This window comes from Manis pentadactyla, chromosome 9 (genome assembly GCF_030020395.1).
Source record: "Manis pentadactyla isolate mManPen7 chromosome 9, mManPen7.hap1, whole genome shotgun sequence".
In the NCBI taxonomy this organism is placed as follows: domain Eukaryota; kingdom Metazoa; phylum Chordata; class Mammalia; order Pholidota; family Manidae; genus Manis; species Manis pentadactyla.
The window spans coordinates 70,906,043-71,194,400 of NC_080027.1; the positions used below are offsets into that span (position 1 = coordinate 70,906,043).

The 288,358-nt window shown below is 39.9% G+C and overlaps 1 protein-coding gene across 3 annotated transcripts; it reads right to left on the reverse strand.

Moving 5' to 3' along the window:
- Positions 1–32,789: 32,789 nt before the first annotated feature.
- MPPED2 (metallophosphoesterase domain containing 2) lies at positions 32,790–226,415 on the reverse strand. Of its 3 annotated transcripts, none has more exons than XM_036891868.2 (7): positions 226,113–226,415; positions 220,422–220,670; positions 176,405–176,586; positions 123,052–123,277; positions 39,934–40,049; positions 36,781–36,894; positions 32,790–34,181 (listed from the first exon to the last, which is right to left on the reverse strand). In XM_036891868.2, the coding sequence occupies exons 2-7, from the start codon at positions 220,547–220,549 to the stop codon at positions 34,063–34,065; spliced, it is 885 nt and encodes a 294-aa protein (XP_036747763.1). In that variant the 5' UTR covers positions 220,550–220,670; positions 226,113–226,415; the 3' UTR covers positions 32,790–34,062. The 3 variants fall into 3 exon arrangements, with proteins under 3 accessions (XP_036747763.1, XP_036747764.1, XP_036747765.1); XM_036891869.2 differs by lacking the exon at positions 226,113–226,415 and adding an exon at positions 224,246–224,882; XM_036891870.2 differs by lacking the exon at positions 226,113–226,415 and adding an exon at positions 204,205–204,227 and having other exon boundaries at positions 220,422–220,547.
- Between the last annotated feature and the right edge of the window lie 61,943 nt (positions 226,416–288,358).

Genomic DNA, 288,358 nt, shown 5'->3' on the forward strand with positions numbered 1-288,358 from the left:
TTGGGATATGCTTAATATACTTAAGAGTCAGAGCTATAAATTTAAAAAATACACACTCAGAGGAGCAGCAGTCTCCCCCATCCCTGCTGCCCCTTTCCCATTCCCACATTCTTCTGTCTGTTCCCACTCACCCCCTCTCAGTAACTGATTCAGTTGGTTTCCAGTTTTTCCTTTCTATATTTCTTTTGCACATATAAGCAAATACCTGTATATTTTCTTTTATCTCTTTCTTTCTTATATGAAGGGCAACATGCTGTAAATATGCTTTGCACTTTGCTTTTTGTCATTTAACAGCATATCCCAGAAATCACTCTAATTTTTCTCTGTAGTTACATAGCACTCCATTGAGTGAATGTGTCACAATTTATTCAATTGCTCCCGTGTATGAACATTTAAGCTCTTTCTAATATTTTGCAATTATAATTAATGTTGAAATGAATAACCTTGTGCATATGTATTTATATATTGTTGTACGTATGTCTTCAGTATAGATTCTTAGAAGTGAAGTTTCTGGCTCAAAGAGTAAGTGCAGATGTAGTTAGGCACTGCCAAAGTATCCTTGAGAATGGTTGTACCAATTTGCATTCTTGTCAGCAATGTGTAAGAATGCTTGTTTGTCTGCCTGTCAACAGAATGTGTTGTCTGCTGGTTAATTTTCTGCAGTCTAATAGGTGAGAAAAAGTATGTAAGTTGAGTGTTAGCTTCTTATGCATTTCTCTAATAATGGTTGGTGTGTTTGGGCTTTTTTTTTCATGTTTAAGGGCCATTTTATATCTTTTTGTGAATGGGGTGTTTTTCATTTTTCTGTCATGCTCTTTTTCCTTTATCCCTCAAGTTTTAAGAGTTTTTAATCTTCTTAAGTGGACCAGTCCTTTGTGGTATATGTTGCAAGTACTTTTTCTCAGTTTTCTTGGTTATTTTTGACCTTTTAAATTTTATAATATAGTTTTAAACAGGTGCTTATCTCATACCTGAAAGACTTTAACACTACTTCAGTGCCAAGGAAAGGAGAACTTATTCTAGGATATTTTAAACCTGAGAGAAAGCAGGGAAGTGGAAAACACAAGGGTTCTGTAGTTCAGTGGATTCTACTCCCACCTAGCTCACTTTCATCTTTTTAGCTGTGAGTCCTTGTGCAAAGTATTTATCCTCTTGCAGCCTAGTTTTTCTTGTCTGTGAAAGGGGAATGATAAAGCCTCCCTTGTGCTGCTATGAGGATTTGAAATGTTTGTTTCACCACTTTGCACTGAGACATTATTATTATTACATCCATAATACTTCTAATTCTAAGTAATAATTTAATGAAAATCTCAAGAGATGTATCTGATATTTTGTTCTCAGCATAATCTCCAGACTCCACCACTTCCATAAGAGCAAAGAATCAGAGATTTTCACCCATTCACCTGTATGTTCATCAAACTTTTCCTCCTCTTTGCTTTCTGAAATACTTTACCTTTTGAAGTGCTCTGGTGCTTCTCTTCTACAATGAATTCAGAGAAATGATATGTGGATGAAGGAGTTAACATTCAAACTGAGCTTGCAGATAAGAGCATCAAAATGAGTTCCAGAAAGGATTCTAATTAACCCAATTTATTATCATTTTATCTCTCCAAAGCCCTTTTGGGTCTCAGCCCCAAGTTCAAAGTTTTGTGGTCATTCCCGAAGGACACGTGTTATGTAAAACCAGGACTCTTCGGCCTGCACTGGTTATCGTCAGTACCACAAAGGTACTCACTGGGGTTCCTGTGGCCAAATGTGCTCTTCCCTGAACAGGCAATTCCTTTTCAGTTTCCTTGTGAAAGGAAACAGATGCCCATAGGGTAGTGTGATGTCACCTTTGTTTTCAATACCATTCAAAGCAAACACAACCAAGACTATTCCCACAATTCTTTGGCAGCTGCTTCTAAATTATTTGGACATGATGAAGTTCCCATCTACCAATAAGTTAATTAGGTGGATGTGTGTCCTTATAGAGTGCAGATGTCTTGTAGGGGAAAAAAATAGAAGTCTTAGGGCCCCATGGATGGGAATGGATTTTATTCTGGGTAACTGATGTTGTTTTCCTCATGGGCCTTATTTCCAAAGAGCTGATTTGGACATAGTTGTCCTCCCATCCTTTTGCAATTCAGGGCATATGCAACTGATGGAGAGGAAAAAAGGGTGGAAGTGACAAATGAAAGGCAACTAACTTTAAATGCACCTCTACTATTATCTGAACACTACATTAGCTACTTAGAGATGTATTATTTCAGTGGTTCTTAGTCAAGGGGATACCCTACAACAGCAAGCAGCATTTGAAAAATTTGTGGAACTGCATTTTGTTGTCATAAGAATTGAAGACTACTACTGACATTTATGGGATAGTGTCGTATAATAAAAAACAATATTTATTTGTTTACCTGTTCTGGTACAGAGCCCCTAAAGCCCAGAATCTCCTGAATAATATGGATGTTTCTTGAGATGTCAAATGAGATAACTTTTAGAGAGTGGAGAATGAGGTGAGGGTATGTGAAAGGGTATGGGGGACCCTAGATAGCTTCAGGATGGGGTGTGTCACCAGAAAGACCAGCCATAATTACAGGGTTGCAACTTTCAGCCCCACTCCCACCTTTAGGGAGGGAAGAGGGGCTGGGGATTGAGGTCAGTTATCAATGGCTAATGATTAAATTAATCATATGGGTGTGGGAGATGCGGCGCTTCCATGTCCTTTCTGGGCATGGTACCCTTCTAGCATAGAGTGTGCTCACCAACTTGGAACCTCTCCAAGTGTTTATGGAGGCTTCATTACATAAGCATGATTCATTTTATTTCAAGGTAGTGAAGGAAGCATTGCAAAATATTTGCAACCGATGGCAGCATTTGATCTAAGAGTGTTATAACTCTTTGTAATGATTTTGAGAGCATCTCCTTATAGCCTGGTATTATAGATGCAGGAATTGTAGATCAGAGGGGCTGACTCTTGCCCAAAGTCACACAGCCAGTTAGTGACAAAGCTAGGATTGGAATGGTTTCTGTTCCCAAATTCAGTGGAAATAAGAGGACAAAGGACAGAAGCATGAGTTAAAGAAGGCTAGAGAAAGCAAAAAAAAGAGGAAAAAGTATGGAGGAGAAAAATGATGCGAACCAATTTGTGTTTCAATTGTCAAAGTGTGTTGAGTAATCTAAACAGATGTAAAAGGTTCTCACTGATAAATACCTTTTGATGTTTGCTATGCATGATGTATGTTAAAGACGCTGGGGATACAAAAATAATCTTTTAAGTGCAAGACACAACCCTAATCCTTGAGAAACTTGCAGTTGGGGAGGTAGAATACATTCACTTAAAATGAACAACACGATCTAGTAAACATTAAGTGCAAGAGTAGAGGGGCAGCAATAACTATTCACTCAAATGCAGGGCCTTGTTTCTACATAGCCAGTCCCTTCTCATGCCTTAGTAAGGAATGGGAAGCTAAATGGTTAAATACTCAGTGAAAACCTCATGGGACAGGCACACAAATTTTTCCCTCCTAAGAAAAGCTGATTCACAAATCCGAGGTTGACCCTGGCTTTATAAGACATAACTTACTGCCACTTTCCCTTTCCATAGTTGATGCATTAGGAGTATCCAGATTTTTACTGGAAGAAAATACCGCAGCCCAAAATGTGATGATCCATCAGGTTGCTAGTAAATGCACCATGCTGTGTGCCATTGTCCAAAAGCCACAGCCACCACAGGGGAGATGAGTGGCCCACTTCCGGATCCTGTCTGATGTCTCTGATTTCCTGTCCTTCCCACTCCTTGCTGGGATCTAGGATCCATCTTCTGGGGAATTGCTGTCTCTGTCCCAAGGGAGTTACTTTCCTTTGAAGACTCACAGGCAGAGATGGATTTTTGTCAAACTAAAAAAGCTGAAGCTTCAGGGTTCCTCATTTGCACAGGCGTCTCTAAGACCTAGGGAGGGGGCAACAATATGTTCACATGGTCATAAGTTTTAGTAGTATTCACAAGAGTAAGCTACTGTAACTACAATTGGTTAAGGCCACTGTCTCTTTCCCACTGGGCTTCTCCTCCCTCCCATGCCACTTTATGCCAGGAGGGCATTAGAATGGCAATGGGTATTTTCAGCTCCAGCTCAAAAGAAGTTGTCACAGAAATACATTTAGTTTGGATGTAGTGGGGTATGTTTTTATGGTTCATGCTCACTTATTTTTTAAATTTTTTTAATCTTGGTTGTGTTTTTTACTTTATTTTATTGAGATATAATTGACATACAACATTATATTAGTTATAGGTGTACAGCAATGATTTGATATATGTATGTAATGCAAAATGAATACTCTCTTCTATACACACTTAAGCAAAACTCATAACTAGCTCTACTGGGATTAAAATGGCTTCCGAGAATATCCCTTTCACTGACTATGCTGGTTCACCTGTCATCGACTGTGCCATGAAGAGACAGGGCTGGAGGGCTGGGGGCTGTACAGCACCATCAAAGTGTCATACAGTGCTTGGCATCAGATGTTAATAGGTAATGCAGAGAAGCAAGGTGTAAAATGTTTAGAGCCAGAAGTTGGTCTGTGGAAAATTCTTCCAAATCATAGAGCTCATATATAAAAGAAACCTATGGAGGCTTTCTCGAATTTGACAATAATCCTAAAATTTTATTGATGTTACCCATCACAAGTAGTGTAGCTAAAAAAAGCCTTTTCTAATCTACTTAAACTAAAAGGCAAATTTTGATGTTAGAGGAAAGATTGACTTACTTCCTCTTCTTTCCCTGAAAAAAAAGATATTTTAAATTCATTGTCCAAGAGTTGTTCAGAATACTGATCCAGAAAATATAGGAAATGAAAATGTATTTGAGAGCTGAAGATACTAAGCTCACAATTCCAAGGTATGGTGGCTTTTCCCGTCTCACCACCAAACAGTTTTCAGACCCAAGCTGGGGGTCCTACAATTCAACTCAATTCTGGCACTATCTGTCTGCCCTATGTACCAGATAGCATCAGATCCAACCGGTTACGGGCTCAGTCTTACAGGGCTGCCAACCTCCCCTCCCTCCAGATGCTGACCTCAATTCCAGGTTGTCATCCGGGCTTCTGACCAACTGGCTATACACCAGAGGTCCCCACAAACCCATCCTTGGGTTTGATTAATTTGCTAGAGTGGCTCACAGAACTCAGAGGAAGATTGTACTTACTAGGTTACTGGTTTACTATGAAAGGCTGTAACTCAAGAACAGGAAGATGGAAGGTATGCATAGGGCAAGGTATGGGGAGGGTACATGGAGCTTCCAAGCTCTCTTCAGGTGCCTCACTTCCCCCAATGTTCTCCACAAGTTTACCAACTCAGGAACCCTTGGAACCCCATGCTTTTAGGTTTTTAATGAGGCTTCATTACACAGGCATGATTGATGAAATCACTGGCAATTGGCAATTGATTCAACTTCCAGCTCCTTTCCCCTCCCCAGAGGTTAGGGGGGTGGGACTGAAAGGTCCAACCCTCTGATCGTGTGGTTGGTTTTCTTGGCAATCATCCCCTATCCTTAGATGCATTTCAAAAGTCACCTTATAATATAACAAAAGACACCTTTGTAGTTCTCATCACTTAGGAGCTCTGCCATAAATGGGAATCAAGACCAAATATATATTTCTTATTATAAATCACAATATCACAGAGGTGCATTGGGCAATTAATTAATACAATTATTATGTCCTTTTTCTGGATTTTGTGATGCTTGGATATTGTCAGCTTTTTCAAGTGTGAAATATGTTATGGTTTATTTTTTAGTTTGAAATAAATATTTACTTTTTTACCTAACTCTATATGGGTAATTTTATATCATTTTTCTTAAAGAAGGATTCCAGAGTTGTATAAGCTTCAGGTCTCACAAGATTTGGATTCAGCCCTGCTCACGAGACCTGGATTAGCTATTTTCAAAATGCTGTTATGGTACCAGAGGGTTAGAACTTTAATTAAGGGTGGAGTAACAGGAAGACAGACATCAGGTCAATTTAAGAAAAATATTTTAATATCAGAGCCTTCCAAAGATGAAGGGGGTGCTATGAGGAGTGGAGCTATTTAAGTAAAAGCCTCCTGGCATGGCCAATGGTGTGTGTGCCCAAGCTGGGAGGCTGGTTGTGCATAACAAGCTTTTAGACACACTTTAATGCCATGAGTGTCTGCTTCTTCCTGTCCATATTCTAGCACCCCTCCTTGTGGCCCCAATATTTTCCTCGTGGCAGAATCTAAGCTGGTGGGTGAGACAGGGAATAGTGAGGACAGAAAACAAGGAGCACAGCAATCTTTTTATGAAGAGGAGCTATGGCTCAAAAGTGATATTAGTGGCATAGCATGTTAAGAGGGAAGCCACAGCAGACCGTTTCTAGAAACACCTACTACAAGCTCCCCAGAGACCTAATCACATCCTAAGGGAAAGGCCCAGCTTCTCACTAATGGTGCAGGCAGTTTCTTCGTCATTAACCTTTTCAAGGGGTCACTTCCGCACCACGAGCCCAACATGCCACCCAGAAAATGTAACTGAGCATCAGTTTTGCTTTTCCTCTTGCTTAACTGTTTTAAAAGTCCTTGAAGAGCATTTCTCCACCAGGCTTAATTTTATGGATAATGGATTACATTTACTGCTCAGCACTTCTTGCTCAACCCTGGACCATCACAGCCCTACTGAGTTGTTAACTCACGCGGTCAGCATTAATGTCGGAGGCTAGTTATATGGAATGAGTGCAGCACAGCATGATTAGCACCTGGCCTTAGAGCGTCCCTATGGAATCAGCACTTCGGTTCTTCTTTCTCACCCAGCAAATACCCAGGAGGAATGTAGGAATGATGATCTGGGTTAACTGCGCTTATCTTCCAAACAGTTCAAATTTCTACCCCGGTCTTACTAGCTGCCTTAACTAGGAAAATCGTATTTGAAAGCTGCAGGATGGCCACTTTTTCTGTCTTATGGGCAGGGTAGAGAATTCCAGTGAAAGCTGCAACTTCTTCACAGTCACATGGAAAGTCAGTAGGTTATCCTGCTCCATTTGTTTTTCCACTAGCCCAAGCCACTTGGTTAGGAGAATTCCAAGAAGTTGTTGCAGAAGCTACAAAAAGCTTTAGAATAATAGAATCTTGAAGTTGAAAGGGACCTTAAAAGTTATTTATTACTTTCGCCTCTGCACCTTGAACATCTTCTCCAGTAAAGGTGACTAGAGCCTGCTGTATGTATGACCTGCAGCCAACGCCACCTCGTGGACTGCTCAGGGTGGAAACTCCACTCCTGCCAGGTGAGTGGAGCCCAGCGAGTATAACACGCCCCTGAAGGGCGCTTGGAATCATTACTAAAGGTTTCCCAGTTCAGTGCTAATAATTTCATCACTTTTCTGTGTCTTTTTCTCATGCTGTCAGCCCCAACCAGTGTAGATTGTTGTTATGTGAAAGTCTGACATGTGCTGGGAGATGCTCAGGTTAAGAATGTCAGCGTTTGTGTTTAGGAGGAGGACAATCTGCCGCTGCTGAGAGTGGGGAGAAAATCCTGAAATGCCCTCTTCTGATTCACTCAACCATCCCTCCCACCACTCCCTCCAACGGAAGGCTGACAAATTCCCAGTATCAAAACCTGCTGTCAGAACAACATAGGGTAATAGCTGTCCTTGTCAAATGCACCAATTAATTCACCTGCCTGTCAATGCTAGGGTAATTGATAGACTCCACAATCTGGAGAGTAATGACAGTCAAAGGCATTACTAAGTTCATTTCACCCCCTAACAGGTCTTGTTGCAGAGCTGGGGCTGTCAGAAGTGGCCAATATCAATAAATCTCTGCAAAAATTAAAGTTTGATTTTTAAAAGTATGTGTGTAGGCAGAGGGAGAGAGGATCCCAAATTAACTGTATCTGTTCCTATGTGACTAGTTCCCAAGAATATTATCAGCAAATGTTCTAAGGAAAACATGGCAGATAAGAAAACATTGTACAGGTTTATTCAGAGGCTTGTTTGCATGTAGATCCCTCACTGCTTGGGGATGCCACTTAAGACTACAGAAGCCTGGACCTTTCTACACTACTTACTCACTTTGTTAGAAGCAGAAAATAGAAGTCTGAATCAACAGAAGTGTAGCTAAAGATTTGGTAGGAAATATTCCTTATTTTATGATAGAATAATCCAATGTCTATCATGTGGTGAGGACACTTTCCGTGGCCAGAGATCTTTGCTAAACGTACGATGATATAATTACAAGACATTGTGGAATTCCAGGGTGACCATTACAATGAGACGGTTCTGGCAGGGGAAACCAGAGAAGTTAAAGGTCTGGTAGACTCCCTAAGAAAAACAAGGGTCATTTCCAAGAAAGTCAGCTAAGAACCGGCAAAAAAGTCCAATAAATTTAAAAGTATGAGGCATTGAATATTAGGGTAAAGAAATCTATACCGGTGAACAAGTTTGAACTCATTCTGATTCTGCTACATGTTTCTCCTACTAATTTATACTGTTTTCTGAGCATGGACCATCCTCAGCCTTAAGGTAATAGTAATAAAAACAATACAATTTATTGAGCACCTACTATGTTCAGACACTTTGCTTAGATTTTATATTATCTCATTTAATTCTCACAGCAACCTTCTGAGGCAGATGTAAGTAAATAAAGATTTTTAATCTCACAGACTTCTAGCCTAACAGAAAGACTTGCGATCTCCATCTCAATTTTCCCCCAATTCTTTCTTGCTGTTATAGAATCTAAACATTGATCTAATTAATACGATATTGATAAAGAGGGGAGAGAAGAGAAGCATGAAAGAATGTCTTGTTTAAAGGCAAGGGGAGGTGGAGTTTCCTTTTGCAGGAGAATTTGAGGAGGGAGGTTTGGAGCAGCTGCAGGGTATAAATTAAGTGGGTGGGCAAGTATAAGGATTGAATAAATATTGCTGTGAATCAAGTATTTAAGTCCTCTATAATGTCCTTTGAGGGATGCCAGCAAAAACCCAAATATCTTTTCAACTACTTTTGGACTGTTGAAGTCAGTGCTTACTATATGGGACATTATTCTGAGGAAGAACTTCATGATCTCTGAGTTCATTAAAACTGGGGTATTAATATTGCCCATTGAAAGACAAGGATATTGAAACTCAAGAGAAATTACATAATTTACCCAAAGCTTTCAGTACATTTGTGGAAGTGTACATTTTAGCACAGAGGAAACTATGTATTTTTACATTATTTTTCATTATCTCCAGTATACAAAAGAGAAAACTGGCTTCAAGAGGTGAGTGCCTTGCCCAGCGTTGCCCAGCCAGCACATAGCCAAGTGCAGAGTTGCACACAACTGTACTTCCCTGCAAGCTTCTGCACCCCTGTTTTTCTTTAGGATCATTCTGATGCCCCAGGTAAATACGAACTATTACTTTGGGGAGGGGGAGGATCTTGAATCTTGCTCAGAAACACTCTAGGCATGTTTTGCCCCTTGGCCTGTTTTCTTTCTGATTGTTTGGTTTGCATGTCGACCTAAAACATCCCCACCATTTGAATAACCTGTGTACTCTGTGGACAGAAGCTTGCACCCAAAGAGTGAGCAGTGAGTCCCGGGCAGGCGAGGACTCAGGGGATCCAGGGCTGGGGAGTGGCTTCCATGAAGCAGCCTGACTGATAAGCTGGGCTTTGTCTATGCAGGCAGTCTTCAATTAGGATTTATCAGGATCAGGAAGATTTGTTTTCTTTGGTAGTAACATCAGGCTTGGAGTGAGTTCAGTAAAGTGTCTGTTCACCTTGACTATGATCTTTAAAATACTGACCAGGTTTCTCAATCCACTCAACTACTAAGATGCAGACATAGATTTGTGTAATTTCTTCCAGTGGAAATAGTTTCTCTTGAAAAGTAAAACATTTTTTTCCTTCTGTACTTCATCTTGAGGGAAGTTATTTAATGGGGAAAAAAAAGATGGAAGGAAGGAAGGAAGGAAGGAGGGAGGGAAGGATTGCTCTGATTGTTGCCCCAAAGATCATGTCGATGAGGTCTCCTGATCAGACCAAGGTCCTCGGATCTGTGACGAGTAGATACTTGGTGCCCACTAAAATCATCCCTCCTCTTCTCCCTCATCACCCCAATTCAAGAGGCTTTCATTTGATTTAAGTTTATTTAATTTTTACATTGGGCAACTGAAGCTGTCATGTTCAGGAGGTAAATGTGTTGTCCTGCGTGGGCGTCCCGTCCATCAATGAACGTGTCTGTCTTCTGTGCTAAACGAATTATCTCCAAGTTCATCTTGATGAATTTTTCTCTCTACCTCATTACCCAGGCAAGATACAGCAGAGACTTTTCATGTTTAATGGCGGCCATCTTACACACATTCTGATTCTTTTGAATGCACACATGCCTATTTATAGAGACCCATGAACATCCCATTGACTATTTTTACATTAAAGACACTTAAATTACAACAGCCATACAAGTCCCTTGTAAAATAATATCAAACATTATAGAAGTGTTTTGAAAAAGTGAAAGCCCTTGAATAGAATTTCTTTTCAATGAACAAGTAAGACTAGAATCTGGCTATATATACTACTGTGATTTGATTTTTTTTCACATACTTTTTTCAAATCTGAATACACAGTAATAAGATAGATATTAATAACTGACAGTTAAACTCTTACATCTTTAGAGTGCATTTAACTTTTATGGCACATTCACATTTAATTTCTTAATTGCTCCTCAGATGGACCTGTGAGGTTTTATTAGAGGAGACCCTCAGCCACTAAGATTCCTGAGGTAAATTCTTTACATATTTCTCTCTGTTTACTTGCTTATATTCTGGCTCTCTCAAATTGAATACAGACTTCCTAAGGGCAAGGGACCCTGTTTGTCTATGTCATGACTGTTTCCCCCTGGTATGTAGTAAGTGGTCAGTAAGTATTTTTGTACAAATAAAGAATAAAAACATTTATTCTAAATAGATCTGTTTTCTGGATAATTGACAGCTTGGGTTTTGAAAAATCTAAATGCATTATTGCTAAGAAATATGAAAGGCTTTCTTGCCTTTTTAAGGAGACCACATTGTCCTTAATTTCACTATTTCTTGGGAGTGCATGCAGGACCATTGTTGTGCCACTGCCAATAACCTTGGTGTGTTTTCACCGCCATGATTTTAGGGCTCAGGACAGATCAGGCTGTTTGCCTCTAATCCAACTGACTTAGACATTCTTTTCGTCCTCCTTGGATCTTTGGGTTTTCTGATTTAAAAAAATTCAGTGGCAACTGATAACATCAATGTTCTTGTAGAAAATATCTACATATGCTGGATTTCATGATTACAAAAACAAAGACACAGCCCTAGTGCACAGGGATCACGTAATTGCATTTCTTTGATGTCAGTACACTGGAATGCTTCTCATTTTGAATCTGTTTCTTTTCTGTAATGTTATGTGCTAAGTTTAGGAATCAATAACCAAGTGTGCTAGCAATATGAGTGAAGTATGAGAAAGCAGGTATAGAAATAAGGTGTCTCCTATTTGTACTGTTAGGAAATTTTATATGGGGATTGGATAAGATCTAGCTTGGTATTTACAGAGCAATTTTTTTTTAAATTGCATTTAATTCTCAACCTTGTTTAGGAAACCTAGTTTTTTTTAGAGAGGTATTACTCTATGCCCATATGATAGAAATAAAACAGACCTGAAAGAATAACTCTTATCCACGTTTACATTGCCAGAAGCAGAGCCACAAACAAACTTCACCTTTCTTGACAGCTCATTCTACGTATTTCCTACCAGACCACACACTCGTAAGAATTTGTTTCAGGATGGTAATGCTTACAAGTAAGTCTTTTATTCATCTTTGGGTAAAAGTCCCAGTCACTTTCCCAAATAGGTGATGAAAGTTACTTACCTTCTTCTCTATCAAGCAGCTGTCTTACGTGAATCTGTTAATATCACATCACGTTAAGAGAAGAAGAGTTGAGGCAAAGTTCTGCAATGTGTGTGTAAGGGACGGGGATGGGCACTGAGGAAAAGCAGCAACAGACATGGTAGTCATTTCAAAAGATGACTGGGTGCAGTCTCTTGCTATTCTCAAATCATAAGCTTTACAGTTGTCCCCGGTGTTCATTTAGGTAGACCAAAAGCGCCAAGCCTGGAGACAGTGAGAGGTCAGCACAGCTTCACTTCATGTGAGCACATCCTCGGACAGGCTTTTCTCGGGCTTCTCTTGAGCTCGGGCCTCCTGCCGTCCTGGACTGCTGAACCTTCAGGATAGGTGATGACCTCTGTGCGGGCCGATGCTGTGTGGGCTCTTGAAGCAAGTGCGCTGGTGCTGAACATAGAGCCAGAAAGACCTTCCCAACCTACAAATCGAATCACATGTCATTTGACCATGTAAAACCTTTCACCTTCTTCCTATGGCAATTAGAAGAAAATTCTAAATTGAGATTTGCTAAGAGAGTAGGACTTAACTGTTCTCATATATGTATAATACATACACACATATATAGGTATATATATATGTAAATGTGTGAGGTGACAGCTAGTTGGAAGGAATCCTTTCACAATGTAAATGTATATCAAGTAATCACAATGTATACTTTAAATATCTTCTAATTGTATTTGTCAATTATACCACAACAAACCTGGGGGAAAAAATAAAATCCTACCTCTAGAGCCTGCGAGGACACTGATGATCAGGCACTTGTCTCAGCGCCCCTCTGCCCACTGGCTGTGCTCTGGCCACACTGGCCTTTCGTCCTCCTTCCTGCTGGAAGCTTTCCACCTGCTGTTCCCTCTGCCTGAACACTTTTCTCCCACATGAAGTTGCGGCTGCCACCTTCTCACAAGTTATGTCTTCACTCAAATGTCTTCTCATCAGAGACTTTGTTTGGCTTCCCTCCTTAATGTCACCCACCCACCTCCTGTGCAGTCAGCCAGCTTCGACCCCATTACTTCATTTATTTTCTTCGTAGGGCTTTGAAGCACTACAATTTGAAATCATTTTCTAAATGTACATTTTATTTTCTGTCTTTCCTAAAGGAATATGAGTTTCACTGGGGCAAGGACTTTTAAGTTCTGTTTTCCCAAAGCCTAGGACGGTGCCTACCATATAGTAGGGGCCCAGCATTTGGTTGTTGAATAAACCAATGAATAGAACACAGATTAGATGAACCTCAGTAACTCCCATTACTGCTCAGAGGTTAGTCCCACTCTCAAGCCCATTCACAACATTCTAGCCCTTCTGACTGTGGTAGATTCATAGTTGATAATTCTTGCCTGCACACATGCTAGTACAATCCTTATAAAGGCTATGCTAATAAATGTGTTTATAGGTCATGCATAATAACAGCAAAAGCAATAACAATAGTAATTATCAACACTTTCTGAGCATGTGCCAAATGTTGGACAGAACACTTGTCTCACATTTATTTCCAATCCTCACCGCAGTCGTGCCAAGTGATAGAATCCTTGTCTTGCAGAATAGGCAAATGAGGCCATGCGTTCATCAGGTCCCAAACATATTTGCAGACTCCCGTATGACTCTCAGCATGCTTATTAATGCTTATTAACAAACTTCTACTCTGAGCTGTTCTTCTGCCAGGGACTGGGGACAAAAGAGGGTCTCTGGGAGGGATAGGAAATGAGAATGGCCTCCGTGCTGCTGACCACATGGGGCTAGAGAAACACTGTCCCCATGCTCTGTTCCAGCCAGAAGAGGAACTGAGCAATGGGATGGAGGAAGGTGTGGAAATGACCCTGTAACAACCAAGGCTTAATTAAGTTCCTGTTTGAAGGAAAAGACCCAGGAGCTTGCTAAGTGACCCAGCTTCTTTAGGATTCTGCAGTGTGCAATCCTATGGTCTTTCTTGTTTAGTGAATGATCCCAGCAGAGCCCCATCTGCAAAAGAAACTTCGAGGGCGCCCCCCTTCTCTGCAGCCCTCCACTCCACTGCACTCCGCCCAGTGAGAGGGTGGCCCTCAGAGCAGGCAGACTCCCCACCTGGCCCCTTCAGACTTCAGAGGCGAGAACCCGTGGGGGAGGGGCCGCCACCGGCCTCCTTGGCAGATGCCCCACATTGACTCGGGGGAGGCCTTTGAGGGAGGAAGGTGGGAGCCGGGGTGTGCCCAGCTGGAAGTCGCCCGTCATTTAACACTCGCAGATGGAGACTGAGGGTGATATGGTACCCGCAGCTGTCTGCCACTGCCGCCTTCAAGGCCCCCCTCGGCTGCCTGGGACTTGGGATGCTTTGGGAAGGGCCTGGTGCGGGTGGGGGCGGCCTAATAAAGCAGCTGGTCTATTAGAAGATAAGCTTTGTGAAGAATCACACAATCATTCCGAATCCCCCTAATCCCAAACTTTATTGCCCTAGATAATAAGCTTTGGTGGCGATGCGCCATTGAAATATGGAATTGTCTGCAGGCTGGAGGCACCTGCTGTGTCACTCAGCTCCAGGCCGGCAACTGCCACGCACAATTCAGGGGCAGGTGCAGTGCGCCCGCCTTGGTTCCTGAGGGAGGGAAGGGGGCAGCTAAGGGGGTCAGCCGCGCTCCCACGGAGGGCTCCAAACACTCTGTGCCTAGCAGGCCCGGTTTAGGCCTGAGAATGTTCTGCCTGAGGTTTGTGCATTAACCTGTTTGGGGGACTTAGGAAAGAAGGAGCAGGAGGGAGCATTTGTCCGTTTTGGGATGCTGAGGCTTAGAGACGGGACTAGCTCTGTCTACAGACCTGAGTGGTCAGTGGCTGATTTCTCTCTCCATTCCTCCTGAACTCCTCCTTGCAGCTGCCCCAAAGGCCCACCTTGGCACAGGCTGTTTCCTCTCCCGGTAGAGTCCTCCCTGCCTCCTTCCGTGCAGGTCCACCTGGTGAGCTTCCCCGCCCCCTTCTCTGGGATGCCTTCTGTGTCTTCTCCTATGTGCCTCTCTAGTTCTTGATTCATGTCAGTATTGTAGCCCACACAATAATGATTAATCAAATAATCAGTTAATTTCTTCTATGCCTGTCTCCTCCACTGAAGAAGAAGTTTTGAAGGCAAGGACCATATCTGATTCATCTTGTCCTCAGTATCTTGCTGATGCTCAAAAGATTTGCAAACTAGTAAAGAAACAAAAGAAAGAGTAGAGGCAACATGAATGCACATAAAATGGAATCCTCTATGGCCACTGAAAATAATGAGACATATCTACGGATACTCACAAGGAATGAGGACCAAAGCCTCCCTCAGATGAACATGACCTAAATTATTTGGGTCCCTCTAGGATGGTGTATTGATTACTTCCCATTCCCATAAACAACCCCTCAGCATCTCTCCAGGGAACTGACTGCACTAGATTAAATTAAGAGCAGTCTTGACTTTAATAGGGCCTCTTCAGCAAGCAGTTGCCTTGCAGGAGGGATTCATGAGTTTAGCCTATGGTCCTGATGACCTCTAGTAAGGCTGACCCCTCCTTCAAGATAGCCTTTAGGCTACACAGACTGGTTTGGGGGAACCTTGTCTAAGGTGGGGTATGTTCCCAAATACAAGAGAAAGAATATGAGAACTAACCTAGTGTGCATGATTACGTGCAGAAGCAAACTGAAAGCTCCACTCAGAGAGAAGTGGCTAATCCTCATCTTTGAAGATGGCATCCTGGGGATTGCCTATTCTCTGTAGGTTAATGTAGGTTCTTTGTGGTACCCCTGCTAGGCTGCTATGCCAGCTTTTGCTTCTGTTTTCATAAAATGTGTGGCTGTAGTCACGATTTTGATGGGCAGAAATTCAGGAACTCCCTGCTTCCTTTCCTCAGGTGGGATTTAGGTTTAAAAGAATTCTCAATTACCTGATAAAGAATTCAGTAATCTTTAATGGCTTCATTCACATATCCCATCATGTTCTGTGCCCCCACAATCCTGTTTCTCTAGAAAACAGCCTATTGCTTTTCTGTAGCCTCTCTGCTCACTTTAGTCACCTTGATGTGATTCAAGGAGCCTCTGAGAAGCTAAGACAGGTGTGTGCATTTTTGCTAACTGACCTAAATAAATAAGGCACCCTTAGTTTTAGGAGCCCCACAAGTAGTCTTCTCCCCAAGGACAGGATACTTGAACACAGCTAGAGTTTGGGGCATCAGAGTAGAGCTTAATGGCCAGATACAGAGTTCCCAGGTCCATCAGCACATAAAATACCCAAGCTGCTCAAGATCTTCATGGACCCCAGATCATCTCCCTTCTGGAAAAATCATCCAATAGTGATTCAAGCATAGTGGTCCATGTTAAAGCATAGTGATACATGTTAAATGCATTTTGTATTTAAGTGTTGAAATGCAAGTAATTAGCTAACATGTTATTACTTTATTTGCAGGCATTCAACTACTTTTTCATGAACATTCAAATACTTATTAGTTCTGATTTTTAGCTTTAAAAAAATATTGGGGCAATATTTTTTCCAGATCCCATTGTCATTCTAATAGTTTGGGTGCCATATATTGTCCAAAGGATAAAAGAGCCGTGAAACCATCCTCTGATCTCTGAAAGAGTTTATTTATGGTAATGGAGGCAAGATCCTGGAGAGCATCATTTTCATTGACTGAACAGCAGCACCCTTCAAAGTGTTCCAGAGAAGTGCACCAGCTAAGGATGCACTCTTACATTGCTCTGAACTTCAAAAAACAGTTTCAGTTAGCCTTTACTGGAACAAGTGACCCTAAAATGTGGCTTGAAATCTATCACTTTTTCATGATTCTGCAAATTTTCTACAAGGTTGTTCTGTCAGTTTTGCCTGGATTCATTCAAGCAGCTGCATTCAGCTGGAGGGTCAACTAAGCTCAAAGGTCAAAATGACGGACCACTAGGCAGGAGAGGCAGTGGGTGCTGCTGTTAGCTGGTATGTATCATTTCCCTTCCATTTGGCCTCTCATCTTCCAGGAAGCTAGATCAGCTTCATTGCATGGTGACTTCAGGGCAGCATTCAAGGAGGGTGGAAATGGATTGGTCAGACCACATCACAAAATCAGCCAAAATTCAAGGCTGTGGGGGCATAAATAGATTATTTTCCTGGTTGGGGAGGGGTGTAAAATTGCAGTGCAAAGAGCCCTGGACACTGGAATAGAACTTTGCTCCATTAAACAACCTATCACAGATATGCTACAGAAGGATTGCAGGTCCCAGGAGTGAGGGAGAAGGGAATGTCTAAAGCCTTCAAAGAAATGGAGCCTTGGGTCTGGACCACAGGCCCTGTGGTTTTGGGCTCCACTCCCTTTATAATGTGGCTTTCCTGTGGAGGGCAGCTTAGCATCATTCTGGCTAATCAGCTTGAGAGACAAAAACTGAAGAGGTACTGGCCTCCTGTGTGGTCATTTCATCCTTGTCTTGCCCTGCTCATATACTCTGCAGTGAGCTTGCAGACCAGCTCCTAGCTACCTCCCTGAGGAAATCTGGGATAGATGTTCAGCTTTACCAGCCAGGGGGAGAGAACACAAACCATAGCACCTGAATCAAACAGCAGATAAGAGCAGGCTCTCAAATCAAAATGCCTGAGTTTGAATCCTGGCTCTACCACATACTGGCTGTGATACATGAACAAGAGACATAAACTGTCTATTAAGCCTCAGCTTCCTCCTGTTACGTGGGATGATTATTAAATCCTTTTTTATTTTTAATCATGTGTGTATTTGTGTTGAGTGTGGAGTCAATGAGATAATGTCATTTGCCTTAATATCTGACATTTGTTAAGTCTTAATGCTAGTTCTTAGTTTTCAAAGACATAGAATTCAAACTAAAAAGAGTTGTCTGAAATAAGTACCTTAATATATATTTTTCATAGAATCTGAAAGAACAAAGAACAATTCCACCTCACAAGGTTACCCTGACATTTAAAACGCTATTGTTGTGCTTTCATGTGGGCCAGAATAGTGTGAAAAGTGTCCATGTATTTTAGTCAAACCAACCAGGGTTCTAATCATGCCTCTGCCATTTACTAACTATGTAATCTTGAGCAAAATACTTACCTCTTTTAGTCTCAGTTTCCTCATCTGCAAAGTACATGTAAGTGTGGCATATATAATTACATCAAAGGAGGAGATGTGAGAATTAAGGTAACGTGAAAGAAATGGCACATAGTAGGTGTTCAAAATATACTAAATCTCTTCCCTCCACCTTTTGAAATTCAAATTTCCCACTTGAGTTCAAATAACACATGCAATATTTTTGAGCACTGGCATATAGAAGATGGGACGTAGATTCGAACAGTTTTTGATTTTGGAGTATTTGCCAGAAGCCACAAAAAGAAGCAGCCTCCCCTCTCTCGAAATGTCAGGTCTGTTTTTGTCCTTGTTGACTGTTCTGTTCTGTCCCTTTAAGGAAAAGACCCTGAACAAACGGCTTCCCCGCTCATACTAGAGGCTGTGAGTTTTCAGTTCTGCTGAACTCTGCATGACCCTCGCAGACAATAATTGCTTTAACATAGGTTTAGGCAACAGCAAGAAACTTGTCTAAAAATAAGCCAGAGCTTAAAATACAACTTAACCTGGGAGATTTAAGTAGGTAAAGAAGATGGCTTCTCTCAGGAATTGCTTCTTGATTAATCACCCCATCTGAGGCTGTTGGAAAAATGACAGTTTTCAAACAGGGCTTTAAATGTCTACTGCTCTACTTTTCCACACTGGCAGGAAGCCAGTCCCTGCAAGCCATTGGTTCTTAAAGGGGACCAGTTCCCTTGAATTTTTCCTGACCTGCACCTCAGAGTGGGACAGACTGGTGGGAGAGAGTTTTCATGTCCCTTACCTAAGGATTGCCCATCTTCAGGATAAACTCAAGGAGCAGCCATTAAGCCTAGAGGAGAGAAGCAGCAATATCTGGGGATTTGTTCAACTGTGCTCAGAGCTTAAGGCAAATAGGCTTCAATACGCCTACTAGCTTCTTTACAGTCACATTATCTAATATCTTGCCAATTACACTTGGGTCCCAGAATTTTATTGACTTGGTTTTAGTCTGCCCTCAGCAACTCTGGCTGACCTCTGTCAATCCTAGGGTTCTTCCCAGCTGCCATTTCTCTGAACAACCATGCCTTGAGTTTGGGAACCTTCAATTTGCAGCTAGACTGGGGATCACCTCCTGTCTACACAGTTGTCTCTCTTTCTCAATTATGAGTCCTTTGGGCTACCATCTTACCTCCCCAACACAGCTGTTGAACACCCAGAGCATCACTGAAAGATACCAGTGGCCAGTTTCTACCCTGCCATATCCTTGCTAATGGACAAGCTGATTTTTGCTTCCACCACAACCTGGACATAGTCTCTGTGGTCTTTAAGTTACTGTGGCTTAATCACCTAGATCTAAAGCATGCTTCTAACTGACAGGGTTTTTAGACAAGAGTTCCAGCTGGGTCTTGGATAGAAGATTTTTCTTACCCTAAAAGAGATTTCTTCTTCATCTCAAACTAATTAAACTCTGTACTGGGATAGGTTGGCCTAGGGGATTCCTCACCCCAACCCTAGGGTTCTGCAAAGGTGACTCTAAGGATGTCCCACTTGGTTTCAATGAGAGTGGTTCTACTCTGACTAGTCTTGTGCATGTATTGGAGTTCCACCTAAGATTGTTCTTTATATCTGCAACATTCATCCCAAGATATTTGCATAGCTTGCTCCTTCTTTTTCTTTGTGTCTATCGTGCCCTCTGTAAAATGGCAATATACCTCAATTTTCTATTTCCTTTATCATAGTATTTATACCATCTGATGGTTGGTATTTATGGTGATTTAAGCTGCCATGAGTTTTTGTTTAGTTCTTCATCCCTTGCACCTAAAACAACATGGAAACATAGGAAGTGCTTAATATACATTTGTCCAATAAATTCATAAATTTTACTTACACAGTCCTACAGTTCTAGAGTGCTATGTCTTATTTATCGTAAGTCAGAATGACTTCTTAATGGAATCATTTTCTTGATTTTATTCAATTAAAAAAATTGACATAAGTCAATTTGACCTTTTTGGGGTGGTTGTGGTTCTATGAGTTTTAATATACATACATATAGAGTTGTGTAACAGCTGCCACAATTAGGGCACAAGACAGTTTTATCATCCCCCAAAAAACTCCCCCATGCTGTCCCTTTGGGGTCACATATTACCCCATCCTAACCCCTGTCAACCACTGATCACTGTTGTTTTGTGTTTTTGAAAATATCATATAGAATGTAACCTTTTGAGACAGTTTTCTTTCCCTCAGAATCATGCTTTTAGATTCATCCACTTTGTTGTATTAATGGTTTGTTCCTTTTTATTGCCAAGTAGTATTCCATGTATGGATGTACCACTGTTTGTTTATCCATTCATCCAATGAAGGACATTTGGGCTGTTTTCAGTTTTTAGTTATTATGAAAGGAGAAGCCATGAACATTTATGTCCAGGTTTTTGTATGAACCTAAATTATCATTGCTGTAGGGTAAATACCCAGGAGTGGGACTGCTAGGTCATATGGTAAATGCATGTTTAATTTCATAAGAAACTGCCAAACTTCTTCCAGGTGGGCTGTACCATTTTGTATTCCTATCAGTCATGAATGAAAGTTCTACTTGTTCTGCGTAATCATCAGTACTTGGCATTATCATATTTTCATTTTTTGTTTTTTTCAGTCATTCTAGTAGGCATACAGTGGTATCTCATTGTAGTTTTGATTTTCAAGCAGTATCTCATTACCCTAGTGGTCAATGATGTTGAATATCTTCTCTTGTGCTTATTTGCAATCTATGCATCATCTTGGGTAAAATGTCTGTTCAAGTCTTTTTATGCATTTTTAATTTGATTAAATTTTAAAGACTTTTAAAATACATTCTAGCTACAAGACATAATATGATTTGCAATTTTCTCCCAGTATGTAACTTGTCATTTTATTGTCCAAATAGTGTAACAGAGCAAAAATTTTTAATTTCAATAAAGCCCAACTTAACAAGTTTTTCTTTTATGGCTTGTGCTTTTTGTGTCATGTCTAAGGGAATGAGTATTTGTCTTATATTTTAAAATAAATTTTTTAAATATAAAAATGTTTTAAAGGTTTATGCTTTACAATTAGATCAGTGATATATTTTGAGTAATTTTTATGTAAGGACTGAGGTCCAAGTCTAAGTTTATTTTGTATATGAAGTCCTATTATTCAAAAAACCATTTGTTGAAAAGTCTTGCTTTTCTTCATTGAACTACCTTTGCACTAAGAAAAAAATGAATTGGTCATACTTGTGAGGGTTGATTTTGGACTTTTTGTTCTATTCCACTGAAGTATGTATGTATCCCTTCACCAAAACCAGGCTGTCTTGATTAATTTATCTTCATCGTAATTACTGAAATCAAATAGACTGAGCCTTCCAACTCTGTTATGGAATAATTTTCTAACTGCAGTCATACTGTACTACAAAAGGAGAAAATAAGGAGGAAAAACTTACTGAGCACTGTCTACATGATAGCAGTGGACCATAGAAATTTAACAGTATATAACTTTTAAAACAATGCATTCCAAGTGGGTATTATTTTCCCATTCCTAAAGATAACAGAACTGAATTTCAGATAATTTAATAACATGCCCAAGGCTATAGGGTTAATAGAAGGCAGAGCCAGGACTTAACCCCAGGTCAGACTAACCTTCAGACTCACGCCCTTTCTAAATTACACAATGGTTTGGGTCAACTCTTCTCATTCTGGAGGTACAGAATATGCTGGAGAATACCTTGGATCCTCTGACAGATTTAATTTTTAAGAAACCATTTATGTTAAAAATAGAAAAACTCTGTGGTTTCCCAAAAGTTATTTTTGTTCTCATGACTGAGATACAAGCACATTCTTATTTATACATTCTGTACAGAAAGTTAAGTCTGTCCTCTTGAAAAACAGTACAGAGTTAATAATCTAACAGTAGATTGCCACACTGGCTACAGGAAGATAAATAATCAAGGATTCTACGTCTTTAATTTAATATAACTTATTCTCATTAATTAAATGCCAATTACCTGCTTGTCTTTCCTGGGAACTGGCCTTTGCAATTTATCTTTTCAGAAACGTTGTACACACATGCTCACAGAGGTATTAATATCACCCTCAAGATTTACAGGCACTGGACTCTTTGGCTTAAACCATCCTCAAACACTCTATACACTGTAACCGCAGATAATCGTCATAAATTTCCTGGTCTTTGACCTAACCGGTTCTTAAATTTTCATTCCCTAACGGGCTTGAGGAGTTCGTATTTATCATACTGAGAAGCCTGCTTCTAAGGATCAACGTGTTCCAGCAAGGCTCTGGACTTCAGATCTCTGACCTATCCTACTACTTTGGGGTTTTTGCTTGTCACAACAGATGAGAATCCTTGGGGTCTAGAAGAGTACTCTGTCCTCTGACTTCCCTGAGCAAAATCATTCATTCATGGACAATATATAACCTTGCACAGTACCTGGAGTAACCTGCCCCCCTCAGAAATCTTTGGCATGCCCCACCTGCACTGATTTAAGCTTTCAATGGCAGCACTGCTGAATATATTCCCATTCCAGCCTTTAGCAGCGGGCTGTGTGTACCTGCAGTTTTTATTAAATTTCTTATCCTTTAGACTGCTTATTCCTTATGCCTGCACGTAACCATACATTTTATGGCTGCTATAAATTTAAGTCTTGCAAGTGGCTGGTTGTTTGCTTCACAAAGCAGGTTTGGAATATGTGCTTTCTAATTTTGTATTTCAGCTCAACAAAACAAGGAAACCAAATTTATTGAAGGAAATCCCAGGTTTATTTGCAAGCTCAGAGTCATAACTTCCAACATCTGATCAGCTTCCACTCTTTTTTTGTTAACATTTCAATTTAGAGTGCCCAGAATAGGATGATCTCCATCTCAATCATTAGTTAAATGTTTTCTGTTGGCTTAGTTTTCAGATTAAAATAGTTACGCATGCACATGCAAAGCAGAATTTAAAGAGTGTAGAAAAGTACAAGGAGATGTCATAAAATCACCATTGACATGTACAAAAGGTCAATATAAGCAATTTGGTAACAGTAGCACACATGCGCCAGGCACCTCGCTAAGCTCTTAGCTTCCATTTTCTCACAACCTCACTCCACAATCTCATGAGATCAGGACTGTTATCACTCTCATTTTAATGGTGAGGGAACTGAGGTCAAAAGAGATTAAGTGATTTGATCAAAACCTCACAGCTAGTGAGCAGTGGAATCCTGTCCTGAACCAAATCTGATTTTAATTGCCATGTTCTAAACATGATACAAAAACATAAGCTATTTACCACCACTATCCTCTCAGATTCATCTTTCCAACCAGAAGTTGTGAACTAGCTTAACCATTTAACTAAAACCAGTCTATTACGGCTCTTCAATATAGCAGAGCCATATATCTCATAAGATGTATGCTTCATAGTTAAGCTTGACCAATCAATTCCTTGAGTTTGGCATTTCATTTCTCCAATTGTAGAAAGCAAAGGGAACTGGGCTGGGGATTTCTTAATAAGTCATTATTCTTTCAGGTAACATGGTACTGATTCTTCAGCCCTTCAAGGTCTATGAATTACTGCAGTTCTTTTCTCCTTCAGTAGCAGAGACGGAATTGCCTCAATTCACTTACATTCTTTCAACCAGTCTCCACCGTCACACTGATGAATAATAGTAAGGTGGTAAGACTGAAATTATTTGGGACCTTGGACAAGAATAACGGATAATATTTGTCCCATTAATACGCTGCTCTGGCCTAAACTCAACCTATTCCACTCATTCTCAAAAGGGGTAGGTCTAGGTCTTACTTGACCCGGGCTACTGTTGATTAGTTTGGTGTGGACACATGATCTGGGGTCCAATTTATTGAGTAAGAAGAAGCTGATCAGATGGTTTTTTTTGCTAAGCATCAGATAGAAGATCTGTGAACAACTGTTACTGAGATGTGTGGAGATTCTTGGTTCATCCCATCCCTAGACTTCCTTGTTTCTTGCCTCTTACTAATATCTGTACCCTATGAATTTGAATTGTTTTGATTCCTTGCAATTAAACATCATCCAGACAAGAGAAATGTGTTAAACTTTCTTAATATTAGAAAAAACTCTTTGGAAGTACAAATGCTTTAAGGTACATCAGCTAAAGAGCATAAAATGGTATGTATTGGACTTAAAAGAGTTAACTTGCTCACAAAGAAGGGGTTGACTTCCTTCTCTTCAGCTGGGCCCAGATTAATTTTGGTTGGTTGTAAATGGTGTTTTTATTCAGGAGGCATGGGACATATATGTGATAAATGTGAGGACTATCATATGTCTTACAAAGAGCTAATTGTTTGTGAAAGATGCTGTCCCAGTGACACACTCAAGTCTGATGTACACTGTCTGCTGGCTTTTCTATAACAATTTCATTAAACCATCAACCCTTGCACCAGAACATAATGTGACAAATCAAAGATTGTCTTCTTTGACCTTGACAGGATCTGGCAACATTAAAAAAAGATCAAATACTCTTTTTTTAATAAACAACTTTATGAAGACACAATTGCCCAGCATCCTAAATTCAAGCACAAGACTTAGAAGCAGACCATTTTCTCATTAACATTGTTGTTAATTTTTCATGCCGTATCCAATTTTCTCCATGTCTCAGACTAGCCACTTATTCTAATTTATTAGCTTAAGAATTGCTGAGTTACAAAGGTAAGAAAAAAATTACACGTTTCATTTTTCCTCCAAAATTAGACTTCCATCCCAAGGAACTGGAATTCTTCATTCAAGAAATCACTTCTTTCCATCCTTTAAATTGGTATTTTATCAAATCTCTGGCCTTTGGAATGTTGACAGGCATTAGCCAAAGTAGAATGTAATGTACTGTTTCGTGTCTTTGTAAAAGTCGTTTTGCATTTATCTTCAGAATTATTTTATCATTTTATGAACAGTTTAACGTATTTACTCACGTGTAAATGGACAACGGGTGAAGATTAGAGAGGCTTCATTTGCAGTGAAGACCTCCACAGAGTTTAAAAAAAAAAATGGTTGAATGACCAGCTAAAGATTATAAATTGTGGGTATCAAATTATGGCCACAATCTCTAACCTTTGAAACACTGCTTTTAAATAGAATGGACAGAAATTTTCTGAAAAGAAAATGAACATATATAGTAAAGAGGTATCTATATAGTAAACATATCTATCAGCCTGGCAAATAAGAGTTCTGAAACTCAGAACTGTACTGGAGAAATATTTAAAATCTTGGATTTTTTGTTAATTCTTTAACCATAATTAGAAAGATTAGAGAGACATACTTGGGGAGAGAGGTTTTTTGACAGACTGACTTGGAAGAAAGGGGAGATGAGCTAAAACTGTAGTAAAGTTTAGGGACTGACCCCAAATTTTACAGTAGTTAAGGCTCTGGCCCATGGGACTTTTTCCATTCTTTTCATATGGTATCCATTTCAAAACCACCTTGCAGATATCAAAGTTACTATTAGCCAGAGAAGTTCTGCATCTTTGAAGAACAGAGACAGTACTCATTAGCTTGTTTTTAAGATGTATCATCCAAACAGTGCAAGTTTCAAAGGCCTAAAACTTGAATATCCAAGATTCAGCATTAGCCATCTCTCTGGCTTATAGACATGCACTCCTAAGTACCTGGTCAGAAGTTTATTATTTTGTATTCATTTCTTTTTCCAGTAAAATTAATTTATCATCAAGCATTCTTACATGTATTTACCAATACGTTTTCCTGTTTATGCACATCATAGCCAAAAAATGAAAGTTATGAAGTATAAATCATGACCTGCAAAAGTCACTACAGAAGATCGAGACTGTGTTACAGCAGGTGGACAGAATGGAGTAGCACTAACGATACTCAGAGGTTACATGGAGGAAAATAGGCCCATTTGCTCGGATGCAGGTTAGACCACTGTAGCTGAGGCTTTGGCTGGAGCCTCTCTTTGGCCCAACTCTGGACTGAATTTTATGCTAAGCAGAGTGCCTGATGCAGAGTGGCCATGTGATGAATACTAGTTACCTGCTGCGTAGCTGTAGAAGTACAGATTTGCATCCCTGACCTCAATCTAACATTCTTCAGGTACATGTTACTGACCACTAAAAACATCTAAAAGGATCTGTTGTGTGTGCCATCCCATTTCCAAATCTCATTCCTAGAATGAGATCTAAAACAGAATCTCTCTGACTTCAGGAGTAGTAGAAACATTCTTCTAAAACCTGGAAGAACCATACATAGATTCAACTAAAGAATGAACATTTTAATTTTATAAGACTTTAGATGAAAGGGAACTATATGAGGGAAAAAAGGTCAAAATACATCTCCCTCCAGAACGCCTCTAGGTCAGCAATAACTATTTGGGGGAGAGGGGTGGAAGGTAGTGAAAAGAGCATGTCTCTATTGAATTGCTTTTAACATTGGTTCAAAGTGATAGTGAAGAAGGTGTTCTTTAAATATCTTTCAGAATGCTGAGCTTTAAAAACAGTAGGTGATGTCCTCAATATCTCAGCCAAGCTATTCACTGCAAATACTACCAACAACCTCAGCACCACTGGGCATGGGTATAAATATTCATAGCAATAAATGGGTTACTGCTGAATCTACAAGCATAGCTGGAGTACCCTGTATATTGTCACTTCATTCGAGATACACAATTAATTTCTTGGGAAGTGTTCTTTAAGGGTAACATCCTTACAAAACAGTCTCCCATGTGCCACTGTATTGAAAAAACCCATCACATAAAGATGATGATGAGGTGTCCAGATCTTCTGGCCCCTATAGATGCAAAAAGACCTCATATTACTTGAAGAACCACACTAATCACTTGCATCCTTTGTTCAAGGGTGTCCTAACATCAGAGAAGATAAATCCATCAATGCCAAGTTTATAGAAAGAAAGTGATCAAAAGACATACATAAGTCACACCCATTGGCCTGAGAAATCAAAAAGATCTTCTGCCTTCTCTTATTCCTCTTCCTCCCCTAGCCTCACCTCACCTTCTCACTGAGTAATGTTCTCTGCATAATTTCTGAATTCAAACATATTTTATTGCTCTTCCTGGATGTCATATACCCAAGATCTCAAACTCTTCTTTGGGAACATGAACTACTAAATACAGAAGCAAGAGAAGTACAAGGCCCACCTACCATAGTTTCTGAATCTTCTGGCCCTTTTTGGTGTTTGAGTCAGTACCAGATCTTAGAGAATGCCATTCTCTGTCTTCTCTCTTATTCTGTAAGAGTTACCTTGATGTTCCTACTTATCGCCCATTTCTGATCTACCGAATCCATGCAAAACTCTGAGGGGGTAGGGGCCAGATGTTCCCAGCATGGGGAGCTAGAGTTCACTGGGACAAATTGAAAGAAAGAAGGGACTAGCACTCATGCATGTAATACCTTTTCTCTTCCTGGTGAGTGTGAGTTCAAGAGAGCTCATGGGGGAACCTTATTCCTTGCTCAAATGCCCACACACAGCATCAAAGGCCAAAGCCCTGATTTTCACAGCCCATAATCCAACCCTAATGGTCACATCCACAAGAATACAAACTCTTATATCCCAGAGTTACAGACCCCAGTGGACAACTGGATCAGCCCTCCTGCCCAGGAAACACTGGTCAGGAGGATATCAGTGCTGCCCTGACCAAAATTATCCTTCAATACAAGTTCAGAGCAGCATAACAAAGCAGCGGGCAGTATTTCTCCAGAGAGCTATTTCAGATTCCACATAAGAGTAACTGGTGGCCTTGGATAAATCATTCCTCTCATTTATGTGCTGAACAGGAGAAAACAAGTCAACAACTGATGCATGCAAAAGCATTTGTAGTTGATGGATGAAGACATTATGGTGCATTTTGTCAATGGCATGCCATTAGACAAAAACCATTTCATAGAGCAAATTAAGAAAACAAACCAGCTACGTGACATACTTGGAATTGCTACTGGCCAGACCAGTTTTTCTCCTGCAGGAATGAAGCTGCGTGGGATTGGCATCATCATTACCACTCAGCCTCCCTCTCCTAGGTTAGCTGCCTGTGACTAACACACCAAGCTCACACGGCCCCATAATGATGGCCACTCACATGACTGGAGAAACCTATTACAGTGTTACAGACCCCAATTTTCCCTCATTGCTGTCTTGAACTATTATTTAAATCTCTTATTGCTATTTAACTTCCTGTGTCAATATCTTGTTTTCTTTGTCAAGTTGTAAGGGCCTTTCAAGGCAAGAACCGGGCTAGCAAATGAAGCTTACAAGCACAGCACTGGGCTTACAGTGCTCAGCAAATATTTGTTATATTTGTAAATATTTGTTCAGTAAAGAGTCTCCTATCTTTCTCACATACCTGGCTATTGCCTGCCAAACACTGATTTATTCATTAGGAAAGCCATACTTTGCACCTGGATGCTGGGAATGCAAAGACAGAGACCTGGTCACTGAACTCACAGGGAGACAAGCAACAATCAGAATGTGGTGCAGGCAGAATAAAGGATGGTGTTCTGGGTACAGGTAGGAGGATTCAGGGAAGGTTACTAGGAAGTGTGTCCCTTCAAGAATTAAGTATTTGCTTCCTAAGCATCATAATGGGTATGTGCAGGGGCATGTCGGTGAGCCCAAGCATGCAGCATTTGGGTTTCAAGTCATTTGCTATTTCAGGAGCTTCCACTGAAAAGCTCAACCTATTCCCAAGGTCATCCACTAAGGTCAAGACAGAAATGGGCTATGAAATCACAGGCTCTCTCCTTTGGTAAGCGGGCTCTGAGAGCATTCGATGTACCTCTTTGTTAAGTGTGGCTTCATAAAAATCAAAGCTGATTGATGGGAGCAGGCTCTCTGCCTTCTCGTGTTTAGTCTACCCATGCTTTTAGTACTACTGTGGCCATGTTTCCTAATGGAAATGCATTTCTCTCTCTCTCACCATTACCCAGATACAGACGCTTTCAGATATGAAAGGCCTTTTACCTCAAGATTTTTGTCTTGTAAGGCATCCTTAATTCAGGAAGGAAATGAGGAGTCAAGAAGCACCTCCCACAAATGTTTTGTCAGGTAGTTCAGAGAGAGAGGCAGGAATTTAAAGAGCACAGTTTATGTATGGCTTGGGGTTATAGCCCCATTACCCTGACTCAGTCCAGTTCAAGGAATTCACTTTCTCTTGTGAAGGGCCCTACATAAAAAATATGCTAAGTGTTTCACATTTTTCTTTAATAAATTAAGATTAACAACATAATATAATCTTCCATTTTATTATAAAGGCTTACTGGTCCCAGGGCCCTACTGATACTATCTTACCAACTTGGACAAATCCATTGTGAGGTAGGTATTATCCCCATTACATAGGCATGGAGTCTGAGGCCGAGAGAAATAAAGTAGCAGATCCAAGGCTACCCAACGGTGAGCAGCATAGCTGGGATCTGAAAATGAGCAGGTGCAGTTCCAAAGCTGAGGGCTCTTACTGATACCCAGTGTCTTCCAGACCAGCCATACATATATACATCAAAATGCATGACAAAGAGCTGGCAAAGCCAGAGGTAGAAAAGACAGAAAAAAACCATGCCCCGTCTCTGTTGTGGAAGGAGGAACTGGGTACCCACCAGAGTTGTGAAGGTGGACTAGTTGAAAGGTACGAAAGTGAGCCCTCATGGGAATACTCAGAGGTTAAACTATTGACATTTCTTTCAAATAATCTTGTTTAATAATGAGCCACACATGGGTGGCTTGTTCTCTGCTACAAAATCACTTGTCAGGCCAAACGAAACTCCCAATCTTCAATTATTCCTGAAAGTTAAACTGGAAGAACAGTTCATGATCAAAATTAAGGGTCCAAATGTCAATATAGGGCTATCTCTTTGGTTTGCTGTGTGACCATGGTGGTGCCACTGACCCTCTCTGAACTTCTCATAAGCTGCAAGATGCTGATTTATAAGGGCATCAGGGAAGAGAAAGGCTTCTCAGGGAAGCTTTTGAACCAGTGTGGTTTTCTTTTCCACGAAAAAGCAGGGCAGCAGCAGGAGGCAGAAGTGACATCTTGAAAAGGAATGGAAAACAGCTCTAAGCTTCTGGAAGAGCCATGCTAGAGAGCCCCTTCCCCCACCCACAGCAATTCTGCTACTTCATTATGAAATAGGAGAAAAAACATTTTGCATCAAGAAGCTGACATCTGGAAGTAGGCCTGGAGCCTCCCGTGAAGACTGTTCAGCCCAGAACCCTCCTCGCATCCAACTGCCTCCTGCCCAATGCCCAGCAGTGTTTCCAAATGGCTCAGCTTACACCAAACTCTCAAAGCAAAGCAGACCTTAATTCACTTTGGTTTAATAATTAAACAAAAAGTACCTTAAATGTTTCAGGAATGTGGTAATAGGCCATGAAAAGTTACTGGGGAACCAAAATAATACACAGATGTTAACTCTGCTAAAGCAGCACATCCTTGCTGGCTGAGAGTTGGTGGAAGGGGGCATTACTCTGGGCACAGCAAGTGTTTTATCTGCAAGTGACAAATCCCAATCCTCCCAGCTTCTGTTTCTCCCTACTTAAGACCTGGGTCACAGTGTTTATTCACTTAAGTGATGGAGATGAAGGTAAGCTTAACACTGGCCACCTGTCAGAATAACAGTGACCTGCCTCTTAAGAGGATTTCAGTAATTCCCCAACATCTTAATAAGACAAAAGGGGACTGGGAGAAAATAACTCACTAATTGAGCTTGAAGGAAATGGAATTTAAAGACTCTCAAAGGGGAGACAGGCTGAGATCCATGGGTGTCATTTAAAGCAACTTGAAGGAGTACAGATCCCTTTCTATTCTGAGATTAGAAGGGATTCTGCAAAATACCATACCCAAACCGAGGAGTCAGTCTCTCTTATCTGCCTCTTGCAAATGCCCTTGGGATTCTTCATATTCTTATGAAGAGAGGTTCGTTATTGTTTCCAAGGAGTGCAAATAAACATACTTTCTCAGAAAAATGCCACTGGTGCTCTTGAGGGTCAACAGAGATGCCCTGCCTGAAGAATCTCAAGGCAGCAAGGGAGACCTAACTTACAAACACATGTGCACCATGCTTACTGGATGCCAGCCAGTGATCTCCACGTCATGTAATGTATCAGCAGCATCAGCCCCATTTTACAGAGAGTAAGCATCCAGCCAAAGGCACCAATGCTGGTCTAAGGTGAGATGTGATTTGGCATGCTCTGGCTCTGGGCTACACCCACTACACTGTGCCAGGCCTCAAGCAGAGAGAGGAAACGGACCAAGTTGATGTCACAAAGCTGTTGCAGGTGCTCCAGCATGAGAGGCAGAAAGTGTCCCCAGACCCACATTAATTTTATACTACTAGCTCTTGGGGGGCATCAACTTTTCTAATCCAGAGGCAGGGTGATAAGAAGGGCATGAGCTCTGGGGTCCGACAGACCTGGTTTTGAAACTTCTGTTTTCCTAGGCAAAGTTACTTAGCTTTTGGAGTCTTGGTTTCTTAATCTATAAAAGGGGGCTTCTGTGACCTCTCCCAGTGTTTTGTGAAGATGAGAAAAAAAATATGAGACCTGCTCAGCAGAATGCCTGGTGATGGAAGGACAGAAAGTGCCTGATTAGCAAGAGCTATTTAAAGTGTTTCCTTGTTATAAGACACAGGGAGAAAGCGTCAGGCATTTGGACAGTCATTCTGGCCTCCCTGGACACAGTTCATACATATGGAATAGTTAGTCTGGACTGGCTGAGAGAAGCTCCGTCCCTGAGCCAGTCTACCCTACATTCAGCAGACTAGTTCTTCCTGCCCCCACACATGGCCAACAATCTGAGTAAGTGCTTGGCTTACGCAGTTTGAGTCGAGACATGCTCTCTAGGGCTGTGCGTGCCCACTTGTCGTCATGATCATCCACCTGTTTCTGGAAAGCTTGCTTTTCCAGAACTCTGAGCCTAGCTCCTTGTACCAGATGAAATTCCCATTCAGCTCACCTCTCACTCCAGCTTCCTAGAAGGGCCCTGGAATCAACATCCTCTTCTGATACAGCCCTCAAAGGAGGGCTGCCAGCTTCTCACTTCTTTCATGGACCTCCTCCAGTTGGAAAGCTCGAGCATCTGCTCTGTAAGCTCAGATCAAAGTGTTCACCACAGGCTCAGGGTGGCATCAGAGATTGCACCTCTGATGGCCTAAGATGATTACACGTGAGTCTGAGCTGGAATTCTGGCCTATAGCATTCTCTCTACTCAGCTGATACTGAATGAAATCAAGAATTATTTTCAGAAGTACACTGAAGAATCCACGAGGGATAGAAAGGAAGGAAGATATATCAGAATACAATCCAACGGGCACTGGGACATAGGCTTTGGGGGTACACTGCACATTCAATGTCATCAGCTTTTCTTCAATAGCTCTTCCAGAGAAAATAAAAACGATGTAACATAGTTTTCCCGCCCCATCACCGGCTGACTCCTGGGTGTCACAGTGTTTTAGTGGTGGACATCATTAACAAACACTGAGAGGGAGAAGGTAACTGCTCCTGGGGACAAGTGAGAATGCACAGTGGTTACTCTATTACCCACTGGTACGCCCTCCCACCACACACATCCACATGGTGTCGGCAGCCTCCACTGCACGGTCTCTCTGCTCCTGTAGAAATTACAAGGGCCGAAGATGAAATCCCCACCTTTTGAAATGGATGGCAAGATAGATGACGGTGTGATGGAAGGAAAGAGTACACTGAGTGCCTTATCGATCTACCTACCAGTCCATGAATGGTGAGTAATAAAAATTTATTGAAAATTAGAAAAAAAGCGCCACTTATTCTAATCTTTCTGGAAAACAGTATGGATGTTCCATATGAATAAATCTCTCCTTCCCCAAGACTAAACCACCATCCTCCCAACCAGCCAACCCTCCAAACAGCACAGATTTAAAAATCTTGCAATTTTATTTGCATATAAAGGCCGCTAGATATAGAATATCACAATAAATTTAAAGAAACAACTGCTTTCCTAAACGTCATTAACAAGATAACATAAAATAGAATAAAAGCTCAACAGCATTTACAATGGGAAAACAGAAATGACTATTAGCGACAATATTTTGTGCTAGCGAAGATTGCATTGACACACAGTGCAAAATGGGGGAGGGGAGGAAGTAAGAAGACAATTCAGGGTATTTAAATATAAAGGACAACTAAGCCTTATTTTAGTTAGCTTCCATTGCATCCACTTATATGTCTACACGCCTGTAACTGTACCTAGATTTTCCTCAAGCTCTTTAAGACCTTGAGTTCTGAGAGATGGCGTCAGCTCCGACGGACTTCTGATGCCCTGCAGTGAAGCATAGCTTTGCAGGTGTACCGTCCTTGGCAATAGTAAACTCCTAACTTAGCCAAATACACACAAAATATTTATATATAGAAACCCATATTGAAAAGGAGTCTGTAAGGTGGTTTTTTTTTTTAACTGCATGAAATTCCTGCTCTTAACAGATTCCTTTTCCACATTTTTAAAGCTAAAATAATTTAAAAGAAACAAACAAACAATGAGACCTTGTATAGCCACAATAAGGATCTCACTAGCTAAGCCATCCTTTAAGTGAGGGCCATTTTCTTCCCTTGACACAGCTTTCTTTACAGTGAGAGCGTGAAGAGAAGTCTTTTCCACTCCTACTTTTGTTGAAATGATCGCAATAATTCCAGGCCACTGCTGCGAAATAGAAGCATTACCAGGAAAACAACAAGAACGACAATAAAACATCAAAAAAAAATAAAATACTTCAAACAATACTCTAAAACAGTTGTGCAAATTTGGGTAGTTTTTAAAACACTGCCTACCTGTTTCTCTTTTTCTTTCTTTTTCTTCTAGCTTAAAGCATATTAAAATAAGACTTTTATCACCTTTTAAAAAGAAAGCTTGGCTGTCCTTTGGCAAACACTAACAATTTACAATGGCGTGGCCTTTGAGACGACAGATGTCATTTTACAAATTCACAATGCTCCTTTGATTTTGAATGGCTGCCGCATTTAAAAAAAATAATAATAAGGAGAAGCGCAACATCTAGCATCATTTGTGTCCCAGTAATTTACAAAAAGAACTCACAGGATTTGGAAATAAACAAGTAAGAGAATGTGAGTTTATAATTAGAAAAATGGCAGTTTATAGACCTTCCCTCACATTCCAATCGGGCATTTAGAGCTTCAGGAACCCTGTGGGTTTGGAAGGTCAAATATAATTGGTGGGTTGGTCGGTTGAAAGCTGACTGTACACGTTGAGGCATTGATGTATGTTGTGTACCCGTCGGTCATGATGCCGTAACCTGTGGAGAGAGAGTCGCACTTAACTGTAATATATACAAATGGAAGTGATTCAATGCAGGGCTGTCAGGCAAGGAAAACAAAAAAGATCTTTGCCAGGGGGCAGCGAGATGAAATTCAGTGGAACCTCTGTAGATATAACAGCTTTCAGAATTTGTTTTATTCTGCCTTCTGATTTTATTCTATTTTCTTTGAAGGGAGAATCCTTTACTTCAAAGAAAGTGATTCTTTTTTTCCTTATTTAACCACTAGATTTGTAAGGGAAAGTCTGTGACTTATTACTAGTGAGAATAAAGAAAAAACACCTTTCCCCTCTTTTTAAAATGTGATTCTCATTTCACAGCCCTGTACTAACTACTGAGTTCTAAGGAACAGAAGCAGTAACGTAAGAACCTCCTCAGGGGCACACGCACCCAAGCCCTGCATGGAATTTGGGACAGGTGAGTGGGGAAAGAGTATGGCACTGGGGTTGGGAGAGGCAGATGCTCAGCTTATGTATGAAATATCTCTACATGGCTTCAAAGAAAGTTAACAGTAAGTGATTTTATCTAACTCGAATTGTGTGGCTTTGATGCTTAGTTCCATTTCATTCAAAAGAGTCACGTAGGTCACATAGGACACTGCTTCCTAAGGTTTCCTGGACAGTGGATCAAGCAAAAATACTTCCTGTATGCAGTATAAGCCTCATGTGACCAACTGGAAGAAAGCTAAGAAAGTTTCTCTGGGTCTTCAGTATGTATGTTCCTTTTATAATTTTTAATTTGTTGAAATTCTGTGTGTTTGCAAAGGTGCCCGCTTCCCTGGATGCCTTAAATTTGCCTTAGAGCCTCTGCAATTCAATCTGTAATTCTATGTTGGTACCAGGCTCTTATGGCATAGAAAGGTTTGTCTGTGAAAAAAGAAAATTACCAGGATTTATAGAAATAACTGATAAGGGTTCTTTTTTTTCCATTTGCTAAAATTTCTCCAGTAAGCCTGTGGAGAGCTTAATGAGGGTCAATGGAAAAATCTCTTAAGAAAAGAAAAGAGGCATTTAAAATGTGCACTGTTTAGTTCTGGGGTCATAAAGTCTTGTTATCTCTCTCTATCAAGAGGTTGGTATTTGCCCTCTCTCTGCCCTCTTCAGCTGTCTTAAGCGAATAAAAGTGAGACAAGTTTATTTGAATAAGATCTCTTCCCTTTTAAGCAAGTTTATTATTTTGGGACTTCAGTGGAATTCCCCAATTGTCTGGCTAGTTTAAAGCTAAGTAATGATTTTAAAGAAAGGGATGAAATACAAACTCAGAGGCATGCTGCAGGAATTCAAACCTGATAGCTGCTCTCCAGAAATGCTGTTTAGACATGAGCTCCCATCTCCACCCAAATCCTGTATCATGCCTTAGGAAATGCCCTCCTTTCCAGGGAGTACAGTTCAAAGAACGGGATGACATCCACGCTTGGGGAGCTGCACCCCTGCTTCCCATCCACTCGGCTGGTGCCTGCACTTGGAGGGAGCTGAATTTTCTCTGGCCTTTAGTGGGGTGATTTTTCAGTATGCTTTTTATTCTCTGCCTCACCAGGAAGTAGGTGGATTTGCAGGCTTTGAAAAGCAAACTTTTTATTTTTTTGTTGCTTTTGTTGGGCACATGGACCTAAACACCTAGGTCTGCAGACTTGTAAACTTGTAAATAACTCTGGAGAGAACAGCTGTAAGCAGGGTGCTGAGAGTATGGTGGTATGTCCAGGTAAACGCACCTACAGCACACAAGCCAGTGTAATCGGGAGCATCCAGCAGGGCCTGAGAATCTAGGGCCTGCTGGAAGCTGGCTTTTTGTTGTCCTAAGGGCCCAGTCACCCATGTCTAAAGGCAAGACAGACGAAGCCTTCAGCTCTGCAGGTTCCTGCGGGGCTTTCAGAGTCTCTGACCTCGACTCCAGCTCACCTCAGGAAGGCAGAAAACAGCACCTGGGCCAGTTCCCATTTAGGGGAGATTTAATCATTGTGTCTAACCTCAGCTCCAGCTAATAGTGCTGATTTCTGAGAAGTCTGAAATGGTTTTCTGAGGTTAGTAAGGAAGTGTCTACCTGCAAATGGGCTGGTTCCTGCCATTTCTGTTATGTATATTTCATGGCATGTCCTGAGTTATTTTTCAAAGAATGCCTTGTCTCCCTGGGTCTGTTTGTGCATTCCATATTTCTTTATCCCACAGTATTTATAGGTAGGAAGAGGCCACAGAAGTTATGTAGTCTCATAATTAAGCCATTTCTTCCATCTTAAAGAGACCACTTGTCCTTTTTTACCTCATGGCTGCTCTACAGTGGTGGTTACCAGCTCAGCAGAGCCCTGAGATGCCAGAGGCTGCCTGGGGGAGTTCTGGGTTGTCGTGTAATGTGGGCCAGACTGGCTCCTGCTCTCTACTCTGCTTAAAAGAGAGCAGCTCCAAATAAAATATTTATCAGCTTTATATGTAGATGTTTCTTCTAACAATTCATTTTACAAAAGGGTTCCACTGGTAAAAAGAGTCTGAAAACCACAGCTCCGTTATTTCCAGGGAACTGAGGTCTCTGTAGAACGAGATCATGGACAATGACACTCCTATGAACCCCTTTCTTCTGGTCTTACCTTCATGGATTCCACCAAATACATGGAGTTTGGGCCGGACTCGCCTCTGGACTGTGTTTAAAAGCTCCACACAGCCAACCCTTTGAAGCTCCTTTGGAACCCAGTCTCGAAAACCTAAGGGCAAAATGCAATCAATACTTTTAATTTTCTTCCTTCAGGTAAGGTTTCATTTAGACTTTCAGGAAACCATAACTCACAGAAGGTTTATTACATTATCTGTAATCCTAGCCTCTCCATTAAAGCTCACAATGGCTTTTAAGGAACTTTTCACTTGTCACTTTGTCTTCTTTAGGTTCTCGAAATTTTTTTTTTGGTTTCCACATTTTTTTTTTATTTCCTGTTAATTAACATCTTTTTTCTTTTTCTGTAAGGAATTTGATTTATTCAGCCCCAGGTTTCAAATCTTCTTCATGAGCTCAGTGACATTTATTCCCGGCAGTCCCACAATATTTCTTTTTCTCTCAGTTCCGTTACTTTCTCTCTCTCTCTCTCTCTCTCTCTCTCTCTCTTTTATTATATCTTTCGTATAGTGGTTTTAATTCCAAGATGGTCCAAAGAAGGATTGGGAGAGGCTGCCTGTAAATTGGACACAAAGCACTCTGCTCTCCTTAGATACATGGATTCTTCACCCTGGGTGGTTCCTGATGACCAAAGCTTGGGGACCCCAAGTTTCTCTCATTTCCTCTCTAGCAAATGACCTCCTGGTGGTATCCAGTAAGCTGGGGCTAACTGACTATCTTTAGAGTAAAAGCCACTTAGTTCTATGCTTAATGCAGAAAACCCATAAAAACTGACATCAATTATAGCAGAAGTCAGCTCTCTGGATGATTATGGCTCTAAATGGAATCTATCTGCCTCAGCAGGATGGGGTGTAAAGAAAGTAGGTGGGACAAAAGGCTAAATCGTAATCAGTGGGAATCCAATTCATAGCCCCACTAGGTGACTACTGGCTATTTAGAAATGATTTGGCAGAAAGGGACACAAAAGCTTATTCCACTTTCTTTAGCGAAATTGTAGAAATGAAGGTTCGTTATCTCTGTAGACATGTTAGCTGGGGTGCGAAAGTGGTCAGAGTCTGGGAAGAAAATCACATGAAAGTGGGGGTCCTATAAAAATCCAATGGGGGATTTGAAAACTTTGTTAATTAGAGGAAAAAATCCTTAATCCCTAGTGACTGGCTTCCCTTCCCAGCAGTAGAGGATTGAAGGCCAATCCCCCAACCCCAATCAAGCATTTTCATAAGAATCCCAACATTGGTACTGATTAAAGTCGACTTTACCTTATGAAAACTTTGCCTGACTTTTTATTTTGGAACTTGGTGTAGAACTTATTCTGCCATATGTCCAGCCACTCTCTGGATTACTCCATCTTGACTACAAAGGAGGGATGGTAGTCTCCCTAATAAGAGTTTCTGGGGTGTCTGAATTCTTTGGAGGCTGGAACTCAGGCTTAACTATTACGGCCACTTGCTGTTGCACTAAAATTAATGATTTGATGAGTCTGTGAATCAACTGTTCTGTTCAAAATTCCAGTACAAAAAAAACTGTAGTCATGTAAATGCTGAGGCTATCCAAGTCCTGTTTACAATAAACAGCCTGAAGGAATCATGCCTGCTCCCAAGGTGGCTGCCCAGGGAAAGGATCAAGTTGGCTGGGATGCTACCTCTGCAGGGTCTCTGAGTAACTCAGCCCAATCAGAACATTTAGCTAGCAATTAATGGTGTGGTCCCTAATGATCACAAAATAGGGAAATTAATTATAACTGGATAAAGGTTGTTGATAAGTGCAATCTTTTAGAACATGTGATGGATTGTACAGAGTAGGGAAAGAAACACTGGAGATGGTGATTCTGAAGTGTTGAAAAAGTCAGGAACTACTGATCTTGTGCACATCTATACAATTGTCCTACCTGCAGCTGAACTGATTCCTCTTCTCTTGCTTCCCCCTGTCATTAAGATGTGCTACCACTGCTCATGCCCTGGTCCCTTCTGCTGTTTCTATATGAAACCCAGAGCACTTCCCTTGTAAGGGAAGGAAAGCAGCCCTAAGTGGCTTGGAGGGGAAAATATCTCCACTGATTAAATGCACATTAGGGGATGCTGGTTAGATTTTAAATTTTTCAGGCTGACAGAGGAAGGAAGTGACATGAGAAAACAACCCCAAACCACAGAAAAAAATCATGAAACTCATTTATTTTTGTATTAAGTGTTTTTCTCCTCTCTCCGAACCGAATGATCAAGAAAACTTTGCTAGTCCTATACATTAAAAAGTGTGTTAAGAGGGTAGATTTCATGTTATGTGTTTTTTACCCAATTTAAAAAAAAAAAGAGAAGGAAAACTCTCTGATTAAAAATGAAACAACTGAATTTCCTGAGTACACCCTGGTTTCACAGGAAGGGTCCTGGCATAATAGATACCCAGTATAGATGGGGGATCAAGGTGGTAGTCCTGTATGAAAAATGTTCTGTGCCTCAGCTAAACAGATAACAAGTTCAGAATTATTAGAAGAAAATTGTATAATCATCTAATAATCAAATAATCCATAATCTGGGTAACTAAAGGCAGCTTTGAAGCACACTGGCACAGGCTCAATGTAGCTGTAAGACGAGTATCTGTAAATAACTTTCAATGTTAAGTCCTTACTTAACACAAGTTAACAAAGAAAAAAAAAGGATCCTTTCCTCATATAATCAGCTCAAATGTTAAACTTTAAAGATCTCCCAGATTCCACTATTACATGGAAAAGGAAAATGAGTTTCTTGGACCAAAAGTTTCCATCATTCCATTGTCATTCAAAAGCCCTGCGATTGGGACGTCTGTGTCTTCCTTTCCTTCCTTAGCCCACCTTCATCACTCCAAAATGAAGACAGTTCTTCAAATAAACTATCCTGCTCAAGAGGCTGTGGTGCTCCAAACTCATTTGATTTTTCCTGACTTGAATAAATAAAAAAAAATTTAATTTCAAGAACACTGTAGGTCCAGCAGAACTGCTGAGTTTAATTATCATACTGGTTTCTTTAAAGACATTGACTTTCCTTTTCTTATTCACTTTTTTTTTTTTGAGGAAAATGATTATGTCCCTGAAGCTTTATTCATTATGCTCAGGGAAAAAAAGGCATTTCATATGAAAAAGGACAACCTTTGCTTCACTTACCTAGAGGAGGTCCGTGTGTCATGAGTATGTCGATGCCCTCAGGGATGAGATTCCACTTGTCCAGCAGAGACTGACCTCTGGGTAGGTTAAAGCCCCATCCATTAAACCACGGGGTCCTTTGGGGGAGATAATGCACATGGTATCAGGCTCGCAGAGCCACGTTTCTGCTCTGCAATATTTCTCTCTCGCACATTCTCCCACGGTTTGCATTGCTCTCTTCTCTTTTTGATGGTTGGCCCTGGCAGCAGGATGCTTTTTTGTTGACTGCTTCAAAACCAGGGCATTTGAAACCAAGTGTGGAGCCTGTGAATTGTTCAACTAGAAATGGGCACAAGAGCCTTTACAGTGGAGACTTTCCCAGCAGACCTGTATCAAAATCTTAACAATGCTTTGTCTTCCCCCAAATCTCAGTGCTTCCTAAGATGCCAGGCCTGGATCCAAAGCACTTCCACCCTTCCTATAATGTCTCAGAGCTAAGAAATTCCATCAGTGCTCCTTTCTCCCCCCGCCTTGGAACTACTACTTCCCTAGAAAGATTCTTACTAAAGTCCTTGGAGAGAAGCACAAGTACTCTCACAAGGCAGAAACCTCTACCTGAAGGTGTTCTGAATACCCTTGACTGAGAATGCTAAGAAAATATGGGCTTTGAAAAGTGAGAAGGGATGCAAGAACAAAAAGCAAACGTGAACTTTTCTTCCTGTCACCAAAGGGAAGAGTTGGGGGATGTCCCTGGTCACTCTGAATCTTCTCGTGACAGTGACTGTGGGTATTCCACTCTCACAGGAACCTCCGCTCCGGAAATGAGTTTCTGAGGTCAATGTCGCATGTGGAAATGAATGGGGTCTCTGTCCATCCAGTGAGCATTGCTAATTGGCACTGACAATGTCCCTACCACTTATAGTAATGGGAGAATGATCAATTTTTCTCTACAAACACTACAAGCTAAATCACATCAGAACAAAGCAGTCCCCAGGGCTGTTCTATTCCCAGGCTTCTATGTATAATAACCATTATTTTTTGAAACCAGCTCTTTTATTCAGTAGGAAAATTTGGATTTGCTAGAGCGTAGATGCAAAAGACAAGTTGGTCAATTTTGTGGCTAAGCCCAACTCTCCTCTACAACTTAAGCTGCCTTTTCTATGCCTGCTGAAAAGAGGTTACCCAGTGTACCAAGTAACCTGGTCAGGCACAGATAAACCAACGGGGTGCATTCTTATTTAAAGCCAGTTGTGGACCAGATTAGTAAGACTCTCTCCGGACCCTGAACTCAGGCACACCAACCCAGCATTCTTCCGGTGGAGGCCAGGTACTGTGAAGGCCAGAGAGGGAGGGATGGCAGATGAAAACCATGTGAAAATCCACCTTACAGATGAGAACCACACTTACCACTGTCCTGGTTAAGAGAGAAAGTTCTAGAGATAAGAGACTATGTAGCCCCCGCTAGAAAAAGAGAAACCAAGAAAGTATCTGACTTGATTCCTATGACCACTTATCAAATCTCTAAGCTAACTTCCAGGGGCTCACTTATAATAACAACAATAATAGAATAAGAACAGTAATTATTAAAGCTATTAATTATTGAGTGCTTACTCTGTGTCAAGGTGCTATTCTAAACATTTTCTTTGTATTAACACATTTAAGTCTCACAATAAGCTCATGAGGTGGGTACTACTACTAATCTCATTTTAAAGATGAGGAAACAGAGGCACAAAGAGGTCATGGGTTTCTCTCCAGGATCCTGAGTCTTGAGAACTACGTAAGCCTGGAATTGCCCAGGACCTGTCTTAGCCAACATGCAAATAACCTGTGCTTGAGAATCAAACCATCACAAAGAAAGCGGACCTGGGAAACAGCGCCCCTTGAAGGTCAAGGGGATCTGGTTGTGCTTAAGTCAATCTCACTTTTTCTTCCAAGCATATAAACCCATTAAATCCCTTTTATCGGATTGAGTTAGGTCCTTTCTGCAGCTCGAAGGGCCCCAGTATATACAATTCTTATACTTAGTGTAAAAGGGACCTCTGTACTTAGGGTAGGCAATAATGTGTCCCCCACCCCCACCCCACCAAAGATGTCCATGTCCTAATCTCTGAAACCTGTAAATATATTACCTCACATGGCAAAGGGGAATGAAGGATGCTGATGGAGTTCAGGAGCTAATCGGCAGACCTTAAAATAGAGAGAGATTATCCTGTGTTACATGGTGGGCCCATTGTAGTTACATGGGTCCCTAAGAGTACAGGACGAGGGCAGAGCAGAGACAGGAGTGATGCGGTGGAAGGCCTCAATCTGTTGCTGGCTTTGAAGGTAAAGGAAGAGGAACAGCCCAGGACCATGGAGAGCCTCTGGAAGCTAGTAAAGGTAATGGAAGAAAATGAATTTTCTGAGCCTCCAGAAAGGAACACAGCCCTGCTGACACCTGGATTTTAGCCCAGGGAGACTCGTGTTAGGCTTCTGACCAACAGACTATAAGGTAATAAATACGTGTTTTCATAAGCCACTAAATTGGTGCTGATTTGTTACAGCAGCAACAACAAATGGATGCAGTACCTAGAATGTCTGCGCTGGCTGTAAATGCAGGACCTGTGAGTAACACTGGGCCTTACCTGGTACCCAGCATATGTTCAATCAGCACAGGCTTTCCACAGCCAGATGCAATGTGTTGGGTTTCCTCTGAGGGAAAGGCAATGCTTTCTCAACCCCGTCTGCCGGGGAGACACCAGGCCTCATGGACTGGGGAGAATGCCAGGTTGACCCATTCAGAGTCCAGTTGGTCTATCTTGCTGTCTCTTGTCTTCTAGGACTCTGGACTCCCGGCCACCAGGTTCTTAAGCATTTCCATCTGAGTCTAACATAGACCTTTCTCAGGTTGGGATGCCTCTCCTTCCCCTTCATTTTACAATGACCGTTTCCCAAGATTTGTCTTCAAAGTAAGAAGAAAAAAAAATTGGCACATTCAGAACCCAATGAAAGCTCAGTGAGCATGTTGGCATGAGAGAGAGAAAAATAAGCAAAAACATCTGTTTTCCTAGATTTTGAAAACAAGCTTCTGGGTCTATGGTTCCTGTCTGAATGGCAAATAAAGAAGGGTTTGAAAGAGTCCCAAGCACACCCAAGTGGTTGGTACAATGAGGGGCTCTGATTTCACTGCCAGAATCTGTCTGAGGGCAGTCAGCCTCTGGACCCCCAGGGTACCCCAGGGGCTTCCAGAGTCTAAAGAACAGGACTTAATTTTTTTCAGTCTTCCTGGTTTTCTCCCACGGAATTTTCTCTTAGAAACTCACAGTCCTATTCCCCTGGAAATGTTCATTATTATAAGTGCTCTGTAAAAGATTAAGACATGGCCATTTTCTATAGATACTCCAATTTCATTTGGTTAATGTTAAGCCTGTGACAAAATCCAGAAGTTTTCATGTTAAGGGCAAATTAAAAAAATATGTGGCTTTTATTTTGGCTCAAACCTGCATGTGTAGGAGAGGGACACAGAGGTTAAGTTATAGGAAAAGGAACACCTATCAAATCCCAGATTTACCTAGGGGTTTACATGGGGATTTTACACAGACTAATACATTTAATTCCTCATGACAATTCTTCAGTTAGGTATTATTAGCTCCCTTTTTAGATAAAAAAATGCTGAAGATCTGTGACATCAAGTACATCGTCCATGTTGCCCAGACTGGTGAGTAGTGGAGCCCAGATTTGAACCCAGATCTACTGGCTCCAAAGCTGGTGTTCTTTCCGCACAATGCTGAACTGAAAAATTTTAACCCAGTTTTGGTTTTGGCTCTCACATACATGAAGTAAAAATAGGGCTTCTCCATACAGTCTCTTGGCTGTGGGCTCCACAACTCCAGAAGGTGCCGTGGTTCTGTGTGACTGAGGTGGCCATTAGTAAAAACGGAATGTGAACAATATTATTATGGCTTTTTTGGGATGTTTTTTCTGTTTTCTCTAGATCCTCCAGACAAGGCCTTTTCCAGAAGACAGTGGCCAGGCAATCACAGCATGACACAGAAAATGGGGGCATACAGAAGTTGGGAGACCCATGTGCTACTTCTCATTCATGCATCAATTCACTAACTCACAGGAATCTTTGACAAGAAAGAACCTTCAGCCAGCTAGTTTCTTCATCTGAGAAATGAATTGAGTAGAAATGAATCGATTTGTAGATTTCAGGATTGCTTGTAGGTTGCAGAAAACTGCGGCGTGCCATACCCAGACCAATCAGGGGCACTCTTACTGGGGGGCTGGGAGGAATGCCTCTGAACCTGCTCACTCACCCAGCCCCTCTTCCCTTCCGACCTCGTCTCTGTGCCCAGCCGGCAAAACTTGGCACTTGATCTGTGATCTAGAAATCCTAACATTCTTTAACTCTGTGCAGACCCTCAATGTTCCGAGTAAATGCTGCGAATTGCTCTCTATGAATTACCTAATTGCATGTAAGGGATCAAGTCCAGTGTGAGAAGAATAACTGCACAGAGTGGAGACTGAATGTGTCAGTATCGATGAATAACGCTTTATCCAGTTGAGTTTCAACCTGAAACATGAAACCCCAGCAATAAGCCCATCAGGGGTTCACTGGAAAATATGTGCACAGTCAACCTCCAGAGCCCCACAATGGGTTTTGTTCTGTAGCAGTGGGGGGCGAGGGGAGAGAGCAGGAGGGAAGAATCCAAGGGAACAATGTCTATTGCCTCAGCCAGGGACTTAATAATTAGCTGTGACTAACAAATACCACATGGGAACCAAGTTGTAAGAAAATGTCCCACAAAGCACCCTACTGCCAGTAGGCCAACTGGAGCCTGTAACCCATCCTCTCCCAGACAGGGAGTAGAAAACGGAGGAGGGGAGCATGTCAGCTGCTGCAAGCCACTGGACAGAAGACACACATGGATGGAAGCTGGGGATGTTGTCAAGGTGCCCTTCCCCTTACTGAAATTAGGGGTGCTTGGCCTCTGGGCTGCAAGTCAGGGGCAGGCAAGAAGGGAGTTAACATAGACAGACTTGCTCTGAACAATGTCAACACAAAACAGGTTTTCTATATGGAAGCTGGGTGAGATGAAATCAGTGCACAGGGCATCTGTGTTTGCAGTACACAGTGCAGTCGTGGTGAGGGCAGAAGGAAGCTGCCAGACCATAAATCTGAGGTTTGGACAGGTGAATGGCTGTTTACTCTCCTACCAACTTCAGTGTGGGCTGGGCGTGCCCCAGGAAAGCAGGATATGGTAAAGATAAGTTGCTACTTGTTCCACTCTGACCTGCTGCCCATGTTCACAGCCCTGTTGCTGGTCAGCGCCTACAAACCCCTGGGTACAGAGGGTCCTGAACTGACTGCGTCACAAAAACTTGGGATTCTTGTTAATCACAGTCCCTGACACGCGAAGATGCAGGCTGGGAAGGCCCACTGGGATTCTGTGTAGAAGCCGTGAAGGAGAAAGCGCACTTCGGGTTTCTGGGAAAGTTAGTCATTTCATGTTTTGGAGGAGGTAGGTAGGAGTATGGATTACGAAGTCAAACAGATCCATGTTCAAGTCCCAGGTCTGCTACTTACTGGCTTCTCTAAGCCTCAGTCTCCTCACCTTTCAAACAGAAACAGAACATCTGCCTATGTAGATAAAGATAATTTATGTAAATTTTTGGTAGAATACTGGTACAAAGTGTTAATGTGCAGTTTTTAATTTATATATGATATATATTAACAATATATGTGTACACACACACACACACACACACACACACACACACACACATACACATACACAGTTGCTCATGTTATTTTTCCTCTAGAATTTCCTAAGCTACAGCTCATCAAATCACAGACCCTCCTGCTCCAGACTTTTGAAAAGTCTCCAATGAACAGGCAAGCATTACTAGATGGCTAGATAGAGCCTGATTTCCTCTGGCTGATTACTTATTAAAAGGCACTTGCTCAGCTCACTTTTGAGTGGAAGTTTTTCAAAAAGGCACTTGCTCGCTTGCTTGCTCAGTCTTGCAAAGACAATCCTGTGGCATGTGAGAGCACAGGGCAAAACGGTCAGTCAAGGCTACTTAACTGGCTAGTACAGGTGGTTAGATTTTGACAGGGTCTTAAATTGGGCAAGTTCGAGGAAGGGGGTTACTTTGGGTCCTGGGATATTAATAACAGGGACTCAGAGAGGTTCACTGGAGGAATCAACAAGCTACTGATGAACAGCCATCACTGCTGCCTGGCACCTCCATTAAGCAAAATTCAAAAGCCAGGCACCAGTTTCCACAAATGCTTTATTTTCTATATGGTGGTGCTTCAGAATCACAGACCTCCTCATGCCTGGCATTCCCACCCGCCATTGCCCCTCCGACTGCACCTCACACCAGATCCAAGAGAAGCTATTAAACCACTGCTGGTTAAAATCATACCGCACTTCACAGCCCTTTCACATGCTATGAAGCTGTCACAGTAATTCTTGATCTCTAGCTCACCTGACAGCTCAGCCCTCCCCTGACTGCAAAGCTTCCCGTCAGTTAGAAAGAGCAGTTTCGCTGGCACCAGATGTGTCATCCTGAGTACCCAGATGAAAGGCAGCCACCTGCCCTGCTCCCCTCTTTGCCTCCTTTCCTCTTCTTAGCTCTGGAGTTTAAGAAGCCAGGCTTCTCCCCTCAAGTACCTCCACTTGGCAGCCTGGAAGTTACTCTTCTGTGCAATTAAAAAGATGTCTTGTATTAATCCATGGAGGAACTTTGCACCTTGGGCAGCAAAGAGACACATGTGCCAATTGACATGGCTAGGAGGGAGGCACAACTTAACTTCAGGGCAAGATTCACAGCCCTGTGCAGCTGCCTGGGAAGCAGCCTGCCTCGCCCAAACCATGGGCTCAGCTGCCTCTGAAGGGCAGTACTGGCTTCTTTCAAACCAGCTGTCTAGTCCCATCTCTTCACTGTGTCTTTCATTCTGAGGTCCTTGGAATGAAAAGAGAGACTGTTTTGATAAAGGGCAGGCCTGAGTGGACAATGTAGTCTGTGTGCTGTGGGCAGGATAGGAACAAACCATACCTGAGGGAGTCACCTGAGGCCATGAGCCATGGGCAGGGGCTTCGCAAACCAAGGCAGTTCACACTGCAGTCTTCACAAACATGCCAACTGTGTCCCTTGGGTAACCAGGAAGGAACAATAAAGCCTCTGTTACCCATTTTCTTTTCCCTTGCTGGAAAGGAGATGGTGTAAGCAGAGTTTGCTTTAGGAACCAATAGAAAAGAAACAACTATGACCTGTTTTCAAACCTGGTATATCTTGATTTATTAAAAATAATGTTACAGTGTCTGCCCTGGCCTTCCAAGCATACCTGCATTTAATCTTATAAACAAGTTCATAGCAGGAAGAGGAAGATTTTTTAATCTATTTCCTTCTCATAGGGCCATGAGAAAGACTATGTCCATCAATCATGCAAAGCGTCTGTCAGGGTACAGACCATGGCAGGACTTCGGCTTCGTGGGCAGGCTGAGGGCATGTGGGACAAACCCGGGTGCTGCCAGAAGGGGCTCTTTGTTCTGTGGCTGAAAAATCAGAGGGCCAGCCCCAGGGGACCCTGGCCAGAGGATGGGTCCTGAGCTGAGCAGTCCCGATGGGACCTGCGTTGATGTCTAACCCCCGCAGGGAAAACTACTCAGAGATGGCTACCCCAGCATCCATCACCCAGGTTGGAAAGAAAAAGGGAGGCTCAGTGGATGGAGAGAAGTAGAAAAAGAAAAGCAGCATTCACCTTTGTTTTTTTGGAGATTATTTTTTACTGTGCTAAACTATGTATATCATGAAATTTACCATTTTAACCATTTTAAAGTATATAATTCAGTAAGCAGTATTAAGTATACTTACAATGTTGTGCAACCATCATACTATCCAGCTCCAGAACTTTTTCAACATCCAAAATAGAAATTCTGTACCCATCAAACAATAGCCCCCATTCCTAACCTCCTCCCAGCCCCTGGGAGCCACTATTCTACTTGATGTCCCTGTGAATATGACTACTCAGGTGCCTCGTGTAGTGGGATCATACCCTACTTGTCCTTTCGGGCTTGGTTTACTTCACTTAACATAATGTGTTCAAGGTTCATCCACGCTGTAGCATGTGTCAGAAAGTCATTCCTTCTAATGGCTGAATAATATTCCGCTGTATGGGTATACAACATTAATTTTTTCATCTAGGGTTTCTGAAGGTCTAGGATATTCCAGGCACTCAGTCTGGCTACAGGGAGACATGGATGATAAATTTGAGTCCCTTTTGTCATGAAGTGTGCAAGTTTCTGGTTGAAAGCCCAGTGAGAATGGACTCAGTCTGGTACTTCTGGGGCACCTACTAAATTCAATAGCTATAACCTGGATGCCTGTTTCAAGCCATGTTCTGGCCAGGTAGGTGCTGGGAACACAAAATTGAACTCAGCTCACCATTTCCTACATAAAGTTGCCCTAGACACAAGTCTTTAAACTCTGGCTTTTATTTCTAATTAACCTAATTTCAAAGTAACTTGGGAGCCATCAGAATGATCTGAGAATGAATCCAGCAATTCTAAGTGAAGACTGGGGAGGCCAGCAGATGACTTGGAGCATATGTGACAGAACTTTTCTGGGGTGGGGGGTCTCTTCGCCTTCTACTTCCTCCTGCACACTTCTTAATGAAGTTCTGTAGCTGAAACCAGGACCCCAAGACACAAAGCCCCATCCTACTAGCGACTGAGTGTGCAAGGGTAGCATATGCCACAGGCCTGGTTGGCTGCAAAGCACCGGATGAACAGGACAGGGGAGGAGGTAGGAAGACTGCCAAGTATTCAGGCAACTTGGCAGAGAACACCTGACCCTCCCTCTCCCCATTCCCATCCTGTAAACACATCACAGAAACCTAGCAGTAGACAGGTGTTTCTCTAAAAGATTTCCCAGAAGAATAAGAGAGAGAGGAAAGGTGTGTTCAGGATTAGCAAGATTTTGTCTTGTTACCTAGTGAACTCTTAAGAGTTGATGTTAACAGACGGGCAGACTGATGAAATCTGTGCTCCCAAATAGAGGCTGGTAATATAATTTTATTTAGTTTAGATGTGTCTGTGTGTGTATGTGCTGTTACATTTATGTTGCTAGTACTGGTTTCTTTTTATGTTAACCTCATCTTCCACAGCACCAGGGGGTATAGCTGGGAGGACTGTGCTGGTGAGAAAGCTGCCACCAGAAAAACAGACCCGAAAAAAGTATGGGGTAAGTGGCCAATGAAATACTATGCAGCCATTCATTCAACACAGCAAGGAAGCCTAGGAGCTCGCTGACTTCAGTCCGGGTCACCACACACCCCCAGCACCTGGCACGGAGTAAATGCTTAAAGTATTTGTCAGCTGAATTAAGAATGAGTGTTCAGGAAGAGTTTGTGAACTTCATGAGAAAATGTGTATTCCTTGATGGTCAATGTTTTGAAAAGCAAAGTATTAATTTGCATATCAGTATGAATCCAAGTATGTACAAAATGCTTTAAAAAGAAGAACCAGACCAACAAATTGAATGGTTATCTTGGGGGCAGGAGGAGGATTAGGGATGATTTTTTTCCATTTGTCTATCGTTTTCTATTTTTCTATGCTAGTATATATCATTTGGAAAAAAAGAATTATTCAGTGTAAAAATCTCCATACACCCCAATGCGAGCTGCTTGTGGATGAAGAGATTTGAATAATTCATTGTCTACTTTGAGACTCTACTCTTTGACTGCAAGGCAGTTTCCTCAGGGGGATGGAGAAATTGGTGGATTTGGGTTTTTTTTTTCACAGACAACTGAGAAGGCTTGTCTTCTTTCTCTCCCCTCCCCATTATCATATCTGGGCCTAGAAAGTTGTCTTCAGCAGCAAAAGCCTTTTATTCATTCAAGTGACTCAATACATGTTTGCTGAGCACCTGAACCACATGCCAGGTACCACTCTGTTGGTGATGGTTCATCATTCATTTTACTGAGGAATTTCAGTTTAAAGGTAGACGACATTATAGATCTGCATAGTACTTTCCTTATGACAAATCATTCTCATATTTATTAATTCATAAAAACCCCAAGTGGTGGGCAAGGTATGAATTTTGAGAAAAAAAACAGTATACAGAAATAGGAATTTTAGTGACTTGCTCACAGTCACCTGCAACTGAGATGGCATGAACATAACTTTGCTGTACAATGATTACACACATAGGGTTAAAGGTTAGATGGGTCTGAGTTCAAATTCTGACTGCTTTCTACTTAGCAGTGTGGACCCTGGGCAAGGTTCTTCCATCTGATCTGTTTTCCCCTCTCTAATGCATAGATAATACTGCCAATAATACCAACTTGTGAGGATTAGATGTGATACAATAGGTAATGCACTTAGCAGAGTGTTTACCCTACGTTAAGAATTAAATGATAGCTTTGTCATCATCATTATGAATGCTACTATTATAAACATTAATATCATCAACCCTTTGATTTTTGTTTCCTAGTTTATCTTCATATCAGCACAAAGTATACCTGTACTGCTGTCACTCAGATTGAGTACGTGTCTAGAAATTGAGTGGATCCAACTTAAAGCAATGAGTGATGTCATTCAAATACAGGAGGGCCAGCTTCAGATAATGAGAAGGCAGTGACTTGGAGTTACAAGACATGGGTTTCAGTTCTAGCTACTCCAGCTTACTTGCCTTATAACCCTGGGCAAGGAACTTGTGTTTCCTTAACTGTGCAATGGGGATAACAGTTCCTATCAATTTTGCAAGGCTGCCAACAAAGGCCTGTATAAGCAAGTTGCAACTAAAGGGACAATGCCTTCTGATGACGTGTCTTCTAATTCCCATGTCACTGGCTGTCCGTGTTGCCTGTGTGTGCTGTTTGAAAAGCTCCCAGGAGACAGAATAAGTGACAAGCAGGTCAGATGTAACTTACAGTACTGGCCCCTATGTATCTACCGCTTTGGCTCTAAACGACCAGTTTCAGTCCAGGCTGATTTAGTGAAGTGAGAAAAGTGTGACTGCACACTGGAGTACCCACAAGCAGACGGATGAGTGAGAAGCTGAAGCTGCCCCCTCAGTTCAGAGGTTAAAGCAAGCAGACAGACCCTGGTGTCTCCCTCACTGTGCCAGCCAACCATATATTATTAATTGGGCTCAGCAAACATAACCGAGCATCTTTCACAGCAAGGCTCTGTCTGGCAAGGTGCTCCGGGGAGATCTAAACACAACACAAGACCATCCCAGCCTGCCATCTGGTTGGGATAACGAGCCAGTCACGGGCCAAATTTTCTCCCCTTTCTCTGTCCATTAAAATTCTACGGAACCCTTAAGGCTCAACTCATACTGTCCCCAAGAAGCTTTCTCCGTTGCCTCAGCACTATGTTTAATTGTCAACTGTGGAATTTATTGTACTCTCCATTATTACTGGCTTGTGTGTGTGCATGTGTGTGTTTTAACTTACTCCCCATCTCATTCCAACAAACATTTGAGTCAAAATTGTGTTACAGGTATGTCTGTCTTCCCCACCGGACTGTGAACCATGCCCTATGAATACTGGTGTTCCCAAGACCCAGCACAGTGCCTGATACATAACAGATGCGAAGAAAATATTCATAATAATAAAAAAAGCAAGAGAGTTCAGAATAAGCATTACTGAGCACTCAAAACATGACTCGTCTGAATCGAGATCTATTATAGTTGTGAAACACACCCCATGTTTTGGATACTTAACAAAAAAGAAAAATGTAAAAATACCTTACTTTTACAATGGTTACTTGTAGTGATGATAGTATTTTGGCTATGCTGACTTAAAGAAAATATATTACTAAAATGACTTTCACTTTTTTCCACTTTTTAATGAGGCATATGTAAAAATTACATGTTTGGTTCATGTTATATTTATTGGACAACACTGTCACAAGCCACACAAAATGTTTATACTATGATTCAGAAATCCTTGTTTAGGGATTATGTCCTAATGAAATAATGCAAAGTAAGTAAAAATACTACACATAAAGTTGTTCACTGCAGTGTTATTTATAAGAAGAGCAAAATATTGGAAACAAGTTCAGCTGACCCTTGAATAACACCAGTTTGAACTGTGTGGATGTCTATATTCAAAATTTTTTTCAATAAAATATATCGGAATTTTTGTTGGAGATTTGCAACAATTTGAAAAAATATTTTCTTCTAACTTACTTTATTGTAAGAATGCAGTATATAATACATAAACATACCAAATTTGTGTAATTGTTAAGCGTTAAGACTTCAGGTCAACAGTAGCATATTAGCAGTTAAGTTTTATGGGAATCAAAATCACATGCAGATTTTTGACTGCATGGGAGTCAGAGTCCCTAACTGCTGTGTTGTTCAAGAGTCAATTATAAATCTTAGACTCTGCATAAAAATAAGAATGGTTAAGAAAATTACTGTCTTTGGAATTACAACAAAATGTATATTATGCAAGCACTAGGTAGCAACACAGATTTTAAAGACATAACATGGCTTGAGCATGCCCCAGTGCAGGGTCTGAATCCACGCATGATCTGCACGTAGGCCCATTCTTTAATTTGATCATCATACATTTGCTGAGCTATTCCTGCACCCCAGGTTCTGGACTACGGGGCAATCAGAAGTGGAGATGAAAAGGGATGGGGAGACAGCCAGGTAAACAAGACAACTGTATGTGCAAATGGAAAGCTATACCAGGTGAAAAGGCCATCTGAAGGTCACATGTAAGCATCCTGGTATGAGCAGGGGCTGGGAAAAATGTGAAGAAAAATAAGAAAGCCATTCTTTTGGTCAGGGTTTCCTCAGATTCCCAAGCTTCCCTGGATTTTTACCATGAAGCAGCAGAATGCATCTGACTCCACGGGAAGCCCCCGGCCCTGAGCAGGTGTGCACTGCTGGCTCAAAGGGCACCAGGCAGCCCTTCAAGCCTGGCTCTGGGGCCTGGCCTGTGTCCTGACCCGTACAAGCACCTCGCAGGCACCTCCCCTCCCTTCTGTAAAATGTAGTAATTAAAGTACCTGCCTCACTGACACAATGTTGAGAAAAATGTAATGATCTATGTGAAGTTCTTAGCAGGGTGCTTCTCCACATAATCTACATTAAATAAATGTTATCTTTATTAGTATTGTACAGATTAGAGGAATAGTGTGAAATAATTGATGAGGAAGATCAAGTAGAAGGGTAGGACCCCACCTGCTCCCAACACAACGTTTTAGTGGTACTGGTTCACTTACTTTGAGTTTCTAGAATCTTTTATAGCCTTTGAATTTACTCAACCAAGGTTTCTTCTTCATTTTTTCTAATGCCTTGAAGGATGATGAAATTATAAATGTTCTATATAATGTGTAATAGTGGGATAATTTAGCCAGAGAATTATTTAGGTCTGCTGTCCCTCACTCTGCAGCATAACTCTGATATGAGCCAGACTGCACTCTCATTTCAAATCCCACATTTTTTCCTCCAGCACATTACTCATTCGATTCTAATCTACTCAGTCAGAATATTGAGCACAATTTATCAGTCTCTAGGTGACCTCCCATTAGCCAAAAACAAACCCAGGTCAATTGTTGCTTCTTAAAGAGTTACCAACAAACATTTCAATTTTCTGATACTCCGTCTTGCCCTTTCTCTAATAAAGAGACTAAGCAAGTTTGTGTGAAAACATCCTCTTTGTTTTATACATAGAACCCTGTTCAAGGTGTTTTAGCTGGTGTCTGCTAAAAATAAAAAGGGTTATGGTTCATGTCTTTATACCTTTCGAAACAAAAACAAAAACAAAAGAGCCTGAGCTTAACTAAATGTATTTCTATTTTGAAAGGTCTTTATGTGAGCCAGGGTTGCTTTTTTGAAATTAAATTCCCCAGAAATCAGATTTCCTGTGTTTATACAAGGTGTGCCTATGTCAGTAATGACACCATAGTGGGTTTTTTTTGACACCATAGTGTTTTGGTTTTTTTTAACATATGTCCCAGAATGAACACAAGTAAATGTTATACTTACATCTTACAAAGTAATCACACAATTCCTCTTGGAAAATTGCTTACTTTGAGGAGTGTAATAACCATGTCCAAGTATGAATTCTAGGTCTTCTGTTCCCAAATCATCAGCATTACTTTAGAGCTGACCCCATGGGTCCCCAAACCATGAACTGTGTTCCAAACTGTCCCTAGATTGCCTGGTTGGCATTTGTCACAGGTCATGGTGGGGAAACAATGCCAGATTCCCAGTCAAGTCCCCAGGAGCCAAACTAATTCACATGACAACTAACATACACGATGAAGACGACAGTGTTGGAGCCCCACCGCTGCTGAGAACAATGGACCTGAAGACAGGCCTACTTTTCAGGGCTGGGTGCCAGGAACACATCTCTTCTTGCCCTGGTAGAATAGGGGCTCCCCAGTCTCCAGTTCCATGGTAGTTCTGGGGCCAGGGGCAGGACACTACATATTGGACTGAAGTGAACTGAGATTTTCTGGTGTACCTTCCCAGGGCACGATTTCTGTCTAATAGATCTGATCTGCTTAGACTGTTGTGGGTCACAAAGGGTTCTGTGGTTAAATAAGTTGGAGAAATGACACTGCATTTCCCTTCCACTTTGGGAGTATAAAGAGAACATTACCACAGTAAAGACTTTGAGAAACCCTGCAGAAAAGAAATCTGTTTAACTTGACATAACTGAACATGTTCCAAATATATTAGATCCTTATGAATCTTGCACCACCTTTTTCTGTAATGCCTGTTAACAATAGTTAACATTAAAATGAGGCTTATGCTGTGGCAGGTACCGATGTAAGCACTTGAAATCATACAGGAAACCATTTAATGCCCATGATATCTCTCTGAGGTAGAGGCTAAGATTAACCTTATTTTACAGATGTGGAAACTGAGGCAAAGAGTGGTTAACGATTTCCAGAGGCACACAGAGACCTGTACTTCATCATCATGCCAAAATAAACCCTGGAAACCATCTCCTTGAAAGTTACTTTAGGAAACACTGTCCAATAGGCAGGTCCAAGCCTGAGCCAAATGGTCCCTGTCACCCCCTTCTCACCCTTAGTCCCTCACTCTCATGTCCCTGCCCATGAATTTTTTGAAGCTAAAATTTTGGAAATTTTCTAAAGGTTGCAAGTTTCTCTCTTTTGCAACAAAGAAAGACAAAGTCGATAATGGGTCTTTTTTCATGGAAGATTGCACAAAGATTCATCCACACTTCAGAGGAAATCAGGCTTACTTTACCCTGTGTTGGTTTCCTGTTATTGGCTGCTATAACAAACTACCAAAAACTCAGTGGCTTAATACAATTCAAATTTATTGTCTTTCAGGTGTGGCAGTCAGAAGTACAAAATCAATCTCACTGGACTAAAATCAAGCTGTTGGCAGGGATGGTTCCTTTCAGAGGCTGTAGGAGAGAATCTATATCCTCGCCTGTGTCAGCTTCTGGAGGCTGCCACATTCTTGGCTTCTGGCTCTGCATTACTCTGACTTCTGCTTCTGTAGTCACATCTCCTTCTCTCACTGTGACCCTCCTGCTTCTCTCTTACAAGGACCCTTGTGATTATATTGGTCCCACCCAGATAATCCAGGATTATCTGCCCATTTCTCAAGGCCCTTAGTCATAACTGCAAAATCAATTTTGCTTTGTAAGGTAACATTCGCAAGTTTAGGGATTAGAATGTGGACCTCTCTGGGGAGTCCATTATTCTGGCCACCACACTGGCATTCCACTGTTGACCTGAAGAGCAGACGGGCAGAAACCTGGAACTGGCGGGGGTGGGAAGGAGGAGAGGAAGTTTCCAGGGGCCCCTAACTTCCACTGTAAGGGGAGGCAGAAGAGATCATGGGGCTTCTCCCTCACCTGCCCCTTTATCATTGTCAGCTCAGCTATCATGGTCCCTGAACAACGCAGATGAGATGCAAATGGTAGGGATGGCTGTAATTCTCATACCCATGTGTATTTACCCCCAAGAGCCATGGTTCTATGCCGGGGATGCCTGAATCCATAGGTCATCCTGATTTATCATCCTAGAGCAAAATTTTCCTTAAAGATGCTTAGATTTAAAAAATTGAAATAACTTCTTTTCATATTAATATAAGCCCTGTTCTATTTCTGGTTCTGCTTCAAAACAACACTTTTGAAATCTTCCTGGCTGTCAGGGGGCATGGAGGTAACACAGTCTACCTCCGAGGATAATAGTGATGTGTATGTAAATGAATACCTATGAAATGCACCGGTCAGTGTGGGCACGCAGGAAGCTAAATGTCACTGTTGGGTTTCAATTTGGTTGTTGTTTTCCCCCCACTACCAATGCAGTTATGTAGTCACTTTCCAGGTGCTTTCCATGTACTAGCTGCTTTTAGCTTCACAACAATCCTATGAGATAAAAGTATTATTTTCCTCATTTTACAGATGATCAAATGAGAAGAGGTCTACAGTGTTTAAACCACTTCATGGGGGTTACACATCTGACTGTTTGGGATCCAAACTGTTTACCTCCAGAGCCCGCAGCTTCAGCGTTTTCATTTCTTCTTACCATATGCTGCTCAGGCTCCTCTGGGACGGGCGGAGCGTGTCACAGTCCTGGGTTAGGCCAGGGCTAGCAGACCTTCCGAGCGAGCTCCTAAGGGGCTCTTGTGGGTAGGCTCTCTGAGTTGCTAACTCTGTAAAGAACAGATTTCTGCTTGCTTCCTTGTTGGTGGCAGTGTTTTAGAAAGTGAGGGAAATGGAATTTGTATCCCCCACTTTTCTCTGTCACATTTACTCTTTTTCTGGTGACACACCCTCTCTTGTGTGAAATGCCCATAGCCTCTAGCTAATCAAGCAGCTTCTTCTCAAAGCCTTTGAATGAAGAGCATCAAAAGTGGCGCTGACTTTTTCAACAGCTGGGCATTTCTAGGAGTCAGATTTTTGCTGTCTCTCCTTAAGACAGAAAAAACTTTAACCTGTGGCAGTGACGTTCATTCCCAGTGATTCTCGTTTGGAAGAACACCTAATATACACAGGCTTTGTGCCACTTCTGAGGATTCTGGCCAAGCATACCACTGGGAGAAACCTCCACACAAGTAAAGAACAGGAGGCTTTGGGAGTCCATGAGCAGTGACACCACTGACCAGCAACGGCTGACCACCCATCATTCCTATCTTGGCCCTACACTGGAGTCTTTCTTGGTTTTGTGAGCTAGAAGTAACTGGAGGAGGGAGGGGCGGAAGATGGCGGCATGAGTAGAGCAGCGGAAATCTCCTCCCAAAACAACATATATCTATGAAAATATAACAAAGACAACCCTTCCTAGAATAAAGACCAGAGGACACAGGACAATATCCAGACCACATCCGCACCTGAGAGAACCCAGCGCCTCGCGAAGGGGGTAAGATACAAGCCCCGGCCCCGCGGGAGCCGAGCGCCCCTCCCCCCAGCTACCGGCGGGAGAAGAGCAGGCAAGGCGGGAGGGAGACGGAGCCCAGGACTGCCGAACACCCAGCCCCAGCCATCCGGGCCAGAGTGCAGGGCCCCCGATACTGGGAAAACAGGGCAGCAAGAACAGTGAGCGGGCACTGGAGGCCGGGTGCCGGAGGACATAAGAAAAGCGCACGACCATTTTTTTTTTTTTTTTGCTTTTTTGCTGTTTTGTTTTGGTGAGCACTTTTTGGAAGTCTTAAAGGGATAGGGACCCCAATACTAGGGAAAAAGGGCAGCAAGACCGGTGAGCAGAGGCCTGCGGCTGGCACCGGAGATAAAAAAAAATTAGCGACCACCTTTTTTTTTTTAATTAAAAAAAAATTTTTTTTTTTTTAATTTAAAATTTTTTTTCTTTTTTTTTTTTGGTGGTCGTTGTTTTGTTTTGGCAGATGCTTTTTGGAAGTCTTAAAGGGGCAGGGCGGGTCACTTAATCCAGAGGTAGGGAATCCGGGGATCTCTGGGCACCCTAACCCCTGGGCTGCAGGGAGCAGGGAGGCCCCTTACGGAGATAAATAGCCTCCCAGCCGCTCCTGCTCCAACGCGACTCCACCACTTTGGAGTAGCTGCCCGAGCCAGGCCACACCCACAGCAACAGCGGAGATTAACTCCATAGCAGCCAGGCAGGAAGCAGAAACCCTGTCTGCGCGCAGCTGCGCAGCACAAGCCACTAGAGGTCGCTGTTCTCCCAGGAGAGGAGGGCCACAAACCAACAAGAAGGGAAGTTCTTCCAGCCGTCACTCGTCCCAGTTCTGCAGACTATTCCTATCACCATGAAAAGGCAAAGCTACAGGCAGACAAAGATCACAGAGACAACACCAGAGAAGGAGACAGACCTAACCAGTCTTCCTGACAAAGAATTCAAAATAAGAATCATAAACATGATGACAGAGATGTAGAGAAATACACAAGAGAAATGGGATGAAGTCCGGAGGGAGATCACAGATGCCAGAAAGGAGATCGCAGAAATGAAACAAACTCTGGAAGGGTTTATAAGCAGAATGGATAGAATGCAAGAGGCCATTGATGGAATTGAAATCAGAGAACAGGAACGCATAGAAGCTGACATAGAGAGAGACAAAAGGATCTCCAGGAATGAAACAATATTAAGAGAACTGTGTGACCAATCCAAAAGGAACAATATCCGTATTATAGGGGTCCCAGAAGAAGAAGAGAGAGGAAAAGAGATGGAAAGTATCTTAGAAGAAATAATTGCTGAAAACTTCCCCAAACTGGGGGAGGAAATAATCGAACAGACCACAGAAATACACAGAACCCCCAACAGAAAGGATCCAAGAAGGACAACACCAAGACACATAATAATTAAAATGGCAAAGATGAAGGACAAGGAAAGAGTGTTAAAGGCAGCTAGAGAGAAAAAGGTCACCTATAAAGGGAAACCCATCAGGCTAACATCAGATTTCTCAACAGAAACCCTACAGGCCAGAAGAGAATGGCATGATATATTTAATACAATGAAACAGAAGGGCCTTGAACCAAGGATACTGTATCCAGCACGACTATCATTCAAATATGACAGTGGGATTAAACAATTCCCAGACAAACAAAAGCTGAGGGAATTTGCTTTCCACAAACCACTTCTACAGAACATCTTACAGGGACTGCTCTAGATGGGAGCACTCCTAGAAAGAGCACAGCACAAAACACCCAACATATGAAGAATCGAGGAGGAGGAACAAGAAGGGAGAGAAGAAAAGAATCTCCAGACAGTGTATATAACAGCTCAATAAGGGAGCTAAGTTAGGCAGTAAGATACTAAAGAGGCTAACCTTGAACCTTTGGTAACCACGAATTTAAAGCCTGCAATGGCAATAAATACATATCTATCAATAGTCACCCTAAATGTTAATGGGTTGAATGCACCAATCAAAAGACACAGAGTAACAGAATGGATAAAAAAGCAAGACCCATCTGTATGCTGCTTACAAGAAACTCGCCTCAAACCCAAAGACACGTACAGACTAAAAGTCAAGGGATGGAAAAACATATTTCAAGCAAACAACAGTGAGAAGAAAGCAGGGGTTGCAGTACTAATATCAGACAAAATAGACTTCAAAACAAAGAAAGTAACAAGAGATAAAGAAGGACACTACATAATGATAAAGGGCTCAGTCCAACAAGAGGATATAACCATTATAAATATATATGCACCCAACACAGGAGCACCAGCATATGTGAAACAAATACTAACAGAACTAAAGTGGGATATAGACTGCAATGCATTCATTCTAGGAGACTTCAACACACCACTCACCCCAAAGGATAGATCCACTGGGCAGAAAATAAGTAAGGACACGGAAGCACTGAACAACACAGTAGAGCAGATGGACCTAATAGACATCTATAGAACTCTACATCCAAAAGCAGCGGGATATACATTCTTCTCAAGTGCACATGGAACATTCTCCAGAATAGACCACATACTAGGCCACAAAAAGAGCCTCAGAAAATTCCAAAAGATTGAAATCCTACCAACCAACTTTGCAGACCACAAAGGCATAAAACTAGAAACAAACTGTACAAAGAAAGCAAAGAGGCTCACAAACACATGGAGGCTTAACAACACGCTCCTAAATAATCAATGGATCAATGACCAAATCAAAATGGAGATCCAGCAATATATGGAAACAAATGACAACAACAACACTAAGCCCCAACTTCTGTGGGACACAGCAAAAGCAGTCTTAAGAGGAAAGTATATAACAATCCAAGCATATTTAAAAAAGGAAGAGCAATCCCAAATGAATGGTCTAATGGCACAATTATCGAAATTGGAAAAAGAAGAACAGATGAGTCCTAAGGTCAGCAGAAGGAGGGACATAATAAATATCAGAGAAGAAATAAATAAAATTGAGAAGAATAAAACAATAGCAAAAATCAATGAAACCAAGAGCTGGTTCTTCGAGAAAATTAACAAAATAGATAAGCCTCTAGCCAGACTTATTAAGAAGAAAAGAGAGTCAACACAAATCAACAGTATCAGAAACGAGAAAGGAAAAATCACGACGGACCCACCGGAAATGCAAAGAATTATTGGAGAATACTATGAAAACCTATATGCTAACAAGCTGGGAAACCTAGGAGAAATGGACAACTTCCTAGAAAAATATAACCTTCCAAGATTGACCCAGGAAGAAACAGGAAATCTAAACAGACCAATTACCAGCAATGAAATTGAAGCGGTAATCAAAAAACTACCAAAGAACAAAACCCCCGGGCCAGATGGATTTACCTCAGAATTTTATCAGACATACAGGGAAGACATAATACCCATTCTCCTTAAAGTTTTCCAAGAAATAGAAGAGGAGGGGATACTCCCAAACTCATTCTATGAAGCTAACATCACCCTAATACCAAAACCACGCAAAGACCCCACCAAAAAAGAAAACTACAGACCAATATCCCTGATGAACGTAGATGCAAAAATACTCAACAAAATATTAGCAAACCGAATTCAAAAATACATCAAAAGGATCATACACCATGACCAAGTGGGATTCATGCCAGGGATGCAAGGATGGTACAACATTCGAAAGTCCATCAACATCATCCACCACATCAACAAAAAGAAAGACAAAAACCAGATGATCATCTCAATAGATGCTGAAAAAGCATTTGACAAAGTTCAACATCCATTCATGTTAAAAACTCTCAGCAAAATGGGAATAGAGGGCAAGTACCTCAACATAATAAAGGCCATCTATGATAAACCCACAGCCAACATTATATTGAACAGCGAGAAGCTGAAAGCATTTCCTCTGAGATCGGGAACTAGACAGGGATGTTCACTCTCTCCACTGTTATTTAACATAGTACTGGAGGTCCTAGCCACGGCAATCAGACAAAATAAAGAAATACAAGAAATCCAGATTAGTAAAGAAGAAGTTAAACTGTCACTATTTGCAGATGACATGATACTGTACATAAAAAACCCTAAAGACTCCACCCCAAAACTACTAGAACTGATATCGGAATACAGCAAAGTTGCAGGATACAAAATCAACACACAGAAATCTGTGGCTTTCCTATATACCAACAATGAACCAACAGAAAGAGAAATCAGGAAAACAACTCCATTCACAATTGCATCAAAAAAAATAAAATACCTAGGAATAAACCTAACCAAAGAAGTGAAAGACTTATACTCTGAAAACTACAAGTCACTCTTAAGAGAAATTAAAGGGGACACTAACAGATGGAAATTCATCCCATGCTCGTGGCTAGGAAGAATTAATATCGTCAAAATGGCCATCCTGCCCAAAGCAATATACAGATTTGATGCAATCCCTATGAAACTACCAGCAACATTCTTCAATGAACTGGAACAAATAATACAAAAATTCATATGGAAACACCAAAGACCCCGAATAGCCAAAGCAATCCTGAGAAAGAAGAATAAAGTAGGGGGGATCTCACTCCCCAACTTCAAGCTCTACTATAAAGCCATAGTAATCAAGACAATTTGGTACTGGCACAAGAGCAGAGCCATAGACCAATGGAACAGACTAGAGAATCCAGACATTAACCCAAACATATATGGTCAATTAATATTTGATAAAGGAGCCATGGACATACAATGGCGAAAAGACAGTCTCTTCAACAGGTGGTGCTGGCAAAAATGGACAGCTACATGTAGGAGAATGAAACTGGACCATTGTCTAACCCCATATACAAAAGTAAACTCAAAATGGATCAAAGACCTGAATGTAAGTCATGAAACCATTAAACTCTTGGAAGAAAACATAGGCGAAAACCTCTTAGACATAAACATGAGTGACCTCTTCTTGAACATATCTCCCCAGGCAAGGAAAACAACACCAAAAATGAGTAAGTGGGACTATATTAAGCTGAAAATCTTCTGCACAGCAAAAGACACCATCAATAGAACAAAAAGGATCCCTACAGTATGGGAGAATAAATTTGAAAATGACACATCCGATAAAGGCTTGACGTCCAGAATATATAAGGAGCTCACACGCCTCAACAAACAAAAAACAAATAACCCAATTAAAAAATGGGCAGAGGAACTGAACAGACAGTTCTCCAAAAAAGAAATACAGATGGCCAACAGACACATGAAAAGATGCTCCACATCGCTAATTATCAGAGAAGTGCAAATTAAAACTACAATGAGGTATCACCTCACACCAGTAAGGATGGCTGCCATCCAAAAGACAAACAACAACAAATGTTGGCGAGGCTGTGGAGAAAGGGGAACCCTCCTACACTGCTGGTGGGAATGTAAGTTAGTTCAACCATTGTGGAAAGCAGTATGGAGGTACATCAAAATGCTCAAAACAGACTTACCATTTGACCCAGGAATTGCACTCCTAGGAATTTACCCTAAGAATGCAGCAATCAAGTATGAGAAAGATCAGTGCACCCCTATGTTTATTGCAGCACTATTTACAATAGCCAAGAATTGGAAGCAACCTAAATGTTCATCGATAGATGAATGGATAAAGACGATGTGGTACATATACACAATGGAATACTACTCAGCCATAAGAAAAGGGCAAATCCAACCATTTGCAGCAACATGGATGGAGCTGGAGGGTATTATGCTCAGTGAAACAAGCCAAGCGGAGAAAGAGAAATACCAAATGATTTCGTTATCTGTGGAATATAAGAACAAAGGAAAAACTGAAGGAACAAAACAGCAGCAGAATCACAGAACTCAAGAATGGACTAACAGGTACCAAAGGGAAAGGGACTGGGGAGGATGGGTGGGTAGAGAGGGATAAGGGGGGGAGAAGTAGGGGAGTATTAAGATTAACATGCTTGGGGGGGTAGGAGAAAAGGGAGGGCTATACAACACAGAGAAGGCAAGTAGTGATTCTACAACATTTTGCTATGCTGATGGACAGTGACTGTAAAGAGGTTTATAGGGGAGAACTGGTATAGGGGAGAGCCTAGTAAACATAATATTCGTCATGTAAGTGTAGATTAGTGATACCAAAAACAAAGCAAAAAAAAAAAAAAAGGGCACATCCTGTGTGGTAACCTCCAACGAGTTCTACACAAGGGTATAAAGGGCATATAAAAGTGTAGGCAAAGGGTCTGTTTGTGTTTATACAGAGGATCAAAGCCTAATTGGGCTACCCCGAAAATGAACTAAGATACGATATGAAAAAGAACTTCCAACACCAGCACTCTCTGGAAGACTCATGCCAGAAGATGATCATCAAAAAACCCCAACAAAGATCCACGCACTGCTACAGCTGTAGATGCACTCATCCCACCAGTTCCTGGACTTGCCATGGGAATGAGGAAGGAGATATCTAAGCTGGCCTGTGCATACAGTAAAACAACAAATTTGACTGGATCTATACTGTTGGAACTCAACCAAGAATTTGGAGAAGTGCAAATTGTAGCGTTCCAAAGTCTTACAACTACAGACTATTTACTGTTAAAAGAACATATGGCATGTGAACAGTCCCCAGGAATGGGTTGTTTTAATTTGTCTGATTTCTCTCAGACTGTTCAAGTTCAGTTGGACAATATCCACCATATCATAGATAAGTTTTCACAGATGCCTAAGGTGCCTAACTGGTTTTCTTGGTTACACTGGAGATGGCTGGTAATTACAGATATGCTTTGGTTATGTAACTATACTCCTATTATGTTAATGTGTGTGTGCAATTTAAGTAGTAGCTTAAACCTATACATGCTGAAGTTACTCTACAAGAAGATATGTCAAAGAAATAATCAATCTTCCCATGTTTTCTGCCGCCTGCTACTTCTATAGATTTTCTTCTTCCTTCCTAATTACAACCCTTAAATAGAATTCGTGCCTCATATCAAATTTACCGAGTATCATAATTCTTCCAAGTGGTAAAGATACCTCAAGACAAATGCTGGGCATAGAAGCCACAGGGCATAAATATGCAAAGAAGTAAAAAGCTAACCATTTCAAACAATAAGGCTTCTCTCTCACTTACCAACTTCACATTTCACTGTATGTCCCCGGAAGATGACTGGTTAGCCAGAGACGGGTAAGATTCCTCAAGGGAGGAACAACCTAAGACAGGCACAGTCGCAGGGGGGCCATCAGGTGAGAAATTGGGGATCAACAGAGGTGAGGCTTAGAACCTCACCCCCCCGTTCTGAGAGAAATCTTCTGCATACGTGGATGTTTTATTGCCCTGGTCTAGCTTGGATTAACACATAGTCTACAGGCACACACCTGATCATCTACATTTGCTCTCTTACAACACTAAACTATGTTTTCTACCTTTATCTTGTATCTACCTACCACTTCAGCATTTTATTAAAAATAATAATAATAAAGAGAAATGTGGTATCCACATATAAATCAAGTATAAAAACCAAATGAGTATTCATATTTGAACTGACTGTTTATAGTTCATAATGCATGAGCAAAACCGAAAGTTTCTGTGATGACTGCCCTTGTACTGTTCACCATGTAACTTATTCATTATGTAAGAATTTGTTCTACATGTAAGAACTTGTTTGTTATGCCTCAGAAGATTGGAGACTGACGAAAATTAGGCTTGGGGTGGATTAATGATTGTGCATTGAGCATTGACTCCCCTATACAGAATTTTATTGTCGTTAACAACCATTTGATCAATAAATATGAGAGATGCCCTCACAAAAAAAAAAAAAAAAAAAGGACAGACTTCCAATGGTAAAATAAATAAGTAACCGGGATGTAATGTATAGCATAAGGAATATAGTCAAGATATTGTAACAGCTTGGTAGGGTGATAGCTGGAACCTAGAATTATGTATATAAATGTTTTACCACTGTGTTGTACACTTGAAACTAATGTAATGTAATACTGTGCGTCAACTACCCTTCAATAAAAAATAATTATTAAAAAAAAAAATGGGCAGAGGAACTGAACAGACAGTTCTCCAAAAAAGAAATACAGATGGCCAACAGACACATGAAAAGATGCTCCACATCACTAATTATCAGAGAAGTGCAAATTAAAACTACAATGAGGTATCACCTCACACCAGTAAGGATGGCTGCCATCCAAAAGACAAACAACAACAAATGTTGGCGAGGCTGTGGAGAAAGGGGAACCCTCCTACACTGCTGGTGGGAATGTAAGTTAGTTCAACCATTGTGGAAAGCAGTATGGAGGTACATCAAAATGCTCAAAACAGACTTACCATTTGACCCAGGAATTGCACTCCTAGGAATTTACCCTAAGAATGCAGCAATCAAGTATGAGAAAGATCAGTGCACCCCTATGTTTATTGCAGCACTATTTACAATAGCCAAGAATTGGAAGCAACCTAAATGTTCATCGATAGATGAATGGATAAAGACGATGTGGTACATATACACAATGGAATACTACTCAGCCATAAGAAAAGGGCAAATCCAACCATTTGCAGCAACATGGATGGAGCTGGAGGGTATTATGCTCAGTGAAACAAGCCAAGCGGAGAAAGAGAAATACCAAATGATTTCGTTATCTGTGGAATATAAGAACAAAGGAAAAACTGAAGGAACAAAACAGCAGCAGAATCACAGAACTCAAGAATGGACTAACAGGTACCAAAGGGAAAGGGACTGGGGAGGATGGGTGGGTAGAGAGGGATAAGGGGGGGAGAAGTAGGGGGCTTTTAAGATTAACATGCATGGGGGTTAGGAGAAAAGGGAGGGCTGTACAACACAGAGAAGGCAAGTAGTGATTCTACAACATTTTGCTATGCTGATGGACAGTGACTCTGAAGGGGTTTATAGGGGAGACCTGGTATAGGGGAGAGCCTAGTAAACATAATATTCGTCATGTAAGTGTAGATTAGTGATACCAAAAACAAAACAAAACAAAAGGGCAGTTCCTGTGTGGTAACCTCCAATGAGTTCTACACAAGGGTATAAAGGGCATATAAAAGTGTAGGCAAAGGGTCTGTTTGCGTTTATACAGAAGATCAAAGCCTAATTGGGCTACCCCGAAAATGAACTAAGATACGATATGAAAGAGAACTTCCAACATCAGCACTCTCGGGAAGACTCATGCCAGAAGATGATCATCAAAAAACCCCAACAAAGATCCACGCACTGCTACAGCTGTAGATGCACTCATCCCACCAGCTCCTGGACTTGCCATGGGAATGAAGGAGATATCTAAGCTGGCCTGTGCATACAGTAAAACAACAAATTTGACTGGATCTATACTGTTGGAACTCAACCAAGAATTTGGAGAAGTGCAAATTGTAGCGCTCCAAAATCTTACAACTACAGACTATTTACTGTTAAAAGAACATAAGGGATGTAAACATTCCCCAGGAATGGGTTGTTTTAATTTGTCTGACTTCTCTCAGACTGTTCAAGTTCAGTTGGACAATATCCACCATATCATAGATAAGTTTTCACAAATGCCTAAGGTGCCTAACTGGTTTTCTTGGTTTCACTGGAGATGGCTGGTAATTACAGGTATGCTTTGGTTATGTAACTATACTCCTATTATGTTAATGTGTGTGTGCAATTTAAGTAGTAGCTTAAGACCTATACATGGTGAAGTTACTCTACAAGAAGATATGTCAAAGAAATAATCAATCTTCCCATGTTTTCTGCCGCCTGCTACTTCTATAGCTTTTCTTCTTCCTTCCTAATTACAACCCTTAAATAGAATTCGTGCCTCGTATCAAATTTACCGAGTATCATAATTCTTCCAAGTGGTAAAGATACCTCAAGACAAATGCTGGGCATAGAAGCTACAGGGCATAAATATGCAAAGAAATAAAAAGCTAACCATTTCAAACAATAAGGCTTCTCTCTCACTTACCAACTTTACATTTCCCTGTATGGCCCCGGAAGATGACTGGTTAGCCAGAGACGGGTAAGATTCCTCAAGGGAGGAACAACCTAAGACAGGCACAGTCGCAGGGGGGCCATCAGGTGAGAAATTGGGGATCAACAGAGGTGAGGCTTAGAACCTCACCCCCCCGTTCTGAGAGAAATCTTCTGCATACGTGGATGTTTTATTGCCCTGGTCTAGCTTGGATTAACACATAGTCTACAGGCACACACCTGATCATCTACATTTGCTCTCTTACAACACTAAACTATGTTTTCTACCTTTATCTTGTATCTACCTACCACTTCAACATTTTATTAAAAATAATAATAATAAAGAGAGAAATGTGGTATCCACATATAAATCAAGTATAAAAACCAAATGAGTATTCATATTTGAACTGACTGTTTATAGTTCATAATGCATGAGCAAAACCGAAAGTTTCTGTGATGACTGCCCTTGTACTGTTCACTATGTAACTTATTCATTATGTAAGAATTTGTTCTGCATGTAAGAACTTGTTTGTTATGCCTCAGAAGATTGGAGACTGATGAAAATTAGGCTTGGGGTGGATTAATGATTGTGCATTGAGCATTGACTCCCCTATACAGAATTTTATTGTCGTTAACAACCATTTGATCAGTAAATATGAGAGATGCCCTCACAAAAAAAAAAAAAAAAAGAACAGACTTCCAATGGTAAAATAAATAAGTAACCGGGATGTAATGTATAGCATAAGGAATATAGTCAAGATATTGTAACAGCTTGGTAGGGTGATAGCTGGAACCTAAAATTATGTATATAAATGTTTTATCACTGTGTTGTACACTTGAAACTAATGTAATGTAATACTGTGCATCAACTACCCTTCAATAAAAAATAATTATCTAAAAAAAAAAGAAGTAACTGGAGGATTGGATTTCCAGCTCTACCTCTACGGACAACTGTCAATCCATAGGGAATAAACGTGCAAATGGCCGAGTGGGGATTTGGTCTCAGGTCAGCCTGTCTGTAAACTTCAGGTTATTTTTTTTCCCTGAGAAGATGTAGGGCAAAGGAGCTTGGGAAAGCAGGTTCAGCATAGCACAGTAGGAAGACACTATGGTTTTAGAAGACACTGGATTTTAAGCCTTTCTTGGAATTATACACACTTGTGTCATCTGAGCTAAGTTACTAATAAACTCCTTCATGCAACTGTTCCTCATTTGCCCATAAGTGGGTAGATGGCTGAGGTTTGGCATATTTTTTCCTCCCACTAACTCACAACATAACCTGCCAACCTGAGATAACAGAGCTTGGTACCTAAATTACTTAATTTCCTTTAGTGTCTCTCTCACTCTCAAAGCTGTAAGTTCCATTAGGGAAGGCATTTTTGGCTTTGCAGTATCTCACATGGGTCTGCCCCTTAAAAAGCATACAATAAATACTTATGGAATGCAAGAAAAATTCTGGAGAGGTAGCATGGCATAGTGCAGGGGTTCTCAAACTTGAGAGTGCATCTGAATCCCCGAAAGGCCCACTTCAAAGTTCCATAGGTCTAGGGTGGGACCTGAGAATGTGTATTCTCTAACAAGGTCTCCGGAGCTGGTGCCAGGACCAGAGTCAAGGAAGCACTGGCATCTGTGGCAGGCATCCTTAGTTCACATCATGGCTTTGAATTTACCTCTCTGTGCATCTCTCATTTATTAAGTTACACATAACAACAAAACATACCTTGCAAGGTTCCAGTATGTAAAACACTTTGAGCAGGGCCTGATCTTTTAGAAACCTTGGGTTGGCTGTTATTATCAGGAGATGTTTTTCTCCTACTTTGATGTTTTAGTCTGTGTTTATGTTAGTTCTTCCAACAATGAAACTGAGTATGTGTGACCTGGAAATCCTGGATCTCACCCTGATACTCTGGACACAGCTGGGGCTCAGATTTTTCCCATTAAGATCTATGTGGTTTGGGTCCTTGCTGAGTAACAGAATGAGATTTCTCAGTTAATAAGTCAATGTACCTTTTGGTTTCTAAGATGAGCACTTATATTTCCCCAATCAGGCAACACATAGATTCCAGCAATAATTAAAGACGTCACCTCCTGCCTAGAGTGTGGTCACGACGGTCATCTCTGGATAGCCAAGGCTGAAATGGAGAGCACTCTCTGAGATCACCTGTGCTGGCTGTGGGAGGTGCAGAGAGCTTCCTCCAGTTAAGCAGAAGGAAATTAGCAGTGGAACAAATTAAAACAACAATCAGATTTAAGTGGCCTCTATCAGGAAATTAACTTTAATGGATATTGTCATCATCACCAAGCCTACCTCAGAGCTGCTGGGCTCCCAGTGTTGGGATGCAATAAAGAACTAGTGCCTAAGCACTGAGTTACCCACCCACAACTCAGAATGGATTCTCTTTTTACTACCTTATGTTTGCTTTTATATGTTCTTTTCCCTGTTCATTCAAGCTTTTCCATGATTCTATTAAACTGATTACACACCTCTGCAAATGATTGCACATCTTACCTGAGACAGAAGCTCAAATGGGGTCTGGGAGATGGATTCCTTGTTTTGTCATTTGCTTTTAAGTGCTTTCTGAAAGCTTCTCTTTTCCCCATCAAATTCCAATCCTAGAATGACAGGAAGCTTGGAAGGGACTGCTTTCTAAATCCTTTCCTTGTAGGAGAATAAGAACCTGCCTTGTTATATAGGCATGGCTCTGTGATCTGGGGCTCTTCTGGATCAACACTTACTTGAATTCTAGACTGAGTCTAGGCTCCCTCCCTGACTTCCCCTACCCAGCTGACCTGTGAGCAACCTTCCCTCTTCACTGAAAACGCATCTAGATTTTTGCCCTGAAATTTAGGCCTAGGGTTCAGATGTCATCTTTACTTGCTACTTCAGGATTCAGAGATCAAGATCAAGATCAAAAGATCAGTGCAAGGGAAGCAGGCAGAGGGAACCTAACCTCATGAGAGAACCCTCTGACTTGTTAACAAAATTAGCTTCCAGGGCCAAGGAACAGGAATCTTGGGGGAAACAGAGCCGAGGGGCCTGGCCACCCAGTCCACCTGATAGCAGCACATGATTGGGAAAAGCATGGACTCTGGAGCTGGACAACTGGATTTGAATCCTTCTTCCACCACTTACTAGCTGGGTGGACTTGGCAAATTTCCCCATGCCTCAGTTTCCACATTCATGTATTCTTATACCTCAAGGGATTATCACGAAATTTAGTTAAAACATGTAAAAGACGGTGCCTTACATTAAGTGCTAGGTGTTTGTTAAATGAGACAATATATTAAACCCTACTATGTGTCAGAGCTGATCAAGACATGGTTCATGGTCCAGTAAAGGAGACAGAATTGAGAAGAAATAAGTATGTGAGAGCATGTGGAATGATGAGCTCTAGGTGGAATATATTATAACAAGTTTCCTTTTATTCAACACCTACTAGGTGCTTTCCACATTTGTCATCTATCTAATCTCTGTAAGAGTTCTGCAAGGTCTGTATTACAGTCTCAAGTTATCTATGAAGAATAAGATTAAGAAAATTTAAGTAAATTGCTGACCAAAGAGTCACAGCCAAGTGACAGATCTGGGATTTGGACCCTAAGACTTCAACATTCACACTCTTTACCCAGACAAGATAAAGGGGTCAGATGCTTAGGAAACCATGAGCCATGTGCCAAGCCTCCCCACTAGACATTGGGGCGGGGGGCAACAGGGCAGGAGACTAGTTTTTTTTTTTTTTTTTTTTACCCCACAGATAACTGTGTGGCACTGAGGAAATCACCAAACTCCCTTGTGCTTCAGCTAGTTCAGGTGTAAGATGGTACTGATCTCGGGTTCCTACCTACACAGCCTCTGAGTTGTTGGGAGATCAACAGAGATAACCAGGGTAGCCCTCGGAAGCATGGAGAGTGAGAGAAAAGTTAGATACTCCAACTCTGAACAGGCCGGCACAACAGCCAGTCGCTGACGGATCTGCCACCATATCTTTCTTGAGCTCTTACCATGTGGGGCTGTCTCCTCACCCAGACCAACAGCTCTTCGAGGGCAGGGACAGCATCTTGCCCTCTTCCGGTGGTGTTCCCATGGCATTTTGCCCTTTGTTAGCCACAGAGAAGAAACCCACTAAACAGGTGTTGGCAAACAAGACTCTATATACAGGAGAAAGACTGAAGTAGAAAGTGACAGAAGTGGCCGACATTCTAACAGAAGGATGTGGCGTTTGGCGGAACAAGGCAAGTAGGACTACAACAAACAAACGGGAAGGGATGAGGCCTGGTCTCGACATATCCCGGGTTCAGATAAACTCAGGTTAGGCCCTTGTACTTCCAGATTCAGAAAAGAACAAACCCTTCAAACCTCTGAAGGCTTGCCAATCACTAATTATATGCCAATTATTCTATTTTGGGATTTTGCTAATGAGATCAGGGAAGTGTCTTAATTACCCAAAATTATGAAAATAATTTCCAACTTGACTCTAGGGCTAGTTTTACTCCACTTAGGAAGAAAAATATAAATGAATGTACACAGGGTTATTTTTTATTAAGAAATCATCTGAATTTGCTTGAACTCTAAGCTCCTATTAAAAACACAAATCTATAGCTCCCGACATTTTAATGTTTGAAGGTTCACTATTATGTTCGATAGATGGCTGGCAGATTTGGGTAATTTTCAGAAAGTGGTGAGCTCTTTAAACTGTGTGCCCTAGAAACCCCAGTCATTGTTGAAAGAGGAGAAAGAGAATAATACTCTGTGCTCAAGGAGGGGGCCTGTGTGTGGCATAGTGTAGAAGAGTAGAGATGACAAGAGGAAGCTGTAAGCTTATTATATTCTTTCCCTCATGAGTTTCCTCCTAAAGCCCAAGTAAACGGGAATTTCCTCAGATAATACTACATCTTATTCATATATACCTTTGTAATTTACAATGTGTTTTGCTGATGTCACAAGGGAAGGAAGTTTAGTATGGAAGGTAAAAGCATAATTCTTGGTACTACTTGTTAACTGTATTGCCTTAAGCAAGCTACTTAACATCTTTTGCCTCTGTTTCCTTGTGTACAAATTGAGGCATTAATTGTAGCACCCCACAGGATTAATTAGAGGTAAAATATATGTAAAGCCTTCAACATACCCTAGACTAGGAGGGGTCAGGTCCTTTTTTACATGTCTTTACTCTTTTGGGTCCTGTGGGCCAAGGCTGGCTTGCTGACTTATTTTGCAAATAAAGTTTTATTGGGACACAGCCCTACCTACTCATTTGTGTATTGTCTGTGGCTGCTTCCATGCTGCAATAGCAGAGGACACCTAACAAATACTGTACGGTCTGCAGAGTCTAGGGTATATACTGTAGGGCCCTTTACAGAAGAAGCTTCTCTACTCCTGTTCAATGCTCTAGATCCCTGAGTGAGTGATGGTTATTAGGGCCTAGTAGAGTGGGCACTGTTGCAGCATTTTATAGATAAATGAAGGAAAGCTCAATACATAGCAAAGCTAGTAAATGCCAGGCCAAGACTAGGCCCCAACTGTCTAACTCCATCCACCACACTCTCCTGTTGCACTCTTATTACTCAATAAACGGTCAGGGCTGAGTTGGCACTGCCAGCAAATCAGTGGTTGAGGCCTTTGACTTGTGTATGAAGTATGCCTACTTTTAAGTCCTGTCAACTCAGAGTCACCATAAGGATGCATCCAGAGGATGCTAAGAAATCCCACTACAACCACATTTCCAAAGTGTGTTATGCGGACTGCTAATAGGTCTTGGGTTAAAAGCAGGGCTGAAGCCAAACACACTGGTGAAGAGCTGAGTTAAAGTAAAGAGGTTTCTTTACTGCAGGACCTAGAGCCTTCAGTGTTGTAGCGTACACTGTGACTCTCCAAGAGGACACTGTGAGCAGCACTTTCCAAATCAATCCCCCCACCTCTGTCCTCATTCCATTAATTGACCAGCAGGTCTTGTGGTCTTCAGAATGCTCTTTAGGAAATACTGCTTTCTGGTCTCAGAAATAGTATTCCCCCTATTTCTAGAAGGGACTATACCACCCCATACTCAGATGACATATTTTCTAATTAATTAAAAGAAATTAAAACCAAAGAACTGCTCTTTTAATTACAGCTATAGCATTTACTGACCAACTAGTTCCCAGGAGTTATTACTAGAAACACATGCTTTCCATTGCTGCTGAGGGAAGATTCAAGTAGCAGTTTATGCTCCTTTTAATCTTCCCCGACTTATATAATTCAGGGTTGACCATGAGACAATTGAGATCATCTGTTCCATGTGGAAAATCAGAAATGGAACAAGTTAAGAGATTACATTTTTATACAACATTTGCCACAATCACCCTTAGAAGCATCTACAATGTACAAAATTCTTAAAATTGACTAAAATCTTGCAGTAATCACTTAATTATGCCTCCAAAAACTGTTCCCTCATTCTAGGAGCCTGGCAACAGATCTTTGATTCTGTGGTTTAGTCTCATATTTCTCTCCCATTCTGTCCTTTAATTCAATCCCAACTATGAAAGTGGGAAACATTTCTAAAGGGTTGGTACCCAGCACCACGCCTGCATTTTTTCTTGGTCCCCTTTCTTTCTCACATTCTATTTCCCCATTCCTGAGACCCAGTGGGAACAAGTGCTGAGGCTCCGTCAGAGCCTTCAGAGCCCCACCCCCAGCTAGGACAGGCAGCCCTCTTATTCCCAGCTCATCACTGCAAAACACTCAGGTTGAATCGCTCATTTACTGGAGCATCTGTCCCATGTGGCATGTCTTGTGGACCACAGTATCCTTACAACATGGCCGAGTGCCTGGCACCTAGTAGATTTAAAATAAATATTTGTGTTTGATGATGTCTGGCTCACTGGTGTAATGGTTCAAAGAGGGCAAGAAGGGAGAACTTCATATACGTTCAAGATACCTAATTTAAGTAGAAATGTAAAAATTGGCGGGAAATTGTAGAAGGTGGTGGGAAGAATCTGAAAAATAGAGAAACCCCCTCAAGCACAGCAGTTTAAGAAGAAAATCTTGAGACTCTAGGAGGGGAGAAAGTAGAGTCGTCTTCAGACAGAAACACTCTGGGGACGTTTTCAAAAAAAAAAGGAATGGAGCCCAGCGACTTAAGACCTAGGATGCAGGGGTACTTACTTAGTCAAATGAAATGCATGAGTGTGGCAGGATTGTCTCTGGCAGGAAAAGAGTCTAGAGAAGCATTTGCTGGCTGCCTACTATGTGCGAAGAAGTCAGTCAGGGCAGCAGGGGCAAAGGGGAAGAGATGATAGACCGCTCCAAATCCAACCCATTTCACGGGAACCAGATAGGAAAATATTTTTAAACAACGTGGTGAGTGTTGGCATTCATTCATTAATTCATTCACGTGGCCACGCAACAAAAGTCACTAAGCGCTCACTCTGAGCTTAGGCTGGAGCGACCACCTCCACCTGCGAGGGACATGCAAGGTGACATTTCAGCTGACGATTCATTAGGGCTTCATTAAAAACAAAAGTTATCACTACGAAGCTTTGATTTTAATCTGCTGCGGATCAATCGCATGAAAAATTTCTCAGAGGCAGTATTAATATATCCCTTTGCTCACAGAAACACATTGTCTCCAGAAACCAATCCTCCCCACCTGCTTCCCTATTCACTCTGCTGGGGACCCAGTAGGAAATGATCTATTTTGAAAAGTCACAGATTAGAAACAGCATCTACGATGAGAAGATAGTAAAGATAAGAGGAGTTACCATTAATGAGAGGTCCTCTGTGTCAAGCACGAGGCAGACAGGCTGCTTTACATGCTAGAGCTTACGATTACTACTTTTAAGTATCAGTATTATCTGTTTTCAGCTGATGCACCTGAGACTTAGCAAAGTCAAATAACCTGTCCAAGGTCACCCAGCACAGGTGGGAAGCAAGCTTGGCTCAGCCTGACTTTAGGGTCAGTGTCCTGGCACAGAGCTCCTTTCACAGGATAGGACAGAAGGGAGAAAAAGGGGCACAAGGTGGGAAGGGAAAGAGAAGGTCGAGGAGAGACAGGGTGAAAGGAGGCAGACGAGAGAGAAGCTAAACATGTCCACAAGGTGACGTGGTAAAGTGGAAAGTACCCAGACTTTGTAGCCAGCCAGATCTGGTTCAAATCTTGGCTCTGCAGGGAATTTAGGGAACAGGTAACACTTTGCATGCCTGGTAATAGTACACCGCTCCTCCAGGCACCTTCTGTCTCAAGAGGATAACCAGTACCTAGTTTGATGGGGTCCTGTCTGTGTGAAAACGTATGAATCAGTGACATTTCTCATTAGAAGAAAGACTGCGTAAGTAAATAGTAAACTCATCGTAAGCAGGAATGAGCCCAACTTATGCTTCTGCTTAGCATCTGCGTGCTTGGAACTGTGCATTGCTCTCAGACCACATTTTATATGTGGATGAATGCAACTGCTAACGGCACAAGATTTTTCTGGAAAAGGCACTACTTTCAAAGCAGAATAAATGTCTTTTTGTGTTCTTGTTGGCTTCTGAGAGTTAAAGTGAAAGCAATATTTTGAAAGAAATTTGATTAAAGCTTTTGTGATGAATTCAAACACAGGTGTAAAAACAAATGGCTATTTACTGGGAAAGTCAAAAGGAAACCAAACAAGATAGAATCAAGGTGTTAGGTGAAAAGTATGCCCTTAAAGTGCAGAAAGGTGGAATATATGAAATTGAGAAAGGCAACTGATGAGAGGCATGATTTGCATTCCACCTGCATTGCCAAGTAAAAAAATAAAGCCATGTGCTTGGGGCAGAACTGCCACTTCCAATTGCTCCAAATTGTTTTGCTTGTCTTACAAAGTGCTTCAAACATATCAAATGCACTTGCCTTCCTGAAGAAGTGGTCCATAACAACACTGGAAATTAACAGTGGTCTCTGAATTACTCTCAAACACATGAAATGCCATTTTTTTTTAAGTGGGACACATTTTTCCAAGATGGCCTAACTCCATAATGGCTAATCCATTACAAATAAACATTCCAAATAAATTCACCTCAGGGCTGGCACAAAAATAAAACGCACATTTACTGGGATCCCAAATAACATTACAAGTTAAAAAAATAAATAAATCCAGTCATTTTAGAAAGCCATTTGTTGTAATTTTGCTCCATTCTACTTTTCCTTTTGGCTTTATGTCTGTATTTTTAGGCTGTGCTGGTTTGTTGGGGTTTTCCCCACTTGTTTAATTTACTCTAGTTAAAAAAATGTTTAAACTATTCAGTAGCATGTTGAAGTATTAAAAAATCTTAGATGCAACTCATGACAGCATTCATTTCTTAAATTCCGATAGCTGTGTATGACAGGGAACCAATCCTACCTTAATTAAATAAATTTCAGCATGTCCTCTGACTTTGTCAGGATGTTTGGGAGTTAGTGATCACCACACTGGGATCAAAGAACAGGACACACAGCAATTTCCTAAAAGCAACTATATTAATTTTTTTCCCTCTTTGGGAATTGTGAAATTAAGTTTGGGGGAGATGAACAGTCCCTCTAAAGCTTCTGTCTTCTCTTTCACTCTCGGGTTCCCCTGACAACACTTAGCCTAGGTATTCAGTCTTTGCCTGAGTGACCTGTGACAAAGAGAAAATACAGAGAGCAAAAAGCAGGCTGTCCTCATTAAGATGCCTGGTGGGAGTATTCAATAGATGAGGAAGGGCCCTGGGTGTGTAGGCTGGAATAATGGGAATACTGCTCCACCCTTTCATATCATAAATAGGAACGAAGGCTCAAATGCTGGGATGGTGTGTCAGAAGAACTTTGACTAATACATAGAACAAAACTCCATACTTTCTAACTCCAAAACCAAACATCCTTCCACCCCACTACTGGACTGAGAACAGGGGACCCAAGTTCTGGTCCAATCTGTCACTAACTACATATTCTTATTGTGGTGAAATATACATAACGTACAATTTACCATTGCAGCCTTTTTAAATACATAGTTCTATGGCATTAATTATATTCACACTGTTGTGTAAGCATCACCACCTTCCACACTCAGATTTTTTTTTATCTTCCTCAACTGACAGTCTGTAACCATTAAATGGTAACTCCTGATTCCTCCCTCCCCTGTCCCTGGCAACCACCATTCTACTTCCCACCTCTCTACATCTAACTACTCAGGCACTTCATATAAACAGAAGCACATAATACAATCTTTGTCTTTCTGTCTGGCTTGTTTCATTTAGCATTAAGTTTTCAAGATGCATCTATGTTATAGCATGTGTCAGAAAGTCCTTCCTTTTTAAGGCTGAATAATATTTCATTGTATATGCATTTGTTTATTCATTCATCTGTTGAGGAATACTTGGCTTGCTCCCACACTTTGGTGATTGTAAATAATGCTGCTACGAGCATAGATGTTCAAGTATCTGCTTGAGCTAACACAACCTCTAATCAAGCAATTTCTCCCTTCTTTAGTGTCACTATTATCATCTCCAGAATGATGGTGGAGGGATATGTACTTTCTTGAGCACCCCATTTTCTACTGATACGATCATTTCTCATGAACCATCCAGTATTTCACTAAGCTGGTTGCAGACAGCTGTTAACCCAACCCAAATTTAGATTGATACAAAATGAATAGCTTTGCAGTCAAGGTCAAAGGTTTAAAGTTCCTTCCTGGCCCTGGGAATTCCAACTGAGTACAGAAAATGGGATATGCTAGGGAATACTGGCAAGTTCCCTCTCCCACTCTCTCCTCCTACTGTTTCACTCACTGAGAATCATCCTGAGCAAAGACTCCTAATTGAGCTCAACCTCACAACTATTTCCTGAGTGCCTAAGCAAGCAGGGAGCTCTGTGCTAGGTATTCACTGGCTTGATCTTGGCATCACTAAAACTACATTTTTTTGGAGGACACTGATGGGTGGGATGTTTTTTAAAGTGCTAGCTGTTACGTGGTGTGACTTAAGAAGAACAACTTACTATGAATGAAAAAAAAACTCAACAACAATATAAGTAAGGAGAAGAAACAAACACCTTTCCATCTTCTGGCACCTTTGTCCACGTTTGCTTGCCTGTGGCAGCCTCCACACTCTGCCAGGCCATTCCAATTTTTCTTGCAGGCAGGATTTAAAATATCTACAGAGCCTGCTAGGCAAAGCAATTAGAGAGCCCCTTGTATATTTCAATCTGGCTAATGGCTTCTCAAGCCATTCCCTCTCTGAAGAAGTGCCTAACAGTAAAGCAGCCAGGGAGCCCCCCTCCGACTACACATTCCCATAATGGAAACAAGCAGCCCAATTTGTTTGCCAAGACGGTCAGAGCCTCCCCACCACGCCAAGTTCCCATCTGAAATGACTTTTGATGTCCAAGTTACTGATTTCCCTGAAAAGAGTGACTTACAATAGAAATGTGGACATTTAACTCAAGTGCTCTTTTGTAATGGTTTTGCATTAGTGTTCTGAGGCAAAGCAGCCACAAAGTGAACGTATGTGTTTTCTAACAGGGAGAGATGGGAGGAGGGGAAGAAAATCTGTTGAAAACAAAAGGTCATTTTATTTGATAACATGAAAAGAGCACTAGATTTGTACTCTATGAACTGGGCTGCATAAACAAAGGGTCGTTCTGGGCAGACAGGCCGCTGTTTGTCAGGTGGGCTGTCCCCGCCCTGGGGCACCTGGCAGCAGGTCCGATCTGTATGTGACAGAGCACACTGGACCAGAAGCCGTTCTTCTGGGCTGCTACACGCCATGGAATTTTATACAAGTTCGGAACTTGTGACAGTCGGCTTTGATCAAAATCCCAAATCCACAGTAGCCCATTATGTGGGCAAACTATTCATTTTATATTCACCTCCTTGTAGTGTTAGTGCAGAGGTCATCTAAAGAGGAGGCCTAATTAATCAAACTGTCAGAGGCAATGAGGAGGAGCATGTTAATAGGACTTTTATTTCACCCAGGAAAGCGGCAGCCTGACAGGGACCAGAAAATATGGCCTTGGTGTTGCTGTTTATTAGCAATTCTGAGATCAGTGGTAATAGGAGCCAAGCAGTGTGTGGCTGATAAAGTGCGGGGTGTCCAGAAGCAGCACAACTCAAAATTAGACTGACAAGAGCCAGCACGCACTGGATATTGATGGCTGATAAACAGGAAGCCCAGCACAGAGGGCATGTCCAGGAGGCTGGCACAGCCAAGGAGGGTGTGTGCAGTCAGGTGGAGGCAAGGGAGGAAAAAGGCAGAGTTTAGGTCCTGTCCTTTGCGGAGAGCTTAAGGGTTTGCTTCAAAACAAGCCTTTACATCAATCAACAGCATTCTTCAGAGCTGCTCTGCACCAATCCTGCACCAGGTGCTGGAGAAGCCAAGATGTACGAGACACCATCCCTAATGGCTACAGGGAAATGGATTAAATTAATTTAGACAACTTTCTTCAGCAAGCATGAAATGCCAGGGGTCAACCTTTTTTGTTTTTAGAAGGCATTCCCTGACAGTCAAGGAAAGCATTTCCCCAACAATTTTTTAACTCCCTCTTCATGTTTTCTTCATGGCACTTATTCTAATTCATAAGTGGATTTATTTGTTTTACTCATCTGTTTACTTGCTTGTTCTTCAGGCTCTCTGGTTGGACTTTAAGGTTACCACAGCAGAATCTGTGCCTATTTTATGCCTAATATATACCCATTGTCAAGCACAGAGCCTGGCAAGTGATAGGTGCTCCATAAACATTTGTGGAATGAATGAATGAGGGACTGTCCTTAAGTACAGCCCAAAATGAAATGAAACAGAATATCATGAATCTTAAAGTTCTGATGTGTTCAAATATGATCTCATCACTTCACTCCCAAATATTCATTGAGCATCTCTTACTGTCAGCTCTGTCTTTCTCCTCCTGAGGCTGGCTCTGGTTGGAAGATTCTCTCTTGTCAGACCTGCAGATTCAGCTAACAAAAAAGTCTTGACCCTACCTTCATGGGGCTCTACCGTCTCACTTCTTGTCCAGATCAGAATAAATAATAAATACAATGGCTGAAACACTGTCAGTGGTAATAGGGGTCAGATTATTCTGCTATTTCAGGCTGCACTAAGTAATTTGCACATATGATCTGGGTTCACCAACTCTCTTATATATTAAATGCTGTCTTTTGTGGCACTTTACAGATGAAAATCTGAGCTCTGGTGAGGTGAAGGGAGCTACCAATGAGCAGCAGTGGGCAAATGGGGGAGCTGGGATTTGACAACAGCGAAGTCTGACTCCAAAGCCTGGATTTGTGGGATCAGCAATAGGGCCAGGCACTTCTGAAACACCCAGAAAACAGACACAGAAAAATGATAGCTACAGATACTATGGATGTGACCTTCCTGCCGTCATGTTCTGCACCAGGGTTGGGCAGCCAAGAGTTTAATAGCATATATCATAATGGGGATTTTCAGTGTGCAAAGAATTTCTACATAAAATGACACAATTCACTCTCAGACAAACTCTACAAGAGGGCAGAATGAGAATATTGGCTCCTTTCCTCAGAAGAGGTAACAAGCTTGGAGAAAGTCTGGCTCAGGACCACACAGCTGGTAAGCAGTAGAGATGAGTCCTGAAACCTGGTGTCATAGGCATTTTGGCTTCCCAAGATTAATTTTCATTTTTGCATTTAAAGGACTCATAAACTATCCTGGTGGGTCCCTGGAAAATAATCCGTGGGCAGCACAGTATTGTAAGACAAGAGAGCGGCAGCTTAGCATGGTAGGAGAGGCCCCCGGGCTTGTCATTCCAGCCTCGGCACTAACCAGCTGTGGGGGTCTGAGCAAACCCCTTCCCCTCTCTGGGCCTCCACTTCTTGTCCTGAAAGGCGGATATGGGGATCTTGATGGCATGATCTATGTTACTTTGTAGCTCTGAAACCCAGTGTGAAACTCCATCTCATCCCCTGGTTCCTTCGCCTTCTTTTTGGCTTTCTTTTTTAATCTTTTAGCTGCTTTGATGACATTTGGAAATTTGATGTGACAGTGGTTGGCCGTCATGACTAAGGACCTTGGCTGTAAAGGACCTTGGCTGTAAAGTCTCAGAAACACCATTCCACTGTCGACCTGACCCACGTGCAGTGTGATTTTGGGGCTCAGAGTGAGGGAGGTAGTCTTTGCCGGCAGGCGGTATGTGTTATGATGGATAAAGGGGACTCTGAATGCTCAATGTCCTCATATTTAGCATTTAAACCTGGCTGACTCTCAGGGACTTTGCTACTAGGGATTCTTTACCTTAGGACCAGAAATTTACTCTATTTAGAATCTTACCAGGGACCCCCTAAGGCCCCCAAACTCCATGGGGGATGCTGCTATTTTAATATGAAAAGCCTGTTATCACAAATGTCTGTTTAACTTTCAGTTACTTATGTGTTCTAACAATGTCAGAGCAAACTTCAAAAGAACACCATTGCTTTGTGCAGTGGGTCTCATTATCACAGGATTCAAAGGGGTAGGGTGGGACATTTCCAACCACCTGACTGAGGGCTGCAGTGGGAGATCCAGTTGGAGATCTGGAGGCAGGAGACCTGTGCCCTAGTTCCTACTTGCCACGTAACTCATGTAATCATGGGCAAGTCGTTTAACCTTGATTTCTTAAATTGAAAGTGGAATCACACCAATTAAGCCTGCCTCAGAGGAACTCAGGGAGTAGAAGGGAGCCACGAGATGGTTCCCATTTCCTGCATCCTCTCATTTTGCCCTTTCTGCTCATTCAATGCTGCTCAAAACCACCTCAACTGGATACTATAGGACAAAAGCAGAAATTGTGTTGTCTCACTTCTCTGCTTAAAAAATCTTCAAAAGCTTTTCACTGCTTAGGAATAAACCTGGAATTCCTGAGCTCCTCCAGAGTCCTGATCTGCACTCTGTGCTCTGGCAGCACTGACCCCTCTGTGCCTTTTAGCCTAAAACCTCAGCCCCCCAGTCTTATTTCTTGTTCTGGAAGGCCTTCTCTGCTTAGCATAGTCCAGTGGCCATGGTTGGGTCACTCTTCGAGATCTGGCTTAAAGATGATAATGCCTAGGGGTCTATGGATCTGTCCTGGCCCATTTTGTGGCGTGAATCTCTTCTCTGTTCCTACAGCAGCACTCCATGAGGGCTTTCATTCAGGTAGCTTCTGCAGTACTGGAAATAAAGAAGTATTTATGTCTTACGCCCTCATTTTACCAGTATTTCTCCTGTGGTCCTTGCATCAGGATTATCTGTGGTGATGTCAGAGTGAAGATGCTTGGGTTCCACTCAAACTCATCAAATCACAACTCCTGGAGGTGGGGAATGACTTGTGCACACTGAAGTCTGAGACTCACTCGTGTGTGAGCTCTCACCTGGCAGGCATCACACCTGATGCACACTGTGGGTCTCTAGAGCACAGTACCTGACATGTAACAGGCCTCAACAAACATCTATGAATGAGTAACTAACTTATGCTCTGGTGACAGAGGCAAGTGGAGTTCTTGTCCTGAGGGTTTGACTTGAAGATGAATTCTAGAAACACATTTTGTCTGGCAGTATGGGGCTACACGAGCCTGTTAGGAAGGAAGGGCTGAGAGAGCATGGCCATGTTTCTTTGCCAACGTTATTTTATGTGGCTCTGCTAAAAGGGTGGTGGGAACTTACAACAAACGTGGGGTCTGGGAAAGAAGGGCTTTAGAGGGCCTCTGCAGATGGAGACACAGCAGAGTCAACCCTCCTGGCTGAGGATGCCCAGCATGTGCTGCACCTGGTCTGCTTGTGGCTTCTTGGTGAAGTCAGCAGGCATTCCCTGCAAGGATGTACAATCTAGTTACATGCTCTGGGCACTGAAGGGAAACAGTCCTTTGAGCTTCTTTTTCTACTCTTAATATTAATATTAAATAAATATAAAAGGCTAAACTCCCAGTAGCTAAAATTAAGCCTCTGGTGATCACCAAAATAGAAGCAATGGAGTCTCTAGGACATTTCCATTGAGAAAAAATTTGGGGTCCAAGCCTAAAAGGGGTACAACTGTCATGTCAAGCTGCAGACTCAGTATGGGAAGCCACCACACCCTAAGGTATTCCAGGTCCAGAAAGACTTGGAACCGCAGAGGTGAATGAACTGCCTCTCTTATCCAATGACCCTCAGGCATCCCTTAATTTAGTCTTCTTCAAAACAATCTCTTTGAATTGAGGCTTTGCAGGGGCCCTAGCAAAATGAAGATGGAGACCACTTTATTTTACTTCTGGGACAATCAAATTTCCCTCCAACAGGGCAATTTTGAGACTGGCTATTTTTGTAAATAGTGTACTGCAGCCACAATAGTAATGCTGCAGAACCCTCACACTTGTTTCTAGCTGCATATGGGGACATTTTCACTGAATTCGTTTCCTTAGATGTTAGGAAAATAACTGATTTTCCCTTCCCATGGGGAAAATTGAGTGCACCAAAATTTCTGGTCATTTTCTACAGTTTGCTATCTGATTTTGAAATGGCAGATTTCACTGGACACTGATAAGACCAAGCAAAGAGGACGTTTTCTTCTACTCAGGTTCACCACTTGGCTCAAAAGGGCAGATGTCCTTCTGCTATGTCTTTAACTCAGTTATTCCCTTCAAAGCCTGACCAGGAATCTCAGACTTGGTCTCTCAGACTTGGTCTCTCTGTGACTGGCTTTGCCCTCCCTGAGGTGGGGCTGGGAGAGCATCTGAATAGTATTTACATCCACAGGAGTCAACAGGGAAACTCTGGGGCTCTCCAGGCCGCTGTAGTACACAGAAGAGGTCAGGGAAGTGTCATTTCTTTCCCAAAGAGGTCATCCCTATCTTGTCTCCGTGCCACGTATCTTTGTTTCACGCATTTCTTTGAGCAAGCAACAACTTCTTCAAAAGACTCCTTTTAAGGGGAAGGGGCTTCTTTTTATCTTGGCAAGGAGACTATCGTTGCTTGAAAACAAAAGGAATCTGCACCTTAATCCTGATGACATTGCTATAGGAACCTTATTTACAGTATGACAAAAGCCCGTTCCATTCTTACAGCCTCATTAAATCTAAGCCTCATTTAACTAGTAGGACATTTTTACAATGGGTTTACTGGCGTACTGTGATAAATGGCTGTCTAACATCCTTTAACAATAGCCGGGCTGCAGCCATAACCACGATGTGTATAAACACAGCATCATTTTAACAATGCACAGTGTTGAATAGCAGGAAATGAAGGCAAACATTTTTCCTGAGCGTTTTTGTATGTGTTGGTGGGGTTAGAGGGTGGGAGGGTAGGGGTAGGAAAAACTCACTAGAGGGAAAATTCGTAAAAAAAATTTTTTTTTACAAGTTTAATGTTTCTGCTGAGGAGAGCAAAGATGACCTTTGAAACTCATGACCCAATTTAAAAAACATGTTCCCTGAAATTTGATAATTTAATCCCTGGAAGATAAAAAGAGTTGGCAATAGAATGAAAATAACCCTGTCCTCTCTTCTTTAAAAAATCCTGTATTTGAAAAATGAACAGAATGGCTTGTGAATATATACAGCTCACCCTTCTGGAAGATGAAGTCCAGCTTGCTTATTCAAGAATATGGGTTAGGTTGCTGGGCAAATTAAAACAACCAGTGCCAGGCCAGATCCTGGAGACGGAAGCTCTATTTTTCTTGTTAAATAAATTTTGTGTGTTTTCTCTGTGATAGAGAACCTAACCGTCACATTCATATTGAAGACTGTTGGGACCCCTTCCGGGTACCTGTGGGTGCCAAAGGGTGGAGACGCATAAGGTTTCCTAAATTAGGGGAGAAATTTAAACGTACTCAACACATTTAGACCCTACCCGGATTTTCACTGGCCTCTGATTTAATTTCACACCAAATGCTATTGCATAACTGGACAGAGCAAAGCCCCTAGTATTTACACTGGAGACTATGGTCTGACATTCTGTGTAAATGAAATTTCCCAGTTGTCCCAGGCAGTTTTTACGTTGTTTCCACACTAGCAGTTTGAAATGTCACTACATATTGCTGCAATGACAGGTGAGCAAAAGCCAAACTGGCATGGCTGGCGCTCGGAGCAGAGGCCTGGGAACCAGCCTCTCAGGTCCTCGGCTCCGCTCCTCGCACGGGTGCTGGCCCACGCTCGGTTCCATCATGGCACTGCAAAGGGGAGCCCAAAAGCTCCGCCAGTGACCTCAGGAGGCTACTTAGGAGGCACTGTGGACAATTACCCCTGAAAAGAAGGACTATTGATCTCTCTTTCTTTGCTTCATTCCCTCCCTGTGCTTGAAGTATAGAAGCCTGCTTTTGGAATGAATTTCTATTTTTATTATTAGAATATACATGCAAAACAAACAAACAAAAAAACCCCTATCTTTCCATAAAACTAGTTTTAGTAGTATTAAAAAATAAAAAGCTGAATACACACCCTTCGGTGGCTCCAGGGCCTTGTGTTTTCCTCTTTTTAATACCAAAAGGCAGCTTCCACAGCCCACGCTTTCCTCCCCATATGGGATGGGAGATAATCAGATGGCATGGCTGTGTGCTTCATCAACAGTGCAAATCAATTAAGCACTGCAATCCCCCCAGGAAGTCACCTCTTTGCAGATCGGCCTGGCCCCACCTGATGAGATATGGGAACTCCCCACTCACAGAGTAAAGGTTCCTCACCTGGCCAGACCTGCCAATATCAGAACATCCTTTGGGCATATCTAGAACTTAATTTGCCAGTTTTTGATGGTGACAAACTGATGCTCTGACCAAAAGGCTTTGTGACTCAGTTTCCCCACTGTAGCAAAGATAGGCTGCTGGCCTCCCATCCTGAGCTCAAAGCCTGTATGTCTTACCTTTGAAGTAGAGTATCATTTGTAAGGACCTAAAACTCTCTCCAGACATAACTTCGGCTGTTCTTTGTAAGTACTGTTTCTCCATAGAAAACCTGCACTAGTACGAATAATTGAGGAGACCTCATAGCAGTTCCTTTAGTTTTGCCTCTTATCCCCAGTTGTGAAGAGCAAATAAGGTATCTGGAGAAAATTCACTGGGAGAGCAGTCAGCTCAGGAAAACATCAAATTCCCTATGAATATCTGAGGAGCTGTCTAACCTGGGGAGTAAGGTTTGGAGGGATACGGGTTCAACCACAGGTTTGAGGACGACACACAGCCTTCCCTGATGAATGGCACATCAGCCGAGAGGCACAAAAGCATGGCGGTGTGAGAGGAAGTGGCCCAGCTAGCACCCAGCCAGCAAAATGAATCCCGACCATACACGGGGTGACAGGTGTTCTGGCCACATTCCTTGTGCTTCTTGAGCAGTTAAGCTGAGAGTGGATGAATTAATTCATTCTCATTCTCTCTCTCTCTCTCTCTCTCTCTCGTGTGTGTGTGTGTGTGTGTGTGTGTGTGTGTAGTAAAGGACTATTGTACAGGTACTGGAGGACTATCAACTTTAAGGAATGTGCAATCCCAATATTCTATAATCCTAAAAATCAAATGGAAATAAGAATGAAAAAGAAATGGCCTAGTCTTCACTTCCAATTTTTTTTTAACCCACTTTGTTTCATAGGCACAGTACATCTACTTTGAGCCTTTCCAGGTTCTTGGACAGTGTGATACAGTTTCATATATAAAACCCTTCTCACCAGCACCCTTTGCAGGAAGGTTAGGCTCTTAAAGCACTATGTGAGTAGTAATTAATTATTCATGCTCAGCCACATTACTAGCAATATGAACAAACGCTGTTTAGACAGACAGATACATAGCAACAGGAACTAATTCATACCTGGGAAAAAGTGATCTATACCCCTGTTAAAAATTAATACTCATCTAGAGGAGTAAGCTGTAGTAAAAAGAAAATTCAGTTCCTGGTAGGGGTCAATTTTCTTCTTAGTCTTTGTTTAATAAAATTTCTCCTCTGTCCTTTAATGAGAGGGAGTTCACTCATCTCATTTCAGTCTGCCTGTGAAAAAGACTCATCAGCATTTGTGGAGTAAACCAACATGCTTAGCGAATGGGCACCCAGGCCTGCTCCCTGGAGATGTTCTAAAGGAATGCTGAGAACAAGAAAAAGTAGGAACCAGGTGAGGATTTTTGTCTTGGTCTGGGAGAGGATTCCCTCAGGGGCTGGATCCTTACTGATGACATAAACCTACGAAAAGAAAGCTCAGGAGTTTCTCACTCATATATTAGTCTGGCATTTTGACCTAATGCTTCAAGACAGTCCTTTCTTTTTAAGTTTCTGAAAGCCAATATTCTCCTCAAGTCACATGCAAAGCTTAAAATACCCTTTAGTATTTTCAAATGTTTGCCCCAAGTTTATAAAGTTTCAGACCCTAATAATACCAGAAAGTAAATAAAGGTCCATAGAAGAAAGCTAGCGTTACTCAGTGCCCACTAAATTCCAGGAATCTTTACATATGTGGTCGCATTCAATCAGCAAACCAGCTATTTTACAACCTTTATAATGATGAGGCTCAGAGAGGTAACGTAAGTTGCTCAGGGTTCCCCCAGTTAGCAAACGATGGAACCAGGCAGGGTTTAAACACAGCTCTAAGTCCAAAAGCTATGCTCTTCCCAATACACCAGACGATCACAATTAAATTTATAGGATATGCTGTCTTGGCATTTTGGAGTGAGTAGCAAGAGCCATCTGAGGTTAACTTTTGGACCACCATATTCATATGTGGGTCTTAATTCATGTTTGGGTTTCCCCAGAATCTATGCGCTCAGAGTAAGGGCACAACTTGATGACACAAATGAACCACTCTGCATTATATTCCTGGTTTCCAAATGTCCAAGGAAGCCTCTGATGCCACAGCACCTAATGCCTATGGCGAATTCCTGGAATGTAAGAAGTGAAGCCCTTTCCATAGCACGCCGCACCACAGCACAGGGAGCCCGAGCTTTAGAACTAATGCCCTGGGCTCTTGTTCTGGCTGTTCCAATGCAGCACCTCCCATCTGCTTCTCAGTCTGTTTTGTCTTGTGCTAAATGAGAGAGGAAGATTCTATAAAATCAGCAGTCCTTTCCAGTTCCAAGCATGAGAAAATGTTTTGGAATGGAAAGAGAGAACAGTAAAATACAAAGTAAGCATCCATTAAATAGTAGAGATGGAAAGAACCTAAGAGATCAATTAGTACAATATTTCACTTTCTGCCTGAAGAAGTAAAGACCGAAGGGACAGGGTGCATGCAAATTCACACACCAAGGAAGTGACCCATGTATGTCACTGAGGTTCTGTGAGTTTCATGTCAACGGTCCTTCTGTACATAGCAGAATGAGCTTTAAATGAACCACATAATTAAGGGCAAAATATTTCAAAGTCAGTAAAAATCACAAATATCCATATCACAACCAACACAGTTTCTGAGTTAACTGGATTTTTATCTATTTTGCCCTCCACTTCTACAGCAAAGAGGTAGAAAGATGTCCCCATCAACAGTCAATTCATAAGGAGTGACTCTGGAATAAATACTCAGTCGACTCAAATACCTATAGCTTCAAAGCCAGGTGTCCTCACATTTTCGTGGCCATAAAAATCAGCCTGCTAAATCACACTGCTGAAGTGCAGATCTCCTGCACCCCCACCAATGGCTCGGATTTGTGTCCAGCCAGGGTCCAGGCACTGGATTAGCAAGAACTGAGATCAAGGCTGAGACCTGTATTCAGGAACCACATGTTCTAAAGCTGGATGAGTGGGGCCAATAAAATTTTGTTAATTATGGTCACCTGGAGGCACTAGACAACACTGACTTAAAATTCGTAGGGCAATTTTGAACACTTATTAAAATATAAGTGTTTTTTGTTTAATCCTCAAAAAGTTAAACTTACCTAAATACTCCCTCTATCAAAGATGCCTAATTTACTAGGCAACTTTCTGTGTACAATGTCAACACATTCATAAATCCAATTCCCTAAAGTGATATTTTTTTGGGAGTGTGGGCTATCTACTTTGAAATAGACCAAGTCACTATGGAAACTCTAATTTTACAATAAGAAAACTCACAAACATCCCAGGAGAGAAAATAAAAAGCTAAACTATGGCTTTGGAAACATTGCATCTCTTTGAGTTTTTTTCTGCAATTGGAAATGTCCAAGTCTTCTTACAAAAGAAGCTGTGGCAGGGCCTTTAGGTCACATTCTAAGGAGAGGCCTTGACAAGATGATCATAAAATATTCAGTACAGCTGTTTTCAAATCCACAAAGTTTCATACAGAAGCTCTTTCTCTGGGTCCTATTATTCCAGATGTATCAAGAGAGTTATGTGAAATTGGAAGTAAGTAATTAAATTCACCCCAAACCTTGCTCTACATGTAGTTAGGGCGGATGACATAGATCAGTATCAAACACTTCTATCTCTCTGGAAATCCTGAGCAGACCCATATATTGTGACGACTAGTTTTGCCTAAGAGTGGCAACTGTTTACAGAAAGCCAAGCTGACATTCTTTTTCCAGAAATGAAAGGACATGGTTTGAACTATCTAGAGGCACACAGCAAGCAGCAAGGAGTCTATCTGAGAGTCAGCCTGGCATCTGTTCAACTTTGCAGCCCACATGGATACTGGCGTAGGAAAGAGTAAACACTGGAGGTTTGGCCATTACAGAGACACACAGGGCATTTTGCACTTGCCACAACAAGGCCAGGTGTGCCCTAAAATGAAACAGTGATGGACAGACGAGAGTTTCATATGCTGCTTACAGCATTTTCAGTTTAAATCCAGAGGATCCTGTATTCTTTGTGAAAGCTGGATTTCATCCTCTGCCTTTGTTATGCCACAGTTTCTACTTTTTAATTCTTATCTTCTTTTTATACATTTCTACTTTCCTTGGCCACAATATAAATGTGGAGTAAAATTCCTCCCATACCCCCAAAATGGAGAAAAACCTTTTTGGATAAGAATCAGTAGTCTACCAGTCCCATATTTGGGGGTGGAGTTGGGGTAGAGCAAGGAATTATGTCCACTAAAAGGAACCTGAGAGACTGTAGGTGGGAATGGAAAATGGTGCAGCCACTGTGGTAACTAGTATGACAATTCCTCATGATATTAAACAGAATTATTATATAATCCAGCAATTCCACTCCTGGCTATACACCTCAAAGAAGAGACTCATTCAGGTATCTGTGCATCCAGGCTCAGAGAAGCTTTATTCACAATATTCAGTAGCTGGGAGGAACCTAAGTGCTTATCAATAGATGAATGAATAAGTCAAATGAATATATATAATGGAATATTATTCAGCCTTAAAAAGGGAGGAAACTCTGGCACATATTAAACAATGTGGATACTGAGGATGTTAAGTGAAGAAGTCAGACACAGAAGGACACATACTACATGATTCTACTCACATGAGGCACCTAGAATAGCCAAATTCACTAGACAGAAAGTAGAATGATGGTTGCCAGGGCCTGTAGGGATGGTAAATGGCAACTATTGTTTAATGGGTACAGAGTTGCAGTGCAGGATGATGAAAAAGTACGGTGATAGTAGTGGGTAATGACTGCACAACAATGTAAGAATACTTAATGCCACTGAACTGTACCCTTAAAAATAGTTACAATGGTAAATTTCATTTTATGTATATTTTACCATACACACAAACAAGAGATAGGAAAATGGTGATGTTACACCAGAGATACTATTGAATGGAATTTGGTTAGCATTTCATTTGTGCTGCAGCAAAACTGAGAGCCAGCAAGTCTACCCTTGCTGGAGTGGAAAGAATGCTTTAATTTCTGCAAAAGTACAAAATCCAGCACCTTGAGGCAGGCATCTGATGATTAGGACCTCAAAGAAGAGAAAGTATTCCTTGGGAGTTGACTATAATGGCTAAATCTTCTTTGTGAAGAGAAAATGTTCTTTTGGCCTTCACATATTTAAGCAAAAATCATCTTGACAATTTAATCTCTAGAATTTTTCCCAAGTCCTATTTCAGATTCTGAAGGTAAGCACCATATATTTGATATCACACATGGAAACTTAGCTATATTTCAGGAGATTATTCTGTATAAACATTCAAGCAGAGATGCTGGGCACTCACTGTCTTGCACAAATTCATTGCTTCAACTTATCAGTTGTAATTCAACAAGGTTGTATGCTTCCTTCAAGTGTTGTCAGACTCAGAGATATAAAGAGTGGGGGTTTCTGGGGGACCAGGGGAAACACTGTGGTTACCCATACAGTGATGTGTTCTAAACAAATTGGACAGCTTTGCCTGATTCTGGGCACCCTTCGAGAACTGCAAACTGAAAGCTGACATCTAACCCCTGTTCTTCATTACCCCTGTTTTCCAGGCTTAATGTCCCTGTTACCAGGGAGTAACCAAAGTTACAAATATTCCTTTCATTTAATAATAAACTGAAAACAGTGAAAGCAGAATGCAAAAAAAACTATAAGCACCAACCCCAGTATGAATTCATTCATGTTTTCTATGACCCATCCAGAAAGAAAGAAAGAAAAAATCACGCGTAACCTACAGATTCAACTTGGATATGAAGGAATAACAAGACTTTAATATATGTTCTGCATAAAAATCACTGCATAGATAATGAAAATAACTTAATGTAATAATACCAAGGGTCCTTTAAGAGTATGTTCAGAAATATTAAAAGGAAAGGGGAAATTAGTCTCTAAGTATTATTTTAAACAATGACTTCCTTCATTTGGGGGGAAAAAAATTCTGTTTCTATTTCTGGCCCTCAATCTATTTTCTTGGACTGGATCTCCAAGAGAAGTTTACTAACGTCCAAATAATTGCAAACAAGAGTCCAATAATATCCCATTCCCATCCATTCTAACTTACAGATAACTGATTTAAAATAAAATAAAATAGCCACTGCAGTATTTTAATTGATGGAAACTTAAAAATATAGATGTATTTATTACCCACATCTCAAAAAGTATGGAAAAGGGCACAGTCCCTATCATCTGGTATTTATTTGATGGATGGAAAGTTTAATAAGAAATCTAAAAAGGCACATATGAAGAGATTTTTAAATCTGGAAAGAAAAGGGTCATACAGAAGGGAGCCAGTTGGAGAGAAAATGAATTAACTGTTGGAGAGATGAAAGATGTACTTTCTCAAAGAACCTGTGGTTTAGAAAAAAAAGGAAATAAATTGGTAAGAATAGTTGAGTGACTTTGGAATGGAATCTTTCAATTTTTATTCAAATTGTACACTTATAAAAGAGAGAGGAGGTTAAAAATCCCTAACACCTTTTCTCTGAACAGGCACACCTCATTTTATTCCAATTCCCAGATATGCATTATTTTACAAATTAAATGTTTGTGGCAACCCTGCATTGAAAAGTCTACTGGCACCATTCTTTCAACAGCATTTGCTCACTTTGTGTCTCTGTGTGTCATATTTTGGTAATTCTCACCATACTTGAAACTTTCTCAAATTTTCAAATTATATTTCAAATATAATTATTATATTTATTATGGTGATCTGCAATCTTTGATATTACTGTTTGTTTGGGAGTGCCATGAACTGTGCCCATATGCAACAGTGAACTAAATAAATGTATGTGTTCTTACTGCTCCGCTGACTGGCCATCTCTCTCCCTCTTCTCTGGCTTCCCTATTCCCTGAGACTCAAAAAAATTGAAATTAGGTCAATTAATAACCCTACAACGACCTTTAAGTATTCAAGTGAAAGGAAGAATCACATGTCTCTCACTTTAAATCAAAAGCTAGGAATGATTAAGCTTAGTAAGGAAGGCAGTTTGAAAGCCAAGATAGGCCAAAAGCTAATCCTTTTGGGCCAGTTAGCCAAGGTGTGAACACAAAGGTAAAGCTTTTGAGGAAAATTAGAAGTGCCACTCCAGGGAACATGTGAATGGTAAAAGCACAACAGTCTTACCAATGATACAGAGAAAGTTTTAGTGGTCTAAGTAGAAGACCAAATCAGGAACAACATTCCCTTATATCAAAGCCTAATCCAGAGCAAGGCCATACTTCTCTTTAATTCTATGAAGGCTGAGAGGTGAGGAAGCTGCAGAAGAAAAACTTGAAGCTAGTGGAGGTTGGTTCATGAGGTTTAAGGAAAGAAGCCATCTCCAGAGCCAGTAAGTGCAGGTGAAGCACAAATGCTGATGTAAAAGATGCAGCAAGTTCCCCAGGAGATCTAGCTGAGAGAATCAATGAAGGCAGCCACACTAAATGCCACCAAACAAATCAGTGTAGATGAAACCGCCTTCTGTTGCAAGAAGATGCCATCTAGGCATCTTTCATAGCTAGCGAGGAGAAGTCAATGCCTGACTTCAAAGCTTCCAGAGGCAGGCTGACTCTCTGTTAGGGGCTAATGCTGCTGGTGACTGTAAATTGAAAACAATGCTTATCTACAGTCCTGAAAATCCTAGGGCCCTTAGTAATTATGCCAAATCTCTTCTGCCTGTGCTCTGTAAATAGGGAACAATAAAGGCTGGATGACACCACATTTGTTTATGACACGGTTTACTAACTATTCTAAGCCCACTATTGAGACCTACTTCTCAGAAAAAGATTCCTTTCAAAATATTACTGCTCATTGACAATGCACCTGGTCACCCAAGAGCTCTGATGGACATGGACAATAAGGTTAATGTTTTCATGCCTGCTAACATAATATCCATTTCACAGCTCATTGATCAAGGAGTCATTTCAAGTCTTATTATTGAAGAAATACATTTTGTAAGGTTATAGCTGCCATAGATAGTATGATTCTTTTGATGGATCTTGGCAAAGCCAATTGCAAACCTTCTGGAAAGAGTCACCATTCTAAATGCCATTAAGAACATTCATGATTCATGGAAAGAGGTCAGAATATCAACATTAATAAGAGTTTGGAAGAAGTTAATTTCACCCTTACTGATGACTTTGAAGGGTTCAGGACTTCAGTGAAGAAAGGAACTGCAGTTGTGGAAATAGCAAGAGAACTAGAGTTATAAGTAGAGCCTGAAGATGGGACTGAATTGCCTGCACCTCATGACACAATTGAATGGATGAGGAGTTGCTTCTTATGGATGGGCAAAGAAAGTGGTTTCTTGAGATGGAGTCTATTCCCGGTGAAGATGCTATGAAGACTGATGAAATGACAAAAAAGGGTTTAGAAAATTGTATAAACTTTGTTGATAAAGCAGCAGCAGGGTTAGAAAGGACTGACTCCAATTCTGAAAGCAGTTCTTCCATGGTTGAAATGCTCTCCAACAGCACTGCATGCTAAGAGAAATCATTCATGAAAGGGAGAGTCAACTGATGTGGCCAACTTTACTGTTGCCTTATTTTAAGAAATTACCACAGCCACCCCAACCTTCAACAAACACCTTGAAAGGATGCTAAAGCACAAACATACACAAGACACTTATAAAATGCACACACACTTTAATATCTATTACATTTCATTAAAAGTATTTTTAAAGACCAAAATGTAGGATCAACATAATTTCAGAATAAAGGATAGCTTTTCCCAAGAAAAGGAAGTTGATCACATACAGTGAAAACACAATACACATATATTCTTTTTTCCTCACTTTGTCATGCTAATACTGTGAAAGTTAACTTTCAGTTTCTTGATGTACTTGAGTGCAATAAACCATTTTGAAATAGCCTTTCCACTAATTCAGACTGGCTATTTCTCCATCATCTGGATAACTGTACTTTGTGCTACTAGGCAATAACCTGTTAATCTGAGGCTATTTTGTCTATGAGCGGAGTCTCTGATCAAGATCAAAGAAAAATAAAGGAACCTGCAAAGCTGTTTCTTATTGCTCATCTTCAATCAAATTTTGTAATTTAGAACTTTATAAAATTATCATTTTATCACTTACTTTATGTTTTAGTTTCGACTGGGAGAGCACAAGGGTTTAAAGGAGTAAGTCCTCAAGGAACTTCCCAGGTTGGGAAGCCAATCCTAATGCCCGTGAGACACTTGGGTAACTCTCAGGCTCTATGGTTCAATCCTACTCTGCTTAGGACTCAGCTTTGGTATTAAGCAAACTAAGTCTGATTTGCTGATTCCTATCTCTACCGCTAGCTATGTGAAGAGGCAAGTCACCTCTGGGTCTGGCTGCATGGTCCACAGGATGAAGGTTAGTATACTTTCTTCATGAGGTTGTGAAGATGAAACAAAATGTTCAGCACAGTGTCTGTCTGGCACAGGGTAAGTTCTCAGTCAAACAGGAAGGGTGATACTATGCAGATTAGAAGGATCTCAAGTCTTCTGGCTGGAATTGCATTTATTGTTCATGTAGGTATGTTAACTGGGTGAAGTTGGAATATTAAAGCAACTGGGAACAGTGGTGGGGTCTGGCACACTGGAGCATGTATGAACACCTTTAAACTCAGTTGTTTATTTATTTGCTTAAATAAAATACTCCACATGGAAAACAATAATTTGGGGTCCAAATGTAGCCTTAATTCCTTGTTTGTCGCCTTTGCCAGGCAGAATCTGAAGAGACAGCCAAGAATAGAGAATGTGAGTGGATGGAGTATCTTTGAAAGCTACACTAAAGCTTGTAGTAACTATAATGTCCCCCCTAAAGTAGCCACTTGCAAACACACCACTATTTTATTCCTGTGCACAGCACTTACTAGTAGCTAATATTCTTCTTTTACATTAGTATTCTTTTTGGTCTATTTTTTTGCTAGAATGGAAGCTCTGTGAGAGCACAGACTTCACTCCTAAGCTTAGTAAAATGTTTTTCCATAGATACATGTTGAATGACTAAAGGAAAGTTTTAATTATTTGGTCCTGTGAATTTCTACACAGAATCACTACTTTCAAATTAGGAATTTTAGGTTCTGAAATTTAACAGATTTATCTTCCTGTCTGAATAAGATCCCAGTTAGGATAGCAACATTTAGTATCCAGGTAATTCAATGAAGGGATTAACATTAATTTGAAGAATTAGTTTCAAAGGTGATAGAAAAGCAACTTGGATTTAGTAGCTGTAGGATGCCACTGTCTTTCATGGGGCCATAATAACAAAGGCAAGAGGTTCTGTTGCCAGAAGTCATGACCAAGACTGCTGGGGCCATGACAGCCCACCCAGATGAAAGGGCTCTCGAGGGAAGTCAGACTCCAGAGCCGTGCCAGAGGCCAGCTGGCAAAGGAGCCTGGGAGTCCTAGCTGGCAGAGTTGGTCTGCCCTGTGACACAGAGAGGAGCAGTGGAAGGGTACGTAGTGGATCTGAACGCAAAGTGCAAAAGATCAGTGCAGCCTCTGACTTTTCAAACCCTGATACTGAATGGGCAAGAATGCCAGCGGATCTAAGAATGGGCCAGCGGCCGAGTGGTGCTCTGTTATCTTTCCCGACTTCAAATACCTTTGTGAATTCAACTGAAACAATACTTTTGAGCCCCAAATACCTACTGAGTTTTTAAATAAAATGCATTTTGACGAGATAATTATTAAGGCCTACATAACCATGTCATTCTTATTCTCTAATTCTTAGCCGAGTCTATTTGGTAAGAATGGGAAACCGTGTAAGATACTATACCTACTTGAACACACTTCTAAGCCTCTGAATTGAAAGAGTGTGTGTGTAGTATTACAACAAATACTTCTAAGTATGCATACATATTTCAATTTTTTACCTTCACTCATGACAGAACAGTTAACAGCAATATTAATCTCTGCTTGGTTTTCCTCTCCATTATTCCAAGAAGGCCTTTGTGTTCCTTTGCCTCAGGGTGTTTGTATACCACTGTTTAAGCAGAAGTTCCCAGAAACATCTCCTACCCCAACCCTTCCTGGCTTTTGTTTTCACTGAGGGCAAGAAGCTAGGTCAACATGCTGGGGAGGGGAGCGAGGAGAGTGCCCTTGGGGACAGGGGTTGGGGTGTGGGGTGAAGGTTGCCAGAAGCAGTCAAGTAGCAGGAGGGGGAACTCCTCTACAGGGCCAGTGGAAGGACTGTCTGGAGTAGTGAGGACTGGCTGGAATTCCTGGCAAGGGGGCGGGGTGGGTGGGAGCGAGGAGTGTCAAGCCCAGGGCAGGAACAGCTCTATGAGGGCCTTCAGGAGGGCAAAACATCCCACTCTCCCAGCTTGGGCAGCCATCTCTCAGGCCACCGCAGGGAAAACTGACACATCTTGCTTGCAAGAGACCCTGGAATGGCAACAAAGGACCCATGAGCAGTTAACTGAAGTCCAGAGGGCCTCGTCCAAATGGCCTGGATCTCTCTGGGAGCCAGGGTAGAGGGAGACTGAATCATGAATGAGATCTAATTTTTTCCTATGCTAAGGGGGAAGGGCTCAGATTTAGATTAATTTCAACCTAAAAGCAAACAAATAAGATGATGTGAAATTTCTTGCATCTGTGTGTCACAGTGGAATAACATTCACACCTGCTACACATGTTTAAATGTTTAAATACTCAAGTTGCTGGTGGAGAGGTACTGCTCCTGCCTTAGGCTTTCATCAGCAGATGCAGCTGTGAATTGCTGGGACTGTGAGGGGTTTAGTTATATTTGGAATCCTTACCTCAGTGATAGACGTGCTGATGGGATGACAGAAGCATGGTAAGATGGCATGGAAGTCTCTTAGACCATGTGGGACAGACCAATCCCACATGCTACAGAGAAGGCAACAGAGCTCCCCAGAGGCCCCGGATTTAAGTCAAAGATGCCATGTATTACAACAGTGTTTCCCAAGCTTCAGTCCTCATGTACTAGAGTCATGATTCATTTGCCACATCTGTGGACCACCTGTACTAATATTTACTAAATATTTCTCTACATATGGACTCATTTTTATTACTTAACTTCATCCTTACCCTAAACAATAATATCCATGAAATAACAAGTTTGGTATGCTACATATATATTCACACACACACTCTTCAATATGCATGCAATAAACACAAAATTACTCAAGAACAATGTTCATCTGTTCACCACCTAAGATTACATCATGCTTTGTTAAGTGGCATAACTTCGCACAGTTTGGGAAACTACAACACATGCATTCTGTAAAAACTACGGTTGTTTGGATATTCTGATCACATTTGCTCCTCCCTTTGACAATCCCAGTTTCCAGACTTTGATAACCTTCTGATGATGACTGGTCTGAATATAAAATGGTACTGAGAGAGAGTGAGGTAGGGGGAAGAAAGGAAGGGCAGAAGAGGTAGAAGAGATGAAATAATGAGGGAAGTAGAAAAAGAGAGGAGAGAAAAGAAAGAGGAAGAACAGATGCCTGGGGAGAGATACAAACAAAAATATCAATAGCATGGAAACCTGTGTACGTGTGTATGAGGAATGCATGTATGAGCAAGTCTTTATCAAAAACATGGTTATCTCATGAGGGGCAACAATGCCTAAACAATCACACAACTTTGCTTCCAAGCATTACCCTGGCAATAGGATGCATTTATGCTACAATCCTCCAGATTCTCCCAGGGCTTCTTGGAGTTCACCCTGCCACTTGATCTTTGCCTTTTCACTCTATGGAGACTTTGAGCTAGATGCACAGTTAGCCCTCCCTCTACACCTTTCCCACTTACCTTCCTTATCAGCTCAGGAAGAAATTTCTGCAAAACTCTTCCTCTGGTCACTGGTATCCCTGGGAACCAAATCCATTAAGATATTTTTGATCCTTACTCATGCTATTTTGACTGTCTGGTGCACAGGAAGGAACTGATAAAAATAGAATTACAATGCCCTTACTGCCAAAATAGCAAAGGGGCTGATTAAGATTGATGTCTGAATAAATATATAATAGCAGGACCTACATTTTAATAGCTTTTGATTCAAGCAGAAAAGGAGTGCAGTTTTCACTGTATGTGTGCACATTTCTGTTCCCTTACCATGTACTTCTTAAAATATGTCCCCTCTTTTTTCATAATATCAGGCTAATGTTCATTGCACACTCCATAGATGACAGGCATAGTTCTAGAAGTTTAATGCATCCGATTTCCACAACAGATGACCTAGTATGGATGCATGGATACTGTTGTTCCTTTTTGACAGACAAGAAAATTCAGAATCTGAGACATAGGAATAGTACAGCAGTGATCCAAGTCTGACTCTGTTTCTCCAAAGAATTGTATTAACAAGGAAGTTAGTTAACCTCTCTTTATCCCAGCCTTCTCTGTAGTTAGAGGTATCAAAGATGCAGGTTGCTGTGAGGACTAAGATGCAGGTTCCTAGTGGACTTCAGACAGTGCCTGCCATAAAATAAGGCCTCAATGCAATGTGACCACCACCACCACCCTCATCATGATTATTCCTTTTCCATATCCTCCACTGATGAGGAGGAAAATTCTTTCCCTCTCTCTCTTTCTACTTATGAATCTGATGATATAAAATGAGTACATTTCAACTGAAGGGGCATGGACCCCTTTGACCTCTCCAAGGAAAGAACCTAGGATTCATTGTCGTCGTGTCCTGGAGGGTATCCAGAGAACTCCCTGGGGAGCGCCTTCAGTCCAGCTAGCACCATGTCCTAGCACCTAGCTAGCAACATTCAACTATGGTTTGCAGTCCCTTCATCACAGAGAGCCTTGCTTGCCTGTGAGTGGTTATGCTAGTGTTGGGTGACTGACTTCTTTTGGCTGTCTGTTTTAATGATTTTATCCACTTTGATTTTAGCATGTTCTTTAATGTAATTTTATTATTTAATTTCATTTAACATTTTATTTCCCAAGGATAAATAGAATGGCCCACCATGTAGTGGACAACTGGGTAGAAAGTTTGTGATTCAAATACAAGAAAATGTTCTCCCTTCAATTATGCCCTACCCTATGGGTCCAGCATGGACTTCCAGCAAGCCAGCCCCATGATAAGCAGCAGGCACCAATTAAAAGTAGACTGCCCACATTTTCATATCATATAGTCTTATTTAAATTATCTGTGCCCTGAGTTACTTGTATCCATACTCCAAAAACTTCCCACCCCTCCCAGCTGAGGATTATTACTTTAGCCCAATGCTTGGTCCCCAGTGCCTAGTTTCAATGGCTCCTTTTCCATGTTTCTTCCCCTTCCTCATTTGCCTCAAGTCATCCTGTAGAAGTCTAGAACCTCTAAGACTACATGAATATGACTTCAAGGACAATGAAGAGATGCGCCACCTAAGAAGGATGCCTACCTATATCCTAGGCAAGTAATCAAACATCTCTCACAATAAGTGCCCTTTGGAAAGACTTTCAGTCAATGGCCCATTATCGGGTTCCTAGAATCATTTAACACTAACTAGCAAACCAGAAATCTAATCTTAATTTGTCCCTTACCCTCAGCCCATCAGTCCTAAGTCTTCGATTCTATCCTCTCAACCTTTCTTGAGTCCTTCTCCCTTCTCCATCTCCCTTGACGATGTTTTAAGGAAGACCCTCAACATCTTGTTCCTGGTCTAATTTCCTTCTCCACTACCTTCATTTTAGTCTACAGTGCTGCTAGTGTTCTTTCCAAAAGATAAAAAAGCCAAATAAGTCTCCTACATCAAACCTTTCCATGGCTTACCAGCACCAGAAAACAAAGACCAAACTCTTATACCTGGTACATCACGCCCTTTATGGCCTTCTTGTCCTACTATATCCTGCATTCTGGGGCAATGGAATTGTTTGCAGATCCTAAATTTCTAGTTGATTCTATTCATTGTACGTGCAGCTCTTTCTGCCTGAAATATTCTCTTCCACCTTCTTCTTAGTCTTCCTGAAGGCTTTCCTTACCCACCCAAGCTGAATTGGGTGCTCATCATTTCTGTCTCTAGAGTAATCTTACAAAATTAGCTGTAGCACTTGTGACTGTCAACTTACCCTTTCTTCAGTAAGAGACTTACGAAGTCCTCTAGGGTCCGTATTTCATTTTGTTCTATTGTATACTCCACAAAATAGCCTTTTCATGTTTAGCATACAGCTTTTTGGTCCTGCCACCAAGATGCGACCATAACTTTTTTTCATTAAACACTCTTACAATTGGTTTTCTTTTTTTCAGCTGAAGATTGTGTCTCATTAGTAGGTTATGAAAGGAATTTAGTGACTATAATTAAAAAAATGAAATACACAATGAGATGCTACTTCACATTCATTTGGATGGCTATTATAAAAAAACGTGTTAGCAAGAATATGGAGAAATTCCAACTCTTGTACATTGTTGGTGGGAATGGAAAATAGTGTAGCCACTGTGGAAAATGGTATGGCAATTCCTTAAAAAATTAAACACAGCATAATCCAACAATTCCAATTCTGGTTACATATCCAAAAGAACTGAAAGCTGGGATTTGAACAGATATTTGTACACCATGTTCACAGCAGCAGTATTCACAACAGCCAAACAACGGAAGCAACCCAAATGTCCTTTGACCAATGAATAGATAAACTAAATGTGGTATATACATAAAATGGGATATTATCCAGCCTTAGAAAGAAAGGAAACTCTGACACATGCTACAAAACTTGCATGAACTTAGAAGACATCACACTAAGTGAAGTGAAGTAAGCCATCACAAAAGGACAAATATCATATGTGTTGTATGATTCCACTATTTTAGTTACGTTATATAAATAGTATTTCAATGTATGGATATATCATACTTGCTTATCTGTTCACTTATTGATGGATATATGGGTTGTTTCCTGGTTTTGGTTATTGTGAAAAAAAGTGGCTATGAACACTTGTGTGCAAATCTTTATTCAGACATATATTTTCTTTTGTTTTGGATAAATATCTAGAAGCAGAATGGCCAGGTTGTATGGTAGATGTGGGTTACCTTTCCAAGGAATTGCCAAAAAGTTTTCCCAAGAGGCTATACCATTTCACATTCACATCTGCAGTATTTAAGAGTTCTGTTGCTCCATACTTGTCACTCCAGATACGGTATCCTATTGTGGCTCTTGTTTGTATGTCAGATATGACTAATGATGTTGAATATCTTTCTGTATGTATCAGATGTATGGCCATTAGTTTATGTCCCTTTTTGAACAGTCAATTCCAACTTTTGACTATTTTTTATTAGGGTGTTTGTCTTTTTATTCTTAGGTTGCTAGCATCCTTTGGATAGTCTGGATACAGATTTACATAACTTTCAGATTTACGTATCAAGAATTTGATCTCCCAGATTGTGGGCAGCCTTTTTAATGGTATCTTAGGAATACCTTTGTAATGGTATCTTAGGAAAAGTTTTTGATTTTGATAAAGTACAATTTGTCATATTTTTTCTCTTAATGTTCAGTGTTTTTATGTGTCTTAAGAAATCTTTGCCTACCTGACAACTGAAGATATTTTTCTTAAGTTTTCTTCTAGAAGTTTTATAGGAATAGTTTTATATTTCAGTGTACAAATCTATTTTAAGTATTTATTCTTGTATATGGTGTGAGGTATGGGCAAAGTTTTCCATAGTGACGTTTATTTGTCTACCATTTATTGAAGACTATTGTCTCTCCCTTTTAAATTTGCTTGATCTGTGTCAAAATTCATTTACCCAAGTACATGTAGGTCTGCTTCTGGACTCATTTTTCTTTTCCATTAGACTATATGTCTACGTTTCAGCATTTTACCACACTGTTTTGAGTACCAAAAGCTTTATGGTAAGTCTGGAAATCAGACATATTAATGTAAGTCCAACACAACTTTTATGTTTTAAGTTGCTTTTGGTTATTTCTAGATCTTTTTCATCCCAAATAAATATTAGAATCAGATTATTTACAAAAATCAAGAGCCTACGAAGATTTTGACTCAGTTCGTAGACTAAGTTGAATGTACAGATCAATTTGAGGAGAACTCAATGGTCTACAAACATAGCATACCTTTCTTTAAGTCTTAATTTATTTCAGCAATACAGTGTAATTTCAGTGAGAGATACTCCATATCTTTTCTTATTTTTACTCTTAGCATTTTGTTTTTGGTGCTCTTGTGATTAATATTTTTAAAAATTCATTTTCAATTTTATGCTACTAGGACACAAACACACCATTGATTTTTGTATATTAGCCCTGTATACTGGAATTTTGCTGAACTCTTATTAACTTCCAGTCTTAGATTAAGGATTTTATTTTTTTTTGTAGATTGCTTGAAATTTGCTAAATTAACAACTATATCATATGCAAGAAAAGACTATTTTGCTTCTTCATACCATTTATCTATCTATTCATCTATCTATCTATCTATCTATCTATCTATCTATCTATCTATTTATTTATTTATGTGCTTTATTAAGCTGTTTAGGACCTCCAAAAAACTGGTAAATAGAAAATGTATGCCCAGGAATCTTTATGTTGCTCCACTCTTAGTGTGAAAACATTTAATACTTACCATTACCCAGGATGCTACCTATAGGCTGTGGCCCTATATTAGACTGATGAAGTCCCTTCTACTACTAATTGCTTAGAGTTTTTATTATGACTGAGTATTAAGTTTATTCAATGTTTCTTCTGTATCTGTTGAAATGATACAGAAAACAAAAAACTAGGTACACCTAGTTTGCCTCCTTTATTCTGCTAATAGGGTAAATTACATCCATTATTTTATATTAAATCTATCTTGAATTATTGGGATAAACCCAAATTAGTTATAATACATTAATCTTTCTGTATGATGTTGGATTTGATTTGCTAAATTCTGTCAAATATTTTTATGTCTGTTCATGAGGCATATTATTATGTAATTTTATTGGTGGGGATGGACAATGTCTGTTAGCTTTTGGTATTAATGTCATGCTGGCCATAAAATTAATTTGGGAAGTATTTCCTTTTCTAATTTCTGAAAGAGTTGGTGCAAAATCTTGATATTTCTTCTTTGAATATTTGATACAATTCACAAGTAAAGCCATCTGGGCCTGGAGTTTTCTTGTGAGAAGGTTTTTGAAAATGAATTCCATTTCATTGTTATATAAAAGGCTGTTTAATTTTTATGTTTTATTTTGTCTGTTTTAGTAAATTGTATTCATGCTTTTAATTTGTCCATTTCATCTACATTTATTAACATAAAGTTGTTCATAATGTTCTTATTTTTTAATGTTTCTAAGATCTGTACTTCTAACACCTCTTTCACTCTTGATATCAAGTGAAACATATTCTCTGTATTCTTGATTGTTTTAGACGTTATCAATTTTGCTGGTGTTTTCAAAGAACAAGTTTTAGCTTTGCCATTTTCTGTTTTCTGTTTCACTGATTTCTGGTCTTAGCTTTTGTAGACTCTTAATTTACCTGCTTTGGAGTTGTTTTTGCTTCTTCTAGGCTCCTGAGATGAAACCTGAAGTAACTGGCATTAAGGTCTTGATTTTTTTCTAATATAAACATTAGAGCTAGAAATTCTCCTCTGTGCCATGCTTTGGCTGTACTCCACAAATAGTACTGTGTTGTATTTTTATTACTATTCAATTTGAAATCATTTCTAAATCTGGGGATCTTTTCTTTGACTTATTTAGAAGGATGTTGCTTAGTTTCCAAATATTTGGAGTTTTCAAATTTCTGGTTTTTATTGATTTCTAACTAAATTCCATTGTGCTGAGGGAATATATTCTGTACGATTTCAATCCTTTTAGATTTACTGAAATTTGTTTTATGGTCCAGCCTGTGGTATACCTTGGTGAAAGTACCATATGTACTTGAGAAGAGTGTATATCCTGCAGTTGTTGGGTAAAGGGTTCTACAAATATAAATTAGGTTAAGGTGATATGTAGTATTGTTCAGATCCTCTGTTTTACTGATTTTTTTTTTGGATGAGTTTTACAATCAATTAATGAGAAAAATGTGTTAAAATCATGATTGTGAAATAGTCTAATTTTTTTCTCTTTATTTGCTTTATGTATTTTATAAGTTCAGGGTTAACACATACACCTTTATGACTATTATGTCTTTCTGATGAATTGATTCTTCCATCATTATGAATATGCTTTATCTATAGTAATACTCTTCTTAAAATCTATTTTATCTGATATTAATATAGCCATTTTAGCTTTCTTAAGCCTAAGATTTTGCCTGATACATCTTTCCCATCCACTTATATCAACTTGTATATTTAAAGTGTGCCTTTTGTAAATAGCATATAGTTTTTTTCTAATCTATTCAGATAATCTCTGCCTTTTAGGTTTATTCAATTTAATTATTTATGTGAGTTAGAGTTAGGTCAACTCTTATTTTCTGTTTGTCCTCTTTGTTTTCTGTTCACACTTCTTGGCTTCTTCTGTATTACTTAGGCTTTTAAAAAATAATTCCATCATATCAACTGGATTTTAAGCTATACTGCTTTACATTATATTTTCAGGGGTTGCTCTAGGGTTACATTATACATCCTTAACATTTAACAGCCTACTTAGAGTTAATATTGTACCATGTCACATAAAACATAAAAGTCTTGCAACTTGTAAGCCGCCTCACCTTGGTGACACAGTTGTCTATAAATGTCATGAGCACAAGATATTACAGTGTTCTAATAAACGCATATGTATTTTTTTAAAAATTCAGTGGGAAAAACAGGTTTTATATTTGCCCATATATTTTGGATGCTCTTCATTTTTCCTGAAGATCTGAGTTCCCCTTTAGTCTCTTCTGCCTATGAATTTTTTTTAGCATTTCTTGTGGTGTGCGTTTGGTAGCAATACATTTTCTTGATTTTCTTTAACTGAACATGTTGTTATTTTGCTTTTGGTCTTCAAGGATATTTTCATTGGCTGTAGAATTCTGGGTTCACATATTTTTTTTCTTTCAGCTCTTTGAAGAAACCATTCCACTGTCTTCTGACCTTCCTGATGAGAAATCTGAAGTCATCTTAATCATTGTTCCCTATGTATACAGTGTAGTTTTTCATCTGGCTGCCTTAACTATTACCACATTATTTTTGGTCTTCAGCAATTTGACTATGTTATTTCTAGGCACAGTTTGCTTGGTATTTTCCCTGTTTGGGTTCACTGAGCTTCTTACTCTGTAAATTTATGTCTCTCACCAAATCTGAGGACTGTAAGGGCATTACTTCCTCCTATAAGTTTTTTGGTTCTATTCTTTCTCTCCTTTCCTATGGGTCTCAAATTAACCACATATTAGGTACTTGCTATTGTTCCACAGATCCCTGAAGCTGTTAATTTTTTTCAATAAATTTTCATATTGTCTTCTTTACATTGTATAATTTCTATTAATCTACCATCAAGTTCACTCACACTTTTCTCTATTAGTCCATCTGCTATTAAGCACCATGTAGTGAATGATGCATTCAGGTATTATATTTTTTCAGTTCCAAAATTTCCACTTGGTTCATTATTTTTTATTTCCCTTATGATATTTCCTATCTTTTTATTACTTACAAATTTATTTTCTTTATCCTTACTTAGCATAATTATAATAGCTGCGTTAAAATGTTTACCTGATAATTTCTAATATCTGATTCATTTCAAAGTTGGCTTCTGTTGGTTGCCTTTTCCTTTGACAAAGAGTCACGTTTTTGGCTCTTCACATGTCAAGTAACACAGGATATTTTAAAGTTACGTTGTGGAGACTCTAAATTCTGTTGTAATTCTCAGAAGAGTATTCATGACTTGTTCTAACAGGCAATTAACTTCATTGGAATCAAACTCTAAACTCTGTCACATCTATGGTGGGCAGTAACTTAGATCTTAGCTCAGAAGGCTTTCAACTGGCCCATCATGCATGGCTTAGGAATCAGCCAGAGACTTGGGCAGCATTTATCATACACAGAATTTGGTGTTCCTCTTATGTGGCTCTCATTTTGCTGGCCTTCCCCCTCACTCTCTGGTGGGTCTGGTTCCTCTGAACTTCTTCAGATGGCTCCTCCTACTAAAAACAGTGCAGACTTTCTGTTGAATTTTAGCCACCCTGTGCCATAACTCTACTCAACTGTGGCTACTCTTAGGACAAGACCACAGAAATGGAAAACTCATTGTGAGTTTTGTGCCAGCTGCTTCTTCCAAGTTTCAACTGCCCTCTAAAAATCTACCCACTTGTGTTTACTCCCCAAAGCCCTTAGGTAGTTCTATTTTTTGTTTTTCCAGAGTTTATAGTTATTTGTAGGAGGTTCAATCCATGAGGAGCTTATTCTACCATAACAAAAGCAGAACTCCGTATCTTTTTTATAAAGTTCAAAACCAATAACCACATATTATTTAGATGTGTGTATATGTGTGTGTGTTAAGACAAATATAAATAAGCAAAAGAATGATAAAGACAAAATTCAAATTAATGTATACATGGAAAAGAAGGCAGAAGGATGAGAGGAGAAAACACATGGACAAATACACAGTATTGGCCATGTTGCCAAGAACTCTTGGGCTGCATGTGGGCAAATGGATGTTCACTACATTATCCATAAATGGATAAATAACATGACACTAAGGGCTTGCACATACCAGAGATGGCAGTATGTCATGCACCAAGGACTTTAATTTTGTCTGTCTGAACACAAATGTTCAGAGTCCTCACCTTGCTTCTAGACTTCTGAAAAGTCTCAATACCAACAAGATTCTGAGAAGCTCTAGTCTCAGGATCTATGAAATGACTAAGGATTTATAACATTCATTTATAGGTAAAATTTATTGACTATTCAAATTTAGGCACATCTTAGAAACATGGTCAATAAAGAGAAAACCTCCTAAATAATGTTGTCATTTTGAATGAGAAGGATAAAAAGACAATTGTTTCTTTGTTCATAATAGCTGGTTCTTTGAGACAGGAAAAGTTCCTGAGTGTTTAAAAACATGGAATAAGAAAGAGAGACTGAATGTAAGAAAGCTGAAGCATTTTCAAAGCAGGAGAAAACAAGCTTGCATGCCTACAGGCATATCCACATGTCAAGGACTGTGGGACATTTTCCCAGAGGAGACAGGACAAGAAGCCTCTCTGGTCTAGTGATCTTAAAGTAGGCTGAAAGGCACACCGGGGAATATCCGGAGGGAGGGAGCTCACACTGGCCCAAGAGGTGGAAAGAGTGATGCAGTGAGAGGGCTCTTTCCCACCTCTAATTTTATGACTCAGTTAAAAGGAAGGAGAATTCAAACCACTTCCAAATAAGATCACCGGAGACCTAGCTTGGAAGACTGGACCCGATGAGAAAGAAGTTTATAGAGATTTATTTTTCTGGTTGCTTATCCCATACCATGACAAAAGATACCTCCATCTGACTACTGTTTCATAGCAAATATAAGGAAAATTTTTAAACAAACAGAATAATTTCTCTGGGACCTGGGAACAGTAGGGAAGAATCTACAAACAGTATCACTGAAAAATAAAGGCTTTTCTTCCTGACAACGAAAACCTCAACAAATCACACCAACATTTTATTTCTCAAGATACTTAAAGGAGCACAACAAACAGAAAGTTCATTTCTTTGTGGTTTTATTTTTAAGGGAGTATTCCCAAAGACAAACCTCTAAAGAAGAAAACAAAACACATTAGATTGTCTTTTTTTCTTATTTGAAGCCATTAATAATAAATTGTCTGTATTTTCCCAGGTCAAGGAAAAAACACTTTTTGTTGCTTTCATTGAAACAGTCATAAACACACATTTAAAAAGCTATGCCTTATAAAAGAACGTTTTTTACAAAAGGGGGCAGAAATTTGCCAAGTGCTTTAAAATTTATGCAGAACATCCTCTGGGGTGTGAGGAACTGGGGCCTCTCTATGGGGAAAGCTAACCCTGGTTACGTGGCATGCTAGAGAAGCACCCAAGTTTGTCAGGAGCAGATGCTGATAAGGTATGTACCAAAGGAATCAGGTCTGGACTGTTTCAACTGGGAGGGTGCTGGAGTAATATTGGTATTTAGCTGTGATCTAGAGGCCAATAAAGGGCAGGCTGGACAAAGCAGAGCCTAATGAAGCTGCTAGTGTCTGGGGTGAAGGAGCCACAAAGCCTTTCAAATTAGCAGCTGAATCCTGACACTCATTAGTGATTATATATGCAAGGGCTGCAACTTAAGCCCCAACCAGTGAAACAGCTCGATGCTCTGCATACACACAAAGGAAATAGTATGCACAAAAATAAAGAACTAGGGCCTTTTAAATGTCTTCCCTTTCACATTTTGACATTTTTCTTTTCCTTTCCCTCCTTTTTTTTTTATATTAATGACAAGACTGCAGTGTGCTTACCTTCCAATTTAGCACTAAAATAATTACCACTGTGACTAAAATGAGACTTTTTTTTTAATCAAGGAAAGTCTAGTCAGAAATTGCTTCTGCTAAGTTCTGTACAAGACATAATATACTCTTGTTAACTAACAAAACCAATAAATCAAGCCAGAGCACTTATTAAAGTATATTACAGCACTAAATTTATCACTGATGACAACTTTAATTTGGAACTCTGACAGTTTGTTCCTCACATTTACTTCAACAGATTTCTTTATTGTGGGGTGGGGAGGGGGGAAAGTGGTCATTTCACGAGTAATGAATGCTGAGATGTACTAGAAATTTTTAGAAACGTAGAAGATGACTGCCGATAGAGAACTGTTGTCTTTCCCACAGCGTCGTTGTCACTGGGAAAAGTTATGCATTAACATTCTTTTCCAGTGATTCTATCCCTTGCACATTAGAGTTAGAAGAATTTCTAAAACGGTGATAATGAGCACTTTACGAAGGAATTTATAATTATCACTTAGTTAACCCATACTCTGTGTCTCCTCAGTGAAGTCAGTGCTTCTCCCTTGATAATAAAGATAAGAAAATTGAGATACAGTTTCCCCTATCTAATAGGTAGAATAATTTTAATCTGTAGCAAGGTTGTTCGGTACAAGGGAGGAGGAAGATAAGGATATTGATAAAATTGTTTTAGGTCTTTCTGTAATTACTCACTATTGCAGCTAAAAGGATGATATTCCCATTTTTAGTATCCAAAGAGAATTAGATTTCAAATACACATAAAATTATTATTAATAGGCAACTTTTGCTCAACCTTTGCTGGACTATGTAATATGAATAATTTATTTTCTGTTCCAGTCAACTGCACTACATAGTTTATTATACACTAAAACCAGGCTACACAAGTTATATTTTCTATAAACTTTTTCTCCTCCTAGAATAACACTTGTACGAGTCTACATTAGCATTTTGTTGTTGTCAGTTCCAGTGGTAGTTTCTTTCTGGACAATGCCATCAGCATATAAAACTCAAATTTCACTGCCTGGTTCCATTTTAAGGTAAACTGAGCAGCTTGAACCACAGCCTGACAAGGAGAACACATTAAGCTCTGGAACAAAAGCATCCAAGTCGACCTGTTTTGCAGACTGATTAATAGAAACAAGCTCCAAGGACTAATCACAAATCGAGCCCCGTTTTGCAGATTAATAGAACAAAGACACACGAGAGAAGGCGAGGTTACAGCACTGGAATACAAATAAGCAAAGGTAGGCACTGGGCTTTCTCTGCCCAAGTCACGTCCTGTCAAGCGGGCCTTACAGAGCCCAGTCCCAGAGGATCATATTTAGGGACAAGTCAAAAAGCAGCCCCCCAGAGGTCTGGGGTTTGTCAGTCACCTCAGCCCCAAAGGGGTCACCTAGGTTCCACCTTCTTCGTGGAGATTCTGATTTAAAAGAGGAAACAAATTTTTTAGCAGAACCAAGCACGGGTCTGGGGACTGTCAGGGACACCCTCCTCAAGCAGGCAGACCACAGCACTTGTTGATCAGCACAGACATTTCCACCTCCCCACCTTTTGCAAGGGCCTGTGACACAGGTAATCTGTGAAGTGTGTGTGTACGTGCAGGTCCACAAATATACAGGAACTGTGTCCAAAACAGCAGCAGAAAGTTGAAATAAGAGAGTCAATTTCCAAATTACCCCTTAGACACGGGTGGCCTTTTTCCTGGCTGTGAAAATAAAATTTACCCACTAAGAATGTACAAAATCCCAGGAAAGTAGAATGAAAGAAAGGAAAAAAAGAACAATCGTTAAGAGGAAATCCTGTCATATTTGTGGTATATTTCGTATATGTTTTTTATACTATTATGATCCATCTGTATCATAATCTCTTTTGGTGGAGATATGGCTCTTTAAATGCTTACTGCTAAATATAAGAAGAAAAATATACCATTGATCTCTGATGGCTGATGCTAATTCTTAAGTGACTAAACCCAGGTGAATGCATAAACTTGCACTGAAGTTGTACAATCTTCATATACGTAGATCTGGTTAGCTGAAGAAAGTCTACACAGCTTAGGACATATTCTATAGAAATTGAGATGTCTACATTTTGCATGATTTCCATCCATGTGATTTTCTGCAGTAACTATTTTCCTTCTGTCTTTTTTCTGTGTTTGTGTGTATTCTTATTTGTAGAAATTAAAAAGACAAAAGCTTTTTTAGTCTCATTCGGAAGAATATTTGATTTAATGAACAAAGAGACAGGATTTTCTCTGGACTATTTGTACTCTGCTTTATCAATAATCCAATTATTCTGTTTACTGCAGAAATTAACAAAGTAAAAACACATTTATAATGAAAATCATAAATATCAACAGTTAAAAATCTCAGAACTGACATGACAGCACAGTTAAGCCTGTGGTTTACAGGCTAGCCAAACTTCACAATTTTCAAAGACGTAATCCTGTTAATCCTGTTTCTTGGGCTTTTCAGAACAGAGTTTGAACTCTACAGAAATTCCTATAGCAAATAACCTTAAAACCCAATACCCCCTCTTTGGTATCAGATTTTCCCCTTAATAGCAATATTGAATGGTACATACAATAGATTTGAATGGAGAAAGGCACACACTACCCTGCCAGGCCTTAGCCTTTCCTGGGCCTGCCTCTCAAGCTGCTGGGCAAGCCAGCAACCACATGGAATTGGCCTCCGGTAAGAGCTACTTAAAAGCACAAAGGTCAGGGCCAGCATTTGATACACACACTTAGGTTTCCCATTTTTCTTACTTTTTCTGCTGGACCTACAGGTAAGTGCTTCTTACAGAATTCTATCTTTATAAGAGGGAGAGGCTGAATTTGGGTAAGAAAAGAAACTTCTTTACTATTTCATCTGAAAAAACTGGAATCAGTAAAGAATGTTTATTAATAAAGATATCATAAGCATTGCCTAAAATCCTCATTCTCAAATGCTTCCTATTAATTAATTAATTTAAACAATGTAAAAGCAAATCCCACAAATTGGATATGTTAAATTTCTTTTCCCAATTTTTTCCTTAAGTCATAACACCAAAGGAAAAAAAAAACAGTGGGGAGGTGGCAAGTAACAGCCCAACAGCATATTTTCAACTAGTTTTGCCATCAGCAATTTTTGATTAGGTTTCTGTGTAGCTTCCTTTATTTTTTTCTGAAAAGATCAAAGCCAGAAAGGTTTTTTCTATTGATTCTTGATTCAAAATAAAAATAGAGACCCAACTACAGCTAGTAATTTGAGGCTGGACTTTCAAATCATTAAGACAATAAAACCAATTTTCTTCTAGTTTCTGTCTTCAATAATCCTTTTTCTAGAACCATGGTACTCCAAGCCACCTGCCATTTCTCATGAAGCCTCATGTGCCATGGGAAGTCAATACATCTTATTTGGATTCAGTGTTAAGATCAGTATGTCCCATAATTTCAGAACATACAGTAGCTTGAAATGTAGTGAGAAAAAACAGTAATCTCTAGGCATTAAGACAGGTGGGCATCAGAGGCACTTAGTTTTATCTGCCATCATTTTGTACATAATATATAAAAGATGTGCATAACCAATATTAGGGAAGAAGAGAAAATCAATGTGTTGATTCTGACCTTTTTTTCCTTTACAAACATATCACTGGTTTTACTTAGTTTTCAATGTTGATTTACTGTTGGTTTATATGAAATTTTAGCACCACTTTTTTTAAGGTATCATTGATATAAAATCTAATGCTCAGGTTTCAAATGGTCAACCCTGTGGTTACCTCATTCCCCCCCTATTATCAAGTCCCCACTACATACCCCATTACAGTCACCAACCATCAGCATAGTAAGATGCTAAGAGTCACTACTTGTCTTTTCTGTTCTATAGTCCCACCTCTTTTTAAATGCGGTCCACCCTAAACCCACTATGCCAAACATGACGCCTGAAAATATGTAAATTACCCAGTAAATATCACCAGCACCTTCAGATGCTGTCTTGGGAAATTTGATCTTGAGAGGAATCTGATTTAGGCTAGTTCTTAATCACTTCCTCTAATTTGCCTTTACATACCAGGTGCTTCTGTTTGTGGCCTTTCATTTTTTACTGCAGATTTCATACCTGGACATTATTCATCATAATTACTATATTTACACTTTAGCCAAGCAGATCTTTTCTAATATTTGAGCAAAACAGTCTTTCTCTGTCCTCTCCTGTTAATGCAGATTTGTAACTCATCTTTTCTACTCTTTACAAAATGCATACACATTCCACCGACCCTAGAGGCTTTCAAATTTGCCACTAACTTCCCATTTGAGCAGCCCTCACAGAACATTCCACATTCAATTTATACTCTCCATCCAAGATTACTTTTATTTTTCCTGGGTGAAAATGCACTACCAAGCGTTGCTCATACATCTAAAATGATACTCCATGTAAGTGACCTTAAAAGTGCCCCATATGTCTTCATTTAACAGACATCTATTCACTCTTCCATGTCTTTTCGCCAAATGTAGCCGATCTATGGGGTTCCTTTCCTAAACGGTTTCCACTTATTCAGCTCATAAGCAACTTGCCATGCAGAGAAATTGTACAATATTTGCTTTTTAAAATTCTCTCACATCCTTGTGTATGCACATGTGTGCACATGCACGCACGCACACACACACACACAGAGGTGTAACCATCCTCCTAGACTAAGTTTCATTTTTACCTCATGTTGCCCTTTCTGCTTCTCTCCTTCTATCTTGGTATACACATACCAAAAACGAAAAGAGATATAAAAATAGCAAAAGGACAAGAAGACAAAAAGCAAACAAAAACACAAAAAAATGAACAGCCATTATAACACTACACAATTGTCACCTTTCAGGGAAGAAAATACTGAGTATTTTCTGAATGCCATGGTCTTAACATACATAATCATATTTTAATCCCATGAAAAATATACTGACTAGTGAAAACAATAAAGACTTTGGGGCTGACTTCCAGTTCTGCTACTTAGGAAGTGAGTGTTCCCAAGTGAGTTAATTAATTTTTCTAACCTTCAATTCTACCATCTCCCAAATGGAGGTAGTATAACTTTATAGGGTTGCTGTGAGGCTTAGACACAATATTCCATAAAATACCTGTAAGTGGGTGATGCTCAATAAATAGTAGTTATTATTTGCACACCCATTGACAGATGATCAAACTGAGACTAGCTCGCTGGGGAGAGCTGTTTCTAAAGGTCAAAGCCTGAAGCTTCTATACTTCACATTCCATGCCCTCTTCGGTAGATAGGACAGGGTTGTACCTGTTTAAGCTACATCCAGTCTGGGGGTCAGACTTGCTCCTGGGTATGTCTTCCTGCTGGGAGGTCCTGCTGGAAGTTTATTAACCTGAAGAAACGATGGTTTAAACAAGACGAAGGTGTCAGTGAGAAGAGCTCAGGCCAAGTCTGCTCTGTCAGAGAAATGTCCTGAGCAAAACTTGGTTTGGCCTGTCACCCAACAAGCTCCCATGGGCTCATAGGTGAATTCTTAGAAGGTTAAGTGACACTGTACCTTGACAAGCTCTTGCAGAGCAGCCTGAAATAGCAGAGGGCTTCTCCCCTGTGGGCACAGAGCAACATGGTTTGATTATCATGCCTCTCCTGTGAAACAACTTTGGCAGCATACAGACTTACCAGAAGGGGCGGACAGGGCACCCTGAGGCCATGCACATGTGGTGCCTGGCAAAAGGGGAGCACTCAGTGGAAATGGCAACCTCCTAACAGTGTGCTCCAGAGCCCATGTCACTTCCTCACAGATCATAGGTAGGACTACAGGAACCCGTGTAGTTGCCTGCACCTTAAAACTCAGTGAGCACATCTGAGCCATGGGGAGACATGTGCTGCAGGAAGGCAGAGCAGCAGTAGAGACTGGAACCAGGTAAATGTGGCTCTGACAGTGTGAGCCCGTGGACTCACTATCTGGTAATACCTGGAGAAATTCACATTACACTCACAATTCAGAATATAAAATGAGAAAGCCGTATTTGTCAAGCAGCTTGAAAATAAATGGGACAAAATCTGCATGAGTTTAATTTACCTGTAAGAATTCAACCTTTGAGAATTCAAGCACTGAGAAAAAAAGATTGCAACCTATTTGATAATGCTATCAAATTTGACAATTTGATAATTCTAATGTTCAGAGGATGTTCTGCAGGCCCACCTGGTCTAGCTTCCTACCAAACTTACACTTTACACTGACTACTTTTACTTCAGCTTGAAGAGATAGTCTCTAAATCTAACAGAAACTTCTGGTGCCACACACAACATGGGGATAAGGTATCCAATGTAAAGAAATGACAATCAAGAACCTGTTGACACTTTTCTTTGAAAACCCTCACTGCCTCTGAGTTAGGTTGTCCATCTGCTGCCATTCCTCACCTTTGTTAAACCATGTTCACCTGAAGACAGGCTAAGCTCTCAATGCTCTTGAATGTTCAGGAAGGATCTAGATTAAGTTCACGAAGCTAATGGACACAGTTTAGTGCTTTGGTTCATTTTTTATCTACCATCTCTAGTCCTCTTGTAGGACTAGATTCATGGCTGTGCTTGATTTTGTATTGGAAATATTTTCTTTCTTTTTGCAACTGTGTGCCTCACCTGTGTAGACCTTCAATCCACCAGCCACAAAGACATCTCTAACAATACCACTCTTATTCATTCATTCACTCAGGAGACACAGACCGAGCATCCACTACATTCCAGACCCAGCTAGTCTCAAGTATATAAAGAGAACAAAACCGACAGGGTTCCTGTCCTCATGGGGCTTCTAGACACGGTATAATCTCCTTCCATCCAAGAGAGGCAGCTCTGGGTTTAAAAAGGAGGCTGTCAGTGTAACATGAGAGAATGAAAAAGCACCCAAGCAGTCAGCCAGCTGGGTCTCAGTGTGAAGGTTCAGGTCTTCTCTGGAGCATGGTGCGTGGGTCCATGCCAGGTCTGACTTCTGCAGGGGACCACCGCCAGCTCCTCCTTATTGGTACCTATGCCCAGGGCTGCTGTCTCTCTCAGCTACTACTTGATGTTTCAGCAGAAAAAAGCCACATGCACCTCATACTTGCCTGCCTGCCCCGTCTTCCCCACTGTGTGTGCAAGTATATGGAAGTTGTCTCTGTGGAGCAAAGGACCAGGTGGAGCTGATCCAAGTCTTATGACGCACAGAGACACAGATTTTTCATTTTTAAAATCCTAGGCTTTGAAGCACATCATGCAAAAGATGCTGGATCATTCCTTTGCTCTGTCCTCTCAACACTCCTCTTCCCCCTATAAGCACCTCACCACTGAATCTTGAGAGCTACTGAAGAGTGTTGGCCTGAATTTCTGGCCCTTTTTGCAACTAGATGGAAATGGCTAAGTCTTCCAAGTGGCCACTTCCTGAGTTGCCTCAGATCAAGGCGTAGAGGGACATATGTGGTTACTAGGATATCCTGATTTGGTCTAAAGAGCTCAGCAGAGGGAGGCTGGATTTCAGTCCTATTTCTCCCCAAGCTAACTCTGACTTTGGGCAAGTCACCTTCTCTGTCAAAAACTCTATCTCGGTCTCCTCTGTCAAAGGGTGGCAATACTGAGCAGCACCTGACACAGAAGCACTTGTACATGCTGGATGTTATTGGTATTATTATCAATCCATACTGTGCTTATTTGAATTGTTTAGGGTTGTTGTTTTAATCTACATTTTAATTATTTAGAATCATTGTGAAGCCCAAATGAGATAACATACATGAAAATTCTCTGAGTGAAGTATACTATGTCCAAATATAAGTTTAATTATTGCCATTTGCTAACTGAGTTTGGCTCTCAGAATGCACAGGCAAACATTTAGATTTGCCAATGGCTGAGATTAAGTGTAACTGAAGGCACACAGACACCTCCATGTTCTTCTACAAACCTTCTCCCTTCTTCTACACAACCACCAGACAGAGGCCCAACAGGCTTTAAAGGTCTGGACGGAGCTGGTAGAAAGGGAGGAGTTGGATCCAACATCGTAAGTTGTGCATAAATCGCCCATCAAAATAGTATTTACCGATACGGCTACCAACGGGAGGTAGGAAGCAAAGTGATCGGTTTTGCTTTCTCCTTTTTCAAATAAACAGGGCAGTTGTTAAACCAGAAGTGAATCTGATCCCGGGCGGCTTTAAGAGCAGTCAGCTGCTTTCTGAAACCGGCAAAAATGTAAACAGAGCCTGTAACTCTAGAGCGGGGCAGAACACCCAAAGGTTTCCTACGGGACTGTCTGTGGGCCCCACGCCAAGAAAAATGAAATGTTAGCCCGGGCCTTTAAACAAAATCATGTAAAAGCAGAGTGCGTATTTGTTTAACACACACACACAGACCTTTTTCTGTGCCAATACCTTTCTGAACCCTCCTGAATAAAAGCCAGAATCCCTGAGAACGGGGTACAGAACCAGCGTTGTTTGTATAGTCCTGTTCTTTAGTGTTGAAGGACTTTCTTGCTGAGGGAAGAGATGTTTCTTTCTTTCTTTTCTTCTTTTTTGGCCCACGTTAATTACAAGGCATGACTGTGAAAATAAAATAAATGAGAGCCCATTCCTCCTATCACCATATCTGAATTCTATCATATGACTTGCCAATTGGTTTTCTAATCCTCTCCACTCAATATCTGCTGTTAATTTGTTCCCTATTTCAAGAACTTGAAGACCGTCAGCAAAATACATGATGCATTACAAAACTTATAATTGGAAATAAAAACATCTGAAGCTTCTCTGACAGGGCAAACATGAAGTACTACTGCACTGGTAAGAACAAGGAAACGTGAGCAACCTTTTAGCTATTTCTGCCCAAACACTGTTATAAATGCTGCAGAGAGAAGAGTCAACACTTAACTTCCACTTTGAAAAATGCTGAGAAAATTGCATCTAAATGAATGAATGAACTCAACCTCTTTGTGATCCGAAATGAGCAGAAGAGAGAAGCAAAAAAAAAATCCTGCTCACTCTTCCTTTGAAAATGCAGCTCAACGGGCTTTCTCTTGCTATTTCAGCCATTTTGGAATTACACTGCCCAGGCCCGATCTAATTTTCCTGCTGCAGAAGTTAAGGCACTTCCTCCACAGTTACTAAATCTGACAAATTACACCTGGGTCTACTCTAACACGAAAAAGTGTGCTCTTTGTTCCTGGCCCATTGGTCACCACAGAGATCAAATTCCTGGACATCGGAAAGCCCCACTCATATTCATTAAAAGCCATGGGAGACCAGCTCTGCATGTCTGTTCAGAAGGGGAACAAGGTGCAAGCTGTCACTGAACAAAACACTGCTCACTCAGGTCAGAACAAATGGACTTTTTATTTTTTGCAGCTTAGCTGTTGATCAATTAGTACCAAGATTTTTATTTTAAACAGCATCTTAGTAACAAAAGGTCAACTGAAAACAGAAAAAAGAAGGAGCTGGTCAATTTTTAAATGCCAGGTTCCACAGGTGAGTTTACCAAAACCTGCTTTCACTGAAATGCTCAGTACAGATCTAGTAACCAACAATACAAAGATGATTTCAAAATTTAAATCTCCTCTATCCTGGCCAGATAAGCAGTTAGTTACCCCAGTGGCTAATATTTGACAGATCAGAATTTTGGCTCCTCTTTCTAACCATACTCAGCCTTTGGGAAAGACAGAGCTGAGAGTGATCACAAAGAGGAAATTAGGAACTACCTTGATGGCACAGAATCAACATGAGGGATACAAGGAATCCATAGCTTTCCTTCTGTGAGAGCAAACTCCTAGACAGACCTAACTGCTTAGCAACATAAGACCCTCCCAAGGGAGAGAGAAAAGCATAACAGAAGTTCAGAGAAACTGTGACTGAACTGTTACCCCCAAGGATACATCATCCTTGATTCCTTTGAAGATTTTTGGAAGAAAAAGATGGTGAAGGAATATATATAGAAGCCACAGAACCTGACATAAGGTCTCTGGAGGCAGGGATGCCTCTGGAGAGTCACCAACTCTTGTCTTCTTTCCAAGAGAGCACCTATCTTTCTTCCAGGGCAAGGACTCCCCTAATCACTTCTTCAGTATAGGCCGCTGAATGTTCCCAGACTCACCAAACCACATCCAGATCCTCTTCCTTGGGGATCTAGTAAGTACCACTGCATACCCCACTTGCAGATACACAGGAATGCTCTGCAGTGACAAATTTTCCACATATAAATCCTTATTCAGTTGTAAATTAGGAGACACTGTGTTAATTCTCCCTGTTCTTTAGGAAGCTTTCAGCTGTGGTATAAGTTATAAAGTATAATGACTATGGACTAATATTCCTTTTTTTATAGTGAAACCAACTTACAATCCATACTTTTAAAAATACATGAGTTACAGCCATCTCCTTGGTTTAGAACAACCACTTTTGAGAAACCTGTAACAGGATGGAAATCCTTGGTATCAAGGTTCTCATTTTGATTTCCATTTTTAAATTAAAACCACTAGCAGTATCAGCAACTCAGAACAGTATTTCCTCCATAAAAGTCATTGGGAAAGCATGGAAATCAAACTTAAATCAATTTGCATCATTTTGGGGTTGGAATATCTAATGGATTACTAAGCAGGTGTTCCTCTATGCGTGAATCTCAGGGATGGAAAAATATCAATTCCTTATGGGAGAAAAGTGGTAGCTTTGGTATAAACCCCCCCAAACCTTGCTTCTAGTCACATCCATAATAGCAAAAGAGGTTAGAAAGTTTATAAGATATTCAAATAATCAAGCATGCCCACAAACATGTATACTCTTAATAAAGATTCCAACTTCAGTGACCATTTAAGTGAGTGGCATATGAGAGAAACTAGGGCAGACCTCATTGCCCCATTTTACAAACAGAAGTTAAATGATCTGCCTAGTGTCACCCAATCAGCAGAGGCTGAACTAGGGCTAGAACCTTCCCCATTGGACTCCTAGTGGGGCAGTCTTCATTGGGAAGGTGGACAAAGGAATAAAGTAAATTGGAAAAGCCAATACCACTACATCAGTAACAGCTAAGACTTACCAAATGTTACTTTAAGTCACAAAGTCTTCTACACACTGTGGATGCATTAACTCATTTATCCTCATGACAGTTACGTGAGGGAAGTCATGTTGCTCAAACAGAGGCATGGAGATGTTCAGACACTCACCCCAGGTCCCAAGACTGAATACAGGGTAGAGCTGGGAAAAATCTGTTCTTCCTGAACGGAAATGCTAATGTAGGCATTTCACAATCAATGTTCAGATCATCAGCAGTCCTGGAAATATTCATTTTAACAAAATATCTTCACAGTGAAATACAAACTGCTGATTCCTCCAAAATACGTAATGAAATGCAAATTTTCTTTTTGTCAACCTCTATATCCTTAGGCCAAACACAAAGCACCAACAATTCTTAATGGGTGGGACAAATTCCATTCCAAGATTTCCCTCACTGTAAAGAGGTGCGAGACAAGAAATAGTTCACGCTTTCTGGAAATCCCAATAAATTTTGTGTAAAGACAATTTCAGGATAGTATTTCAGAAGACTAATGCTGCCTATTTTCTTGACTTTAGCACCCGCTCCAACATGAAAATAAAAAAAATTGCTGAATGATATCAATCCAGTTCAGACACAAACTTTGTCAAAGTTTGTACTGCCACCAAAAGGCAGATTACACCCCATCACCATCACGTATTTGAGTTACTATGTTTTTTGATTTCTTGAAATGCTGCAGACCTGCCTCAGGATCCAAAGTCCGTCCCTCGTCCATCCCAGCCGTAATCTGGCTCAGCCAAACCCTTTCCTAAAAAGATTTGAACCTGTGCAGATAATGGGGGCCATTTGTGTGCTGTCACCATGTCAGCAGCTATCAATCTGGGGGTCTCTGAGAGCCCTGCTTGTTCGGGAATGGCCTGAAATATCCTGTGCCCTTCGGAGATTTTTCAAAATTCGTCTTGTTATTGAGCAAATGATCTCAACTCTATGAAGAGCTTCTCTGTCAATCAGAGGTCATTCCTCAACTACTACATAGCGATTAAGGAGAGAGCTGTGAAACTGGAAAAGCTTTCTCTCTTCTGCCCTTTACTCAGAAACGCTAATATCGACATCCTACATTGCCCTGAGATCAGTTTTCAGATTACTGTTTGACAGAACTAATTTCTGTTTATTCTCTTGCCCTTTACCATCTTCTCACAGATAAAATAATTGATTGACGAACATTCATAAAGCTGGATATAACCACTGCAGAGTACCACTGATTAGCACACCCCCACCCCCACCCCCAGTCATACCACCTTCCCTGCAGCCAGACTCAGGTGGGGATACGACTTAATATCAGTGTGATTCCAGCAGCTACTTAACCTTTCTGTGCCTCCATTTCCTCAGCAGCCAAATAAGAATCCTAACAATGCCCATCTCTGAAAAGTATTTGGAAGAAAATGAGAAATATAAAGGACTTAGAACAGTGTCTGACATACAGCAAACACTCAATTAAGAGTTCATGGTCATTGTCAGGTTGATTTTCAACAGAAATATACTTCCTGTATCCACTCATCAGTCCTTCTGGATATCAAGTAGTAAAGCTAGGAAAACCATGATCAGCTGTTGAGAAAATATCTTAACTTTCAATTCTGCAGAGGACAGCCCAAACTGTTGAGTGGGGTGGCTAATCATCTGAATTCACTCTGCTCGTCTGCTTCCAGCCTTATCCACAATGCCTCCAGCAGGACTGGGATATTTTTCTAGGTTGGGTGAGTAAAGGTTAAGTTCTTCCACTCTATACACACAGTGCTTGCAGAAAGTAAATAAATAAATAAGTGACCCAAGATGTCTCTAATATTGACCTTCTGGTCTAAAACCCCCATTTTTAAGATGAAAAATCTGGCTCTGGAAGCTAACGGACTTGTTCAAGTTCACATAAATACAGAACCAGGGCCAGAAAAATGTCAATTATTATTTTAAGCAAACCACCAGGCACTCTTCTCAATCCACTGCAAACGTCACCTAATTCAAACCTCATAATATCCTGTGCCCTTTGGAGATTTTTCAAAATTCGTCTTGTTATTGAGCAAATGATCTCAACTCTATGAAGAGCTTCTCTGCCAATCAGAGGTCATTCCTCAACTAACTTAACCTTTCTGTGCCTCCATTTCCTCAGCAGCCAAATAAGAATCCTAACAATGCCCATCTTTGAAAAGTATTTGGAAGAAAATGAGAAATGTAAAGGACTTAGAACAGTGTCTGACATACAGCAAACACTCAATTAAGAGTTCACGGTCTCCATCTTAGCAATGCAGAGGCCAAGGCCCAACGTCTGTGAATAAACTTCAAAACCAGATGCCTGACAACGGATAGAGCCTTGATCAAAATGCTTCCTGGTTGCTCCCAAGAATACCCCACCTGCTTCATGTTTTCTAGAGCTCAGTGTTGAGAATTCTAGCACTGATCTCTCAACCCATACCTTTCCAACTGTGCATCAATATCATCTGGGAAACTTTAAGAATAAAGATCACTAAGCTCCACCTCAGAGAGAATCAGAAACTAAGCGGGCTGTGGCTTCAAAATCTGCATTTCTACAGAGTTGGTGAGACGATTCTGATGTGTAGCAAGATTAACCCTGATCTAAGCAAGATATTTTATGAGTGCTTCCAGTGTCAAACGAGAGGGAAATGGGTTACCTAAGGTTGATGGAATGTTCAGAGTAGCTGAATGTGTGTGATGGGAAACACGTGACCTTCCCCCAAACCCTATGTCCTGCAGACACACACACGCAGCCCCAGTCACAGAAACACACACGTCTGCCAAAGCCCGACTCACTCTGGTCTGGCCTGAAGAAATCTGCATTGCAGTGAAAAGTACAAGCAGGACCAGAAGATGTGTTATGTTGGCAGCAGAGCAATGACGTCTGTCTGCGCTTTTCCTTTTCATTTAAAGTTCCCAAGTATGAGCCATGATTTTTGAGTGCTGAGCCAAAAAGGGGAGGGCAGGACTGTTGGAACAAACACTTACCAAGGTGCACCGTATATTCTGAATCCCTTCACTGTCACCTCCGAGTCTTGTAAGTAAATACTGTTCGTCAGGAGGGACTGCACGTTGTCAAAGTCCTCTGGTTTCAATTTGGACACAGAGGGGAAACGATAGTAATCCTGTTTAACAAGGTCTGCCATGAATTCCTTGTCGAATGTCAGTTCATGATTCCCAGCAATCACTATTTTATATTCATATGGCAGGTTTCCTGAAATAAGAAAAAAGAGCACCAATTAGCATGTTCATTTCCCATCACGAAGTACAACAGCCGAGACTGCGTGATTAACAGTCAGCATGCCCAAATGAAATAACTCACATATTCCTTTAGATTTCCATGGGAACCAAAATTTATGACTACTCCTTTACGCTACCAAAAATGACAATAAACTGGAGATAGGAAGCCGCTAAGAAGCTAGAAGCTACTAAGAAGACATTAAGTTTTTTAGTTTCGTTTCTCTCTAATATATGCTACAGATACACTGTGATGAGTCCACACTGTGATGAATCCATACTTATAATTATCCAGCAACCAGCAGCACTTTAATCAAGATCCTTAAAAAAGGTCTGCACTTGGTATGGGACTCAAAAGAAAGCCAGCCAACTATTCTAACAACGCAGATAACTGCTAGATTTTTAGTATATTCTTTATACAAAAGATGTGGCATAGCCAAGCGGTCCACAATTAACATAAATGAAAGGAACTACATAGTACAATTTCATACTGCAAGTTAAAGTTTACCTTTTGGCCTGTGAATAAAAAGGACATTAATAATGGCCCCCCAATTAGAAGGCTAACTTTCTTCCCATTGGGATGGGAGAAGAAACTGTAAAGCTTAACCCCCTTTTAATATTTATGGTATGAAAATGTGAGTTCTCAGTGTGTGCTTTTTATGCAAAAGTTTCTGGATCAAAATGAGATAATTCTGGGAAGAAGAATGAAAGCTATAAAGGAAAACCCAAACACCAGACTTCTGCATAGATTTATAATGTTTGAATAAAGTACAGATCATACATATTAATAACTCACCGTGATGCTATAAAAACCAAAATCCAAAGGGAGATAGTGCCGGGCAGCTGTCCCCAACCTGAAATTAATGCCCTTTTCTCTTCTTTGTCATTACCCACCCTTCAAGCCTCACTGCTAGGCTGCTGCTCATTTTATTTTATTTCATTTCATTTTTAGGGAGAAAAGGGTGGGACAATGGTGCCTATAATTCCAGCTTCCTAAGACTCCTGGGTCCAATGCAAAATTAGTGTTTCCTGTTATTCCAGGAAGAATGAAAATTACCACTAGCAGGAAATTGGATACACTTGTAAGAACTGGTCCTTACCAGCGAGCCAGAGTCAATGATTTAATTAATGAAGCTCAGTGGGGAAGAGAATTATTTTGAGGGAGAGACAAGTTTTGTCATAGGTCCACAAAATGAAAGGAACTACATAGTACAATTTTTTGTACACCCGGATTTGAGCAATGCAAACTGCAGATTACACTGCAAAGTCCGCAGTCTCAGCAATGCACCGCAAATGTATTTGCTAATACCGAAGCAATCTTTAATAATGCCAGAAGATGCTTTGCAATGCTACTGGGTTTTTCTTTAGCTTTCAATTTTTAGGTTTCTAACAGTAATGAAATTGCATATGTAGCATGTGGGTTAATGCGGAGGCTAAAGGGAGAGATGAAAATAACACTGCAGAAAGATGAAACCGAAAACGCTGCCGCCAAGCATCAATAGATACATCCTTGACCAGCAGCCCACAATGTTGTGTGACATGCCTTTGGCCTCAGTTATTTTTGCAAGGCTGCGGTGAAGAGCTCATAGAAAATAGGAAGCCTCTCCCCAGTGCATGTGAACGGGAGTTTGTAATATGCACAAGCATAAGGCAAGAAGTGTGCTGTACATTGCAAGTTACTTGGATGGAATGATGATATTTTGCACAATTTCCTGCACTTCAAATACAGATGAAAGATGTATCAACAGGCTACAAATTCCCAACACTGCATAAACACAGGAAATTTGTGAGATGCCCCCCAACTCTGGCATCATGTCTCTGTGACCCCATTGGCCTGATACTGACCCCCCAGCTTCATCTGTGCTCCCAAGGCTGGAACAGGCTGAACCACTTTCCTGGGCAGTAATCTGTTCCCAAGCAGGTCCTACATATGCAGATCTTTGAGCAACTTTATTTGTTCAAGTGATGTGGTAGCTGCCTTATTCGCCCTTAATCATTCATGACGACGGACTCACTTATTTTATGTGCCATGGCTCTTGCAAGCGGGCTTGCCTTCTCACTTGTTCCATTTTTGAGCATTGGTTCAGGGGTGGCATGGGTGAGATGGGGAAGCAAGACAAAGGAGGTACATTTTTCTACTTCAGGCCAGCTCTTCCAAAAAAAAAAAAATAGAACTGTTGCAAAACAAATCTTCCTCAGGAAGACAGGCCTCTTCAGTGTCTTTTAAATCAAATTTTGGAGACTCGGCATAAAGAAGTAGCCACCGAAATCAACAGCCACAAAACCAGTGATGATATTTACACATTGCCAACAAACGCATCTCTTCCTGAGAATCCAATCGTAGTTTCCACTTCCATAATCTGTTACCTATGTTATGAGATTGTCTGACACATTTTCTCTTTTGCTGAACTGACCTTTCATCTATAACCTGCCAACCTTTATGTTTTATATGAAAAGTAAAAGCAGAGCAGCTGACAAATCTCCTGTTACTTGATGGCATTAGTTTTTTTCCCAGATAAGATTAATTTGGAAGGCTCTGCAGTCAAGCTCCAAACTTCTTGGTATTCAAACAGCATCATTTAAAAATCGTCAGACAAAGGGGGGCCTGCCTTCATCCATTCTATTCAGATTAGATCATTGAAGCTGGCCTGCCTGAATAAAAACCAAGGCCATACACAGTTATTTTAACATGGAAAAATTTTTGCTTTGAGTGACCCAAAGAACGCCGAAAACTAACCAGTTCCATGCTTCCCAAGATGTGGTGTTATGTTCTACTGGTGACATATACGATTATTTTTCATGGAATGCAGATGAACTTTTTTTGACAAAATGTCAGATGGTTTTGTATGTTTTAAAGATACATATTTGGAAAAAATGCAATGTAATGGCAAATAATGAAATATGGCTTCCTTTTTCTATTTTTCATTTCTATTTTAATTTTTTTCTATCTACATTTACATATAAAATAAGAGATGATTTAGAGAAAACTATTGAGCAAATAATAGTACAGATAATTCGCAGTTACGGCAAAGTGATGACTATATCAAGTGAATGAATGATTTGTGAGAAACTAGCCCATCAGTTCAGGTTAGAGCTACAGATCATGAGAGACAGCATATGCTCTTGAGGCAGTAATTAAGTCTTATTCTATTGGGTACCTTCTACTGTATCTGTATTGCTGACTTGTATCACAAAAATAGATGCTCACTTAAAAAATAAAGGATAATGCAAGCCAGCTAGGTCCTCACTGCTACTTCACATTCTAATTATCCCACACTCCTGCCACAACCTATACCATAAGCAGCAGTCACACAACTTTTCCAGGTTCCTAGGTGGCTCCCAGGCTCCTTTTTACTCCTCACTTAGCATCCAATATGTCCTCTAACCTCAAGAGAGGCTCTCTTCACTTCCTTGTCTTCACTTTCCCATCACTCTGTCTGTCTGCATCTTCTCATCTTTCTAATATCAGCCTCATAATTACATCCCAACCACCACCACTGGCACTTTTAACTTTCCAGACATCTCTGTTTGATAGTTTGGGTCTCTCTCACTTTATTTAATCCTCCTCCTTAGTGAGTTTGTGTTTATCCACCCCAAGAAAACAAAAATAGACAGTCCTTCTCTGTCTCTCAATCACACACACACACACACACACACACACACACACACACACACACACACACCTACCTCACATATGTCCCTAACCTTGCTTCTTCAAGATACTTCACTATTTCACTTCCAAAATTCTGGAAAGAGAATTCCAGAAGCTTGCAGCTGGTAGGCAAATTCAGCCCACAGATGTATTATAGTTGGTCCTCAACACAGTATTTTGGTTTTTTTTTGACTGAACTAACACTTAGAAATCAGGAAATGCCCTGGAAAATACTCCAGATTTCTAGCCTCCTTTGGAAAATCAAAAGATCAGGTAATACTGTCCTCTAGTTTGCCGCAGACCTCCCCACTCCCTATTCCTTCTCCCACCTAGCCCCACTTACCATGTTTGTGTTGCTTGATGGACAACTCCATTAGTAGAATTGGCAATTCAGAGACAAAATGGTTACTCAAAATTTACCCAATGCAACCTAGCTTCTCTTTCCATTCTCTCCCAAAAGCTTCCCTGGAATACTGACAATAGCCTAGTAGCCAAAGCCAAGACTTTTACTCAGTTTTCATCTCCACTGATCCCACTGCAGTGACATCCTGTCCCTCCAAGTAGTGATCCCCTTGATTGCCGATGCTGCCCTTCCCAGTCTTCCTCTCCTTCTCTGACACTTCCATGCTCTCTAGTCTTCCTCGGCTCCATTTGCCTCTCATCTCATTCTCAGGTGACTCTCCCTCTTCATTTTACTTTCAGGGATATTATTTAGTATTTCCTTACTTTGTGCCTCACATTTCTATTCCTTGTGATCCAACTTTTAAACTACTACAATTTAAACTGTGGAGGCAGCAATGAAGTTAAGGGCAGAGACTCACCAGGCTTTGCCATGTGTCAGCTGCATGACCTTGGACAGAGTCCTTATGCTCTCTAAAGTGTGCTAGCAGAACAGGGATATGACTGCACCCACCTCACAGGCTATGTTCAGGATAAAATGACATAAGGTTTCTAAAGTATATGCACGGTGTGGAGTAAACAATCAGTGCACGTTAATTATTTTTTATGCCATTTTATAGTTTTGCTTTTTGCATGTGACTTGTCTCCCGCTAGATGAAAGGTCCTTAAAGGCATGGATTGTGACTTGTGGTTCCTTTTTGACCCAAAGTACCCAGTTTAATACCTTCTGAAGGGCAGGCACACAATTAGTATCTATTCAATGAGTGAAGGAATGAGTGAACTTCTGTACAATTCACCAGGAACTTCTTTAGAATTTCAGGAACTAAACTTGTTATCTTGAGTCATAACAAAATTTAAATCAATGTCACATTGTCTTCCAAGTTTAAGCCCTCCTGAAGTGTCCTATTCTTTGTCCCCAAATCCAGTCTAGCCAAATAATCTCCAACAAACTGCTTTTAGCTGCAGTTTCCTCAAATATAAATAAAGGAACAATAATAATACCATCCTTAAGGTTTGGTGCACATTAAACAAGATATTACATGTAAAGAATCTGCAGTTTCTAATACTTCATAATCACTCAATAGATATTAGCTGTTTTATAATAATTATTATAATGATTATCCTTCCCAGTTGCCATCCAATAAAATATTGGTTTATCCACAAATTGGATCACTCCTGATCACGACGGCACAATGCCACTGCTCTCAAAGAGAAGCATCTGAAGATGCATCCAAAGGAAACTTTGATATTCCAAAGGCAGAAACTGGTATGGTCTAATGTGTCCTTCAAATTAATAAAAGTATTACTAGAGTCACTGAGGCATCTGGATCTAGAAGGAATGGTGGGTGGGCCTATGAGGTCTTCAGCCTGCACACAGTGCAAACCCAGCTGCCTCTATCAAGATGATTCTAACCTTGTAAATGTGTGCTCTCTACACATCACTTCTGTCCTCCTTCTGTTTTCCAGTTATTCGTCTCTCCTAATTACTGAATACTAAAGATTTGCCAAGATCAACCTCTCATTCACAAATAAATAGTGTAACCTATGATAGATAACATATTCTATTTCTCTTAAGAGTGACTACTCATTTGGAATACAGGTTTCTCCTCCTATCCAAAAGTAGAGTGTTCCTATGAAACTTCTTGTAAACTGAAAAGGCGTAAAGTAAAGAGTATTCCCTGTTTTCCATTAGTTTGTGTTATGTCACTTTGCTTTTATGGAAGACTTGCATTAGAATGGTAACAGATTTTTCCACAGAAGTGAAAATCCTCTTTGGATGTCTTTTGGTTAGCAAAAATAGGTACTAATATACACCTTTCATATGAACTTTCAGAAAGCGGGTGATATCTGTATCCCTAATATCTTCATTGAATTAGATGAGCGTGTAGAGAAGAATATAATAACTAGAAAAGTTTTAGACCTTCAGATACACACATGTCCGATGAATCCATAATAATTTTAAAGCAGACACACAGCAAGTTTTGTCAAGATCAACCTCCCATCCTTACTGAACTCTGGATATTTAATGTGTCACTTAAAGTGGCTCCAATGAATCATAGCACATGAACCCAGAAGGATCCTCAGGACAGCTTGATGTAGTAATTTGAAAGCTATGCTGTGTGAACCTCCCTGGGGCTGGAGCAGGACAATGTGAGGAAAGAGACAAGGTCAGAAGGGAGGGACTAGCTCCTATGTTCAACACAGCAGCACTGCTTTCCTTTATTTCACAATTCGGGGGGGGAAGACTTCACTTGAAGAAAGTTACTCTTGGCTTAAAATTTTAAAAAACAAAAACCGTCGATTTATCCAACTCCAAATGATAAGAAACTTAGTGCCAGAGGGGTACTGCCACTTGCTAAGCAAAGCCACAGGCCAAGTTGGTGGCACAAGTGGGACAAAAACAGCTCTTTTGCCTCCTGTGCTAGTATTCTTCCAGATGATTCTAAATTTTTAACAGCCTTACGAAGTTTGACTCAAGAAGTAGCTCTTATGTGAGTCCTCATACTGTTCTTCCATCTATGGTGACTTTGCTCTAGTTCTAAGCAGCTATGGACCTTTTTGTTTGTTCCATGAAATAGAACTTCCTCATTCCAGATGCTTCTCTGGCTGTGTCATGGATTTCTCCTCCAGGGGATATGAAGCAGTGTAAGCCTTATCCTATGTCCACATACATCCTGGCTCAAATAAAGCATTCCCCAAATCCTTTTGCAACTGTGGGTATAATTTCTTATCCACTAGCTCCCAGAAGAATTTGGGAACCTACCCAAGGAAGGGAAGGTCACAGACTTGGGAAGGAGATGAAAGTTCTGCCTAACTTTACACAGAGACCCAAAATATAAAAACTTGTTGGCAATATTATGAAAACTAAAATGAGACTCTGGTAGGAGAACAGAAGTCCAAGGTAATAAACTCAAATGCCCCCAGGAACCAGAGAGGGAAAAACAAAAATGTCAAATTGGACTTGGTAGAAATAATAGAGAATGGTAAGGACTAGGACACATGTGGAAAACCATTTAGAAACAGACATACATAAGTACTGCTCAGCCAAACAAGACGCTTTGCTAGCTTGCCCATCCACCACACTGGTAAAAGGTAATGACCCTCAAAATTAAGTACTGTGCAATTGCAACCTGTTTTCTGCTATAAATCATTACAGAATGTATTCCTTTAGAGAATTCAACATCAGGTCAAATCAAAATGCACAGTCAATTCCAGAATAGTCACTTTTCTTAGAAATCTGTCTGCCACCCACTAGAAGATGGCTTCTGCCTGCCCCATTGTCTTCACTCTTCAAAAATGGGGAGAATGGCGGACAGGGCCAACCTGGCCATCAGATTTGGCTAATGCCAAATACTGCCTTCCCATGCCCCACTTTTTAAATCAGGGATCTGATAAGTAAGGCTAATTGACTGCTATCTTCTATGTCTTTATACTAAAACCAAGGAGAAAAAACCTAGAGTACAACAGCAGTTCTTTGTGAAGGACAGAATCCCAAAGCAAACGTGGCTTACTGGGCTTCCTGGATAAAAGAAAACCTGGTTACACAAAGGTGACAAGTTTCAAGATCTCCAATCCCTGTGCTCACTACTCTCCATATTCTAAATTACAGACTTTGAAAATATATGAGAAAAGCAAAAATGTCTGTGGCATAATACTCACTTTAAATAAAGCCCACTATGTAGCAAGAATAAAACAAGACAGAGATGACACGCCAGAAGGAGAGTGTGCTATAGCTAGCTCCCAGATGCCCAGGAAAATCAATTCACAAGGCATAACCTTCAGGTTTATGTTCCCTTGCCCATGTGCTAAAGAAATACTAACTGAGAATAAAACAGGTATATAGTTGGACCTACTATCATGGGACTGTTTCTAAACAAAAGTGATATATTGCAATTCAATCACATTCCTGAAACCTTCAGCTCGCACAAGTCAGTGCCAGAGGCCTATTTAAAAATATTGTTCCCTAATGCCAGTGTTATAAAGGGATCTTTTTATACCCCCACGGTGGATAAAACAAGGCATTTTTTTCTGTTTAAAATTAGTATTATATTTTTAATAGTGTGACTCCAGCAGAGAGGAAAAGTGTTTAAACTCTTAAATTCTCTTCATTCCACTGAGGACTGAATAAGAGTAACTTGGGCTTGAAAATTGGCCAAGCAGACAATTTTGCAGGGAGATGAAAGAGAAAAAATCATACGGATGGCTATGAGATGAAAGAACTATGAGGCTCTGGGATGAACTAAGGAGATATGCCACCTAGTTCCTTTCTTTATGATTAGTGGGGCAAAAAGCAGAGAAGGGAGCTGAGTCCAGCCTAGCTGGCAGGGCGAAGACTCTGTCAGCTGGAGTAGGTGGAGCCTACCTTTCCCTGTTGTACTCCCAGCATCTGGAAAAATGCTTGGCACTGAGTTGGTGCCCATCGCCTACTCATGAAATCAATGAATGGACCTCCAGCAGTCCCATTTGGCTCCATGGTTTGCACTCATTTGCCTCAGCTGCAAAGCCACCAGAAACATTCAAGCAGGGCAAGCTCCATTTCTGACCTCAGTCTGTCCCCCGTCAGGCTCCATTAATTTGCACAAGTCCTGACAGCTCTAACGTTAATACTCACACTTGCTGATGGAGCCACACAGCAGGTGCAGACTGCTACCTTCTCCTCTGAAACTCATGCATTAGGGTTTCTTCCATGCTTGCAATGGGAAACCAAGTCTAAGAAATATTAAACACAGAAAACTATATTAAAATAATGTCAGGGCTGCCCTGGAAATCCAGGAGAAAGTAAGGAATGCTGAGTGAAAGCCCAGTGCTCTGCTGCAAAAATTAGAGCTGGTGTAAAAACCGCAGCTGAAATGCACCCACCTTTTCTGCAGCCACCTCCATAAAAAGAATCCCAAGGAACCAAGAGATGTTCTGAGCCTTAATCCATATAAAGCAGACAGAAGTCCACCCCCCAGCCAGGAAAACTGACCCCCTGTGGACCTGAGTAGTCACTGGCATATGGCACTGATGGTAACACAACTAAGAAGTGTAAACCACAAGGGAGCAGGCTGTTAGTACCCAATTACTAGAGACCTGAAAACAACTCAGAGATTTGATTGTTGCTCAGCAGCAATTTGTTTGCACACATCCCTGTCTCAACTATCACCTTATTTCAATGCAACTTTTTGTAACTTAGACACACACAAACTTACACTCATTCACACCCAACTACAAGGTAGTAAAAATGTAAAAATGAATGGCAATATATACTTTGTTTCTCAACTGAGTATCTTTAAGTTGTTACCCAGACCACTATGGCATGTTGTACATGTGAAGATGTGGTAGTAGCTGTCCACTGAAGCACAAATTATATTTGAATATTAGCATCTGGATGGACAACTAGAATTATAGGTCATCATTTCACTGTTTATTTTGTCCAACCTCCTCCTTACCAATGAGGGCCTTGGCTTGTTGAGAAACATTTATACCCCATATAAGACATTTGACCTGAACAATCAGACTATCTTCTAAAGATCTGTCAGTCTACTTCCTTAAGCTTCAGAAAACTTGAACCAAATCAGGGTTCCTCCAGAGAGTCATAAGAACTGATTAAGACATTGTCAAGATTCATCATGACTAGCAACCATGTGCATGTGTTTTATCAAACGTACTGGAACGTAGGACATATAGCAAGATGGAAATCATGGGATTTGGAGTGAGACAGATTTGAGACCAAATTTCTGATTCTATCATTTATTACTGGTGCAATTTAAGCCCAAAACATGCTATTTAGTTTTTATAATGCTTATTGAAAAAAATGAAGATAATTGTACCGCCTATATTACAGACGGGATATGCAGATTGAGTGAGATCAGTAAAGGACTAAGCACACCTGACACATTAAAGGATGATTATTATTATCATTATCTTTATCCTGCCTTCTGTTTTGTGTTGTAACTTCATTCAGGACAAGGGGCCCATGTCCTATTTCCTACCATCCTGAAAGAATATTCAAAAAATATCTTCAATAAAGAATAAACAAACAGTGTTGACTGACAAAGTCTATGGTGAGCTGAATAATACATGCCTTTAAAAAGCAACCGAGAAAAAGATGTTCTTTCCAGCAATAATTATAAAACAAGTGGCAATTATTCTACTGAATAATTAGAGGAACAAACACAAACCCTATGTGTTTACATTTAAACCATTAAGTATGGTGAAAATCAAACCAAGAATGACACAGGCATAAAAGCCATAGTCTTTAAAAGAAAACAATTTTAGAGGCTTTTTAGATTCCCTCTCTACCTTAACTTGCAAATAGTAATAAAAAATCTTTTTGTAACAACTACTATTACTTCTGCATGCTGAAATAGCATCTGGGCAGATGAATGCAGTATTTCAGAGTACAGGGATTCCAAAGGGCTGGTCCACAGAAGCAGAACAGAGAGTTGACAGTGGAAATAAAAATCTCTGCCTTAACAGCGCCACTGGGGCTAGATGAAAATGGTCTTCTAGAACTTGATTAAAACTAAATTGAAAAAGAACATATTTGGTTAATATTACATTAGACTAAAATGTAAAAATGAACCCTAATACTCTTGAAATCTAATAAAAAAAAACCCATCTCAATTTCCAAACTTTCAAAAGCATCTTCTTTAAATGCATCACAGATCAATTTACATGGTACTTTTGCCAATAAGCAAAACCAAATCACAGGCTCCAATTGGCTTATATTGGAAAGTATGAGAGCAAATGCTAGAAAATGCAATTACTGCAAACAAACTCCATTTTCTTTCCTCTGAAGGGAATTTCAGAGAATATTCTACTGCCATCAAATAATATTTCTGAAGACATCAATACACAATTCTATTTTCTTTTCAGAGTCCCCACTCACTGTATAATCGAATCCACTCTACAGACTATCTTGAAATTTAGAGAAGAGCCTACGAAAGGGGATATTACCTTGTGCACAGAATCCTATGTCAATTTTAATAATCTGTACTCTGAATAGGAAGCCACATAGAACAAAATTTAGGATCCAATAAAATTGACTTTTCCTATTTTATAACTCAAAATTTTAATGAAGCATTTCAAGGGTAAAATTTTAAAGAAATCTCTCAGGACAGGTTATTTTGATCAATAGTGACAGCAAAGAGATGGGAGGCCACATTCATTTCCTCTCCCAGATTTGCTTCACCTCCACCCCTTAACTGGCAAAATTTTCTAATAAAATGTTCAGGTAATCAGAAGCTACAAAGACTTTTGGTAGGGGAATCATGAAGTCTCCTATTGGTAAGGTTTCGGTTTCATTCAAACACCGGTTCAGCACTCTCTGATCTCTTTCCTGGGGAACAGCTTTGTGGCCTAATGTCCCAAGCCTCCCTTCTGGGATGAAGTAGTACAAAGCAGTATAATCCCTCAGGAAGAAAGGCTTTCTGAGAAGTCCTCCATTATGGCCTTTGTGGTTTAAGGTTACAGTAAGTGGAGTTGGAGGTCTGTTTCACTTTCCACATTTTTATTCCTTACCCATATTTTATGGTCTGGATGTTTGTGTACCCCCAAAATTTACATGTTGAAATCCTAATCCCCAATGTGATGACATTTAAAGGTGAAGCTTTTTGGAGGTGATTACATCATAAGAGCATATCCCCCATGAATGGGATTAGTGCCTTTATAAATTAGACCCCAGAGCTTCCTAGTCCCTCCCACCACGTTAAGAACAGAGCGAGGGCACCATCTGTGAACCAGGGAGAGGGCCCTGACCAGAACTCAACCATGCTGGCAGCTTGACCTTAGACTTCTAGCCTTCTGAACTGTGAGAAATAAATTTCTGTTGTGTATAATCCAACAGTCTATGGTATTTTGTTATAGCAACTGGAGTGGACTAAGACATCATAGTTTTCTAGTTTCTAGAGATCTAGCCCCCAGCATCTTAAAGCGATAGTTCAAGAGACATATTTGTCTTCACAAATCCAGATTTTCTCATAAAAAGTATTGCTCAAAGAATTAGGTGTTCCTTTAAGCTCTCCTTTAAATAGTTCAATTAAATATTTTAAGGAATTCAGTTAATCCGGCCACAGTTGAAGGCAAACCTTGTACACTTTGTATGCTGAATACTGCTCTCAGCAAGACAGTAAAATGGAAAAAAAGAAAAAAAGAGCAGAGGTGGTCTTGTTCTGTGAGGGTCCCTGTTCCTGAACATTTGAAGTCAGGTGAATGCATACTGATTTATCCTCAAATTGCTTGTTAAAATACATGGCCATTTCTCTCCCTTATCATACACATCCATGTGCTCTGACAAGCCATGGATTTCCCCTACCTTTTGATTCACCTCTTTTTATGGGCTGAACTATATCCCCTAAAATTCCTATGTTGAATCCCTTACTTCCAGTACCTCCAGTATGTGACTCTATTTGAAGATAGGTTCTATAAAGAGGTGATTAAGATAAAATGAGGCCATAGGACGGGCCCTAACCCAATCTGACTGGTGTCCTTGGAAGAATATACATGGACACAAAGAGAGGTACCCAGAGTATGAACACAGAGGACAGGCCATGTGAACACACTGCAGGCAGGCAGCCAACTGCAAGCCAAAGCAAGAGGCTTCAGGAGGAGCCACACTTAGTGACCTTGATCTTGGACTTCAAGCCTCCAGAATATTGCCTAAGCCACCCTCTCTGTGGTAGTTTTTTGTGACAGCCCTAACAAACTAACATACCCTCCTTTAAGGCTTTGCCTGATCTCTCCTTCACATGAAGGTGAGGTGATCTTATCAGAATGCAGATTTCATCATATTCCCTCCACACACTTACATCCACCCACCTTAAAGTCCTCCTCGAATCCCTATTACCACCTAGAGGCAAAGACCAGACAGACTCCCTGCGTGGTGTGCACAACTCTCCGTGGTCTGGCCCCTGTGAGCCACTTACCTCAGGATCTGTGGTGGTCAAGTGCTTGCAGTTCCTAGAATGACAATCCGTCTACAGAGCTCATCTTCTACGTGACTATTGGCCTCAGGAGGGTCTGACTGTGTTCTATCTACCTATGCATTCCCAGCAGGCTTCAATAATTGTTTATCAAATGAATAAATGGGTTAAGAAATAATTTAATACTAGCTAAGAATCATGTGGACATGAGGACCGAATATCTCAAATGTGGATTCCAGATGGCCTAAAAGTGTGATAATCCTAAAAAAAATCCTATTTTAATTTTATCCCAGAATAGTACCAAATATATACATCCTGAGGTATACCATTCATTTGCAACTGAGAAACTAAATCTGATTTAAAAATCTATTATAAAGGAACTTCTCCTTTGGGGAAGGCAGACGGAGGCAGAGACTGGCATGCACAATGCAAGGACTCAATTTTGTTGAATGAGTGATCTAATGAATGGACAAATAAATGAGTGAATGAGCTGTACACATCACATGAATAATGTGTTTCAATTTCAAGAGAGAAGGGAATTGTAAATGTTGCATGGTTAATGTTACTCATTTAAAGATTTTTCCAGCTTTTGTTTCCAGGACTGGGTAGTTAGGAGGAGATAATCGATAGTGGAGTTAATGGAATAACCATTCATTACTTGGGAAAGGTGCCTGAATCTCTTCTCTGTTGTATCCTTCCTTCTGAAAGTTTTTGCCCCTAGGCCTCTCAAGCATATCACTGATGTTTTGACAGCTGGCTTTGCAGAGGCCACTCTTTACAAATGAGCCTACTTGGGCCAGAGAGGACAAGTGTGTGCATCTTCTCAGGCCCCCAAGACACTGGGTCAGATCAAAGAATCCATGCTAACATACTTGCAGGGCCAGCTTTTTCTTTTTGCTCCTAACAGAAAAACCAAGAGGCAGCAGGGTGCTCCTCACCTTTTATTCTCTAATTGCAGGCTCACTAAAATTCCAACCTAGGAGAGACCTCAGAGATCAGGTTATTCCTTCTATGGAATGGGAAACCAAGAACCAACTTGACTGTGACTTTGCTAAATGACTTTTCTAAGGTCACCTAATGAGATAGGTGCAAGGTGCCCCTCCTGATTTTTCAGACCAGTCCCTTCCTCCTCATCATGTCATATAATTATAGAGTCTGACTTTTTTAGTCAGTGATGGTTTAAGTGATTTGCTTTATAGATCAGGAAGTTTACTGAAGACTGTGCCTATAATCATGAATCCTAACTCCTAAAATCAAACCTCCACTACCTACAAGGACCATCCAAAAACTCCCAAGCTTACGGTTATAAATTTTTTATTTCATAGACACTCAGAACTGCTCAAAGTTATTGTTGGGATACTCCTTCCTATTCTCTTTTAAACCTCTCTATTATAGTTGAAAAAATTTTCTTCCATTTGACCCAGGAAAGCATGTATTTAGCAACCTTAACTGTGAGCTTAAATTACAGAGTAACTTAAAATAATAGAAACCACCTCTCTGGATCCAGTCACTGTCCTTCCAAACTTTTCTTTTGTCTCTACACCATTACTGAGACACCTTTGATGAAAGTCAATGGAAAAGATCTTTCATGAGGCCAACACCTCAATTTTTACTGATTTTTTTTTTCCATCAGTAGCTAAGGGACTATATACTGGCTTACTCTCAGCCAATATGGCACCTCTTTTCCATATCAAATAGCAAGGTGGTTTTTCAAGGTTCTAAGCAGATTTTCTAGTGATATCTTCTTTTAATGCATAGGGTCATCTCAAACACAGTATTTCATTTCTGCATATCTCTGAAATTCCAGAGTTTTTAGCTAGGTTTGTTCTCAGAGTGAAAGGTAAGGCCTGTATCACACTGATTCTTAAATGATGAAAATGAAGGTCAAACTTTTTGAGAAACACTACTTTTATTTTTATAAAAATGAATTCCTCTGAAGTGTTTTGGAGGGAAACTGGATATTAGATACAGTAGTAGGGAAATGTATTTTTGCAGGGTCTAATTTAATTCTCCATAACTGAGAACTCCAACCACTTTGATTCAAACTCATCTGAAGTTTGTAAAGTTAATTCCTTACTAGGAAGGTATGGCCAGATTTCAATTCTTTGGGTTATTAAACTGTTCTTAGTTTTTAACTCTCTCATGTGACATTTCACTTTTAACTCTGTGTTCTCAGATTCACCCGTTTTTGCCGTTTCCTTTTGTTTGGCTGTTTCAAAGCTCTTGCAAAGTCAGGTCACAACCTAATTTTCTAATCCTGCAGCCTTGAAGAAAAGAAATCCTACTAGATTCCATTAAATCTCATTAGATCCTTTACCCTCTCAAAAGTCAGGATGAGATTTGATAATGAAATAGAATGCCCATGGAATGATCACAGGCTTTCGACAACATTAACAACTATTTCCTGGGGCCCTAAGGCCCCTAACACAGGCAGTATGTTTGGTGCTGGCTTGGAATATAATTATGCACAAAACAGAAATGGGCCTGTTCAGCCCTTACGGAGCTTATACTCAGCTGGGAACAACAGACAATAAAGAAGTAAATACCTACTAACATAACTCAGATTACAGTTAAGTGCTAGGAAGAAAATTAGCATAACAGAGGAAAACCTATTGAGATATGGTGATCAAAGAAGGTGCCTTTGAGGGGCATCCATTAACATTTTCAGTCTGCCCAGTCCTTTATGAACCATCAGTAAAGATATGCAAGCTCTTTTTGATCATGTGTGACATAACGTAAGAAGGCAGGAATCATGCCAGGGATCATGCAGGATGTGTGCACACAAGCACAAAAAACACATGTACACCCCAGAGGTATCTGGAACAGTGTACGTGGTTCCTTTAAAAATCTTAAATTTCATGAGAACGCTCAGACACTGCCATCTTCTATTGTTGATTAGCTGAAAATTAACCAGAGAATATTTTTTCAAAACCTACTGTTTTGACTGAAAATCTTCCTAAGATGTGCTTATTCACCTTCCTGCTTCAGTAAGGCAAGCATACTAAGGGTCTGATGTTGAAACAACCATGCAGGTGGTAAAAATGTACAAGACAGGAATAAATGTGCATAGATCCTGAAGTTAGTTATTGTTGAAATCTGGGGGTGGTCAGCAGCATTTCCACAAAGTTGACTTCCTTATTTTCTTAGGTTCTATCTTTGTCTCCTTAAAATTCCATTATAGGAAATTAGGTTTTGAGTAGTTGAGGTTTACCACAGCACAATGGCTTCCCAGGATCAGATGCCAGTGGCCAGTGCCACCCTGGCAAGAAGTGGATGGAGGCCTTGGTCCTACTTCCATGTTAGTCCAGAGACAAAGGGAGTCCTCAGTTCACCCACGGTTCAGGCTAATTGTCTATAAAGAGAATTGTGCTCAAAGCCATTAGAACTAAACTGTGGTACCGCTTGTTCTTGTTCTTGCTTTCGTTTCGTTTTTGCCGGGCCCTCACTGCTACGCCTGTCTCTTTTACAGAGGGTTTAGCAGGGGATCCTTAATATGCTTCATCAGTAGGTTCAGGTTCTGAGCAAGTGTTTGTCTTTCCATCTCTTGATGACCAATTGATGGTGACAACTAATTAATATAAATTGTTGAAAGAATACTTCCCTTGTTATCTTCAAGAATCTGGACATGCCCACTCTAGATGGGAAAGAGGGACAAAGATTAAGCTACTTTGAACAGACAGCCATGAAACATAATACTCAATTACGGGTTCAGCCTCTCAAAGCACTGGGCTCTGACTATGTAAGAGGAATCTGTGATATTCTCTCTAGACATGACTTCTACTGGACAGGGACATAGGTGACTAGAAGCCAATCCTCCCATCTAATATATGGGGCCTGGTGGTTGTTCTATGGGAAGGGCAAGAGATGAAACAAAAGAAGGAAGGAGAGAGGGAGGGAGGGAGGGACAGGGAGGAAGGAAGGAGAGAAAGAGAAAAAGGATCAAAGGAAAAGAGAAAAGTGAAAAATTTCAAGATGAAAATATAAACAGGAGGGTGGAGCCAACATGGCGGCGTGAGTAGGACAGTGGGAATCTCCTCCCAAAAACATATATACTTTTGAAAATACAACAAACACAACTAGCCCTAAAAGAGAGACCAGAAGACGCAGGACAGTGGCCAGACTGCAGCTACACCAGCGAGAACCCAGCGACTGGTGAAAGGGGTAAGATACAAGCCCCGGCCCGGCGGGACCCGAGCGCCCCTCCCCCCAGCTCCTGGCGGGAGAAGAGCAGGCAGAGCGGGAGGGAGACGGAGCCCAGGGCTGCCGAACACCCAGCCCCAGCCATCCAGGCCAGAGCGCAGACACAGTACGTGCCCAGGGGGCCCTGGATACTGGGGGAACAGGGAGTAAGACCTCTGAGCGGGTGCTGAAGCTGATGCCCCTGTGACAAAGAAAAGCGGGGGCTTTTTTGAAAGTCTTAAAGGGACAGGGACTTAACAGCTTGACGGAAACAACCCAGGTCACAGTACAGCAGCTGGAAATTACAGGGAAAACTGGGTGCACTAACCCCCTGGGCAACAGCTCTGAGACCCCTCACGGAGGCAAACAGTCAAGCAGCCCCCCCATCCATTACCCCACCGGGCGCAGCGAAAGCAGAGAAGCAGCCTGAGACAAATTCCGCCCACAGAAAGGGAAATTTCTCCCTTCCGGCCAGGCAAGACACAAAGACCCACTCTACACGCAATTACCCAACACAAGCCACTAGGGGTCGCAGTTGTCCCAGTAAAGAAAGTCCAGTAGCAAGTGAAAATTTTGGCCCTACCAGCTGACAGTCAATAGCACCTGTCAACATGAAAAGGCAAAAAAATATGATCCAGACAAGACTAACCCAGACAGCTTCGGCATCTGCTACATCTTCCCCTGAGAAGGAATCTGGGGAGATAGATTTAGCCAGTCTTCCTGAAAAAGAATTCAAAACAAAAGTCATAACCATGCTGATGGACTTGCAGAGAAATATGCAAGAACTAAGGAAGGAGAATTCAGAAATAAAACAAGCTCTGGAAGGACTTCAAAACAGAATGGACGAGATGCAAGAGACCATTAATGGACTAGAAAACAGAGAACAGGAACGCAGAGAAGCTGATGCAGAGAGAGATAAAAGGATCTCCAGGAATGAAAGAATTTTAAGAGAGCTGAGTGACCAATCGAAAAGGAACAATATAAGAATCATAGGTATTCCAGAAGAAGTAGAGAGAGAAAAGGGGATAGAAAATGTCTTTGAAGAAATAATTGCTGAAAATTTCCCCAAACTAGGGGAAGAAATGGCCTCTCAGACCACAGAGGTACACAGAACTCCCATGACAAGGGATCCAAGGAGGGCAACACCAAGACACATAATAATTAAAATGGCAAAGATCAAAGATAAGGACAAAGTATTACAGGCAGCCAGAGAGAAAAAAAAGGTTACCTACAAAGGAAAACCCATCAGGCTATCATCAGACTTCTCAACAGAAACCCTACAGGCCAGAAGAGAATGGCATGATATACTTAATGCAATGAAACAGAAGGGCCTCAAACCAAGACTACTGTATCCAGCACGAATATCATTTAAATATGAAGGAGGGATTAAACAATTCCCAGACAAGTAAAAGTTGAGGGAATTTGCCTCCCACAAACCACCTCTACAGGGCATCCTACAGGGACTGCTCTAGATGGGAGCACTCCTAAAAAGAGCACACAACAAAACACCCAACATATGAAGAAGGGAGGAGGAGGAATAAGAAGGGAGAGAAATAAAGAATCATCAGACTGTGTTTATAATAGCTCAACAAGCGAGTTAAGTTAGACAGTAAGATAGTAAAGAAGCTAACCCTGAACCTTTGGTAACCACAAACTTAAAGCCTGCAATGGCAGTAAATTCATACCTTTCAATAATCACCCTAAATGTAAATGGACTGAATGCACCAATCAAAAGACACAGAGTAATAGAATGGATAAAAAAGCAAGATCCATCCATATGCTGCTTACAAGAGACTCACCTCAAACCCAAAGACGCGCACAGACTTAAAGTCAAGGGATGGAAAAAGATATTTCAAGCAAACAACAGAGAGAAGAAAGCAGGTGTTGCAATTCTGGTATCAGACAAAACAGACTTCAAAATAAAGAAAGTAACAAAAGACAAAGAAGGACATTACATAATGATGAAGGGCTCAGTCCATCAAGAGGATATAACCATTCTAAATATATATGCACCCAATACAGGAGCACCAACATACCTGAAACAAATATTAATAGAACTAAAGGAGGAAATAGAATGCAATGCATTCATTCTAGGAGACTTCAACACACCACTCACTCCAAAGGACAGATCCACCAGACAGAAAATAAGTAAGGACACAGAGGCACTGAACAACACACTAGAACAGATGGACCTAATAGACATCTACAGAACTCTACATCCAAAAGCAACAGGATACACATTCTTCTCAAGTGCACATGGAACATTCTCCAGAATAGACCACATACTAGGACACAAAAAGAGCCTCAGTAAATTCCAAAAGATTGAAACCCTACCAACCAACTTTTCAGACCACAAAGGCATTAAACTAGAAATAAACTGTTCAAAGAAAGCAAAAAGGCCCACAAACACATGGAGGCTAAACAACACGCTCCTAAATAATCAATGGATCAATGACCAAATCAAAATGGAGATCCAGCAATATATGGAAACAAATGACAAGAACAACACTAAGCCCCAACTTCTGTGGGACACAGCAAAAGCAGTCTTAAGAGGAAAGTATATAGCAATCCAAGCATATTTAAAAAAGGAAGAGCAATCCCAAATGAACGGTCTAATGTCACAACTATCGAAATTGGAAAAAGAAGAACAAATGAGGCCTAAGGTCAGCAGAAGGAGGGACATAATAAAGATCAGAGAAGAAATAAATAAAATTGAGAAGAATAAAACAATAGCAAAAATCAATGAAACCAAGAGCTGGTTCTTCGAGAAAATAAACAAAATAGATAAGCCTCTAGCCAGACTTATAAAGAGGAAAAGAGAGTCAACACAAATCAACAGTATCAGAAATGAGAAAGGAAAAATCACGACGGACCCCGCAGAAATACAAAGAATTATTAGAGACTACTATGAAAACCCTATATGCTAACAAGCTGGGAAACCTAGGAGAAATGGACAACTTCCTAGAAAAATACAACCTGACCCAAAAAGAAACAGAAAATCTAAACAGACCAATTAACAGCAACGAAATTGAAGCGGTAATAAAAAAACTACCAAAGAACAAAAACCCGGGCCAGATGGATTTACCTCGGAATTTTATCAGACATACAGGGAAGACATAATACCCATTCTCCTTAAAGTTTTCCAAGAAATAGAAGAGGAGGGGATACTCCCAAACTCATTCTATGAAGCTAACATCATACTAATACCAAAACCAGGCAAAGACACCACCAAAAAAGAAAACTACAGACCAATATCCCTGATGAACGTAGACGCAAAAATACTCAACAAAATATTAGCAAACCGAATTCAAAAATACATCAAAACCATCGTACACCATGACCAAGTGGGATTCATCCCAGGGATGCAAGGATGGCACAACATTCGAAAGTCCATCAATATCATCCACCACATCAACAAAAAGAAAGACAAAAACCACATGATCATCTCCATAGATGCTGAAAAAGCATTTGACAAAGTTCAACATCCATTCATGATAAAAACTCTCAGCAAAATGGGAATAGAGGGCAAGTACCTCAACATAATAAAGGCCATCTATGAAAAACCCACAGCCAACATTATATTGAATAGCGAGAAGCTGAAAGCATTTCCGCTGAGATCGGGAACTAGACAGGGATGCCCACTCTCCCCACTGTTATTTAACATAGTACTGGAGGTCCTAGCCACGGCAATCAGACAAAACAAAAAAATACAAAGAATCCAGATTGGCAAAGAAGAAGTCAAACTGTCACTATTTGCAGATGACATGATACTGTACATAAAAAACCCTAAAGACTCCAGCCCAGAACTACTAGAACTGATATCGGAATACAGCAAAGTTGCAGGATACAAAATCAACACACAGAAATCTGTGGCTTTCCTATATACCAACAATGAACCAACAGAAAGAGAAATCAGGAAAACAACTCCATCACAATTGCATCAAAAAAAATAAAATACCTAGGAATAAACCTAACCAAAGAAGTGAAAGACTTATATTCTGAAAACTACAAGTCACTCTTAAAAGAAATTAAAGGGGACACTAACAGATGGAAACGCATTCCATGCTCATGGCTAGGAAGAATTAATATCGTCAAAATGGACATCCTGCCCAAAGCAATATACAGATTTGATGCAATCCCTATGAAACTACCAGCAACATTCTTCAATGAACTGGAACAAATAATTCAAAAATTCATATGGAACCACCAAAGACCCCGAATAGCCAAAGCAATCCTGAGAAAGAAGAATAAAGTAGGGGGGATCTCACTCCCCAACTTCAAGCTCTATTATAAAGCCATAGTAATCAAGACAATTTGGTACTGGCACAAGAACAGAGCCACAGACCAATGGAACAGACTAGACAATCCAGACATTAAGCCAGACATATATGGTCAATTAATATTTGATAAAGGAGCCATGGACATACAATGGCAAAATGACAGTCTCTTCAACAGATGGTGCTGGCAAAACTGGACAGCTACATGTAGGAGAATGAAACTGGACCATTGTGTAACCCCATATACAAAAGTAAACTCAAAATGGATCAAAGACCTGAATGTAAGTCACGAAACCATTAAACTCTTGGAAGAAAACATAGGCACAAACCTCTTAGACATAAACATGAGTGACCTCTTCTTGAACATATCTCCCCGGGCAAGGAAAACAACAGCAAAAATGAACAAGTGGGACTATATTAAGCTGAAAAGCTTCTGTACAGCAAAAGACACCATCAATAGAACAAAAAGGAACCCTATAGTATGGGAGAATATCTTTCAAAATGACACATCCGATAAAGGCTTGACGTCCAGAATATATAAAGAGCTCACATGCCTCAACAAACAAAAAACAAATAACCCAATTAAAAAATGGGCAAAGGAACTGAACAGACGGTTCTCCAAAAAAGAAATACAGATGGCCAACAGACACATGAAAAGATGCTCCACATCGCTAATTATCAGAGAAATGCAAATTAAAACTACAATGAGGTATCACCTCACACCAGTAAGGATGGCTGCCATCCAAAAGACAAACAACAACAAATGTTGGCGAGGCTGTGGAGAAAGGGGGACCCTCCTACACTGCTGGTGGGAATGTAAACTTGTTCAACCATTGTGGAAAGCAGTATGGAGGTACATCAAAATGCTCAAAACAGACATACCATTTGACCCAGGAATTGCACTCCTAGGAATTTACCCTAAGAATGCAGCAATCAAGTATGAGAAAGACCAATGTACCCCTATGTTTATCGCAGCACTATTTACAATAGCCAAGAATTGGAAGCAACCTAAATGTCCATCGATAGATGAATGGATAAAGAAGATGTGGTACATATACACAATGGAATACTACTCAGCCATAAGAACAGGGAAAATCCAACCATTTGCAGCAACATGGATGGAGCTGGAGGGTATTATGCTCAGTGAAACAAACCAAGCAGAGAAAGAGAAATACCAAATGATTTCACTCATCTGTGGAATATAAGAACAAAGGAAAAACTGAAGGAACAAAACAGCAACAGAATCACAGAACTCAGGAATGGACTAACAGGTACCAGAGGGAAAGGGACTGGGGAGGATGGGTGGGTAGGGAGGGATAAGGGGGGGCAGAAAAAGAGGGGTATTAAGATTAGCATCCATAGCGGGGTGGGAAAAAGGGGAGGGCTGTACAACACAGAGAAGACAAGTAGTGATTCTACAACAGTTTGCTACGCTGATGGACAGTGACTGTAAAGGAGTATATAGGGGGGACCTGGTATAGGGGAGAGCCTAGTACACAAAGTATTCGTCATGTAAGTGTAGATTAATGATTAAAAAAAAAAAAAAGCAGTTCCTATGTGGTGACCTCTAATGAGTTCCACACAATGATATAAACGGCATATAAAAGTGTAGGCAAAGGGCCTGTTTGTGTTTATACAGAGGATCAAAGCCTAATTTGGCTACCCCGAAAATGAACTAAGATACGATATGAAAAAGAACTTCCAACATCAGCACTCTCGGGAAGACTCATGACAGAAGATGATCAGCAAAAAAAAAAACTCCAACAAAGATCCACGCACTGTCACAGGTGTAGATGCACTCATCCCACCAGTTCCTGGACTTGCCATGGGAATGATGAAGGAGATATCTAAGCTGGCCTGTGCATACAGTAAAACAACAAATTGGACTGGATCTATACTGTTGGAACTCAACCAAGAATTAGGAGAAGTGCAAATTGTAGCACTCCAAAATCTTACAACCACAGACTATTTATCGTTAAAAGAACATATGGGATATGAACAGTCCCCAGGAATGGGTTGTTCTAGTTTATCTGAATTCTCTCAGACTGTTTAAGTTCAGTCGGACAATATCCATCATATCATAGATAAGTTTTCACAAATGCCTAAGGTGCCTAACTGGTTTTCTTGGTTTCACTGGAGATGGCTGGTAATTACAGGTATGCTTTGGTTATGTAACTATATTCCTATTATGTTAATGTGTGTGCACAATTTAATTAGTAGTTTAAAACCTATCCATGCTGAAGTTACTCTACAAGAAGATATGTCAAAGAAATAATCAATCTTCCCAGGTTTTCTTCTGCCTGCTACTTCTATAGCTTTTCTTCTTCCTACCTAATCACAACCTTTAAATAGAACTCGTGCCACATGTCGAATTTACCGAGTATCATAATTCTTCCAAGTGGTAAAGACACCTCAAGACAAATGCTGGGCATAGAAGCCACAGGGCATAAATATGCAAAGAAGTAAAAAGCTAACCTTTTCAAACAATAAGGCTTCTCTCTCACTTACCAACTTAACATTTCCCTGTATGGCCCCGGAAGATGACGGGTTAGCCAGAGACGGGTAAGATTCCTCAAGGGAGGAACAACCTAAGACAGGCACAGTCGCAGGGGGCCATCTGGTGAGAAAATGGGGAGCAGCAGAGGTGAGGCTTAGAACCTCCCCTCAAGTTCTGAGAGAAATCTTCTGCATACATGGATGTTTATTGCCCTCGTCTAGCTCGGATTAACACATAGTCTACAGGCACACACCTGATCATCTACATTTGCTCTCTTACAACACTAAACTCTGTTTTCTACCTTTATCTTGTATCTACCTACCACTTCAGCATTTTATTAAAAATAATAATAATAGAGAAATGTGGTATCCACATATAAATCAAGTTTAGAAATCAAATGAATATTCATATTTGAACTGACTGTTTATAGTTCATAATGCATGAGCAAAACCGAAAGCTTCTGTGATGACTGCCCTTGCACTGTTCACCATGTAACTTATTCACTATGTAAGAATTTGTACTCCATGTAAGAACTTGTTCATTATGCATCAGAAGATTGGAGACTGACGAAAATTAGGCTTGGGGTGGATTAATGATTGTGCATTGAGTATTAACCCCCCTATACAGAAATTTATTGTGGTTAACAACTATTTGATCAATAAATATGAGAGATGCCCTCACAAAAAATATATATATATATAAACACACTTCCAATTGTAAAATAAATAAGTAACCGGGATGTAATGTATAGCATAAGGAATATAGTCAAAATATTGTAACAACTTGGTATGGTGATAGCTGGTACCTAGAATTATCATGTATATAAATGTTGAATCACTGTGTTGTACACCTGAAACTAATGTAATGTAATACTGTTGTCAATTACCCTTCAATAAAAAATAAAAAAAAAAAGAAAATATAAACAGGTGATAAGCACAGTATTTTAAAGTGTTACCCACAGGTGCCTCAGTCACTGGCCATGCCATGCCACGGTGGCTGTCTCCTGACTTAACAGTAAGTCATATGGAATTAATTCCATTGTAGGAAAACAGCAGGCTACTCTCTCCAAGGTGGTATCCAAACATACTTCATTACTGGACTCATAAAGCAGACACTGTTGATTACCTACGCAGATCCTCACCCCAGCTTTCTACAATTGCAGAGCCCCCAGTTTCATTCACGTATTCATCGTCCACTGGGAAGCCATGCGCTCGAGAAAGGTGGGCCTATTCTTAGACCCAGGTGAATGGATCTTGATTAATCAGTAATTCTATATCCCTTGCCAGCAACTGGTTTAAAAAGGTGCATGTCACCCAATCCTAGTGAATGACAGGAGGGGCAGTCTGCTGAAGGGCCTTGGGGAACAGTCACCGCCTGTTCAAAGAGCAAATGGCCTTTTTTTTGCCATTGAACATTGTCAGGTCTTCATGACATGCCTAGAATTTCAACAGGCACTGTCCACAACCTTAGTGGCAAGCCTAATAATACATGGGAACAGGTGGAATACTGAAAGAAACAGTCCCTTCATTACCAGATCCTGAAAAATGCTTTGCTTCTAGCCTTCTTGCTATATGAGAATAAATCCCTGTTGTTTAAAATAGAAGCCATTTTGTTTCTTGCAGCCACAAGCCACCTAACTGATTAAAATATGTTTATACTTCCACATGCTTAATTAATAATGTTTCTCCCAAACAAGGCTATTTGTATAACTTACTCCCCCTTGCAACAGCCTGGTAAGAGACCCTGACTTGTGATTTGCTGCCTCTGGCAAGAATGCTCTGAGTTCCTCTAAAGAACATCAAATGATGATGACAACTGTGAGGCTTAGAACCAACACATATAACACTTAACCTTTCTTGGGCACTGTCCTAAAAAACTTTATATGTTCCTACTTAATCCTTACAACAACTGTATGAAATAAAAACTGTTATCCCTTTTTTACAGATGAGGTAACAAATACACAGAGGTCACAATGGAAGAGAATGGCCTATTGTTAAGGGTGATGACAGCTTGCAGAATATACTCTGGAACATGACCATCAATACTGTTATAAGCAAGAATAGTGTTTGTGAAATGGCAGAAAAGCCACAGAAGAGCTCATTAAAGCTCTAATTATTCAAACCCACCAACAGAGAATCTGATTCAATCCATCTGAGCAAGATTTCAGCAATCTGAATTTTTAACCATCTGCCTGGGACATTCTGATAAGCAGTCAGTTTTAGAAGACAGGAAGTTAGAATGAAAGAAAACTAGAAAACTGAGCTGCCCAAGATTTGGGAGACACAGTAGGATAAACTGAGTTGCTCTATTAACCCCTTTTCAAGTAGGTATGCAAAACACTTCAAAAGTTAACTGCCATCAGAGTAGCTGGACAACCTCAATTCTTCACAGCTTAGGGTCACAAACCAAAGTTAATATGCTTCCTAAATCCTATAGGACACATTTGCATGTGTACTCGTCTTCTTGACTGCCTGACTCATATACTATCCCCAGCTTCCCTCAGATACACGCCAAGAACCTTCTGGAACAGACACAGAACAGCCTATAATGTGAAAGAAATTTAAAAATCCCACCAAGCCAAGGTCACAGTCACTTCAGGAACTTTCTAATAGAGATACCAGAAAGTCTGTATTGGCCATAAGATTTAAAATAAAGCAGGCCCACATTTTCACAAGGGCAATTTTTTGTCAGAGAGCATGCATGTGACCAAAGACGAATGACACGAAACCAGAAACCACCAGCCCATCCTACACCATTGCAGGCATTAGTAATCAGTCATAACATCTTCCCACTGAGTCTGTATGTGGCCTGAAGACCCTTCTTAACAAAGTGCTTTAGGGCTGAAACTCCCTAAGAACATGAATAAAAATGATCTCGATTAGAAGAAAAATGTGGAAATAAATAGCGTGCATTCATTTCCCACTCTTTTTGTGCATCCCAGTCTCATTATTACGATTTCTGCAACTCCTTATTTCTCATTCCTAAGGGGCACTTGGATAAATGCTTGCTGAATTTAATTTAGTTTTTTCTACTACTTTGGCCAAAGAAGTTAGCATTTCCCTAACAGGAATAATAAACTTAGCAGAGCCCATGAAGCACCAGAATCCAAACAGTTAATTATCAAGTCACCAAGATGGGAGCAAGTAGCAGGAGGCTGCCCATTTTTCTTGTAATAAAGAAAATAAAGACAGTAATTCTAAGAACATTTATTAACCCCCCAGTATGGGTAATTGCCATCAGATGTGGATCTGTCAGTCTTGCATTAACATAAGCTAGTGCCTCTTGGTTTTCAATGGCACAGTAATGCCCATGATACTGCAGATAAATGCTAACGCTGGAGTTTTGAGAACCAAGCCCTGTGTCCAGCAAATGCTTTTAAAAGAATTTCACTCTCAATGGTTCCCTGCCCAGAAGAAATTTATTTTATGTTTAAAAAAAAATAAGAAAGAAAACAAGGAGGCATTCAATTGAGCAAGCATTTTCTTAACTCATCTTAAAATAATCTCCTGCATTCACCAACAATTTCTCCAGTGGGTGGAACCACAGAAAAGAGATTTTGTATGGTTTGGCTTTAAGCTTCATTCTATATTGGTGTGCAACTTAAAATAATGGAATGGTGATAAAACAAGAAAAGAAAGGCTTTATAATAGTCAGGACATGCCAACCAATTTTAAATTGAATTACACAGCCTGCTAATCTTTATGATGGGATAAAATTTCTTTCAACATTATGCATTATACTAAAATTTGCAGTGCTTCCCCCACCCCACTTCTTGAGTGAGAGCCCCACACACACCTCCCCAGTGATAAAGCTGCTCAACTCCAAAGGCATTGTTCCTGCTGACTGGGAAAGCAGGGCAAGGCTTGGGCAAGATTTCATTTTTATAGCTGTTGTTAGGTGGTGTGCATCTATATTTCACACCAGGGTATATACAAACAGTATTATGAACACGGGGCATATTTTCCTAATCCCACAAGCACGCATTTTTAAAAAGGATAGATTCAAACACATAGATATGGTGAGCGAGATTTTCTAAGCCAATAACATGGAGGAGCTTTGTTAAATTTTAGAAACAGTTGTGTAGAACACTGCACTTGGCACGGCAGGCACACCTCCGGCTCTCTGAACTATTCACGTCTAGAAGCGGCAGTAACCTGCCCAAGTGTGAGCCCGACTGGCTGTGGACTGTGTTCGTGCTCATTTGGTGCATTTCTCTCCCTCCTTCGGTGACGAAGCAGGGACCTAGTTGAGGGGAAAGAGCTTGTTCTACAAGCGTGGACAACCTCACACTTCAACCCCGTGAGCCCTGACAAAGAGAACGGGAGAGGCTTTGACAAGTTTCCTGACCCTTCTTCCTCCTGTCGTGGGAAAGGGAGTTGCCGAATGTACCTTCCGAGAGCCATTACAAAATATTTCTGGGAGACACAGCCCTTTTTAACACTTAAACTCCTCCACTTGGACTATGGTATCTTACTCTGTGAATCATTTTGGCTTATTTATAATAAAAATGAAAGACATACCCATATACACTGACCTATGAACAAATTCATGTTCCCCATCACGGAAGTACATCTATGACTTTTTTTAAACATTGCAAGGCAGGCAGAAGATTGCAGGTAAGAATAAAACCTTAGATGTGAAAACTACTAAAAGAGCAAATGGCTAATTATGAGTTACAGAACAACTACCAGACATCGTACATAGCTTATATTTCAGATTTTTCTAGAAATCCTAGATATTCTTTTAACTGGCAGTCTCCAGTCTCTCTGAGACACACACTGCCTGCTGCCCACCCTGCACTGACCCGTGACAGTCACGACCATCCCTAGTGACCCCACACACTTTGGCTGCCATGAGCAGTGTCCCAAAGCCACCTGCATGATTCCCCAGACTAGTTGATGCCACCTGTAATTTTAACCACGATTATCTAATGTAATTACATTATTAATTAAAATGACTAAATCTGAGCGTTAAAAGATGGCATAAATTTGCTGTTGCATAAGGAGTATGTGACACTTTAAAAAGTGAGGGCAAAAGAATACTAAAACTCTAGAATTGTTCTGTACTCATTTGTTTTGCAAGCGTCTTCATATTCTCACTTGGCAATAATAAACTAAACTAAAATGGAAGTGTAATAAAGATGAAACACTTTAGATAAAGATGGTGAAGTGTATGTGAGAGGTACACAAGAAAGACAATACTGATCTCCAATCACTACGCCCGTATTCAAAGAAAAGGCTTGGGCACTACCTCAGAAGACTGGCCAAAGTGGCCACATCTATACGCTTCAAGTTAAAATACAAAGATTTAGCTACATGTTTGTCACTGTTCTGCATTACCCCATGAGCTGACTTTTTGATTACATGTCACTTTCCAGTCCCTGGCACATGGGAGAAGAGGGCCTTATCTGGAGTAGGAGCTGCATCTGCACATAGTTGCAAAGTGAGAAGTCATGCCTTCCACCACCTCTACACATGGCCTTTTCAAAGAACAAAACATCCAGAAGCAAAAGCTTTGCCTTCACTACAAGAGACAGAAGCGTGGTTTTGGTTTCTACCTATTCTTAGAGAAGCCAAGTCTCTTCACTCTCACAGAGCTCAAGAGTCAAATACAGACTCAATTTACGATTCATATATAAGCCATTCTTATGCTTTGTGTTTATATTGCTTTCTGAATCCAGACTCTCTTTGAAAGTGAATCCCTTTAAAAGGATTCACAAAATGAAGGATATGAAAACATGAAAGTATCAGTTTGGTTTCCTAAATCCCCAAGACACTTATAAATTACAGCCAACAAACCCACCATTCCTCCTAGTAGCATCAGTCTTTCCACTGCAATCACCATCAGTACCACTAGGACTATTACTGTACACTCCTGTTTGATTACTGACTCCAAGTTCAGGCGGAAAAGGGAAACAAATGCACAGGGCTTTGATAAGACTGTGGGCAAGGAATCACAAATGACTGTGTAATGTGAAATAATTTAGAGTTAGTATGTAAAGAATTACTCAACTTCGTTCTCAACATTTTACAGAGGAGTCAAAACCAGAAGGTAATGTGTTTTACAGTCAGAAGTCTGTCCTCACAGTCAAGTTTAGTTTCCTCAAAATAAAAAGAACGTTCACCTCCCAACCTTATTTTCAAACAAAGGAGAAAGATATGAAGTAGAGGTTATGTGAGATTCAGATAAATGGCAGGGAATGGGGAGATCCCACAGTTTAATACAACTTTATCCTGAAAGTAGAAAGAAAAAATTTCTTTGATTTTTTTCCTGCACCTGAAATTTCAATAGAATTAAGAAACACTGGGGGGAAAAAAAGTTTTTCTGAGTTTCATAATGTACATAAAACTAGCTGCAATAACATCTCAATCTGGTAGATCAATAATGCATGGTATAGTCAGCTGCTTAATTATTCATTTTAGATGTACCAAGTAGAGTTTTAAAACAAATTCCAGATGTGAAAAGAGCTAGGAAATACAGGCAGTATAATCAAAACTATAAGTCATTTTTTCCTCAATGTAGTTCTTTTCTGGAATACTGCAAAAATCTCTAATTTTCAAAATTAGCAAGAGACATTTTGACTAAGAATATACATATGCATAATTTTTATAATTCTGAGTGTTTTTTGGACTATTACAAATGCTAAAATCAAATGCCCTAAGTACCCATTTCAAAATTCTGTACATAAAAATGTCATACTTCACACTACCAAAAGGTCACAAGGTGACAAACAGAAGTCAATGTTGGCATAAGAACATTAACAAAAGATATGTAATCAGAAGTGAAAGAAGTAAACAAAAGGGATGTTCATTTGGGGAACAAATCAAAATGGAAGACTAAGTGAAGTCTGCTATATATGGCTGCAAAGGTCGTGGACTGCACAAGAGTAGCAGCCAAGCAGGTGAATGTGTGCCATTCAACAAGCATGTACCCACCAGGTCTGGGGGTCACCTCTTCACACTTTGTAAAAGCTCCTTATGGACTAGCAGCAGCCCTGATCAGGAATAACATATTGGAAAAACTGAAATACTTACACATGAAAATGCAAAACTATTCCCATTTCCTGCCCGTGTAATAAACAAAGCCCAGTGTAGGGATCTAACAGTTTGTTTCAAAATGAATACTCTCTTGTAGGCCAAATTATGATTGCCTATGACCAACTGTCTTTGTAGGACACCTTCAATCCGCAGCCCTGGAATATGCCTTCAAGCTTCCACAGGGACTAACAGCCAGGCCAGAAACACACAGAGAATCTGAGTGTGCAAGTTTTCAGCCAGATTATCAAGGCTCTATTGATTTCACTACTTTGTACATTCTGGTTAACAGTCTAGCAACCTTTCATTAAACCAACCTAGTTTATTTGACATTCATTAAAAATTTTAACTAATTTTTAAAATTAACTAATATACCACTCTTGGAGTATCTCTTGGAGCAAAAAGATATGTTAGGTAACCTAAGGTAAATATATTTTCTGGTCTTTGCCAGTACAATGTAAAAAACTAAGAACAAAAGAAATGTGACATCATCAATTTCCCACTGCCCTAAGTCTCTAGGATCCTGGAGTCCCACCCTTCCTGTACACTGGGGAAGAATGTCAGATTCAGAGCATAGATACTACTTCTTAGAGCTACGTGACCTGGGATACAGTAAGTGCAGCATCAGTAGCTTCAGATCAAGAATGACTTCTTTGTGTATTTGCTTTGAGGATTAATTGAGTTAACAATTGTGTCCTCAAAACACATGTGAAGCATAGCATCTGGTCACTTTATATACAGCTCTTCATATAATTATTACAGAATGTTATTTGTATTCTATAGTATTAGATATTATATAATAATATGTATTATTATAGAAATGTTGGTATAAATATACTAGTTTTATAGGACCAAGATCAAAAGGGTAAGAAAGAAACAGTATTTTGATTTACTCTGATTTGGTTTGATTTTGAAAACTGATTGCAGTGCATGATTTTGGATTGGATCCTAGCATAGAAAAAAGTGCTCTAAAGGACATTTTAGGACAACTAGCAGAATGTGGGAAAAGTCTCTAGATTAACACCAGAATTGTATCCAAACTGAATATTTGATTTTGAAAACTAGTGGGTTAATGTCAATGAATACCCATGTTCTTAAGAAAGACTCATTGAAATACTCAGGGTAAAGGGGCAAGATGCTTGTACCTTACTCTCGAATGCTTCAGAAAAAAATATATAGAGATAGATCTGTAGAAAGACCGAGAGAGAGAGAATGGTAAAAAGCAAATGTGGCAAAACATCAACAATTATGAAATCTGGGTGCAGGGTATATGGGAGTTCACTTTATTATTCTTGCAACTTTTCCAAAACTTGAAATTAGATTCAAAACAAGAAGGATAAAAATATTAATTGAAAAATAATTAATGAACTGGGGCCACCCACTGTTGTCAGAAGGGCTTCTGCCCATGGTCCTTGTGGACTCTACTCCACTTTCCCTTCCCTAGGCTAGTGGCCTGCCCTGTGTGCAGGAACAGATGCACTTAATTACGTGGACAGTGCTATAATTACGTCCTCTTCTCTTGCATCTTCTTTTCATGACTCCAAGTCAGCATGTGTAGGGTGAGCTAATGATTTGCTGCATATCTCTGATGAGTACTATATTATTTGCGTCACAATATTTTCATTTCTTCTCCTTGCACATAATGCCATGCTGACAGCAAGGTCAGTTAAGTTACTGTAAGGGATTTTTAATGAAAACAATTATAAATTTAAAATAACTGTGTTTAAGGCATTTAACAGTCACTAGGGTCAAGTGATTATAGCAGTTACAAGACCCATGGGACATGTTCACACCAAAACAAAGTGAATAAATTACCTCAGCTGGTGCATGGAATCACTAAGTGACCACAGGGGTCAGGCAGAGTGGAACCCTGAAGACTTTCACGCAAAACCAATAATGAAAATTTATCAGTCAAAGGGGGTAAGGGGGAATGTCAGGAATTAGTGAGTGGAGCAGTAGACTGGAAGCAGAACTGACTGCATGCAGTTGAAGGGCCAGGAAAATTACATTCAAAAACCCAGGGGACAGCAGGAAAAAGATTCCAAGAAACAATATGCAGGCAGGCTGGGATGAGGTGGGAGAGATAATATGGAAGTGATCTATGTCATATCAGCAACTTCAAAGCTAAACCAAGTGCCAAGTTGGTGTGAGGATGACTACTCTTACCTAGAAACCTGCGGTGGGGTCAGCAAATGCATTTGGACAGTGAGGGGTACAATGCTTAACAATAAAATGACCATCTCTCACATTTACATGGCACTTGACATCTTCTGGTGATGTCCCTCAAATTCACCCTCACAACTCTGTGACTACTGCTCCTTGTAGAGGAGAGGAGACTAAAAGTCAGGGAGGCTGTACTTTTTGTTCGTGGATGTACAACAAGGAACTGAATAAAACAAAATATTTATTGAAGAGTCCCTATTTGCCCAAGACTCCTCTGGGAATGTGCTCTCAGGAGACTCATAATTGACAGAAGAGACCAGAAGCGCTGTAAGTAATGTGTGCAGATGTCTGAGCATGGTATGCAGGGGAGAAATGGATGAAGACTAATTGGGAAGGCAGGGCAAGTTTCACAGCACAGGTTATCTTTGAAGTGGGCCTTGAACAAACAAGAGTTCACAGAAAAAGTGGAACAAAATTGGCAGGCAGGCAATGGGGACAAATATTCAGTTATTTGGCAAAAATTTATTGAGCACTTACTAAGCACACAGCACCATGCTTGCAAACTCATCAAGAGAAACACACCCCCTGTTCTCATGGAGCTTGCTTTCATTCATCCCTCTGTTCACGCAATAGACATGTTCTGAGCAGCTCCTGTGTGTCAGGCACTGTTGTAGGTAAAGAGAATACTGTGGTAAAGTGGACAAGTCCAGACTTCCAGACTCTTAATGGCTCCTGCCTTCCATGGAGGCAGACTGACAGTAAGTCTAAGACACAGAAGTAGAAAAATAAGATCACACCAAGGGCATGGCATTTCAACAAAGACACACAGACCAAGGACATGGTTAAGTCCATTGGTTCAAGGCAGGAACAACCTTGGACCAGAATGTCGTTATGGTTGGAGAGGGAACAAAGGAGACAATAAAAAAAGCTAGCTCTAAGCTCTGCAAAGAGCGAAGGAGAGGGCAGAGAGATGTATAATGGGGAGTAAAGCTGGACAGGTAGATTGGACCAGCTCATGAAGAGCTTTAAATGTCACAATACACTTTATTCTACTGGCTAATGTTTCCTAAAATACATTTCACAAAATATCAGTCTGATGCCATGTCCCGTGGAGAAAGGATCCTGAGCCTCTGTTTCTGCAGCTGTAAAAACAGTAACAGTATCAATGAACCTGAGTGTTATGAGGATGAAATGAGCTAATTCTTAGAAAGGGAAAGCAATATGAGTGGCTCAGTAAGTGTTCGTTATTATTACTATGTGATTCCAGGAAGGACGAATGGCAGACTGAGCCTTGGCAATTTCTCTAGGCACAATAGTGGTCCAAAAGACATGCAGGAAATAAAACTGACAGAACATAGTTATAGGGAAAAAAGGTTTAGGTGCCTTGGTTCATGGTAATGTAAATCAGAAGGGGAATTCAGGAGGATAGGCAACATATGGAGCCCATCAATTCAGTCTGAGATACACTGGTTCTGAGGTCTCTGTGTACCTTCCACCACCGATGGCAAAAGACCTAGTCTCCACGAAAATGCAAGTATCTGGAGAGGGTGATAAAATCAGTGCTCCATTCCATAAACAAAACCTCAAAGACTGGGAATACTCTCCCAGGTTCTGATATGCAGGATTAGCATAGGTTAAGAAATGGCATTACACCCAGCCAGAAGACAAAACCTCCAGTACTAGGCCCTCCATTAATAAATCTGTGCAAAATTGGGTAAAATGTTTAGACTCTGAGTTCTAGTTGCTTCATATATAACATGGGGGAAATAATACTGACAGTGGCTGGATGCCAAATGCAATGATCCAGTCTTGTCCCCTTCTGCAATCTCAGTGCCTGCCACAGAGCAGGACCTGGGCCTTAGAAGACAGAATGTATGCAAGTAATCTCTTGAGGATGAAGTCCCTTCATGTTCTGGAACACAGGGATCCTGCTCCAGGATTTAGGATTACATAGTTTAGGGACTTCAACTGTCCTTGGACCAGATGATTTGGAGAAGTTGGGGATTTTTTGTTTCCAAAGAGCTCCATTTTCATTTTCTTTCTTTAAATAGCAATATAATTTTCATACAGTAAAATGTGAAAAGACTCACCCATTTCAGGATATGATTACCTGTTTTTTTCTATTAAGTCAGTAAAGGTTATGTGTGTTCTTGTCCATGTCTATTTCTTTAAGAAATGGGAATTTTTCTTAAGCAGGAAGCTTAAGAATTGAAAATTGGAGGAGGGGAGTCAAGGTCCAGAGACTTTAGCTGTCCTCCAAGTCCAAGTCCTTGCTTTGACTCCCAGTATGACCCCAGTCTGTCCTTTCACCTTTCTGGATTTCCACCCATCCATCAGCAAAACATGGATAACACTATCTGCCCATATCAACTTCCCTGCACCATTACAAGCATTAATGATCCAACATACTCAAAGGTACTGAGTTGGAAGAAAGACTGTCATATAAATTAGAGGCATTATAATTAATGTAACTTCAGAAAATGGCTGGCCATAACAAAGAGGGTAAGGTCCACGTGGATCATGGAAGACCTAGTCATCATATCCTCAGGTCATTAATGATTCCTTCTAATGAAGAAAAATCCAGTCTTACTTATTTGAGCATATTCAACTGTCCTGTGTTTGGGTTCATTTTTTTTCCCCAAGAACATTACTTAGTTCTATATTAACTACAATTTTAGAATTATAGTTTGAACTACAATTTTACAGTGAATTTTGTCCTTTTTGGAAAAATGTTTTTATATATGAGTTAGATTATGAAGTAATTCCACTTAGGAAAAAGATTCTTCAATGTCAGAAAGGACAAGGAGATAATAAACATGAACCAACTGTTATTTGGATTAAAAAATACTTTTGTACTATTGCAAATGAGAAAACAGGACACCTACATTCACATGATGGAATATATAGGCAACTCATAGACACTTCTGAAATTCTAAAATCTAAGAAAGGAAAAAAAACACTAAATCGCTTGAAATAGAGAAGCAATTAAATAAATTATAACTCTAGGATGATAACTGGGCAAACCAAATTATGAATCAAGAACTAGAAAGCACGGTGTGTCAGATATTGTGTTTCTAAGCAAGCTAATGATTAAGAACTCCATTGATATTAAACTGTAAATAAGAATCAGGTATGAAATGAAATGAGTTAATTCCTAGAAAGGGACTCTAAAGAATCCTCTTGCCCCTTCCACTCTGTGAATCATGGGAAAAGTCCTCTTATTTGCCCTTCGTAAAGCCTCCCACCTTTACCTCTTTATTAGATATGAGTATTAAATAGTCATAAAGTTATATCACTATAAACATTCCAATGAGGCTCCCCTCTCAAATCATCTCTGAAGCTTTTCTTTGGGAACTGATAACACTTTACTAGAGAACAGTTACCATTATGTCACACCTTTGTTTTGTTTTTATCTATCTTTTAATTGAGGCATAATCAATATAAAACACTGTGTTACTTTCAGGTATATAACATAATGATTTGATATTTCTGTGTATTGAAGAATGATCACCTCAATAAATCTAGTTAACATCCATGACCACACACAGTTACAGAATTTTTTCTTGTGGTGACAACTTTTAAGATCTACTGTCTAAAGCAACTCTCAATATAAAATCTTACATAACTACACTATAATGTATAGTATTATACTATACTATACTGCAAAATGCTATAGAACTATACTATATCATATGGTATTAACTTCAGTCACCATGTTGTACATTACATCCCCATGATTTATTAAGCTTCCATTATGTCACATCATTGTTTTTATTCAAAATAGTTTATCTCAACTTGCCCACTTCACAAGCTCCAGTTCCTAATAGTTCTGTATTGTTTAAAAAAATTAGAAGCCTCAAATGTGCAAACTGCCTGGGAAGCATTATGTCTAAGAGTTAAAAAAATACATAGAAATTCACCATTGGTAACCTGGCTAAAGCCTGGAGTGCTGGAGTTCGGGAGGCAGGATCTAGTGAGCGAATGGTTTCCAAAAGGGGGATGGTGATGCTAGAGGGGAGAATGGGTGGCCAGATTAAAGATCAGGGACAGGCAGAGTATGACAGAAGACTGAAGAGAGGGCAGGGAAAAGGGAAGCCTGGCCCCCCTCGGGTGTGTAGTTCAGAAGTGTGAGAGTCTCAGAATTGTGTGTTGGGTCTGGGGTGCTTGGAAGGGAGATGGGTCCAGCTTTCTGGTGACCAAGCAGGGCTATGGTGCTCAGCCTTTTCTCTACAACAGACAGTGGGCAGTGGCCAGCAGGTCACTGTGGCACAGAGACTGTAAAGCCACTTTCCTGGAAGTTCTGCTCTCCAAGGGAGTAAGAGGAACTCACCAATGGTACAGGAGGAATCATGGCACATCTGGGTAATATAATAGGAGCAAGCAGGTAACATTTACTGAACATTCACCATGTACGCATTGGGTATCCATTTCCTCATTTAACCTCACAACAATCTTTGCAGGTTAGATATACAAAGAATGGATAATTCTTTTGTAGATGAATGAATCAAAGATCACAGAATTAACAATATTGAAACCAGGATTTAAACACAGGCAGAGTAAATCCTGTACTCACGTTCTTATACCACACTGTCTTTCCATGCATCAGTACACACACACACACATTGATACCCAACACAACAGGATACACACCAGCTGTTAACAGTGTTATCTGTGAATTGTAGGATCTTCTAGTGATCTTAACTTGTTTTTCTGTACTGTTATTTTTATTTTTTCATGAGTATGTAAGCTTTCACAATTAGAATGAAAGTTTGTAGTCATTTTTAAAAAGCCCATAAAAGGTGAAGATTTCCTGCCACTGAGGATATTCAAATATTACGTGACACCAACTCGCAAATACTACTCAGAGTGTTAGGGAGAAATTTCAGTTTTTACAGGGGAAATTTGACAATATATAATCAAACCTCTTTTTTAAAGTACATATCATTTGCAACAACAATTCAACTTCTAGAAAGACATTCTACAAACATTATTAAGGGAGTTTGAAAAGAGAGAGCAAGAAGGATGTTCATCACACTTGTACAGATAATAATAAAAGAATGAAAACAGCCTAAGTGTCAGAGATCTGGCTAAATCAGGGACTGCACCTATATAACAGTTGCTACACTGACACACAGCTTGATGTGTTAAATTTTTTAAAGTTAAGGATAATATGCCTAGCTTTATTAATTTTTAAAAATAGTGATTAAACAGAAAAGCTTTAAAGAGTAAGGATTTGCTGCTACTGAAGATATGCAGAACAGAAATATAAAGCAGAAAAATTTCTCAACTGCTATACACCAAATACTAATTATAGTCTACAGACAGGATTACAGAAGACTGTATGTTTTCTACTTTGCATATGGTCAACTACTTGAATTTTTATAATGTATGTGTATCTTATATTGAAAATATTCTTTTTTTAGAAGAAAGTATTTTAGCCATTTTTACTAATACAGAATGTTGTTCATGATATATTGTTAGGATGAAAAACAGACTAAAAATAGTATTAGTGTGAGATCTCTATTTTGGTAAAAAATGTGCTTGTCAGAGGCGGAGCCAACATGGCGGCGTGAGTAGGACAGTGGGAATCTCCTCCCAAAAACATATATACTTTTGAAAATACAACAAACACAACTAGCCCTAAAAGAGAGACCAGAAGACGCAGGACAGTGGCCAGACTGCAGCTACACCAGCGAGAACCCAGCGACTGGTGAAAGGGGTAAGATACAAGCCCCGGCCCTGCGGGACCCGAGCGCCCCTCCCCCCAGCTCCCGGCGGGAGAACAATAGGCAGAGCGGGAGGGAGACGGAGCACAGGACTGCTGAACACCCAGCCCCAGCCATCCGGGCCAGAGCGCAGACACAGTATGTGCCCAGGGGGCCCTGGATACTGGGGAAACAGGGAGTAAGACCTCTCAGCGGGTGCCGAAGCTGATGCCCCTGTGACAAAGAAAAGCGGGGGCTTTTTGAAAGTCTTAAAGGGACAGGGACTTAACAGCTTGACGGAAACAACCCAGGTCACAGTACAGCAGCTGGAAATTACAGGGAAAACCGGGTGCACTAACCTCCTGGGCAACAGCTCTGAGACCCCTCACGGAGGCAAACAGTCAAGCAGCCCCCCCATCCATTACCCCACCGGGCGCTGCGAAAGCAGAGAAGCAGCCTGAGACAAATTCCGCCCACAGAAAGGGAAATTCCTCCCTTCCGGCCAGGCAAGACACAAAGACCCACTCTACACGCAATTACCCAACACAAGCCACTAGGGGTCGCAGTTGTCCCAGTAAAGAAAGTCCAGTAGCAAGTGAAAATTTTGGCCCTACCAGCTGACAGTCAATAGCACCTGTCAACATGAAAAGGCAAAAAAATATGATCCAGACAAGACTAACCCAGACAGCTTCGGCATCTGCTACATCTTCCCCTGAGAAGGAATCTGGGGAGATAGATTTAGCCAGTCTTCCTGAAAAAGAATTCAAAACAAAAGTCATAACCATGCTGATGGACTTGCAGAGAAATATGCAAGAACTAAGGAAGGAGAATTCAGAAATAAAACAAGCTCTGGAAGGACTTCAAAACAGAATGGACGAGATGCAAGAGACCATTAATGGACTAGAAAACAGAGAACAGGAACGCAGAGAAGCTGATGCAGAGAGAGATAAAAGGATCTCCAGGAATGAAAGAATTTTAAGAGAGCTGAGTGACCAATCGAAAAGGAACAATATAAGAATCATAGGTATTCCAGAAGAAGTAGAGAGAGAAAAGGGGATAGAAAATGTCTTTGAAGAAATAATTGCTGAAAATTTCCCCAAACTAGGGGAAGAAATGGCCTCTCAGACCACAGAGGTACACAGAACTCCCATGACAAGGGATCCAAGGAGGGCAACACCAAGACACATAATAATTAAAATGGCAAAGATCAAAGACAAGGACAAAGTATTACAGGCAGCCAGAGAGAAAAAAAAGGTTACCTACAAAGGAAAACCCATCAGGCTATCATCAGACTTCTCAACAGAAACCCTACAGGCTAGAAGAGAATGGCATGATATACTTAATGCAATGAAACAGAAGGGCCTCGAACCAAGACTACTGTATCCAGAACGAATATCATTTAAATATGAAGGAGGGATTAAACAATACCCAGACAAGCAAAAGTTGAGGGAATTTGCCTCCCACAAACCACCTCTACAGGGCATCCTACAGGGACTGCTCTAGATGGGAGCACTCCTAAAAAGAGCACACAACAAAACACCCAACATATGAAGAAGGGAGGAGGAGGAATAAGAAGGGAGAGAAATAAAGAATCATCAGACTGTGTTTATAATAGCTCAACAAGCGAGTTAAGTTAGACAGTAAGATAGTAAAGAAGCTAACCCTGAACCTTTGGTAACCACAAACTTAAAGCCTGCAATGGCAGTAAATTCATACCTTTCAATAATCACCCTAAATGTAAATGGACTGAATGCACCAATCAAAAGACACAGAGTAATAGAATGGATAAAAAAGCAAGATCCATCCATATGCTGCTTACAAGAGACTCACCTCAAACCCAAAGACGCGCACAGACTTAAAGTCAAGGGATGGAAAAAGATATTTCAAGCAAACAACAGAGAGAAGAAAGCAGGTGTTGCAATTCTGGTATCAGACAAAACAGACTTCAAAATAAAGAAAGTAACAAAAGACAAAGAAGGACATTACATAATGATGAAGGGCTCAGTCCATCAAGAGGATATAACCATTATAAATATATATGCACCCAATACAGGAGCACCAACATACCTGAAACAAATATTAATAGAACTAAAGGAGGAAATAGAATGCAATGCATTCATTCTAGGAGACTTCAACACACCACTCACTCCAAAGGACAGATCCACCAGACAGAAAATAAGTAAGGACACAGAGGCACTGAACAACACACTAGAACAGATGGACCTAATAGACATCTACAGAACTCTACATCCAAAAGCAACAGGATACACATTCTTCTCAAGTGCACATGGAACATTCTCCAGAATAGACCACATACTAGGACACAAAGAGAGCCTCAGTAAATTCCAAAAGATTGAAACCCTACCAACCAACTTTTCAGACCACAAAGGCATTAAACTAGAAATAAACTGTTCAAAGAAAGCAAAAAGGCCCACAAACACATGGAGGCTAAACAACACGCTCCTAAATAATCAATGGATCAATGACCAAATCAAAATGGAGATCCAGCAATATATGGAAACAAATGACAACAACAACACTAAGCCCCAACTTCTGTGGGACACAGCAAAAGCAGTCTTAAGAGGAAAGTATATAGCAATCCAAGCATATTTAAAAAAGGAAGAGCAATCCCAAATGAACGGTCTAATGTCACAACTATCGAAATTGGAAAAAGAAGAACAAATGAGGCCTAAGGTCAGCAGAAGGAGGGACATAATAAAGATCAGAGAAGAAATAAATAAAATTGAGAAGAATAAAACAATAGCAAAAATCAATGAAACCAAGAGCTGGTTCTTCGAGAAAATAAACAAAATAGATAAGCCTCTAGCCAGACTTATAAAGAGGAAAAGAGAGTCAACACAAATCAACAGTATCAGAAATGAGAAAGGAAAAATCATGACGGACCCCGCAGAAATACAAAGAATTATTAGAGACTACTATGAAAACCCTATATGCTAACAAGCTGGGAAACCTAGGAGAAATGGACAACTTCCTAGAAAAATACAACCTTAGAAGACTGACCCAAAAAGAAACAGAAAATCTAAACAGACCAATTACCAGCAACGAAATTGAAGCGGTAATCAAAAAACTACCAAAGAACAAAAACCCGGGCCAGATGGATTTACCTCGGAATTTTATCAGACATACAGGGAAGACATAATACCCATTCTCCTTAAAGTTTTCCAAGAAATAGAAGAGGAGGGGATACTCCCAAACTCATTCTATGAAGCTAACATCATACTAATACCAAAACCAGGCAAAGACACCACCAAAAAAGAAAACTACAGACCAATATCCCTGATGAACGTAGACGCAAAAATACTCAACAAAATTTTAGCAAACCGAATTCAAAAATACATCAAAACCATCATACACCATGACCAAGTGGGATTCATCCCAGGGATGCAAGGATGGCACAACATTCGAAAGTCCATCAATATCATCCACCACATCAACAAAAAGAAAGACAAAAACCACATGATCATCTCCATAGATGCTGAAAAAGCATTTGACAAAGTTCAACATCCATTCATGATAAAAACTCTCAGCAAAATGGGAATAGAGGGCAAGTACCTCAACATAATAAAGGCCATCTATGAAAAACCCACAGCCAACATTATATTGAATAGCGAGAAGCTGAAAGCATTTCCGCTGAGATCGGGAACTAGACAGGGATGCCCACTCTCCCCACTGTTATTTAACATAGTACTGGAGGTCCTAGCCACGGCAATCAGACAAAACAAAAAAATACAAAGAATCCAGATTGGCAAAGAAGAAGTCAAACTGTCACTATTTGCAGATGACATGATACTGTACATAAAAAACCCTAAAGACTCCACCCCAAAACTACTAGAACTGATATCGGAATACAGCAAAGTTGCAGGATACAAAATCAACACACAGAAATCTGTGGCTTTCCTATACACTAACAATGAACCAACAGAAAGAGAAATCAGGAAAACAACTCCATTCACAATTGCATCAAAAAAAATAAAATACCTAGGAATAAACCTAACCAAAGAAGTGAAAGACTTATATTCTGAAAACTACAAGTCACTCTTAAAAGAAATTAAAGGGGACACTAACAGATGGAAACGCATCCCATGCTCTTGGCTAGGAAGAATTAATATCGTCAAAATGGCCATCCTGCCCAAAGCAATATACAGATTTGATGCAATCCCTATGAAACTACCAGCAACATTCTTCAATGAACTGGAACAAATAATTCAAAAATTCATATGGAACCACCAAAGACCCCGAATAGCCAAAGCAATCCTGAGAAAGAAGAATAAAGTAGGGGGGATCTCACTCCCCAACTTCAAGCTCTACTATAAAGCCATAGTAATCAAGACAATTTGGTACTGGCACAAGAACAGAGCCACAGACCAATGGAACAGATTAGACAATCCAGACATTAAGTCAGACATATATGGTCAATTAATATTTGATAAAGGAGCCATGGACATACAATGGCAAAATGACAGTCTCTTCAACAGATGGTGCTGGCAAAAGTGGACAGCTACATGTAGGAGAATGAAACTGGACCATTGTGTAACCCCATATACAAAAGTAAACTCAAAATGGATCAAAGACCTGAATGTAAGTCATGAAACCATTAAACTCTTGGAAGAAAACATAGGCACAAACCTCTTAGACATAAACATGAGTGACCTCTTCTTGAACATATCTCCCCAGGCAAGGAAAACAACAGCAAAAATGAACAAGTGGGACTATATTAAGCTGAAAAGCTTCTGTACAGCAAAAGACACCATCAATAGAACAAAAAGGAACCCTATAGTATGGGAGAATATCTTTCAAAATGACACATCCGATAAAGGCTTGACGTCCAGAATATATAAAGAGCTCACACGCCTCAACAAACAAAAAACAAATAACCCAATTAAAAAATGGGCAAAGGAACTGAACAGACGGTTCTCCAAAAAAGAAATACAGATGGCCAACAGACACATGAAAAGATGCTCCACATCGCTAATTATCAGAGAAATGCAAATTAAAACTACAAAGAGGTATCACCTCACACCAGTAAGGATGGCTGCCATTCAAAAGACAAACAACAAGAAATGTTGGCGAGGCTGTGGAGAAAGGGGAACCCTCCTACATTGCTGGTGGGAATGTAAACTTGTTCAACCATTGTGGAAAGCAGTATGGAGGTACATCAAAATGCTCAAAACAGACATACCATTTGACCCAGGAATTGCACTCCTAGGAATTTACCCTAAGAATGCAGCAATCAAGTATGAGAAAGACCAATGTACCCCTATGTTTATCGCAGCACTATTTACAATAGCCAAGAATTGGAAGCAACCTAAATGTCCATCGATAGATGAATGGATAAAGAAGATGTGGTACATATACACAATGGAATACTACTCAGCCATAAGAAAAGGGAAAATCCAACCATTTGCAGCAACATGGATGGAGCTGGAGGTTATTATGCTCAGTGAAACAAGCCAAGCAGAGAAAGAGAAATACCAAATGATTTCACTCATCTGTGGAATATAAGAACAAAGGAAAAACTGAAGGAACAAAACAGAAACAGAATCACAGAACTCAAGAATGGACTAACAGGTACCAGAGGGAAAGGGACTGGGGAGGATGGGTGGGTAGGGAGGGATAAGGGGGGGCAGAAAAAGAGGGGTATTCAGATTAGCATCCATAGCGGGGTGGGAGAAAGGGGAGGGCTGTACAACACAGAGAAGACAAGTAGTGATTCTACAACAGTTTGCTACGCTGATGGACAGTGACTGTAAAGGAGTATATAGGGGGGACCTGGTATAGGGGAGAGCCTAGTAAACAAAGTATTCGTCATTTAAGTGTAGATTAATGATTAAAAAAAAAAAAAAAAGGAGTTCCTATGTGGTGACCTCTAATGAGTTCTACACAATGATACAAAGGGCATATAAAAGTGTAGGCAAAGGGTCTGTTTGTGTTTATACAGAGGATCAAAGCCTAATTTGGCTACCCCGAAAATGAACTAAGATACGATATGAAAAAGAACTTCCAACATCAGCACTCTCGGGAAGACTCATGACAGAAGATAATCAGCAAAAAAAAAAAACTCCAACAAAGATCCACGCACTGTCACAGGTGTAGATGCACTCATCCCACCAGTTCCTGGACTTGCCATGGGAATGATGAAGGAGATATCTAAGCTGGCCTGTGCATACAGTAAAACAAAAATTGGACTGGATCCATACTGTTGGAACTCAACCAAGAATTAGGAGAAGTGCAAATTGTAGCACTCCAAAATCTTACAACCACAGACTATTTATCGTTAAAAGAACATATGGGATATGAACAGTCCCCAGGAATGGGTTGTTCTAGTTTATCTGAATTCTCTCAGACTGTTTAAGTTCAGTCGGACAATATCCATCATATCATAGATAAGTTTTCACAAATGCCTAAGGTGCCTAACTGGTTTTCTTGGTTTCACTGGAGATGGCTGGTAATTACAGGTATGCTTTGGTTATGTAACTATATTCCTATTATGTTAATGTGTGTGCACAATTTAATTAGTAGTTTAAAACCTATCCATGCTGAAGTTACTCTACAAGAAGATATGTCAAAGAAATAATCAATCTTCCCAGGTTTTCTTCTGCCTGCTACTTCTATAGCTTTTCTTCTTCCTACCTAATCACAACCTTTAAATAGAACTCGTGCCACATGTCGAATTTACCGAGTATCATAATTCTTCCAAGTGGTAAAGACACCTCAAGACAAATGCTGGGCATAGAAGCCACAGGGCATAAATATGCAAAGAAGTAAAAAGCTAACCTTTTCAAACAATAAGGCTTCTCTCTCACTTACCAACTTAACATTTCCCTGTATGGCCCCGGAAGATGACGGGTTAGCCAGAGATGGGTAAGATTCCTCAAGGGAGGAACAACCTAAGACAGGCACAGTCGCAGGGGGCCATCTGGTGAGAAAATGGGGAGCAGCAGAGGTGAGGCTTAGAACCTCCCCCCTCATGTTCTGAGAGAAATCTTCTGCATACATGGATGTTTATTGCCCTCGTCTAGCTCGGATTAACACATAGTCTACAGGCACACACCTGATCATCTACATTTGCTCTCTTACAACACTAAACTCTGTTTTCTACCTTTATCTCGTATCTACCTACCACTTCAGCATTTTATTAAAAATAATAATAATAGAGAAATGTGGTATCCACATATAAATCAAGTTTAAAAATCAAATGAATATTCATATTTGAACTGACTGTGTATAGTTCATAATGCATGAGCAAAACCGAAAGCTTCTGTGATGACTGCCCTTGCACTGTTCACCATGTAACTTATTCACTATGTAAGAATTTGTTCTCCATGTAAGAATTTGTTCGTTATGCATCAGAAGATTGGAGACTGACGAAAATTAGGCTTTGGGTGCATTAATGATTGTGCATTGAGTATTGACCCCCCTATACAGAAATTTATTGTGGTTAACAACTATTTGATCAATAAATATGAGAGATGCCCTCACAAAATATATATATATATATATATGTATATATATATATATATAAAAACACACTTCCAATTGTAAAATAAATAAGTAACCGGGATGTAATGTATAGCATAAGGAATATAGTCAAAATATTGTAACAACTTGGTATGGTGATACCTGGTACCTAGAATTATCATGTATATAAATGTTGAATCACTGTGTTGTACACCTGAAACTAATGTAATGCAATACTGTTGTCAACTACCCTTCAATAAAAAAATAAAAATAAAAAAATGTGCTTGTGTGCACACATGTATGTGTATGTACGCATATGTATCAAAGAAAACATTCTATAATGATGCACACTCAAATGTTTACAGTGGTTATCTCTGGCCATGGGTAATTTATTTTCTTCTCTCACTTACCTCCACTTTCTAAAATATCAGGAATGAACGAGTGTTAATGTATTTTAGGAATAAAATAAATAGCCCAGGCTATGAAAGCTTTTCCTAAAGACCAGCTCCAAGCCTTTGGGCCAATAGCAAGATCTCTAGAAAAGGAACAGTCTTCGAATATGACTATCCTGAGAGGGGCAAAATCGATTTGTATGTATACGATGTGGGATGTTACAGTCACACTCCATTATAACCATGCCTAACACAATGCTCCTACAAAATGAACAGCCCTTTTCTTGAGATTTTCCTTGGCAGTATTTTCATTTGTTCTGAAGACTTGGAGAAATTGAAGCTCAGAGCTATTTAATGACAACCAAGACCACAGAAAAGCCATAATTAAAAGTTCATGGCATTGGTGCTATGTTGAGGGATTTTGACTAACTAACTAGATTGTCATATATAAACTTTGGGCTGAAAGAACAGGCCACCCAAGAATCCTGTCTTTCTAATTATAATATAGGAAACAGAACAACAAACCCTTTTTAAGTATTTCTGCACAGCATCTAAAAATCACTAATAGCCAACTGGATGTTATAAAAACTTTGAGGAGAAAAGGAAAAAAAAAAAAGGAAGGGAAGAGAAAGACATTTTACATACAGTACTACATAATTTTAAAGTTTGGGCCAAAAGTGCAGGAAGAAAAAAGTGCTTACCTTTTATGTTCATTCATTCACTCAGTCATTCAACAACCATTTATGTGCACTTTGTCCCAGGCCCTGTACTCGGAACTGGGTACATGGAAAGTGCTCATTAGGCACATGCTGTTGTCAAGTAGTGGAGAGACAAGTAAACAATTACATAACAACCATGGGAAGGGCTGTACAGGTGCCTAACCAACACATTAAGGGAAGCAACCAAATCTGAAAAAGAGTTGTGAAGGATGAATGAGTTTCCCTGGAGGAGAAGGTCATTCCAGGAAGTAGAAACACAGTTTGCAAAGGGAAAGACATATGCATTTGGGGAGGAAATTTGGTGTAGGTGTAACAAAGTTCGAAATAAGAAGGGGGCTATGCAGTCAAATGGTAAGATATGCTAATGTCCATTTGTGCAGTACTGGGCAAATGGGAATATTCTGAGGAAAGCTGCCAAAAACAGTCTGAAGATGAGAGGACAACAGGGATGAAATCAAGTGAAGAGTAAAGAACAGCAAAGAATATCAGTGATGTACAGGTCAGAACATAGGCACAAAGTAAAGGAAGACCACACATAGCCCAATGCCTCACAAAATGTACCTTCAGGCACATCAGTGGTTCAGAATTTACTAGCAATAAAATTAACATTTTTTAACTGGCAAGTAATCTATAGTTGGAAAGTTTATTTTTAAGCCAGGTCTGTGATTAGGATGAATTCTGCTAAGATAAAAAAGAAAATCCCACAGTGGTTAAGTGGCTAGGGTTCCAGTTGAGCTCAGCAAAGTCTATTTATTTGTGACATACCTGTAACATATCTAAGCTAACATATTAATAGGACTATAGGATTTAGCTATCACTTTGTAAAGTATTCCTTTAGGAAAGATTTATCTATGCCTCTTTCCCACAACTCTGCAGTCCCTGGCAATAAGCAGCTACAGGCTCTCTGTCCCTGGGTGGTTCACTTAAGAGAGCCCCATGGGCAGCAGCTGGGTCGGGAGAGGGCAGGTTGTTGGTGAGATGAGGACTGGGGTGTCTGATCAGCCAGCCTGGAGAGGTGAAAAACAGCAATTCTGGTGGCTCCCTCAGGGTGGCAGAGCCAGAGATTTAAAGTTTCATTCCCAACCCATTGCTGAGATTTCAGAGAAAAGTGGCCATGGGGACATCAGCAGCAGCTATTAGAACACAGCTGGTTATTTGAAATTTAAGTGTTTGCAAGTGGCAGAGACCTGCCTACAGAAGACAAGATTTTCAGGCTCTAGTCAGTGGCTATTCATTTCAAGGACTGACATGCATGCAATGAAATGCTAATGTCACATTGTAATTTAGACTACCCTTGGAAATTAGGTGACTGGCTGTGTCTTCAGTAACCTTTACGGATATTTACTTTCTTGTAAATCACCACCATTGGAACTGCTCATACCAAATGCTTCCCCACCTCACAACACCCTCCCAATGGGCCAGCTCATGTAAGGAGTCTGTGTCGCAAAACCCCCTTCAGCATGACGTAAACCCACCTTATACCCTGAGCACACTCATACGTGAGGGTGTGTGTATCAAGGGTGGCAGTTATTCAAAGAATCACCACTTTACCCTGGATTATGGTCCCTCCAACAGGCATCCCAACCCCTAGACTGGGAATAAAGACAGGAGAATACACTTGGGAAGTGGAATCTAATGGACCCAAGTTCAAATCCTGAGGTCACCTCCTCATTGTGTCATTTTAGATAAGTTCACTTCACCAAGGCTCAGTTTCCTCATAAATAAAAAAGAAGGGGCTAATAGCTTAGTGGTAAGTCACAGAAGCTACTTCACAAGTTATTGTGAGGACTGCATGAAATGACGCGTGTAATTGGGTGCAGGAAGGCACCATAGACAATACGTGTTAGTTCAAACTCCCCTCCCCATCCCAGTTCCAGTCCCAACGTGGCCCTTATTTATCTGAGTGATTGTGGGCAATTCATTTAATCTCTCCAGCCTTGGTTTCCCCTTCTGTCATTAGGAGATGGGACCTTCGAGGCCTTCTATCATCCGAACATTCGGTCCAGTTGGCATAGTTGTTTTCAGCCTCTGCCCATACTTTTGGTGCCCCTTATTACACTTGAAATCCTTCTTTAAATCCAAAGTGCCAGTCCCTGCTAGTTTCTGTTCTTGGATTCTATGCTGCTGGTCTGTTGTCTCCTTCTACACTGTTTGTTGAAAGTTGTCTATAGGCCAGGGACTGTATAAAAAATGGCGCAGCTTTATACAAAGTATATTCTCACAACGGCTGGAGGGGTCTATTATTATGATGATGATGTCCATGTTACTAATGAGGAAATCCAAGCTCAGGAATTTAAACAACTTACCAAAGGTAGGGCATTCAAAGCTGGCTCTTCCCACCTGCCCGTAATCACTACATACTATTCTACCTTTCCAACCTTTGACTGTATCTAGTTTGATTTCTATCTTCTTATGACCCTATGCTGTGCAAGCTTGTCTCATAAATTACTTTGTATCAATAACTTTGTGTGGCATATGTACAGATTAATCAGGACTCATCATCTCTGAACAAACAGGAGACCTATGATGGGCTCCTCAGGCCCTGCAGCTGGTACATCAAGGTGAGAGTTAAGACAGGCAGGGCTGAAATGCATCTTTCAAATAACAGCACACGGCCAAACAGCTACTGCACTGCCACATGAAGGCTACTGCCATTTCAGCCTAAAATCTGCGAGCTGCTATAAGCTTACTTGTAATATCACAGAATGACATTTTTTAAAAAGGGGCTCACACTTTGGAGCCAGAGAACCCAAGGTTCACTAGTCAAGTGGACTTGAGTGGATTTCTTAGCTTCTTCTCTGCCAAATGAGTTGGGTAAGTTAACTCACCTGAGCTACAGGTTCTTCATCTATAAAATGGGATAACATTAGCACCCTTAGAGGGCTGATACAGGGATAGAAGAGTGCCTGGCCTATAGGAGAAACAGATTAGCTTGTTATGGGAGTCAAAGAGCTTGGGGATGATCAGTTGTTTCCAATAATCAGGGTAGTGTAAACTAGAGGGGAAAGATGGGAATCAATCAGAGTGATCATTGGATTCTAACTGAACTGCCAAATCTGTGAGGACCCATGCTAGTGAGAGCGGGATGCCCTATTATGGCAAAAGCCCTAAGCCCATCTGCCCCTTTCTGCTCTGCTAGGCTACCTAGCAGCTACTGCTAGAGGCACTTCTTTCAGGTGAGAGGTTCCCATCTGAGCCAAGTGGTAGAGCCAAGTGGTAATCACACACCATCTCTCATCCTCAGAGCGGCCAAGAGGTTGCCAGGGTAACTGAGCTATCTATTCCAGGCCTTCCCTTTGGGATCCCGTCCTCTCTATCTGTATCCATGGGCTCCTATCAGTCTCACATTCTGTGCCTCCTGCTGAAACCTCTTCTTCCTGCCTCACAAGATCAGAGGGGAAATAGAAAGACAAGGAACTGACCGTGCAGTTGGACCTTAGCATTTTATTACCTTATCATTTTATTTCCTTAGTTACAGCACATTTCCATTTACAGAGTACTTTCCCTTATAAAATCTCCCAGTGCTTACTTCTGATCTGCTAAATAATTCCTCTGACCTCTTCTTGTTTTTACCCTTTAAATATCTGTTGATGGTTCATTCACCACATTCCTCATTCAGTTATTAATGGCCCACAAAAACTTACTGGCAGCAATCATTTACTGATTAATCTGCACAACAATTCAGAAAGACAGGTAGTATTAATCCTTAGTTCTGCAGAGGGAAACCAAGGGGAAAAGAGAGGTTAACTCAGTTGCCCAAGGTCAGTGGCTAAACAAGATTATAACCAGGACCTGTCGAGTCTTGAGTCTTCTATCTCTGTAAACACTTCCCACAGTGGTATTCCCTCTCTTTACAAATCAACATTGGCAATGCAGCTAGATCATTTCTGTGTTGAGATTCAGTTGTCACAGAACAGTTTAAAACTGTCAAAATTCAACCCAAAATAATTTTGCCTGCTAATAGTTCATAAATAAAAGCTGTTAAAATGAAGAGATAACAGTACTTGAAAGCAAATTTCACAGCAGCAAAAGAAAAATGAAAAGATCTGATAGAGACCCAGCTCTGCCACAGAGAGACTCCAGGAAAGTCACTTAACTTCTCTGCATCTCGAAGTCATCTGCAAAAGTGAGACAATGCTGAATAATATTTAAGATATCTTGATCTTTTAAATGAAATGACTGAGTATCGTGAAACAGACCAAAATATAAATCTCCAGTCTCCAATGCTGGCAAGATCATGGTAAAATTGGTATACTCGTTCACTGTTAATGAAGTACACAGCTACAATCCCCTTGGAAAGCAAGATGCAAACATATAGCCAGAACCATAAAGACTGTCACATCCTTTCACTTAGTAATTAACATATGGTTTTTAATCCCAAGAAATAAGTCAATGGAAGCAAAAAAGACATATACAACAGAAATGTACATTTTAGTTGTAGCTATCAGAGGGAAAATTATCAATTTAAATATTCATTTTTAGAGGAATGTCTTCTCAAAAGCATAGAACAATATAAATACCATATTTCTAATAAAAAGGGTAAATATGAAATGTATGCAAAATCATTTAAAATCTTACCAATTCTATTAAGTGAAAATAGTCAAAAGTAAAGAAGCAAGTATGTACTATGATTTCAACTACATAAAATGTGGATAGATGCAAGGTCACAGGAAGACTCAAAACAGTTACGTTATTAGGCTTTTAAAAAATATTTTAACTCTTTTTAATGAATATTTTTCTAATGTTTTTGCATTAGTACATTTTTTCATTTAATCGATAATTTAAAAATTTTCAAACCCTGCTTTAGTTTAACAGAAGTGAATTTTAAAGTTTCTGCCTAAATCTTCCAAGTGATTTTTGGTGGCTGACAAATTATTTGCGACATTATTAGTCCAGAGTGATTTCTGCTCTCTACTATGTAATTCTTTCGTGTCTGTAGAGATTCTAAAATCTCAGAACCCTGCTCTTCTTTCCCTCCCCTAAGAAGATTCTTAAAAAGCTCTGTCATCTAATCTAGCTTTGAATAACCCCATGATTGCCTTGTAACGCTAATATTTGACAACTGCCTGGCCTGGGAGGCAACACTTCTGACCTGTGTGGGTGCCTCTGCAGTAACCACAAAGTTGCCATTGTCCTTCCCAGTGTATAGGGTGGTTGCACATTCCAAGTTTTGGGAGCTTTACAGCAGGACATCTCTTTCCAGGAGTCTTAGGGCACCCTTCCGGGTCGCTGAGGTAAGCTGCCGCTACGAGGCCCTGCGTTAGGACCCTCCCTGCATATAAGGACTTGCATATCCTCTTTCATTTTAGAAATGCTCTCTTCCTACTAGGTCATTGGTACATTTTTGCTCGTAATATCTGGAAAAGATGGCAGAGCCAATGAATTAAAAATATGATTCTAGGTCTCACGTGTGCCAATGAATGCCCTCATTAAAGCAGAATGAGTGAGATGAGATCGGTTTCAAAGCTTTCCATCCCTCTGCCCCAGAGCCGCGGAGGCCAGGCACTGAAAGGATGCAGTAAAATTAAATATCTAAAAATTCATCTTTAATTAACAGAATTGGATTAAAGCTAGACACCACCGCATATCATACGAGAAATGGCTGAGCTGGTTTCCAAGTGCTCTAATTCAATTAGGACGCAGTGAGTGACACTTGGACGGGAAAGGTTAATTGGGGGCGCCAGAACGCAATCATTCCTTACCTAACCAGTCATTAAACTTCTTAACCTCTGAGGGCAGTCCCAGCTCGGTGAAATCGCCTGTGTGGAGAAGGATGTCCCCATAAGGCATCTGGATACCATCTGTTCTGGAGTGTGTGTCTGAGATGCAGACAAACCGCGTGTGGCCCGCTGGTTTTGGAGTGTCATATGGGATGGGGTCGACCCTAAAGTAGACATAACAGATCCCATAACAGTTAAATATATTAGAACCCTTGTAATTGTCATCGCATATACATATCGATTGTTATCCGTGAACTCACCCAGAGAAACTGATGCAAAGGCAGAAGTCCCATTGTAAAAAGGGACACTTGGGTACAAAGAAGACAGCATCACCCATCTAAACCCCACTGGGCAAATTTAGAAAGTCTTACTTACCTGGCAGGAGAATTAAAAGGAAAGAATATATTACATGTAGAGTTGGAAATAACTCAGGAAACTGATAAAGTGATTAATGGTGAAGTTTAGGGATATGAACCCCAACTGGGGAAGCAAAATTATGCTATTTCCTCTCTCATCATGCTCCAATTGATCCCACTACTCATTAGGAAATGGATAACTAATTTTTTCCTTCTTAAACATGCATAACTTAAGCAATGAACTAATTTACAGAGAACACTGCACATGCTTTGCCAACCGAGATGTGGAGAGACATAGATAGTAGTCCTTATATTTAACTTCCTTTCCTCAATCATTCAACACCTGCATCTTCTTATTTTTGCCAAGAGACTAACAAATCAAATCATGGGGTGGGGAGGTGATGCCAAAATAACAGGGCTTAAAAGAAAACATTGGATGTTAAAAGGATTTTGTCAAGCTCCTTCTTTACCACCATGAATTATCTCCGTCCCAGTTACACCTTAGGTTACTTGGAACCTCAGATGCCTGGGGCAAACATTTTATTCAGTACAAATAGTAAGCCTTTTAATGGGTGTGTACGTGTCTACATATACATTAATATATGTATAGTTTTAGAGACCTAAGCACTGTGAAATTACACTAGGGCATGAGAATCAAAAGGCAAAATAATCAACCAGAAGCAAAGAAAATGAAACAGAACATTCTCATTTAATTGAGTGTAACAAAGTGTGCTAAATAAACTTGGTAAAGAAATGCAAATTTGGCCTTCAAGCATACAGTTTTAATTATTTAAGGGGTTTGTAGCAGAGTTAAGGATGCTTTAACTGTATTAACTTTACACTGACAGCTTCCTTTAATTTCTCCATAGGAATGTACACTTGCTTTGGATTATGGGTGAAGAGAAGCAGTTATAAATGCACAGAGAAGGTCACAAGAGAAGCAAATAGGCAATGTGGAGATTAGAGTGTGAAATATTAAATAAGGAACAGTATTTCAGTATCCAGCCCCAAACCTGATAGTTAACATGCAGCAAAAAACACAGAAAGCTCAGCACAGGATTCTTTATGCATGTTACCTCTACAAGGCTTTGTTTAATTGTTCTTTCTTTTTTTCCACTTTTTGAAAAGAAACAGTCTGTTTTAACAATGGCAATTTTATGAGGGAAATAAAGACATCAATATAAAACCTGGATAGTCTTGCATTTCTTTAAATGATTAATTTTTAAATTTTACTTTCATCAGAGAAGGAAAGAAAGGAAGAAGAAAAGGGATTTAGAAGAAGAGAGAAAGGACGAAGGAGAGAGGCAGGGACTGTGAATTGGTTAATGCAATGGGTCTAACTGGTAACCCAAAAAGAAAGTTTAAACTTCTGAAAAAATTAATGGATTTTTCCTGTAAAGGCTAGACTTTAATAATGCTGTTACCATGGGGAAAATTCACTAATCCTCTGAGATTTTATGAGTAACCTGGAAATCTTCCTCATTATATCCAATGTTGACTTTTTTTTTTTAACATGTAAAAATGTCTGGTGTCTTCCTTTCTGTCACTGAGACTGTATGATACTGTCTCAGTGGTTCCAATCTTATCAATATCTCATGTCTACTAAAAGTAGTATTCCTAGAGAATGAATGACTGTTTCCTGCTGCAGCAGACTGAGTCACCCTCAGAAAGTGATAGGTAATATTCTATTCCTAGACCCAAAGTTAGGATGCTCACTAGAATAGAACTGTGCACATTTATATTTAATTCACCAACATTTGAATGAAAATTGACCAATTGGACTTCTAAATATATAAATAAATTCAATTATATACATGTTTGTATTTTCCAGTTCTCATCCTAATGGTAAGTAACAAACAGACACAGCCTGCATTTCTTCCTTTCTGTAACCCAGTTAAGCTACAGGCACAAGTACTACGTCAAAATCCTTCATGAGTCCATCTGAACTTACTGGACGGACATACGTCATAGCCATCACTTTAAATTCATTAAACAGGAATTAGCACAGATATAAACCCCTCACTGTGAATAGGCCCCCTACATCTATGAATCTACTCAGTTTAGAGAAGCAAAACATTATGTGGTACACAATTTGCTTCCCATCTTAGCTCTTTATTGGGCAATTGCTTTCTGAGACCTTTGGAACACCAGTCAATTTTGAACAGCTTCAACCTCCTTCTCCATACTACAACCTCTTCCAGAAAAACATTTACACGTCCAACAGAATTAACAGTGAAATAAAGACCAAAGAACAGAAAAATAGAGTGGACAGGGAAAAGGGAAAAAATGTGTCTCCTCAGCTTTGAGCTGAAATAATGAGTCAGAAGTACACAAGAAGATCGGTGGAGAAGGTTCACCCAGCAACACCACTAATTTGATGTCCTTGAGGAGAATCAGTAGACATGTGGGAGAGATGTGAAGGACTGATTCAAGGGAGAGGCTTGGGGAAGGAGGATGCAGAATTTACCTACATCTCCTGACACACAGACACTGATGTCCTTTGTTACCCATGGAACTAAGAACAAGACAAGAGATGGTTTCAGGAGACAAGACAGAACAGTATATCAGAGCCACACTGTGGGATAACATGACAAATATCACCTGGGGTTCATAGAAAGGAAGACATTTCCATCCAAAAACATTCAGAGTTGAAAATAAAATGTCCAGTAGAATAAGCAAGTTACAGCACATATTGTTAAAGCTGAGACCATCCTAGGGAAGCCACTATTTCCAAACGGCATTTGGTAAATGTTTTGAAAATGAAAGTCAAGATAGCCAAATATTTTCACTGTAAAAGCATGTCTAAGGGAGACCCTGAAGGCTATTAGAAGATCTACCTTTTCACATTGTGTGAGGACCCTCACACTACATTTTCCCTCTTAGTTGACAACTTTACTGCTTACTGTTTCTGCTGCTGGCTTCTCCAGTGACCTGGCATTTCCCCTACAGCACCAAGTCAAATAACCTAGCAAGTGAGTATCTTAACAAGGCAATCTAACCCCCAGAGCCAGACTAAAATATCAGAGTGAGATCTGCATGTATCTTTGAGTACACCCAGGGGAAAACAAGATAACATGGGAAGATGAGAAGAAAACACAGCATTTAAAATCCCAGAGCTGGACAAAACCTTAGGTGGCACTGGCTTGCATCTCCTCTAACCCTTCCTATCTAGCTCACGTAAACTTGCTTTCCAAGGTTTCCAAAGAAGAGGAGATGCTGAATCTCCACCCACCCCAGGGCAGCCCATTCTGGTTTTTGATAGCTCTACTTGTTAGAAAGCTTCTGATCCATTGTCTGTATCTCTGAGAAAGCTTGAACGTGGTCCAAAGCAACTTGGCCTGGAGCCTCAAGACTGAGTAACAATTTTGGCTGAGTTATTTGCATTGGGTAAGTTGTTTCATTCTTTTGGGTTTTATTTTTATTCTCATCTGTAAAATGGGAATAATAATGCATCATCTGCTCTGTTGCTATGAAGATATAAATTGTCAAGTACTGAGTCTGGCACACAGAACAGGCTCAGAATGTAGAGAAGCAGAATGACATATGAATGAAGCATGTTTGGCTATACAGCCAGACTGTCTGGCTTCAAAGCCCACTCTGCATTTATTAACAGGCTGATACCAAGCAAGTCACTTCTCTCTTATGCCTTGGTTTCCTCATCAGCAAAATGGATATAAAAATACTACCTACCTCAGAGGACAGCTGTAAGGATGAAAAGGGGTAATTTAGAACAATGTCCAACACATAGTAGACAATAAACACGAGAGTATGTTTTTAATATTTAGCAGTATTTTTGCTACTGTTAGTTGTAGTAGATCCTTTAGCTTCCCTGACCTCCATCTCTCCTTCTGTTACGAGGAAATAATAAGAGCTACTGCACAAGGACTTTGTGAGAATTAAAGATCACATACACAACACCTAGCCCAGTACTGGGCATGCAGGCCACAATCAGTAAATGCATCTATTTCCTTCCTGTCACTTCTGCGTTAATCCCTGATCTGCACTCTGAAATAACAGAGAATAATAATTCAGTCTGTTTCCCTTTGACAGTTCTTCAAAGACTAAGGACATGTGTCATAGGCCCCAGAAATCTCTCCAGTAGTTGAAGAGCCACAATTTCTTCAACTTTTCCTTGTGTGATAGGATTTTGAGTGCCTCAGAATCCTGGTGATCTCCTCCTAGATACAATCTGGTCAGAATACCTCTATTTTTAGTGTCAGAATTCATGGACCAGTGAGCTGTTTATAAGAGATGAATGCTATCAGAGGTGAGGGAGAGATGACACTCTGGTGGACTTCCGTAGAGGAGGTCTGAGTTATCATCTTAAAACGTTTTCTAGACCAGTCTTCAAGCTTTGTGCCAAGCCTGAATGAAATCTTGTTCTGGAAGCTCGTCAAATGTTTATATATCTCACTGCATATTCAAACAAATAAACCATTCTCATTTATTCAGTCTTGACATATTGGAGATTTACCCACAAAAAATATGACAATATTATTGCTTCCACGATGGAATACTCTTCTCGTAATTTCTGTTATTTTTCCCACTAACAAATTCATACAGTGTTGTAAGCCTCATTGATAGATCTTCAGAAAAGCTGTTACTGTGTGGTTTGTTATGACATGGATTTCTTCTTTAGATCACATGTGCAGTAAAAGCCTTGTGTACACAATTAGCCTATAATTCAGTGTGAGAATAGAATACTACCCTTACAAAGTGTTTTAACAGGAATTCAATGTATTTATAAACCCCCATTCCATTTGAAAATCTTGATGTGCTTATGCATTCCACTGATTTTATCTCTAAAACCTTTTCCAATGTGACATTAAAGCTTTTATTTTTACTCAGAAAATTTAGATGGCATGAAAGCTACAATTACATTTGTGATGTTACACCATTCACCCTACACATACTGTTTGAAGTATATAACAAAGATAAAGATATGCAAAACCCACCAGCAAAACAATGAAAAATAAATACCAGGCTTAATTAGAATCACAGAAATTTTCTATTCGAAGAGAATTTAGAGATTACTGAATCCTGCATTTAATTCTTTGAATATCTATTGTCTTACTCATGAACACCATTACTTAAATCTTGTTAAGTGTCTTACAGTTTTTATATATTTTTTAGTTTTGCCCCAAATGTATCATTTACAGAGTCGTGAATTAGATATGCAGATTTTATTTTTCAGCTACACATAAAATAAATACATAACTATTCTAGTCTTTGTTCTTTAAGTGCAAAACGAGGGACAGAACCAAATGATCTCCCAAATGATTAGCTGCATAGTTTCTAAGTCACTATTAATTTCTGAAAGATTTTAGAAACAATTCAGTCTCTTAAGTAGCTTAAAACACATCTTCTCTTAAAAAAATTTATTTTCTGCTTTCCAGGCAATGCAAAGATAAATGCAGTCCAGATCCATCCAGATATGAAAATTAACAAGACTTTACACATACAGAAAAGTGAAACTGTAATTTAGGACTACAGCTAGAGCTTTCAGGTATATTTAGTGTAAAAGAAAACAAAGAAGCCAGAATTCCAGTTACCACAATAAAACAAAAATCAAAGCATATGTGACTTCACTAATAGCTTCAGAAATAGGGCTGTTCTCATGTTCCTAAAATTGAGCTGGAGAAATTCTAGTTTAGCCATTATGCCCAGAACAGTAACTGCTGAAACACAGCAAGGAAGAACCAGATGTATAAATATATTCGCATTTGTACCAAGGGCACTGCTTTCCTTTAACTGCTGAACTGCTATATCAACACTGTTCTATCACCAATTAATTATAGCTAACAAAGTCCACTGCATGCAGCATGTCTGGTCTATTTTCCCCTAGTACAAAAGTATAGCACTGACATTTGGTGAATATTAAGTGGTAACAATTTAATTCTTTGAACACTGCATGCAGTATGAATTCATGGATGGTCCTTCTACTAGTCCCGTTTGAAGCATTTCGGTGCCATCAGGCCAGCTACTGTGTGACCCACTGACGCATACTGTTCAGTCATAAATAACCCACTGGAGATGTACGGTCCACAGTTAAATGTTTCCCACTTTTTTAACCTAACAACCAAGTTAATAGGCTTACATTTGTGGGTACTAGCCTTGCACTTGAGAAAAGAAGGTATATGACACTGTACTGAGGGACTGTTACTCCACACAGTGAATCAGCTGGTCAGTCAGCAACCATTTCTTAAGCACCTACCTGTATGCCAAGTGTATTGGTAGGTTCTGGGAGAACAAACAAGCAACAAGGGTGGTTCCTGAAGTTGATCCATTAATTCATATTCAACAAATGCTTACTGGCATGCTTGGTTTCTGCTCAGTCATTTAGTCACAAGCACTTACTGGGGACCTTCTATGGACCACAGATTGTGCTAGGTGCTTGGGAGACAGCTATAACCATTTCCAAGATGACCCTTGTGATATGTAAACGGGTGATCTATGAAACAAATGGGCAACGTGTTATAATTAAGGATATGTGAGGTGCTGTAAGGTAAAGAAAAAAATGCCGGCCAGTGGTTGTGGGGTAGGAAGGACAGGAGACATTACAGCGGGCACGGAACACAAGCGAGTAAATCAATTTCAAATGCCTGGGACAAAGGATCTCAGGCTCAGAGAGAAGAGGCCTCAGTGGCCTGAAGCTGGCACTTGAATTGTGATTTAAACAGAACAAGACTTGGAAAATCAGGCTGGGGCTGTCCAGGCAACAGCACGAGCAGTATGGAAGCACTCAGCAGTCAAGGGACTTGGGAGTAAAGAGGCAAGGCTGGAGCAGAGACACTGTGACAGTGAGCAGCAGAAGGTCTGAAAAGCTGGTGGGACTGGGGGCCGGACACAGAGAGCCAGACTGTGGGACCTGAGCCAGCTCCACAGGCCATGCAAAGGTAACACCCTCTGAGAGGTACAGGCAGCCACAAAGAGAGCTGGCTTTTAGGAAAACTGATGTGGCTCCTCCAGAATGTGAGGGTGGTTAGGGTCGGGGTGGGAGGCACAGGAGGGAAGGAAATAAACTGCCAAAATTGAGGCATATGATGGCCAAGCCAAGCCCAGTCAAAATGAGAACAGGAGATCCAAAGGAAAGGCTGTAGGAACCATCATCATGAGTATATCATAAATGAGGGGTGTAGTCGTCAAACAGGCATCACAACATCCTACACTATTAAGTTGCCTGTAACTCCATCAAGCCCCCATTTTTGTCACTGATTTGGTGCTATGACTGAATTTTTATGTCCTCCCCTAAAATTCAAATGTTAAGGTCCTAATCCCCAACAGGATCACATTTGGAAGTGGAGCCTTTGGGAAATAATCAGGTCATGAGGGTGGGGCCCTCATGAATGGGATTAGTGGCCTTTATAAAAAGACACAAGAGAAAGCTCTCTCGCTCTCTCTCGCTCTCTCTCTCTCTGGCACATGACAAAGCAAAAAGGTGATCACCTACAAACCAGGAAGTGAGCTCTCACCAGAAACCAAATTTACTGGCACCTTGATCAAGGATTCCTGGCCTCCAGAACTGTGAGAAATAAATGTTTACTGTTCAAGCCACCCGGTCTCCAGACATCTGGATGATTTTTTGGCTGAAAATAACAACAATAATGATGAGGAGCAGTAACAACAGCTTTCACATAATCCTTACAGCAGGAAGGTCCTGTCTTTCTCCCATTTTACAAATGAGGAGACATATTCAAAAAGATTAAGCAATTTGGCAAAGGCATAGGGCTAGGAGGTGGCTCTGCCCCAAGCTAACGGTTCAGCCTGTGCTCTGTCTGTCTGTCATCCTTCAGCTACATATCCTCCCCTTACACAGTGCAACACACCCAGAGATAAGACCACATCATCCTAAAATGGGGCACAAATTACAATTACAACCTGAAGAGCAAAATATGGGTCATTTTGAAACACTGGTCTACCTGAAACATGTTTCCATATGGCTCCATCCAATGGTAAGAACCTTAAGGGACATAAAAAACACAGCATTTAATTTTTTAAATGTTGGGGGGACATACATGAGGAGGTGCTGGGCCTCAATGGTTAAACAAGACTTTTTTTTAAACTAAAACTCTGCCAAAGGAGAACAAATTTTACTGTCTTTCTCCACCTTTCCAACTCATCAAAGACAAATTTTCCAAGGCTTAATGTCTCACAAGCAGTTGTTAATGGAAAGCATTGTTTAGTTAATTGTGCTTATCAGAAGTGCAGGTAAGTTCATGTTTGCATGGCTAATGGGCCTTGTTTAAAGTGTGTGGCCATTTCAGTTGGGTTTTAATGGTCTGTAATGTGTTTTTCCAACTTTCGGTTGAGTTGACTGACTGACACAAAAAAAACCATCATGCCTAAGGCAAAAAGACTATCTTTGCCACATATGGGACACGATGTTGGTTCATTTTAAATATATGCTTATTTGTAAGGCACTTTACATGATGTCAACATTTGGCAATCTTTCAAAATTAATCCAATGTAAATATTTTCAGACTCAATAGATGTTACTCTGGAGGCTATTTCATGACAATGAGGAGAACCATTTTTACCCAACATCTTTATCCCTTGCTGAAGTAGCTGGTCCACTCTTGGACTATAAAAATGGCATAGTTGCCACACAACAAAAGAACCCGTGAAGGACTGTTAGGCAGAAAGACAGAAATGAGCGGGATGAAAAGGAGAGAGGGCCCCCCAAAACTGACTCAAAGAGTGGATTAGATAGAGCCAGGGAGCCAGAAATGACTCAAAGAGATAATCAGATGAAGCCACAGGGTCCAAGAATGACTCAGAAAATGTCCAAGGTCTCCCCAAATAAGAAACACACACATCACAGCCCATCTCCTCGTTTCACCAATCAGAACAAGCCTAGAGATCTAAGAGCTGTCAATCGAGGACTTCTCTGCCCTGCCAGAACCACATAAAAGGAGCCTCAGAATGAGCAGCCCGGGCTGTCTCATCTTAGGCAGGTCCATTCTGTTACTCTATACAGAGTGCATTAAAACCTACTTTGCTTTCTCACTACACTTTTCTTACTATATCTGACTTCCCTGCGACACTGAGCCCAGTTCCTTCCTTCCGAGAAAGGCTACTGTCTTCCCTCTCTGAGAATGAATACTTAGTACCTTGGTAGAGTACTTCATAGTTTACATTTTCCCATGATTATCACTGGTTTGGTGTATCCAAGGTACAGACCTGGTAGGTGATTTGCCCATGATCACACAGCCAGTATGTGAGTTAAAAACAGAACCACATGTAGGGGGTCTGACTGCAATTTGAGTGGTCGATTGACTTTGAATAACAGAGACTTGCCCTCTACTGTGTTATAACTTCTGATTAGCACTGGCCAAACTCTGCCTGGGTCTCCCTGGTGGGTGACACTGACAAAGTCTACCAATAGGTATGAATAGAAATCTGTCCTCCACCCCAAGCTTTTGGATTTGCCATTTTATTCATTTAGTATGGGTATCAGCAAACTACAGCCCAGAGGCAAAATCCAGCCCAATGCATGTTGTTATAGAGAAAGTTTTACTGTAACACAACCACACTCATTTGTTTAAAGATTGTCTATGGCTGCTTTCAAGCTATAACACCAGAGTTTCACAGTTGAGAGAGATGCCATTAAACTTGCAAAGCCTAACATATTTATTATCTAGACTTTACAGGAAAGAGATTTTGTCACTCAACAAACATTAAGCAACAACAATATGTTAGATCTTTTATTACTAATAACACCTAATGCTTAGCAGTATCTATTAGGTGCCAGGAGCTTTTCCTATATATTTAATGCTCTCAATATCTCTGCATGGTGTGTGTGTGTGTGTGTGTGTGTGTGTGTGTGTGTGTGTGTGTGTGTATGCATGTGCACTTTTTTGTTTTCCAAAGTTTATTTAAAGCCACATAATAAGCTTGGGACTATGGATTTGCAGCCTGTTTAAACCGTAAGCATATGTCCTTTGCTAAGCCCTACTGTTTCTCAGAGGTGTAGAGGAAAAAAATTAAGACTCTGGAATGTGCATTCTTTCAATGGAATGCTAAAGGTTCTGGCATTATCTGATCCCATAGGGATATAGGTCTTAGTCTTTAGACTAGTTTACAACTTTGTAACTTGAAGATAAGTGAAAGTAATACAAACAATTCTTATCTACAGATGCAAATAAGCCAAGGAGGTACAGTTGATGCTCCTTCCGGTTTTGCATCCATTTGTAAATTCATTTCAATATTCCTTTATTCCATATAAATGCTTGGTTCTCTTGTGAACCTATTACAATGAATTTCTTGATTCTTTCATTTATTAATGAGTTATATAAAATTTTTGATAAGTATTCATTTTATATCTGTGTAAGAGTCAGAATTTTTTAGAATTATTCTTTTACATAGGATACCACAATTCCATTTTTACCATCTTGAACCTCACATTTTTTGGGGGGAGGGCATGTATTCCAAAATGTAATCAATGTGACCATAAATTATATATTTAACTATCTAAGTCTGGAAGGGAGAATAAGAGAGAACCAAGTGATTAAGAGGTCACTGTAGGGGTCATTTCTGTAATTTAAAGCATCAGCCAGACCTGGGTTTGGACCACGGCTCTGCCTCTGCCTAGCTTTGAGACCCTACACAAGTTATTAAACTCTTCTAAGCCCCAGTTATCTCACCTATAAACTGGGGACGATAATACTAGTTGCCTCATAGAGGTTACACAAATATTAAATAACTAGTGTATATGAGGAACTAGTGCATTTTTAAGTGCTCAGTAAGTGTTAGCCTTCATTATTGAGACCCTATATGAGAAATATTGATGAAAGGAATTAATTCTATTTGGGGACAGGGAAGTCTTCACAAAGTGGGTATATTTTATCTGGGTCTTGAGGGCCGTAATAAGAGTTCACCAAGCAGAGAGCTAGCATAATGTTGTTTGACATAAAAGGAACAGTATTAAAAAAAAAGAAAGAGGTATGAAGGTGAGGAAGGTGAGTCAGAGTGCCAGATTTACAAGAAGGTAATTCCCCAGTGGACACTGCATTTATAAGATGACCTGAATTTCCTGAAGTTGGTAAAGCCTGTAACTCTACTTCAGTTATACAAGGATTGTTAAAACCAAGGAGGAATGCACCATCCAGATACCATTTCACAAAATCCAGACACCAAATCATCATGACCACAGTTATGACTACTCACCTGGTTTAGATACCCATCAGGAACCAGTGTCTATTTTATTCTAAACATTATAAACACCACAAAAATTATTATCCAAGGATGACTGAGCTCAAAGGACAGACAACATTTTATAGAGGCCAAACTGTATACAACATACTTTAATAGTTAGCTTATATTCAGTGCACACGCACACATATATATATGTACAGCCTCTCCTATACATCCACGAAAGTAACACACAAACCCAGTTATACACTGGTTCTCATCCTGGCCTGATCTGATTTATTTCAGTGCCTGATTATATGTCATTTCTACATTTTTTTATTGGTCTCATGAGAGTTCACACATAAAATCACCCTGCTCTTTTTCAAATCAGTGACTTTCCTGGATCCTTTGGATAAGGGGAATAAACAGTAATTCTCAGTTCTGTGTCAACATTTGCTAAAAGCTTATTGGAAAGTCTTCATCCACCAAGTCGGCACAATTCTGTTCACTCCTTTTCACTCCTGCATACACCCATCCAAACGCTAAACCCTAGCGGGCCCATTATCTGAAGTGCGCATTCCGCAAAATTGCCTGTTGTAGCGCCCCACAGGTCTGCTAAGACTCAGGCATGTCAGCTATCTTTCTGCTACAGCAATGATGGATAAGATGAAAAGAGGTTAGACCACTTTAGTTTTCTGGCAGGAAGGTAACTTCCTTAAAAAGCCTTCTCCTTTTTGGGAAAAAAAAGAAAAAAAAACTTACGGGTACTCTCTGTGCCCACCTATCAAATATCCTCTCACCCCCAGTGTCCGGAGGGTCTGCGGTGTGATTGTTTCAAGCTCTCTTCCCCCTGAAGAGGTGAACACGTGACCACTGCCATCCATAAAGGCTGAAGTGAGTGTACTTAGCTAAAGGGCATCGCAATAATTTTTCTCTTCCACGTGAGAAAGTTGGCCTTGAAAATTTCCTGGCTCACTGCCTGTTTTTAAATCATCGTTTAGGGAGGGGTAGTCAAGGAGGCATGTTAAGTTCAAACCCAACCCCTTCTCACTCCCATATCAATTGCTTTAAAAAAGAACAACAACAGTAATAATTATTAAAAGATGGTAACCCCTATCAAGCTTTCAGTTGCTTTCAGGGCAGTGCTAAAGACTTGATATTTTAATTTAATGCCTCCAAATGGCCATGGCAGGAAAGCAGTCCTGGCTGATAGATTAAATTTTTTCAGTCTGGGCTGGCACTGTTCTGTACAGAAACATGATTCTTATTGGAATCTAGGGTGAATGGTGGCCTGAGAAAGGCACTGAAAAGATTTATAACCCCCAACCCAAATCAGCTTCTGATTCCAAAGAAATTATTGTTTTTCCCACCCATGTTACACCATGTCACCATACCAAATACAGTGAGAGGTATGAACCCATTTCAACAAATACAGCAGGACTAGAATGTAATTTCTCTTTGTCCTGACCCTTCATGTTTGTTTGCTACAAGACCCACGGTAGGATTCCCATGATGACCCTGTCCAGGGGATGCAAGAACAGCCAGGAATTTGGATGAGTCTGCCAAAGTGAAACTTCCCTGAGCATTGTGGCAATTTAGCACACAGCTAATTTTGATAAGCACTTGGCCTGAGGGGTATGGACTAGCTCACACCTATCTACACTTGATGTTTCCACAGCTTGCCAGACAGGCTCTGTTATTCCTTTTCTCATTGCAGAGTTAAACAATCAACCTCAGCCAGGCCTATCAGAGAGTTCCCAAATAACCAAAGGCATAGCCCTTACCTGGGAAAGGGTGCAGTAAGACCTCCCACAAGGTCCTTTCGGGGACTGAGCCTTTCCTGATGAAAGGCCGCAAACCAGGCCAATCTGTGAATAACGCTGCTAGGTTTCTGGGTTAAAGCTTTTCTTCCAGAGAGATGGACTATAACTTACTCAACTTGTTCTCTGAAAACTGGACTCCCATGGGAAAATTCCAGTTACAATTTAAGTCAACTACATTGTCCCTTCTGATAACCTCTGGTTTCCTTCATCTTTAACTTGGACATTGATACAACCCTTCACACTTTTTCAAGAAGCTGCTTCATATATAACTTATTTCATTTTCACCTTACAGGCAAAAAGGTCAGTGTTATTCCCATTGAGTCTAAGATCCAGAAGGGTTGAGTGACTTGCTCATGGCCAATGTGAGCAGCAAAAATAGATCCAGACTTCATGCTTTCCAATTCTCAGTAATAAAAGCAATGACTCCCATCAATGAACGCTATTTACTGTGCAGCAAGCACTGTGCCACACACTTCATGAATATTGCCTCCTCTATCCTTTCCCCTAAGATGGGTGTGATTAACCCCATTTTACAGAACAGAAATGCTGGATTTCTAAGTTAAATAATGTCCCTGACTTCAGAGATGCCCTAAATGGTGAAGCCTCAATTATGAAGGGAGTCTGTCTGATTCCTGGCTCATCCACTCCTACACTGCCTCAGTCCTACACAATTTTCTGAGCAAATCCAATGTTAAATAGAAGAAATACCAGTTTTCTCCAGATCTGCAGATTTCAAACATTAGGTCTTACTTTTAATATTTAATAAATAATAAACTTTTGAAATTCTAGTTTTGTCCACTTTGATGTTGTCTAATAGAAAACACTCTAAAACATATAAAGTGCTATATTTGGTCAAGTGTTTTTACTGGTCCAGAGATCATTTGTTTCCATCTCTTCATCCATTTAAATAAAAACAGATAGTTCAATATAAATTCTTGCACGAAATTTACTAGAATTCCCAGGAATCTTTATGAGTATAAGTTCTTGAGACAAAGAGTATGGATTCAAATCCCAAATATACAAACTGAGAACCTCTGGAAAGTGGGCAAGTTATCCTTACATGTCAGTTTTCTCACACCTGAGGTAAAAATACTCACCTCACAATGATGTTGTCAGAAAGTAATAGGAACACATTGAGCCCAGTGTAAGGGATTAATAATTACCATAATTATCATTGTTCTGCCATTTTTTCTGTCTCTGAAAAGTTTCTCAGGATTGCCCTAATATCACTAGGTGGACAAAACCTGAATACTCTCCTTAGTGAAGCGTTCTAAATACGGCTCTCTCATATACAGATAATAAAGTGTCTGCACCCTAAGTGGGAAAGAACATGCCATTTTGTTAACTTGTAAGTCAATTCTGTCATTTAAAATTATTATTCAGCTGTTACTACTAAAACTGTCAAGTCTTCTATATCACCTCAGGGCTCATGTCAAATGTGTTATCAAGGGAATTTCCCTGCCTCAAAGGTGAGTTTCCCCAAAATATGAGAAATAACTATTTTACTGTGAAAAAAACACAACAAAACTTTTTTCCTCTTAACTATAACATATATGCATACTAAAGCTACAGGTAACTAACACTAGAAAAACTAGGAATTTGTATATAAACAGCAAAGAAATATGAACCCATGGCCATCTTCCCAGAGACAGCTACTAGTCACATTTGGGGATTTTTCCATTTCATCTTTTCACTATGCAGTTTTAAAAACATAATGGGATCACCCTGCATTCAGAATGTTATATTCTGGAATTTTCTTGTTCCACTTAAACCATTATAACATCAGTATTTTCAACGTTAGCTGCAGACTCTTTATAAACATTTTCAGTGGCTGCAGGATATTTTATGGGTTAGTTTTGTCATCATTTTCTTAACTGTTTCCTCTTGCTGAACTCCCCCAAAAGCCTTTTAAGCTGTCAAACCCAGACAAGATTCCTAGACACACAGCCTTAACAGTGGGGCCTGCGTGTGGCCGAGAACTGGGCTGTTTTGGGAACTGGCTACATAACTTCTTGCCCTGAGTGAGAAGCACCATGAGCTCTCCTCTTCACACACCACCAGGCAGGGAGCTCCAGGTCCGCGATGGGTGAACTCCAAATGCCAGTAGTTCTGGACAACAATTATAGCAACTCCTTTAAGATAAATAAAATAAGGTTCTCCACAGTCCTGGTCACCCACAGTGAGCACAGGGGAGAGCGCAGACACCTCCCACCTTTGCTGCGTGTGCTCCAAAGCAAACACGGCACAGATGCAAGTACCTCCTTTTCTCCTCTTCCCCTATACAGTTTATTTTCAAAAATCACTGTTCCATCACCACTCAACACCATTTACTGCCAATTGCAGCATAAAATCTACTTTCTAAAGCAATGTACCATGTTTTATTGTATTTTCTTGGAAGGAAGGGAGGAAGGGAGGGAGGAAAGAAGGAAGGACGGGAGGAAGGAAGTGGCAGAAGGACAAGGGCTATGTAGAAAAAGAAATGTAGACCTTGTTTACGTAGTCACAGAATGGAACAATGAAGTTAGGAAGCACCATTATCAATGCTCACCCATTACCTTCATGCTCATGCATGACCATCATATTAAGATCCAAAACTCAGTGTCATTCCCTTTAATTTGGGAAAGGTTGTACAGTCTCAAAAAAACAACTTGTGAGTTACATTTGCATTTCCACTGTTAAAACAAACAGATTTTTGTTTAAAACAGTTAGAGATTAAGCAAAGAGAAGACAGCATTTGTGAATTTCTACGCACTGTAATGGGAATTTTGTACCTTTTCACTGTGCCTGTTAAAAACAAGATTGAGAAGCAGGAAAGGAATTACTTCAAGTTGAAAGTCAGCATCACCTCATAGGAAAGAATGGGCTTTGTCACAAGAAGAGCTGGGCTTGAATTCTGATTCAAGCCTCATGAAGAAGGGATAACTAGCCACTTCAAAGGGTTGAATATTAAATATGCTAATACAACTCCAAGCACCACCTCTGGCACAGAGCAAGTACGCTTACCTTGCAAGGATAGCAGCATTATTGACAAGAGAGCTACAAGTGCAAGGTGGAAGATGCAGACCAATGCTCAGGTAGTCAGACTGCACGACAACTTATGAGTGTAAATAATGCCAAACATAGGACCAGAGATTAAGAAACTGACGAACGCTGCTTTTTGCTTAACCTCACCAAGCAAACTAAGAATGAGACAAAGCACACCTTTCCTAGACCTCCTGACTAGCCTCGGGGCAGCCTGTCCTGTTAAAGGGTCCTCCAGGCACTTTGTGAATTTCCCAACCACCGCAGAGCCAGGTTTCCTGCCCCCATGTTTTCTACCCCGAGCTTCACAGCTTCATGCCTACCACTCAGCACAGTCCCAGGCCAGGCTTCTGAATGGACCCTGACCATCCCTGACCAACCCTGCCTATAACGGCATTCGGAAAATCCTAATTCATGCCTCAAGCAGCAGTTTCGAACAAGCCATTCTGATCTCTACCTTTGCTCTGCCTTTCACTACACTTCTAGGAAATGGGCTATTGCTTCCTCCTGCTACTAAACCTTTATAAACTACCTCAGTTTCATGAACTGCAATTTGCTCTAGCCCTGCTCCTTGAAGGCTAGGCTCCTATTTCAAAATTTCTGCCCCCAAACTCAAGAATAGCCACTAGAGGTCCACCAAGTGCTGCCACACCTTCTTTGGTTTTGAATATCCCCGCATTTGTCTGCCCTTATGCCTGACGCCATACGCTAGCCTCCCGGACACCAGTACACAGCTTCACCAGTTATGCAATCCTTTCAGAACCTGCAGCTCACAACAGCCCTAAATGCAGACAGTCTTTGAGACTCCACAGCAATGCCAGGCTGGGTGCTTCTCCTAGATGCCACTGTGTACGAGAGCATTACCATCGCCTACTTAACTCATCCCAGAGCACAAACCGTTCTCACTCAACTGAAAATTCTTTTTATGTTGGACTTTTCTTCTTTGCCCCATAAGGACAACCTCAATCCAGGTCCTCTGAATTGGTCACTCCAAACACCTCAATATATTGTCAGTCTCTTGCTTTAAAAAATATCAGAAGATATACTGATTCACAGGTTTCTTGCACAAGGAAGCAGTCTGGGGGACCTACTTTACATTCTACAAATAAGAAAACGAGGCTCAGATATTGAGATATCTGTCAGATATCAAAGCATGAATCAGCAGCAAGTCTGAAACTAGAGGGTCCCAGACCTAGACTCTCTCAGGCCACTGACATATTTTTAGATGAGTATGTCTATAAACCAGTGAGAGAAAGAATTCCTTGCAAATTTCTAGCTTCTCTAGAATCTCAAATTCTTCATTCTAGTCAGTATAGGGCCGTCTCCACATCCTTATTTCACACATCCATAATAACGTGTTCTTTGAGGAAATCTCTTTCTTCCATAGGTCCCCCAAATGTACCTCAAAGGTAGAGAAAAACCTTTCCTTCTTAAATTTTTACACTCAGTTTTGGGTATTTAGCTGAATGGGTTAATAGTCTTGAGTGTTGTCTCTGGAATTCCATGATCTGTGAGTATAATGTTTACACATGTAACTCTTTCCTGCACTATCACGCAATCTCAGTGGCCATAGAGTGGAAAGCCCAGGAACTAATCTAAGGAATGCTGAGTAACTTCAGACTAAAACCTTAGAATGCTTGAAATGCAAGGATCCTTGGAGAGCATTTGCTCCAACCAGTATTAGCTCCATTTCACAGATGAGAGAACTGAGGCCTATGCCATTTGTTTCTCAATCCAATATGTTTTTCTTCATGGATTCCACTGGCCTCCTAATAATGAGTTTTTCCATATATGAGTTTGTATCTGAGTGAAAAAGTCATCCTAAATCATGCTTCTCTACAGAACCTCAATCAGTGGCACTATTCCAGAAATATGTTTGTGATCTGGATTGTACTTACTTCATGCTTTTTCATGACTGCAATGCCACATGGTTTTATCATGAGCATTTTTTGGAAAATAAAATAAAGCAGTCAAATTCCAATCTTTAATCCATGGGCCTGTCGTTGCCTCCTTGACAGACCAGCAGGATCCAGAGGCCCAGGCAAACATGTGTTTCACTGATCAAGTGTGAAAGCCAGGTCACCCTGGGCAGCCTCTGCTGACCTTAGTTTTCTTATTTGCAAAATGGGATATGGTTAGAATTTAAAAATAATGTACCAAGGCAGTTAGCAAGTAGCATGGTACACAGCAAACACTCAATAGATGGTAGTCATTATTCTATTAGAGTTACAGTCTCTATGGATTTTGCCTTATCCTGCCTTGCTTGCCTCATTTTTAAACAGTCTCCTTGGTCTAACTCAGGCTGTATGACCTGCAGTCCAGAAGATCTACAATGTCCTCAAGGAGAGAGAAAAGGAGCTCCTCAAAAGAAGAGTTTAACCAAGATAAGAAAATAAAATGAGGAAAAAGCCATCAGAATGGAAAAATAATCTAAATAATATGGACTAGTTTTATACTCCAGGCTATGAAAAATTTTTTCAAGGCTGATATTGGACCATGTATTGAACCAATTTCATCCATAATAAATTTATGAGATTACCACTTCAATCTGTTGAACAGTCCCAGACCCAGGCAGTTTGCTTGCCTGGAACACAGCATGAATTCAATAAATATTTGAATGAATGAATGAATAAAAGAATGACCATGACAAATAAGCAAATATATATCAAAACTAAGAGAGTTGTATTTGCCATTTTATTAATAAAGCTAAATGACTTTTAGAATAATATATCTGACTAAAGGTATCAATCCAAACCTTTTGTTGGAAACAGTGTATAATTTTGTATAATCAAAATGCAAAAATTCAAATAAATTTTTGGAAATGTATGAATATTTTCACTTATTCATGACTACTGATAGCCCAAAAGCAGCTATTATGTCAAGACAAGTTATTAGCTTTCACAGCAGTATAAATAAACAGTGCTGTAATTCATGTTCATTTGGAAATGTTCTTCCCTAGTTATTGTGAGATTTAACACACATACATAACGAGATAATCTATTAGGATTGTTAGTTTCCTTAAAAAAAAAAAGAAAGAATGGGTGCTTGTTAGGTAACCAATCAGTCAACATCTCTAATCAGCCATCTATCTTGGTCACCTAAACAACAGAATGTGCAATTATTTCAGTCTCTAAGTTGATTGGCCATATTTCCCAAATATACAGGATCATTTGCATCAACTTTCTAGCAATCAATCCAGTACTCCTGTGGACAAGTAGAAGTTGCTGTCATACTCTGTATATGAGACTTCTTCATGGTAATGGCCATGAGGGGTCTAACTAAAGAAGACATTTAGCATGGTGAGTCTAAATAGCCCTATAGCCAGAGCAGGAAAGTCAAAGGTTAGAAATCACAAATGAATTTTAATCCTTGGGCACAATCAACCAGTACCGTAAGGGTCTCACCAGGAAGGTATGAATGAGGATGTGTGAAGATGATTTCCGTAACTGGAAAATACACAGAACTCTTTCCTTAGGTGCCCATGGGCTGGCTCCAAAGACAACCCTAAAAAAAGAGATGGTCTCAGAACTGTTCTCAGCAAGGCGGGATTGCAGGAAGAGGTGGTACCAACACCAAACAGAATACACACATACACGTGTATATATGTATGTATGCATTTTTTTTATTATTTCATTTATGCTGGTAAATTTATGAAAAGAAAATGAAAAATCTGGATCAGTAGTTTATAGTCACACTTCAAGCCCTTTCAAAATCTTTCTCAGGTGAAACATTTGGGGTCTTCCATTATCTTTCTCTTTCCTTCAAAACTAGGCTGCTCCCCGGTAAGACCTGCTTGTTTACAGGTGCTTTGTTAGCAGCTTCCCCCAGGCGTTTCTTCCTCTTTCTTTTGTTTCCTTTCTTCTTTCCTCCCTCCTTCCCAGTCTCCTTTCTTCTTTTTCTTTTTTCTTTTTTTCTAGCTTGGAACACAACAGAATTTGAAGAGAAAAAAAACCTGAAAGCATAAAAATGCTTTACAGTCACAATCAATTCTTTTCAAATAGTTAGCAAACCTGGTCCTCCTCATCTGGAAAATTACAGCCAAAAGAAGGATCTAGTTTCAAAGTGCAGCTGTTCATTTGAAGTGGGAGAGGGATGGTTAATTTTTTCAATGAGAAAACGGTAATGGAGTAGAAAATAAAGATATTTTTAAAGCTAGACTAAAAAAAAATTATTTTAACTCAAGAAGGTCATCAATTTGGAAATATTATCCAGAGAATTTTCAAATCACAGAGAGGAGTTTTCAAGAAATCTTCAGTGACTACAAATGAAAGTATGCTTCAGAGACCAGTTTAAATAAAAGTCACAGTAGTCACATACACAACTCTAACCCCTGCATCATCATAGGGAGGCCACAGGGATCCCAGTGCATACAATTATCTTCCTTGTAAACCACACAGCAATGGCAACAAGGGTCTCTGCAATTTTTACTAATAAAAGTTTATTGTATATTGTGGTAATATTTCAATTCTTAGGACTTTAGAATAACATTTTGCAGACTAAAACAAAGAAATGATCTTTAACACTATATCTGATACTGGTCAGACAAGTACGTTTCCTTCATGAGAATGCATCAAGTAGAATACAGTTAATTTGCACACTTCTCTGTATGTACGTTATGCTTCAATTAAAAGTTTACTAATTGAAAAGAAGTTATACTCAATCCTCTCCTTCCATATAAAATGTATACATTTTTTTATTAAAGTATCATTGATATACAATCTTATGATGGTTTCACATACACAAAACACTGGTTCAACATTCACCCCTATTATCAAGACCTCACTCTCTCCACTGAGGTCACTGTCTACCCACATAGTGAGATGTTAAGAGTCATTCATTGTCTTCTCCGTGCTGTACTACCATCCCAGTGATCTACCTCTATTGAGATTGTGAATTATACTGCCCCTTAATTCCCTTTTCCCTCCCTCTCCGACAACCCTTTCCAACCCCTTCCCTTTGGCAACCACTAGTCCTTTCTCAGTGTCTCTGAGTCTACCCCTTTTTTTGTTGAAATGGATATATATTTTTAAGTAATGTAAGAACACAAAACTGCAGATCTCCTTCAAAGTCTTACTGAAAGAAACCATAACCTATTTTAGAAAGTTCATTATTCTTTTGAGTTTAGTATCTTTAAGTCTTCTCTTCTGAAGAAAAGAAACCCTATGTTCTCTTTTTCATTTCCCATTCATCACATTTAATTCTTCCCATTTCTCTCCGTTGATCCATCCCCAAATAACCAAAGATCATCATTCGTTATCAACCACCTTCACTTTGTTGGTATATCACTATAGCTGACATGCTTTTTTTTGTGAAATCAGTCTTCACATTTAACAAAGGGTATTATCAGCAATATGGCTGCCTCCTGCCTTGTGGGGTTTTATCAATAATGTAGTTAATAAACAGAGGTTTTGTGGATAACCACACTGTTATAGGTTACCTAAGACTGCCTACCTTTCCTTTGACTTCCATGTTAAAAATTCATGAATTAAGAAAACCTCAGTGGAGGGGAAGGGTGATTTGTGAAATACAGCATTCTCATTTGTCACTGCAATTACTGACTTTTGAAGTCAGTGATCATTATTGTTGTGTTCATTTATTTATTTCCAAGAAAACAATCAAAGGAAATCTCAGAATGACTTTTCAGACATCCACCTTAAAGATACCTTTCAAAGAGCCAATTAAGATATGTAATTAATACTAGTCACTGAAAAAATGGTGACTAACTGAAGTTTTTTTTTTGTTTCTGTTTTATGTAAACCATTTTCTGTAACCAATTGCCTGAAAAGCTTCAGATTGCTTTATACTTCCAACCAACAGTGTCTGGCATTTACTCTTAGTAAGCAGAAGTTGTCACAAACAACAGAAAGTGATTAGCAGTCACTTGCTACACGACATGAGATAGTCTTAAAACTCCCATTTACCCCCCACTGAACCAATATCTTAGCTCATTCTAGAGAACACAAACAAGCGTTTCTCCAGCAACTAACGTAAGTGAAAATATGAGCCCTAGCTCTGTAGAATGCACAAATTTGGTAACAAAGGAAAATGAAAGCAAGCATCCTAATACTAACTCAAGACATTTTAGTTGGAGAAAAACAGCCTGCATCCCATAACATTTTATGATACCAAATGAGATGCAGGCAATGTAATTTCACTTATGTGATTCACTTACAAGCAATGAAAATACAATCTTGCTGATTACACTTAAAACAAAAGACTGAATTTGCTTATTTATAGAGCAGACCCAGAGTCATGCAAAAATCATGCTACCCCCACCCAGTACGGAACAGAAAAAAAAAAAACAATCTACCTGAAAACCTTTTCATCTCCTCAGAAAGAAAAATGATGTTAACGCGAACCTGGGTTGACCCAATACGCTTAATAATGTGGATTCTTGGTGCCCTCAATAGAAAACAAGGTCAACTGGGTGAGTAATGTTAGCTAAGGTGTTCAACCCACACGCAAACAATGTCCAGTGTTTTATTTGGTTTTTAGATAGTCATAAGAAATGTTCAGTAAGCGCTCCCATCTATGTTTAATTTTAAGCCTTCACTTATCTGTGGGTGTATGTGCATGTGCACATATATACATATTTCTATACAGACAATAGAAATGTATAATTTCTATAGTGAAATGTAGCCTGCTACAAACCAATATATTTACTAGCTGGACTCCTCACAATGTATATTTTATGAACTTCTCTACCTAGTAACTTGGGTCTGAGGATTCCAGAACAAGTAATTTTAATCGTCACCAACAACTAGAGTTTTACTACGTAATTTTCCTATTATGAAGTTCAACAGTTAGAACTCAGTGTGAAGGTTGCTGCCAAATGCCATCTCTGAACTTGCCAGGAAAGTAACAGAGATGGAAAAATTCTCCTACCTTCTGTGATGCTCAGTTGTTAAAATCTAACAGGTACTTCTGGCTCAATACCAGCACCTGAACCAATGCCCAGATGCCAGCCATTGCGCCAACATCCTAAGCATTTGGCTAGGGTCATACTGATGGCTAGATGTGTAGCACCCTAGGTGAAGAGGATTACAGCCAAACCCAACAGGAGCCCAGCTGCAGTTTTAACATAGGCAAGTTTGAGGTGATACCTTACACCTGTCACAGAGCGTTTTCCAAGAAAGAAATTGCATGTGGCTGGATATGCTCTTTAATGAAGAAGACACAGTTGAATGGTCTACCAAGTGATGCCAACACCAGTTACGGATAACAGAAGCAATTTTCTGTGCAATAACACTGTTTTTGGACAGAGACATCATTTCCAAATAGTAACCTCTGAGAACATCTCAAAAATGGAGGTGCCTTGGAAGTTACCCTCCATCTTTGGTATTCAATTATAGTCAGGTCTCAAAACTATAGTAAGTGAACTTCATAAAAGTTACTGTGTTGAAGCATCCAACCTTCCATCTTCATGTCTCCAAATGGAAAAGACCTAGAAGCATATAGGTTTGCTAATTTCCACACAGCACAAAGCAGAGGTCCAGAAACCATTTAACTTGTTTGGAATGTAAGTCATTACCCAAGCCCATGACATATGGTCACACATTTCTCCACTGCCACATACCAGCAAAAATGCAACTGCTGTCCAAGTGTGCAGAGTCTCTGAGTAGGAAATGGCAGTGATTCCCAGAGTTCCAGGGTCCAGAAGATGCTGCCAGACTTGAGAGGAACAAAGGGGCACAAGAGTGGTAAGAACAAGAGGAGATACTATGAAACAAAAGGAATGTGTAATCTTTCAGGGCAGAAAATAGCTGCTCCTGTTTGATTCATACTGCTTTCCATCACAGCATGCCGCCTACAGGGAGCCTACCTTCTTTCATGTTTGGGACAAGAATCAGATATGAAAACATTTTGACTATCCTGGGATTTGTCTATAGGGTAAACCAGTAATAAAATTGTAAAGCAATTTAATAGAATTAAATCAGATACTCCAAAAAAGGCTTTACTCAGGATATATCATCTGCCCCAAACTGAAGTTCTTTAAAGACCTTCTGTTCACAAGGGTCATAAAGACTGTACTGCAAACCAGCAGTCCTGTGTGACCTTCATCAGATCCATGTCTAGAAAAATACACCTAGATAACCTATTAATAATAATGCATACATGGTTTTTTTATCAAAAATTATTTAATCCAGGTGAATTTGATTGTCTCCTTAATAGGCAAATTACCCCCAGCAGAAAAGGATGTGTGGTTTATAATTCTGTTATTCTGACTGCTAGACCCAAGAAGACATTCATTTATTCATTTCTGCACCAATAACTATTTGTTTATTGCAGCAGACACTGTGCTATGCCCTGGGGATAAAAATACGAGGCGAAACAGCCACCGTCTCACTGACCCCATGCTACTTCTAGTAAATATTGCTCAATTCATTAATTGAAACATTTTCAAGGATACCAAACTTCTCCCAGACTTCCCACTCATCTTGCTCATCATCTCCCTTTCCAGCATATGGTTGTCAAGGCTCCCATCAAGCCAAAAAACTCCTCCCTTTACGTAAATATTTTAGAGGGTCTCACTTGCAAGTAAATGCATTAGTGGGCTGCAGAATTGCAAAAGAGGCCTCAATCACTTAATGCCAAAATATGAACCCTACCAAGAAACCATCCTTCGGATATTGATGAGTGAGTGACAGGAGGCAGCAGGGACACTTCCAGCAAACTCTAAGGAGGAACACTGAAGCAAGCAAGGCTGGCAGTAACTAGTGCTTGGGTGAGCAGAGCAATAGCAAGGATGACCGTCTAGCAAGGATAGGAAGATTTTAAGTTCAGAGAGAATTTACCATAAGGACAAAATGACAGAAGAAATACATACTGTTGATTGATTTGCTGAAGATATATTTAATTACTGGGCCAATGGACTCTGCAGAGAATTCAAGCCAGCCAGCATTAGCCCTGCCCTGACAGAGCTTCCAGCCTAGAGTGAAATGATATCTTAGCTATCACCTTGTATTTATAACTGCAAATTTCAAAATGGAGGAAAAGGGTGCTGGCACCTTATGTATTTAAGCCATGTGATGCTGTGTAAGACTGCTCTTTTAATCTTTCTCCCATATGCTCCTTGTTCCGGGATTAGGCTCTGAGAGGTAACTGGGAAAAGAAGATGTTAATGTCTCTTTTACACAATGACAGGGAAACTGCTTCCTTCTTGCTATTTCTTACTCTTTCCCCCCGACCTCATGGTTATTTCCCTGGGTGGACCAGAAAGATACCCATCAACTAAATATTTTACATTTTTAATGGCTTCAGCCAATTCACCCCGAGTAGTCCTTCCCTGACTTTGCCTGCCCTCAGCATCAAGTGTGTATGTCTACTCAAGTGCACATAAGCTCATGAACTCAGTGTCAACGTCATTGACCCTAGTTGCACAGGGAGGCATTCTGCTCTAATGATGATAACACCAACATGAGCAAACACTTAGATAGGACTTACTGTGTCCAGGAAAAGTTCTAGATGCAAATCAATTGATTTAACACCCACAACAGCTCTATGAGATATGTATTAATTTGTCCTCTCATTTACAGATGAAAACACAGATAGGCCAAGTAACTTGCCCAAAGTCACACAGCTAATAAGAAGCCAACCAAGACTTAAACCTGGGCAATCTGATTCTAGAGTCCCTGTTCTTCAACACTGAACACTTGCTTCTCTATCTCCTCACACAGGGAAGCTCAGGAATATATTCCAGACCTTCAGTCATTTATAACAAAACTATTTATTAAAGTATTGTATGTTAAACATAACTACATTTTTTGTAATTTACTGAGCAATCATACTTATTTTTAAAATCTAACCAAAAGGAGGACGAGAACAGTGGAAACAAACACCTCCAATTGAACACATTTGTGACCTCCTAATCTGACTCTATGTGAGCAAACGAGATACATAAATCTGAGTAGACTGGTTGTTCATATAAACAATTCAGGGCCTTATCATGCCTCTCTGAACTGACTTCCATTTATCAAAAATGTGGGAGCAGGTTATATATGGCACCCTCCATTAACTGAAACACACCAATAAATTTCCAAAATGTAGGGCTCAGCACCAAAATATATATATATGAGTGGAGAAATCCCCACATATATTGCAGAACTCCATGCAGCTCGTGTCTCTTCTGTGCAGCCTGGAATCATGCATAATGCAACACCGCAACTGCTCACAGCAGGCGCGCACCAGATAATTTACACTTGTTTTTATGGACATGAGGAACTGATCTTTGAAGCTGTCCCTAATGAGATTCCGCTGGCCCTAACAGCATCCTGAGAGAGTGTTCCGGTTTTCTACTTGGCATCCGGTGCATATTTATAATGCAGAATACAAGCTCATTTAAATTGCACGTGTGGATTTTGGTGTCTTCCCTATTTTAAAGACAGATTTTCATCTACTCAGGAGCACTGACTCCAATTCCAAAACCATACTTTACCTAAACAATGTCACCACCAGGCACTACAGCACCTTATCAGAAAGGCAGCCCTATTAATGGGCTTCTACCTGCAGGGTCCAGCACTCAAGTTCAGAAACTCAATTAGGTCCTCAGCCAAAGGGCATTTCCAGAAAGTGTAATTACGCAACAACACGTTCCCCAGTAGACACTGTCATGGGGACAGTTAGGGACAAAATGTAGTCAGTCACCTAAATAAAAAACTTCCTGCCCCAAAGTGCTTGCAGTGCAAGCCTCTCTTCCTTGTTATCTCCCCTTCTTTAAGTTCTGCTCTGTGTAAAATTCTTTCTTCAGCTTGGTTCTTTATACAGGCTTTTTTTTTTAGTTATTTGATTTTCAAGAGGTTTATGGTTTAGTCACCCATAATTAGAACTGCATTACATATGTACTTTGAATTTCATTGGTCTTTCCCTTTAAGTCAAATTTTAAAAAACGTTTTCAATCGCTATAAAACAATGTTTTTATGATGGTGCTCCCTGTACTTAGCCTAAATCACAGATTTCTGTCAAAATAGTTATTCTCTAAGAGCTTGGAGAGTTTACTATTTCAAAATGTCAAATTGCTAAAAAAAAAAAAAAGAACATAAGAGTACAGAATGAAAGCGGTTCACCTTATGAAAGATGCATGAGTCCCACAACAGATGACCCATTTTCATGGTCTTCACTTCAGGCAAACTCCACATATTAGGGGAAGTTGTCAGTCAGACTCCTGCTAACCAGGCTGAAATATATCCTAACTAATTTCATGCTTCCAACCAATTGGTGAATCAACAGGATCAACAAACGAGCATTTTGTAAGAAGTTAAAACAACAGAATTTCTAAAATGCCTCAGTTTTTAAGTTAGAGAGCAATACAGAAACCCAAATCTTTAGGGTCAAGTTGGAAGTGAAACTGATGTTTTTCCTATGTTAGAAATGAGAGTTTACTACTGTCAATGTAAATGTCAACTGAAAACAGGATAGATAATAGCATTAGTGTAGGAGTATCAGAAATACTCACTCTGAGCTTCATCCAGCTCCACCCTGAAAAAAACACGGGAGACTTACATAAGTTACCCTTTTTAAACCCAAGTATACCATCAAGTCTAAATACATGCGGTCAAAATGAATGGATGATTACAGGAGCATGAACTTCTTGAGAAAGCACACAGTAAGAGAACAGTGAATCCTTGCAAACTCAACTTTTATTCATTCATTCAAGTATTTGTACAGTGTCGTGTAGAATGTGCTTGTGATAGTGCTGTAGACAGAGGCAGGCAAAAAATAAATAGTTGCTGTCTTCATAGAGCTTACAACCTAGCCTAGTGTCAAAGAGTCTTTCCACAAGCAACCACAAAATACATTTATGATGAGTGCAAACAAGGGAAAAAGCATTGCTTTTAAGTACTCTGAGCAGAGATCTTCCTTGACATAAACTAGGGTTACGTCCTCATACACCCACCAAAAGCTGGAATATCTTAAGTCGAAAATGCATTTAACACACTTAACCTACCAAACACCATAGCTTAGCCTAGCCTGCCTTAAATGTGCTTGGAATACTTCCGTTACTCTACAGTGGGCCAAGATTATCTAACACAAAGCCTATTTTATAATAAAGTGAAAAGCAGAATGGTTGTATGGATACAGAATGGTTGTCAGCATTTTGGTTGTTGATCGCGTGGCTGACAGGGAGCTCACTGCGGTGGCCGCTGGCCAGCACCATGAGACAGGATCCTACACAAGATCGTAGAGCACATCCCTAGCCTGGGAAAAGATCGACGTTCAAAAGTTGAAGTAGGGTTCCTTCTGAAGGCGTATAGATTCCGCACCACCGTGAAGTCAAAAAATCGTAAGCAGGGTCATTGTAAGTCAGCGACCATCTGTACTCATAAAGGGTTCCCCTAATCCAGACAGAGGGTAGGTGCTCCCCTAAGGAAGAGACAAAGGCGGAGGGAGGACACAGCATTAGGGAGGGGGGCTCTCAACATTATTCCGAGCCTCAAGGCTTAGGGTAGTGTACCAGCCTACTGCTCTCCCGCACCTCTCAATACCTCTCCATTTGGAAAAATTAAACAAAAAAATTCAGGAAATGTGCCTAGAAAGTTGGATTTACAATGTATCTTCTCTTCAATGTCAGCACCAAATCCAGATGGACTGAGGACCTGGGGAAAAATCGGTGGACATATCACCAAAGTTGGCACTAACTGCTGCCAAATGTCTGGCTAGCACCAATGTACAGGCTAAATTGGCCATAAAAACCTTACTGTAATCGTTGCTCTGCTCAAAGGAAATCATTGTGCGATCCATACTGAGGCTCACCCAGAGGCCAGTCTTAGGGAGAGGCCTTGAATTTTGAGTTTAACTTGATCGCGTGGTTTAGGGCGAGAGTTTCATGTTTCAGATGTGCTGTCAGGTAATCTGATCCCATCTGAGTTTTGATGGCTTCTAAAAAATCCAATATGTTAAATCCTTTTCCCAGCCTCCCCCAGAAAAGTCTGAGGGTACTTCTTTCCTGCCTCTATTCTCCTCCCCCACGGCCACTTATTCTCATCCTCAAACTATAACTGAGTCAGAAAACACTAATTTTAATACTCATTTCTTATTTCTAAATCTGATTGTAATCTGTGTTCTAAACTAGTATACACACACCTACTGTACTCCCTTTAAAACACACTGAGAGGGATTAAAAGGGTAATGGAAGTAGAATATGGAGAAGTAGAGCTTTATTTCAGGAACAAGACTATTATCATAGCTCTTGATAAGCCTGGGAAGAACATTTCCTGGTTCTGTAGAAACCCAAGGCAGGAGAGCCAAGCAAATTCCAAAACTCTGGATAAAAGGCACATCTCTGAGAGTTACACTGTCCCAGGCAGTATGCAGGGAGCTGAGCTAAGTGTTTATTAAGTCTGTGCCCCTGGCTATCAGGTTAACAGAGACTCGATCTTTCTCTTCCAGTGTGGGAATCCCCTGGGAGATAGCACAACCCTAAAAAGTTGAAAATGAGGGAAAAAACAAAAAACCCACAAAAACTTCTCAACAATAAAACAGACATACCAAACTTAAGGGCAACAAAAAAGTTATGGTGATGATGGGTCATGTGTGGCCATTAAAACTCTGTGGAAACAAAATAGATAAGCATCTAGCCAGACTTATTAAGAAGAAAAGAGAGTCAACACAAATCAACAGTATCAGAAACGAGAAAGGAAAAATCACGACAGACCCCACAGAAATACAAAGAATTATTAGAGAATACTATGAAAACCTATATGCTAACAAGCTGGGAAACCTAGGAGAAATGGACAACTTCCTAGAAAAATACAACCATCCAAGACTGACCCAAAAAGAAACAGAAAATCTAAACAGACCAATTACCAGCAACGAAATTGAAGCGATAATCAAAAAACTACCAAAGAACAAAACCCCCGGGCCAGATGGATTTACCTCGGAATTTTATCAGACATACAGGGAAGACATAATACCCATTCTCCTTAGAGTTTTCCAAAAAATAGAGGAGGAGGAGATACTCCCAAACTCATTCTATGAAGCTAGCATCACCCTAATACCAAAACCAGGCAAAGACCCCACCAAAAAAGAAAACTACAGACCAATATCTCTGATGAACGTAGATGCAAAAATACTCAACAAAATTTTAGCAAACCGAATTCAAAAATACATCAAAAGGATCATACACCATGACCAAGTGGGATTCATCCCAGGGATGCAAGGATGGTACAACATTCGAAAGTCCATCAACATCATCCACCACATCAACAAAAAGAAAGACATAAACCACATGATCATCCCCAGAGATGCTGAAAAAGCATTTGACAAAGTTCAACATCGATTCATGATAAAAACTCTCAGCAAAATGGGAATAGAGGGCAAGTACCTCAACATAATAAAGGCCATCTATGATAAACCCACAGCCAACATTATATTGAACAGCGAGAAGCTGAAAGCATTTCCTCTGAGATCGGGAACTAGACAGGGATGCCCACTCTCTCCACTGTTATTTAACATACTACTGGAGGTCCTAACCATGGCAATCAGACAAAACAAAGAAATACAAGGAATCTGCATTGGTAAAGAAGAAGTTAAACTGTCACTATTTGCAGATGACATGATACTGTACATAAAAAACCCTAAAGACTCCACCCCAAAACTACTAGAACTGATATCAGAATACAGCAAAGTTGCAGGATACAAAATCAACACACAGAAATCTGTGGCTTTCCTATACACTAACAATGAACCAACAGAAAGAGAAATCAGGAAAGCAACTCCATTCACAACTGCATCAAAAAAAATAAAATACCTAGGAATAAACCTAACCAAGGAAGTGAAAGACTTATACTCTGAAAACTACAAGTCACTCTTAAGAGAAATTAAAGGGGACACTAACAGATGGAAACTCATCCCATGCTCGTGGCTAGGAAGAATTAATATTGTCAAAATGGCCATCCTGCCCAAAGCAATATACAGATTTGATGCAATCCCTATGAAACTACCAGCAACATTCTTCAATGAACTGGAACAAATAATTCAAAAATTCATATGGAACCACCAAAGACCCCGAATAGCCAAAGCAATCCTGAGAAAGAAGAATAAAGTAGGGGGGATCTCACTCCCCAACTTCAAGCTCTACTATAAAGCCATAGTAATCAAGACAATTTGGTACTGGCACAAGAGCAGAGCCACAGACCAATGGAACAGACTACAGAATCCAGACATTAACCCAGACATATATGGTCAATTAATATTTGATAAAGGAGCCATGGACATACAATGGCAAAATGACAGTCTCTTCAACGGATGGTGCTGGCAAAACTGGACAGCTCCATGTAGGACAATGAAACTGGACCATTGTCTAACCCCATATACAAAAGTAAACTCAAAATGGATCAAAGACCTGAATGTAAGTCACGAAACCATTAAACTCTTGGAAGAAAACATAGGCACAAACCTCTTAGACATAAACATGAGTGACCTCTTCTTGAACATATCTCCCCGGGCAAGGAAAACAACAGCAAAAATGAACAAGTGGGACTATATTAAGCTGAAAAGCTTCTGTACAGCAAAAGACACCATCAATAGAACAAAAAGGAACCCTACAGTATGGGAGAATATCTTTCAAAATGACACATCCGATAAAGGCTTGACGTCCAGAATATATAAAGAACTCACACGCCTCAACAAACAAAAAACAAATAACCCAATTAAAAAATGAGCAGAGGAACTGAACAGACAGTTCTCCAAAAAAGAAATACAGATGGCCAACAGACACATGAAAAGATGCTCCACATCGCTAATTATCAGAGAAATGCAAATTAAAACTACAATGAGGTATCACCTCACACCAGTAAGGATGGCTGCCATCCAAAAGACAAACAACAACAAATGTTGGCTAGGCTGTGGAGAAAGGGGAACCCTCCTACACTGCTGGTGGGAATGTAAACTTGTTCAACCATTGTGGAAAGCAGTATGGAGGTACATCAAAATGCTCAAAACAGACATACCATTTGACCCAGGAATTGCACTCCTAGGAATTTACCCTAAGAATGCAGCAATCAAGTATGAGAAAGACCAATGTACCCCTATGTTTATCGCAGCACTATTTACAATAGCCAAGAATTGGAAGCAACCTAAATGTACATCGATAGATGAATGGATAAAGACGATGTGGTACATATACACAATGGAATACTACTCAGCCATAAGAAAAGGGCAAATCCAACCATTTGCAGCAACATGGATGGAGCTGGAGGGTATTATGCTCAGTGAAACAAGCCAAGCGGAGAAAGAGAAATACCAAATGATTTCACTCATCTGTGGAATATAAGAACAAAGGAAAAACTGAAGGAACAAAACAGCAGCAGAATCACAGAACTCAAGAATGGACTAACAGGTACCAAAGGGAAAGGGACTGGGGAGGATGGGTGGCTAGGGAGGGATAACGGGGGGGAGAAGTAGGGGTGTATTAAGATTAACATGCATGGGGGGGTAGGAGAAAAGGGAGGGCTGTACAACACAGAGAAGGCAAGTAGTGATTCTACAACATTTTGCTATGCTGATGGACAGTGACTGCAAAGGGGTTTATAGGGGGGACCTGGTATAGGGGAGAGCCTAGTAAACATAATATTCGTCATGTTAAGTGTAGATTAGTGATACCAAAAAAACAAAAAGGGCAGTTCCTGTGTGGTAACCTCCAATGAGTTCTGCACAAGAGTATAAAGGGCATATAAAAGTGTAGGCAAAGGGTCTGTTTGTGTTTATACAGAGGATCAAAGCCTAATTGGGCTACCCCGAAAATGAACTAAGATACGATATGAAAAAGAACTTCCAACATCAGCACTCTCTGGAAGACTCATGCCAGAAGATGATCATCAAAAAACCCCAACAAAGATCCACGCACTGCTACAGCTGTAGATGCGAACAACCTAAGACAGGCACAGTCGCAGGGGGGCCATCAGGTGAGAAATTGGGGATCAACAGAGGTGAGGCTTAGAACCTCACCCCCCCTGTTCTGAGAGAAATCTTCTGCATCCATGGATGTTTTATTGCCCTTGTCTAGCTTGGATTAACACATAGTCTACAGGCACACACCTGATCATCTACATTTGCTCTCTTACAACACTAAACTATGTTTTCCACCTTTATCTTGTATCTACCTACCACTTCAGCATTTTATTAAAAATAATAATAATAAAGAGAGAAATGTGGTATCCACATATAAATCAAGTATAAAAATCAAATGAGTATTCATATTTGAACCGACTGTTTATAGTTCATAATGCATGAGGAAAACTGAAGGTTTCTGTGATGGCTGCCCTTGTACTGTTCACCATGTAAGAACTTATTCACTATGTAACAATTTGTTCACCATGTAAGAACTTGTTCGTTATGCCTCAGAAGATTGGAGACTGACGAAAATTAGGCTTGGGGTGGATTAATGATTGTGCATTGAGCATTGACTCCCCTATACAAAATTTTATTGTTGTTAACAACCATTTGATCAATAAATATGAGAGATGCCCTCACAAAAAAAAAAAAAAAAAAGTATACACTTCCAATGGTAAAATAATAAGTAACCGGGATGTAATGAATATAGTCAAGATATTGTAACAGCTTGGTATGGTGATAGCTGGTACCTAGAATTGTCATGTATATAAATGTTGAATCACTATGTTGTACACCTGAAACTAATGTAATGTAATACTGTGTGTCAACTACCCTTCAATAAAAAAATAATTATCTACAAAAAAAAAAAAAAAAAAAAACTCTGTGGAAGCTCAAGTGTTAATGTCTTACAGTCAAGTCATGATAAACAGCATTATTAATAATAATACCTTCCATGCACTTAGCACTGAGATACAGTGCTAAGTGCTTTCCTAAGCACTAAGCATCATCCAGTACAACCCTCACCAAGATCTACTGAAGCATATGGATTACTACTATTCCCATAGTAAAGATGAGACCCTAGTAGTGGATGATATAAGTGAACACATGCAAAGGGACACCAGGGTGGAGAGACACATAATATTCTGGATATATATTTTTTTTTAATTTTTCAAGTTATTTCATTTTTTGTCTTTTTAAGTGTGCCTAGATTTCTGCTTACCAACAGCCACTATACTCCCCTCCAAAATACAGGCATTCATTCTTCCTTTCTCATGTTCTTCTGTTTACAGCTTTATTAAGATATTAAGTACAGCAGTGGCTCCTGCAGCCCGTGGTACCGCACCTCACAGAACAGCACTGTTTGTTTATAAGGTGACACAACCTTCCCTGCAGAGTGTGGGGGCATGACGAAAATCCACTAATAGCCAGAGCGCTCATTTTAATTCCACACTTAACAAAATAAACACCTCATAAAGGCAGGTAAGCAAAAGGTACTTTTCACTTTGGACTGCTTTGTCTTAATAACCTTTGAAAGGGAGGAACCAACTGCAAGGAACAGACTCGTGCACACGCAAAACCCAATTATGGCACAAAGAGATTGCCATAAAAGCAGAACCCCTTATGTAAAGTTAATTTTTTTCCTTGAAAAGGGGTAGCTCTCACAAATACAGACCACTGCTAAATTGCAACGGTTTTTTTTGCTGCAAATTCTGGATGCATTAGTTGGATCTAACCTAGCCTGTCTGAAAAATGGGGTATTTGCTTTCCCTGAAACCAATTCTCAAAAGGGCTGATTTTTTTCCTTCTTTTATCCACAGAAAATGAAGCTCCACTTACATGTTAGAGAAAAATACTTCAAAACCTTCCCTTTTTTCTCTAAGTGCAGAATTTATGGTAACAGATAATTAACAACAAATGACAAACAATCTGAGCAGTAAAGGTCCCAGTTTGGTTGCCAAGATGATGGTATCAAATTCCAAGATAAACAGTGGAGCGTGCCGGCTGCCATTAACATTGTGGAGGGGTCGAGATGGGGAGATGCAAAACAGACAAGCAATCGCCACCAAGGGGCACAAAGTGTAGCAAACAACCTCCCACGGGGTCATTATTTCCCTTCTGAATTCTCTGGAGTGTCAGTGGACAAGGGGGTAGGTAGGGGGTTCACTTCACTGTACTGAAGAGGATACCCAAGCCTTTATATTTCCACACTGGGGAAAACATTAGATTCTTCTTTGAACTGCATTATGGAAAATTAGGAATTAATATCCTTCAGGAGTTAACACCTCCTTCCTGGTCTGTTTTTTCTTCCTGAAGACCCATCCTGCCCCACCTTCTCTTCTCTAAGTTGGTTGAGTCAAAATAGGTTTCAGTGTTACCAGCTGTGTCCAAAATGTGAGGGTTAAGAACAAAATGAAAACAAGTTAACCGGGTAAAAGCCAGAACTTGAGCACAACATATGGCAAGTTTCCTAGCTACTAACAGATGGCGAACCTTGGGAAATCGCAATTTCAGATACTCTTACATTTCTCAAAAGCCAGTTCATAGTTCACTAGGTGTCATATGGATTTTTTTTTTTTAGTATTGAAACACAAACCTAAAGTTTTGAATTACCTAAAAAGGCCTAACAAATTGTTCCTTCTTAGAGATCAAAAGAGGCCAATCAATCAAAATTTGCTATTCTGATATTTTCAAGTACTGGATTCACTGCTATGTAGGGCTGGCATGCATAACTACAAAAAGTTAACATGCAATTTATCTTATCTCCCTGTTGACGGATGTTTATGGATGTTGATGTTCTTGTATTAAAGTCAAGCCCAAGACAGGAACATCTTAATTATAAGAAAGAGTGACCTAATGAATATATCTGTTTGTCTCTGTCTCTCTCTCTCTCTCACTTGCTTTTTGCTCTCTCTCTCCCCCTTTCACACATACCCCATTTTTTCTCTTCTCCATAAAACACGTATCTCCTTATATTCCTTGCCTACCCAAGCAGGACCAGTATGCAAAAGTCAGTAACTTAAAAAAAAAGGAATATATTAAATATACAGTGGAGCCAAGAGCAATGGGTATTATATTTGTGATTTTTTTTAAGTGTGTAATACAGTCTTATAGTCTTCTGTGGTTATCTTTGAAGTCTTCGGGCAAAGCAAAATGAAACAAAAGGAAGAAAATTTTTTCCAAAGCTCCAGACTAAAACAGAGCTGGTAAAACATCTATGTCAAAGCAAAAGGCTAAATCAGGAAATTAGGGAAACCTGATGAGGTTGCTTAGCTGGTGGGTGACTTAAGGGGAACTTAATTTTTTTCCTGAATTCAGTTTTAAGGCTTTGTGCAAAACACATTTAAACTAAGTGTATGATATGTAAATGGATTGAAACTTGGTCTGTGGCCCAAATACCTAAAACTGAACACCACAAGTAAGCCTATTTTCTTAGCCAATCAGTATAAATGCCAAAATAGCCCACTGCAAGATGGGAGAAAGCATTTTTCCAATCTAAGAATTATCAAATCTTTGAGCTGAAAGGTTTCAGAGACTGTCTACACAAATAAATAAATGGGTTTAAGGAGAGTCTTATGTTAGGGTGTAGGGCCCTGAAATCTTTTAAGGAAGTTACTAACAACAGAGGAACTTCAAAAATGGTTTAATTCTCACTTAGAATTTTAAAGCTCCACAGTATCAACTACTGAAAATTCACCTGTGTTCTTTATTAAATGATACTCGTTTTTTGATTTCTGACTTTTCAACTAGTGTCAAGAGCTATTCTACTTAATATTAAAAACTACACAAAATTTGAACCAACTAGAAGGATTTATATTCTGGGTTTTTGGTAAAAAAAAACAGTGAGAAGACTACAAAAATGCATTTTCATACTTGCATACATTTTATCCTCCTACAGGGAGAGAAACTGAAGGAAAAAAAATCTTCAAAGCAAAACAGAACAAAAATATGCAAACCCAAATACTGAAAGGGCCAATAAATCCAACAGTTTCCTCTTTGCAGAGTTAGTGTTTTTACATAGACAAAGCCTCCAAGTGTAATTTTAAATTTAAAAAAAAAAAGCAGACTAAAATGGTGGTCTGCACAAGTATGGTAGTTTTGTCCATACTGATATTGAAATAATAGCCTGATCGTGCCTGGACAGCTACTGAAACATCTAATTAACTCAAGTATATTTAAGTCAGTCCAAAAGGAGAGGTCATCTGACAGTTTCCCAGCTTTAGTATATCTCTATCGATTGACTGTGGCTACACTTGCCCTATGTATCTTTCTTTACCTCTGTATATGCAGGTAAGTATTTCAGAATTTGAAATTCAAGTGTACCACAGTGGATAGGATCTGCTTTATTTGTCAGAATTCTTCACCCTCCAACAGAATCAAGTAATCAAAACACAAGAAATATTCCACACTTATGCAACATACATCAAGGGTTCTAAGAACAAATCCATCTGAATAAAAAAAAAAACTTTATTTTAGGTTGCATTTTAAATGCTCAAATGCAAACAAAGAAATCTATAGAATAGGATTAAAAAGTCAGCTGTAAGACAAAGTCAAACTGTCATGGACCACAAGACCAATACCCTCAGGGAGAGTATAGGAAAAAGAACTTACTTTAAGAAAGAAATGAGAGAGGAAAAGAAAAATACCCTGTGTTTTTATATGAGCGCAAACTGAAAGGGCCATTCAGCATCTCCACGACGAATTTCAGATTGGAAACATTAACAAAAATTATGGCCATGCTAATGCGCAGGCCAGTGATAAATTTGTAATGAGAATGAGAAAGTGGCTTACCAAGAGGAAAATGTTTAGAATTTTTTTCAAACAGCTAATGCAGCCCAGTCCTGCAGCGAAAGGATGAACTTCCATCTTGTTAGTGAAGTGCAGTGTTGCAGTGCCACAGATATTCACTCATTCATTCATTCACAGTACTCCTTCCCGTGTCAATAGTTAGAGGAGTCATTTTCTCTTCTCTCCCCATCATGGTCCCATGATGCCCCACTATTATAACTGCTCCCTACAGAATATCACTAATGATGAGGGGTTTGCATTCTTAATTTCAAATAGACCTAAGAAGAGGTAAGAAATAGGAGAAATCATAGACAGCTGGAGAGGGAGGGAATGGTGCTACCGGGTGTCAAGTTCACAAGCTGGTGAGGACCCTAAAATTCAGAAAGGCCCAACTTGCTAACAGTCACAGACCTTGATCCTGATAAAGACAGGACAGGAAGACAGGTTCCTTGAAACACTGTTAAGTAGCCTACTACAGCAAGCTGTTCAGTTATGACTCTGTATACTCTGCTGGCTTCCAAAAATGAGTATCAACATAAAAAAATGTCCCTTCTTAAGAAAATGTCCCTTCACGTATAAGACTAAGAAGTTGGCAGCATCCTTGGCACAGTTCTCTTCTGCCCATTTGAGTAAGATGAATTGCACTGAACCGATGCACAGCCTTTGGTCTGTTCCCTGATTACAATGTAACATAGAAGAAGGTGCCGCCCAAGGATGCTCTAGGCCCAAAGAAAATATATTTACATTCAAGCGAACCTTTAATGCATATCTGGTAGACAAAGCAGAACAATCTTGTAGACAAATTACATTTTTATCATTCTTTTAAAAAATATTTTTATCTATAAAAATATTATAGTTGTTATAAAGAAGTTCAAATTATACAGAAGTATGTAAAATACAAAGTCAAAATACACTTTTCTGTATTTTTTTTAACCAAATGGGACCATGCTATGAAGCTCTTCTATAACTTTGTTTTTGTGTCTAAAATAAACATTTACTTCCTACCACGTAAGAATGAAACTTCAGATCACAACAAAATCCTTTAAGAATGTGGCATGGAATGATCACCCTGATACTCTTGAGAGCTTCAGATCATTTTCGATTATCAATGCCCAAGTAAACACCAACAGATGCTATACAGTGAACAAAGTAACAAGAACACAGTTAGATTTGTCAGGTTTTATAACATCAAACAGTTTGGAAAGGAAGATGTTAACACTTAACCCAGGTTTAAGTGGATCTTATCATGTAGATAAGACCATAAATATTATCACAGCAGCTATTTATCAAATGGTATCTTTCAGGTACTATACATCATATACGTCATCTCACTTAAGGCTCACAACCATCCTAAAGGGTCACTAAACCCATTTTATAGGTTAGAAGACTGAAGTTGAGTGATTTGTCCACTTATCATCCAGCCAAAATATGAACTGGTAGGACAAGCACTTTGAGATCTCTGATATCAGACCATATTCTCAACAACCATGTGAATGTTATACTCATTCCCCAGTCTAAACTGTGCCCTTTGCACTCAATCTTGGTTATTAGGGTTAACTCTTGATGCTTCTGTTTTAACCACAGCCATAGGTGGGGAGCCTAAGAAAATGATGGGGTTACAAGGGTCTGAGAAAAGCCTAAGTGGAAGAAGGCCACTGTGATTCCACAGAGAACCAGGCAACACTTAAGCTTACAGGATTCCTTCCCTCCTTGGACTGTCACTCACTTAATGATTTTGACAAATACTATGAAGTCAGGACACCTGCCAGTGCTGAGAACTAAAAATTCCCACCCAGAAGAGTTGGCTGGTCATGACTCCTTGAGGGAGACATAACAAAACTTACCAGTGGTTTTTCTTATTTATTCATTTATTTATATCCATGATTTTTAAAATGAATTGACAGAGCTTAGAACAAAAAGTACAGAATCAATAAAACAATCATTAAAGATAACAGATAGCATTTACTGAGTATAGACTATGTACTAAGCACTCTTCTAAGAACTTGACATGTAATAATTGTTTTTAACCTTCCCAGCAACCTTTTGAGATAGGTGCTACTTTTATTGTTCACATTTTACAAATGGAGAAAGATAACAGAAAAGTCTCTACTGCTGGTTACAAAGCCAGTGAACAGAGCAGCCAGATTTAAATTCCCACAATCTGATTCCACTGGAGAAGTCAACCACTGTGCTACACTGCCTCCCAAAAACAAGTGTAAAAGGACAAGAGCTAAGTAAGATTCCAGCGATGTGGACAACCAAAAGCACAGACAAGTCAAATAACTAAAACTGGAAATGAAATTTCATTTGGACTTCCTAGCAATCATCCTTAAAGCAGTCTGGGAGGGACTAACTTCAGCAGGGTGAACAACCATTCGGGTTTGCATAGGACTGAGGGATCTCCCCAAACACGGCACTCTCGGTGCAGAAACAAACACCCTGCTAAAAAGGTTTTGTAATTTTTTTTTTAGGTCTCAGATAATTAAAAACATACAAAATCTCCATGGTATTTTCAAACCTATACTGGTTCCTTTAGCACCTCCTCCCACCATCATTAAAAATACTAAAAAAATTTCTCAACATTCTGTTCGGGAAAGATGACGGTATCATAGGAAAATGAAAGCCTGGTAATTGTTGGCTTTCAATCATCACATCTATCGGTATTGCTCAAGAGTCTAAGTAGGAAGGGCACACAAATTCTGGGTTAAATCCTGCCCTGACAACTCCAGCTATGCTTTAATTTTCTTTCCCAAGGTCATACAGGACTGCTTTTTTTTAAAAAAAGAAATCTTGCCTGTGTCACAGGCACACACAGGCCAGTGGCTCTTAGAAAGCTTGGTGGCAGCCTCGTCAGAACTCACAGGAGAAACCAAGCCAAGACCAAGTAGTAAACCTCTTAAAAAGCCAGTTGAAATGACAGCTCTGAAATCAGTGATGAGCTTCATGAACATGGGGACTGGGTCTTATGTACCCATGTTTATTTGTAAAACCTTGCAAATTAAAGTTGTCGTAATTGCAATCATAATCTTAGTATGTCAGAGGTGAAAAGATCCATAACTATTATTTGGTGCAACTGTTTAACAGATGAGTAAAATGAAGCCTAGGGAAAGGAAGGAAATTGCCCAAGGTGGGTCACAAAGCTGAGGTGAGACTAACTGAATTAAATGGGAAGTGAGCTATTCCCTAACTAAGGTGAGAAACCACAAGATAGGTTATATGATAAAAAACAAGGAATCATTAAGGAACCAAACTTGTAACTCCACCCCAGGTGATCCATCACAGGTCTTCGCAGACCTCAGTTCTCAGTGAAAAAGGAAAGCAAATGTTTTAAGAATCCCATGCAAAAAAAAAAAAAGAGCAACTATTCAAGTGAAAAAGACGAAATATCTTTAGGGAGAGGGGCATAGCTTTGCCATGACATGTTGGAAATTTCAAAAAAACTGAAGAGATTAGACTAAATACTTCATGCACATTTTCCAGCCAATTTAAGTTTCTATTTAGACTAAGGGCAATCTTTTCTGTAAATAAACAGAAGTATAATATGATCGCATAACCAACATACATGAACACCTAGTACAGGCCAGTCACTGTGCTAGAGGGACAAGCACAAAAACGTAGAGCCAAGGAAAAGGGAAGCCAGCATCTTGACAATCCACATGCACCTCATAACACATGACTTTAGGACAGGCGGGAAGAATTCCAATGAAAATCTCCACATCTCAAACACAAGTTCTCATCTCAGTGCACAGTTAAATCAATTGATCCATCCATCAATCAGTATTTCTAAACACTTGTTACCTGTTCAATACCTGCCTTTAAGAAATGAATGATGTAGTAGGGAGGGAGGGAGGCGGGGAGAGGGAGAGACTAAGAAAAAGGGACAGAGGGAAATATTAATAGAGGTGGTATGGTCTGAAGTAATGCTAAGGGACTAGGGGTGTAACGGCAGGGCAGGGGGAGCGGGGCACAGTCACTTTGGACTGGGAGAGACAGAAGAGGTTTCACAGATGTAGGGGGGCCTGAACTGGCTCTGAGACATTTGATGAGCAGAGCATAAAAGTGAGAGTCTCAGCTGTGTGGAAGCAGGAACTGAGACGGAAAGGCCCAAGGTATGCTCAGATGACAGTGAGCCAACTTAGGTGGCTGGAACAAAGGGGCCAGATAGGAAGGTCTTAGTGGGTGATGAAGGGAAAAAGGCAAGCTGCAACCAGATCATGGCATAATCCTATACTTCGAGGTAGGAAGTCTGGCAAAGGGTTACACAGCTGTCTAGGCTGCCCTTGCAAACCCCTTTTTTCAAGCCTTTTTTTTCAGAAAAGGCATAATTTGATCGTTTGAATTTTTCATGGCTAGATCAGTTCTAAGGTTACGTGATTTTTAAAATATCTTTGTACATTCATAGTTCACCAGTGGAATCCTATGGCCACAAACATGGAGACTAAGCTGACATTCCCTATCATTTTCCAAGGAATCGGGGGGCAAAACATACTTTTTTCTTTTTTTTTGCTTGGAGGTTATAGAATCCATAAAGTTCTTTGAAATTCTTAAGTACAAAATGTTACAGTAGCAAAACACAACTAAAAGGATCCTAAATCCAGCTTACACAAATTCTATAACATATTTGAAGAAATAGAAATTATTAGAAATAAGAGCACAAGGAATATTTCAAGTGAACACATAGTTATTGCTCAGAAAAGCCATTTTAACAAAGAGAAATCTTATTCACTTCTAAAACTTTCCTTTAAAATCATGTTAATAATGCTTCATACTCATGAATATATTCTGATTTAAAGGATGTATAGGAATAGTTTAGCACTAATCATTTGCAAGAATTTCTTTCTCTTTTTCTTTTTTTTTTCAGAAATCTCATCATAGGTTAATGGAGTAGCTCTACAGAATATACTTGCAAAGTAACATCCTAGTATTTACACTAATACTCAGGCAGTCAAGAGAAAGATCTTTTTATTTGGTTAGTGTTTCTAAATTAGGGGGGTGTTTGTGTTTGTGTGTATATTGGGGGGTGGGGAGCAGGCTATTTTTTTTAAAGCCCAAATAAAACAATTAGTAAAAAAAAGAGCTTGTGACTTGGACATGCCCCGAGTTCAGTTTTGCTCAGAAAGGCAAAAACACAGGCAACAGAACCCTAACCTCCTTTCTCTCTTGACTATACAATAGTTTTCAAAGAGGTTTAGTCCTACTATGAAAGACTCATGTTAGACATTGGAAGGGTCTAGTAGAGAATGAGCACCAGGCATTGAATAAACAAGGGAGATGGTGACCTTTTGCCCCTTCTGCTGAAAGCCGGGCACATCCTGAAGCAGAGGAACAGAAAAAAGCTGGTATGCATCCAGGTGCTGCAAAAATCCTGGCCTCTAGATTTTTTCTCCCACACTTTGTTCCTTAAACAGTTTAAACAGGCACCATGACTTCAATAGTATTAGGGAGTGAGAGAAAAGTACAATTCCTGGAACCAACTGTTCCACTGTCCCTCAATCCTTTGTTCCCTGTATTGTTTGAGTCCCGCAGCATGCAGCACACGTTCCACAAGCAACAGGCAAGACAATGGACTTAGCAGTGGCTGGACAATTAGCATCAATTAGGCCTATTTTCCAGCTGAATGTGAAGGGGTAGTGGGGGTGAGGTGTGGGGGGGAAATTACATAAATTTTATAGAAATACTTCATCATGGGGGCAAGTGGTATAATGTAAAGCAAACTGAACTAGGGGTTCAAGAGACACTGCCCAAATTACCTGTGTGACATTAGGCAAATATCTTAACCTCTCTGTTATTATCTACAACATGTAGGCAACCTACTACCCACCCCTCAGAGGTTCACAAGATCTAATGTCCAACTGTGGTTGGAAGTTCTCTGAAAATCTGAAATGTTACACAGATGTAGGCTATTCCTCCAAGCTCTGTTTGGAGCCACATACAGTCATCTGTTTTCCAGACCATATACCTTTTATTCTCCCTGGCAGAAGCCGTTAGTGACTTTCTTAATTTATTTCTATTTTCTTGATTGCTAATTTTTTTAAGTTCATGAGTGATACTTACATATGTACATGTGGCGGCTGGAATCTGCTCTGGTTGATGTTGTAGTGGGTGAATGCCTGGGTGGGGTTTGAGCTGTACTCATCCACCGTTATGGTAACTTTGCCTTGAGAAGGAATCCCATGTGCCATCCTTCCTCCCTATAGGCATGAGCAATTCACAACTTTCCGGAGCGAAGGATGGGAGCAGGCATGGTGTGTTTCAGCCAACTTCTAAACCCAAGGATCTCCTCATCAATACCACCGCGTGTTTCTGTAAAAAGGAAAATTATAAAATGAGAACAAAGAAAAAGAGGGTGTTCTAAGAGATGTCCAATGTGACACCTGGACATGAAATTGGTTCAGGAAAAATGTTAATTTGTGTTGTTGTCTCATGGATACAACCTTTGCCAGCTCCACTCTGCATGTACTTTAGAGTGGATGTTACACTCCGTATGACACTGCTGGCTGCTAGCAAGTCATCTCACTGGCATTCAAACTCAGATTTCCTCTTTAATTATAATTATGGCACTTAATGTGAATTACAGAAGGGGCATATCCACAGTTGCCATGGTGTCTAACTATAAACGGTTTGTGCTCAAATTGGAGAATCTTCCAAACCTTCCCTGCTAATTGGAATGTTTGGTCTGGACAAAGTTGGTGTTATATTAACAATGTGAAACCTCAGTACTTAACACAGCTATATAACACAATGACAAATGTAAATTTAAAATGCTGTGCTAATAACAGATACTTGTGTCTAACTGTAACACATAATCTATGCACATATTACACATAATTTTTTCTTTCACAAGCAGCTCTCAATACACACACACACACACACACACACACACACACACACACATCCACTCCACCCAAGAATATTATAGTAAGGCAAATCCTTTTTGCTAAATGTAATATAATTTATTTAAACACTGCAGTCACTCAGGGGGAAAGCCAGACACATCCAGCCTTGGACCACCACTCTGGATGCAGTCATTACTACCCCTCTTCAGGCAGTAAAGGAGGGCAGCCATTACATCTACCACCTCATTCTTGCTTGGTGCTATATAATTCTCAGTATTCATTTCATACTTTTAAAAAATTATGCATTAGTTTGATTCTTTTTATAAATGTCAATATATTATTTGCTGCACTGGGTTCAGAAATGAGGACATTTATGTTTATGGCAGGTGTGCAAAGACTGAAGACAGCAAATCCCCGCATCAAAGCTATTGCAATCGATCAGTGTAGCAAAGAAAACGGGTAGTCCTTGGGTAACCCTTGGGTAACCCACACTCTTACTTTAAGTGTTCCACATCAGAATGCATTTGCCATGCGCACCATTAAGCTCCAGGAATCCTAGCTGCTATCTCAAATAAAAATATTTAGAATAATAAGATTAGATTTAAATTTGGCACAAAACACCTTAAATATCAAGCAAAAGGCAGATGGCCTGCCATAGGCCATTTATTTTATTATTTTACAACCCGGGGCTTGTGTAGTCCTCCATATGCTAGATGAGCTAAGAAATTCCACAGTGTTCTACTCAAATCATTGCCTTCTTCATATTAGCAAAGCCAGCTAAATAACACCCACCTTGCCCATGTTCCTAATGTACAACTGCACTGCCAAGACATGAATCTCTGGCACTCTGGCATTCTAAGCAAAGTGTCACTTTGGGTTCTCTTTCTTCTTCCTGAATCATGGGAGATATGAGTCCTTTAAACACCAGTTGATAACTAGGCCAGTAGGATTAACTAAATTAAAATCTGTCCCTGCTCCTCTGATGTTAAGATAGCCCTAAGAACTGCTTACAAATCATAATGCAGCAGTTTTCATACCAAGTTTGCAGCTGTTTCCTTAATTTCCCCCACAATTATATTTTACTGTTATTTTGCATAACAGTAAAACACAACACCTGCTTCAAATTGCAGTCCTGTTCTAAGTACTGTAATTCTCTTTTGAGACACAAAGTACCGAGACACTACTGAAGCGCAAAACTGCATAATTGCGCCACGCTGAAAAGTAAATACAAATGAAAACATCTTCCTGTTATAGAAATGACTGTCATTAAAAAGAATGTTAGCCATCAAAGCACAGAGGAAAAAAATACACATTTTCAGACTGTGAGAACTTAGTATTTGCATAAATTAGAGAGTGGTGTAAAAATTACATGACAATTCTTATGTGCCAGCCATCAATGTCTATTGTGTGAAATACAGAACATTAAGAAGCAAAGGAAACAAAATTCATGTCCAGACCACCGTGACCTCTCAGTAACAATCTCTGCACTTGATGCACAAAACAGCTCAAATATTTCTGGAGTAAACTCACTAATTAAATTAAGAAAAATGGCCTAGAGATAAAATATACAGAGCTATACATAAATATCTATGCAATGACTTACAGTAGTTATCATTAGACCCTCCCATTAGAAACTGAGAAGAGAGGGAACTTAGAAGGTGATCAATTCACAATCCTAAATGATCCACCGTATCCTAAAGTCAATGTAGCCTTGCCTTTTCTACCAAGTGAACATCTGTGCCTCTTTGCACCTTTGCTCCAGCAAGACAAATGTTCTATTTTCATCAGCACACACTGGCCCCTGTAACTCTGAAGAGCTAAATGGGTGGCTGGCACCTCATTTGAACTCATCTTTACCATGTCCTCTTTCAAATATTTTATCGAAACAGTGCACCTGCAGAATCTTTCTTCTTTAATCTGGAGTCCTTTGAAGAAACTGTCAGACTGAGGCAGAGAGCTTCAAAACTTTCACAGAAATCTTTGCAGACAAGTCAAGAAAAGGCTTATTTTTTAAATGCTATGTTCACCTCCACTCACAAAATGTGCATAGGCTAAAAATATTAAACACCAATACACAGAAAGACTTTTTCTTATGGTCCTTTCCTCTAACCTGAGAAATTCAGAAAAAACTTGAAACAAGACAGAATGATACACTGTGTAAAACTATCAAGAAGCTGCACCACGTTTAGTGTGTTACTTAGGACTAAAACCTTCCAAATGATCAGATTTTGGAGCACCTTATCCTCATCACACTTACATTACTCTTTGCATGCAATATTTAAATAGATCAGTATTCTCTTTTTAAATTTTCATTTTATACTTCAACACACTTGCTCCACAAAACAAAGGACTCCAGTACAAAATACCAGAAATCCTCAAGAAAAATCTAAAAGGGACTGACTGCCAAATATTCATGCTGGTGATGGTTTGATTTTCTCTTAAAAGAAAGAAATCGTGTGAGCACATTTTGCATTTCCTAGACAGCAGTCACTTCTCTTAAGCTGTGCAACTTGCAATGTTCTTTTTAGGAATCTAGTTGTAAAACCTTTTAAGGTCTGCTGGCAATTTAAGGATTAAAAGCTGAGGAATTAAATAACTGTCTCCACCTCCTAGACACCAGAAGTCCAATTTACCAAAAGCAACAGTTCACCAAAAAGTTTCAAAGCGACAGCCCATGACCTCTCCACCCGAGCAGCGCATAACATAGCCTATGAGAAAGGAGCCCGTGATTTCCTCATTTAAACAAGGATGCTCATTTTATTCCCTAGCCCTAAGAAGATTGCCCGACCGCCTCGCCAAACTTGGGAACTCGCCCGCTCCAACTCGCCAAATTCTGCTCTCTGCTCCCTCAGCCGCACAGACGCAGAGCTTTCTCAACTCAAGCCCCTACTCTTTCACGTCCACCTCCAGCTACTCATCCCTGTATCCCAGAGCGATACGCACAAGCGTTCCCGGCGGCTTTTCCGCCAGGTGTTTTTAGAGGGATGCACAAACTTCCACGTGCCTCCGGCCACACAGCGCCCTCCCTCCCGCCGCACTTACACCTGAACTTGTCTCCAGCACTGCGGACACCCGGCTGGCACATTCTTTCGGAGAGGAAGAGCAGGACTTTGCTCCCGCGCCTCTGGCAACGAGTAGAGTCTATATATGGTGGGGCGGGGGGCGCGGAATTCTCTACTTTGGATTGGTTTGTTTGTTTTAAATCTAGGGTGGGCAGTTGGGGGCGGGGGGCTTCAGCAAATACACACACACACTCTCTCTCTCTCTCTCTTGCCCTGCCCTCCGCGGCTCGCGGCCGCTGGTCCAGACTACAGCTCCCTCTTCCTTCCTGGAGCACCAGCTCGCCTTCCTCGCTCAGTCCCGCGTTGCCACCGCCGTCACCTCCTCTGCGGCGGCCGCTGCTGGCACTGCTGGCGCTCGCGGCCCCGGGCTCCGCTGGGCGCCTTGCTTTCTCTCCCTCTCCCCCAGCCCCGGCTGATTGATGACCACCGGCGGCCAGTGGGTCTGACACAGTGCCATCGCTGGAGCATCGCAGGCCCACGCCCCCGACATCAGCCTCCGGGGCGCGTTGGCATCCCCAAACCCTCTGAGCGGAGCCCGCCCCCGGAGCCGCCGTCGCCGCCTCCCTGCTCTTTGCCCCGAAGCTGCCGGGCTGCTTCCCTGGAGCGGCGGAGAAAGGAAGGGGGCGCGGAGAGCCTGAGAGCGTTGGATGGGGGTGTGGAAGCCACATATTCCTGCCCCCAACCCCCGCTTTGGAAATCTTTTCTTTCACTTAAAGTTTTGTTTTTTTACACTCTGACCTGTTTGTTTGCTTGCAGCATCTCAAATCAATTACATTTTTTCATGACCCGCATTTGCACTTAATTTGGGGTGTTGGAGGAAAGAGACAAGTACCTGTGTGGTAAATCTACCCTCCGGGGGCATCCTTTATTTTATTGCTGGTGGATTCTAACCCCCTCCCTAGTCTCCAGAAAAATGCCCTCTTCACCTCGTAGGCCGCAAAACCCCGGAATTCAAAAGCTTTACAAGGATAATCGTGTTACATGTAAATAGCAAAGAAACTCCTGCCTCTCTCGGGAAGAAATCTGGAGGCAATGGTTACTTTTTGTCGCCGCCCGTCCCCGGCCGGCCGGCCGATGCCTGTCGCTGGCTCGCTCGGCGGACTGAGATAGTGAAGACGGGAGGCGGCGGGGACAGCGAGGCTCGGGCGCGGGGACAGGGGGAGAAAAAGCCCCGCGCGAGAGCGGCGCGCGCGGGCGGCCCCGGGGGTGGCCGCAGAGCGCAGCCGGAGCACAAAGCTGCGCGACGCCTTGCCGGTCACCGCACCTCGCTCGGGTCGCCGCGGGTGTCCGGGGCTCGGGCCAACACAATGCACCCGGGCCTAGGCCGGGGCGGCTCGAACACATAACCCCGGGACTTTCTAGTAAACAGCTCGCCGTGTCCTCATCCCCACCCCCATCCTCGCCGCCAGGCTTTCGCCGCTGCCCCTCGTGGACACCCCCCCTCCCTTCTAAGAAATCCCGGCGGAGAAGGGGGCGGGGAGGTGAGGACCCTGAAGGTCGGGGGCCGAGGACGGGGAGGGCGGGGAGAGGAGCAGGGGGGCAAGATGGGGAGTGGGAGGGAGACAGCTCCTAAAAGAGAATTCGCTTTCGCTCGGGGACTGAAAATAAGCCCTCTTTGGGTTCAGAATTGCCCTGGAAGGGCCCGCTCCTGCCGAATGTCAGGGACACGGGGGCAGCCGCGGTCCGCAGCCTCCGAGCCCCCGCACGCGCCTCTGACAAGGAACCTCTCACCCGGGCTCCGCTTTGTGTGTGCATTTTTTTTCCCCTTCCTCTCGCGCGCAGCACCGGGCGCTGGGCCGCCTCCTCCCCCTCCCCCGCCCTCCGCCTCCTTTCCCGGGGCAGATTACCTTTCCCGGGCTGCGCTCCGGGTCCCGGGGATGCCTTCAGCGCCGGGCGAGCAGGCGATCCATCGCCGAGCGGCCGGAGCCTGCGGGCGGCGCGCGGGGGCGGCAAGGGGCGCGGGCGGGCCAGAACCTTCGACCCCGGAGGTCCCGCCGCGGGCTGGGGCCGGGGGCCGGGGGCGCGGCGCCAGAGGAAGGCGGGTTGGGGGAGAAGGACGCGAGCAGCCTCGATACGGGGAGAAAGCGAACGAGGGGGCGAGGAGAGGGAGCGAGGGCGCGGCGAGCCGGAGGGAGGCGAGCGGTGCAGTGACAGGGACTGCCACTGGGGTCAAAGGAGCACAGCTCCAGGAAGCAGGGCGGCCGAGGCGCAGCTCCGTGCGCGCTCCCCGGCGGGACCCCGCGCCCCCGCGTGCCCCTCCTGCAGCTTCAGCAGGCTCGAACCCCCACCGGCGCCCCAAAGCCCCGGGGTTGCAAGGGGAGGAGGCAGGGAGCTGAGGGTGAGGCCGGCAGCCTGCTGGTGCTCCCGGGTCAAGCAGGCAGCAGGAAGCCGAGCTGCAAGTTCATCATCATGAGGGTGTTCAGCATAAAAATGATAGGGGACCTAGGAGGGGGATGCTACAGAGCCCCCGAGAAAATAAAGGGAGTTTTCCCTCTAAATGGGCGTCGTCTGCAAAGAGTACACCCAGGCCCCCCACCCACAGACCTGCCTAGCACTGTCTGCTGTCCTGGCACAGTTCCAGGACGCAGAGCTCTCGCAGGGAGCTGGAGGAACGGCTCAGGCTGAGTTCAGACCTAAGGAGGAGACCCTGCGTCCCCTCCCATCTGCTGAGCCTAGACTTTCCTTGGGGAGAGCTGTGTTCCCTTTCTAAAGCCTTTCAACTCTCCAGATACACACACACATGCACACCTTTTCTTTCTGCGATGTTGAGAAAGAAAAGGCCACCCCGGCTGATAAATTTTTCACCTCCATGAATTAAGGCAGGTTCAGTATAGGGAGGTGAGGCGAGGCAAAGAAGCTAATTGTTTTCATTTTTGTCTTTGGGGCTCATGTTACCCAAAACATAGGCACTTCAAAAACATCTTAAAAATGAGAGTCCACTTTTTCTGTGTTACTTTGGATAATGAAGAGGTTTTCAGAATTGTACACAAACAACATAAGGAAAAGAAAAGTCGCTGAAATGCTAGAATACAGAAGACAAGGAAGAGAAGGCTTTTAGAAAACTTCGTTGGCAGAGCTGTCTGTAAAAGAGGTGGCCATGTGATGTTATGCCATTGTCAGAGCTCAAAGATTTGGACAGCAACCAGAACTAATTCCTTTCCAGGAGTCAGGCTCAAAAATCTAGGCATTCTCCAAAGGGAAATCCAATGGATATGTGTGAGAGAGAGAAGGGTGCTAAGTATACTTTGTGACAAGTGGCTAGACATCCTGGCTGAAATTATATCCCCTAAAAAAACAAAAGGAGCCATTTCAACCTGGTCTGTGGCCTCTGTGCTGACACTAATTGGTTTCCAGGGTCTGGAGAGGAAGAAAGAGAGGCTGGTAGGAGAGCCCCAATAAACAAAGATCAAATGGAATTCACTTGAAAATATTTCCCTGTTACAATGAGCTTTCCTGGCACTTGAATTTTAAGTCACCTATGTCTTATGCCTGAACTGAAATGAAGGGGGAAACGGTCTTGTTAATACATTTATTTCGTTGTGCAGTATGCCCCGAGTGCTGGTACTTGTCAAATATGCTGGGATGAAGGGGACAGTGATTCTCCTTGCCCAGTGCAAATCACAGCAAGTGACATTGACATTAAAGATGCCAACAATGGAGTGGGGGGCACATTTAAATTTTGCTTTTGTTTTCCAGCCCAGCAGTGAACACTGACTGGAATCATGTTTTTGAAGAAACACTCAGTTCTGTTGTCCTTACTCTTTGAGTTAGCAGTACGCACCTCTTATTTACATGGCTTCAGTTTTTAGGCCGATTTGGGCTGATTTAATAAGTAAAACAAAAAAAATCCAGCCAAATAATTTCTGTGGTTTTCTTCTCTTTTTCTTTTTTTTAAAAATAATTGGTCATCAATAAAACAACCAAATTAGTCTGCATATGATCATGAATCTAAGCAGTGCACACAGATAATAAATAACACATTCTACTTTTGCAGCACATTTTACAGGATATTTAATGGCATAAACAATCAAGTGAGTGACCCTTTACAAAGTTGATGAAATAACTTTGTATTTTACTGAGTGGGAAAAAATTGAGGCAAAAAAGAAAAAAAAGCTTAAAGTTGTAGTATAGGAAGAAGTCAACCTCTACTGTGTCCCTGCTTGATCAGTTATCCACTGAGAAAATTACTAACCAAACTGTATTTGAGTTATGAATTTTTATTTCCATTAGGCTGCCAAAGTAAAAAAGCTGAAGAAATGTAAGTAAATTTAAATAATAAATCAGGAACAAAAGGAACTCACTTTTGAAATAATACTCATTGCATGGATTTGAACATACTGCATTTTGTTAAATCATATTTCCACCAATATAGCTACCTACACTAAAAGCTTGTTTCAAAGTGATTGGATGTGAACCATGTCTGTCCCTGACATCAGCTTTGAAACATGGAGCCTCATGATACCAAATTTGAACTGCTATAGACTGGAACTTTGTTTTGTTAAGATAAGTGAGCCTATAAGCTCCATTTGTGTTGTTGTTAAATTCAATTTTTATTGTTTATAATGGGAAGCAAAGGATAAAAATCAGAAGTCAAGTTTATGATTGCCTCTATGCAAATACAACAACTTTTTAATGGGATGTAAATCTGGAGTCTTTCTCCAGTGATTTCATCGAAGGAACTGGCATATATGCTTCCTGATAGCCTGCTGTGATATCTTTTAAAATGTCTTTTCAGAATGCATTTAGGGAAGAAAATGAAAGACAGGAGTGTGGGAGAACTTTAGGTGGAAGCTTGGAAACTGAATGCTGCTTCCCTTGAAAATGTAATACTTTATTTGAAGTTGTTTTCCATTCTCCCTATGAGAACACGTTTTCTAATACTTGGTTCAATCTAGAAAAATTTTCATTGAAACAATTGTATTTCATTGAGTAATATCAAAAATCTCAGCCAAAAAACACCTTCATTTTATTCCAAGTCCTGACAGCTTTTGTAATTTTTGACTTGTTTCGAATGTTTTCATTGTAACCTCCCCAAGTTTAAGAACTATACCCCAAGTTCCTTGTGTCCTTAAGTGCTATACATTTAGTACAAACTTGGAGATATTTGTTAAATGACTATATGGCTCAATAAGTGAAAAAGTGAGTGAGAGAATGAAGAGTGAGTGAGGGATCTACACAAAGAAGGAAAATCCATACCAGATATGGAGTGACAGGAGTGATGACAGGGGACCAGTGTCAAGGGTAAGAGCCAAGGACTTCCTATGCAGTCCAAATTGTACCTTTAAAGAGGTTCGCTAATGTGTTTGGAAACATGCAAAAAAATGTAAGACTCTTTCAGAAATTGACTTTCTCATAGAGAAACTGAAGATTGTTACATATCATGTCCATTGAAAGACAGCCTTCTTTTTAACTACAGTAAGATGCAAAAACAAAGGAAAAGAATCATGAGCAAAATTTGTGTCTTAAACTTTATAGAGATAATATACCAAGATTAAGTCTCAAAAGAAGCTTATTGTGATTAATCTGATTCTTTGATGGATCCTTTTGAGTCCTCCAAGTAAATATATAAATAATTTTTTTGTCCTTTGTATTTAAAATATCCTTTTGGTTAGCCAGTAAAATTGTTTATGGCCAACAAAGGTTCAGGAAACACTAGAACTGATGAAACTGTATTTCATAAAATAAGTTTATAGACATTATCTTAGAAAAGCTAAATTTGATCCAGCTTTGCCAGCAGCTTAAATAATAAACATGGACATCTTAAAATTTTGTAACACACTCACTAATTTTTACCATACTTAGTAACCAATATCTAGGATGTATCAACAGATCAGAAAAGTATGATTTATGCAGTAATAATTATAATAATTAATTTGAAAAATTTGAAACAGAGACTGAGCATGTGTTAGTGCATTTTCCATCTTAATAGACTTGTATGATCTCTGTTATCAGTTAAAGTCTGATGAGTCTTTCCCATGTCATGGTCCTAATTCTGGAAAAATGGTGGAATTTGGTGGTACTTGGGATATGCTTTTCAGAATTGGAAGTGCATTCTCATTGAAGTAAAAGCCAAAGTAATCTCTTTTGAAAGATGGGCAGTGTGGAAAACCCACAGTAACCTGATTAAAGAAAATGTCTGTGGGGATTTTTGAGTTTAAAAATTCAATTTGGCAAGCTAATATAAGATATATCAATATTTAGAGTAAGCAATATATAATATAATTTTCCTTCTCAGCAAAAATAAATGAATGAGCACATTTTTAAAAAATTGAGTTTGAAAGACCAGCAGAATTTAAAACCCATTCCTCTCTGTTATTAATGTAATGGTTTGATTATGCAACAAATATTTTTTAATCTCTGCTCTTTGCTAGACAGTTGATGACCTAATGATGCAAAAAAGCAGATTTTTTTTTCCCCCCACATTAGGGAGTATGCAATCTCATGGGCCTGGGGACAGACTGACTTTAACTAATCACACAAATAAATAAAAATTATATCTATGAAAAGGAGGGGCACCTACTGCAAAGAAAACATACAACAATGGGGAATTTTTTTCCTCTGAGGTTGAGTGAAGACTTACCTGATGGAGGAAAGGAATACCAGGATGTCACATGATAAGAGCAGCAGTGTGGCAAGGGGCAGAGTGAGGAACTGCATGGTGCCGGCAAGATGGGTCTAGATCTGGATCTGCAGGCAGGGCCCAGAACTGCAGGGCCAAGACAAGGACGTTCTAAAAGTCACAGCTAAGGTCCTATTCAAGATGTTGGGCTTTATCCTGAGGGTAACTGGAAACTGCTTAAGGATCTTAAGTAGAAATGCTAACATGATTAGATTTGTATTTTGAAAAGGTCACTCTTCCTCCAGCATGGAGAACAGATTTTTAGGGGGGACTAGAATAAACACTGGGAGGCCATTCGGGAACTACTGCAGATATTGGGTTGGAAGTGATGGTAGCCTTCAGCAGGACAGTTTAGAGGAGATGAGACATGGAGATATACGGATGGATTCAAGAGATCTGTATAAACCTTATAAAATCAAGACAAAGATTGCCAGAATTTTGAAATCCTGGCTGAAGTCATGGTATTACCCAGTCAGAGAGGCTAAGAGCCATACTTACCTAACTGCTTCCATTCTTAAATCAGTCATTCCACTCACAGGCCAGCCTTGCAGAGTCTCCAAGTCATCTTCATTCCACCCTATACCTTTGGGAATCTCATCTTGACCTGAAAAACTGCAGTATTAAATACAACACTGATATAAAATACACCTAATCTAACTTTTCAAACATAACAGGTGCTAACACTTTATCCCTCAATCAATGTCACACACCTATTTTTGGCCCATATATGGATTTATGCTTATTTTGTATGAATTACAAATACATTTGTAAATACATTTCTTTAATCTATAACATTTTTAGATGCTATGTCAGGTCCATGTCTATCCTCATCAGCTCATAGTCCAAACAATATTCTAAGGAATTCTTAACAAGTGGTTGTTTTTTAAGTGAAATCTTCAGAAAAACAGATATGCTTTCAGAGGAAATACATAGACATGGACTACAAGTAAGATATTATTTTTTGGTGTGAGATTATTCCATGTGAACCCAACCTGTTGTGACAAACCCATTGTACTAAAGATTTCTTTTCCTTTGTTTTTGTTATGTCCTTTCTTTTCTTTTCTTTTTAATTAAGGTATTATTGATATACAATGAAGATATTCTAGTTTCTGGGTTCCTTATTGTTCTAAATTAAGTCACTACTTCCCTGCTTAGCAACTCAGAATGCCAAGAAAAGATGCACTGGAAATATATACAAACACTGTAGCCCTTTGTAATGGCACCATGTTTTCTAACCTAACCCCTTCCTTGGTATTTCTACATTTTGGAAGTTCCATCAGTTTCTTCTTCTGCCGTCATGACTCCCCATAGTTACCATGTGTAACCGAGGTAAAATCTGAACACAAGAGTATAGCTGAGTAGCCAAAGTACAGGGCATGGAGTTTTACTAGATGCTAAACAAAAGGAAGGTTTATTGTAAGGTAGTTTAAAAAAAATCATAGCACTAAATCAAAATCCCTATTTTTTGCTCAATGCAGAAAGAACTTTGAACATTTTTTTCTTTCCAACTGTTTTCCTTTTTTATTCATTGTTATGTGAAAGTTGAAAAATACAGACATGCAAACAGAAAAATATTATTCAGATATATGCACTGCTACCATTTTGTTACATATTTTTCAGTTAAACAATTTTTACAAAAATGAAATCAAATTGGAAAGGCAGTATAAGTGTATAGCGTCATAGTGAAGCGCGAAGCGGGGTTGGAATCCCATCTCTGCCTCTTACTACCTGTGTGACCCTAAGATGCTTGAATCGTCTGCGCCTGGTTTCCTCATTTGTAAAAAGGAGATATTAAAAGTTCCTGTTTCATAGAGTTGTTTACAAAGGTTAAATTAGTTAACGTTTTTTATCTTAGAATAATGCCTAACACTTATCAAGCAATTGTTATACAGTTTTGTAATCCACTTCAAAATCTTTTTAATACAAAAGTAATACACAGCCATTATAAATAAGTTAAATATGAAGTATATTCAGAAGTGTTAACAGTTCTCTTTCTCCCTCATGTCCCATCACCTATGCAACCTATTCTTTCAATTGCATACAATACTATGAACATCTTTTCCTGTCTTCAAACATCTTTCTATTGCTCTATAGTTTAGAACATTCATTAGAAGAAGTGCTATGTATATTACAGCTTCAAAATACCAATAGTCCACATTACATTTCAGGATACTGCACACATATTATAATCAGAGATTACTTTAAAAGACATTCCCTTAAGGATTCAGTAGTCCTAAAAGTAAAATAGAGTAAGAAAATCCTTCTGACATTCCTATTTATGGGAATGATTGATCTTTGAAAGACCACAAGATTTGTGTTTAGTTTATTGTCATTTTATTAATTCTCTCTTTTCTTTTTTTTGGAAGCATGAGCAATATTCTAAAAAAGAAAGTAAGATTTTATGTTTTGCTAGCTGCAGTCCGTGTTTGGTTATTTATGCTTTTTAAATTCATAAACGAGACAAATACACTGATAGTTTGTTGAGAAGTGATGACTAATTGATACTTAAACTTTACCACCAATTGTTGATATAACACTTATTTGCGTACTTCAGAGTTGTCTAGAATATATAATGGGCCCTAATCTGTAACATTTATCTGACAATGGGAGGTTCAAAATGTGTTGGCAATGACATGGGAAACTTGTAGAATTTAAGAGAGTGAGGATTTAAGAATTCTTTGGGACTTGGCAGTTCTTTGGCAAATTGTATGGCTGCTGCTTTTCCACCAGCTGGGATATGAAGTATATGGAAGTGTATACAGCCAGGGTTTATTTTATAATAAGACCTGCACATCAAAATTAAATAATCTGTGGTGATCCTCAACCTTTACCGTACACACATGCTAATCTAGTTAAACAAATATGTATGTGCTTGAGTGTTAAGAGGTTGGCCTGGTGGACTCTAAGATTCTCATTTTAGAAAAGGCTGTACTAAGAGAAAAAGAAAAGGGTCCTACAGCAGCTATTATCTGGTTTCTGAATTTGCTGCTGGCAAACTGGTCCTTGCATGTCTTTGAGGCCCATGGAAATTGATGGTGAAAGTGCCTAGTGTAACTAGAAATATAATTTGATGAAAACTGACGCAGTGAACTGTGAGAAACTGCTACACCAGTGTCATCAAACAGTGCTTCAAAAATAATGAAACAGAACTACCAGCTCTTTCTGAGTACTATGGGGTAAAATGAGAAAAGCACATGGTATGTACAAAAAGTTAAAATATATGAGGTAATGCTCTTTTTAATTGCTATTATTACGAAGACCACTCCAAAAGTATACACCCAGACTTGTTTCCATTTATCTCTAAGTAGACAATGACATCACGTCTCCTCAAAATTATTCAGACTCAGGAGATGGAATTGGCTCATTCAATAGGGAATGCCATGTTTGGTGTTGGCACAATACTTAAAGCTTCTCTCCACAATATCCCCAAACTGAAAGCACATCTGATGGTGGCCAAATGATTTTAAAAAAAATCCCCTCTAGACTTGAAGCACTCAGAAAATCATGAAGAACAAAAATAGATCTGTACCATAAGGTATAATCATAAAACGTCATAGAAGAAGAAAACTTAAAAAGTAAAAAACACTCCAGCCATCTGAAGCCTAGCAGTTCAAGAAGTCATTAGAAGTCATTCCATAAGGGCTGAGTTTGAGGAAAAGTCAGAGGTTGCTTTGTTCTTGAGTGAGTGAAATCAAACCCTACCATGGCTCTATACAAAGGCAACACTGGTCTGCCTTTTTCTTGCTTGGTATATACCACTAAACACACGTAAATGACTTATGTTCAGAAAAGTCTGTGATTCTGTTCATATTAATCCATGTCTCAGGCTGGCAAAATGCCTAAGCACAATCAAAGAGGGGGTAAAAGCCTGCCTTTTCAAACAGGCTAGAAAATTTGTACCAAAAGATCACAGGGCAATGGAGACAGCTGGAAAAATTGGAGCTGGGGCTCTGATTTTCGTGCCAGTGTTACACCTAATGCAGAGGGAATGCAGATGGTAAATTGAGAGTTATGTATGTTGTTTAGTTCCACAGCACTGTACTTACACAGAGGTAGAAATGTGACATTTAAAAAGTAATAACATACTATAACACAAAAAAGCCTTGCTGTTGCAAAGAATTAATATATCAGAATCCAGCAACAAGTTGCTAATAAAAATAATAAAATAAGAACAAGAAACATACAAAAAAAATAAAGAGTAAAACGATGGCTCCAAAATTAGTCTGTAGAAAAGTCCTTTAATAATCATTTCTTTGAAAAAACAGTCTTAACAAGTGTTTTTACATAAATAGAATTTTCTGCAAGATGGCTTAAAATGCTTCGGTCACCAGAGGTTTTCAAATCAAAGGTTTTAGGACACTTGAGCTTCCAAAGAGAATGTGTATGATTTTTCTTGGGTTTTAGTAGTCGTTTTTTTTTCATAATGGTGAATAAAAAACCAAAGTGTTCAATGTAATTCTCCGTATCATCTCTACTTGAACAGACCTTTTCATTCAAGGTGCTATTCAGTATTATTTTGTTCAGATGAAGTGTGTCATCCATAACTGAAATGTGTATAAAATGAAGATCACTGAAAGTTTTATTGAGATGTGTTGAAAGTCTCTCTGGTCCATGCTGATTCAGGCTGTGTTTTCAGACTCTGACATTCTGTGGCCTTTGACAGGCATGAATTTGAAAAGCAAGACCAAAACAGTTCTCACAACACAGCCGGTGCTCACAAAGAACGACCCACAGAGATGTCTGTCACTGAAAAGAGTGGCCTCTGGAAGAGAACCAAAAGAGGAAAAAGGGTGGAAATGGAATGTGAGTGTGTGTGTGTGTGTGTGTGTGTATCTATGTCTGTGGGGGAGTTGGGGGAGAGAGAGAGAGAATGAGATTGAGAAATTGAGAGTAGATGAAAAATATATTTGAAACTGAAAGATAAAAATTAAATTGAAAAAAAAAGTGGCTGAATCACAGGCATATATTTTCTTTTTTTATCTCCACAAATATCATAATTATAAGAGTTTGAAAGTATAGGTGGTCAATCACACAATTACCTTGGAAAGAAAATCCTCTAGAACTTTTTGGCATTTTAGGGAAATTGGCTAATAAGTTCCAAAAGGAGGAATGGAATTTTCCTAGAAACAACAACCTTATTCTGTTACTTCATTATTTATTTTAACATTTTCTTCTTTAGTAAACCAACATCCTAGTCTACATATTAATTGTATCATTGCTGTTTTTCTAACTTGCTTTTTGACATTCATGTGGTCTTAAGATAAAATTCTTTTCTTCTTAGGGTGATATTTTGATGACCAGCTGATAATATTTATTGGAACATATATTTTTATTTAAAATGTGTACACATGCCCTGGAGCTTTTTAAAAAAGGATTAAAGTATTCTAAATACATATATACAGAAACTCATGCACCCCTAATATGTAAATTCTTGAAACAAGTCTGGTTAAGATAAAAATCATAAGCTAATATGTAGCTAGGCTTCTATCCTGCCTTTCTCTCAGCACTTTTCTCTTTTTTTCTGGTTTTCCAAATAAACAGCAGCCCCTAAGGGCTCTTTGAACTCACTAGAGTGTTTAGTGCCAGCAATCACTGGTTCATGTAGCTTATCTTTTCCTGGTATTTCTATGCGATTTAATAGTTCCAGCCTGGCCGAGGGAATGAAAACTTCTGGGTCTGTTTCTGGAAGCAATGCACTCCCTATTGCCATCTGTGATAAACCAAATAACCTCTCTCTGCCTCAGCCATTTTCTTATAATCGTGTCTGTTTTGCAGCAATGGAGTGAAGCTTGACAAAATAGTTAGTGTCATTCACCAGTGAAGCAAAGCCTTCTTCTGCGTCACTTAGGTGTGTCTAGTAATTAATGAGTGAATAAGTACCAACCTCTTGATGGTGTTATTAATTAAATATCCAACATTAAAGTGGCATTTAATTGCCAAGGGATTAATAAAGTAGATCCTTACTCTACTAGATTGAGATTCTTTAGTTATAAGTAATAAACTCTGACCCTGCCTAAGATCAGCAATGGGGAGCTTATTGCAAAGTAACAGGATTACATCATTTGGAAGGTGGTGGACTAAATTTTCCAAAAATGATGGCACTAATGTATATTCTGTCCTACATGTTCTTCTTATAATGTGATGTTGACTGTACTCTGTTGGGAGGGTTTATATTCTTTCCCCTTGAATGTGGGTAGAATTTTACAATGCTTCAATCAAGAATGCAGCAGAAGTGAGACTACATGACTTTGAAGACTAGATCATAAAAAGAAATAGGGTTTCTATGTAGATCTTTCTTAAGGTGTGGATCTTTGGATCTCTGAGCTGCCACTTAAGAAGTCTGGCCACCCTAAAGCCACCATGCTGGACAGACCAAAGAAAGACTTCAAGAGATGCCCCAGGAGCCCCATCTGTTCTGGTCCCCAGCTGTTCCAGTCTTCTCTGACCAGATGCCAGACATGTGAGCAAGCCGTCAAGCCCTGTCTAGAAGCCACAGCAGGCAAAAATGAGTAGAGGGGAAACAAACTGTCCCTGCTGAGCAGTTCCCATGGAGGCCTGCCCAAACTGAAGTCTTGAGAAAAATAGATGCTGGAGTCAAGGAGAGAAAATGGAGAGAGCTGAGCACCGAGAACTAGAGAAATATCTTGTAGATCTGTGGTACTGCAACCAGAAGGACTCAGCCCCAGTGTCTCTTTAGTCCTTTTATCACTTGCTTAAGAGTCAGGCCCAAAGAGTACAGCCACCGACTGAGATGAGACTACAAGTCCACCTACTGCCTGTGTACAAATGATGTGGGAAAGACTTGGTTAAAAAGAAAAAAAGCCCCTAGAAGCCGGGCAGGCCCTGGGATAACATCCCCACCGAGACTATGACATGGGGGGAAAGAAATTCTCCAAGAAGAAATGGGTGCGTCTTTCAGGATGGCAAATGTATGACAGAAAGTCAAAACAATAAGTCCACTCAGACTGCATTTCATTCTACTCAGATAAACAATTTTCTGTATTTATAGTATCCTTGAATACAAATTAGTTGCAAGTAACTTGTATGTCTTGTCTTCTAAGGGTATTATTGAATGAAGTCATTGAAGTGATCTTCAAGATAGAGTAATTCACTAATGTTTAAGGATAGTAGGCTACTCGTCCTTCGCTCCTCGTCTCCTTTCTTTCTTTTCCTTTTATATCCTTTCCTTCCCTCCCTCCCTCTCTCTTCCCTTCTTTTCTCTCTACCCCCTTCCTTCCTTCCTTCCTCCTTGATCTTTAATAATTTAGTTTTTAGCACCCAGTCTTTGAAATACTCACCAAGGGGCATGCAAACTATAAAAATATGCATAACTGCCTTAAACCTTTTTTGAAATAAGCTGCAAAAATAAACAAATAATCAATAAAATACTAAAAAATTTCCAGGGCAATTGTTTCTCAGACTATAGTCTTTTCCACTTATATTTAACCTGTATCATATGTGATGGCTCAGAACACACACGCCTTAATCATTTGCAACCAAATAAGCCACTCAGTTTCTTGAAAATCATGACTCACTGATTGCTTGACTGGATCAGAAGTTTATTTGACTGAATTGAAAGGCCACTGATACAGTAGCTCCATTGGATAGAAAATGTGAAGGATAATTTTTCCTTACTATAATCATTTATTCAAGTTTTAATTTGTTTGGTTTTAATTTGTTTTAGCTGTATAACAGGAGACATTGTTCCCTTTTAAACAACAACGCATGCAGAGGAAAAAAATGGCTTCATCAGTGAGATTTCGCTGTGATTTTATACAGGGGAAGTAAAAACACTCTTTAAACCAGGATGCCTTCTTTTCTATAGAAAAGACATTAGTAGAAGATGCATGATTTCCACAGGAATTGAAATCAGATTATATATATTTAAGTACAATATATACTGAAACAGTACATCATTGCTAAAATAGTTCACTACCATTTCCTTGAACATCCATAGAATTGACTTGGGAATACAACAACATATGAGGAATTCAAGCCAAGCGTGGGAGTCTTAGATAGTTTCAGGCTCCATGGGTGAAATTATTTTACAGGTAGATAAATGGATACATAGATCGGAGAAACTGAGAAATCCAAAATTCTGTTTTGAAGTTTAAGTGATTGTTTTTCTCCTTCCTTTTTCTTCTTCTTTTTTCTCCTTTTTCTGCTTCTTTTAAGCTCTATTTGGCCAATCTGAAATCTGGTGAAATCAAGAAAAGGGTTGGAGTGCGGAAAAGCATGTAAAAGTGAAAAGACCCATGTCACTGCACAGTCTCTTATTGCTGTTTTGGTATTTTGTGAAAGCAAGATTTCTCCGCATCAGCACGACTGATGGACGTTCAGGTTGGGACATCTTGTTACAGGAGCTGTTTTGTACAGTGTAAGATGTTCAGCAGCTTCTTCCCACTAGATACTTCAGTGTTCTTTTTTTTAAAAGTACTATAAAATATACATGGCATAAAACTCACCATTTTAAGTCATTTTTAGGTGTGCATTTCACTGGCATTGAGTTCATTGACATTGTTGTGCAAACATCACCAGCCTCCATCTCCAGAAATTTTTTTTTTTCCCAAACTGAAACTTCATACCTAATAAAAAAAATAAATTGCATATCCTACCTCCCACCCTAGCCCCTGCTAACCTCCACTGTACTTTCAATCTCTATGAATTTGACTATTCTAGGTACCTCATATGATTGGAATCAAACAAGGTTTGTCTTTTTGTGCTTGTTTCCCTTCATATACATCTTCAAGGAGTATCCATGCATAGGTCAGAATTTGAATTTCCTTCCTTTTTAAAGATGAATGATATTCCAATGTGTGGATATACCACAATCTGGTTATTCATTCATCTGTCAGTAAATGGGTTGGTTCTACCTTTTGGCTACTGTGAATAATATTGTAAATACAGGTATACAAACACTATTGGAGTTTCTGCTTTCAATTCCTTTGAGTATATAGACAGAAATGGAAATGTTGGATCAGAGGTCTCCAGACATTGCCAAATGTCCCTTACGGGAGCAAAATCATCCATGATTAAGAATCACTTGCCTAAAGGAACACACTTCTTTGAAAAATGGTATTTCCAGAGAGCTGAAGGTTTAAAAGGGGCATTAGAAGCCATCTTGTTGAGTGAATTATCTCTGCTTCATCCCTGGGACTTGTATTTGTCCACCAGCAGCGCTTAGGAACTCAGTCACAGTCACCCATAAGGCCACCTCAGACTTACCCTATCAGTTCCTCTCCTTAATCTCTTTTAGTCCGCTGGCTCCTCATTGTGGCACAAACATGTTCATGCTTCAATATCCTATACCTTCTACCTATAGTCACCAGCAAACATCTTAATAGAGTTATCTATAAAACTTCAACTACCATTTATTCTTTAATCAATTAATATCTGGAACTACTTTTTATACAATCACTTATTAAGTGATTTGCTAGATTCAATCATGTTTTCTCTTATCTTCCTTCTTGATACAATCATAGCAATATCCAATTTAACCTGCCCTAACTCTCCAGTGGATCATTTCTTCAACAAGTATTTATTGCACTGACTATAGATCATTGTGTAATAAATAATTTCACTAGCTTTTGTCTCTGGTTAATGGAAGATAATTTCCAAATCCTTGGAATTTTGCATATGACAAGTACATCTTTGTTATTTGTGATGTACTCCTCAGACAACAGTTGGAAGTTTATGCTAACAAGAAGACTCACAGTGGGCTCCTAGGTAGTTTTGCTAATGAGATGAGTCAGAACAGGGCTGACCATTCCAGAAAGACCAACCATGTGATTAGACTTTGGGGCTTCGAGCCACATAATATGAGTTTGACATCTGGGGAGGGAAGTGGGGCTGGAAATTGAGTTACATAGGCAGTGTGATTCAATGAATCCTGCCTCCATAATGAAACCATGATAAAAACTCGACAGTGAAGTTCCAGTGAGCTCCCATGGCTGGCAAATACTCTGTGTATTGGCACACACTTGTGTGCTGAGACGATAACGTACATCCTGGGGGCAAGGAGACTTCGCACTGGGAGCTTCTCAGACATCAGCCTATGTACCTCTGCTTTTGGCTGATTCTTTGCTATCCTTTACTCTAATAAAACTGTAATCCTTAATTATAGTTTCTTCCTCAGTTCTGTGGGTTGTTCTAATGAATTATCAAACCTGAGAGGGTTGTGGGAAATTTCAAATTTTTGGTCAGATGGTCAGAAGTGAGAAGGGGCCTGGAGCCTCCCGAACTTGTGGCTGGCATCTGAAGGGAGGCCTGGCTTGTGGAGGACTATGCCCTTCATCTGTGAAGTTTGGCTTAACTCGAGGTAGGTAGTTTCAAAATTCATGATGGTCACTCTGGGGCACTCTGCAATACTATGTTGAACAAAACATTGATTCCTCGTAGAGTAGAGAGAGATCAAACCAGAACCAGACAACCGAACATAGGAACTCCTCTGGTGGCGAATGAGTTAAATTTCCAAAGACTGTTCAGAAGTCTATTTGCTCCAAAGTCCAAAATGATGCCATACAAGTCATTAACATATGCACATCAATTAATGTTAGGTTTCACTTTGTTTCCATCATAATTTTTTGCCACTAATTCGTAGCTTTCATCATTCTCACTGCTTGTACATTCACTGGACATAATTAGATTAATAATGCTCATAAAAAACTCAAAATTAAGCACAAACATAGCAAGCACTAGAGAAGTAATAAAAATCAAAACAAGATGACTAAGATTAAAACTACTGTACATGACCACTTCTGCCTTCAGCTGGTAAGCAGAGATGACTTGGCTTTGTTCCAGAGCAAAGCTTTGTTTACACAAATGTCTATGAATTTCTTAAGTTGGACTTCACAAATATACTTACATACATATATAGATACACAAGTGACTCATGTAGATGGAAGTTTAGGGAAAGCTTCTCAATGATCTGAAGGTTGAGTAAAAATTAGGGAGGCAGAGTGGGGAGAGTACCATTGAAGGGAGACATTTTAATAAGTCTAGAGATTCTAATGTAAGAAAGAATGTGGCACACTGGAGGCAAAGGATAGTCTATGTAAGGTGTGTGTCTGGTAGTAAGGAGGCAATTAAGTGAAAGAGTCTGCCTCAGCAAGCTGGTGCCAAGGCTCAGGTATCAGAGGGTGGCGTTGGGTGATGATATGTTTGGGTAAATAGTAGAGCCAATACTGGAAAACATGTCAAACCAGTTATCCCCCTAGGATAGGAGCCTCCTGGGGAATATGGGTGTGTTGCTTGTTTGTATGCATGAATGACATAGAGCTATAATAATTGGGGATTAATAGGGAGACATCTGGCATGAATTCAATCAGGAGCTATGAATACTTCCCATGAATTATTTTAGTTAATATTAACAACAACACTATGAGGTAGGGTTTATTATTATTAATCCATTTTAAATAAGAGAAGGAGTAAGGTTGAATGGTTAGACTGAGATTTGAACTCAAGCAGTGCAGCTCCAGAGCCTTCTCAGGTAACCTGGTTCTCAAACACACACCCACGTTGGAGTGCCCCAGTGCAGGAGGTGCATTGTCTTCTTCACTGATAAGGGGCTGCTTGTGAGAACGAAAAGGCCGTAGCTGGATTTCCATACACACAGCCTTAAATCAGCAGAGCTGTGAATTGTTTCCATAGCCATCCCTGACCAGGCATGCAGATCTGGGGCTAGTGGGGTAGGTGGTGATGTATGAAACCTCTAAGGGTTATAAATATATTTGGGGAATGAGTTTCTTTAGAAGACAGGACTTTGTTAAGTCAAGTGAAAGGGATTTGGCTTCTGGAGATGTATTGGGATATGACTGCAAAGGGAAATTAATTTCAATTCATAGCTGAGAAAGTCTGAGTATTCAGGTTCTGTGGAGTCATCTGGATCATCACTGCTCTTCATTTCCGTGATGGTAACAACAGCAGCTCCCACCCTGGCCCTTCTGTCGGCAGGTTGAAGCCACTCCTCTGAACTGACTTCACTTCCTCTCTCTTTGTATTAATTTAGTACCAAAACTCCAAATTGAGTTTTGTCAAACTCACTTACCTACATTTCCCCAAATTCTCCAAAGTATTCCTGCAGTGCTAGTCATGCTGATAGTCTTACTGGTCTCCAAACTCCTTGTGCTTTCCCACTTATAAATGGATACACAAGTGACTCACTTAGATGGAAGTTTAGGGAAGCTTCTCAGTGATCTGAAGGTTGAGTTAAAAATTAGAGAGGCAGAGTGGGGAGAGTACCATTGAAGGGAGACATTTTAATAAGTCCAGAGATTCTAATGTAAGAAAGAATATGGCACATTAGAGTGAACATTTAGCCAAAATATTCCACTTTTAAAGCCTATGTCTACATCGTTCCATGAAGCTACTCCTTGAAAGTCACTTCCATTCTACATTACCCATTGCCCATGTGAAAAAATTTTTGCCCATAGTTGTGTTTGTCCCTTATTATATGCTGCTTTGGTTTTTCCTGAAATGTTTGGTACAGAGTTCTAAAGTGGGCACCACAAACTCTTGATGGGCATGAGGAGATTCTAGGCAGTTCTACAGATATAGCAATAAATAGCATCATTTCACATTGTGAAAAATGTATTCCCTCTTTGATTCTTTTTGAATAATTGGAATTAAGACAAGTAAAATGATCTGTTTTGTACTAGTCTATATTTAACACATCAACCTCCCTAAATAGGAATAAAAATCTCTTAGTATCTAGGTAGAATATAGTAAAAAAATTGCTTCCATTGTACTTATTTTTATAAATACCAATATAAGGCAGATAATAGAGATAAACCATTCACTCTAATGATATAGCATTTTTAATAGATTTAAATAAAAATGAGCATAAATTTTAAAAATTAAGTAAATACTAATACAGTCTGTATGTACATGTGCCCAAAATCATAAAGTGATACATAAATGCCTGAGGTTTGGAAAATCCTGGCTTTATGAATATCAGTGCTATGTCACCATCAATCAAATAATTCACCATATGTCACGAGTGGACAACAGAAGGAACACTGATGTGGATACTGGGAAATACTCTGGCTTTGGTGATGAGGGCTTAATAGGGTAGTTCAGGGGTCGTGTCATCTAGATCTGAGTCCTGGTTCTACCTGGTATGAATGTAGATGCTTGCTTAGATTTCTAGGTAGCACTGCCTAATAGAGTTTTCTGTGTTGCTCTGCTATTTCCTACAACCTGAGGTGAAAAATAGGCAGCCACTCTGGAGTGGAACACTTGAAATTTGGCCCGTGTGAATGAATTTTACATTAAATTAAATTTATATGGTAACAGGTGTTTTGTGGCTACTTATTAGACAGTGCAGCCCCCAACACTCAGCTTTCTCATCTGTAAAATAAAGGTAAGGATAGTATTTGCCCCAGGGTATAGTTAGAATTTCATGAGATGCTGCACATCAAGTATTTAGCTTATACTTGGCACAGAAAAAGATATTAGCAATATTAAAGAGGTTGATAGGTAACTTGTTTTGTATCTCTGAAACTCAGTTGTTGCTTTTGTATTTTCCTTTAATTGTTTCTATGGGCTTTGGAGCACTACTGCTCTGAGACCTGGTTCAGGTCTGCCCCAGGACCCAAGGGCAGCGTGCACCGTAAGAGCTCGTTAACCAGGAGCAAAGGAGAGCTTTTGTTGGGGATAGATTTTCTTTTTAATTTTATTTGACCTCAGTTTCAAATTTCTTGGCATGTGAACATTTAAATGTCTAAGACACTGAAAAGAAAATTCAGGGTGACCGGAAGAAACTGAGAAAATTAAGAATATTACTTTACACCAAAAGCGTCCTCAGTTGGATCTCGAAGCGAGTGTGGTGTGTTGAGTTAATTCTGTCATGTATTAAAGTTTCCAGTATTCTGGTCTGAGTGGACCAAATAGTCTCCCTTCCTCAAAAATAATGAAAGTTGCCAGTTGCTGAGAGCCTCTGGCAGGCCTAACACAGTCATGGTTGCAATCATAGTCCACAGCAGTCTTACAACGGACTTGATGTTATTTCCTATTGTGAAGGTCAGGAAACTAAGCCATGGAGAGATGAAGTGAGCAGTCCAAGGTCTCTCACCTAAACATAGAATCTGGCCTACCTGATTCTAAAGCTTGCCGTCTTTCTCCAATAGCATATGGCATCTCTGCTGGTACATCTTACAAAGTTAGATGTAATTACATGAACCAATTAGTTTATCATTTGGTTTCATCTAACCCCACAGAGTTCCCCTCCAAAGCTGTTGCCAAGGGTTATGATTTTGTTTTTATGTTTTGGAGGGTACTGCTGTGAAGGTTAGAAGAGAAGTTACTAAGATAGAGACATGGCTTTTATGGTTAACATTTCTTGACAACTAATAAGCCAGGATCTTAAGTGCTTTACCTGTACTATCACATTTAATCCTCTTACCCCAGTTCAGTACCTGCTACTCTTTAGACCCATTCCATTGACAAGATAACTGGGCACAGAGGGCAAACAACTTCTCTAAGATCACCCAAGTGACCCAAGCAGTGTGACAGCGACATCCAGGCTGTCACCCACCACACGATGCTACCTACTGGTCATACTGATGTGAGGCCCGAGCATCAGTCAGGACTTGTATGCATGCACTGGACACAGGGATTTCTCTAGCAGCCTCCTTATCAGAACCAAGTCTTTTTGCTAACTCCCTCACAGTACTTTTATTCTTTGTGCCTCTCTGTCTGCAGCTGACTTTTGGTACTGCTGAACTGCAATTCCTTTTTTCCTCTGCTTATCTTTATTAGTGGGATACTTATGTAACATTAGGAAGTATGTGGGTTTTCTACCAAAAAGTTTTAAAAAAAAGTGTTCATTGATCAGAATAGTGAACTTTCAAAGCACCTGGAATGGAAAACTTACATGAATTCAATAAGTAAAGAAATCCAAATCTCAGTCTTTCTTCATTTTGCCAGTATAGTTTTGAACTGGTAATAGAAAGAGCAGCTATGCTATATGGAAGGTCCAGTATTTTATTTTCTGGTAAGAGAGTTTGGTTCAAAAAAAAAATCTATGTAACTTTCTCCTTCCAGAAAAACTATAGTTCTCGGGACTACAGTATTTAAGGATATTAATGAGAAATATCCAAGGGAAACACTAATCATTTGAAGGGAGAAATTTTCTGTGTCAAGGAAAAGATATTTCTGTGTTGTAAGTGGGCCAAATTATGAGAATTATTCACAGATTTTTTTTATAGCACTTACCAGAGCAGTTAGGATAATCTATGCTCTATTGCATCATTGGTATGTTCAGGATTTGGCATTTAAGTATGATACATGCTAAATTGAAAATATCCACTTGTTAAAAAGAAAGAGTGAGAGAATCCTATAAGTGGTTTTTCACCTGTCAGAGGTTATCGGAAGCTGTAATTTAGGAAAAGTGAAAAGAAAAAAATGTAGATTAATGCTACTTAGTGAACTTTCAACCTCCTCAGTGAGGTTTCCATTTGACAGGCAAAGAAATGACACACTTTGATAACAACAATCATGAGAATCCACTGTTGAAATGCTAAATAATTTTTAGAATTTGTATAGAATATGCAAAATTTGTAGGATTTGTATAGAATATGTACGGATGCAAAACCTCCCATCTAAACTTAATCAATAGTTTCTTTTCTTCCATTGCTGCCCGCCTAGAAAAGATGGAACAAAATAATAGTGAGTTGCATGCTACCCATCAAACTATCATTTGTAAGTTTATATGAGAATTTATCTTCATTCTAGCAACTGCTTTGGACACACACTATGAGGTTTTATAAAATAGATCTCCATGTTTCTGTAAGCTATGAGCTTTCACCAGGGAGGAAACAATACATAATCGACAATATGAATCATTTTTGTATTTGATGTCAACTTTACCGGAAGTATGTTGATTTTAATAGGGTGAACCATATGAAATTGCCAATATCTGACTGTTTTTGGTCTACAAAATGTCGGTTTTCTATGGTTCAACCTAATATTTTAAGATGTGAATAAACCACAAGGCAAAGATGTTATTTTTGTATTCTAACAATAACTAGAGTTACACTGGAATTTTTTCAGTTTACAGAAGGTATGGTGATTTGAACATTTTTATTTCATGGTTGTATTTTGAAGTGCTAGACTGAAGAAAATAAATAGAATTTAAAGCATTCTCTGACATTCTTAAATATCATATCGTATTTATTCAGCACAGCAGATGTCTTCAAAATTATCATAAATAGATAATGCAAACATCTTTTTTTTTTTTTTTTCAACTACTGATTGGGTTGAATGCTTCCTGGGGCAACCTGAACAGCAATTAAGTGGCAAAGGGAAGCATAGGTAGCTTTTCCTCCTAGGATACTCTACAGCCATAAAAGAGTTCCTCGCTTATATAACAATAACTAAGGAAAATCAACAAGGAGATAAAAGGCCACCATACATTAGGAAATATTTAAGACCTTGTTTTCTCAATTTAGACATATGGGATTCACTTTAAGCTATACAGACCTCTCCAAGAGTGAAAATAAAGTGACTCATTAAAATTATTACTACTAAAAATCAAAGGTCAGCTAGTTCCCAGGAAGAACAATCAACAAACTAGCAAATAATTTTCCCCCATTTTTTATTTCGAAATATTTCAAACCTACGGAAAAGTTACAAAACATTATAATGATTATCCGTATACTCACCTAGATTCACCAACTGTTCGCTTGTTACTAGTTTGTTCTCTCTCTCCCTCAGTTGATCTATTCTGATAATCATAAATAAGCAAAGATATATTTTAAGGTTATTTTCAAGGATTTTTAAGTGCTCTTCCTGTCATGTGTGAATCTCCCTCTTGCCCCCTTACACAATGTGTCAAAGATGCATAGAGTCTGTGTTTGGAAAATACCAAGTTACTTCAGGAATTCACTCCTAACCCAGCTCACTCCATCCCTTAGAGTTCTAAAGTTCATTCCTTCAAGAAAGGTAAGGCAAGAATGGTAATTTTATCATTTACTCACAGGACATGTAGGTGACAGCAATATATTCACTTGGAATCCTCAGCAACAAAATTAATTTCTAACATATCAGTTTAAAGGGGAAAAGGATTATATTGCCTTCTGCCTATCAAGGCAAGGTCTAACTTTCACAGAAAAATCCTTTGGGGAACTTACGTATTCTTCTCCCCTGATCTTGGGCTTCTTCTGGAATAGCCTGCTAATTGACCTGCCTGCCTCTCGTTTCTCCCTCCACTCTCAAACTCATCCTGCATACAGCTGCAGGGTCAGTCTTCTGTCATCCCTTTGGCCAGAAATTGTCACTGACGTCCTATGTCCAACAGGAGAGATTTCACACTTCTTAGTCTAAGACTGATATTCAGCAGTTATGACCTGGTATAACTGTAACAGTTGTTCAAATATTAAAATACTTCCATACCAGTTGATAAAGAGAAATACTCTAAGTACTGATTCTATAAATTCCCGGATGATCTAGCCAAGTGGGAGCAATGGCACAGAGTAATGGGGCTTGGAAATGGTGCTGGCATGGTCAGGGGTTGGTGATTGTTTAGGGGACTTTGGTAATGGAGATGGTGCCATTGGCACGGCTTGTGCACTCCTGTCAGCATCAAATCAAGATAGGTCTTGCCTTTAGACCACTCATCCAGTCCACTAAAAATGAATGAAGAGATAAAAAATCTGCCTGTGTCTCATTATCACTACTGCTCCAGTCTATCCCAGTCCACCATTAGCTCGGCCTTCACATTAATTCATCATCTTCCACTGACCAGCCAGAATGATCTTACTGGTTAAATCAAAACATGCCATGGCTGCTTACAGCTCCCTGGCTTCCTGATCATGTCCTGCAGTGCCATACGGGCCCTGCCTACTCTCTGAGCCCATCTGCCCCCACTGTTCCCTTGCCCTACTCACACTGGCCTGATTTCCGTCCCTCACTTACGCCAAACTTGTGGCCTTTAGCATTTGCTCTTCCTCTCTCGGAACAAACTACATACATTTTGTTTTGTGACTGCCTTCTTTTCATGAGTAATGTCTTTATTCAAAGTCAGTTCCTCAGAAAAGCCTTGGACCAGTTTTGAAAGCTCTTAAATCCCCTACTCCCATCACTCCCTGCTCTATTACCATATTTTTTTTTTTGTATCCCAGGACACTTGAAATCATCCTATATATCTCTTTGCTTTCACATTTGTATTCTATCTTTCTCTACTGGACTCCAAGTTTCCAGAAGGCAGGGTCCTCCGTCTTGTCATTGCTTTATTCCAATACATGGAATAGTACTTGGCCTAACACATGTTTGTTGACTGACTAACTGTTTGATAAAACACTGAGCACAGTGCCTGGCACATAGTAAATATTCAGTATCTGTTAGCTTTTTTATCATCATAGTATTCTATTTAGTTATATATCCTGGCCTTCTCTACTTTTTTGGCTCCATCTCTCTCACCTTTATGTACCAGTACCAGCAACATGCTTGGCACTAAACTGATTTTGTTGGATCTATTGTTTTTTATTATAATAAATAATAATCAATCTATTTACAGCTCAGACAGAGACTTCTTGGGATAGCTTTATTCTTTTCTTTCAATTTTGACTTTGGGAAAAGAAAGAATCAGATTTCTTGCAAAGATTGGTTATAAATTTCCCAACTTCTGCATATTTCCTATAAAACAAATGTAAACTGGCAGCCTGGGGGTTCAATATAGAACTTGGATGTGATTTGTTTTGCTCAGCAGAATATTAAAGATTTTTCAGAGTACATTTAAAAATCAAAAGAGCTCAGAGTTATACTAGGAAAAAGAAATTATATTTTCAGTTTTTCATATAAAAAAAGAAGATCTGGCTATAGTGAGCTCAATTTCATGCAACAGTTGGCTGGAGCATGAGCCCTTGGGGTTATTCTGGTCCTCACTTAGCCTTTCTGATTCATTTGTCACTTGCCAGGATCCCTGGAAGAATCTAAGTTTTTGATTCCTTTTGTAAAAAAGTTTCCATACAGGGAATATGATTTTTTTTTTACACTTATTAGATGGAATTAGAATTTCCCCAGCTCATATAATCCAGGGACCTGGTTTCATTTGATGCACTAAGAATTAAGGAATTTGAGAAAGGAAGTTAACTTATATATAACTGAGGGGAAGGAGCAGGTAGGAAAGGGAAAATAATGAGATATTATAGGACAAGATGTTTATATTCTTTTTGGGTCCTCTTTTAAAAAAGAATATGCAATTATAAAGTTTTTAAATTGCTGGTATCTTTTCCAGGGCATTAGAAGAGGCTGGAGCGAGGGGTGAGGGAGGACCCTGAGGTTTAAGAATCATTTGCTCCATTGTAAATCCACCTCTGATTGAAGTGAGGAAAAAGATGGAAAGCTTTGCAAGCAATCATTTAGATATTAAACATCCATTCTTACTACAGTATCAGACTTGACACCAAAGATCAGTTCAGTAGGTCGATTGAGGCTGAAGCATGGGCTTTGTGCCAAAGCATAGTTGTTTTTTTCCTTTCCAAACTCCTTTTTTCTGGTGCATAATCCTTTTCTTGGATTTAAGGATTCTGTAGCCTGAGTTTCCCAGGCTCCCATGTCAGCTGGCTTTGGTCAATGGGAGCCACTGGCTGCAGATGGGAGGGTCGGAGGAGGGGAGAAACCAGGGTGTCTACCCTTCCCTCCCTGTCAGAGTGGCACCTGCGGAAGCAGCTGCGCCTCCTTGGCATCTCAGGCTCCGGGTGGATGAACCTTCATAGATCCAACTCCCAACAAAAGACTTTGGATCCTGGGCTCTGTTTACAAGCCTCCTCCTTTGTCTCTCCACCATAGGCACGGTGGACATTTCTGGTTGTTACTAGTTCCTTGGTGACCTCATTGTTCCCCCTTTGGCTTTTTAGCATCTCTGTAACCCATGTAATCAATTCCCTGTACTTAAATCCCTGCATTGTTTTAGTCCAAGTGGATTCTCTTTTTCTATTGGAATCTGACTAATATGGGGATATTTTTGTCTAGTTTTACTACTACATTGTACTCATGCTTAATTATATGATCTTACTATTATTATAAACTGTGGTTTTTAATATAAAATTTTCATAGTTTTGCCACCATATTCTTCACATCATGAAGTTAGTTTATCTGTTGACTTGTCTGTTTATTTGAAAATATCTTTAAATTATCCAGCCTAGGATAAACTTTGGTTGTATAAAAAAGTGGTTTTCCTTGTGCAGATTTTACTCATAGAGTAAATCTTATGAATGAGATATTGAAATACCAAAGCAGGTCCCAAACATTATTCTTATAAAGTGTATGTACTTAGTATGGATCTAAGATAAGATATATATTAGATGTTGATATAAATAATGTTTGATTGTATGAAATATTTTTTATTATGTAAAATTTCAAACATACACAAAGTAAATAGAATTATAAATAAACTCCCATGTTACCATTATCCAGCTTCAACAATGATCAGCATTCTGACATTTCCATACTACCTATATCTCCATGCCATTCCCACTATTCTGCAGTATGTAGCCTTTACAGATTGGCTTCTGTCACTTAGTAATATGCATTTAAGTGTCCTCCATATCTTTCCCTGGCTTGATAGTTCTCTTTTTTTTTAATTAAAAAAAATTTTTTTTTAGTGCTGAATGATGTTCCATTGTCTGAAGTGTTATTTATTCATTCACCTACTGAAGGATATTGTGGTTGCTTCCCAAGTTTAGGCAATTAGGAATAAAGCTGTTACATATGTCTATGTGCAGGTTTGAGTGTGGACATAAATTTTCAACTTCTTTGAGTAAATACAGAGGAGCACAATTTCTGGAGTGGATTATTATTAACAATTGATCCCATTTTCTTTAATAGTTATAGGATTATTATTTAGATTGCCATTTCTTCTTTTTTTAAAAAATTTTTATTAAAGTATTATTGATATATGCACTTATGAAGGTTTCACATGAAAAAACAATGTGGTTACTACATTTACCCATATTACCAAGTCACCACCCATATCCCAATGCAGTTACTGTCCATCAGTGCAGCAAGTTGCCAGAGATCCACTATGTGCCTTCTCTGTGCTACACTGTTTTCCCCATGACCCCCCACACCATGTGTACTAAACATAATATCCCTCAATCCCCTTCTCCCTCCCTCCCACACCTCTCCCCTTTGGTAACCACTAGTTCCTTCTTGGACTTTCTGAGTCTGCTGCTATTTTGTTCCTTCAGTTTTGCTTCATTGTTATATTCCACAAATGAGGAAATCATTTGGCACTTGTCTTTCTCCACCTGGCTTATTTCACTATAGCATAATGTCTTCCAGCTCCATCCATGTTGTTACAAATGGTAGGATTTGTTTCTTATGGCTGAATAGTATTCCATTGTGTATATATGTACTACATCTTCTTAATCCATTCATCTGCTGATGGACACTTAGGTTGCTTCCATATCTTGGCTATTGTAAAAAGTGCTGTGATAAACATAGGGGTACATCTGTCTTTTTGAATCTGAGAAATTGTATTATTTTGGAAAATTCTAAGGAGTGGGATTCCTGGGTCAAATGGTATTTCTATTTTTAGTTTTTTGAGAACCTCCGTATTGCTTTCCACAATGGTTGAACTAGCTTACATTCCCACCAGCAGCATAGGAGGGTTCCCCTTTCTCCTCATCCTCGCCAGCATTTGTCGTTCTTAGTCTTTTTGATGCTGGCCATCCTTACTAGTGTGAGGTGATATCTCATTGTGGTTTTAATTTGCATTTCCCTGATGATTAGTGATGTGGAGCATCTTTCCATGTACCTATTGGCCATCTGAATTTCTTCTTTGGAGAACTGTCTCTTCATATCCTCTGCCCATTTGTTAATCAGGTTATTTGCTTTTTGGGTGTTGAGGCGTATATAAGTTCTTTATATATTTTGAATGTTAACCCCTTGTCAGATATGTCATTTACAAATATATTCTCCCATACCGTAGGATGCCTTTTTGTTTTGCTGATGGTGTCCTTTGCCATACAGAAACTTTTTAGTTTGATGTAGTGATTGTCATTTCTTCTTGCATGAGTTTCTGCAGACTGTGCCTTTCAAGAATTGGTCCATTTTATATAGGTTATCAAGTTTGTGCATATAGAATTGTTCTTAATATTCCTCTTTTTATCACTTTAATGTCCATGGGTCCTGTCTGAATGTTCTTTCATTCCTGATATTAGTAATTTGTGTCTTCTTTTCTTCTTTCTTAGTTAACCTGTCTAGACTCTTACCAATTTTATTGATCTTTTCAAAGAACCAGATTTTGGCTTCATTTCTCTTTTTTCCATTTTTCAATTGATTTATGCTGTAATTTTTATTATTTCTTTTTTTCGGTTTACTTTGGATTTAATTTGTTCTTCATTCTCTAATTTCCTATAATAAAAACTCAGATTATTGATTTTAGATCTTTCTGCCTTTCCAATAGAGATTTAATGCTTTAAATTTCCCTTTATACACTGCATCCCACATAACTTTGATAAGTTGTATTTTTCATTTTCATTTAGTTAAAAATGTTTTAAAATTTTTCTTGAGATTCTTCTTTGACCCAGATGTAATTAAAGTGTGGTGTTTAATCCCCAAATATTTTGAAATTCTCCACTGTCTTTCTGTTATTGATTTCTAGTTTAATTCCATTGATGTCTAAGACCAGACATTGTGTGATTTCTCTCCCTTTAAACTTGTTCAGGCCTATTTTATGGCCCAGAATGTGGTCTATTTTGGTAAATGTTCCACAGGAGCTTCAGGAAAATCTATATTTTGCTCTTGTTAGATGAAGTAGTCTAGAGATGTTAATTATATTCAGTTGATTGATGGTGCTGCTGAGTTCAACATGTCTTTACAGATTTTCTTTCTGTTGGATCTGCTCATTTCTGGTAGAGGGGTGTTGAAGTCTCCAACTATAATAGTGTACTCATCTATTTCTTTTTACAGTTCTATCAGTTTTTGCCTCAGGTATTTTGATGCTCTGTTGTTAGGCACATACACATTAAGGATTGTTACATCTTCTCAGAGTATTGATCTCTTTATCAAAATGCAATGACCCTCTTTTTTTTTGTATAACTTTCTCTGCAGTCTGCTCTATCTGAAATTAATGTAGCTACTCCTGTTTTCTTTTGATTAGTGTTAGCATGGTACAGGCACACCTTAAGAGATATTGTAGGTTCAGTTCCAGACCACCGCAATAAAGCAGATATTGCAATAAGGCACGTCAAATGAATTGTTTGGCTTTTCAGTGCATATAAAAGTATGTTTACATCATACTACAGTCTAATAAGTGTGCAACAGCATTATGTCTAAAAATCAATGTACATACTTTAATTTAAAAATGCCTTATTGCTAAAAAAATGCTAACCATCATCTGAGATTTCCATGAGTTATAATCTTTTTGCTGGTGGAGGGTCTTGCACTGATGCTGATGGTTGCTGATTTATAAGGGTAGTGGTTGGTGAAGGTTGGAGTGGCTGTGGCAATTTCTTAAAATAAGACAATGAAGTTTGCCTCATTGACTGACCCTTCTTTCATGAACAATTTCTCTGCAGCATGTGATACTTATTCAGTAACATTTTGCTCAAGTAGAACATCTTTCAAAGTTGGAGTCAGTCCTTTCACACCCTGCTGCTGCTTTGTCAACTAAGTTTGTGTAATATTCTAAATCCTGTTGTCATTTCAACAATCAGCACAGCATCTTCACCAAAAATAGATTCCCTCTCAAGAAACCAGTTTCTTTCCTCATCCATAAGAACCAACTCCTTCATCTGTTCACATTTTTCATGAGATTGCAGCAGTTCAGTCGCATCTTCAGGCTATACCTTTAACGCGAGTACTTTTGCCAGTTCTACCATCTGCAGTTACTTCCTCCACTGAAGTCTTCCACCCCTCAAAATCATCCATGAAGGTTAGAATCAACTTCTATTAATGCTGAAATTGTAATCTCTTCCCATGAGTCATGAATGTTCTGAATGGCATCTAGAATGGTGAATCCTTTCCAGAAGGTTTTCAACTGATTTTGCCAAGATCCATCAGAGGAATCACTATCTATGGTGCTATAGCCTTGCAAAATGTATTTCTTAAATAATAAAACTTGAAAGTTGAACTGATTCCTTGATCCATACACTGCAGAATGTATGTTGTGATAGCAGACATGAAAACAACATTATTCTCATTGTATACATATAGCAGAGCTCTTGGGTGACCAGGTGCATTGTTAATAAGCAGTGATATTTTGAAAGGATTGCATTACATTCTTCAAAACACTCAACCTCTTTTTTTGGTAAGCTGAGGGATATATTTTATGGGGTGTGCCCAGGAGAGTTCATTATTGCCAAGCTGGTTGTGGCACCCAAATAATTAACCTATAACGAACATATGTGTGAAATTACTGCCTTTAGCTTGCCTTGGTGATTGTTTGCCATTAAATTAGTAGGATAAATAATTTACACCCAAATGTAGGCCTGGGATAACACCATTAAAACTGATAGGACTTGTTCATTAATTGTAAGAAATTAGATGAAACACAATTCCCCTAGTGAAAACTATCCTGTGGTGTAAACGGTGTGTTAGTTCTATAGTTGTGTGGAGAAATAGATGAAGATCCTGGAATTGCTCAGCTGATGCAGTATCTAATTGAGTAAGGTGTGTGTAAAGCATTGTGCTAAATATACATAGAAGAAAGTGTGAGTGTCTGTGTGAAGCTTTAAAATGATAAGAAGCAAACAAATGAAAACAAAAAAATTTTTTTGGCTGAAAATTTCTTGCTATCTTGGATAGCAAAAATAGAACTACTTTTTTTTTGTTTTCAGTTGATGGCAATGGTTCTTGAAGTTTTGTTGGTTTAAAATCAACAAGAGTACTATTCCCAAAGAAAATCCAATTCGGTATCTGCAGAGTGGGGCCTAAGAATATTCATTGTGAATAAGCACTGTAGGTGATTCCTATGCAAGTGGTTGGTGGACCAAATTTTAAGAAGCAGAGGTCTGTACAATTTGATGGGTTTGACTACCTTGTCAGCGAGGTCCCTGTCTTGTTTACCTGTTACTCAGCTTGGTGCCTTTACTTAACAAGCATTATTTCTTTAAAGAGCACTTTCTGCCCAACTCATGCGTCCAGTGCTCGGTAAGGCAGATGGAACTTTGATTGCTCGAGTGAAAGGAGCTGCTTTCAACACTTCACCTCTTAGCAAGCTCTCTTGAAGTGGCTCCTTCACAACAAATTTAAGGTAGTATGTTGACTTCCTGGAAGGGACGACGATAAAAAAGACATCAAAGAAAGCAGTCCAGACCAAGAGCTAGACTATTCAATATGTAATGGAAATAGTGCTCATATGGTGAATGTCTTAGTCCATCTGGGCTGCCACAGCAAAACACCAAGGATAGGGTGGCTTAAGCAACAGAAATTTATTTCTTACAGTTCTGAAGGCTGGGAAGTCCAAGATCAAGGCACCAATATGGTCTTGTTCTGGTGAGGGTCCATTGTGGGTATCTTCTTGATGTGTTCTCACATGGTGGAAGGGGGTATAAAGGGAAAACTCCCTTCTCCAGGGTTTCTCCTTTACTCTCACACAACTACCACACTGTCAACACTTCTGACACCAGATACATGTGTTTTTTTCCCCCACACCAAACAATTATCTGCAATATCAGCTGAGCATCCTGCAATCAGTTCAATTCTGACATTAATTAGAGTTAGCACAGACTCTGTAGGTTAAGTGTTCAGTCCCAAGACACTGCCCCTTACTTTAGATGCCAATCACAAGTAGTAGGTTCCCAGGTCACCCACAACATCTGTCTGACTTGGCTGTAAATCAGAGGTTCCCATGAACCTTGCTCCTTGGGTTGGATTATTTACTAGACAAGCTCATAGAACTCAGGGAAACACTTAGCAGTTTATTATATAATAAACGATACAGATGAACAGCCAGAAGAAGAGATACATGAAGTCTGGGAGGATCCCTTGCTCAAGAGCTTCTGACCCCATGGAATTGGGCCACATACCACATAGATGTATTCATTAACTGGAAAGCCCCCCAAACTATTTTTGAGATTTTTTAAGGGGGCTTCATTATGTAGGTACGATCGATCATTATCTCAATTTCCAGCCCCTGTCCCCTTCTGAAGGATAGAGGGTGGGGCTGAAAGTTCCAAGCTTCTAATCATGGTTTGTCTTCCGGTGACCAAACCCCATCCTGAATCTATTCGGGGGCCCACATGAGTCCTCTCATTAGAAAAAAAGACACTTTTATCACCCAGGAGAGTCCAAGATCTTTAGGAGCTGTGCATCAGGAACCAGGATCAAAGACCAAATACAAGAAAAAAAGATGCTTCTAGCACTCTTATTACTTAGAAATTACACAGGTTTTAGAAGCTCTGTGCCAGGAACCAGGAGCAGACACTAATATATATCTTTTTTCTATTATTTCACCAGGGACTAGACAGCTTTCTGGGGGCTCTTTTACAAAGGTACTAATTCCATTCATGAGGGTTCCACATCATGACCTAAGCACCTTCCTGAGGCCCCACCTCCTGGCACCACCAGATCAAGCATTAGGATTTCAACCTTCGAATCTTTGGGGAGACAAACATTCAAGCCATAGCAGAGACAGATGGGAAAGAGCCATGCTGCCTCTTTATGTTTTGTTCCCCTACAAGATCTTAAAACCTGGCTAAGCCCACTCTGAGGGATGTTCTCCTGTTGTTAGAATCTGGGGTTACCCCAGCCTACTGGAGAATAACACATCATATACAGCACTGACCAGGTAGTTTTCAGTCTGATGTATTACATACAAAAATGCTTAAGTGAGCATGGAACAAGGCTTGCTAACGTAGCCTGAGGTGGTCGGGGGAATGTTGTTGAGGAATTTCTGTTCAAATTGGCTATTGAAAAGTCAGTGGAATTTAGCTAAACCAAGGGTGTGGGAGTGGGGATCGGTGGGGAAGATTTTAATAGAAAGCAAACTGAATGTTTGGTGGGGTGACTTTGAGGAAGTAACAAAAGCTGAAAAACCAGTAAAGCTGGATCCCTGGAGTGTGATGGGAGATAGGCTGAAACAATAAACAGGGGTTAAACCAAGGAGAACTTTGCAAGTCACTGAAGTTTTAAGCTGAGTGACTATGCATGTAATACATACTGTGCTTGAATATCACAATAAACTTAAACTTGAGAAATAATCTCAAAATCCATAAATTTCCCTTCACTTTGATATGGCAAACTCTACTCATTTTCTGTCCCCCACTTCTTACACTGTTAGTTGAACTCATTTTGTTTGAATCCAACAACATATACAGCCCCCAGGGGATGAATCAAAACAGGTCTAAAAAAAATCATGTCTATTTTCTTCCTGTTTGCCAGCTACTTATTATCCCAGCCTCCCTGTTCATTTACTGGAAGGAGAGATTTATTAGGGAAATATTATGCTAGACTTTGTTTCTCCTGAAAGGGGGAGATAATTCTAGATTTTAATAGCAGCAACCAAAATGGCCAACCAGGTGAATCAAACGACCCATTGAAATCTTTTTTTTTTTGCTTTGCCTGTGGTGGTTTAAGAGATAATTTTAAGGACACTAAACATTTGTTCCTTTTGGATCAGCTTCCACCCTCCTTATGACAAAAACCTGAATGAATATTGCCAGAATCTACAGTGCACCTCCTATTAAGGGATCCAAGTAGATCCCTCAAAACCTCTCCTCAGAATTAGTCAATATTCTACACAAAGAGGTCCTTCAAGACATCAACTACATAATAGAAGATAATAATGTTCAGGGCCTCATCATCCTCTGCCCTAGTCCTTGCAGTACTCTTATTTTGCCTGTGAGGAAAGCCAACAGCCTATTCAACCCGTTTGGAAAGGCCTCTATCAGGTACTTTTAGCTAACTCTTGTGCCATCAAACTCTGAGGAATAGACACTTGGATCCATGTGTTGCATCGAAAGCAAGCACCAAACCCTGACAAGACCTGTGCACCAACTGATGACCTGAAAGTAAAGATTTCCAGGAAGTGAAGCAGACAGCAGCTCACAGAGACAGTATTCCCAAGGTCTGTACACTTTTTTCCCACTGTTGTTTCTTACCTTATGTCTTCCCCTTTCTTTCTTGGCTTAATTTATTGCAAAAGGGAAACACCTTGCTGAATGTTGGGTCTGTCACTAGAAACTCCAATCTATTTATGATGTCAGAGATCCCTTGGTCTTCCCTTCTTAAATCTTTTCACCTGAGGGAAATACAATGAGCTAAGTCCTCTTTGCAAGGCTTTTAGAAAGACACCTTTAGGCTGAGCTGGTCCTTTACATAATGTCTGCTCCTTATCTTATTCTGTATAAGCATTTTTAGGCTTTATACCCGTTGCCTACCAAACCTTTGTAGAAATTACATGCCCAATAGGGTGATGCTAGCCCAGAGCTTTGAGATTATCTCCAATACTTGCCTCAGATGAGAAATGACTGAGAATTCTGCCTCCTACCCTTCCTTGTTACTCAAATGTGGCCTAAATGATTTCCAAGCTATATACTTTCCCTCCAGTATGGGACATGACAACTGGGGAAAGTCTTTCCTCACATGGAGGGATGAAACCACTAAATATGAAAAACCTGACTCTTGATAAATGATGCTTTTGAAGAAAGAATTATTGATCAAAAGGAGAAAATGTGAAAATAAAGAAAGCTCATTTAAAATGGAATCAGGAAGCCCTGAAGAGGGAGCTCCTACACACTACCACTCATCACAGGAAGCATACCTGGCATTCTCCAACAGGAAGACGTTTACTCTACATACTCTAGCAAGAGGAAGGGAGAATTTCTTCTTGCCTAGCAATAGTCCAGCCAATGAGAACTCAACAAAATAGCTCCTTCCAGCTTCCTCTCTTCCTCTATAAAAGCAAGTCCCTCTCCTCCATTCCCCTCACTTGCCTGTGATTTCCTATAGTTTGCTTGTCCCAAATTGCAATTTGTTTTTTAAGGTCAACAATATTAATATAGAGGCAGAGCGTTCCAGGGATAGAAGAGAATGAAGATTACATTTGGATCAGCCTTTTTATATTAACGATAACTAATTTGAGTCTCAGAGAGGTGCTAGATTTCTGCAAAGTCAACACTCAAATTTAGTTCACCACCGGGATTACAATGTTATCTCCTGGTTCCTGGTTCAATAGTATTTCCTAAAACATGAAGCCTTGGAACAATTGAAATGATAGCTTTGAGAGGGGGGAAAAAAGGCAAAGAATCAGCATGGTGAGCTTTCCCTGTGATGTAGGCTTTAACCACATTTCAAGTTCTAACATAATACAATTTAATAGGGAGAGCTGTGGACATTAAGAAGCAAAATTTGTATTTAAGAGGCTAGGATCATGACACATTAAAGTACTTCAAGGATTTTGGCAACAAATGCTAAGAGTAACTGATGGTTGTTATTACACAAGAACAAAGAAGTTGATTCTGGAATTAAAAGTGTTTTAGTGTCATTGTTGCTCCTGGGGAGCAGTAGGCACCTGGATTTCTTTTTTTTCTTCAGCACAGCTTTATCCAAATAAAACACCGTGTGTTTCATCACCCATAATGTAAAGTGCCTGTCACTCCCTGAACATCATCATATGGTTGGTGGCCGGTAGATAATGGAGCACCAAGTGTCAAGGTGACTGGCTTTCAATGCACACAGAACTAAAAATTATAGACCTGTCATTCTAGAGGCAGGCCACAATTAGCTGTCTGTGCAACTTGAAATTTCCATTTTGCCAGCTAAGTAATCAGTTGACTGGACTTTCTCATTTTGGATGCATCTCTACACCTTTCTTGTGTACCAGTCTTTTAAAATGTGAATTCTAAAGTAAATAAACAGTATTCTTAATCAGATGTATTCTTTTTAGAAACACCCACTTCCCAAACACCAATATTGTTTTAATAGTAACAACAATAATGTAACAGAAAAATACAAGCCTTGGATATTTTATTTAGGGACAGTAAAAGTTCAAGTTGAAAAATGAGACTTATGCCTTAATACCTGGGAATCCAGGGTTGAGAAAGAGAAACAGCAACTTGATAAGGTAGCAACTTGGTAAGGTCACCAAGTAAGAAGTAAAACTAGGACTAGAAGTCAAAACTTGGGAATTTCAGTCTTTGAAACGCTGGCGCTCAAGTATCCATTTACCTATTTTCTGCCTAGATTTGATTTCTAATTCTGTATCTGAGTTCTCTCTTTTCTCTCCCCTAGTCTTTTAGAGCTAGAGAAAGGATGCCAAAGTGGGGTCTATTGGAAAAATGTATTGCAATTTCCATTCAGTTGCTTTAAGTGCAGCAAATTCCAGGACTTTACAATCTCCTATCATATGCGAGACCACCTAGCTGAATATGGAGCTTTATCTGCCTTGTCCCTTGCCCCCACCCACATTAGTGTCTCCCTCACTTGGATGATCCCTGTCTAAATTTAAATTGCCAAGCCGCAAGAATGCAAGTGAAGCTGACAATCAATACGAATTAAGGAAAAGATCAAAAGTCTTCGAGTGAAATCCTCTCTACAAGTCTTGGAAATCTCATGATTTTACTTAACTTTCATCGTGGTTTTGATTATTGCGAATATTAGGCAAGGTTACATGAAATAGAAGAGATTTACCCAGCACAGTAAAAGAACGGAATTTGTACTGTATTGAAGTATGTCCTAACTAGACTGTTGATGGTGACATATTGACTGTTTTATGGTTTTGAATGACTGTCATCTTTTACTGGGAATTGATTTTTGAGCCTTGGTGAAGGAGTGATTGAATTTGCAATTAGAGTCACTCTGTTGTGTAATTCAGATTATGCAAATATCATTTTGAAATAGCAACTGAGATATAACCTAGGATTTGGTGCATGGCTTCTCTTTAACTTCTTTCTCTTTCTCCCTCCCTCCCTTCCTTCCTTCTTTTCTTTCTCTTTCTTTTTTTCTCTTTTTGTGTCTGTTCAGTTTTTAAAGGACCCAAAGATTTTTTCATCTCTCTAGAAAAAAAAGACATAATCTAGGATTACAGGATCTGTTTTATAAGAATCTAAACCTAGCAATTGGTTAATATTCTGTCTCCCATTTAGAAAATAGTAAGCTTTGTCATCGATTCCTAATGATTAGCACAAAAAGGAAAGGCTTTTCAAAACCAAGATAGAATCTCTTTAATTCTAAAAGTGTCCATTTAAGAAATATAAACTGTGAAGATAAGCAAAGGCTATTTTCTCTAAAGGAAAGCACTTTCAAATGAACAGAACAGCAAATGTGGACTTAATTAGGTAAAGTCAGATGGGTATTAATTATTCACCTTTCCAGGGTGAGAATGTTGTTGCTAAAGAAATGAATGAAGGTAGGGTATAGGCTTCTTTCCTTTTCTTTCTGTTGCTGCTGCTCTGATTGAACCAGCTTAAAACGTGACAGCAGGAGAGCAGAATGAAAATCTGTGCTACCCTTCACAACTGTGAGTAGCTTGTCTTTGGAAAATGTACTATCCTCCATTGAAATAAAATATCAACTATCTGCTGTGAGACATAATAAACCTTCTTATGTTTTCTCTTTCAAAGTTTCTCTTTTCAAAGTTGAAATCATTATATATACATATATCTGTCACATTCTCCTAATACTTCAAAAAGAGCTAAATAAAGTTTGTCCTCACTTTCGGAGTTCCATATGTCCTAGACTTGGGGATTGTAACCAAAGTGGCCAATAATTCAAATTGATGTTAATCACTCAAGGGCTAGACTGGTTTCCTTTTGCACAGTCTCTTATAAAAGCATTTGTTAAGCATCTGCTCCCTTACTCAGGTTAGATTGCACGATGCACATTGAGGCTACCAATGAATGAAATATACCTAAAACCAGAGCAGTAAAAGGTCAACACTTATCTGAGTACCAAAAAGGGGTTAGTGCCAAGTGACAAAAAGTGGGGTCAGAAAATACTCAGAGATAAGATTTAGAAAATTTGGGTCCTAGTCCTGACACTGATAATGACTACTTATTAACTGCCTCTCAGTAGTGGTCAAAATATTTGTGATTGTTTATGTGTATGTTAGGTGGTTGCGAGACTGTGTGATGGGATGCAGTTGGAGGGAGTAGAGGCAGAAAGAAACTCACCAGCCTTGAATAGTGTTTCCAAGAAGTGACAGGACTGTTACCATGTCTAATTCTAATCATACTCACACTCTATACAATTTTGATTCTTTAGGTAACCGCATATTAACTGCCTTTTATAGCTAAGGAATTGAAAACTCAGGAAGACAAAGTGACTTGGCCCAAACTGCACAGCTTGTCAATAGTAAAGCTGGAACCAGACTCTAAGCCTCTTATTTCCTGTGTAAGATACTTTTTTCCCCTCAGTGAGTTTTAATCATGTGATTCTGAATACAAGCAATCTTTTCAAAGGAGCACTGTGTGCCTATAGGTTGTTTCAAATTGCTCTTTTCAAAGTTGAAATAATTATATTAACAAGCCCATTATAAATTTCGATCCAGGATAGAATTTATTTATATGTTAAAACTATCTTTTAACTTCAGTAACTATAAAGGGAAAGAACAATAGATATATAGAATGAGATTCCATTCTTTATTTAAAAGCATATTTTGTTGGGGAACAGGTATGTAAAGAACAGAATCAGAGTAAAAAAATACCAAATCAACTTGTGCAATGGCTATTTAGGTAAAATTCCTTGATGAAGCCAGAAACCACTTGAAGAAATGTATATTTGTAGACACATAGCAGAAGTTTGCTTTAAACCTGAATCAGCAGATAATATTTTTAAAAGAAATATTCCTTTTGGTAAAGTCCAGGCTTTAAGTGTCCTTTTCTTTGTGAGAGGAGTTAATTAGACCACAGTTTTCTTAAAAGATTGAAAGATTTATGAAAATTCCATGAAACACAAAAGACAAATATTCTATTTCCACTAAATATAACAGACTTTTGTCTCTAAATTAAGAGATATGCTAATGCATCTCTGTAAATATAAATATATATATATATATTTATATTTGTTGCTACATTTACAAAAAGGTGAATCAGAAAGAAAAATGCTGTGTGGAAGGTTATAGATAAATTAATGAATAAATCAAACTCCAAAATAGTATAGCCCAAAAAATTCATTCTATTTCCTTTCCAGATCTCAGTTCATTACTATCTTACAACAGACTTTCTGCATATTATAACTCACTGATGCTATGGCATTGTTTTTCTTCAGAAAAGTACCTTTTTACAGTGGAATAGAGGTCAACCAAATTTTATAGCTTGTTTAAACTATTTTTTGCAGATCACCAGAATTAAGCCATTACTATAAATTATCTTAAAATTATATGTACATAAAGATTGGCCATTTAATCAATGTATTATTCTTTGTTAAGATTATAGGTGGGCTCATATCCCACACTAAAGTGGTCATAAATAATGTAGTGACTGCAAAGTCAGGTTAATATTTAAAGCTCAGTTTTGTGGTGCATCTTGAATATGAACATTCTCAGTTTTCTAGTTAAAACATATACTCCCCCACCCAAAAGTCAAGTAACAGTAGTTTATCCCTTCCCCCTCCCCCCACCAATGCATCTGGCTAAGTTTTGTAGAGCTTTTTTTTTTTTTCATGAAAATTATTCTGTCACATTATGTGCATGTATCTGTCACTGGATCCGAATTGCATGTGAATTATACCTTGAATAGATTCCTCCAACTGAAGAAGTGTAAATGTTCCCCTTCTGAATATTTTAGACTTGTATGAGTTCCCTAATATTTTTGTTTTTGTGCAAGACTGCTTGTAAGGCAGCCTGGAGTCTTGGATGCTGACAGCCTCCATTAGCATTAATGCTGTTCTCTTATCTCCCCTGCTCGCGCCAGTCTCCCCCCTCGCTCTTTCTCGTCAGACGGTTCCCTGACATCGTTGACAAGACTGACACCACCAATCAGCTTCGACTCAGCAAGGTCACTGTTCAGACTTGACTCGTGATTGGCTGCTGCGCTTCAGCGTGTTATTACTGTCTGATTTGATCGGAGGCAGGGGGTGGTCTCCAATCAAACAGAGAAAAGGTCCTAGAGAAGGTAATTAAATCCTGTCAGAGGCAATTATCGGTTCCAGGGCCATGACTCTGGCCCTGAATGCAGATGATCTGAAACTGTATTCTTGTAGAAATTCAAGAGGGCTCCTGGCATGGTTCAGCTAGGCATAAAGGAAGCAGCAGGCTTTCTGCAAACAATGCAGCTCTGTATTTTGAACCTTTCTGCTTTTTTCCCCTTTGCCAGAGACTTCTGTTTTCACTGATCAAAAATATTCCTTTTCAGGTCACATTCTAATTAATTTAATAGACAAGGTTTTCCTTTCTTGTACATAAATAATGACAAGTTGTACCGAAGAACTTCTGCTCCCAACACGGGCTGTAACGCACAGCCTTTATCAAAACAAACCAAAGCATTTCATGGAAGGACACCAATCAGCAGTTTATACCCAGGGAGAAAAAAATCTAAAACCTCTAACATGGATGTTCTGGGGAGGTGGACCCTGCCCTGTCTGTTTAGACCTTACCATGCGCATTTTGGAGTTTGCTGCTGTGACCAATCTTGAACTTTCTCCAAGGAAGTCTAGGGATGGCAGTATGCGTTTAACAGTTACAGTTCTCAAAGGACAGAGAAAACTACAGCAGATTTTATTAAGTGAGGGAAACGCTTTTCCATACCTGCTAAAAAATAGTTAAGAGAGTTACATTTTGAAACTGAGGCCTGGAAAATGAAAACAGAAAGAAAGAAATGTATTTTTAATTGGGAAGGGAAAGCAAAGATAAAGTCCATGGGTGCACTTTTGCTTCTATATAAATAGAAGACTTCAGTTTTGTTTTCTTTGATTTTTTTTTCAGTTGTTATTAAATAAGCTTTCCGATGTGGTTTTTTGCCCCAAAACCTAGCCCTAAAAAGTAAACCTCTTTCCATGTCCTGAATAATATGAATTGTTCTCAATGGCATTAGTCAGTTTAGCATGAAAAATATTTGATCCAGTATGAAGACACATCATAAAGTTTCTATATCCTCACACGATTGGCTTAACAGACTTTATGAAATATTGCATTCAGTAAATGTCAACCTTCCAAATGGATAGCCTTGATTTCAACCTTTGTGTTTTGTGAGCAGGGGTATAATTTTTTTTCAAGAGTAAGATGTTCAAAACACCATTAAAACAATTTCTGTATTGTTGCTGATGAAACAGTTTAACCACTAGGGTTTCTCCCAGGGGAACAGTTAACTTTCTTCTAATCTTGGTTGTTTTCTTTGTTTGTAAAACACCATATTCCTTAATATGCCTGACTTTATTTGTTTTGTAGAAATAAACAGATGCTCTAATCAAAACATCATTTAAAAAAGGTAGTCTCTGCTACGAATCCATTAATCAGGATGAGGTAGCAGGCTGGGAAAGAAATTGGTGGGAGAAGATGTTAATAATAATGAAAACTGCTTTGGACACTGGTTGGCCGGATTTAAAAAAATCTCAAGTCCAAATCTGCACACATAACTGTGAAATGATGTTTAATTCATCCCATATTGTGTTTTTGGGACATCAAAGGCTTTGTCAAGTTCTCTAATAAAAATAAAATAGATATGTAGATAGAAGCAAACTGCTCACGAATCTGGCAGCATATTTTAGATCATTAAAACTAAGGTTTGCTGCTATTACAGAACTGTTTTGCTTTTCCCCCATCTGAGTGACAACTCTTTCATTTTTGAGCAAGGTTATTTATTTTTATTGGACCAATCTTATTGTGTGGTTAGATTATTTAGTTAGGTTGCAATTATTTTGTACTGAAGTGGTAGCTGTTTTAATGAAGACACCTCTTCTGAAAGAAATCTTTGAGAAGAAAAGAAACAGTTTTTGTAAGTACAATAAAAGGAATAAAAATGGAAATAGTTCCCCCTAATCATTAAAATTGGTGCTTCTGAAAGAGAAAAAAACGAAAGAGAAAGAAAAAAAAAAACACTGGCCCACATGTGCCTAGTTTTCTCAGTCCCCTGTACTCACGGCTTCATTGTCCTGTTGGTCCCAGATGCATCCTTCAAGCTCCCTCACTTGATTAGAAGCTACTTGAGGGCAGGGATTGTGCCCTATCCATCTGATACAACCAGAAAACCAATAAATAGGAGACTGTATCATTCCACAGACCTGTGTAGGACAGCTATATGGCCCCCAGTGAGATGGGACTACTCCCAAACTGAGATCCTGGAAATCATCAGTAACTAGTATCATTTAATCAGAGAAGGGAGTTAACTTAAATATCCTTCTGGGTAGCAGACACTGATCTGATGGTTGTTACTTTTATCGAAATGTTTAATTTGTGCTCCAAATAAAGATGGGAGCTTCTTTATGCTATTACTTAATTCTGTTACCATTTAAGCACCAACCATCAGAACTACCTTAATGCAAAATATCTGAAGTTGTTAGAATTATAAAGGTAGGCTGCCTGCAAGATGTGTCTTTAAAAGATTTGCAAACAGAACTCTCCAGGGGACATTATCGTGTTCAGTATTAAAATGTATGTTAAAATAGACAATGTTTATGCAAAACATGGAAGATAATTCACATGTATCTCCTTATGTTAAGTTGCTTTGGTCAATCTTATTGGAATGGGAAGAGAGGATTTGCCTTTTAATTGGCCTTTTTCAGATTTCTGGTGAGATTCCTGCCATCCCCAACTGCAGGCATATACAGCCCAAACAAAGCCCACTGGGGTACGTTTTCAGGATAGTGCATATGGGAACAATAATTTATGAAAAGTAATTGGAGCTGGGTGTGCAATTCCCTGCCCAACACCAGAATAAATGTATCCCACTGATTATTAAGTGCACCTAAAATATTTGAGTAAATAAGATAAAAGCCATCTGCGGTTCTCTATATTTCTAAATTGGAATTTCTCAAAAGCAATGGAAAAAAAAAGAATGACATGAAAATCACTATTAAGTAATATGTACTAAGAACTATATATATATTTTTAAATGGGGTTGGCAGTGAAAAATAAGCTGGACCTTTCCACATAGGGAAAGAAAAAATTAACTTACACTATTCTGTGCTGTTCCTATGAATTTGCTGTGTTGCAAGCTGCATAGTCCCCCCTCAAGGGATTTGGAAACTTATCAGATTTTATTAATTTATTGGCTCTGCACTGAGGTGTATTGTAAACCAATTTTAAGTACTTCATTTTGGTATTTATTCAGTCCTTACTAAAAGAAGCAGTCTTCCTACAAATCCCAAGGGTTTCCATAATTAGTTTTATTATGCTTTTCCTCAACCTGAGGATATGAAATCTAAATACATTTAAATATTTTATTTGATGTTTCTTAATGGGTGTCGCCTTCATCCCTGATTTGCAAAATTAGGGCCATGTTCTTTCAGCAGCAGCATCAAGGTGATTGAAGAAGTATTTGCTCTTCCTATTTACAGTAGAGGCCAATTTTGCCCTTCTTCTGAAGACAAAACTCTGGAACTATGGGTCGTGGGTAGAAATGTTAATTTTTAGAATGAGGGTGAAGTTGACTGGCAAGGTCAGAGAATGGTGGGGGAAGAGGAGGTCTGAAGAAAAAATGGGACTAAGGAAGGAGGGATTGCTGAGAGGCAGGTGAAGCGGGGGTGCAGGGAGAGAGAAGAAAAAGCAAACCTCCTTGGAATGGAAGTGGGGAGGGCCAACCAACCGGAAGTCACAATACTTGGTTCTAGATCGGGTTCTATCCTAATTAACCTCTAGGAATGTTAGCTGGATAGGTCCTGCTCACATCTGCTCCATTTCCTTCTGACTCCCCATGGTTACCAGATAAAATACAGGAGCTCAGTTAAATCTGAATGTCAGACAAATGATGAATAATGTTTTCGTAAGAATATGTTCCAAGCATTTTGTGGGACATACTTATACTACACAATTATTCCATGTTTATGTGAGATTCAAATTTTTCGGTACTTTCTTTGCTAAATCTGGCAACCCTACCCCCTGACCCTCAGTGATGCCAGGAGCCTAGTGTGGGCAGAGGCAGAGGCTCTCCAAACATGAGGCTAATGTCAGTGTCAGTATGGAAATGACCCCTTGGTTAGATTCTACTAAGAACTTGCTTCTTACCCCTGTCGTCTTTAGATACCACTGAAAATTTTTTCTTTCATGTTCTAATACCTGAAGTCCTCTGTCCATCAATAGCCTTCCTTTCCTTCTCCCAGTCCCTTGAACAGCATCTTTATTTAAAGAGGACTGAGGATGAATGTAAACCCTGCTCTTCCTTGAGGATGTTACTTCCTTTGTAGCTGTCTTGAATGGAGACTGCTCTCTGTGAGAGGCTCCAAGAACTATGGAGCAGGTAGGCAGGGGGGACATTCTCATTGCTACTCCCAAATCCCTTGCAAAACTCCTCTTGTTATTTGAGAGTCTATTACATCTCTCTATACCATTCTTTCCTCCTCTTCACTGGCAACTTCTCATCTCCTGTTCACTCTCCACAGGTGTTAAAGCCTCTGTCACCTGTCTCACTTCCTTCCATAGGAATGTCTGTTAACCATGAGCATTTCAGCACCCACATACAAAGTCTTGCTGACATGCTGTGATAGATCACAAATGGCCACGAAATCTTTGTAGCTCTTGTCATCAAGAGGTGGAGTCCATCTCCCCATCCTTTCAATCTGTACTGACCTTGAGACTCTTTGGTCCAATTGAATAAGGCACATAGAACACTGACCTACTTCTGATCTAGGATCTTAAGAAGACTTGCAACTTTCTGTCTCTGTCCCTCTCTCTGTCTCTGTTTCTCTCTCAGAACACTTCTACCTGAACAGGATGAGTACAGCCAATGGGAGACAGAGACCACATGAAGCAGAGATAAGCAGACCAGCTGAAATCGAACTAACTGGCAAGTAATTGAGGCCATTCTATATCATCCAGTCCCAGCACAGCTGCTAATCATAAAGGTCAGTGGTTTCCACCTAGACCAGAAGAGCCGCCCCAGCCTTTTTCTTTCTTTTTGGGATCATTAATATACAATTATATGAGCAACATTGTGATTACTAGATTCCCCTCCATTATCAAGTCCCCACCACATGCCCCATTACAGTCACTGTCCATCAGTGTAGTAAGATGCTATAGAATCACTACTTGTCTTCTCTGTGTTATACTGCCTTCCCCATGCCCCACCCCTACATTATGTGTACTAATCGTAATTCCCCTTTTTCCCCCTTATCCCTCCTTTCCCACCCATCCTCTCCAGTCCCTTTCCCTTTGGTAACTGTCAGTCCCTTCTTGGGTTCTGTGAGTCTGCTGCTTTTTGTTCCTTCAGTTTTTTCTTTGTTCTTATACTCCACAGATGAGTGAAATCATTTGATATTTGTCTTTCTCTGCCTGGCTTATTTCACTGAGCATAATACCGTCTAGCTCCATTCATGTTGTTTCAAATGGTAGGATTTGTTTTCTTCTTATGGCTGAATAATATTCCATTGTGTATATGTACCACATCTTCTTTATCCATTCGTCTACTGATGGACACTTACATTGCTTCCATTTCCTGGCTATTGTAAAAAGTGCTGTGATAAACTAGAAGTACTTATGTCTTTTTCAAACTGGGCTCCTGCATTCTTAGGGTAAATTGCTAGGAGTGGAATTCCTGGGTCAAATGGTATTTCTATTTTTAGTTTTTGAGTAACCTCTGTGCAGCTTTCTACAATGGTTAAACTAATTTACATTCCCACCAGCAGTGTAGGAGGGTTCCCCTTTCTCCACATTCTCACTAACATTTGTTGTTGTTTGTCTTTTGGCTGTTGGCCATCCTAACTGGTGTGAGGTTATATTTCATTGTGGTTTTAATTTGCATTTCTCTGATGATTAGTGATGTGGAACATCTTTTCATGTGCCTGTTGGCCATCTGAATTTCTTCTTTGGAGAAGTGTCTGTTCAGATCCTCTGCCCAGTTTTTATTTGGATTATTTGCTTTTTGTTTGTTGAAGTGCATGAGCTCTTTATATATTTTGGAAGTCATCCCCCTATCAGATATGTCATTTATGAATATATTCTCCAATACTGTAGGATGCCTTTATGTTCTGCTGATGGTGTCCTTTGCTGTACAGAAGCTTTTTAGTTTGATATAGTCCCACTTGTTCATTTTTGCTTTTGTTTCCCTTACCCATGGAGATATGTTCATGAAGAAGTTGCTGATGTTTATATTCAAGAGAGTTTTGTCTATGTTTTCTTCCAAGAGTTTTATGGTTTCATGACTTACATTTAGGTCTTTGATCCATTTCGAGTTTACTTGTGTGTATGGAGTTAGACAGTAATCCAGTTTCATTCTCTTGCATGTAGCTGTCCAGTTTTGCCAATACCAGCTGTTGAAGAGGCTATCATTTCCCCATTGTATATCCATGGTTCCTTTATCCTATATTAATAGACCATATATGCCTGGGTTAATATCTGGACTCTCTATTCTGTTCCACTCGTCTATGGGTCTCTTCTTGTGCCAGTACAAATTGTCTTGATTACTATGGCTTTGTAGTAGAGCTTGAAGTTGGGGAGCGAGATCCCTGTCACTTTATGCTTCCTTTTCAGGATTGCTTTGGCTATTTGGGGTCTTTGGTGGTTCCATATGAATTTTAGAACTATTTGTTCCAGTTCACTGAAGAATGCTGTTGGTATTTTGATAAGGATTGCATTGAATCTGTAGATTGGTTTAGGCAGGATGGCCATTTGACAATATTAATTAAACCTACCCAAGAGCATGGAATGAATTTCCATTTATTAGTGTCTTCTTTAATTTCTCTTAAGAGTGTCTTGTAGTTTTCAGGGTATAGGTCTTTCACTTCCTTGGTTAGGTTTATTCCTAGATATTTTATTCTTTTTGATGCAATTGTGAATGGAATTGTTTTCCTGATTTCTCTTTCTGCTAGTTCATTGTTAGTGTATAGGAATGAAACAGATTTCTGTGTATTAATTTTGTATCCTGCAGCTTTGCTGAACTAAGATATTAGTTCTAGTAGTTTGGGAGTGAATTCTTTAGGGTTTTTTATGTACACTGTCATGTCATCTGCAAACAGGGACAGTTTGACTTCTTCCTTACCAATCTGGATGCCTTTTATTTCTTTGTTTTGTCTGATTGCCATGGCTAGGCCCTCCTGTACTATGTTGAATAGAAGCGGGGAGAGTGGGCATCCTTGTCTTGTTCCTGATCTTAGAAGAAAAGCTTTCAGCTTCTCACTGTTAAGTATGTTATTGACTGTGGGTTCGTCGTGTATGGCCTTTATTATGCTGAGGTACTTGCCTTCTATACCCATTTTGTTGGGAGTTTTTATCATGAATGGATGTTGAATTTTGTCAAATGCTTTTTCAGCATCTATGGAGATGATCATGTGGTTTTTGTCCTTTTTGTTGATGTGGTGGATGATGCTGATGGATTTTCGACCCAGCCTTTTTGACTGTCTGAGTCATCTCAGCCAACTCACGGAATATGAGCTAAATAAAAACTGTTTGTGGTTTTCTGTTATTAAATTGTTGGGTGATTAAGCAGCAAAGTTTAGATGAATGTTTTGGTATGTGGCTCACCTTTTACTTCTTATAAGTGAATTTTATCATTACCCTTGAGAAACTTCATCATCCATATAGAGATTTTACTGACATCCTTTCCTTATGTGATTTTGCTTCTTCATCTTTCAATAAGTTTACCTTCATCTTAAAAAACAAATATAGCTAATGTTAATAGTTAGGATGTGGAGAAAAGGCAAAAAAGTAAGGGAGAGTAAGACTGAGTCTTCAGGTTGTGATCTATAGGGGTGAAATCTTTTTTGGATTGACAGCAGAACTGATGACAGTCAAGTGGGAAACCTTCTGGTAAAAGAGAGAGCAGTCTAGATAATTTTATTAAACTTCTCTGTCTAAAAAAATATCTTCCCCCCAAATATGCTGTGGGTCATACTGCCCCGAATGAATCCCTGACAGAAAGAATCAGATAATTGCAGTCAAGGTTTGATTCAAATAGGTTGTAATTAAAGACTGTCTATAATTATGGTATCTCAAATAATCCAGCAATTGTATGATAACAATGAATTTTTTTCCTTTTTAAATAATTGACACTTTGAGGTCTGAGGAGATAAAGTGCCAAGAGATATATTCCAATGTATTCCCAGGATTAGGTGAAAACTGTTTTTCAACCCCAAGTGGTGGTAGATGTAAAAAGTAGGAAATAATATGAGAATAATGGGCAAGTGGAGGCAAATTTTTTGAGCTAGTGAACAGACACTAACAGTGGAGAAAGATGCTCAGAGAGAATGGGCACTGCTGGGCACATCATCAACATCATGAAACAGTAAATTCAGCTCTCTGGGGCTCCCTTTCTCCTTTGTAGAATCAGTTGATTATACTAAAGCTGGAACAACAAATTTTTGACATGCTTACTGCCACTTTTCCCTCTCATGGCCAGTTATACTTTGGTGATCCGTTATATCCCACTGTCCTGGTCAGTGCGGCTGTGGTTTCTGAATCTTTTCCAGTTGAACAATCCAGGCAATTCCATTCATACACTAGAGGTGACATATGAGATGAAAACCTATTCCTTTACCCTAAACTAGATTATCTCAAACAACTTTTGCAGTATTAAAATTCTTTCATGCTTAATGTGGAAAAATCTCAATGCTTTGTTCCATCTCTGCTTTAGGAGATGATACAAATTGTGGCATATTATAACCTGACCATTCATATCAAATTACCTCAAGTTCCAGAAAAAAGTCAATATAGATATTTGTTCTCTTCAATCTGTTTTTCAAAAACCTAAACAAAGAAAACCAAAAAAGACATTTAAATTTAATTTTACCAGGATGAAGGGGAAAACTGATTTTTGACCACATTATCAGATATATAGATTTCAAAGAACCAACATTCAATTTCATGAGCTTTTTTTTTCCTTTCCCATATATGTCATATTGTAAATCCATTTTGAAGATACAGTGGCAGTTTTTTGTTGTTGTTTTACTGAATTTTACTTAAAGAAGAATCCAAACATAGTCTTAAAAACAAAACAAAAGTCTCCTCAAAACATCAAACCAACCCTTCTCTTAAAGATCATCTGCATTTCTCCTCTGTTCTGACAGAAAGTGGCACTTCGTAAATTATGCTTCATGTTGGAAAATTGTAGAGCAGGGGTGACACCCAGTTTTTTAAAAAAACTTATTAACATATCTTGAATAATCTTACTCTCTGCCTATGACATGAAAGGTTGCAGAAATGCAGGCTAAGTCATACTTTGAATTTTATTCCACCAAGCAATCATGAGTAAAGGCAATATTGAATATACATTTAAATTATATTTACATTTGAAGAAAAATCTGTCTCAAACTCACACATTTTTGTGTCATTTTACACTTCAAAAATATGTTTTGTTCTCTTCACAAATATAATCAACATTCAATGTGGAAAACACAAAGGGAAAAAAATGACTCATCTTTCTTCTGCCCCAAAATTGTCAGGCTTCTCATACTTTCATGTCCTTTAGCTACCCCCTTCTTTCCTTCTCTCTGACATCATGAAACATCATGAGGCATCTATTGTTTTTTACGGTCCTTTTTTAAACCATTAGCAACATACTGTGAGAATGCTTTCACATAAGTGTACATTCCTTCTCAATAATTTTTTTCTTGAGGTAAATCATACATACTGTGAAATACACTGCACAATTTGAGGCGTTTTGCAAATGTATACAACCATGTAACCAACAGTCTAGATATAAAACTATTCTACCTTCTAGTCAATTCCCAACACTAACCCTAAGATAACTTAATATTTAATTTTGCCTGTCTTTGAACTTATATGAATAGAATCATACAGCATGTAGACTTTTGAATTTGACTTATTTTCCTCAACAAAGTGCTTTTGAAATTTGTCAGTTGCTGCATTAAGTAATTCAATCTTTTTATCATTGAGTAGAATATCCCTGTATCCAACAATTTGGTTAGGTTATCCATTCTCCTGTAGATGAACATTTGTATTACTCCCATTTTTGGGCTATCTTGAGTAAAGCTATGGGAAACATTCTCATCCAAGTGTTTTTTGGACATATACATGGCTTTCAAAGGTTGTGTAGTATACCACCAAATTTATATACTATATATACCTTAACTCAACCCCTATTGTTGATCAGTAAATTATTTTCTGCTTTCACAATCATAAAGAATGCTAAGGGGTATATCTCTGTGATTTTTTTTGCCCCTTTTTTATGATGATAAATGGTACACACCATAAAATTTGCCATTTAGCCATATTTAAGTGTACAGTTCTGTGGCATTACATACATTCATGTTGTGTAGTCATTAGTGCTATCCATTTCCATAAATTTTTCATGATTCCCAGGCTGAAACTTTACACTTTAAACAATAATTCCCTATTTATCCCACTCCCTCAGCCCCTGGGAACTTTCTACTTTCTGCTTATGAATAGACTATTCTTGGTACCCTATATAAGTGGAATAATCCAATATTTTTTCTTTTGCATCTGTCTTATTTCACTTAGAATAATGTTTTCAAAGTTCATCTCTATTATAGCATGTGTCAGAATTTAATTCCTTTTCAAAGCTGAATAATATTCCATTATATGTATAAACCACATTTTGTCTATTCATCTATTGATGGACATTTGGGTGTTTCTCCTTTTTTGGCTACAGTGAATAATGCTGCTATGGACATTGGTGTACAAATATCAGGTTAAGCTTCTGCTTTCAATTATTTTGTGTATATACCTGGAAGTGGAATTATTGGTTCATATGGTCATTCCAATTTTAATTTTTTTAGGAACCTCCAAACTATTTTCCACAGTGGTTACCATTTGACTCCCCACCCCCATGAAATGCACAAGGTTTCCAATTTCTCCTTACCCTGTCAACACTTACTATTTTCTGGGTTTTTTTTTTGTAATGGCTATCTAATGGGTATTAAGTAGTATCTCATTGTGATTTTGACTTTGTGAGTTTTTGTACCTAACTTTGAACATACCCCTGATTCTGTTTTGGTAAAGCTTCTAAAAACATAATTCCTGTGTACAAAGTTATGTCCATTCTGAAGTCGCCTAATACACAGAGCCACAATTCATTCCAGAAAGGTTATGCTCTTTTTTATTCTATCAGCAATGATATGAATCCTTTGTAGTTTGGTTTTTCACTTCTTTTTAGACAAGTCTACATTATTCTAAATCATTTGCTTGATGGTTTCTAGCATTGGATGATTTGACTTTCATTGTGGCAATTATTCAGCTGTTTGGAAATGTGTTCCTATTTTGCATACTGGTGATCACCAATGGTTGTGTTAATGGTCACTAATTAACTATTATCCATCAATAACTTGAAGCCTCTTATCAATTAACTATTATTCATCCATATTTTTAGATTGTGCCCATCTTGCTTTTCTTATTCTCCAGTGTAATGCTTTTTCTTCTTAAGGGAACTTGTTAAATAATAGTACTCTCTTTATTTGCATAGAACTTTATTTAAACTCTTTCACCCACATTATCTTCCTCAAGTGTCATAGCAACCTTTCCAGGTAAGTAGGAAATGTACTGTTATTCTCACTATTATAGGTGAAGAAAAAGATGCAGAGAAGTTAACAGTAAGGCCAGCTAGCTAGTTAGTGGCATAGGCAGCTCAGAAACAGTGTCTCAATTTCTATTCAAAGTTCTTTCTTGAACACTATACAGTCTTCCATAAATATATGAAAAGTATTTTTTTAAACACCATATGTATAATATTTAATGGAAAAAAGTGATCTCAAATAGAATTTGCCACTTTGGCAGGCTGAACACATATTTTGATATAATGCTAGGATCTAATGAGGATAGAAATATAATTTCATCATTACACCAAAAAAAGGACATTTCAAAGCAAGCACAGTGGACAAATTAACATTATGGATGGGTGATAATTTTTATTTTCAATTACTTTGCAAGTTCTGTTTTCAATAATATTGTACAGTTGCAACTATCTAATGTATTTGGTGTCCAGTAAGACATTTGACTTTTAGGGCAGAAAAAATAAAAATCTCTGTGATGCTTTCTTAGTCATGAAAAATGTATTAATATGAAATTTGTCATGCCTTTAAAAATTAAAGTAGGAAGTGAAAAAAATCCACATTTTAAAATTTTCATTCGCACAGTATGGACAAAGGCAAGAGTTTTCTAAACTCTGAGTCTAGCTGCTTTCTGTAGGAATGCTGGTGTGTACTGATTCAATTTTGGCTTTATACCTAAAAACCCTGAAGAGGCAAACAAATTCCTAGGTCATGGTTGTTAAAATATTACACCATTCTCTTAAAAACATTTGTGGAATTCCAGTATATCAAATAGAGAAATGTGGAGCAACCATAGTTAATGCATGGGTGACAGGAGGCTGATTCTCTTTGCACATCAAGATTTACTCACATACATCCATTCATTAGTGAGCATCTGCTATGCTTGGTCATGAGGACCCCTAGGAGGGCAAAAAAGAAAGAAGATCCCTAATCTTATGAAGCTTACAGTCTAATAGCAGAGACAGATATTAATCAGAAAATCATACCATCGAGTGTAAAACTACAGCTCTGCCTATAATGCATAGAAAATGTACACAGTGCTATAATAAATTATAGTGGGGCACATAGACTAGTAGAAGAGATCAGGAAATATTCTTTAAGGGAGTGGTTCTTGGGCATGGATCTGAAAGATGAATAGAATAGAAATCAACTAAGGAAACAGGAAAATTAAGGTATGCTAGGAAGGCGGGAAAGTATGTGCAAAGATCTGTGCCCAGAGACTAGTAAGAGGAATTAAAAAATAAAAATGTGGTCCTGGATCATGGATAACAAAGGGATGTATAGAACGAGATGAGGTTAGAGGGGCAGGTAAAGGCCAAACCATTAGGGGGTGGCTGGCTGTACAATAAGGAATTTGTTGTCATAATAACAATGGGATGTCAAGTACATGAGTCCATTTGCATTTTGAGAAGATCACTCTATTGCGGTATGTACGAACACTTTGCAAGGGGACTGACAGTGGATTTGAGTAGACAAGTCTGTGGCCTAGTGTCATGATCCAGGCAAAAGAGGGCAAGAAGACAGTGGAGGAAAGGTGGAGGTGGGGATGGACTAGAGTTTTTTAGGAAGTAAAATTGCAGGACTGAGAGAATATTAGGGGAGAGTAGTAAGAGGGAGGAAGATGCCAACAGCAAGTTTCTGGCTGGTATAATAAGTAGTGCAATTGATGGGGAGGGGTTCATTCCTTGAACAAGGGTCAGTGAACTATGGCCTGTGGGCCAAATCCTGCTTCTTGCTTTTGAAAGTAAAATTTTTCTGGAACAGACCATGCTTATTTGTTTATATATCATGTATGGCTGCTTTTGTCCTATAAACACAGAGTTGACTTTGGGCTTTGTTGACCCATGAACAACATGGGTTTGAACTGCATGGGTACACTCATGTGGATTTTTTTCAATAAATATACTGGAAGTTTTCAGAGATTTGTGATAATATGAAAAAATGTTTTCTTTTTTTGTAGTTTACTTTATTGTAGGAATATGCATATAAAATATGTAACATACAAAATGTGTATTAATCAACTATTTATGTTATCAGTATGGCTTCCCATCAACTGTAGGCTATTAGTAGTCAAGTTTTTGGGGAATCAGAAGTTATACATGGGTTTTCAACTTTGTAGGAGGTCAGTGTCCATAATCCCTGTGTTGTTCAAGGGTCAACTGTAGTTGTGACAGAGACTGGCTCTCAAAGCCTAAAATATTTATTATCTGGGTTTTTACAGGAAGTTTTCTGAGCTTTGCATTAGAGAGAATACTATAAAAAAACATGAGATTGGTAAGAAGATAATGAGTGATTGGTATATGTGTGTTTGAAGTGTTTTGTGGGCCAAGAGATGAGTCAAGTAGGAAGTACAGATGGGTCTTTAGAGGTGGTATAAGTCAAGTGCATGAAGGTTGCAATGGAATTCATGAATAGGGATGAGGCTAGCTAGGGGGAGATGAAAATGAAAAAAAGAAGATGCCTATGATGTCTGGGTAAATGCCATAATTTAAGGGCCAGGCAGAATGGTGGTTAGAGAGTGTGTGATGCCAAAGAATGTGCTATTACAGAAGCCAGGTGTACAAATTTCCTCTTGCTGCTGCAACAAATACCGCAACTGGGTGGCTTAAAACAACAGTTATTTATTATCTCACAGGTCAGGAGGACAGAGGTCTGAAGTCAAGGTGTGAGCAGTGTTGGTTCCTTCTTAGGGACTCAGGCAAAGAATGTGCTCATGACTGTTTCGCAGCTTGCAGTGTTGCCGGTAATCCTTGGCATTCCTTGGCTTAGAGACGCTTCAGTTCCATCTCCTTCTCTGTTGGCACATGGAGTTCTCCTTATACGTCTCTGCCTCTGTGTCTTCTCTTAGGGACACCAGTCTTATTGGATTAAGGGCCTTCCCTACTGCAGTATGACCTCATCCTAACTAATTACATCTGCAATGACCCTATTTCCAAATAAGGTCACACCAAGGTCTGCGGTGCACACAGATTTTAGGGGATGGCTATCCAAACCATGATACCAGAGGAAGAGGTAAGTTCCAAAAGGAGGCAGTGTCAACAGCATCAGAGAGATCCAGAGAATGGGTTCAAACTTGTTCTGGTTTGTTGGAAAGTAGAGCCATGGAGACAAAATTTAAGTAGATGATATATCTGAATGTATAGATTCCCTTCTTGTTTCCAGTCATCCTGGAGTTTTATTGATGACTTGTACTACAGAGTCCATCTTTATCTTTGAGAGATGGCCCAGTTGGTGTCCCTCGAGTGGCCCAGGGGTCCTGGCTCTGGAGCAATGTGAGAGTACAGACACCACCTTTGAAATTTCTCTTCTTGATCTCTGCAACCACTTGATTTCCCTTGGAGATCTTTCCTTAAAGCCCTCTTCTATTTAGAGTGCACAAGGGCTAATGGGATCACTAGCTGAGGTGAAACGGTTGCAGATGGTAATGTGAAGACTAATTTATTTTCAGAGGCTTTTAGGAATTCATGTGCTTTTAATGATAGCTTACTATAACCACAAATCCCTCATTTTCATTCATTTCAGGGAGAGGATATTGCCCATTATTAACAACAGAGGAAGATAGAGCAGGCAGCTAATTGACCCAGCAAAGCTGACACAATTCTGGTGGGGTTATGAAAGCTGAAGAGTTTTACTATGCTCCTAGGACTTTTGTCTCATTTTTTATATCGACTTTTTTGACCTCTTTGCAAGCCATTTTCACCTGCTTGCTTGTCTTCCTTCCTCAGTGAAGCTTCAGTCTGGCAGACTCCCAGTAAGGTGGGTTTTCGAATGATCCCTTTTTTCATCAAAAAGCTTATACTGCCTTGTGCTCCCACCGGTGGGATGGTGACTTTTTCTTGGAGAAGACAAAAATGGGTGGCATTACTTCCTCTTCATCACCCTGCTCTGAGGCTCTATTTTCTGCTGCTTCTTAAGCCAAGGGGTGGGGATGACATGTTGGCAGTCACTTGTCTGGCAGGGAAGAGGAGGAAAAATGGAGGTGGGTAAAAAGGGAAAGATAGATTTCCTTTTCATCTTGACATGAAGGGAGAAAAAAAAAAAAAAGCCTTCCATGGCTACAAATCATTAATTTCAGGAGGGAAAATTTTGGTTCCTTCCCTGGCCCTTTAAGCCAGCTGGACTTGGTGACAACACATATCTATAATTCATAAAAATAAGAGGGTCTGAGATAGTGCTCAGAAGGCCAGAGCTCTCATCTGCTGAAAGCATCTATGCCTTCTACCACCATCTCCACTGAATCCGGTTCTACTACCCACATTTATGCTCTGTCTCTGATAAGTTTCAGGTCTATCCTTAGTCTTCTCATGTCTTGAAGCTGGGATTTTTCTGAGAGGTTTTCGCAAGAGTTTTCCTACCGGCTCTCAGAGGCCCCAGTTCATCCATGACTTGGCTTGGCTTTCCACTCCACCCATCTCAGTCAGGAAAGCCCTAGGGCTCTGGCACTAACAGTCTGGTTCTGACATTCAGAAGGAGCCCTTCATGGTTTAGGAAGTAGCACATGATCATTCATAAGGGGATAAGTGTGGGTTTTGAAGTCAGGGATTGAATGTCAGCCTCTGATCATTTTTATGTTTTTAACTTAAAAAAAATTCCACCAAGTATATTCCAAATGTGGGAAAAACTGGAAAACTGGATGAGACAATGTTTATATCTAAAATGTACATAAAAACATAGACTGCAGTATACATACACAGTGCATGATCAGGTATTTTTATTTTAATAAGTATTATATACAATCATTGCAGAAAATTTGGAAAGTACAAAAAGGCCTGTGGCAGACTACTTTGTTTTTCTAAATCTCTGGGACCTCTCCTTACAAGAGGAGTGTAGTTCCTCCCTGTGAACATATGGCCGTGTGGCTTGCTTATATCAATAAAAGGTGAGGGAACTGACATACACCACCCTTGAGAAAAAGCCATTTGTTTTGACCTCTGTAATGAGATGGGAGCATCCTTATCCTTGACCCATGGATAAAACAGAAAAGAATGTAGAGCAGGCTCTATCTAACCCCATGGTAGACATGAAAATGAGAGACAAATTAAATTTAGGGATCATTTCTTGAAGCATAAGTGAACCTAAAGTGACTGATTTAGAACCAGGAAAGGGAGAGGGAATATTAATTATTATTTCCTTCATTAAAAATGATTAGTAGCTATTTTCAATGTGTATTTTTAATATGTGAGATATGTCATATTTTCTCAGAAAACTTTTATAATTATTTCCCTGCTATTAAATATCTTTTGATTTTTCTTAATGATTACTTAATATCCCTTGTTCAAAAACACTTGTTGCAAGCCACAAAAAGAGCATTTGTATCGTTATTTGTGTGAACACATAGAGCCCTCCTCAGAATTCCTATATGTACTTAAGTAGCCAAGTACCTAGAACAGTACCTGATATATATGCTTTCTAAACTATTTGTTCAAGAGAAGTAAAGAGGAGAAGAACAAAAAGGATAAAGTACTGTGGCAGAGATTCAGTGGGAGGCATGGGAAAAGTGTCAACCCCATAAACTACATTTTGTCTGGTTCCCTATTTCTTCTTGTAGTTAATCATTCATAGCTTTTCTGTCCATCTTTGTTATACCCCATTTCCTACTACCTTATGGATATTGGTAGGAAGACGTCAGAAAACTATGTGTTTAAAGTGACTGCTTTTTGTCACATAATTAACTAAATACTTTATTTATATTTTTATTCAATAAAATTTTTACTGAATAAATACCTATTATGTACCAGGTAATGTTTGAGGCTTGGCAGATAAAGCAGTGAATATGACAGACAAAAGATCTCTCCTTTATGGAACTTTATATTCTGCAAGTGACAGAGGGGAGAAAGTAAACAAACAAGGTAACAAATAAATGGACAAATTATTTTGTATACAGATGTGTTATAAAGAAAGTAAAACAGGGTCATATAGAGAACAAGTGGGGAAGTGGAGAAGGGAGAGGATAGCTTCCGCCTGGATGGAGAGGAAAGGTCTTTCTCAGGAGGTGACTTTAGAGCTGATGGCTTGGATGACAAAACATATTGAGCTCTGGGAAGATGTGAGGCATGAGTGTGCCAGACAGAGGGAAATACAGGTGCAAAGGCCCTGAAGAAAGAATGAACTTGACATACTAGGGGAATAAAAAGGACAACATGATGAATGAGGAACGTAGGAGGAGATGAGGTGAGGAGGTCGACAGATCCCAGACTATATATGCAGTTTTAAAGAGCATGGTAGGGACTTCAGATTTATTCTAAGAGGGACGGAGGAAACAGCAGAAGTCTTCATGCATTGAGCAAAATTGAACCACGTCTGATTTATGTGCTAAGATGTTCACTTAGCTGCTTTGGGAACAGAGTGTGGGAGAATAAGAAAGGAAGCAGAGAGACAAGTTGGAAGCTGCTGCAGTTCTCTAGACAAATGATAATGGGGCCTTAGACTACAGTGGTGTTGGTGAAGATGAACAGAAGTGAACGGATCAGGAATGCATTTTGGAAGCAGAGCCAGCAGAACTTGTGGTAGATTGTACATGTGTTGAGTTTCCTGTGTGTCTTGTGCAGTGTTACTGGGCGTAGGCACTGGTGTCAAAATGTTCTTGGAATCCTGGTTCCAGCACTCACAAGTTGTGTGATTTGGGGCAAATTACTACATTTCTGTGTTTAAGTTTCTGCATCTGTCAGATACTTCAGAGGGTTGAATAAATGAGCTAATGCACAGGAAATGCTGAGCACAATACCTGGCCCATTGGCAGCATTTGAATAAACTTTAGCTATTATTATTGTTAGAACTATGCAATCTATAGCATTTTGTTCAAAGACAAGTGTACTTAAATCACTTGGCTTGAAGTGGGTAGTGGAAAGAGGATGTGCAGCAAGTAATGCAGGAGGTTTATCTCAGGAGGTTCCTGTCTCCCAGAGGTATAGCTTCTGATTTGGTTGTAGACTGAATGGCTGGAGACTTATTCTCCTTCGCCAGTGATAATTTAGTGCAGGATATAAAAGCTGTTCAGGAAGAAGCATAATACTTTTTTCATCTTTGGTAATTCTCCCTAAGATCCCCCTTTTTATTCTAGCACATTATTCATCTGTAATACAAAGAAGATAATGTGGAAATTAAAGTGCTAATTTCAGCTGTTATGGGAATCAGGCCACAGTGCGGGGATTAAGAGACAAAAGAACAGGACAAAAAAAAAAAAGCCCTTCCCAGCCAGGTTGCTTTGCTTTGCGCCTGTGGATTTTTATGAACAATTTGCCCAGCATTGAATGGAAAATGTCCCCCTTTATCAGTAAATTTCTGAACACCATAGGGTTTCATGGCACACACAGTAATACTTTGGTTACATGTATTTCTTAACTGATCAACAGAAATATTGAAGGCAAGGTGAACATTACGTACTCTGCTTTATTGTTAGATTTATGTTAACTAATAAGAAAATTTGCCATTTACTGAGTGTTGACCATGTACAAGGTGCTCTTTCTGACATAGCCTATTATATTTAATTCTTACTACAACCCTATAAATAGGTATTGTTTTCTCCATTTCGCTCAAAGAGGTGAAGTAACTGGCTCAAAGTTACAGTAAGTGTTAAAGCTGGGATATGAACCCGGATTCTGTTGTTTTAACCATTATATTATGATATCTGTATCTGTGAAATGTCTTATTGGACTTCATATAAACATATAGGTGCTTTATGTGAAATATAAACCCTTAACATAAAAACACATAGCTTTTATAGGAAAAAAGGCAAACAAATTTACATATCATAATTCAGAAAGAATAAGAAACCTTCTTTGTACTCACTTTTAGAACAGTTGTCTTACACAAAAGTTCCCCTTTGTCTATAGATTCACTTCCCTCTATTTCAGTTACCCATGGTCTGAAAGCAGATGGTCCTCCTCTGACATAGGTAGGCAGGTCACTAGTTGCCTAACACTTGGTCATAGTGCCTAGGTCATTCACCTCACTTCATCTCATCACTGGGCATTGTATCATCTCACATCATCACAAGAAGAAAAAGGATGACTACAGTAGGAAAGATATTTTGAGAGAGAGAGAGAAAGGCCACATGTCCATAATGGTTATTACAGTAGTATATTGTATTGCTCTATTTCATCATTAGTTTTTGTTGTTAATCTCTTACTGTACCTAATTTATAAATTAAACTTTATCATAGGTGTGCATATATAAGAAAAAGCATAGAATGTATAGGGTTCATGATCTGCAGTTTCGGGCATCCAATGAAGGTCTGAGAATGTATCCTCTTGGATAAGGGGAACTACTATATTGTTCACCATACGGTGTAAGCTTGACTGTGCATGACTTTCTTTTCTTCCTTTTTTCCTAAGTCAAAAATTACCTGTCTTACAGTTTAAAGACAAGTCAGTGGGGGAAATAAACCCTGAAATATTAGATTCATATATGACTTGGTTTTGTCTTTGAATTACTGTTCTAATCACGTCTGGCCATGAACCTTGTCAATTTGACATTTTGTTTATTTCAGAGAGAAATAATATAGACCAAAGTCATAATGTCAGGAGTGTGTATAGAAATCCTCCCTAATCTATCTCATCCAAAGGAAAAGTGCAATGGTAATGCTTTTCACAGATTAACTCTTTCAGTTCATAAGTGGAAAATATCCTGGAGCTGCACTATCCAAAATGGTATCATTAGCCGTGTGGCTACTGAACACTGAAGCATCATAAGTCTGAATTGGCACGTGCTTGTAACAGTGAAATGCACACCAGATTCTGAACACTTAGTATGAATAAAAAAGAATACAAACTATCTCAATAATCATATTTGTTGTTATATGTTGAAAGGATAATACCTGGAAAACAGTGAGTTAAATAAAACAGATAATGGAAAATAATTTTGTTTGTTTCTTTTTGCATTTCTTAATGTGGTTACTAAGGCATTTAACATGGCAGGCATAGCACACATTATTTTTCTCCTTGATAGAGTTGTTCTAAAGTCCTATATTTAATATATTTATCTTCAGATCCATTTTGGAGGTTAATGGGTGAAGAATTCATGCCCTCAGATACTCAAGGAGTGAGTGTATAATGCTCCACTTCTGATATAATGTAAAATCAATACCAGATCCTCACCTAATTGCCAAGGGTAATAAACTCATGCTTAAATTCCACAAAGGCAAATATCTTCTTGGGAACTCATCTGAATTATGGAAGGCACCCAGGCTCTGCAGTCATGCCAGCCTGATTTCAAGTATCAAATAGCCAGATGACCTTGAGTATTAGCCTGTATCAGTCACATCCTCCCAGCCCCATCTCTTGTACCACTGTTGCCCTGGCCACTTCTGCTCTTGGCACGGGCTGTAGCTTTGCATGAGTGAAACAGGATGGACGGTGCCTCGCTACACTCCACCCATAACGCCAGCTTCGTGCCCCAGGGCTTAGATGTGGGGCACCTATGGAAACATATGGCCTGTACATGCAAAACTGGGAGGGCAAATGAGTTAGCGCCTGCAAGGGCTACCTTGACCAGTCAGGGTAAAGCAAATAAATTCTCCCTTTCCTAACCTAGGTGCACAGTGCTGTGACCCACTTCACAAACCTCCTCAGAAGGGCACAGCAGGGTCAAGCTCTGTCTCTTTCAGGGATGGCCACCTTAATATGCATGCTGGTCCTGGCTCCTCCTTCTTCCCTGTTTCCTTCTCTGCGTCCTTCAGTCCTGCACCCTGGCTCACTTCCCAAATAAATTACCGGTGCACATGCCTTTGTGTCAGGCTCTGCTCTGGGAGACCTAGGTTAAGGCACATTGGGAAAGTGAGGTGCCTTTATGGATCTCAATTTTTCTCATATGTAAATTGAGGATAATAATATCTATTTCTAAGAAGTGTGGTGGAAATTAGAGGGAATATGTAAAGTTCCTAGCAGAAACCTTTGACAGCCATTATTATCTTCTCCCTTGACATTTCTTAAGGCACAATTCCATGTGGATGGCAAAATAGGATCCTTTAAATTTCTTTCACCTGAGTGCCAGGAAAGGCAATAGTTTTGAAAAGTCATATTTTTCTGAGGAGGAGGGTCTCAACTTTACCATTCTAAGATAAGCCAAGTTCACTGGAAACAGCAATATATATATATATATATAGGAGGAAAAAGTCACTTCCTTAGTAAGGCAATCCATTTTGAAATGAAACAGGGAAAGGAATGATGACTCTGTGGGACACAGGGTTCTGGCCTGGGGTCCACTGCCCTTTCCTCTGTCTCTAAAGTCTGAATGTGAGAAGTATAAGCACAAGAGAGGTCCCACACACCCAGTGGGTTTAAAAAAGAAAGCAAAGTGCTCCTTTTAATTTAAAAAAAAGCATTTAGAGTTCAATGTACATTACATATTAGGCAATATACTCAAATGTGAAATATGTGTTTCATCCCTCTGCAAATGTTCATTTTTTACTAGGTAGACCCCCAATCTGCAATTAATAGTGAAAAATTAGTTTTAGTCAATTCCAGGCAAACTCAGTTGATTTGTGGTTTCGCATTTCTTTATCTCCCTGAGATTGCATCTAAATTCAGAGGGGTATTGGGGCACCGTGTATCCTGAAGTCACTGGGGCAAGAGAAAAGAGGCCATCTGGTCCTTCACCACCATCTCTCCATGCTGGCAGCTACTGACGCGTACATCAGCCTCCATGGTAGCTGGTTTTTCATTCCTAGTTGCTGGGCTGATATATAAATCTCCCGCTGCATTCTCCTGAGTTTGACCCCGTTCCCCATGCCATACCCATGCTATTTTCAGGCACGTGATGAACCCTTTGCTTTTGCCTGCGAAACCTTGTGAAGCTGTGTCCGTCATTACACAGGGTTCAGCTGTGGTAGGCAGAACAAAGGCTTCTTGAAGATGTCCCCTGTCTGAAGCCCCAGAACCTGTGGAAATGTTATGCATTGTGGCAGAAGGAAAGTAAGGTTGCAGATGCAATAAGGTGGCCCGTCAGTTGAACTTGAAATGGGAAATTATCCTGGGCTATTCAGATGGATGCAATGTAATCATAAGGGAGCTTAAATGTGGAAGAAGGAGGCCGAAAAATCAGTGTCAGAGGGATTTGGTGTGAGAATCACTGAGTTCTGGCCATTGCTGGCTTTGAAAAGGGAGGAAAAGGCATCAGGTGGGGAGGGGTTGTGCAAGCAAAGTAATAAGGGAAGCGCCTCGGGGCTGGACAAGTGTCAGGAGCCTTCGGAAAGGAAGGCAGCCCTACAGACACCATGATTTTAGCCTGTTAAGGCCCATTTTGGACTTCTGACCTCGAACTGGAAAAGAATACATTTGTATTAAGTCACTGTTTGTGGTCATTTGTTAAGGTGGCAGTAGGGAACTAATATACTAAGCTATTTCCACTTTCTTGCTCCTGCCAATACTGACTGAGCGGCCAGTCTACCCACATTGCTACTGTACTTAACCCTACACAGAAATGGGGCACACAGGCCTCCTCTGCTCTCAGAACATGAGACTCATCGGGAGAGTCTATTGTTTTGTCCTCTTGATGGCATCACCAGACTCTGAAGAAACCTATGCTTTGTACTTTCCCCTTTACTCTTGTTTGTTTCTCCAACTCTTTATCAACTCTGCACTTGGGGAAATACCCGACTCTGATGACTTACATATTCCTCCAGATCTGCTCGCTCTGCCGATACCTCTGCAGGGATCTGACTTGTTAGCTGTATTTTCCCTTCCCCAAGGCAGAGTCTAGAATCCCTTAGCAACTGTTTGGATGGAAGAAGTATCCAGATATTTAAAACAAAACAAACCAAAACAAAAGAACACCAGTTAATAGAGAAAACAGTATTTTGTTGCAATATCATGCCAGTTATAATTTAAAGGTTTGGTTAAATTTTAAAGTTTTCAATTTCAATACAGTTTGTGTGTGTGTGTGTGTGTGTGTGTGTGTGTGTGTGTGTCCCTATACAATACACAGAGACGCACTCATTCTTTGCATCTATACACATTCATAGACGATGAAAGAAGAAGAGAG

Bases quoted from the DNA above. Each gene is read 5' to 3' on its own strand.
- MPPED2 (XM_036891868.2), bottom strand. From the start codon at position 220,549: ATGGCACATGGGATTCCTTCTCAAGGCAAAGTTACCATAACGGTGGAT. The intron at 123,278-176,404 runs GTAAGGAATGAT...TTCTTATTTCAG, and splicing joins GAAGTTTAATGACTGGTTAG to GAAACCTGCCATATGAATAT. The intron at 36,895-39,933 runs GTAAGTGAAGCA...TTTTGCCCTTAG, and splicing joins GACACACGGACCTCCTCTAG to GTTTTCGAGACTGGGTTCCA.